General features: G+C 38.0%; 6 protein-coding genes, 2 long non-coding RNA genes and 1 other non-coding gene across 79 annotated transcripts; 5 read left to right on the plus strand and 4 right to left on the minus strand.

Annotated features, from left to right (window-relative positions):
* Positions 1-6,777: 6,777 nt before the first annotated feature.
* LOC146760695 (uncharacterized) lies at positions 6,778-19,455 on the minus strand. The gene is made up of 3 exons (XR_014946452.1): positions 19,209-19,455; positions 15,298-15,376; positions 6,778-6,904 (listed from the first exon to the last, which is right to left on the minus strand). It is a non-coding gene; the product is annotated as an uncharacterized LOC146760695 (long non-coding RNA).
* Positions 19,456-19,590: 135 nt separating this feature from the next.
* EIF4G2 (eukaryotic translation initiation factor 4 gamma 2) lies at positions 19,591-32,170 on the plus strand. 10 transcript variants are annotated; one of them, XM_085548471.1, is made up of 22 exons: positions 19,591-19,815; positions 20,829-20,939; positions 21,105-21,170; positions 21,576-21,701; positions 22,065-22,167; positions 22,788-22,919; positions 23,013-23,079; positions 23,163-23,314; positions 23,720-23,830; positions 24,150-24,233; positions 24,320-24,418; positions 24,645-24,786; positions 24,882-25,042; positions 25,478-25,591; positions 26,375-26,500; positions 26,767-26,871; positions 26,950-27,165; positions 27,461-27,719; positions 27,906-28,110; positions 28,514-28,725; positions 28,854-28,975; positions 29,195-30,431. In XM_085548471.1, the coding sequence occupies exons 8-22, from the start codon at positions 23,231-23,233 to the stop codon at positions 29,258-29,260; spliced, it is 2,106 nt and encodes a 701-aa protein (XP_085404597.1). In that variant the 5' UTR covers positions 19,591-19,815; positions 20,829-20,939; positions 21,105-21,170; positions 21,576-21,701; positions 22,065-22,167; positions 22,788-22,919; positions 23,013-23,079; positions 23,163-23,230; the 3' UTR covers positions 29,261-30,431. The 10 variants fall into 10 exon arrangements, with proteins under 10 accessions (XP_085404597.1, XP_085404599.1, XP_085404600.1 ...); XM_085548473.1 differs by having other exon boundaries at positions 20,875-20,939; XM_015863980.3 differs by lacking the exon at positions 19,591-19,815 and adding an exon at positions 20,488-20,646 and having other exon boundaries at positions 20,875-20,939.
* LOC116653567 (small nucleolar RNA SNORD97) lies at positions 25,633-25,793 on the plus strand. Its single transcript, XR_004307666.1, has one exon. It is a non-coding gene; the product is annotated as a small nucleolar RNA SNORD97 (small nucleolar RNA).
* A 2,046-nt stretch (positions 32,171-34,216) lies between the features above and the next one.
* On the minus strand, positions 34,217-36,133 carry LOC116653494 (uncharacterized). Its single transcript, XR_014946451.1, has 3 exons — positions 35,983-36,133; positions 35,163-35,338; positions 34,217-34,691 (listed from the first exon to the last, which is right to left on the minus strand). It is a non-coding gene; the product is annotated as an uncharacterized LOC116653494 (long non-coding RNA).
* A 4,343-nt stretch (positions 36,134-40,476) lies between these two features.
* On the minus strand, positions 40,477-59,101 carry CTR9 (CTR9 component of Paf1/RNA polymerase II complex). 2 transcript variants are annotated; one of them, XM_015863978.3, is made up of 25 exons: positions 58,954-59,101; positions 57,387-57,485; positions 56,658-56,897; positions 56,057-56,174; positions 55,458-55,547; positions 54,047-54,195; positions 51,536-51,643; positions 50,974-51,081; positions 50,619-50,855; positions 49,748-49,837; positions 49,519-49,647; positions 49,231-49,414; positions 48,876-48,964; positions 48,424-48,609; positions 48,160-48,247; positions 47,760-47,908; positions 45,481-45,597; positions 45,148-45,293; positions 44,414-44,485; positions 43,558-43,693; positions 42,950-43,096; positions 42,356-42,513; positions 41,945-42,041; positions 41,492-41,604; positions 40,477-41,266 (listed from the first exon to the last, which is right to left on the minus strand). In XM_015863978.3, the coding sequence occupies exons 1-25, from the start codon at positions 58,996-58,998 to the stop codon at positions 40,858-40,860; spliced, it is 3,504 nt and encodes a 1,167-aa protein (XP_015719464.1). In that variant the 5' UTR covers positions 58,999-59,101; the 3' UTR covers positions 40,477-40,857. The 2 variants fall into 2 exon arrangements, 1 of the variants encoding a protein (XP_015719464.1); XR_014946439.1 differs by lacking the exons at positions 40,477-41,266; positions 41,492-41,604; positions 41,945-42,041; ... (1 more) ...; positions 42,950-43,096; positions 47,760-47,908 and having other exon boundaries at positions 43,597-43,693.
* A 45-nt stretch (positions 59,102-59,146) lies between these two features.
* On the plus strand, positions 59,147-135,405 carry IRAG1 (inositol 1,4,5-triphosphate receptor associated 1). Of its 35 annotated transcripts, none has more exons than XM_085548482.1 (26): positions 81,232-81,326; positions 84,531-84,656; positions 102,390-102,483; positions 102,592-102,647; positions 102,866-102,929; positions 104,906-104,959; positions 105,646-105,832; positions 109,732-109,832; positions 112,071-112,141; positions 113,167-113,340; positions 114,334-114,411; positions 114,810-114,859; positions 115,291-115,332; positions 115,877-116,470; positions 118,443-118,521; positions 120,503-120,623; positions 122,357-122,387; positions 123,104-123,244; positions 125,074-125,205; positions 126,089-126,230; positions 126,913-126,965; positions 128,452-128,559; positions 128,990-129,057; positions 131,036-131,158; positions 131,875-132,006; positions 132,892-135,405. In XM_085548482.1, the coding sequence occupies exons 7-26, from the start codon at positions 105,764-105,766 to the stop codon at positions 133,130-133,132; spliced, it is 2,550 nt and encodes an 849-aa protein (XP_085404608.1). In that variant the 5' UTR covers positions 81,232-81,326; positions 84,531-84,656; positions 102,390-102,483; positions 102,592-102,647; positions 102,866-102,929; positions 104,906-104,959; positions 105,646-105,763; the 3' UTR covers positions 133,133-135,405. The 35 variants fall into 35 exon arrangements, 34 of the variants coding, with proteins under 34 accessions (XP_015719500.2, XP_085404618.1, XP_085404606.1 ...); XM_085548495.1 differs by having other exon boundaries at positions 126,916-126,965; positions 131,039-131,158; XM_015864014.3 differs by lacking the exons at positions 81,232-81,326; positions 84,531-84,656; positions 102,866-102,929 and adding exons at positions 59,147-59,832; positions 62,672-62,789.
* A 214-nt stretch (positions 135,406-135,619) lies between these two features.
* On the plus strand, positions 135,620-146,065 carry LYVE1 (lymphatic vessel endothelial hyaluronan receptor 1). Of its 2 annotated transcripts, none has more exons than XM_085548512.1 (7): positions 135,620-135,756; positions 136,511-136,709; positions 141,345-141,504; positions 141,609-141,748; positions 144,014-144,292; positions 144,696-144,774; positions 145,508-146,065. In XM_085548512.1, the coding sequence occupies exons 3-7, from the start codon at positions 141,371-141,373 to the stop codon at positions 145,692-145,694; spliced, it is 819 nt and encodes a 272-aa protein (XP_085404638.1). In that variant the 5' UTR covers positions 135,620-135,756; positions 136,511-136,709; positions 141,345-141,370; the 3' UTR covers positions 145,695-146,065. The 2 variants fall into 2 exon arrangements, with proteins under 2 accessions (XP_085404638.1, XP_085404637.1); XM_085548511.1 differs by lacking the exon at positions 135,620-135,756 and adding an exon at positions 137,626-137,988 and having other exon boundaries at positions 136,542-136,709.
* A 1,950-nt stretch (positions 146,066-148,015) lies between these two features.
* On the plus strand, positions 148,016-186,412 carry RNF141 (ring finger protein 141). 22 transcript variants are annotated; one of them, XM_085548507.1, is made up of 8 exons: positions 148,016-148,158; positions 148,975-149,171; positions 150,324-150,432; positions 151,488-151,669; positions 154,532-154,639; positions 156,125-156,177; positions 159,335-159,433; positions 185,856-186,412. In XM_085548507.1, exons 2-8 carry the CDS (start codon positions 148,990-148,992, stop codon positions 185,861-185,863), a joined length of 741 nt encoding a protein of 246 aa, XP_085404633.1. In that variant the 5' UTR covers positions 148,016-148,158; positions 148,975-148,989; the 3' UTR covers positions 185,864-186,412. The 22 variants fall into 22 exon arrangements, 12 of the variants coding, with proteins under 12 accessions (XP_085404633.1, XP_015719481.2, XP_085404636.1 ...); XM_015863995.3 differs by lacking the exon at positions 185,856-186,412 and adding an exon at positions 159,548-159,781 and having other exon boundaries at positions 148,036-148,158; XR_014946444.1 differs by having other exon boundaries at positions 148,042-148,158; positions 156,125-156,421.
* On the minus strand, positions 161,280-189,976 carry AMPD3 (adenosine monophosphate deaminase 3). 5 transcript variants are annotated; one of them, XM_085548501.1, is made up of 15 exons: positions 189,541-189,976; positions 186,713-186,938; positions 184,306-184,501; positions 183,652-183,817; positions 181,430-181,649; positions 178,858-178,987; positions 173,119-173,313; positions 172,771-172,902; positions 171,776-171,939; positions 170,500-170,626; positions 169,409-169,572; positions 168,196-168,316; positions 167,171-167,344; positions 165,970-166,080; positions 161,280-165,150 (listed from the first exon to the last, which is right to left on the minus strand). In XM_085548501.1, exons 2-15 carry the CDS (start codon positions 186,931-186,933, stop codon positions 164,974-164,976), a joined length of 2,298 nt encoding a protein of 765 aa, XP_085404627.1. In that variant the 5' UTR covers positions 186,934-186,938; positions 189,541-189,976; the 3' UTR covers positions 161,280-164,973. The 5 variants fall into 5 exon arrangements, with proteins under 5 accessions (XP_085404627.1, XP_085404628.1, XP_085404626.1 ...); XM_085548502.1 differs by having other exon boundaries at positions 186,713-186,935; positions 189,541-189,850; XM_085548500.1 differs by lacking the exon at positions 189,541-189,976 and adding an exon at positions 189,087-189,475 and having other exon boundaries at positions 186,713-186,935.
* Between the last annotated feature and the right edge of the window lie 18,184 nt (positions 189,977-208,160).

The raw sequence follows: 208,160 nt of genomic DNA on the forward strand, positions 1-208,160 counted from the left end.
TACTACTGTCCTCTGCTTGACAAATGCTTTGAAAGGATTCTTTATCTCACCTTGTTGCCTTTCAGTAGTTAGACGAGAAATTTCTTGAGTATCTGGGCTGACTTGCATTTGAGATTTTACACTCAGTCAAAAAAATATTTAACCAACAGATGGAAACATGATACACTAGTCTCTAAATAAGCATGCTTTTGGAAAATCTTATGCCTGAGTCAACACCAGTAGTTAGCAATTGGTTGCAATGATTTCAAAAGTGTCATCACACATGACTGAGAAAATATCACAATCAGTCTTGCTGTCTTCATAGAAAAAAATCTTATATCTGTAACCTAAAAAAACATACGATCATCTGAGTAACTGAGAAAAATCAAGTATCTTAGTGGAGTTATTGATACAAGGGATGAGTCAAAATTTGCTTTACATAGAGAAATAATTGAATCCATTTTGTTCAAAAGTTCTCAGGAATACCTGTCAGAGATTTAAAAGTTATTGCCATCCTAACCCAGCTGGATAGAAGAATTACCAAGTTTAAATATGACACAGCAATTTACACTTCATAATGACATAACCATATTTGACAGAAAAGAATGGCTTTTGACTTTAAGCTGTAAAAGCAAAAGAAGTTTAAGCCATTTCTGTGCAAGAGGTAATTGCCAGAAAAAAATGCAGAACAGCTATAAATTATCAGAAAAAACAAACAAGCCAAGCTGTTTAACATTGGTAACCATTGATAATCTGTTCCAGATCTGGACTTTACAGACAATTTTTATATAAGTAAGAGGTGGTACAGCTCGATTTATACTAACAGACACAATTATTACCTCAATTTCCTTTATTTCAATCACATACCGGAGCCTCAGATTTACTTATGAGAACTGGAAAGTATTCTGGTCATGTAGATTCAATGTACTATTTCCTAAGGGAAAAAATAGGTCAGCCTAACATTTTGCTTGCACAATTTACCACAAGCCACTGGAAAACAAAGATGTGATATTTTATTCTGAAGAACCCATTGTCAATATTGTTCATAAAGATCTCAGTAATAAGATGTATTAATATCATAAATTAGATTGTAAAGGGTATATTTAAAGTTATAGTTCAAGACAGTTTCACAGAATTGCAAGGGTTGGAAGGGACCTCTGGAGATCAAGACCACTCCCCTGCTAACGTAGGTCCCCTACAGCAGATAACGCACATAGGCATCCAGGCCCCAGAAGAATCCACAACCTTTCTGGGCAGCCTGTCCCAACTCACAATAAAGAATTTATCTTCCTGATGTTCAGATAGAACTTCCCATGTTCCATATTGTGCCCATTGTCCCTTGTTCTGCCACTATGCACTGCTGAAAAGAGACTGGCTCCATCACTTGACCCCTACCCTTTAAATATTTATAAATATAATAAGTCCAGTCTCCTCTAGGCTGAATGGCACCAGGTCTCTCAGCTTTTTCTCTTCAGGGAGATGTTCCAGGCCTCTAATTATCTTCACTGTTTGCAGATTATCTGCGCATTATGCATTAACACCATCAGTAAGTAGTTCATACGTGTTACCAGAACATTTTGGCTTTCATTATTCAGACTATGTTTCCACAAAGCCAGAGGACCACAGAATGTTTCGGGTTGGAAGGGACCTTTAAGGTCATCTAGTTCTAACTCCCTGCTACAGGCAGGGACACCTCCCACTAGACCAGGTTGCTCACAGCCCCATCCAGCCTGACACTAAATGCCTCCAGGGAAACCCTCTCTATCTACAGCCTCTCTGGGAAACCTGTTCCAGTGCCTCACCACCCCCACAGTAAAGATTTTCTATTGTTTAATTTAAATCTACCCTCTACCAGTTTAAAACTATTTTCCCTTGTCCTGTTGCTACATGCATTTATAAAAAGTACAACCCCAGCTTTCCTGTAGGCCCCCTTCAGGTGCTAGAAAAACCTATAAGGTCCCCCCAGAGCCCTCTCTTCTCCAAGCTGAAAATCCCCAGCTCTCTCAGTCTGTTGGCATAGAAGAAATACTCCAGCCCTCTTATCACCTTTGCTTTTATATTGTAAAGCTACATACATAGAAAATAAGTTTCTGCCTACGTACCCTCTGCTTTGATTTTGAAACAGTGCTATCACTCATTAGGTTAGTCCTTCATTTTAAACCCAAATGCAAGTGGTTTCCATTATAAATATCATGTAAGGTTAAATGATATGAAAATGGCAACAAAGATAATAGCAAATATTCAAAAGGTTATTCATAAAGAAAAACTCACCAAAATGGATGCCTTTGCTAGGAAAAGTCAAGGAAATCTCCACCAGAGAGCAAACTCCAAGAGATGCTGCCTTAGTGGTGGTCTGCCCTTAAATGAGGTCTTGGAGGTGGAGTCAAGCTCCACACCTTCCGGGAGCCCAGCTAAATTACTCTCACCTGTGCTCCCACAGCTGACCCAACAATTGGAAACAATTTTACATAATAGCATGCTATTTCCTTTATCAGATGCAACCTTCCTTTTAATAAAAAACCTTTGATTACTTTATTCAAAAAATAAATATTTTGGCTTGTACTGGAGGAATGCATGCAAATCAGTTCTACTGATGTCAGCAAGTTCAAGATGGAAACTCCAAGTTCCAATGATCCAAATATGACATGCTATGTGTAGCAAAAATGCTGGGTCATGACCAGACCAAATGATTGAGCACCTGCTTAAAAGGAAGGGCTAACCTGGGGTACCTCAGGTGCATGCAATGCCCTTGAGGGATAGTAAGGGGTGAAGCCAGAATCTACTCCTTCCCAGATCTCCTTTAGAGGTTGGTACTGGAGGTGAGAGTATCTTTCTGGAAATTCCTGTGTATCTGAGGCCTTTTGAAAGTAAGCAGTTTCTTTTCTTTATTTCTGTGTCTGGGATTGTTGCATTTGAGCAAATTCTCATTTGCTGTAGCCTGGTATCTTGCTGCTTTGCCATTGTTATGTTTTCTGCTGTGTTATAGTGTGCGTGCACGAGTGTTGGTTGTTTGCATGTGTGAAGAGGTACATGCTAAATATGTGGCTTACTCTGTTTTTTCTGTTATGTTTAGAATCTGCTTATGTATTTATCCTGAAATTCCAACATATTTTACCAGAAGTTTTGTAATTTATGTACTTTTTTCAGAATGTTTTTCTGGCAAGCAGCATCGTAACTTAATAGAAATATTGTATCAAAAATGCAAGTTTTGTAGTTAATCACAAATAAATTATTGAGAGAACTAAGAAATCTAACGATTCAGTAAAATATCCTTCTTTAGTCTGAATATGGATTCATGATTTAAATTACTTTTGCTATTTTTTTGATGTATTGTTAAGGAAAGGAAGGTGGATGAATTACCTCCACTAGAAGGCTTTACTTTCTTTTCTAACGAACCTTAGCTTTTTGTCAAAGTGAAAAATCCATGTTCTTATCCTTTAGTCCTTTATAGGATCTCAGTCCATGCAAAAAGTAGGCAGAAGTGTAGGAATATAATAACGTAAATGAATTAAAATCTGTTTTATATGACATCAAAACTAACAGGTTTTTTTAGTTAAGCTAAGTTAAAGGACTTTGTATGGCATAAAATTAAATCAAAACAAAAAAACCAACACAATTAATATGGAAGATTTTATTTTTCATTATTTGGTAACTTATGTATTTTCATCTATATCCTCTCAGAAATAGTTACTCTGCAGCAGCTGTCTCATGTATTAAGAAAAAAAAGCCTGGCTAAATAATTTTTTTAAAAGTAATACAATAATAGAATATAATACGACGAATTTTATTTACAGTAGATATAGTTTATTAACATGCAGCTCCATGGGATTTAAACTGAACTGTTTTTTAAGGAGTATGAGATGTAATAACCTCATTTTGTAGTTACTGAACATCCTAGTGGATTCCTAATGAAAGGACACAAGCCTCTCTTTAAACTGAGAGCTAATAACTGCCTTATGTGTAATATACCTGTGCTATTAGTTTTTTTTACATGTCTAAAACAATCCATCACCATAGCTGGTGTTATCTGTCACCTACTTCTGCAGCTCAAGGAGAGGCTAATTGCCTGCCTCTATAAAAGTGGTACACTTGATAGCGCCATTAAAACGCCTGCTAGAGTGCAGTCCTGTAGCCTTACTCTATTTCCTTGACTTTACTTGCTAGATTGCCTCAGTTACTAAATATGGCAAGTGACAGTGAGAGCTGAGAAAAGTAGTAGTTCTGTGTGGGAAACACAAATAATATCAGTGCTGTGACAAGAAAGTGAGAAAAGCGTCTAAAGCCTACCTCCACCTGAAGTACCCTTCCATGGGATCACCCTACACATGTGATCATTTCTATTTTTAAACGTTATATTTTCTAACATGAGTCAGTTACCAATCTATTTCTGATCTGAACAGGAAGGACAGCAGAACAACTTTAATCACAGCTGAACCAAAATTAGAACTGCAAATGGATCAGATCAGTTCCTCTATTTATACTAACCACCTTTAGATGTACCTGTATGAGCCCATCAGAATAAAAAAAAGGTATCCATTAAGCTCCCTGTGAAGCTACTGAGGATCAGAATTAAGTCAAAAGTGTCATTCAGAACACAGCTTAAAGTGAGTATTGGAAGGTGCTTGTGCTGTCCAAAGCATGTATTTAAAAAATTAGCTACATAAGTCAGTCAGTTAACTTAGGTGATTGTGTAATGGGTGATTATAGTAACATGCCTAGTTAAAGTAGGTAAGATTCAGCCTTCTGTTAAGGTTGAACAGGACTATGGGCAGGAGGGCTGAGTATGAGTCAGCAGCGAACTCTTGGAAGGACTGAAGGCCAACCACATGCCAGACTGCATCAGCATGAGCAAAGCCAGCATGCTAGAGAAAGCTGCAGTTCCCCTCTGCTCAGCACTTGTGAGGCCACTACAGCCAGTGTTGGTGCTCAGCAGGAGAGAGATGCAGACAAATTGGAAGGAGTCCAGAGGCAGGCCATTAGGATGGCGAGGGGACTGGAGTACATTACATGACCTGAAGCTGAGAGAACTGAGGCTTGTTTTAGTTATGAGGAACCCAAACACATCTTTTTTCTTTTTTTTTTTTTTTTTTCTTTTACCACCTACAGAGTAGTTATAGATAACACAAAAATAGCCACTTTCCAAAGGTGCACAGTGAAAGAGTGAAAGACAACTCTCACTGTGCACAGGGACAAACGTTCTTCACCATGGAGGTGGTTAAGCACTGCAGTAAGGCCTTTGAGAGGCTGTGGGAACTCAGTTCATGGAGATTTTTGAGAATTAAACAGTACAAGGTTCTGAATGTCTGAGATTAGCCAAGCCTTTATCGGGGCTATGAAAGAGGTGACCTTCAAACAACCCCTCCAACCTAAATTCTTCTATGATTCTAAGACAGATTCATACATCATGCATACAAAAATATAATAAACTGCTTAACATGAGATGATTACAAACCAATATAAGCTTTTTTTTAATGGTCATGACAATGAGTGATATCAGAAGCCCTTCTTCAATTTCAGAAGAGATATTTAGCTGCAGAGATGAAATAGATAGAAAAAAAGAATAAATGCTTAGTAATAACAGTCTGATGTTATTGAGGATGTCTCATTATTAGAAGATTGCCAAAAGACTTTGGAAATGCAGCCAAGCACTAAGAAGGCAGATGTGAATTTATAGAAATGTTTGAGCTGCGCTGAAACCATGGAATGAGTGTTTTCTTTACTGTCTGGTAAAGCCCTGCTGCTGCTTTTTCAAATAACTGATCTGCCTTGTGATTCCTTTGGAAAACTTGCATATAGATGACTACAGTAATCAATATCTTAATTAAAGTACTGAAAGATCCTGATGTAAAAATATATGGGTTGAGGTAGATAATATACAAATTTGTATATAATTATATTTATACACATTTGAAGAGCTCAAAATACTGATGTAATTTTAAGCATCAAAGTTGTCCTTAAAGCTAGTTTCATGTAAGGAAAATACGTCTACAAAGTAGAAGTATTGGGGAGGGAACAGTGTCTTTTTCCCAAGCTCCTGTGACTACTAATGACCCAGTTTCCATATCAGTCCAGTACCTATAACATAGGCAGGAGGTCTACCTGTGAAGCTTTTACTTGCACTTAGATAAATTTATAGATATACATGTAAATATGTAATGGAGACAGCCAGAGATACAGCAAAATGCTTAATGTGATGTCTTGTTTAGTTGCCTAGCAATAAAATCTGACTCTAGGAAGCTAACAAATACTGATTAGGGAATAGAACTATTTAAGGTATCTAATCTATCATGCAAAAAGAAATACAAGGTTATTTAAGAAAGGAGAGTGGTAGGTGAGGGGGGGAGAAAATCAGTTCTATCCAGTGAAATCTATTTAGAAAATGTGTGATGCCAAGAAGCTACAATATCTAAATTATGAAGAAAGCATCAGTCTGTTCACTCCATCGATATTTTTCATTGTCCTCCTTCTTTTAGCACAGTCTATTTTTATCTTGTCTAAAGGATTTGGCTTTTGAATTGCTTTTTAACTTTGTCAAACCCTTCAACAGTAATTAGAAACCAATGGGAGAATTAGATTTATTTTTTTTTTTAAATGTAGCTGGAGGAACATTATAGCATTTCTCTTCCTGGAAAACACAATATGATAGCACCAGAAAGTCTGATGGCATATGCTGGTGAAGAGGCAGAAGTCCATGCTTGTACTTTATTTGGTGTGAAGGGCTTTAATATTGCACTGATGCCTTTTAATATGAAGAAGTAGATCAGGAACATCACAAGCCAAAGACAGGAAGCTTACTTTAAATCCAGCACAGACTGGAAGTACTTCCTTCCAGAGTAGTACTTACACTGATCTTTTGCCCCAGATCCTTGTCCTGTTAAACACACAGATCTCCAGAGACTTCCTGTGTGACATACTTGGGGTTTATCTACACAAGGAAGTAAAAATAAAGGAAAAAAAAAGTAGTCTCAAATCAGAGCAGAGTACCAACTCTGATGTAACTCCTGGTATAAACATTCTTACCATCAAGAAATCAAAAGCAGCTTTTCCCTCTCAAAATAGGGGTTAAGCTGAACAAAACATTCCTAGTAAAATCTGGAGGTTTATTTATGCTCCATAATCCAGTTCTATGCAAGGGAAAAAAACAAAGCAAACTTCAGTATCATAAGTTGCACGACTTCCACCTAGTCACGTATTTCCTGGTTAAACATTCCCACATTCCCAAGTTTCATGTAGGAGTAATTTTAGATACTATACACAGATGCTTTTCATTTTGGCTTGAAAATATCCTCAGTGTCAACAACGTTTGTACTGAATAGGTCATTACCTCACAATTAACACTATTTTTTCTATAATAAATTCCTTAATTTCTTAGTCTTCCTTTGTTATACAGAATGCTACGTAGACTGACTACATACTGATTTGGTTTTGTACTCAGTTCCCTTAAGTGTGAAATACCCTTAAACAAGATGTGAGTTGTTCTGCTATATGAAAGGTCTCAAAGCAACAGGAATTTACGTGACTGGCTTTTGTGTGGTCAGTTTTATCACTGCAGTGATAAAAGCTACACAGTTACCTAGAAAGCAAGAGCAGATCAAAATGAAGGGTGAGCAAGTGAGGATCCAGACATGGGAACTGTGTTAAGTAGTGCAGTCAGTATTAATTTACTGAGATACAAACTGGTTGTTTCAAAACAATACTGTCTAGTCAGTAGAAATTGAAGTACTTATACACCTACCTAAATACCTTTCTCCTTCATGCTAAAAAAGAATTAAAAGAACATACTTGTTCACTTACATCCCTTAGAAAATAATAGTTTTTTGTAGGGATCTGTCAGCAAAGAATAGAAGGACTGGGATGGAAGGCATTGTTCCTGCAAACATGTGCAGTGTTGAGACTGTACTAAAAAAAGGTAGTCTCAGCTCAGCTCTCACAAATCCTCAGAACAGTTTGTTAAAGAAATTCATCAAAATTAACAAAGCTTTGTCTCATTAGCAAAAAAAAAATGTTAAGGCACTAGGGACATGGAGTTGACTGTGTTCTTTTGATTCTTAGAGTATTACATATATACATATTCTAGGATATATATATATACATGTATGTATACATATCCTAGGATATCAGCAGTTATCCTGAAGATTTTCCAAGAAGGGAAAGATTGAATAAAAACCTCAAAGGTGGAAGCAATATCCTTCCCCCAGCTTCTTTGTTTGGGTCAGCATGGTCATCTTTGCATCTATTCTTACATTGTAAATACAAAATCCAACTTTTATTTTTTCTCATCTGCCATAAGAAATAACAGCTCAAGCTATCAATTTCACTGATGCATTTGAGCTGTAATTTGAGCTCTGCTCTTCACTCCATTTTTTTTTCATTTTAATTTTGTCTGAGAAGTCCCAGGAAATGTAAGGCATTTGTTTTGATCTCTTAATTTATTGTGAAAGTAATACTGTATAAAACAACTTCCATGATTCCTTGTCCTTGTTGGCTGAAACTGTGTTAAAAGTTCTGCTGCCAACTGTCTAACTTGTAAGATGTATAGACAGGAACAATTATTTATGAATTTGGTACTTACAATAATCATTGCTTGCAAACCTATCCATGTTGTCAATGCATGAGACAACGTGTCTTACTTGCTGTATTCTAACAATAAAACATTATCCTGTATTTGATATTTTTTAATGTTTCACACTGAACAGGAAAATAATGTACTTCATATTCGTAACCAAGAATGAATGATCCTTTTAACTTAGTTACTGCACTGTGAAGAATATGGAAGGTGAATGTTTTGGACAGTACAAAAATGCCAACAGTGCAAGCATGACAATTCCTTGTATCTTCTTATTTAAATTATGCACCTGCAAACACCAAATAAATTGTCTTCATAATTTAATTTGATAGGGGAAAAAAAGTTATACATCATATACGTAACCTAAGCCATATATGTAACCTAAACCATCATTTAGTCTGCCTAGTATCAAAGGTTATCAAAGTGAATGCACCATAAATGTGAATTATGGTGTCATAAGCAATTGTTACCACTTCTAATGATGAGGTCTGTGTAGCTCCTCCAAGTGAGTAAGAAAAAAAGGCATCTTGCCACAGGCACATTTTGTGTGCTTATAGGCACTGCTTTGGAGATCTCTGTTTAGTGTCTGTGTAATCATGCTTAAACCTGAGGCCAGGTGTTGTATTCTCTCACTGAAAGTAGAACATATCCATCCTACTTCCTGTGTTTGCTCTCCTATTAGTCAGGAAAGCCTTAGGATTATCCTGCCTATGGGGCATGGAGCTGCTCTGGCAAGTTGAGCCGTTAGGACTCTCCTTTTTAAAAAATAATCATTTTTTAATGGCTGTTTTTTATTAATATTGTAGCAATCTGCCTACAAGTTTTTAGAAACAGTTAAGTACTGTTGTTACCTATTTCAGTGATGCATGCTTGTTAACAAATAGCCACAATGCTATACAGTGGGAATAGCACCATAGGAAGCCAGATCATCAATGGACATCAAAAGGAAACCAGCCATGTTTTCAGGACTTTTTTTGCGTGACAGCTTCAGTTGCATTAGTAGTGATTTCCCTTCAAGAGCTGAATGACAGCAATTCTGAGAGGTGACAGCAGAAATGACTTTTTTTTCCCCTCATAAAAGAAAGAACAGCTTGAAACATCAGCACCAAACCTTTAAAGCCACCTCTAGTGAGAGCTAGGAGTGAGATTTTTGACATTAGTTCTATTGCTTTACTCCCCAGTAAAATTTTTAGCTGCAAATGTTTCATTTGAACCCTGATTCTGAGGCCTTACTGAGTGGGTTGTTGTTTTTTTTTCTCGTTAGCAGACTAAACCCTAAGGAAAGCAATAAATGCTTCTTAGCAATGTTTACAGGAGTTAATACACACACACACACACACACACACACACATATATATATTACATTAAGTATAATAAATAGATAATATTCTCAATGTAACTTCACATCTGGGAAACACTAATACCACAGTTATACTCTGTATTTTTAAAGAAGCCAGAAAATGTTTTTTAGATTCTTTCTGCCTAAAATCAATTTCTATTCAATTCAACAGTTTGAATACAGCTAATAGTTTGATAACTGGCTGATCAACCTTTACTGTACTAACCAGGATGCTTCTTCTGTTGAGGTATCCTTGGTCTTGATAAAGGCTTGTAGCTCACAAAGCCCACCTGTACTGCAAAGATTCCTAGAAAGAGCTCCACCATCACAACAGGGGAAGTCACCGGTAAGTTTAATATTTCAATAGTACAAATACCAGCCCTTCAAGCACAGCATCTCCCTCAGAATTTCTGCACATGTAGGTGTTCCTGTCAGCAGGCCTGAATATGGATAACAATTTCTTGTAGAAGATGTTTGCTTTTATTTCCATTGAGAAGAGAACACAACCTTCAGCAAGTAGAGAGTAAAATTTCCTGTCTGACTTCCACATGGGTGCTCAAAATGAGGCTAGATTTGAGATAAGATACAAAGGTGTGGGAGATCTATGCAACTTTGATGAAAGAGGGAAAGGCCTTTGGAAGGAATGTTCATTTCATAGTAGAGCGTGAGTACAAGTAGGTTTTGGTTTTGTTAGATTTGGTTTCAGTTTTTTTTACTGATTTACTACTTTCTCGTTTACCTGTCTTCTGTAGCAGTTTTGCTGTGGTTTAGGCGGGATGAGATTTGTTACTGATAAAATCTGTTTTCTGTTACTTAGCTTTCATCGTCTGTGAGTTAAGACGGTAAAAAGGCAGAGAGGGGAGCATGCACCCCAGATTTGCTTCCAATCAATTCAAATAGTGTATAACAGCTCAGGCTATCTTTCTTTGCCCTGTGCTGTATGGCCGCTAATAATTCTACCATGGAGTGCAAAGTGGGTATTGGTCCCTTTAACTGTAATGTTGCTGAAGAAAATAGCACTTCTGCAAGTAACACTTTCTCTTATATTTATGGGGGGGGGGGGGGAAATGCTAGCCAGGAAAAGGTGAAAAAAAGAAAAACTTAACTCTCCTGCCACATTTGAACACTGTACGTAGGCTAAGATTACTATTTCTGCGGAGCAATGCATCATTTGTTCTCCCTTTTGCAAATGTTGGTAGACAGTGTTATCAAAACAAGTTGGGTTTGTTATTTGTTTGTACATATTTCAATAAAATTGTGAGCTTTGATTGCTGTGAAGTGTAACTTAAGAGTACTGAAAAAGGGAAAGATTCATAAGGTCGCAAGGAATGTAGCCATTATTCATCCTAAAAGTAGACAGCTGTACCCATTTGTGTCTGAGAGGAAAAACATCTTGCTGCTGTTCTTGGCTTTCTATGTTGGTATACATAGGAAAAATACTCTGAGTTATCTTTTAAATTTATTTATTATATTGTACTATGTGTCTAATCAGATATTACTGATCAAAAAAGAATTTTGTTTTTAATTTTCTTTAATTATTATAAAGCATTTTCTAAGTAAATGGATTTGGGACACATGGCTGAAAGTAGCCCTGGTCTAATTTTAATTAATCTATAAATGCATGGTATTTGGACTCAGCTTTCACAGTGCTTTCTTGCTGACTCATCCTCAATCCAGTACTTTTTCTATGTGTCATAGTGCTATCACGATTCTCTGCCTGTTTGGCTAAAATACATGGTGTATTTACAGTGGAGTTGCTGTGAGTGAGATGACAGGCAAACTGGCTGAGAATGTATTAATTACCTGAGAAAATCAGGACAGTGGCAGAGGAAAACTGTGAGGAAATCTAGAAAGGCTTTACTAGGCTAACTGAGGGTGGAAATCCCCACAGGCAGAAAGAATTTTGACATCACTTGTATGTGTTTTGGGTTCTCTTCATGCTTTAGCCCCTTCAAAGAGTAAGAAGCTGAGCTTTTACCAGAGTTTTCCACTGTTACTTCTGATTTGCAAAGGTGTTCGGGTATTAAACTTCAACCACTGACTCCTATCGTTCTTAAGCTTCCTGCCAATGCATTTATGCAACAACAGTATTAAAGCTGACATTTTTTTAAAGCAGATGAAAATCGGGGTTAGGATGTTTGAAATGGCTTTGTTTTTAAGCAAGCACACAATCACTCTGCTCTCAGCTAATTCTCTGGAAGCTACTTCATTTAACAAATAAATGATACAATAATGTATACAGTATGGATAAAAATGCTGAATCTAATTCATCCCATCAACTAACACTTTGTCCTTTTGTGCTTGTTCAGGGCTTAAGAAGAGTTGCATTTGCTAAAAATACAGTACTAAGAGCCAGAAGAAAGAATAAAAGCTTTGGATTAGCTCAAGAGTGGTGTTTTTTGGGGGGGGGGTATTGATTGATGCTGGGCTGTAGAAGAGCCAGCAGAGTTCCCAAGTGGCCATTCTCTGCCAGTGGAATTCTGGCCTGTATCAGAAATAACGTTGTCAGTAGGAGCAGGGAAGTGATAATTCCTCTGAAATCAGCCCTGGTGAAGTTGCATCTTGAATACTGTGATCAGTTTTGGGCCATTCACTACAAGAAAGATATTGAGAGCCTGGAGTGTGTCTAGAGAAGGGCAGTGAAGCTGTGGGGGTCTGGAGCACAAACCTTATGAGAAGCAGCTGACAGAGCTTCTCCAGATGGTCTGGAGAGGAGGCTCGGGGCTGACCTTATCATTCTCTATAGCTGCTTGAAGGGAGGCTGTGGTAAGTGGGAGTTTGCCTCTTTTCCCATGTAACTAGCAATAGGACAAGAGGGAATGGCCTCAAGTTACATTGGGGTGATTCAGGTTGGATGTTAGGAAATACTTCTCAGAGAGAGTGGTCAGGCGCTGGAATGGGCTGCCCAGGAAGGTGGTGGAGTCACTGACCCTGGAGGTGTTCAAGAAACGTTTAGATGTTGTACTGAAAGACGTGGTTTAGTGGGAAATATTGGTGATAGGAGGATGGTTGTACTGGATGGTCTTGGAGGTCTTTCCCATCATTGGTGATTCTGTGGTTCTCTTTATGACCTTCTCCGAGATATTTCAGTCCTAGTTAGGCTCAACTCTCACAATTTCTGAACAGTATTGAAACTAGAAATTACCTAGAAACTTAATATCCAGAAAATGGTGTAATACAACCCATCATCTTAGTTCATTGGTCCAGTTATGTGCATTTGAAAGGAGAGGGGATCTGTGGGCATATATGTTGGATTCATTGTTGATGTGACTTCTGTTCTGGATGCACATCATGTAAATCACAAGCCCAGAAAACTTGCAGGACTTAAATTATTGCACTAAGCCTTTTTTGTTGTTGTTGTTAACCAGAATAACTACCTAGCAAGAAATTATGATTATTTCTATTTTCTTGCTCTTAATTTGAAGGAAACAAACAACAACAACAACAAAATATAACTTATTTTGTATGAAGGAAGTCCAGAAACAATCTCCCAGTTGGAGATTATTGTGAGTGTAAGTGTTACAGTACGTACACATGCAGATCACCTTTCCTTTCTCTTCAGCTTGCAACCCCTTTTGAGATCGCTCCCCAACCATAGTAAGAAAGCAATTCCTGCTGTTCCCACAGCTGCATGTGAGACTGTTGCCAGGTGGCAAGGCCATGTTGGCTCAGAACCAAGTTTTCATAATCATCTTTTTTCAGACCTACCAATTTGACTCATAATTGCACAAGAGAGTCTGAACAAATAGGATCATGTTATTTATATACATTTCTGAGGTCTTTATATCTTTTGCTCATTATCATTCATTTCCTAGATTCGTTATAATTATAAAGCTTGCTAATCTAAAATTATCCTATGGTGTTGAAATGACTTGGATTGCCGCAGGAAAGTATTTTCAGTCCACAGAATGAACTGAACATTTTCTTTCTTAATTACTGTTGTATGACATAAAATTGTGTCACATGGGGACGGAAAAGCCTACTGGCTAATAAAAGCTATCTTCAGAGCCAGTTCTGTCTCCTAGTATCTGAGGGTCTTCATGTTTTTGGCCTGATACAAGCCCTGTTCTGATCATGCATGCTTTGGACTCTTTTCTGCCCTCTCATATTCCAATCTAGGTATAAGCAGCAATTTGAATACAAAGGAGGAAAAGCCTCTTTTATGCAGTTCACCAAAATAGGGCAAAATTATATCATTTCAATGAGTATTTGCTTTAAGTGGGCTAAAGAATGAAGAATACCAGTATAAAAGTATTCCATAGGAATACAAAACAACATACTGTAAGTAGATTGGATATAACAAAAAGAAACATGCCAAACAGTGAAAATGCTATTACAATCAAAGGGTTAAATTTTCTTGCACCTATTTAAAGATACAATTCTGTAATTAGATGCTCATAAAGGTATTGAAACTTTTGAACAAGTAGAGAGAGAAAATAAGATTTTGTTGAATTCCAAACGGTTAAACTGGATTTGCAAACGTTTGTGAATGATTTCAATGTACTATTTTTCTTCCTCTGGATGACAAAAAATGTATAGTTGCTTTTCATTTTCTACTTAGGTGGATTTTGAGCCCCAAATAAAAGAATATCTGTCCTTTTAGAAAGCCTACCAGGTTATTAATGCTATCATTTGTCATTAATATACATTATACTAACAGCAATCATTTAACAATTGCCCTTATATGTGAATAGTACCTTAATCTGCAGCAAGATTGCCGTGTTTCTGCCATTGAAACAGTAAGGTAAACAGCAAGGATTAGCTAACTGTAACCAAAAAAGCCCTACTCTACAAGCAACTAAAAATATATACATGTCCTATGGGATTTCCACCCACACACCCCCACACAAAACATGGCACGGCATTTTCTGCAACGAGAAAGGAAATAGAAAATAATTTTGAATAATACCAAATGCTTCATTTTAAAAATAATCCTGTCCATGCTACTGTCTTCATCAGCAGGATGCTTCTATAAATAAGAATAATGCAATGCAGTGGGACACTCTGATGCTCTTCCAACTCTGTCAGTTGAAAGAGTAATTAGTATTCAGCTCCATTAGGCATTTATGATTATGGTGAGTGTTTCATGTAGAAGACTGCCACAAAACCACTTAAGCAGGCGTACTAGAAAGTGATCAAGCAAATACATTTTAAAATCGATACAAGAATTATTACTTCTTAAATCCTGCACAGTTAAACCACAGAATTCACTGAAATATCACATTAGAGGTCTCTAAAAGGTGTCAAAGTTAGAAATTAACATTAACTAGACATAAAAATACTAATAACTATAAAATGTACAACAGTTAAACAAGCTTCTAGATAATTTAAACATTAATTGGCAGGGCTAGGAGAAAGATACTTTTTTTTTCCTTGCCAATAATGAAAACAGTACATTTTAAAGCTGTCTTACCTTACTATAAATGTGGTGCTAGCTGATATCAGAAGCCGAACGTTGCACGATGCTGTTTAGCACACTTAGTCAGATGATCCTAAAGAATATGAACAAATCTGTCATTTAAAAAGGCTGGAGAATGTAAAACATCTGCAGTTTACATGAGTCATTGAACTAGACCCACTGAGATGGTCGTTTGTGGGATGTTTCCCAAACCATTCTGGAAGTATGTATGCAAATTACGATGTCTGCACATTAACACAGTTACACTGGCTGAGAATACTCACCCTTCTAAATAGAACTGTGAATGCAAAGCAAGCTGGACTGTTAGGGGCATTGCCTCCCTTTCCTTAGTTGCCTGTATCAATGTTTGCTGATGAAATATTACTGTCTCAGATACCTGAGCATTCTAGGCAGTTTCACTGGCTAACTATAGAAGTGACACCTTGAATATCTTCACAAGTTTCTGATAAATAACCATCATAAGAATCTTGTCAAACTGTAACTATCGGTAGAATTGTTATAAATGTGAATCTTCAGGGCCTAAAGAAGAGAAAGTGTAGAAATGTTGAAAATCTATCTGATTAAAATCCAAAGGACTGGTTCTGAGAAGCAGGAAATCTGGGTGCTGAATTGAGGAATAGGGAGCCAGCATTTCTGAAAGGAAGTACAAAGGATTTTTCAAAGGGAAAACAGAGAAGTATTTCAGATAGTCAGTCCTCCACTGTTTAAAGGGGTTAGAAAGCTCTTGCCTCAGTCAGCATTAGCCTCTCTAAAGGTCACCTCTGCAGATGATAAGTTTGATACCAATAAACGCTCTTTAAATAAAAGAGAACAACCGCGAAGCTTTCTGAAGCACTTTCATACTATCTGCTATCTGTGCTGTATGAAGTATGCTCATAATCAATGTATTTATGCATTTCTCCAAAACACGAGGCAAGCATTTCTTGTAATACTGCTTCTATGCAATATAAAACTGTTTGCTACTGAGAGCATTTGTCTTCAGCAGAAATAGAAAAACAAAGTTGTTTAAAAGAAAAATACATGTATGTTTTCTAGATGTTTTCCCAGCTCTACGGTTCCCCAGTTTTCTACAGTTCAGCCATGCTTGAGGGAAACTTCAATCAGTGGAAAACTGATTTAAATGTTGGTGCCAGCTGCTTCAGTTCTGGGTCAGGAGCTATACCTGGCTTTAGAAACAGTGGGAGCCACAGACAGAAAAGCTGTTTAGAAACTAAGAAGACAGGAGGTGATTATGTTGCTGACATTAGCATAGAGTAAACTAGTATGTTGTTTTGGTGAATTATTCTGAAGTAATTCTCTATTTGGTTTATATTATGTACATGTCTGCACTACTTAATGGGGCACTCTGCATAAAACCCAACCTAGCCAGATCCACAACCAGTACAGCAGCATTAATATAGCGATGAGGTGCGCCCTGTCATCAGGGCCCTGTCTGGAATCTCCACCCAGCAGTGCTGAGCTCTGTAATCTTTGCAGTGCAACTTACTGCACAGGGTAAGTCACGGCAATTCCAGCTTTGCAGTAGGAAGGACAAACTCCCAGAACTGCCATGCTCCTTTCCCACATCATGTGGGTCATTGTGGTAGACAAACAGGCATTCCCTATTCTGAGCTATGTCATATACACAGCAAGGGACATTCCTCTTCCTCTCAGGCAGATGCTGTATCTGTGGCAGCAGATTGTTTCTGCAGCATAGAAGGTTCCTCATAGTGCTTCTCTAAACATCAGCCCTCTCTCCCATAAAACTAGTGGCAGTGATTCTGCAAGTTCAGACTGGCAGGGACCAACCCAGAAACATCATTGTACCCACTGTAAAACAGTTTCTTTGAATTAAAGCAGTGCTGATGTTCAGGATAAGGGCTGGAGAAAAACAGTAGCAAGGGGAAAAAAGACAATGTGCAAAAGTGACTGGTGGGTGAAAGGTGATACCTGACAACTTTAGAATTCCATTTGCTGATGATTTATTTGTTTATTTTAGAGTCAAGGTGATAAATTGAAGGGGAAAAAAAAAAGTTACATTTCTTACTGAGTTCCCATATGAGCAATTAGGCTGTTACATTCTCAGACAAGGATAATGATGGGCACATCGGTTTATGGAATGTAAGAAGCAGGATAGGTGGATGAAATAGAAAGGATTTCCTAAGCGCTTTTTGTCCTCTGTACCACAGTTGATTGCTCTCATCAGTTGTGCTAGTGCAGCTGGTCAATGAGGCTGGCACACAGGTGTGAGGGAAAACTGTGATCAGCCAAGCACAGAAACCAGCACAACCTATGGGATAGCATATATCCTAATGATTTAAATAATATACAGCAATAAGGCCATATACATGTGTGTATATGTATATAAAATGTGTATATATATAGGTATATAATATATATATATATCAGTTTTATGAATGCAATGATTATTTGCTGCTATCCTTACCGAGCTTTGTTCAGCTATTATACTAATAATGATTTTATAGTATGCTTTGAAATAAACAAAAAGGTAGTGCTTTAGAATGGGGATGTTTTAATCTGTCAATATATATGTGTGACAAACTTAGTTTTGTTGCTTTGCTGGTTTTCTTTTCCTTTTTTTTTTTTTTTTTTTTTGTTATTATTATTATTATCATAAGAAAGAAATTCTGTGAGTTTTAGTTGTGGGGTTCTTCCCTAATATAGCATTGGGATACATAAGCCACAAACACTGCATAAGAACATTCTGCCAGCCAGCATAGAACTTTGTCTTTTCACTTCAGTCTTTAAGATTTACAATAATTTCTATTATACTATTTATTTTGAGAAGTATTTATTTGAATAACATCAGGCCTTGCTGTGTATATAGAATTCAAACAGAATTCTATTTACTTCAGTTGGATTTTGTGCAGTTTTTGCAGTCATCTGACTACTGTTAAATGTAGAAAAGTGTAATCACATAAAAGTTCTAGCATGGAAAGTACCACTCGCCGTTATGTTCAACCTCACACAACTTCTATGCACAGTAAACTTAGTTTCAGATAGCTTAGTCAAGATTCTGCTTAAGATAATCTGGTAAATAAACTGTGAATGAGATAGAAAACCTATCTTGAACAAATGTTGTCCTAGATAAGATGAGAAGTCCTGCATGACAGCACCCTTTGGGCCTTGTCTAAGTCTTGGGACATAGTGACACTTGGTGTTGAAAGCAGCAGAAACGAGGCTGTGTCTGGGAAACTGGAAGTTCTGAAATACCATTTGTTTGGACATGCTGTCTGTGTGGTTCACGTGTTATTATACGTATCCCTTTCACTCAGTCATCTAAATCATGAGTCACAGCAACTGAAAGCGGGAGGTGTATGCGTGGATGTTTGCAGAGATTTGTTGTGGGGCTCGTGCAGCCCTTCCTTTCTGCCCTTTCCCACTTAAGATCCTCTAATCGTGGCTGGCAGGCAGCTATTACCTCAGTAACAATGTAGCTGTGATGGTTACAGACTAACCTCTTTCTGGTAAGCTTTTGCAAGTCTCCCCTGAGTCCAGCTTCCACCTACAGCTGAAAGCTGAGCCATCTTTGTTTTGTTTAACCGGGAAGGAGCACGAAAGCCCCACCAACTACGTGCTTAGTACAGTAACTATGTAAAAATGGCTCTTACGTGTGAGACTGCTGGTTGTTCAGAGGCAGGATGCCTTGCTGTGTGTAGGTCAGTGAAAAGCTGGAAGCACACAGAGACATGCAGATAGCTTTTAAACTCAGAAAGCTCCGTTTGATGTGCACAATCGGGCTTTAGGAGCTCCAACAGCAGCTCTGCCCCTTGGATCTGACCGCAGGCCACAGCTGTCTGCTGATGTTTTACCACAGCCTCACACCAATCTGAAATGTGGTTTGTGCGAAGGGAAACGGGCGCTTATAAAAAGCAAAAAGCTCACGTAGACGTGTATAAAACTACCTTTTCGTGACAGAACTCACGCTCTAGCACTGGGATTTCAGTGATGGGTGCAGCACGGGCACAAACAGCGCAGCAGACAGGCAGCCAAGCTGTCGCCATTAAGCCGGTACGCCACTTGCGTATATTCTCCTTCTCTCTGAGGCGCTACCGCCACTCCCGCTGCGTAACTGCTTTGGCGAATACGGGTGCTGCACTGCGGCGGTGGCACAGCTCAACCAAACTTCCTCCTTCCTCCTCCCACTTGGACGTTAAGCCCTCCCCCTTCCTGCGTCGCGATTGGCCGGGCGGGCGGAGAGCTTCGCCACGATTGGCTGCGGCTGGCGAGAGGTGGGGTAGGTTGCGTGAAGGTAATAAAGTTAGTGGGGCTGGCTCGGTGCGCGCTAGACGCGGCGGCGAGTCGGCTCTCTATGGAGGTGGCTGCGGGCCGTGCCGGGCGGTTGCTGCTTCTGCTGTGGTGACTCGGAGACTCGCCCTGCCCCGCGCGCTCCCCCCTTCCCCTCCCCAGCCCCGGTCCCCGGCTCCCTTCCCCTCCCTCCCCTTCTCTTGCCTCTTCCCCTGCCCTTGGTAGCCGCCGGGACCCGGGGAAGCGGACAAGGCCTTAGGGAAGGTGAGCGATTCGGGTGTGGCGGCGGAGCGGTTGGGGCCCGGAACGGAGCGGGGACCGCTGCGGCCGCCGCTTAAAATGGCGGCTGGCCGAGTGGCCGCCATTTTCTCGTCGGCTTCTTGTCGCTTTCTTAAGCACAAAATGGCGGACGGAGCCGGTGGCGGCTCTCGCTGCCCGCAGCTCGGGCGCTGAGCGGGGAGGCGCTCGGCAGACGGGTCCGGGCGGGGCAGAAAAGCCGAGCGGAACCGTTTTGAGATCGGAACCGTTTTGAGATCCGCAGTGCTGGAGGCCGGGGCGGGCGCTACGTGTTGGTAGCTCGGTGCGGCCGTTGCCGTTGTTCCGGCTGTGCTCCGGTTGCTTTGCGGCGGAGCGGTGCCGGGTGGGGCGGGGGCCGTCGGTCCTCATGGGGCTGGAGGACGGAGCGCGGAGGCAGACGCGTGGCTCGTGCATTTCTTTGCTGTTAATACTTTTTTCCGTTTAATTTTTTTTTTTCTCCGCTTCTCGTGGGGTTGTGATCGGGCTACGAGGCGTTGTTGCCGGGGGCAGCCGTGCGGGAGGAGCCGGCTGCCGTCCGTTTTGCCGTGTCTGCCGTAGAACAAAGAGCCGGCCGGGCCCCGGCGGCGCCTCAGCCTGGAAGCGGGCGGCGCCCGTTGCGGTGGGGGAAGGGCGGCGTGTCCGGCGCTGGGCTCCATGCGGCACGGCACGGCAGCGCTCAGTGCCGCCGGGGGGCGCCCTCGCACCGCGCCGCCTCCGCAGCCCTTTTGTTCGCCGGCGGCCATGTTGGCGGCCCGCTCCGCCCGCTGTGCTGTGCGGGCCGTGTGGATTTTGACGCAGGTTACAGCATTTTTGCTACACTGGGTGGTTTCGGAGCCCTTACTGCCGCACTCTGCGATTCCTGGCATTGTTTGCATTGGCTGCGGTGGTGGGACTGGGCTTCCTGAGGTGGGAGGTGTAGTGAGATACAGCAGTTGCTCATAAAAGCACCTATAATATAAACACTCGATTTGTCTTTCTAGGTTTTGTTTTTCCCCACCCCGTCAATTTAATTTTATTCTTTTGAAGATTCTTCGTTGTCAAGCCGCCAAAGTGGAGAGTGCGATTGCAGAAGGGGGTGCTTCTCGTTTCAGGTACTGGTGCTGGGTTGGTTGGCTGAACATTTGGCAGCATAACGGGCCTTTGAGAGGGAATTAAATATGTTTTCCCAAGTTAGCAGTAATTACAGTAGTATTGACGTGTCATTGAAAATGATGGTGTTTTGAATTTAGGCAAACTCCATGATTGTGTTTTAACAGTGCTTCTTCAGGCGGAGGAGGTGGTAGGGGTGCACCTCAGCACTATCCCAAGACTGCCAGCAACAGGTACGTCATCCTATTCTTTGGATTAGCATCTTAGTTGAAGGGTACGGGATATGTGATGGTGAATAGAGCTGGAAATAGTCTACCTTCAGATTTGTACAAGGAGCATTATGGAGTTTGTGCAATGTTAGTGTCCTCCATCTGTGGCAGGGTAGTATAGAATATGTTAGAATTGTGCCTTGAGTCATGCAAAGAGGACAAAGCACTTCATGTGTTTTGCGTTAAAGGTATAGAGGAAGGGTTTTAGTGTTGGGAGTGGTCTTGTTAAGTGAGCATTTTGCTGTGCAGCAGGTACTGTCATGCTGGCAGGATGAGCAATATGCTTCAGGCAAAACTCAACGTGGTAATAGTTTGTGTAAAATAATGCTGGAAAGATGGTTCTTGAAATTGTTTTTCAAAATCCTCCAGCGAGTTCCTGGGGAAAACCCCAGGGCAAAACGCTCAGAAATGGATTCCTTCACGAAGCACTAGACGAGATGACGACTCCGCAAACGACAAAGAACGACATGATGCAATCTTCAGGAAAGTAAGAGGGTAAGTTTGCCAAAAGGTGTTTTGCTGTGTTACATAGCAATATCTTCATTAAATGAGTCTGGAGAAGAGGAAGACGTGCACATTTCTTGCGTTGCTTAGGGGGGTGAGGAGGTTTCTCTTAAGGAATGAGGCATACAGTGAGTGTTTGCTGCTGCAAGCCTAAGAAGCAAGTTTTCTGACCGTTAATGCTGATAATTACTTTCCATTCTAAAAGTTACAAAATAAATAAAAACTGGATTTGACTTGAAAACTGTATTTCCACTTTTCTGCTCCAAAGGCTTAACTAGTAATGGTAAACTTAAATCTAAAATTACTCATAGCAAGCTTACAAGTAATCTGATTTTTTTGTTTGTTCCTCTTTAGCATACTAAATAAGCTTACTCCTGAAAAGTTTGACAAGCTATGCCTTGAGCTCCTCAATGTGGGTGTAGAGTCTAAGCTCATCCTTAAAGGGGTCATACTGCTGGTAAGCTGCTGGTTTCTTTCTGTGGGGTGTGGGGGAGGGAGGTTTTTTGTTTGTTTTTAAGCTCCTGCTTCCTTGCAACATAAGAATAAAGAGGTTGGCTGTTACAACAACATGGTTTATCTAGTGTTAAGTAATGCAGTCATAAAGGAATGCTTCTGGATGGAAGGGATATGCTGGAGAGGGAATAGATTTAATACTCTAACATTAATCTTGAAATGCTAGTTACCAGTGTTCATTTCTGTCCTCCACCTCCCTACAACTACTTCTTCACATACCACTGCTCAACAAGCCTTACTGTCTGGGAAGAACTGTCACAAGTAGCATTTGGTATGCTAGATGCAATCGTTGAATGCTGCTTAAATCTGAAGTGGGCATTAGTGATGAGGAAATTCGCATTCATTACCTTGGGATAATGGGAGCTTTTTCCAGTAGCCTATCTCAGTTTTGTATCAGTATTAAGTATCATATGTTAAACAGTAATAATGGGTTTTATTAAATACAGTGGCAGGGAATAGGTGTTCTAGATCATGTATAATGGTAGTATTGTATAGAAGGTCTTTCATTTCTTAACACATTTGTATTCTACCACGAGCTCTCTTACTGAAAATAACTTTATTTAGATCGTAGACAAAGCCCTTGAAGAGCCCAAGTATAGCTCACTGTATGCTCAACTATGTCTGCGACTGGCAGAAGATGCACCCAACTTTGATGGCCCATCTGCAGAGAGTCATCCAGGACAGAAGCAAAGCACAGTGAGTATTTCTGTCACTGTGGAATGGTCAATTTTGGTAAGACATACAGTTGTGTGTTGGAAGTTTTTAACAGCTTTGTTTTTTTCATTGTAGACATTCAGACGCCTCCTAATATCTAAACTTCAAGATGAATTTGAAAACAGAACCAGAAATGTTGATAGTAAGTTTTGAAACCAATTTAATACGGATTTCGCTTATTTTCTATTCCAACAGCCATGTTTAACTGGACTTTTTTTTTTCCAGTCTATGATAAGCATGATGGTCCCCTCCTCCCTGAGGAGGAGGAACAGAGAGCCATTGCCAAGATCAAGATGCTGGGGAACATCAAATTCATTGGAGAACTTGGCAAGCTTGACCTTATTCATGAATCTATCCTTCATAAGTGCATCAAAACAGTGAGTATATAGATTAGGCATGGGCTAAGAACAAATGTGTTTAGTCTAAGCAAAAAAAATTCAGTAGTCATCTTGTTTTAGGAATCTTTGACTGTAAAAATCAGTGTTTTCTGTTAAGTAGAAACACCATTATTTGAAATAAATACTTGTGTGTCTGGTTAAAAGGGAAAAGAGTTTTGGTTAAAGCTGTGGGAACTGTCTCAAGCTAAAGATGTAGTCTGGCCTGGACAAAAATAGCATAGATAGTTCGGAGTATGTAGCAAGAGCTTAAACGAGTGATCACTGCTTCAATTAGTAGTTCTTAAGATGAATAATGTGATACATCTGCGTGTCCTGCTGCACACTGTTGTTAGAAACTCTTATCTGTGTTACACTGAAGTAACTGTTTTGCTTCTAATACTTCAGCTTTTGGAAAAGAAGAAGAGAGTCCAACTCAAAGATATGGGGGAGGATTTGGAGTGCCTCTGTCAGATAATGAGGACAGTGGGACCTAGATTAGACCATGCGAAAGCCAAGGTAGGTGTGTGTTACTGCTGCAATCTTTAAAAATAGCATAAAACCCATGGCTAAAACTCTCAACCTTCAGCATTCTGTGCCTCTACTCAAAAGAACAAAAGGGAAAATCTGATGTTGCCTGGAGCAAGAGTGCCAAGTATTGCTCATACATAAAAGCTTTTTGATAACGGGAAGGAGGCAATTTTTCGGATGGCTTTAAAGGTCTTCCTAGAAAATGCAATTATTACTGACTAAGTAGTCATATAAGTGCGAATGTTATTTTTCTAAATACTTCAAAATGTATTTGTACTGATTTGTAACATGACTTTTGTTCTCTCAGTCCTTAATGGATCAGTACTTTGCCCGAATGCGCTCCTTGATGTCAAGTAAGGAATTGCCAGCAAGGATTCGTTTCCTGCTGCAGGTACGGTATTAAAATGGCCTACTGCTGTTTTCCCTCCCTCCCCGTAAAGTTGACTTTGCTTATGCCTTAATTATTTATGTTTCAAGGATACTGTGGAGTTGAGAGAACACAACTGGGTTCCTCGCAAAGCTTTTCTTGACAATGGACCAAAGACTATCAATCAAATCCGTCAAGATGCGGTAAAAGTAAGTATTTGATGTTGTCTTGTACCTCTGCTTCTGATTAAATGCTTAAGGGAATACTTACACTATTTTATGTCACAAAACTCATCCTCTGTATGTAGAAATTTATTTGGTATTGTGACAGTACGGTGTTGCTGAGGGTTGAAAGCATGTAAACTTGGCCTAAAAACTTGATTATCTCAAGGAGTGTTATTATTTAATAACCAGATTATTAATTGCTCTTTTGAAGGATCTGGGAGTTTTTATTCCTGCTCCTATGTCTCAAGTGATGAGAAGCGACTTCTTTCTGGAGGGACCCTTTATGCCACCCAGGATGAAACTTGACAGGGACCCACTCGGAGGGCTTGCTGATATGTTTGGACAAATGCCAGGTATGCTGAAACTTTGAGGCTGATGTGGTAATTGCAGCTGTATTGTGTTGAATACAACAAGATACCAAACTGTCTTCTGTCTTCTAACAATACAGGTAGTGGAATTGGTACTGGTCCAGGAGTTATTCAGGATAGATTTTCACCCACTATGGGACGCCATCGTTCAAACCAACTTTTCAATGGCCATGGGGGTCACCTCATGCCTTCTGCTCAACCCCAGTTTGGAGAACTAGGCAAATCTTTTCTGAAAAATCAGGTAAGGAAAAAATGGCTTGAGCATGTGAAGCAGCTCTCCTACAGATGCATATGTTACGCAGTATAGTATGTTTGTGTTGGAAGGCTTTCTCAGGTTTGATTCTAATCAGAGCTGATTCTCAGTTGTTACAAAAAGCTTTCTAAATAGTTTCTTAAAATGATGGAAAAGATAAGGAATACACTCGTTTTTGTTTTTGATTTTTAACTGCAAGGAAAGGTGCATGTGGCTTTGGTGGGTCAGAATGGTGCGTTTTTATTGGAAAGATAGCCCTATTTTTTAGGGATAGGTGCTGCTCTCCCACCACCCCTGCTCCTCCTTTTTCCCTTCCTGACAAATAGAATCTTTGTTCCTTTGGTCCCTCTGGTACTATTACCATATGATGTACGCCACTCCATCATCTGCACTTCTTTCTCTATATCTCCCTTTCTGAAATAGGGGCAAAGCCAGCTCTACCATAACCAGAATCAGGGACTCTTATCCCAGCAACAAGGACAGTCGAAGGATATGCCACCTCGGTTTTCTAAGAAAGGACAGCTTAATGCAGATGAGGTATATTACATGCCTACATTACTTAAAGCCTATACTCAATATTGCCCAGTGATTATAGCAAGACGCGTTATTATGAGGACTTATGCTGGAACTCTTCCTCCTTCTCTTCCTCCTCCTACTTTGCCCCTTCCTCTTTCACCTTCTTCCTCACTTTCCCTAGGGTATCCAGCGTCCTGTGAGCAAGACTGAGATATGAGGGCAATTTCTTGTAATGTTCCTTCCTTCCCTTCCCACACCTCCCCAAGAGCACTACTCTGACATCAGTTCCCATGCATCATATTGATAACAGCACATTTTAATGGAAAGTTTAGAAGATTCTAACACTGAAAAAGATGTAGAAGCCCTGAAGTGCTGGACCAGGCAGTTAATTCTTTTTTTTTCCTGACCTAGACCGTAGGCAAAATGTTGAGCACAAAGTAAACTGCATTGTTATTTAGAGTAAAAGACTCATATCCTTATTTCTGAGCAATTGGTGAAGTTTCATCATAGCTGTAAAACCTGTCTGCAAACATGCTAGGTATCTTCTTAGATCTCTTAACATACTGCATCTGAAAGGAGCAATTCCAGATCTTGGTATAGGTGTTAATAAAAAACAGTAACTTGCAGCAAGCTGTGATTTACTGAGTCATGCTTTTGGGGGTTGCAAAACCAGTGTGGCTTAATCTGACTGATTACACTGTAGAAACTGAAAGCTTACATGGGATGGGTTGATGCAAGTCCATTTCTGTGTAATTCTTGGTCCAAGTACTTGAAATAGTTTGAGGTTTTTCTGATTATTTACAGATAAGCCTGAGACCTGCTCAGGCTTTTCTAATGAATAAAAACCAAGTGCCAAAGCTTCAGCCCCAGATAACTATGATTCCTCCCAGTGCTCAACCACCACGCACTCAGACGCCACCTTTGGGACAGGTAAATATCAAAGTTACTGTGCGCTGTTGACCAAGTTTTCTTTGAGTTTACTGAATTCTTGCATGCATGTAAAACTTGAGCCCATGTCTAATAAGGGAGGGAAAGTTTTTTTTGTAGCACGTGAAGAAGATGAGAAAGCATGTCTGAGGATATAATTTTAACTTGAACCTGCTTTAGCAAATGCTGGAAGTTGTTAAGTTTCTTTGAAACAACAACGTTGTAGGTAGATGGACTTCAAAGAATTAACTTTTGGTACTGTCTTTCAGCCTCCTCAACTTGGTCTTAAAACAAATCCACCACTTATACAAGAAAAGCCTGCGAAGACCACCAAGAAGCCACCTCCTTCTAAAGAAGAGCTACTTAAACAAACTGTACGTAAATTATATTGTGACGCTTCTTTAAAAATACTTATAAAAACATATGTTTAACCATCTGGTCTCTTTCTCTAGGAAGCTGTTGTGACTGAGTATCTGAATAATGGCAATGCTAATGATGCTGTCAATGCTGTGAGAGAAATGAGAGCTCCAAAACACTTCATTCCTGAGATGTTGAGCAAAGTAATCAGTCAGTCCCTCGATCGATCAGATGAAGACAAGGAGAAAGCAAGTACTTTGATCAGCTTACTCAAACAGGAGGGAATAGCCACGAGTGACAACTTCATGCAGGTACTGCAGTCTGATAGTCCTTGTGCTTGGCTGTTTGTGATGTCTAGCTTGGATACAGATAGTTAGCAAATTTTGTTTTGTCTTGTTGATGTAAGGAGATAGAAGTAATGTAAAGATTTGCAAGAGTATGTAGTAGGTAATGAGGGAAGAAATGTAGGTTTGGGATTTTTTGGAAGCAGGAAACCTCTAGGCAAATGATTCAGTGGGGGAGGGGAAAAAAAGGCTTTTATTTACCGACAGTATTACTGTATGCAAGAACAAAATCTCAGTGTCTCATCTTGTTACTGCATTGTAGGCATTCCTGAATGTATTGGACCAGTGCCCCAAACTGGAGGTGGACATCCCATTGGTGAAATCCTACTTAGCACAGTTTGCAGCCCGTGCCATTATTTCAGAACTGGTGAGCATTTCCGAACTGGCTCAACCACTGGAAAGTGGCACCCATTTCCCTCTCTTCCTGCTTTGCCTTCAGCAGTTAGCTAAGTTGCAAGATCGTGAATGGCTAACAGAATTGTTCCAACAAAGCAAAGTGAATATGCAGAAAATGTTACCAGGTAAGAGTCATTGCTTTACTGTTGAGATATTTCTTAGTAGTACATGAGATGATTTTTGTGTGGTTTGAATGTAGTTATTTCAGTGCAGTCAATTGTCAAGATCCTTAGTGAGATCCTTAGTGAGGATGTTGTTTCTAATAGGTATCAATGATCACCATCTCTTAAGGTGTCTTCCTTACTTTTCAGAAATTGACCAGAACAAGGACCGCATGCTGGAGATCTTAGAAGGGAAAGGGCTTAGCTTCTTATTCCCACTTCTGAAACTGGAGAAGGAACTGCTAAAGCAAATAAAATCGGATCCATCCCCACAAGCCATCTATAAGTGGATTAAAGATAACATTTCACCCAAGCTTCATGTAGATAAAGGATTTGTGAATATATTGATGACCAGGTGAGGAGATGGTTTCTTGATGTGATTCAGGCACATGCCTTGTCAAGCCACCCATAAATAATTGACTACAAGGCGACTGGCATGTACCTTTGCATAAGGTGGTATATGCTGAGATAGGGATGAAAGTTGTTTTAGCTGGACTTGCTCTCTTCCAGTGCCCAGTATCTGTTTACATCAGTTGGAAGTGTTTTACTTGGGGATTAGGAATGTAGAACTGATCACTCTGTTAAATGTTTCAGAACCATAACTTGGCATAAGTAGGATTTTGTAGCAGACAGTGTAACACATGCACCTTAACGTGTGCTTAAGTTAGTGAGCAGACTGAACTTAGTAGTTGCAGAGCATAAAATCGTGCTGTTGTGTCCTGGAGTTCACAGAACTAATCTTTCTGTCTTTGGTCCAGTTTCTTGCAGTATATTTCAAGTGAAGTTAACCCACCTAGTGACGAATCAGATTCTTCATCTGCTCCATCGAAAGAGCAACTAGAGCAGGAGAAACAACTGCTTCTTTCCTTCAAGCCAGTAATGCAGAAGTTCCTCCATGACCATGTTGATCTGCAAGTGAGTGCTTTATATGCACTCCAGGTGCACTGCTACAACAGTAACTTTCCAAAAGGTATGTGTGTAATCTTACCTAAACCACAGCTTGTGTATAAATTACAGGTTCGCTGTATCTGTTTAGACAGGTACACTTGTTGGGAATTTATAAAGTTAACACTTTGATCTGTGTGCTTCCTTCCATAGGCATGTTACTGCGCTTCTTTGTTCATTTCTATGATATGGAGATCATTGAAGAAGAAGCCTTTTTGGCATGGAAAGAAGATATTACTCAAGAGTTTCCAGGAAAAGGCAAAGCTTTATTCCAGGTAACCTTGATAACAGCTCTGTCTTGTAATCCCTGCTCTGCTGGGGCATAACTTGGAGAAACATGGGGAGTTATTCACTAGGAAGGACTGAGGGGAAATGAAATGAGTGTAGAGTATAGTGGAAACACGTAAAATGAGTTTGGGGAAAGCAGTGTTTTGCAGATGTGTGTATTGGGTAACTTATTCCTGTTGCCTTAAACTGGTTTTATGTAACTGCAGGTAAACCAGTGGCTAACCTGGCTGGAAACTGCTGAAGAAGAAGAATCTGAAGAAGAAGCTGACTAAAGAACCAGCCAAAGCCTTAAATTGTGCAAACATACTGTTGCTATGATGTAACTGCATTTGACCTAACCACTGCGAAAATTCATTCCGCTGTAATGTTTCACAATATTTAAAGCAGATGTATGTCAGTAGGATATCTTCTGCAAAAGGTTTTTGTAGTATGTCTTAATAGTCTACAATAAAAATATTTTAGAGTATCTTTAATGTTTAGGTAACAGTGTATTAGCAGCATGCAATAATTACATCATAAGTTCTCGAGCAGAAGCAGTCTGTTGCAAGGGTCTTCTTTGCTGCCAGTTATCATAGGCTGTTTTTAAGTTAGAAAACTGAATAGCAACACTGAATACTGTAGAAACGCACTTTGCTCAGTGTAATACTTGAGTTGTTGCAATATTTGATTATCCATTTGGTTGTTACGGAGAATCCTTAACTGTAATTGATGGTTGTTGCCGTAATAGTATATTGCCTGTATTTCTACCTCTAGTAATGGGCTTTATGTGCTAGGTTTTAATATCCTTGAGCCTGGGCAAGTGCACAAGTCTTTTTTTTTTTTTTAAAAGAAACAGTTTACTTGCACAAAAACTGATCAGCTGGACAGATGATTTAATGCCCTTTGGAGGAGGTTTTTGTGGGTGTGAAACATGATGGTGAGAAATTTGAATTGGTCCCTCTATTATAATATTGAAATTAAGTCTACTTAACTTATCAAGACATGTTCATGCCCTGATTTTTATATACTTGTATCTATCAATAAACATTGTGATACTTGACTTGTTTCTGAACGTGTCCCAGCAGAAGGGCTTTGACTGAGAACTAGTTAACTTGCTGAATAGAACATCAGTAGGAGTTTACTTAGACTGGGAACATCTTGGGATTCTTTTTATAAAAGGTCTGTCTCAATTTGTTCATGAATTCTTAGTAAGATCAGAGAGCAGAGCAGACACTGATTTGCCATGTTAGGAGGATAACTGACATACCTGTTGAAGGAGTAAGTGTGACCTTGCCTTGTGATTCAGTGAGTAATTTGCCTTTTTCTTCTTAATGCTTGAAACTGACTCTTTAAAGTGGCACTGACTAATTCGCCGTTTCTCCAATAATGAAATTAGAAACAACAACAGAGTGTCAGCTTAAAATGTCATCTATTAAATGCTCAAAGTACTTTTACTTCCTAAAACTTTGTTCGTAGTGAAATTTTTTCATCAGTGGTTTTGCTGACTGTCAAAGGTGGTATGTTTGTAGGAGCAGAAGTTTTATTCTGGTTGGAGGCTTGTTCTTGCCAGTGCTGGAAGTGCTTTAGGCTGAGTGTCTTTCACATGGTAGAAGATGAAGATGTTGCAGAAGAAAAAGATTTGGGATCTTGATGAAGTTTACTTTGAGGGAAGAGTAGTCTGCATTTAAATATGTTAATGGACTGTGACTAGTCAGATGGGTGTGGTTCTTGCATTGCTGGCCCTTCATTATTCAGGACTGGCTTCCTGACCTGCAGTTGGAAGCAGCACGCTTGGGACTTTTTTGAGGGTTTTTTTTCTCATTGGATTTCTAAAGTTGGGTCAGTAACTTGCTTGAGGACAGGGTAAAACACAACACGTAGCCCAGTGTTTCACTGCAATGTATTCTGGTAATCCAGATCACATCAGTAAGGAAGGAGTGTTTAAATTGAATTGCTAGCAAGTAATTTGACTACCCTTACCACTTCACCACTTGCTGTCAGTATCTCAGTACGGTGGCACAGCCAGCAGTAACTTAACATTCCCAGCCCAAGTAAGAGAAAGTGAAGGATGACAGCAGCTTGAGGAGGGAGAAGTTGTTGCCTCTGCTGATGTAGCTGCAACTTGTGAGAGTAGTGGTAGATCCATCATAGGGCCTCCAAATGCGTTCCTCCAGTTATATCAATTTTCATAACTTAAAGGCTGTTCTGCAATTCATTGTAGAGGAAACTGCAGTATTCAGCTTCGTTTCTTATCATCAGATAAGCATTCCCAAATGTTCACATCCTACGTAGTGAGGTTCAGCAGTCAAACAGGTAGAACACTGTAAAATCAAGATATTTTATTATTTCACATTTAACAGTCACTTCAGCTGATCAGTTTGGTGATGTGTTCCCTACCGTGCTGTTTCTTAGTTCAGATGTAGTTCGCTTGAATACCCAGTGCAATTCATTCAGGTGCTGCACAGCTGAACACGAGCTGCCAGTCACAAAAGCACAGCTCTAACTGGTAGTTTTCAACTAAGTGCCGTAGAGGTGAGGCAAAAAAATATAAGAAGAGGTGCAAGTAAAAGAATTGTTAATTAAAAAACAACCAGACTGCCAACCGTCCTAGCAGTTTTCTGGAGGAGCTTAAACTGGCAGCTGTAGGTTGAGTAGCATGAATAAGCCTTGTATTCTTGCCCAGTCTTCAATCTAATCACTATGGTCATATGTACTTGTGCATGAAGGCTTTGCTGCTTGGCTTTTTTTTTGTTTCTGTAACAAGTTAGATCAGGTAAAATCACTTCTGATACCCTAAATTCTGTTAGCACAGAGTAAGCTGTTAACCCAACTATAAGCATTTGAAAATGTGGAATACACGCATCAGAAAATGCTATTAAATTCTGAAATGATTCCCATCGTAAGACTTGCGCATGCAGTTCGTATGTGCGTATCTGGCCTCTTGAAACTGGTATAAAAAAGGCTCTTGACATTGCAGTGGCTCATTTAATCTTTCTACAAAATGGGAAAAGGAGCATCTTGTTCTTAGTCTGCTTACTTCTATAACATGACTGCGCTGTGCAGTCTAGTAAAAGGGATGGGTGTTGAGTTGGTGTGATGTTTGAGTGACATAAGTAGAGCCGTGTTTTAAATGTAAATAGAGCGTACTCCATTTTAAACTAGTAAAGTCACAGTCCAGATTAAACCTATAACTGACTGATGAATGATGGTGTTTGTTTAGTATCGATTTTTGATCACTTAACATAACACATGCAGAAAGATTGGAAAAAGTGCACGTTTGTTTGTTTTGTTTGCACTGTGAAATGGTGAATGAGGTTGCTGTGGTGGCTCAGGAACCTTCTGTGCCATTTGTCAGTTGCACGGCTCACTTTGTAGCTAAGTCATGAGAAGTGTGGCCATCTAAATGAGTCAGTCTCGTATTAAAGAGCAGAAAGTTTCATCAAGTTGCAGTCTGCCCGGGCAGTCATTTGTATTGGAGTTGGATATTCAAGGAGAGTGTTTAATAGAAGCTTCCAATAGAGAAAACATGACTGAACAGGCATTGCTGGTTGTTTTCCTGCTTTTTTCCTTTTTTAAGAGGAAAATGGCAAGCTGAAGCCTGGGGCTGGCAGGGGTGAGGTTGGGCACAGAGCATAATGGTGGCACGTGTTTGCAGGTTCCTGCAGAGCACTGAGTAAATCCAAACAGTGATCAGGTAATTTCAGCACAGTTAAACAGTTTCTTTAAATTCCGAGGCAGCATCCAGAACATGAGTTTTTGCTCACATTATAATCTAGGCTGGCAGCTGCAGTGACAAAAGCGAAGTTTATGGCTGGTTCAGATTAGTTCATAGCTCCTCTAGACTTGCACAGTCAAAAGTCATCTTCCACACACAGATGTGGTTTCAGTTCAGTGGAGCAAAATCTGCTTGTAGGCAGATCTTAAAAGCTATTTGCTGTATCCTCAAAAGCAAAACAGGACTGCCTGTGTGCAGCTGAGACTTCAGAGCTGCACAGCAGGTAGTTGCAGATATTAAGGTTTAATAGAACCAGCAGTAGTATTTCAATGAGAACAAATCAGAACAGCTTTGAGATGTCAACAGCTTGGCAAGCACTTCCAGAGCTATCAGGAAAGGACATCCAAAAACAAGTTTGTTACTGGATGAAGAAGAGATGCATTGAAAATGTTTCCTGTGTAGTAAGAAAGATGCAAACATGTTGCAGTGTATTCCTCAATCTGTGCATTGCACAGTAAGATTCACTTCTCAGTGAGCACATCAGGCCTTTACCTCTGAAGAACATCAAGTTGGATCGTCCCATTTGTAAGGAAATTCTGTCCTGATGAAGGATTGATTATAGAGATAGATGGTGTGGCTTTTAATGTGGAGTTGTTAGAGTGATACGGACTCATCTGGATTCATTTTATAAAGCCTGTGTCCATGATGGGCTTTAACAGAGTCCATACATCTGGTAGCTGGCGAAATGTTATTTGTAATAGGTTGATTAAGTAGCCATGACAACAGAATTTTATTTGGCATAAATAAATGGTTGGAGTGAGGAAAGAAACTATCTGACAGTGGTTTTTATCTTTAAATACTTCAGACATGAATCTGTTGAGCTTTTGTTTAGGTTAGCAGTGAGAAGCTTAAAATAACTGATGTGTGAAGTATTCTCAGAACTGTTACTATCTAAGAAGCCATGCAAAGTGAGATTGTGGAGGGAGAAGTGATCTTTAATAGAGTGTATAAAGTACATGGAGGATAAGGAGTTCATGGACTCTTCCTTTCAGTTAAGACAATGTGAAATTTAGGAAATGAAGGTCAATTTACCAAAAGCATTAGAATTAAAAACAAGGAATGAAAATGCTCACTTCAGCATAGTGGGCTACCAGCCGTTCTTGAGGCATAACTGCAATTGTGCCAGTTGTAATGACCAGAATAGAAGTAAATTACACGGCAGGTAGAGCTGACTGCATTAGAGGCTCTGTTACCCAGGCCAGCACTGCCCTCTGCCTCCATCAGCTTATGAACTGGTGGTCTATTCAGATACTTGAAAATAACTTTAATTGGCGTAGATCTCTTAACATCTTTTCCACAAATGCTTCTGGAAAGCATTTAACATAATAAGAAGCACCAGCATTAAGGGGGGCCTCTCAGCTCCTTGAGGCTAAGTTGATAAATGCCTGCCTGCTGCTTTCTGATAGGGTGAACTCAGTATGGAAGAATATACACCTAAACACAGTTCAAAATAGGATGGTGAAACCAGCTCCTGTTTGATGGAGTTCTAGAAATAGACACTTGTGGGTTTATTAAATATTATAGATAGGAAATAAACTTGGTGATTTTCTCTGCACAAATTAGTACAGGAACTCATTCATCAGCTTTTAAAATTTAGATAGGTGATTTGTGAGAAAAGGATACAGTGCAGAAAGTACAAGAAAAACAAAATTAGCAATAAACATAGAGAAAATCTTGGCCATACTGTCTTCCAAGGCCTCTAAAATTAGCGCTTTAAAGTATCTGAAAAGCAAGTTTTAGCTAACTAGTGATCATTACAGACACATTGATTTTTACCTGATTTTTTTCTTCTAAGTCTTGAAGAATTTCTCCCAAACGCTGCATTTGTGTGTCTGTAACTCACATTCTTTCCTCTTTTCCACGTTCACTGAAGTGTTTCTGCCTTTCCAGCCTGGGAGCTCCAGTTGCTCAGCCCCTTGAGCTGCTGCAGTGCTGTGTCTGTGACAGTTCTGTTAAATCCAAAGGATAAATAATTTAAAATTCAGAATAAATAAATAATAACTGCTTCCCCATAAACCATCCTATACGTGTGTTCATCAAGAACATTACATCCATCCATAAAGCTATATACCACGAATGTTTGGACTAGAAATCTTGAGCTACAGTAGAAACCGGTCAGTTTTTAGTTGTTTTTCCAGTTTTAAATAGGTGGGGAACTATGCTTCAGCATTTCCCTGCAGCCACGAGGGCTGTAAACTTAAGAGTATCCAAGGTTTGTTTTTATGATTCTTGCAGGTGGGGTTTAGAGGAAGTGCCAGGTACAACAAGAATGAAGATGAAACGGGCTGAATACAGACAGAAGCTTGGTACGCCAATAAATCCTCAGGGACAACTGTTAATGAAAAGCAATTTATTTGAGTTAGACAGTTGAGACAAGAACCAGTAGATATATACCAGTAGTTGTTAACTAAGAGACTTACTTTATATTTAGAATTTTCCTCCCATGATTTTCTCAGCTGGAATTACAGCTCATGCTTTTCAGGCTCTACACGTCTGGTCTCCTCGTGGTTGACTTTGTCACAGTTATTCTGTGCAACTTTAACTCACTTTGAAAATAATTCTTTTCCACTTGATATCATGGCTGCGATCCCTTAAACTAAAACGACAACAATATTCTTTCTGGAATTAGAACAGGCACATAAACCTATGGTTCTACATGCACTAGGTTGCACCTACTGTAGTTCTTATTCACTTATTATGATATCAGCATAATAGAGGTTATGTTGGGATCTGGTAATTGAAAGCATTTATGACATAAAGTCCCCATCTTCCTGCTTAATTTTTTCTTCCTTTAAATTTAATTTCTCTAACAGAGCTGCCACCTTTTTCATTTGCTGTTGCTGCTCCTGGACACAAAGTTCTGCCCATAATTTCCCTGCCTAAGCAACAGATGATTCCAGGAAGTGCAAAGTAGAGTAGATCTACTTTCTGCTGGGAAGTGTGCAGCTTTGGCCTGAGCTGCAAGGGATCCCAAAGATGCGATGAATGTTTATGTTCACAGCAGGGGATCGGGACTAGGTGGCCATTAAGGGTCCCTTTCACCTCAAACAATTCTACGATTCTATGACCCAACCCCAAACAACTCCAATAGCAAAGGAAATTTCTCCTGACAGCTGTCCTAGCTGGTTACCTTCATCAACAGATTCTCAAAGGAACATCTAAACTGAAACATGCCTGCCATGGTTCCAGCAGCTGGGGAAGGAGGTTTACTGAGGTATGACAGGAACTGTCTGTACTCACCCCATCTTAAGTGATTCAGAGCGCTCCAGATGCCACTACCCAAGGGACTGCAGCCTTAGAAGCTTCAGTTACCTACTAGGCAACAGGACAGTGTATCTTCCCTTTTCCTTACCCACCAGAGCTAAATGCAGCACAATAGACCTCCCAAAGCAAGTAAATTTTCTGCCATCCAGTTATTTAAAGCTGTTACTTACAATCTGGATATTGAAGCACTTTCAGGGGCTGCTTTCTTGTTTATTTATTCCTTCCTTTTGAACAAATCATCATGGTCTGTTTCCACAAATGAAAGCGTGTGATTATTTGGCAGCCCCAGTGACTGTGCAAATTTAACCACATGCTCTGCTGAAGCTGTCCAGAAGATATTAATTAATGGACTCCATAAAGTATTTGGCAAGAGCAAAACAGCTTCACACCAGTTTACTTCAAAGTGGAATTGAATAGAGGAATGACTGGCTCCAAATCTCTCTTAAATATCAATTAAGATTCAGTCTTAACCATCAAGGTTTAATTTGGTAATAAACTGACAACTTGGACATTCATTTGTTTCCAAGTCATATTCCTGGCCCAGATTTCAACCTCTTTCTAATAGTGAAATTATGTGTTTATATTCTCTTCTAAAATTAAACCATTTAAAAACAGAAGTAGATCATTTGCTGGCCTAATATGAAGGGGGACAAAGAGGCTATTACTAATCCAACAACAATGCCTGCTATTTCGTAATCATATAAAATACTCCATGCTCCAAGGACTACACAGATCAGACAAAAAGTATCTGATACGAATTACAGGAGGCTGTAATTACCAATAGTGAGATAACAACTAAAAAGTGGTTTAGAACTTGAATTAATAATAACTTTGACCCAATCTGTATTCTATTTTTTAACATCAGGAGAATTTCTTTGCCACAGCAGCAATTCGATATGCTTTCACTCATCCAATTAAATATAAGATGGTGGTTACAAACATGAATCTGGCAAAATATTTTACTGCATCCTGTTAGAAATGACAACCACAATAATGGAAGTAACATTTTAAAACAGCTGGAGATCCAAACAAGTCTGGGTTCCAGTTTTTCAGGTAATGTACAACCTAAGTAAGAAGTAAGTCATTCTGACCCAAAGCAGCTCAAGTTCCATTAATGGCACACAAACCAAAAGGGGTGAAAAAAACCCCAAAAACAGAGTGATTATCGTATGTAGCAGTGAGAGAACACACTACACCAAATCCAGCTCCTGGAGCACACCTCTTTGCCCATTACGCTCTTACACTTCTCTTAAGAGTAGCAGCAAAGATGTATGAAAACGTTAAGACTACATGACCACTGGTGGAAGAAAGAAGTAGGATGTTCTGCAAAACCAGAACTGAAAGTATCTACTAGGATTTGTAGGTAACATAGACCAGGATACAGTAACTGAGCAACTCCAAATTGGCTTTTTTTTTTCCCCACAGAAAATTATCTTTATATATATATTTGTGTATATATATATTTATTTATTTATTTATTTTTTCCCACAGAGAATTATCTTTATATATATAAACTCTGGAGATGTTAGCAACATTTCTCTTATGTATAAGCATACATTACAGGCAGCTGAAGTGAAGCCTAGCAGATCAGCTTAAATCCATCCTTTAGACTGCATGGCACTTGAGAGAAGTGGTCAGGATATTTTTATTTCATGTGGCCAATTAAGGCTTAGCTTTCCATTAAGCTCACAGGAATAATGCTGCTGCTTATGCAAGAAATAGCTCTGCGCAACTGCAGCCATTATTCAGGAGTGATGTTCGCATCTGCAAACTGATTTTATGTCTCCAGCTGATATCTTTTGTAACGTATGTTTAAAATGTATGTCTTGCTTGATCTTACTATTACAGCTTTCACTCTCTAGTCTTAAAACAGCTCCTGCTGTACTGAAAAACTAAGCTTTCCCCTCTAGTGTGCACAGACAACAGAAACTGAAACACAGGCAAAGTGAGCATCTCTTCGGGCATTAATTCTGAGAAACTGAGCATAGAGCAGAAGCCAAAGTAAGAGATTCAGGTAAGAAATATAAATAAAAGGGCATTTCCATTAAAGGAAGTAATTAATCTTTCAGAAAGAACCAGTGTAACCTTAGCTGTAGTGCTCCTACCATAAGTCCTGCCTTCCCCAATGCACTCCTTAGCAGCTTGTTTCCAAATATATACCTGCACCTTGCTTCTATGTTGACAGACCGCTCTTGTTTTCAGAGTTAAATTTAGAAGAGAATCTATTAATTTACACAAAGATGCTTTGTTATGGCAGGGGCAGCTACTCCCTTCCACCAAGCACTGAGCCAGAAAGGTTTCTGAAAGACAAAACTTGAGTAGGTGGATTAAAAGAAAACAAACAAAAAACACAAAAATCCAAACTATCAAATTAAAAATAAAATAAAACAAAGCAAACAAAAAAAGAAAAAGAAAAAACAAAAACAAAGAGAACCACCCAACAAGTTGGCCAATTAAATTTTAAGTTACTTCTCAATGTTTTCTTTTGCTCTTTTGAAGGGCCTAGTCTATAATCTACAGAATCAATATAAAATTGGGGGAAAAAATGGTAAATATCAAACCATGCACTGACCTCCTCTACAATAATCCAAGACAGACTGGGCTCACATTTGATGAGGGCAAAATCCTAAACTGCAGCAGAACTCAAACGACAGCTTATCGTGTAGTCATGTGCTTTGTTAGTGGAAACACAACTGAAACTAAGAGTTAAAGTTACTTCTACAGTAATGCAGTATTACACTTGTAATTCCATGCATTTTGTTCTGGAATAAATTGTCACTACAAGAAATTTAATAGCTGCAAGCCTCCCACCTTCTCCAGAAGTCAAGGAATGTTGTCAAGAGAGAATAACAGAGATTTTTCCAATTTCAAAAAAGAGGAAAAGAAAGTATGAATTAAACTAAAATACAGTTTCCTTTAATCCTCACATAAACTCTCTTAATCAAGGGGAATAAAATTAGTTCCATTCCACCTTTTTTTTTTCCTGTTAAATAGTAAGTGAAGAGCAAAATGCTCCCCCATTCTTTTGTCACTCACACAGCGGCCACTTGCTTATCATCTACCGTAAACTTTTTCAAGACATGACTTCTCCTTATAAGACCGACTGTGCAAAAAATGCTTTTCCTCCTCATATACTGTATGTATGGAAACATCTTTTAATGTACGCTTAGTGAACATATTTCTCTCCAAATGGCTGTGAGATCTGAAGACCTTCTTAGCATGTGTGCGCGCACACACACACAGAGAATAAGTTTGCAACATTCACCACCAAATCAAGACCATCAGATCTGTCAAATGGAAGACAATTAATAGCACAGTAGTGCAGGCTATAACAGTGGAGATGTATCTGAATCAGCAGTAACCATGTGCTCTTAGAAACTTAAGTTCTGTATGTTTTTTTCCTTCCTATTGCTAAAAGCTGGTATATCTCAGATGCTTGCCATTGCTGCCAGTGCTCCTTTTGTTACTAATTTTCTTTAGTTAACTCTAATTTCTCACACTTTTAGTTTCATTAAGTGAAGCACTGGTTTGGCATTATAGGTATGTACCTCATCTGTCCTCTGCTTCCTTCTGAATCTGAAAGAGGTAAAGACCTGTGCTGTGATCCTCTTGATAGGAGAACACTTCCTCTAAGGGCACCAAGTTTTCCTCAAGCTCATGCTTTCAAAGCTATCTGGCTGCCAGTCTTGTGAGCTCAGCATATCTTCTACCTAAGTGATTCAGCAATAAGACTGAGTTAAGATTCAGCTTTGCTTCTAAACCAACAAACATGGTAGCTACTCTTTAATTCTGCATTATTACCACTCATTTTAATTTTAATTAAGATCACTTCTAGAAATTTGATTATCAAATTGAGCCAGTAAAAGAAATATCTCAACTGTTTTACGTTCTACTTTATCTGCTATGGTTACCAACAGCCCATAAACACATGGCAAAACATACACAATGAGAACAGTTACTGCTCACAACAGACCAGAAATAGCAGCATGGGAAACTTAACTTTCAGTTAGTGCTTAATGTTAACTATCAGTAGTGACAATCTGGTCTTTCCAAAAGAAAAATAAATAGTAAAAATAAAATGGGATACAGTTTATGCTATGCCACCCATTAAAATCAATGGTAATATACTATCGAGATCCACATGCTCTTCTCTTAGTGAAGATCTAACATCTGACTTTGACAACGATCAAAGGCAGAAAGAATTTTTTTCCCCCAGAGTGGTGCAAAAGAATGATCTTTCAAAAATGTTAGGCAAAGACAATTGTAAAGAGAAATTTTGCTCACTGCAGTTTACAACACACGCTGTTGTTGTCATGCATGAATGCAGGATACAAAAGAGCTCAACTCCAACAGCTACGTATTTAAGCTGAAACGAACTTGGAGACTACTTCCTCAAAACACATTCCTTTGTCAAACAAAACATTTTCTGCTTATACCTTTTAAGGCTTAAAATAAATCAGTCCAAGCAAATTAGCAGGAACAGTTTATTGCAACACTGTCTCAAGAAATCTATGCATGTATAAATAGAGAAAACAAAACTTTAGCCACACTAGAACCACCTAAACTGAGATTTAACGTTCCACAGTTTTAACATGCATTCCATCCCGGGTATGCTGCCTATAATACAGGGTTTCTGTTCTTCATCTACAGCAGTTCCGATTTAAGAGTACACCGTAAGCCAACTTAGAGAAACATCCATTAGTTGCTAATAGAAAGAATCACAGGAAGGTCTCACGAGAGTTTACTAAAACATTGGATGCTTTTCCCTGGAAGTTTTCAAATACAAAAATTGGATTTTCTCTACAACTGAAATATATTTACATGAACATTTAAAAAGATGTAACTTAAGATCTAATCACTGTCATCCGAACCCCCTTCGGACCCCTCATTATTGGATCCTTCTGGTTCAGATTCATTACCAGATCCTCTGCCAGAACCCTCGTTATCAGATCCTCTCTCAGAATCTCTGTCTGAGTCAGCACTGCGAGAAGCCGGGCGAGATTCATTATCTGAACCACCCGAACGACTTCTTCCTGACTGCACAGACTCATTGTCAGACTGCTCCGAATCTGACCGTCTCCTTTTCCTGGCTGACCTGTCACTGTCAGAATCTTCTTCGGATGGGTGGACACTGGACCTCCTCGGACTGCCTGCCTCACTACCAGATTTGTTTCTGTTATCAGAATCACTATCAGAAACAATGCGTTTGCTGTGCTGCTGTTCCCCATCATCCGAATCGCTGTTGCTATTCCTGGCATGTCTGTACAAGAGAAAAAAAAAAAAAAAAAGACAACAATCCAATTAGGATACTAGGATCTCAGGAACATGATCTGACTGAAAAAGGCAGTGGAATAATTAGTAATGGAAGGTAATGTTTAGAGTACAACAAAACACTTCTCTTTATCTCACTATTATGAACAATGTCATTTCTCTCAAAAGCATGCATTGAAACTTTAGTGTTTCAGTAGTGAGCAACAATTCTTACCCATCATCAGCAATCTTCAGTTTATCCTCATCAGATGAATCATCACTAGATGAAATTATGGCTTTTGATTTGATCTTCCCTTTCATTGAAGGAGGCAGACGTTCTGGTTTGGGCTGAGGGGCAGGAAAAAAAAATAGAGCTGCTCACTCACACGGCTGGTTAGAGCATTTAAAACAAATCTAAAAAGCACAACAGGCGTGCTTCTTTCTAAGAGATACTCTAAAGTAATTCCATCCAAATTTTCCATTTTCTATCAACTGTTGTACATTGCTTCAGAAATATCCTGTTCAACACTGAAGCAGCTACAGCAACAGGGAGGAAGGACAAAAGGCAGTTTGGTACAATTACTTTTGTTATAATTTTCAGCATTTACAACTCTGTAGAATGCAGTGGTGCTTAAGACTAAATGCGTGTTTAGAGGAAAAAAAAGAAAATACTCAGCAGTTAACTTACAGCCTTCTTTTTCTCTGCTTTGGGTGGGCGTCGTTTTTTAGGTCTTGGACCATTTTCGTTTTCTTCATCATCACTACCCTCATCAGCTTTCTGGGGTCTTAAACAGAATAATATTTTATATTATGCCAAGTATATAACTGAAAAAAAGACTTAAAAAGTGCAAAAAAAATACCAGTCAAAAATACAGCTGAGAAATATTATTCATACTTCTTCATAGAAGTTCTGTAATTTAAATTTATTTATTATAATTTAATTTATTTAAAAATACCCATTACAACACTTCCTAACACACACACTAACCTCTTAACAACTGTTCATTTTTTAAGCTTTTTTATGTGAATAACTGCAAGAGAATATAATTAACAACCATATCATTTCCTCAAGAAAGTCTGACATTAAAATACCAGTTACCTCCTCCTCTTCTTCTTCTTTCTCTCCCCTTCTTCTTCTTCCCCATCTTGTTCACTACCACTGCCCTTTCTCTTCTTTTTCTTTCTAGACATGGGCAAATCTTCATCGCTGTCATCATTGACAAACTCATCAAATTCCCCTGCTCCTTTTTTGGAACGCTGTAACAGATAATATAAAAACCCCACAATATAGCCTACTATTTATCTTCAAGTTAAAATCAACAAATCAATAGTAAGTAGCAAGTCAAAAGTGAAGCTCTGCATGAAAATATTTTTCACGACATGAAAACGCAGCCCGTCTTGTGACAACTTTCTCTTAATGATATCAGGTAAGAGTGCATGAAGCTAGTTCAAAATTTACACTTAGTAAACTCTGGTTATTTTAAACATCAAGAAGAACAGATTTTAGTAATGCCACCTTGGTCAGAACTTAAGCATTAGCTTTCAGTTTCTACACTGGAGTATTAAATCTGCACCACTTCATGCAAAAGTGGTTAAGTGGCTTGAAATTAAAACTCTACATGCTTGATGTTATCCTGAGATAACATTTATTAAAGGGAAAGAGAAAGAGGAAGTTAAAGAAATTCTGTTCTACCCTGCCTCCTCCACCACCACGTTTTTTCTCCTTTGATCCTTCTACTTCACCAGTGAACATCAAAATATTCTTTGTCTTCTCCACATATTGAGCTCTTTGTTCCAAAAGTTTCTTCTGTTCTTCTTTTTCTCTTAGGCGCTTCTCTTCCTGAAGCAGAGAGAAAAATTACCATTACTGTTGTATTTGTACTATTACATTAACAGGTGTTCAAGGTATCTGTTGACAAGAAACTACAGCACTGATTTTTACAAATCTGTTACAGCACGAGGTCCATGTGTCACAAAAAGGTCTTGTACAACATCTATACTAGAGCAGGCAAAAGACCTTTTTCATTTTAGTTTTCTCAAGGGCTCCCTCATCCAGCCCATCAGTGCAGAATTTTGATGGGAAAGCTTTTAAAAGGCAATACCTGGATTACACTATAAAACTGTATTTGTAAGGCTATGGGGAAGAATATCACCTGGTAATTAATTTTTATTTTTTTTTTTGCTAGCACTTACTATGACTAAGAAGTCTCTGCTTGTTACTTTACTCAGTAATACCCAGTAACTTCACAGAGCAACAGAAACATTTATCCTTAAATTTAACAGAACATAACAGATCAAGACCTGTTCTTTAAGTAGTTTTTGACGAAGCAGCTCCTTCTCTTGTTCTTGCTTTGCACGCAGCTCCCTCTCTTCTTCATCCTGTTTACGTGCCCGAGCCACGTGATACTGGGCTTGACTCAGTAAGTCAGAGCATTGCCTAGAACATGCAATGGTTTCAAGTAAAGGAAGGTGGCAGACATACCACAAGGAGAAACAGTTTTATAAAGGGTATGCATCAGAATGCTGTATTTGTGACAAAAGTAAGATATCTGAACTAGTACAACAGAAGACCAGGAGAGATTACAGAGTTAACAAAGGCACCTACTAGTAAGCAAATATACCTGTAAATTGCAATATGTTATATGCAACTTCAGAACTTACTGCTTCTCATTTTAACAGACTTAAGTACAAACATTTCCCTGAACAAAATTCAAAGCAGATTAGACATGCACAGCGTAAGTATTTCATGTCTCAGTAGCTGACCCGCTATACTCACCACAAGCTATCCTAAATCTCCACAAAGGCAAGTTTGTTGAGATAATCTTTAAAGTCAAAATAGGCAGAACTAGAGATCTTTAAATAAACTATCACATTCCCCTTGATGGAAAACCTGCCATTAATACAGCAGAAATTTTACAGGTTTTAGCTGATGGCAGAAGACATATTTAGAGTTGTGGATTGCACGGAAATATTAGAAAATTAAGAAAGGAAAACAACCAACACAGTAACAGGGAGCTACCCTGTATTTGGATTTCTGCTGTTGTATAAAATAAGACAGCTGAAATCCAATTGAAAACCAGTTTTACTCTGGAAAACAAACATATAAAAACCAAGACAAAAGCATTCCCCTTAGTTCCTGAAAGCATTCGTTCCTTACCTGGCTTCTGTTGCAGCAAGTGCCAGATCAAATCTCATCTTATCACCCACTTTACTCAAGTAACTGAAGTACCTAGAGGAAAAAAACAACAAAGAGCAAAAGTGGTATTGGTTACACACTTACTGCAATCCTGTCTTAAAAGTAAACATTAGCTCCCAAGCTGAAATCCTATGAAACTCAACAGAAGAGGACATTCACCAATTTTTTGCCTTTTTGTATGCATCCACTTTTAATACAGCAGTATGCAAGTACATTCAGAGTTCCCAAATGTAAGACACTCTAGAAGTACTCCAAAGGTGAACAATAATCCAGAAAGAACTAGTAGTCATTAGACTTGATTTTGAGATCTACATCCAAAGATTTACAAGATGCTTTGAAAGAAGTCCTCAAAAAAGCATTAAATTCGTAGAATAATTCACAATGCTTTTTCAACTATGTTCTTCCACGAACAAGTCCCTCCTAATCATATTAGAAAACTCACTAAAAATACATATTTGCCACCTGGTCAATTAAAACTAGTTCTGGAGCAAAGCCTGAACACCTACTATTTTCTGGCCCAATAGTTAGTTTCTACCTAGTTCCTCCCTAGCTAGTTTCTGCTAGGAACTCTAGAATGCAATACAAAGTTTTGTTGGATATGACTGCTCATCTAATCAGAATTTGTGATCTACACTGCACATTTACTGCAAGGGAACTGAAATATAGTACAAAGATGAGAAATAAATCATCTTTACCTGTGGGCTAGCTCCAGCTCTTTCACAGCATTAAGTACCTCCTTCAGATTGCTTTTCTCATCTTTCAGGACAGAGGTAGCTAGTCTTTGTAGCACTAAAGCCACATTAAACATGAGGACTGTATCACTTGGTGCAACATGCCTGGCCTGTAAATAAAAAGCCTGTTTTTATGACATGCTACAGTGTGATACAGAAGTATACAAATAAGGTAAACAGAGGTATAAAGAGAATAAACATCAGTGTTTCAACTCATGAGTACTGAATTTAAACAGACCTAAACATGTACCTGTTCACACTCATTTTGTTCTGGGACCTATGATATTTTCTGCATACCTTTAACAAAGTCTGCTTACATTCCTGTAATTTCCCACATTTGAAGAGTGCTCGGGCCAGATATAACAATACTTCAGTGTTCTGATGCTTATAGAACTTTCTGAGGCAGTTTTCATACTGAAATAGAAAAGAGGTGTCAATGGTTAACTCTTTTGTTGGTTAATGGTTAAGTTTTTTGTTAGTTAACTCCAGCAGGTTTGTATTCCTAGGAGGTATTACTGTTAATGTGCCTTTTGTTGTGCAGATTTTCTTTTTAAATCAGCATATTCTGCTACATGAAGAGATGCTCTGTTCACTAATTAGAGAATCCTTCCTGCTATTCCATAGCAACAACTCGATTTTTCTGAAAACCAGAGCAGTCTGGGAGACTCTATAGATGTTTAAATATAGAATACTTTGCAAGTACCATCTACAAAGGCCAATAAACGAATTTTAAGAGCACTCTCAGTTATTGCCTCTTATTTATACTAAAAAATTGAAAATGTAATTAATTGAAATGTAGCAATTTCATACAAATGATGCAATTAGTTACAAAATAAAACCACACCTTTAAGATTTTCTGCCCACCTAGCTGATTATTTCTGGTTACATTATATCTTCTTTCAAACAAAAAAAGCACTCCTGTTAATTTACACTTTACAGCCTCAGAGTAAAGCTTCAAGCAATCATGAATCTCATGCTTTTCATTAAGAAGTAACTTTTGTTTGCCATGTTACTAAGAAATCTTTCATAATTTCTAAACCACCAAAATAACAAGAAATACAAAGCAACCTTTACTTCCAGCTCAGCTACAGATAATACCTTGTACCGTAATGCAGAACTCATGGGTTGCGTGGTGCTGAGTGTCCAATTTCACTCACTTTAATAGTCAAAGATTTTGTGTTTGGCATAAGTCTGCCTTAGATTTAAATGCTTTACAGTAGAGAACTCACTACAACATCTGATGTTGCACCAAGCTGTGCTGCTGTATTAAACTCATCTCCCTTTGAGTCCAGTATTATCTACTGCAGACTACAGCTTGCACCAACTGTATAGCAGAATCCAGAGAATAATAAAACATCACAGTGAATATACACATCTCTACTAAGCAGCTTCACCTAAATGTATCAGCAAATAAGTACAATATTTTCTGACAAATCAAAAGGTAAGTTTCCCCACTGCACTGCTAAAATTCAGTGTTTCATTAAGCTTTTGGCATGTAAGAGCAGAGATGGTCCTGAAGGCAGACTCCACTCTAACACAACAGACCCCAACAGACCATGTAACTAAATCCTTCTAACAGTAGTTTACTGGAGAAGAGAAATTACTGAGAGATGAAAGGCCCAATATCTCCTCCTTGTAACTATCATAGAATCCTTAGAGTAGGAAGGGACCTCTGAAGGCCATCCAGTCCAACCCCTCTGTAATGAAGAGAGACACCACAGCCACACCTGGCTGCCCAGGGCCTTATCCAGCCTGGCACTGAAAGTCTCTGCGAATGGAGCGTCAACCACATCCATCTGCAACCCGCTCCAGGGCCTCACTGTAAAAGATTTCTTCAAGCTCAAAAATTTAGGTTAGATATGATGAAACCATTTCCCTTTGTTCTATCAACACAGACTCTGCTAAAGAGGTCCATCACAAAAAAGCTTTAGGATAGCTCTGAATTAAGTATTTTTGAGACTCAGTGTTGAATAAAACTTAATGGAAAAAGTTTTTCTGAGCTTCTATCTTGACCAATATATTTTTTAAGCTTGTTTGTACACTTTCTGATTAACTTAAGTTGTGTGGGTTGATACTTGGAAGGTAGTTTGCTTGAGTGGGTTGAACTAGGTGACCTCAAGAGAGCTCTCAACATAAATTACCCAGTGGTTGCAAGTGCAGCAAGAGTAAACATGGCAGTTAGTTTTCCAAACATCTCCAACTGTACTTGCAAACAACTGCGTAAATAAGACTAGGAAGCGTTGGTATTAAAACAATCCCAGCAGCAAACTGCATTTACCTATTTCAGTAACATCTGAAAGTAAATCACATACACTAACTACACCAACTGAAACCTCTGTGACAAAAAAAAGTTCCCAGACTAAAACTCAAACCCAACTGTATTTTAACTCCACTACCTTAAAAAAAAAAGTATTTAGCAGTTTAAATTTATACTTGACAGCAAACAGTATTGCAAGAAATAAACTTATGAATTGTTAAAATATTATTCATAAACTTAGCAGCTGTCAATGACAGCTAAGAACCATCCAGAAGTCATCTAACCCAACACATTATGTAGTTCAATTTAGAGATGTTACCATCTGCACAGCACTGATGTACTGTTTCTGTTCTACATAGATATGTGCCAAATTCAGCCACACATCACTGATATCTGCTGTTGCCTCTCTCACTTGGGCAAAAACATCACGAGCTTCACGGAAATATCCTTTATGCGCCAAGACAGCTCCTAAGGGGAAAGTAATATGTACAGTGTAAGCTTCCAAGTTCATGTACTATGTTCTCCTGCCAAAGAAAATAAAATATTGCCTGAATCAAGTTTCCCAATAAAAACTGACATAGCTGTCATATGAAAGCTATTCTTTCACGTGCTCCACTAAATAATGTGCAGTCTCTGCAAAAACAATTCTACATGTATTAAAGTATAAAACATAAAAATGCTATAAACCACATTTTAAGAAAAACTAGTCTAGCATTCACCTATGCCATTAGCAGCATACAAGTTCTTTGGATCATTTCTGAGTACTTGCTTGTAGATTGCTAACGCACGGTCCTGATGACGTTTTTCCTGTGGAGAGAAGTATCAAAGTTGTTCACTCATTGGTATAATCAAGTATTAAAAAACCTACCTAGTATTTTTATGGACTGTAATATGCCCAAGAGGCAAAAACAAAAGCACACTGAGTAGCTAACAAAAATTAAATAAGTAAAATCACACACACGGAACAGATGGATGCCCGTTACCTTTTCTCTGTCCCTCGTGGGCTGATGTAGTGTCTGCAACCAGACATTGCCAAGAGCCAGCATGGAGTAAGTATCATTCTGTGTGGAAGGCTGCTTCAATATTCTTTCAAATTTTTTCTGTCCTGGACCCCACTCTTGTTTAGCCAAATGAAGGTTACCAATCAGAGACCAAGCATCCGGATGGTCCTGAGAAAAAGTTTACTGTCAATTGCAAAGGCACTATCTTCCCATACAGGGTTACTTCACCAGGTATTAAATGCTACTCTTGTTAAATAAAATACCATATTAAAAATAAAAAAATAAATAGTTTGAAGAGCAGGTTATAGCAGTTCTCACTCTTTTCCTTAGTTCATGTCAACAAACAATATAGAACCACAACAGAAAGAAAACAAAATTGAAAGAATAAGCTAGAGTTAAGTGTTTTCAATTAGAGCAGTTCAAGGGTTACAAACCTGATTTATCTGAAGTGCTTCCTTAAACCAATCAGAAGCCTCATAAAAGTTCCCTTTATCCCTAGCCATAGCACCCAAGCGCAAGTAGCCTAAAAATAAAGAAAACAGCAACAAGCAATCAATCAACAAACAGGTTCAAGTGGCCTCAAATATGAAGAACACTAGTCACACATACGCTTCAAAAGCAATCTTTAAGACACTTCTCATGTTCTATTCAAGACGAGATGCACAATGTAAAGATGGACTTCCACACACAAGGATGATGCAGAAACTGCAAATTTCTAACAGTGAAATTTAACTTACTTTATGTGTTTTCACATAAGACTGTGGAATTAAAATATCAAATGTTTCTTACAATCAACATAATTAGGATGCTCTCTTAAAATGTTTTTATACAGCTTTTCCGCTTCGTGGAATTCACACATCGCCTCATACAGTCTGGCAAGGTTATAGGATGTTGTCACAGAGATAGCATTGTAATAATGCTCATCATGTTCAGCTTCTGCTTTTGCACGATCCAGTGATGCCAAAAAATATTTCTAAAGTATAAAAAGAGAAAAAGAACAAAACAGTCCAGAACGTTCTTAGAGGAAAACTTCTGGTTGATCATAAAATTCAATTCAAACTTTCAATAATTACATACCTTTGCTTCCCCTAAGTTTCCCAGCCTGAAGTGCAGAGCACCCACATTATTCAAAATCTCTGGTGGGACATCAGCCTGTACTTTCTCTTGCAGAATGCGTGTGGCTGTACCGTAAGCTGACAGCGCACCCTGTGCAAATAAAAAGCAGATGCAAGGAAGAGAAGAATGAGCTTTGCATGCTCTTATAAAAAGCATGTATGTCATTCAATCAGTGTTTATCATCAATTACCTGTATGTCAGTCTGTTCTAGGATCTGGGCTAGCTCAATCCATGCCTCTACATCATCAGGATATTGTTCTGTGACCTTCTTTAGATGTCCCTGAGAAAAAGCAGAAAATAATCACACTTTTTTGTGGACACAGAAAATGTTCGAACTCAACTAAACAGCAAAGTTATTTGCTAGTTTTCTTCTTTACTACTTTCTTCTTCTTTGCAGAATTACAGAATCAGGGGTTGGAAGGGACCTCCAGAGATCATCAAGTCCAAACCCCCTGCCAAAGCAGGTTCCCTACACCAGCTCACAGAATTAGGCATCCAGGCAGGTCTTGAATATCTCCAGAGAAGGAGACTCCACAACCCCCCTGGGCAAATGCAATGTAATACAGGTTTAAAAGTTTTAGAGATGTGGAAAATACTAAGTGTCACACCAATATAAGAAGCTAGAAAGTGACTGCTAATAGTACGTGCACACCCTTAACCAAAACTACATGAATAAAAATTTTTATCAAAGAAAACAGCAAAACCACATTAACACTGTTTTTTCATAATGAGTGTTTTCTGGAAATCCCAGCTAACTTTACATCTTCAGGAAATCACTACTAAACTTGAGAAGCATTCTGCCTTTTAATAGTAAGCAGGTAAATGTGAAGCTAGGGCTCCTCCGAATTTCTCATGCTGTTTTATCCAGAGACTAGCCCCAGTTCTGTTCAGAAGTTGTAGCTCTCCACAGGTAAGATGATCTCACATGACAGCAAATATTGTATATTCAGAGTCAATTAACTGATTTTCAAGTCTTGAAAATCAGACTTGAAAAAAAAGAGTCTGTACCCTAAGTTACACTCTTGTATTAAAAGCACAATGCTGGCAGGAGCACAACTCACCTTTGCAATATCCCGTTTCTCCTGGTCTTCTGAAGCTGCATAAAGAGATCCAAGGATTTTCATGGTCTCATAATTGTTAGGATAGGCTTTCAAAACTTTTTCGAAGCATTGCGATGCATTCTCCTTGTCCCCTCTATAAATGTACATTTGACCCAATCCAAAAAAGGGAAGTACAAAAGAAGATGAGGCGAACTGAGTGGCTTGGTAGTAGTATTGGAAAGCTTGATCATAATCTTCCTAAACAAAAATTAAAGAAAGAGCAGGTAGTGCTTTCACATGTAAGCTTTTCCTGAACATTTTAAAGAAGAATTTTAGGTGTAAAACTTAAAGAGAGGCTTTTAAAAAGTTGTCCTACCTGTACATGAAAAGACCTAGCCAGCTGGTAACAACTCTCTGCCTGCATTGCTTCAACTTCGGTATTATGAAAAGCATGAAGAGCCAAGTGTTGTACTTTCCCGTAATCCTAAATAAATGAATTTGAAAGACTTCATTTTATTTAGTCAAGTCATTTATTGTTTACACAAGAATACACAGCAAATAAAGGAAAGCTTTAGCCATACCATTTACTAAATAACAACAAATTCAGTTTTAGAGGTTCCTGTTCTCTCTTTAATACTTATCTTTTGCATGTTTCAAAACCCAGAAGGGAGAAGGAAAAACAAACAACAAAAAAATGGAAATCCCTTCAGGAGATATAAGTGAGCTTGATTTAAGAAATGAATATACTATTTTTGACCTCCCTAAGAAAAGCTGATCAAAAATTAAGTTAAAAACTTAATGCATATTCATCTATATACTATCATCTATATTCTGTACCACCTAGTCTGATGAAATGAGATCAAATCCAACACCGGAATCCCTTCTGCTCAGAGGTTATTAAGTATTTGACTGTAATATTCCACAGACCACTAACTTACCTTCTTGAAGAAGAAGTGATTAGCCAAGTGATTCAGCACCATTGGATTACTGGGATCAATTGTATAAGCCCTAGAGAGGAGCTGGACACCATTCTTGATGGAATCAGCCTAAATGAAACATTCAGAGGTATCAGCAGCATCTCAATAGCTTTATCTTATAAAGATTCTAAAAACTACTCGTTGGTTCACACTGCCACAGGACCTCTAACACAGTTGTGTGATAGGCTATCAGAAAAAATAGAAATTAAGTTGCCAGCAGCATAAAGATCAGAAACAAAAAATGAAACCACCAGATGTGGCGTGGAAGAGGAAAAAAAGAAACAAGCAAACAACAACAATAAAGAAAAACAAAGTGTTACTTTCTAGGGAATAACAAAAAAAAATTCATGTAGCCTTAGTGTCCTTTGGCATTTCAGTTGCACATCTCTGATAGCCTTCCTTCTACTCTTCAATATCTCTAGATCTTGCTTGGTTTCAGTCTCAACCCTTTGAATGATTCATTAAGCAAAGAAGTGAAAATATTGTCATGTTCAAATTCTGAAGAAGAACTTCCAATACTGAAATAAGAACTACTGAAATAAGATCTAATTTAAAAAATGGCAGAAGTTTGACTTAGTGATATTACTCTAAAAACATACTTTTTTATACAGAGACCTAACTGTTTAAATAAAGCTTTCCATGAGTGCACGTTTGACTTGATGACAAGTTCAAAACTGATACAGTAAATGCCATTTTTTGGGGGATGTTGCTGAGATACATATCACAAGCATAAGATCTTAAATTTGTAGGTATTTAAGAATAAAATAAAATTTATCTAGTAATAATAATCTAGTAATAAACTTATGTCTCAATCTCATAAAAATTGAAGTCCAACAGGCAGATAAACAAATTTCATGGCAGTATCTGCCCAGTATTATCACAAAAATATAGACTGGCTATGGAGATATGGAATCATTCTTGCTTAACTTTCAAAGGCCAAAAAGGCTTTATAATCATATTAAGCCTGATTTTTCCAGTAATTTGGATCTCATGTTGTTTCAAATAAACTCAGCAGATGGGCAGAGGTCTCAAAGCTCCTAGGCACTGCCATGAAATAAAACCAGAGAGACGACAAACTCCAGTGTGAACACAGTGCCATCTCAACCCTCATTTGACCTCATAACATCTGCAAGGATGGAGAAACATTGCCAATACCTAAACATGGGAGAAATCAATTAGAAGTTTGTACCTTGAAATCACTGTCAACTCTAACGTTACGCTAACATTGCAGTGCAAGTTGTGGAAACAGAGGTAAAGAACATATGATACATTCCTTAGAAAAAAAATAATGTATTTGAGTGGGTCAGTTTCTAATCACAGCTTTGCAAAGTTTAAGGGAACTTAAGTCAAAAGATTTAATAAATTTCCAGGGAATAAAGCATTTAAAATAGCAGATTTCATCAGTGTCTTGCCCACAGAATTATTTGTTATGATCTGATCTTAGAATGTTTTTTGGTCGTCCCTGGAGCTTCATGGGGAAAAAAAAAAAAAGCTCTCAGAGTCACATTTACTCAAATTATTCATGGAAGTCTACAATAATTTTTTCCCATGACTTTGTAAACTAAGTCATTTTCAGATATTCTGTACTAAAAAAAGTTCTTTCCTAGACAGCTGTGTGCTCTCCAGAAAGCAATACTGGAACAGTATTAAATTTTAGCAACAAAAAATTAGGCAAGAGAGGCTGGTAATTTATTTGCTTATTTATTTATTTCAAGCCTTAAAGGTCCCATCTTCCACTGATAACTTTCTTAGCATAGATTGGCCATCTCAGATCTTACAATCTCAAGTTTTATGACAGTATGGTTTTCTACTGATACAACATCTAGAGAGGTATGGCTGCTACTTCGATTTCACCAGCCTAGTTAAGATTTGTTCTTGTTGATTCCTTGGTACATTACGCAGTGTATGTTCCAAGTTAACTTGAGCACAACTTGCACAGTTGTATGAAAGGTTATTTTCCATAAAGCCTTGGAAGCCTGGGACAAATCTCCTAGGACCATGATTTTCCTGCTAGCAGATGCTCTTTCAGAAAAAAAAATCCTGATGCTCTGGATATGTCATCTCAAACGAGGTCTCCAAGTATTTGGGAACTTTCAGATCATCTTGAGAACAAACTCACGTTCTCGTACATTTGAAACTTCATTAAGTAAGGCTGGCTATCAGATATGTAACTATTGCTCATTAAAGATCTTTAAAAGCATCACTTCCTTACTAGATGCGTGTTCAAACATCTCATCTGGGACTTTCTGTGCTTTGAGAAGCACCTCTATAAGCAACACAATTGACTTTTTAACTAAAAGAAACTTATTAGTGCGTACTACAAGTACAAACCTGTAATATCATTCAACATAACACAGGCTGAAATTATTTAATCACACGTTTTAGTACCTCACTGAAAACCTGGAGTGCCCCTCAAATGATAAAAACTTTCCCATTTCAAGTGAGTAGGGCTTATAGTTAAGTCAGACCCACCTCTTTATTATTGAGTTCCAGGACAGCCAGTCCAACCAAAGCTCCCACGCATTTTGAATTTAGCTCCAGAGCTCTGCTGAATGCCAAGCGAGCTTTTTCCAACTTGTTCAGTTTCACAAAGCAATGACCCATACCTAACCGAACCTCAGCTGCAGAACAAGGTGACACCATTCAGAATCCCAAAATTGCAACAACTTTTTTATTTTTTTAAAACATACTGAGCAGAAATACTTTTTTAAAACCTGAAAAGCCTTCTAATGATCTGTTGTTTTAAAGGACAGCCTCCCTCAGCAGGTAGCAAAGTTAACTTTTCTAGGTTTCTTCGTAAGATTTCTCCAGATTGGCATACATCTCCAAAATACTCAAAAAATAATCAAATATAATATTACTTCTATGGAAATGTAACAAAAAATAAGAAAGACGTGAAAAAATTGTCAGATGAAAAGGCTGCAAGTGTTTTGGGCAAGTTAAAGTTCACCTGAGACTAGAAGGCCTTCACAAAACAATTTAATTAATGAGCGTGCTAGGCATTACACTTCAAACAACTGGTTCACTGCTAGCAAGATGCTGTTTTATCATCCTCTAATGATCTGTACAGACAAGCTAACACAGAGCATTTACATTGTCCTGCTCTTTCAGGACTACAAATACAGAGACATTTACATACAGTGAGAATAAAATATATTAGTTTCAAAGCATGGCTTACATTTCTAGACTTATTCAGCAGCAGTGATTCTTATACTAAGCCAGACTGCATAACGTACATCAGCTTTCCAGAAACCTTCTTCAGATATATTTTCAAAAAGCACATCAGAACCCTCAGAAGATTTCAGATCATATATGATCCTAATGTAAATATTTTTTACTACCATTTCTAAGGCACATGCATCGCTTTTACAGCTTTTCCAGATTTCTGCATTAAGAAAACTATACAACACAATAAAAACTCTTATCATAGAGTAGGAGTAGAATTCTACATTTCATGTTGCTTCATTATTAATGTTAATGCACTGACATAATTCCCTTAATCCTTATTTAGGAGCTTGTAGTCTTGAACAGTACTTTCTTCCCTGTTCCACACAATTTTAATACACAACTTCTCATTCTCTAACAGCTGCAGAAGGTAATAAGTGGGGAAAAATAATATAAGCATCTTCCTCAACAAGATTTCTTTTTCTAACAATTAAGTTGCACACAGGTCAACAAATATCTCAACTCTGCAAAGAGGATGAAGGTTTTTTTTGGTGCTAGCTCTGGGATGGATCTTTTGGACCGCTATAGAACACAAATAATGTTTAATGTATATATATATATATATAATGTATTGTATATATATAATTCAAGTATAATGATACTTGAATTAGGAAGATCTGAGTCAGATGCTTCCACTACCAAATGGTTTCTGTCTTACCTGGACAGCCTGGATTGGTACGCAGTGCTTTCTTGTAGTATGCAAGGGCTCCTCTATAATCTTTCTTGTTGAAAGAAATGCATGCTTTACCTGTTAAAACATATCTATCAGTTACAAAGAAATGAGAAACAAAACCAAAGCTGTTGTAAATCACCAAACAAGTATCATTTACTGAACTTATGTTGTACCAGTGTTCAAAAGCCACCAATAAAAAACTAACAGAAAATTCAGACAGCCGCAGCTGTTTTGGTATCTTTGATGATGTCAAATATAAAATGACAATGGAATACATTCAGTTTACACTTTCCTGGCTTCCCGCTTAAACTTAATTCTTTCCTAGTGCAGAATAAAGACATTTACTAAGAATAAATTAATTAGAGAATAAAGAAAAATAAATATCTATAACGTACTTCTGGTCAAAAGCTCCTACTTCTTCATTCCCTTCTTTCTCTCTCTGCTTACATACATATCACTTTCCTAAGCACATAACTCAATCCAAAACTCAAGTAGAGAAATCAGGGTGGGTTTTTTTTGTTGGCTTTTTTTTTTTTGTGTGTGTGTGTGTGTGTGTTTTAACACAAACATCCATAAACTCATACCAAGAAGGGCTGGAATATTATTTGGAGACTGGTTAAGCACAAAATGGAACTGAGCATCAGCCTGGTCCATCTTATCACCTTCGAGCAGACAAAAACAAGCTCTTCCCAGCAAGTGATTCTAGATAAAGAAGACAAAATATTTGCAACATTTATCTTCATAAAGTACGAAGATAAGACTATGGGAGAGATTATCTGGCTGTGCAATAGCACTTTTTCAATGATTAATTTATTTCTCTTGCATCAGGATAAGCAAAATCAAAAAGTGTGTTTAAACAGATGATAAACGTCTCAAAGTTCACATAATCAAGCAAAAGAATAACAACCAACCTTGCCTTCCCAAACCCACAGAAGTTGGCGTATATAGTTCTATTAGGTGTCCCCAGCTAGAGGTAACTAATTATTCCTGGCAGCACCACACACTCATTTCAGATATTTTCAAGTTTTATGCCAGAGTTAAAAGCATTTTTTACTTTCCCTTTAGTGAATCAATATTTGCTTTCTTTAGAAGATCTTTTCGAATTCACGCAGAAAATATGCTGAAATTCAACTAAAAAGAATCATTAACAATTTTACAAACATGGTTTTTACAGATTCTTTTTACCTGATCATACATGATGATTTTGTCAGCCATAGTATATAATAAGGTAGCTTGTGTAATGAGCTCCTTCTTGTTATCCTTGTTCTTCTCCTTTCGAGCCTGCTGTACATAATATGCTGCCAGAGTATCCAGACATGTCATTTGATCTTTTTCATGATCTCTATAGTCCAAGTTCCCATCTATGCGTGCAGCTTCCAACAGCTTTACAAAGTCTTCTGTTTTTCCTTGTTTGTAATATTCCAGCTGTAAAACATACATGATTTTAATGGACAGTTCCATAAGCCACATAAATAAATCAATAAATCAAAGACATTCTGATGTTAGCAATATTTTTTCTATCATCATCTCAAGTTTTTCAGAAGTCTTATAACTATTTATAATAAATGAGCAGCTCTGAACTTTTGTACTTTCGCATACTTCCTTGTGCTTTCATCAGCATAAATAACACGCTCCATTTTTTTTTAACGAAGTACATAATCAAAGACGCAAAATGGTAAAACTATGGAAAAAACAACAACAACAAAAAAAGCAACTCAGGAGAGTGGGGATCAAGCAGCTTTGTTCCATAAGAAAAGACAAAGTTAAAAATGTTAACACATCAGTTCAGAAGTACCTGCTTTGAACCTGCTACCAAACAGTCAAATTAAGTTCCAGTTTAATTCAGTTATCCCCAGTCAGAAAAGTAAGTGGAATTCTTTGATTATTTGAATACACCGTTGAGCATATACTCACCGCCAAGGCAATCCATATGTGCAGTTGTGTGTGCTCCTGTTTCAGTATACTTATAACTTCATCACCCTCAGGTAATTGATCGAAGTCAAGCTCAATAACCTACAACCAAACAGCGCAGATCTTTTACTCATAAAGTTTTAACAGTGTTATTTATCATTGAGCTCAAAGCAAGCTGGACGTTTCAGCACACAAAACAAACAATTCTATTTAAACAAAGTAGTGGAGAAAGAAGTAATGATGTTTTTTATTCTGAAAAGTACTAAATCGCTGGCCTCTCACAAGCATCTGAGCCTCGTGTTCGGGATAGTGGTCAGAGAGAAGTTACTAATTTAACTTTTTTCCACCATTCATGTCAGGCTCTGGAAGTTCACACTTCAGCTAACAATCAACTAACCAACTTGCCTCCATGTACACCCCTGCAAGAGTTGCTCTGCTCTTAAACCACATCCTACAGGTAAAAGAAAGATCTATGACACAGTTAAAATGATCCAAGGAATGGGCTATTACAGAATCCATTTCTAAGACACATCTAAGAATGCTACAGTTTTCCTCTATGCCCAAATTAATGAGGAAGTTATTGAAGTGGCAAACATGACAGAGAATATATTTCTGATCACTAATAACTACAGTCATAATGAGCAAAAGACAGAATCATAGAATCATCTGAGTTAGCAAGAACCATTAAGGTCATCAAGTCCAGTTCCCCTGCAATGAACACAGACACCTGCAACTAGAGGAGGTTGATGTCAAGAACTTCTCACCATGAGATCATTATTTAATAAGCACAACTTCACCAAGTGGGTCTAACACTTCTGATATGAAAAAATGAAGAAAAAGGAACAAATGGTCTCACAGTGGAATGTCCATTTAAGGCCTAACACCATTTAAGAGCCTGACCTCTCAGCTATTATCTTGCACTGTGTGATACTAACCATCCACATCACTACTCAGCTTCACAGTGTGAAAGCCGTGCAGCTGTTATAACCAGCTCTGTCCTATTATCTACACAGGGACTCCCATCCCCAAGACTGAGTTAGAGCCACTCAGTTTATAAGGCCTTCAACTGTAATAGGATTTGATTACAAAATGGTATATTACAGAAGTCCTTAGTGATTAACCCAGAACTTCAGGACTCAAGTCATTCTTAATCACAGCTTGAAAAGCACTGAGCTGGCACACACAGCTGAAGTTGCTATCAGCGAACAACAACTCCTCTCACGTGTAACGCACAGAGAACACAGCAGTATATATGTCTGTTTGCCCCAGAACTCATCTCTGCCTTATCCTAGGGCCTACAAACAGGCTATGACATACATAAACACTACAGCAGTTGCAGTGAAACTTGTTGAAGTAGGTCCAAGCAGCTTGTGCATAATAAACGAACACTGTGGGAGAGCAAACGGCTCGTCCTGCCTCCTCACCGCCACACGAAGGACACCGGACAGAGACACCGGGCAAAGCACCCGGACGCTCCCAGCGGCTGCACCCTCTGAGGGCCACAGCGAGCCGCACCGAGCCCTCCCGCCCCAGGAGCAGGCCGCGCCTCCGCCTCCCGGCCCCGACTCACTTCATCAGTGTCCCGCAGCGGGATCTCAATGGAGCCCCGCGACATGATGGCGATGGCAACGCCGCCAACCGCCGAGTTCCACCGAACCGCCGACCTCCACCGCGCTACGGCAGCGACACGCGCACTTCCCCTACACAAGGGATGACCCGGACGTGCTCGTGTAGCCTCGCCCTCGAGGAGCGAGAAGCCAATCGCAGCCAAGCGCCAGCATCGAGGGGAGGCGGGAAGGCGCGGAGCTCTGTGGCGCTGTTGCTGAGGCAACTACGGCCACGCCGGAGCCCCTCAGAGAGCGGCGGCTCCAGAGCTGAGTGACCGCTCCATGGCTGGGTCCATTGCTCTTAATGAACGCTCTGAATCAGAATTTATTTATGCACGAGTTATTCTGAACTAAATTGCCCGCTCCGATGAAGTTTAATGATCTTTTCTCCCACTTACGCCAGCACTTGGTTCTTTTATCTGTACATAAGCTTTCACATCCGGTGGCAGATTGGAAGTAAGCAGAAATTAATAGAAACGGTGAAAGTGTGTGCTTAAAAATAAGTGATTTTTCCCATTAAAAATATGTCTGTGATACGTTCAGTAGACAGCAGACAGAATTTAAGAACTTTGTTACCACATGCAACTTTAGACATTCTTCAGGAACAGAAAAGGGATTTAACTAAGCTTAAGGGATGCAGAAATGCTGAGCCGCAGCTTGAAGCAGTGATGGAGCACCTGGTGGGAAGGCAGGGCCAACCTGGGAGCTCAGCTGAATGCAATGCACCTGAGTGAACAGAAAGGATGGAGCAGGATCCACCCCTTCCAGGCTTCATTTAAGGGTTGGCAGTGCAGGCAAGGAGACATTGCTGGAGATCCCTGCATACCTCAGGTGTTCTGCAGGTAAGTGGCTTTTTTTCGTTTCTGAGCTCACAGCTGTTGTATTTCAGCAAGTTCTCTATTGCTGCAGCCTGGGGTTTTGCTACTCTTTTACTGCTACATTCTGTTGTGTTACAGAGTTGCACTAAGATTTTGCTACTCTATTACTGCTACATTCTGTTGTATTGCAGTGTTGCACTAAGCTATTTTAATAATAAAATAAAAAAGCCTTTGCCTTGCTGCGCAAATTACCATTTGTGTTTGAGATGCGCAAGCCAATGAGTGAATTCCTATTTAAAACAGTTGGGTGGCCAGGGCAAGTTTCTTTTATTTGTGAAGCCTCTTTACTTTTGGTTGTAAGATTAATTCTACTGTTGTTTGTGTGTGTGTGTCTTTGGTGTTTTTACTAAAGATGGGAATGGTTTTCAAAGACTTCAGAGTGTAAATTAATTGTAGTAATGTGAACAGTTGTTTCAATAGTCACTTAGTGACCTTTCTATTCTAAGCTATGGAAAAAAAAGTAAGAAATGATAGTACATTGTGTTTTTGTAAAGCCTAGTGCTGTGTTAGGGAGCACTGAAGGCCAGTTTCTCCTGGAGTGAAGCCAGGAGTGGAGCATAGTGTTGGCTAGGGCTTTGTTAGCTGCTGTGACCCCCAAAGTAACTGGTGTTAGCTAAGGCTCCTGGTGAGTCAGGTCTGAGATGAAGACCATTAGTAGGGCAGTCATAAACAGTAACGGATGTGTATCACAGCCTGTTAGTAGGCCCTAGGCTAAGGCAAACATCAGTTCTTGGGCAAAGATCCAGATCAACTGTGTCTATAGGAACATAGCTCTGATGGACTAAGGGTCAGCATTGCAGTAGAATAAATCAGGAAAGGAGTGTGTGGTCTGGACTGAGCTTAAATAGAGCTCCTGCACCTATAGGCAAGGAGTGTGGTGGGGTATAAACTTTAATGGACCTGATAAGCCTCATTAATGCATTTTAGGTGCCACTGTTGTACATCTATGTTGAAGAAATGGTTAATGGATTTAGTGAAATGTTGTTCTATGTCTTGCTGAATGTAATATCTCTTACAACCTCTACAAAGGTGGCTATAGTTTGCAAGAGATTACATTTCCCATAAAGAAAATGTCCAGTGTCTTGAAAAAAGAATAGTAAAAGTGCAATTCTACAATGTTATTTTTCTTATGATTAGAGACCTAAAATCTTCTATATGTAAAACTGCTACTGATTAATTCGTGTAGGGATGGTATCATCACTGCCACCTTCTGGCAAGATAAATTATTGTTTTCAGTCACCCCTCAACAGGGACCTCAGCTTCTTTCGGGAAGCTGTGATTGATAAATGCCCAGTTGTTTAATGACAAATTTAAGTTGAGTTATAAACACCTCATTAACAAAGAGGGATCTACCTAAGACTCTACTCTTTGAGGGCGACATTCAGGAATGATTGAGTAGCATTACACTACAGATTTTAAACATATGTTATCAATTAATTGGATGCTTGTGGATTATTTGAAAGACTGTAGAGCTATTAGTTGAAATTGCAGAGCTGAAATCTAAATTAAGTACTGCCTTTTTCTACTACAGTTTGCCTCCTAGAAAGAGTTTTAATATCTTTTTAAGATCTTCAGTAGATTTATAGTTAGAGGTGGGTTTTTTCTACCTGACTTAATCACTTATGATAAACTTCAGGAGCTTTGGAGCTGTGGATGTTGTATCTCTTTTAGACTAGTCAGTTTTACACAAAATTCCACACGAGCCAGCAGGAGCTGAGCTTTCAGATTGCTTTTTTTCTTAAAGAAATGAAGACAGACTTTATAATTTGCCATAGTTTCTCCTAGAAGGATTCCAGGGCTCTCATATGATGTTGTAATGTTCTTTGAATTGAAGTTACTAACACAAAATAACCTAACGTTTTAACAGAGCAATTAGTTGCTTGCCCAGTATGAGGCATCAAGATCCAGTGACTCTGTCAACTTCTACTTTTTTTAACATGTGTACTTTTTATAAAATACTTCTTGAATGAGGGAGGAAAATGTACTTAGTAATTTTGAAACTTTTTTTCCTGTAATTAAACCTCTTCTAATTCAAGGAAATTCAGTTTTTGTACTGAAAGCCAAAGGTTAAAAAATGTAGATACAGGAATGTACTCTACCACTCTCAATGCACTTAATGTTATGATAGCAGTGTGGATACTACTTATTATTTAAAGTATTATTTTCTCCTTGCTTTCTGTCACAATTTTCATTCTGAAATCTGTGCGTGCACTCTAAAAACAACTTTCGGGTTTTTTTTTAAACAGTAAGTTTAAGGAAAGGAAAACACATTACACAAGCAAGTATCTGAGTGTAGAAGTCAGTTCCAAAAATAACAATGAACACTTGTGCTGAAATGCTCAGGAAGGACGAAGCCTGAGAATCAGCCTGAAGATGAAGAAAACTTCTGGGAATATGTCAACAAATCGTACTCTGTTTCCTGGAGCTGCCTGGTTGTTTTTAATGTACTTTTCATTGACCAGTTCTATCACATAAATTACATAGACTTCTATACACAGAGATTAATTAAGAAAAATAGCTTATTTGTCATCTCCAACACCCATCGTTTCTTCTCTGTTGCTGTACTTCTGTCTCCTTTCTTTCTTTTCTAGGGAATCTTTTTCAGCTTTCATTTTCAAACACTTAGTGATGATCTTTAAACTGATTGCTACCCTTACTTTTTGTAGACAGATCTTTACCCTGACAAGTGAGATCTGAAAATCTGTTCAGTGTCCTGTAAATACATATACACCCCATCTAGTTAATTTTTTTATATTTTTTTAATTTTTCTTTTGTTTTTCAGTCTAATATCAATCTCTTGCAGCACACAGAACTCCTTTGGCATCTGAAAGCCTGTTTCTAATGATACTGAAAACATCAAGAGCGAAATCCCAGTTCTGCAGGGGAGGAGAGCTGTCTGTCATGGATGTTGTAGAATCTTGGTATGATTTGTACTTTTAACTCACTTCCTTACAAGATACAAGTTGTGACAATTGTCAGACTGTCCCTTATTTTAAAGGTGCTGAGTTCAAGGTACTGTGAGCAGTGACAAGCCTTTACTATTTCAAAACCCTTTGAAGTTCCTGCTTGTACATATGTTCAGAATATCTAAATTATTAGATGTAAATAGGAGAGCCGATGTTGGTAGTTTTAGTCCTGTACTGATTTTTGAAACCTGTATTTTTAGTTTAATTGAATAAATATTTCAAGTCCTTAAAGTTTATTCTATAACCTTTTAAGGTTACTTTAATAATGAAGAATGCTAGAATAGAAATATTTGGATTTTGAAGTAAAGTATATATACATACAATTATAGGTTCTTTCCTTGGCATATGTTGTGTATTTAGTTTTTTTTTTTAACATAGAAAATATTAAGTATGTTTTTAAATATTAGACTCCTAATTTTATGGACTTCCTTCTGCCAGTGACAGAAACACTCCTAAGAGACATATCTACTACCTACAGGCTAAGCAATAAGTATTTCTAATTACAATGTATTTGTCAAAACGTTGGCACCTCACTGAGGTTTTTTTTTACCTTCTGTTCATACTGATGTATTTTCATATAGATACACTTGCCTGACCCACACATTTCTGTACTATTTCATTAATGTTTCTTTCTCACCTCTTAAGTAAGAGCTGACAGTTTCTGCTGGACACAGTAAGAACTTCAGGACATGGGCAAAAACAGCAACAACAAAAAAAAGAAATATTAAAAGCAAAAGATACATTTTTATTCCTCTCTCCTTACCTCAAAAATTCAAACTATTCCCTAGCTATGAAGTAGGTCTATTTCTATATTTTGTCCATCCCAAGATGGGAAGAATTACTTTTAAGAACTTGGCCTTTATACCAATAACTATATAATGACTTAATGCTCATTTCTGTATTAGTAATGAGAGGGGAAGAAATCCTTATGTTTAAATCATTTTGTGTTGTGGATGAGAAAAGCAGAAATCAGATTACTTTAAAATTCCATTATAATGCACTATGTGCGGCAAGCTGTTAATTTACTTATGAAATGTCTGTTTTGTGTTTCTGTCTTGCACTGATTGTGTTTATTTTCACGTTTTTCTTGGAAGGCTGGGGACATTTTGTTCAGTTATTTGAGAAGTAACATGGATGGTTGCCACCCTTGTAGAAGATTGTTTTCATACCTCACATCAACATGTAATTCAAGATTACAATTAACATGGTGTGTGCATGTGGAGCCATAGATTTGTAACTTGGCATGTGCTTAACTACATTCTTGCTTGGAGGGAACCAGTAACTCTTACCTACCAGAGGCAAGTTTTGCATTGAGATGCAGCCTGTCATCTTTGTGCATTGCTATGTGTATTTGTTTGCACAAATCTTAAAGAGTAAGTGGGTAATGATGCATAGGCAGCAATTAACATCCATGTAAAAAGTAATTTAATTGAACAAATACCTTTGAAATGTAACTTCATAGAAGCAGGTCACAGCATCTAGAGCAAAATCCAGTGCGCAGTTGTTTGTTTTCCAGGCATTCATTTCCCCTTTTTTCAAGGTGCCTTTTCAAGCTGGCACTTACTGATATGTCAGGGAAATATTGGACTTAATATTCTCAATTTGTGCTAATGGAGTCTAGGATAGAGTTCACAGTAGTAGCAAGCTACCAGGCTAGAAGTACCTTATTGCAACCTGCCTAGAAACTGTTTTTGCATGTTAATGGAATGGTATCTATCATCCTGAAAGTGAGTAAGGCTGACTAGTGTGAGGCACGAAGATGGCCTCTCAGAAAGCTGTGTATGGATGTCTGCCTAGAGTTGACAGCTGATTTCACTTGCCAAAGGGCAGTAGTGGTGACTTCTAATGTATCTTAGCCCTCTGCTGAAATTGCTCTCTGTGATGCAGCATGTTTATAAATAACTGTTTCCATCTGCAAGCTCAGCCTGGGATGCAAAGTTGTGTTCTTTCCAGTGTGTGCATCATTGCTACTAATAAAGCTGCTGGTGGAACCTAGTCAAGAATTCTGTTGATTCAGGAGCCTGTAATGAAACTCCCAGAACCATGTTGCCTCTGCAAGGATGAGTAAAAGTTTATTTATATAGTTCAAGTGACTGTGTATGTATACAGATCAGGTATTTAAATGAAGATGCCACTTTGACAAGTTACTCCTTTTCATCATTATTTTCATGGTAAAGGGTTTATCTCATTAGTATTTCAGCTTATAGATGGTGGCTCATGAAGTGCTGGAAATGCACAGCTTGTAATGAAAACAATTTTGACTAATTACTAATTAAATATTATTCTAGTGCAAATCCTTCATAGTAATCAAGTGTAACACTGTACTCAATTAGCTAGGTGACTGCTGTAGGTGCAATTGGTAGATGTAGTGTGAATGAAGTCTGAAAGATCAGGTATGTGTATCACCTTGGTTCTGACTTCCAGACTTTGATATCTCTATTAAAAAAGAAACAAAACGAACAAATCCCCTTTCTTGATCAATGGCAAGGCTTGCTATTTACTAATATATATATATATTTAATATAAGCTATTAATTTAGTTGTGACATTTAGTGCAGAGGCTGTATATGGGGACTAACATTCTGATATTAATATGGTTTAAATTTAAACTTCCTTCTTAAGAAGGTCAACCTAGCTTTGCTGCTGAAACTTTCCTGGAATTTTAACCTGAATTTCACTTCTTAGCATTTAATGCCCTTACATCCTGTTCAGAAGTACTTAGTAAAAAAAATAAATAAATAAATAATCTTTTTACATTCCTTTAAAGTAATATATATTTTTTCATGTGCAAATAGATGGAGTTGTCAACCTGGCTCTTTATAAAGCTGCTACTTCTCACAAGACTTTTATGCACCATCATAGGGAACCTGGATTATTTGAATTCACATACAAGTAAATGTCTCCTCTGCACAGATACTAGATTTTTAACCCTAATTTAGAAATACTGATATTGCTTTTTCTCAGAATAGGTCAATCATAGCTATTATTTCTTGTTGAACTAACTGTTCTCCCTAGTTAATGTGATCTCTTTTTGGCCATTGAGAGAGAGTAGGAATGCAAGGGAAAAACAATCGAACTTGAGCACAAATTTAGCAGTGGTGTATCTAAAGTAAAACAGAACATTCCTGCAGTGTGCTGCAAAGTTAGGGCACCAGTGTGATCTGTTTAGGAACTTTTTATGTAGACCAGGAAAAAAAAAAAGTGAAGGAAAAGCCTTGGGTTCTTCATAGCTTTCTATCAAATGTAGAAATTCAACTCTCATACAACTAAAACTTTAAAAACAGCTAGCAAAGATGCAGTCAAGGGTTTGGCTAAAATCTCCTTGCAGTTGTTTTTAGTGTTGTTGTGATTTTCTTTGAATCTATCTTTCCAATGATAGTAATTGCAAAACAAACAAAAAACTTATAGGATTTTTAGTTTTCAAAGTTCTCTTCCCTATCCCTTGTACCACTTTGTTCACATGAATCATAGCTGCCAATTCTTATGATCACTCTGACCTTCTAGGTTTGGGAGATTTCTCCATTTTTATTTATTTTTTTTTTAATCTTTCATATGATCTGTATGGACTATTGATGAAATTCTTTATATGCTTTGAATGGGATTGTTCCAGAGCACTGAAGATTGCTCTAAATAAAGCACCTCGATAATCTTAGCTCTCTTCACCCTTATCTCCTTCTTTGCCCTTACATATGTTATATGCCTGTGTATACAAATACGTCCCATGCTAACCTGTTAAGGGCCCTTATCCCTTTTTGTCCTTTACTGTAAGTCTGGAGATTCAGCCTGTCATGATGACTGGAATATTAGAGAATGTGAGCATTCTTCAACTAAATTTCCTTCCTTCACATGCAGGAGACATACTAGAACTCACATTACAGCCTCACATTTTTTTTGTGTGCAAATCAGGCAGGATGGATATCAGCAGAGGGCGGTATTGAGTTATAAATGGAAGTACTCTATATTTAAAAAAAAAAAAAAAAAAGTGCTCCCCTACCTTTTCTTTTCCTCCACAGAATCTCAGAATAATTTACGATGGAAGGTACCTTTGGAGATTGTTTGGTTCATCCTTACCTTGGGGAGCCGTACTCAAATCTAGATACCACTTAAGGGGTTGTGGTGACATCTCTACAGATTTATAGAATAATTAACTGCATGCATTGAGATAAGTTTCCCCTCGAAACTACCATTACAACCAGTTGTTAGACTGGATGCAAAACTTGCCTAGTGCTGAAGTGTACTTACTTTGTCTGAAGAAAACCACAAGTGTGGAGGAACCTGTTTGGTTTAGAACTAGTGATAAGCATTCTTCTGGGAATGCGAGATCTTGGGGTGAATGGAGGAATTACAGGCAAATAACATTCAATTGTTTTTGTTAATTGTAAGTATTGTGTTACAGATGCTTAAGAAAATCTGGAGTTAAGACTGATTATGTTAAGAGACAGTTGCCCTGTTTATGACTTTCCAACTGCAGCAGAAGCCATTCATAAATTAGCCAAAAAACAGGTTTTGTTTTGCTTCTGCAATATCTTTGAGATGTTTCATTTAATTACATAAGATCTTCTGTTCTTGTGGCTTTGGATTTTCTCCACTATTAAGTGATCTTCTGTGCTCCTGTTTTTCTTGGTTGTGGTGATAGTTACTTTAAGAGTATTAGAGGCCCAGCTTCAACTCTGTAATGCTGTTTGCAGCATTACAGTTTTCTGTGTGTTTCAGAAGATTAAAATTTGGATTACTTTTCATTAAGAAGGAACTGTCTGATTGTTCATATGTAAGTACTGAAAGGCTACTGATCTGTAATTGTGATTTCAGTTTAGGTGGAATCAAACTTTCCAAACTCTATGAATTAATAATCTCTTTATTACAAGGAAGTGACTTAGGCTACCGTCAGTATCTCATAAGGTAGCTGTTGAACTAGTGTCCTTCTTGTTTCTGATATTCTTTGTAAAATTAAGAAACCAGCAATATATAATCACACTTAGCTTTGTTACTTTGTGCTAAATTCCATCTAGCTGCTTTCATTTTGCTTTATACTTTTGGTAAAGTAACACAGCACTCATTTATGGGGTGCTGAGAAATAAATGTGGTTCATGTTAGTTATGACTTCTATTTCTGTGATGGAACTTTAGGGGGAAAAAACAGCTGTTCTAAGATAGTTAACTACCCCTTTAACATAAGCAGCAGGGTTCAGCTAAATCTACAGTTTATATTCCTGGCAACTATTCCAATAAATGAGTTTAAACTAGCTCAAGCAAATGCAACCCGTTAGCTGCAAGCATTTTGACTGTTGCTGTGTGTTTATCCTTGCAAGAGAAAATACCTGACCATGTGGGATTTGATACAGGCTGAAGTGCTGCTGGGCACCTTAAGTGAATGCAGGCTAGGCCAGGATTGCTCCATTATCACTACTCTGCAAGGCCTGGGTATGGTATGTATTTCAGTTGTGATCAGAACATTGGCAGGGATTCCATGTTGGTTTAGATGTACAGGCCTGACAGCTGTGTAACGACACAGCTTGGGTGGGCCCAGTTAAAATATCAGAGCTGTTTTCCCATATCTATGGTTCTTGAAGCAGCATGAGACTGCTCCTTGTGCCGTTGTTAAACTGAACTAATTACTGAAAAAGCTTTTGATGGATCCAAACAGTCATTATATCTGTTGCTAACTAAGGAGTATTTGTTTGGATGTTCAAGCTCAATGCATAAGTATAACTTAAAATGAAGAAAGGTACTCAAATTAGTTTATTAAAAATAACATTGATTTTAAGAGAAAAACAAACTGGAATTATCTTTGATTTTTAAATGTTGAAAGTCTGGACAATGGTTTAAGTTGTTTTTTTTTTTCCCAATTTCAATAATTAAGGTTTTATCTTAAACATGCGGGTAGAGAATATGGCTGTAAAACACAGGTAGTCACAAACATCTGTGATGGTAGAATGACAGTTGAGTTTGATTGGAAGATGATGGTGTGGAGGTAAGAAATAAAGTAATTATGTAGTGAATTTTTATGGTGTATGATGAGAAAGATGTGGGTCTGTGCAAAGCAGAGAAGGAAAAATTAATTTAGAAAAACTGTTGGTTATGAAAGCTGTCTATTTCAAGTAACAACTGAGTCTATAATACCTGAGCTTTAAGCAACACAGAATTAACAGCTTCGTTATCTCATCATTGTTAATGTGGAAAAGTTTTCTCTCTCTTGCAGTAAACGTAGTTCCAAAGGGAGAACAGACAGTGATGAAGGATTGAATTAAACAACATGGAAATTAGGAATGGCCAGTTCTTAAATTGTTGCCCTTAAACTCCCTAGTGCAGTGGTGAACACCACGGTGAGCAATAGCACCGTAAGCACTCCTGCTGACGGTAGTGAGTATTTTTGGTAGAAAAGAATACAAGGTCATTTGTTGCACCACCTGGTAACAGAAAAAGGCTTGAGATACATGAAATTATGTGGGAAAACAGGCAAATCTTAGACTGCAATAGAAGCATACCTCTAGTGCTTTTAGAGTGGGTGTTAAATCTACAAGAAAAATAAATCATGATTGTAGTTATGACTTTCTGAGATAGCTATTCTAGTCGACTATACTCCAACACATAATACCACAGATTCTTTCCATAACATCTTGTATTTTGATATACCCCTTCTTCTATCCAGGCCCTATCATGGCTACAAAGAAGTTTTGTCTGTGTATTAAGAATCTATTGTATGCACTCTTCCAAAAAAGAACTGAATGTTAATTTTAAGCCACAAGATTTACTTCAACTTAGTAACAAATCATACAGACTGCTTTGTGCTCTATTCTGCATCTTGCTATAAAGCTCAGTTGTGACTCTTTTGGTGTACCTATCATTCTTGAGGATTGCACTGTTGCTCTGTTCCTATTCTTATGGGATGAGTGAAGAGAAAAGGTTATTGCTATTTTTTTTCTTTGTGCTGTTGGTCTCCAGCTTGTGACACTTCTCTGTGAAGTTACCCACGTGTTTCTTGAGCAGTTTTCAAGGAAGACTTAAGCTCTTTATTACACAGAGAAAGCTGACTTCCAAGGTGCTGGTCTTACACTGGCAACTTAAATTTTGTTCCAAAACCTTAAAAGTACGATCAATGGAATTTACTGACAAGGATGTTCAAACACTTTTTTTACTGTGTAACAAGGTGTAGTGAATTTATAATCCTTACTTGCCCTGGATTTATTATGAGTCTTAAAAATAAAAGAATAAATGTGGGGAGGTTTCTTTTAAATGCCTAGACAAGCATTTATAAACATGTTTCTTGCATTTCTGGAATTGGGTGCAAATGTATTTAGTATGTCTTCCCAAATTTCTATATCTAATTATCTACTATTAAAAAGAGTGTGGGCCAGCAGGTTGAGGGAGATGGTTCTTCCCTTCTACTCTGCCCTGGTAAGGTGAAATTTAGAATTAGAATAAAATACCATATAGAGTAGTATATGGTTCTTGGCTCCCCAGCCCAAAAAAGATGGGAATCTCCTAGAAGTCCAGTGGAGGGCAACAAAGATGATTAAGGGCCTGGAGTATCTCATGTATGAGAAAGGGCTGGGAAACATGGGGCTATTCAGCCTGGGGAAAAGAAATCTGGGAGGGGATCTGATAAATGTTTATAAATACATAAAGGGAAGTGGGAGGCAGATGGATGAGTCCAGGTTCTTCACAGTGGTGTATAGCAATAGGTCAAGGAGTAATGGCCTGAGACTTAATCATAGGAAGTTCTGCACTACCATTAAAAAGAACTTCTTTTTTAACTGTTAGCTTATCTGTGGGTGCTTGCTTCTGAGTTCTGCAGGTAAAAAGGGCTCACTAGAAGCATAAAATTATTAAGCTTATAACTGGCCAGATACTTGCTTATCATTCAGTCACTGTGAATGTGTTGTTCTTAATCCAGAAAGTTTAATATAACTCCTATAGTTTTATTTAACTCCTATTTAGGACGGGAATGTTGCAGCTGACTTTGGGTATTATTCTCTGTTCCTCCCGCAGCACTTTTGAACATCTTTTCCTTATGTCATCCTGAAGGAATAGATGGACCTGGTATGTTAGATAGGTCTTAGCTGTTATCCTCCAGAGAATTATCAGTTGTTGCACATGTTGCTATGCTGGATGAGTAGAAAGGTGAAGCAGGTATGAATTACATTCTAGTAGAGAGGCTTCTATTGCTCTAGAACTGTTTATTTGCATTTGTTGAAGGTCTCATTGAAGGCAAATCAGAAAAAACTGTGAATGCTAGTTGAAAAATGGTATCTTAGGGACTGCAGGCCCATTCTTCCTATTATAGCTTCCCTCTGAAGGAACTGTTTCAGGTTGCTATTGTCTCATCCTATGCCTGTGGAAACTTACATAACTTTTTTTTTAACTAATCTGTGAGTTTCCTTCTCATTGTCTGTGTTTATTCATTTCATTCCCTTTTTGTCATTTGCAGCCACATCCCTGAACTCCTGTTCTGAAAGATGAGTGCTGGTCTTTCAAGCTTCTCAAATGCCTGTAAAGAAAGTGAAATGAGTTAGTTTAAAAAAGAAAAATATTCCAAATAATGTTCTTTTCATGTATATCCTATAAGAAAGCAGTAACTGAAGCACATATAAATCCAAAATACTATAAGGATTTAACTAGACACTTTATAGACACTATAAGGCACTGTTTAACTAGATATACCTTTTTGGGGGGGGGGGGGGAGAGGAACATGTCATCATAACTAAGGCAGGGTAAGAACACAATAATCAAAAGCTGCCCTCAATAGCTAATAATAATTACAAAAAGTACAGTGCTGGTCTTGCCTGTTAAGGGTAATAGATATAATACCGATGTTCCTTAGTAAATTTGTGAAAATTAGGATCAAAATACTTGAAGAGGAGTGCAGGCGTTCTTTCTGATAGTAAGCTTTATTTTTATTTTTTTTCCAAGCCCTCTTGTTTCAATGATCTGTGACTATAACTGTGAGTAGGACAGAAATTTTGACGTGCTGGGAGCTGAATAAAGCTGCATGTGACTAAAATCAGTAGCAAATTCCTGCTGACATGGATGGGTTGGATGTGACTGTGGAAGTGTGCATGTTGTCACAACAGTAAAGCTTCCTTTCCTTTCCCCTGCCAAGTCTCAGTGGCTTTATTTCTATAGCAAAGCAAAGCCTTCACTTACTTCTGAACACTTGTGGGTTTTTTATTTTGTATTTTAGCTGCAGTAGGCCTGCATTTGGTATGTTTATATGTAAGCTTTTATATATTCCTGGCATGAATGTGTGTTCATTTTATTCAAAATATTCATACTAAGTATGTGAGTGCAGTGAGTAATTTTAACTTCCCTTGCTCCCTGTTGTTCATTCTTTTTATTCTCTTAATTTTGTAGGATGCGTCAAACGGTGTTTAATTAGTGAGAGCTGATTATTTTTAAGTCAGTGTCAAAAGTGAAATTTTATTTCACTTTATTAAGGTGTAGTTGTCCTTTTCTGCGTTTACTATCTTAGCATATAAAATAGTTAAAAAGATGCTTTTGATTAGAGTCATTTCTTAGGACAACTGTATAGTGTCTGAATTTCAACAGAAATAGCTTTCCATTCTTATCTGTTTTGCTGCTATTTAAGTTAAAGGAAAACTATGCAAGCTTATCCTTCATTCACTCTCAGGAGGAAAATACATTTTTAGACCTTTATTTTTATTTTTTTTTTAAATAACATCAGTAAATGATGGAAGGAGAGAAAGTGAGAGGCAGCAAGCAACTTCAAGAATAAATATAGGAGTTACCGAAATGTTACTTATCAAAAGTAATTTCAAATCTGTAAGAAGACTTTTTTTTTTTTTTTTTGTAATGTTGTATATACAGGAATGTCTCAGTGGTAATATTTTTTCTCTTAGCATAAATAGAGTCTTGGTTCTTCTGAAATATATAATGTAAGGACATGCAAAGTTTAAGTTACTCTGAATCTTGTTCTTTTCCCAGGTGGTAAATGCTATGACAATTCCCCCTTGGGAATGATTTCTTCAAATATAATCATGTGAAATGGTTGTCATAGATTTTTGCATGTTACTTGTAGCAGTTGTTTGTCCCAAAAACCTTAATTAATAAGAAAAACAAAAAACTACTTTAAGGTAATTCATAGCTTGTAAAGTTTTCTCTCAGGAAGGAAGGAGGTTTTTTTCTATTTAAATTTTGTAAGCAGAAGTTAACTGGTACCCTTCTAAACTAGTTTTGTTTGTTGTATAGTTTACATTGCTGTCATGACTTTAATAAACAACTGCTTTTAAGGGACATCCTTCCAGGGTCATGCTATCACCCAGACTCAGGCATATATTTATTCTCAGTGTTTTGGATGAGTTACTATTATGCCTATTAAAAAATTAAAAAAAAAAAATAAAATTAAACATCTGAGTCCTCAAAAAGCTGCTATTGTCTCTTATGCCAGTTGCTGGGCCTGTACCCATGTTGCTATCAATCTTTCACAGCTCTATCTGAACCTTGTGAGCCTTCTGAAGTAAGGGCATATTTAAGGTTTTTAAGAATTAAATGGAATCATTGTATGTGAGTTGATAGTCTGGTTTAGTTCTTGCATTATGCCTGAAGAGAAGGCCCAGTAATCATGTCTTTAGTCTTTCAAAATATCCAAGCCTGTTTGTAAATCCCTAAGCTTTCAGGGACCTGGACAGGCTGGAGAAGTGGGCCCATGAAAACCTAATGAGGTTAGATAAGCCCAAGTGCAGGGTGCTGCACTTGGGTCTGGGCAATCCCAGCTATTTATACAAACTGGGGGAAGATCTCCTTGAGAGCTGCCCTGTGGAGGAGGACTTTGGGTGTCCTGGTAGACGAGAAGCTGAACGTGAGCTGGCAGTGTGTGCTTGGCTTGGAAGGCCAACTCTGTTGTTGGCTGCACTAAAAAAGGGGTGGCCTTTCCTATAATTAAATTTTTGCAACCTGATAACAAAATGCAGGAATCATTTTTTACTTTGTGCATTAATGTTACTTTGAGGTCTGTAAAGACTTCAAGAGTCTTTAAGAGTGCTGTAAACTGTGACCACAATCATTAGTTTCTTGTTGCAGAGTCACTTCTCATTTCTGTTTCAGAGGAACTGACTGCTGAAGTCTCCAAATGTCAACAAAAGGCCTTAACTGTTCCTTTTATGCCATCTAAATGTAGTGAACTGAGAAGTTCTGTGCTATTGAATTCACATTTCACAGTTTGATTTAGTAGTGATTTGGCTTCCAAAATGGTATTAGATGTGCAGTTGCAGAGTTGTGGAAGCCAAGGCTTTTATTAATAGTAGGATGTTAATGCTTCAAGTAGTTTTACTGTCACAGTGAACTTAAGCCATTTTTACACATCAAAATACTAAACTTATTAATAAGTGAAGTGAAACCCACCAAACTCTGCATGTGTTTAACATGTATGACTTATACCAAACAGTAATTTTTTATTTTTTTTTTTTAATCTCAGAAACATAGTACTGTGAAAGAGACAGTTAAAAGGACAACTGAAATTAAAGACCCTGTTATAGCTCAGAGACATAACAACTTACTTAGCTGGGTGGAGCAGATTTTGGAACATCACTTCCCAAATGAGTAAGTCTGGCCTATCAAGTGGGATGGTAAAGAGGTGGATGCTAGATGTAGACATTTTAATTACCTGGATTTGTTCCATTGAAATGTGGTTGCCAGGATATTGTTGCCTGAGTTATATAGAAGGCAAATGCAGATGCTATGTTCTCGCTGGTACGGAGAATAAGGATGACAACATTTTTGGAAAGTTTTGCTGTTTGAGCTCTTCTCATGTTGTTCTGGATAGGAAAAAATATTTTTTTGATGGTTGTATCTTCTGTATTTGATTTGTTGCATTATCTCTATGCGTGAGGAATCCATCTTAGATGGAAGAAAGAAACTCTGACAAGGTAAGAGATAAGAACTTGGGATGGATATTTTCTTTTAGGCTCAATGCTGATTTTATACTTACATTAATCAGTTTATTTAGATTATTAATTGAACATACTGCTCCATCAAATGTGACACTTCATATAAAGACTAATGCAGGATTGCACAGGGGTTGAATGAAAGTAGGATAATTCCTTCTGTTTCAGACTACTTGTCTTGCAAGAATTTATAAAAGATGTAGCCCCTGTGCACGTCACACTAACACAAATCATGGGTACCTAGGTAGCAGAAATAAGCTACCCCACATACTAGCTGAGCAATGGTAGCACAAATATAATTGTTACTGTAATCCACAGGCTGTGCTCATTATCCTTCTCAAAGCTGACTTAACTATATTTGTCTTAGGACACTTAGAATTGTACAGAACAGTTGTTTCAAGTCAATAATATTGAATTCAGTGAGGGCTGGTAGAAGTGGAATAAAATTATTCCCACAGGACAAACACCAGCATCCTGCTGTTGATAAGAAGTCTACTAGCTATAAAGATCTCTAGTTAGCTTCTTCCCTTTCTTAATTTTACATATATAATTTATTTAAATGTAGAGTTTAACGATCCTGTTTTTATTAAGTATGTAACTTGTTGTCTGTCTTTAGAACTATGTTTGTTTACCTTCATTCTCCTGTGCATACGTGAACACCCTTTGGTCTCCAAACCTTGTTCTTGTTCTTTGCAAGAGCTGAAGTCTTTTAATAGTAAAAAGCATTGCCATAAAGTTCCTACGACTGGCCTGAGAGATTACATATTAGTGTGAGGCTTTTATGATTGTCAAGTTAAAGCTGAAGAAAATTTTATGCAATGCTTTCCTCTTCAGCTACACCATTTCTTTGTTTAAAGTTAATTTTTTACTTCCATAGATATTTTTACATAAATGCCTTTGGTCTTGGATATTTTATTCCTGTAATGGTTTACAAAGTCCTTTACTTACTTTTCTTTTTAAGCATGTCTGTCTGTATAATATAATCATGCAAATTGATGTCTATAGCTACTTAAAGATTTTAATGACAAGTATTTAAAGAAAAACAAAACAAACAAACAGCCAAGCAGATAAATCAAGAAAGTAACATTGTATTGGTAAAGGAATTTTAAAATTACTGCAATGCAAAAGCTTTCAGTTTGCAGCAGACCAACAATCTGGCATAGCTGGTTCTGGAATGAAAGGGCATCACGCGCGTTCTGAGGATGCAGGCAGGAATTAGGCTTATTTTGGGTATTTATATTAACAAATTAATGAAGACAAAATATTTTTCTTGGACAGTTTGGGCAAATTCCCTTACATCACACAGTTGAAAGCTGCTTCGTGCAAGTAAAACAAGTAAAACTGTTTAAAAGTAGTGCATGCTTTAGTGGAGGAACAGGGATGAAAGCTGGCAAGTACGTTATTTTCCTTGAGGAAATAACTTCTGTTGGTTTTTGTTTTCTTAAAATTGCTATTGCTTCAGTAGACAAATATAATCTCATGGTTCTTTCCCCCTCAATTGTTAAGTCAAGTGAAATAACTTCTAACATTTGCAATAGCTTGAAGCAACAGCTTGGAGACGGGTTTATTATATTCAAATCTCAGGCTGCCTGGAGTGCTGTAAATCTATGGTTACATAATTTGGCTTTCTCAGTGACATACAACTCAGCACTTGTGCTGTGGATTTGGACACTTCACTGCTGATACCTATCCCTGTTTTATTTCTCTGCCTGCAGCTGCCTTTTATTCTCCAGCTCTTCCCACAAAGAACATCTAATTGGATTACCTTGTACGGTAGCCAGACTTCAGAGGGAAGAGAAGCCAGAACTGCTTAGCAGCTCCCAGTCAGGGATAGGGGGAGAAGTCATAAACTTAGATCAACAAGCTGCTTTTGAGAATGATGCAGGCACCTAAGGAAAGTGTATCTCTTTTCACAAGGCAGACAGCACCTCAAACACTTTGCAAAGCCATGTGATTAACAAACACAAGTGAAACAGCAGGTTTCTGGGAAAGAGAAATACTGATAATAAGTTTTTCTAACTGAAGCAATCTGCTGCAAGCACAATTAAGCTGTCAGTACAGAGAGAATAATGATGATGCAATGCTGAACAGATTTCTTCTGCCCCCTGGTAAAAGCTGTGCAGTTTTTGTCCTTGGAAAGATATTCATCTGTTGAAGCCAGTGCTATCCTCATCACTGTGGGATGGATTGGAGAATGCTTTTATTTTTGCTGCTTTTGCCTTCCCTTGAATATAGTGCTTTGTTAAGGGGACTTGAGCTCATGTTTGAGTTAGAATACCCTTCAGAGTGGAATAAAGGGGGCTTCATCTGCCAAGTTGCTGTCAGTTATCATCTTTCTGGCAAAAGCCCACATCTTCTTCAGAACATCTGTGGGGTATCTGGTAGAAAGTAGAATGGTTTTCAACATGTCCTGTTTCACTGCTTCTGTATCATAAAAACAGGGAGTCTGTGTCTGATCTGTTTCAGCACCACTGGAGGAATAAGATAGGAAGAGATCAAAAAGTCATGTTCTTGAAAGAGTTCTGTTTCACCCCTTATTGTTAATACCTTCTACTTTGAAATGAATTATTGTAGCATAGTACCAACACTATCCCAGATATAGTACCCATCTTTAACTCATTTACATAAGTACACTCATCAACGCAGTTAAAATATTTATTTCATTGTAAATGTCATGTTTTTGAGTCAGATGTAATTGTGATTATTTTCTTACTAAAGTGACAACATCAGAATGTAAGACAGGAGCATAGTTTTACAGTCAAACTCTCAATTCCAGTGCTATCATTGCTTGTCAAAGTTACTTTGTTCCTAAGTATCCACTATTATTTGCATGTCTTCTTTCTACAGATGGGTAGCTCTAAGTTAAGTTGTTGTTTTGGTTTTGGGTGTTTTGGTTTGGTTGTTTTGGTTACATATTAGTAGTTGGAAGGAAGATCTAAGACAGCTGTGGGTAGAGATTGTAAGTTATTAAAAAAGTACTATCAAACAAAATGCCAAAAATCATTTTATTAGTTCTTCAAATACAACACTGAAAGTTTTTTTTAACTTACTGAAGCATAGCATGATGTAACTCAGCTTATACATTTATTAATGAAAGTATGTCAGTGCTTGAAAGTCCAGCATACTGTGACAGTTTTAATTAAAGCTTATGAAATTTTTGTGTTGATTTCTTTTACACAAGACTCCTGCTAAAGGCTTAGAATTTACTGTGAATTAACAAAAATGTGGAGGTTTTAGGTGATATGAGGAGATAAAGGTCCCCTCTAGATCAGAGGGTGGAAGGGGCTAGTAAGAAGCAGACAAAAGAAATATTAGTCTCATGTTGGTATGTCTTTGCAGCAAATATTTTAATTTCCTTTTCCTTGGATTAAATTATCATATCAAGTCCAAGCTTCTTCCTTAATTCAGTATTTATCCTGTAGTGTGACTTTAATATTTTTGATCTAGATTAGAATCCAGTATATTAGTTATTTTCATGTGTATCTTGGAGTATAATAGTATATTCTTATGTGCACGTTTATGTGGAAAGAGAAGCCTGTCATCCTGTGCAATCTTTTCTTCTCCCTCATAATACTTTGTTTCTTCTGAACTTTTCACAAACAAAGTGAGATGGATCTTACAGTGAATATTAACCTCTTCAGGTTTTCTCTAATTACTTCCAGGCCTTTTCTTGATTGATAATTATTCAATGGCTGTGATTGTGTCAGTATTCTAGAATGTCTCCTGTGACTGGAAAAGCTCACTGTTTGAAATATATACATATCAAATATATGAGAGGAACTGTTTTCTTCGTTTGGATCATCTTTCAAAAACTTTTTCCATAGGATGTAAGATGGTTGCTTAAGAATGTAGGAAATACAACATATGTGCACATGCTAAGGTTTCAGTTATTTTAAGTGGGAAAAGAAGTTGAACCTCAGAGAACAATCCACGTTAAGGCTAGGGAACAATAACTAACTTGACTGCAAAGACAAAATTCTGGTACTCCTTTGTCTTTTATTTTTCCTGCAAACTATTAAAACATTGTAATATGGGACTTACTAGGAACCTCATTTCTAAAACAGGTGCCTTTAAAAGGAGGAGGGGGAGGGGGAAGGAAGACTAAACTGTGTGAAATGAAAATATAGAGGCTTCTATGATTGCTCTGTTTTCGTCCAGGAAGACTTGGCCAATTGTTTGATGCTTTGGATCATTTTTTATTATCTGGCAATAAATGGTAGCAACCAAATAGACATGTTGTTTTCTGGACTCTGTTTCTCATATATAGATAATTAGTTGACTATTTGAAGGCTGAGAAAAATGTTAGCTTTTTATTTTAAAAAGACTCTATGGTTTAATTGGTAGGATTTTTGCAAGCTCTTGAGTATTTCTCCCCATTTCAAATATCTTCCCACATATCTGAGACTAGTTTATGTGATTATCTGTATGACCTCAAAGAAAACTTTACTCACTTTCCTGTCAGTATAAAAGTTTCCTGCGAAATGACTGGGATATAAGTCTTCTCCTTATTGTGTTCTGAAGGCTCTTTCACCCACAGATTTGTGGGTGAAAAATCTGCAAAAGCAGATGTTAGATAAAAGAATAAACAAAGTGTTTCAGGAACTGAATATTGATGGAAGCTGCATTTTCCTCATCAGTACCTCCAAGACCTTCTGTGTGTCTCTTCTGCACATACACAATAGTCTGAGCAGCAGGAGTCATGTTTGTGTGGTGCAAATAGATGGGCAAAAAAAAATGAGAGCTGTGACTCAGTTGCTCAAGGTTTATCCCCTAGTAAGTTGCTGGCTTCAGGAGGTTTCTGGGAGTTTGAATATATTTTGAGATTTGTTACTAAACAGATTTTGGCTAAATTTGATCAGTGGTAGTATAGAATGCCAGACAAATGATCAATTACAGTAATTAGTTTCCTTTCCAAGCAATAAGTAACTTGTTCTTGCTACTGCGTATGCTGAATTAAATATGCAACTTTTGTTGCAGCCAAATGAAGCATTTTACATGCGCAGCTTAGAAACTCTGAAAAAATTAAGCTGAAAAATGATAAATTACAGATCATAGCAAGAGACTGCTGGATTTTCAAAGAAGTAAGTGAGAGACTATGAGCATGCTGGGCAAGAGCTTACATTTGTGAGTATTAAAATAGTAATCCAAGAATATGAGAGATGAGTTAAAATGTGTGCGGAGGGGGCAGTGAGTAATGCAAATGTCATCAAAACCTGAAATATTGTTTTTGAAATGCCTATTTGCTCTCACCATCTTGGAAGTGTTTGAAACTGTTGAAATGAATGAAACTGTTAAAAGTTTCTCAGAACATGTTTTCCTATGTTGTTTTTTAGGAGCAAAGAATGACTTGAGTGTAGAATACTGTACTTCCTGATACAAGTTCAAGACTCATATGGCATAAAATTGATTGCTTAGTCTTTTTATTTCCCTTTATTTCCCAGTTAGAATGGTAGTGATATGTTGGAATCAGCTCATTTTTGAACATTTGTACTACAAGGCTCCTCACATTTCCATCCATCACTCCTATATGGAACATGTTTTCCAGGACAACTGAATCTTTTTTTTCTGATCTGTTTTCTACCTTGATGCTTTTATTCATTTCTATTTAATAATGGCTAATAACTTAGTATCATAATGTACTCTATTGTCCTAGAGCAGCCAAGTGTGTTCCTTCTGAAACCCACTATATAGTCACTTCATACGTGTTCTGTTTTGTGACATTTCCCCTTCACAGCTCTTATGTCCCCAGTTGAACTGTGTAAGTTTTTTCGGAGAGGATTTGGTTTGCTTATAATTAATGACTTAAAACTCAGTAACTTGGAGAGGAAAAAAAAAAAAAGAAAAAAAGAAAAAAAATCTTAATTAACTAAAGGACTGGAATAAGATCTGTATCTCTTTCTGAGCTGGGAGCTGTCAACATTCATGTCATTTTCCTGCAGATATCCAGATGTATTTTAGTAAATGCTTTGCCTTCTTGTCCTTGTCTTCCTGCCCCATTTGTAGCTAGAATCTCTCATGGGATGTAGGCAACTTCAGTGAATTTCAATAGGAATTGTACTTTGCAACTGGAGAGCAGAGCCCATGCTTGGACTGAAGCCAGCGTTCTTTAAAGTTCACATGCCTTGTACTGACTCGCTAATTCAGGCTCCTTCTGAACAAGGAGAAAACGGGAAAGAAAAAAAAAGCACCTAAATAGTAGTAGTGGTTTCATTTAAAGATGGGGGGAAAAAGAAATTGCTGCCAAGAACATCAAAAAAGAACTCATCAGAAATGAGTAAGTAGAGCCATATATGCTGCAAGTCTTAAGAATGTTAATGGGATGCTTGCACTGCATTGTATTTAAGAGTACTTAGACCAGGATAGGAAAGCCTTTTATTCTGTAATTCCTTGAGGAAAGAAAAAGGTTTTCTGAAGAGTTACTTTAATTTTAAACTCTCATTCTAATGTTAGACAGCCTGTTGGATCTCTGAGTTAAAAATTGCTTCAGCTTTACTTACTAGAGCCAGATGTAACATTGACCTTAAATGGTAAAAGCTCCCGAGACTGAAAGAGAGGCTGGCCTGAGGGGAAAAAGGGGAATAACTGAAGTTTTAGGTAAGTAATCTCTGTAACCAAGAATAAGCTCTTTTTCAGCTGTGGAATAGAAAAGAACTGTATTTTCTCCTTAAAGGTACAGTACCTTGCTGTTATGATACCGAGTGGCTTGTTTGTTCTATCTTTCTGCTTCTTCCCCTCCCAAGTTTCCTCCCCACCCCCTCCCGTCAAATTCTGTACCTTTTATAGATCTTAATTGCTTAAAAAGTGAATGATAATCATCCAGTTCTTCTTGCGTACTTTTCGGGAATATAAAAGAATGAAAAAGAAAAAGCCGTGTTAATTATACTGAGGTTTGATTAACAAAGGTATGTGATCAGTAAGTAATTCAAGGCAACTTGTTTACAGATAATGTTATCTGTATAGCACTAATCGTTAGAGTGTATAAGCAGTAGTACGTGTTACAAGGAAACAGATATTTAACAGTTGTTTTTTTTTTTTATTTTCTTAGTTTATTATATGATTTTTCTTCTCACGTGCTTATTTTAAACAGTGCCAAAGTTGTTCTTTTTGATGGATTACCTACGGGTGTCTGGAACCTGTCTTTTAAAAGGACATTTCCGGAGCCATTCCTTTATACTTGGTGTTTGGTTTTAATCCCATTAGAGGTAAATTAACACTATAGAGTTGTCTAATTGCTGCGCTGCACGGGGATGACAGGGGATTCAAACAAGAACATGCTTACTTTAATATGAGAAGTACCAGTATTTATTAGTTCTGGTGTTTTAGTCTTCAGCTTTATCTGTGCTGTTTAGTAGCCGCTCTGCAGTGTAGTGTTATTTTTCTCAGTTAATTAAAATATATGGTTTTTTTGTGGGTTTTTTTTTTTTGTCTCACTGATATGTTTGTAAGGCTTCTTTTCAATAGATAAACACCATGTAAGAATTATCTTGGTACATGGAAGTGCTTGTTGAACCTCCAGACAGGTTTCTGTAATTAACATACTAGCAACAACTCATGTTAGTGTGTAGATTTTCAAATCACATGTAGCGTGGTTCCATCTGGTAAAAGATCCTCTGCAATCATCAAAATTGCCTTTTGTGGAGTGATTATGCTATGAAATTGGTTCATGTAATGCAGAAACTGGGAGTTTTTAAGTTTTGAAAATAGCGTTTCCTCTGCAAGTAGTAACAGTTACTGCACTTAAACTCAGTATGACAGTTGGTTAGAACTAGCAGTGGAAATTTAGAAAGTCTGGTATGTTAAATGCTTAATAACTAGGAAGTCTTCATTCTTTACATATTCCTGTGTTTTCAAGGCTCCAAAAATCCCTGTTCTGTTTTGTTAGTCTCACATGAGTTTAACTGGTGATGATTTAGGCACTTCTCAAAACTCAATTTAAATAGAATAAGGAAGGTGCATAAATTTTTAATAAATTGTTTTTTTAAACTCTGTATACAGACTAGAATAACTAATGTGTCTAAGCCCTAAGTATGAACTAAGTGTATATTTCTTATACAATACTTTGTAGCATTTCAGCAACTTATGTTTATGTGTAATTTGATACAAATAGCATGGTTTCTTTATTTGTGCATAGCAAAAACTGTGTTTACATAAGCACTGTGCTAGAGGTCCTAGGATTATCCTTGTATTTAACTTTCATAAAGCCATGTGCTTTGTGTCCATCTGGATTACGCTACAAGTTGGCTGTAGACATAAAACCTGCATGTCTACTTTCCTTCCATCTTTTTATACATCTGAATCATTTTTAATAGTGGTATCATCCTCAACTATGTTTCTAGCCTTGACAAAAGCAGCCAAAATTAAGAATTCATCAACTGAAAGATGAAGAACTTCTTTACTCTGAGAGCACTTTAAGAAGGTGTCCAGTGGGAGTCTCCTTCTCCAGGGATATTCAAAACATGCCTGGACACATTTCTATGTAACATACTGTAGGGAACCTGCTTTAGCAGGGCACTGATCTGGATATTCTCCAGAATTCCTTTCCAAGCCCTACACTTCTGTGATTCTGTGAGAGGAGGATGGGAAAACTGATGGTAAAGATTGGAACTATTTGCTCTCTCTGTCAGCTTTTAATTCTAGTTTGGTAACAAATCACGTTTTGAAAAGTTAGGTGAGAGCGATTGTGGCAACTGAGATTTAAGGAGTTGGTACTGCGAAGGGACAACTGTAAGCTTCTTACTTTGAGAATCATGCATGTATGTTTGTCATACATTATGGAGTTATCTTGCCTTATCTAGTTGATCTCAGTGAATTGTAGAATTCTTGCTTGTGGACACAAGTAGTGGTAGGTTAAGGAGAATGAGATCTGTGACTGTTGTGAAGAAAAAAAACTTGAATTAATCACCGAGTTTCTCTCCCTGGAAGGTGAGTCCTTAAAGCTCTAAAAAACAGATGATTTGATATTTAGAGCAAATGGCCTATAGTATAGTCCGGTTTTGTTGGTGTTTTTGAGCTGTGTCAGCATCCTCTGTAATTTATCTTTTTCAGTATGTGGATAACAGGCTTTTTCTTTGTTTTTCTTTATTTCAGTGGGTTTATTCTTTAACTTCACAAACTGGAAAATCATTTGAGATATTTAATTTCAAATAAAAAATAACTAAATATGTGAAGCATCTGAAAGATTTGATAACAAACTGAAAAAACACCCATAACTAATAGCTGAAATAAAAACTACCCTGCTAGAAGTGTTGCCTACCTTTAAATATGAAACACCTCAAGTCTTTAGAGTAAGTCAACAGGGGCATCCAATCATTTAAGGGTTTGGATGGGTAAGGCTTGTAGAAAATGTTTTTTTTTATGGTTATGCAGGCTGCTTGGAGAAAGGGTGGAAAAGCAGAGGGGGAGAAAAATACAGACATGACAGGCAATATCTGTCAAGTATGTATGTAACCCTGAAAGTTTCTTTCCCTGACTACTTGTAAAGCATCTTCTGTTGTGTCCTGTCACTACACAAAACAACGTTTTAGAAAGATGTCCTTTCCCCTGATATGTATGCAAATATATTTGTTATGGTAACTGTCCAAACAGAGACACTAATAGAGTGGAGACTGTTGTGCTTGTTCCTGCAATTTCTGAAAAGAACAGAGCTGTTGAAAAGTTAGACTTTATTAATATAAATCAATTTAAGTAAGAATTGTACTGTGTCCCTATCTTCTGTGCTGCTGGGTCAAGGACAGCAATTAATCTGGGCCAGGGGCTTCATTTCAGAGTAAAAATATTAGTGTTTATTTAATTCTGCAGAACGTTTTATTATGCTGAAGCTGTATGTGGGAAATTTGGATCTGAGCCACTGCTTTTGGAATCTTCAGCAAAGTTTCCCGTGACTTCAGTGGTGTAGAGATCATGTTCCTAATGAAGACCACAAAGGTAAACCATATAGTAGTAGGAAGTGAGAGTCTGGAATCTAGAGGAATTTGAATAGGTGCAGTGAGTCTGTTTTCACCTGTCTTGCTTTGAACTCGGAGAGATGCACCTGCAAATGGTAGGATCTGTGGAACGGCATATAGTTCTGAAATTTTGGGGAAAAAAAAATAATTCAGGATCTGATTTTTGTTTGTTTTTCTGAATCAGGATCTGATTTTTGTTTCTGGTTCCTCTGAAACATCTCTGAAGTGACCTTTTTTTAGAAAGGTCTGTGCACGCATGCATGTAGTAAAACATACTTAAGCAAATATATAGATTAAAATTTGCTGTTTAATCTTGCTTTGTTCTGCTGAACTGTGCCCTAGCTGCTGAACAGTGAAATTAGAAATGAAGTGTCTCTCCATATGTCAAAGGAGAACTTGTGGAGAGGAAAGGAAATCAACCCCCCTGCTATGAAACTAGATGGTCATTATGATCTTTTTCAACCCAGGCCATTATATGGTTCTACGATTTAACAATGTATAAAAATATACATGCTTTATTATTTCAATACCTGAATTTCCTGTGTTTTTCTTTTACATAGTGAATGAATGTGGCTGGCCTCTCCAGGGCTTTGAAAATAGCTCAGTGTTATTAATGGCTTAGTTGCAGTGGAGAACGGTGTTTGCCTTAGGAGGAAGTGCTGATGTTCTGTATATATGACATCTCAGGCTGGAAAATTTTGAGAGCAGATCTAAATATTTCTAGTTCTCAATGCAAGTGTAGTTGTGCCTATCATCTTAACATCCCCAAGGTTTGCAGCAGTTAAACTTATCATTCTTCTTTGATATATAATCATTAGGATTGCTCTAAAAGCTGGTTTTGTTAAGTGCAATAGTCATTGGAGCAAGCTGTAGAAAAACAAGGGTATGTGTCAAAATTCCCATGTATTTTAGTTATTTTAAAGCAAGGATGGGAGTCTTTAAAACTGCTGTGTTTACTGAGACAAGTGAAATTATCTGAAGCTGGGAGAAGTTTATGGGTATATTCTAAAGTCTCTGTACGCAAGACTGAGTTTTCTGTACTTGCTGCCCTTTTGGGGCTTGCTACAAGTTTCTCCTGCATAAAACACAGGATGCAAATATCCTTTCCAAAATACATATACTGCATGCTAAAGGAGGAGCCTCCCTGGACTGTTAACAACTTTGTACCCTTATAAGAAACTTCAGCTCTTCACATTTCCTGCTGGATTTTATTTAATTATTTATTGTCCTTTTTTTGTTCTACATTTCCTGTTTAACAGATGTCAGATGTTTCTGTTGGTGAGATAGCAAATATCAACCATACCACTCTATACAAAGCTGACCTATAACCATAACAGAAAGGTGAATAATAATACCTAAAAGTTCCTTAGGAGATGTGTACTGTTGCTGCCTGGTATTGCTGTCTAGGAAAGTGTTAAGAAATGGGAGTAAATTAAAGCAAGCAGCCTTTCTCACTGATCACTTGTAAAAATGATACAGAAATGAACTACCACCCCACAAACACTATACCAGAGAAAAGTAGCTGTTTTTCTTTTTTTTTTAAGAAACTATGAAAATTGTAAATTGTACTTAAATTGCATGGCAAGTCACACTTGGTTCTCATAAATCGCTATTTCTGCATTTGGAATGTGAAGAGCCTTGTCTGTGTACACATCGTGTGCTAGTGGTATGTCTCAGCAGATTTCAATACCTCCCAAGAAGATTCTTCCACTTTTAATATTAAGAGAGTTTTGCTTTTTCTGTTGCTTAAAAGGTGAAGAACAGATTTTATGTAACATTATTCCCACCAGAGTAGGGCCCTATGAATTTCTTGCATGTCTTTTTATTAAAAAGGCACAAATAAACATAAAGTTTTTAATCTAACCTTATTTTCAAATGATACAGTGACATGACTTTTTGGAACACTACTACATTCACAACGTGCTTTAAGCTAATCTGTCAAATTCAATGGTTAATACAATACTTGATGTTGGAAGGTTTTTTCCTCCTCTTGATGGTAGATACTGTATAATCATCTTGTGTACTTATCTTGTGAGAATCTGCTTAGAAAATATAACAACATGCCACTTTGACATCCTAGAAAGCGCTATAAAAAGTCTGTTGCTATGTTTAAAAGTCTGCGTTCAGTTGCTATAGCAATAAAATTCTCAAAAATGATGTACAAATTGCCACAGTTCATCACCTGCCCTTTCTGGGACAGGGAGATTATTGGACTGAGAATATGACAAAGCTCTCCAGTGTGTAAGAGGAGAGAGTTTTCATAAAGTCCCGGGTGGGATGTGCTGCCACCTGTAAGCAAAATGTGGCCTAAATATAAAAAGCAAATATCTGTGCCGAAACAGATAACTCAGTTCCTACTTGATTCAGCTTCCTCTTTGTGACTTCTGTGATGGAGCTCAGTATTTTGAGCGACTTCACAATTCTCTGCAAGACAAGTTGCTGAAAGTGTTTTTTTCTCTCTAAATTCTTCCAGTCTCTTTATCTATGAGTGTGAAAACCAACATACACAGTGCAGCGGACTGTATAGGCTTTGTCTTTGTAACATTAAAGCTGTCTATCTGAAATGCCCTTGATCCTGAAGCTGCTCTGGCAACTCTGTTATCAAAAAGAAAATAGATGAAATAATAGCTGATGGAATTCTTAGCATCTTGCAGGAGCTTGAAGCCTTGAACATCCAGTTGCTCTTTGAAGAGATCAGGAAATTCTGTTTCCTATAGTAACATAGACACTGGCATCTCTAAGCTCAGAGTGGAATTGCATTCTTACTTCAGATACTTCCTACCTGTTGTTCTCTTCTGTGAGCAGTGTGCTGTATGGGAGGAGGGGGAAGAATCTGGGAGGAAAAAATGGGGCTATGTTAGAAAGCAATGCAACAGTTCTGTTCTCTTTATTTCTAGTTGTTTAAAGAATCTTCAAGGTTCACTTGAGGTTAACTCAAACTATGCAGCATTTTTTTCCTGCACTTTAGTTTGTGTGTTGCCAGTAATGCACAACAGTCACATTCATTTCAAGAGTTTTCCTTAGCACATGCTTTGAATTTGAGAGCTCTAATTTTGAGCATGTATGAGTCGTAGAAATGTCTATTTCTGTGCTTCATTTACAGTAATGTAAATTTTACAGTTTTTATATTATTATATGGAGAACCTATTTTAGTAGGGTCTGTGCAGGAGGAGAAGAGGAGGAAATGTGTGAAACTTTAGCTTTTATATTTTTCAAAACTGGTAAATACTTGACATGCAGAAAACTGATTTTCAACAGAGCTGCAACCAATGCCTATACTATCATCACTCCAGTTGGGATAGCAGGTTCCTAGGCAACCTGTTCTAGCTGTGGATGTCTCTGTTCATTGCAGGGAAGTTGGACTAAATGGCCATCAGAGGGCCCTTCTGACTCTAAGGATTCTGTGATCCTAAGAACATCAGTTTGTTGTATACTTCAAAGCCATTCTGTATATACAGAGCATTTAAGGTGATCTACCTCTAATTTGCATCTGCTCTGAAAACACAAACTTCGCCATGCCTTCCATGCCAGGTTCAGCAGTTCAACTGCTCACCAGCTTTAGAAATTACTGCAGGAAGAGGCAGAGTACAACGGACAATATGGCTATATAAGCTTCTTTCTAAGAAAAAAAGAATTGAAGTGAAAAGCCTGATGGCTATGTGCTAGAGACATACTTCTCTTTACGTATTGGCCACTAGCCTTTGTAAGTGTTAGCTATGCATTTATTCTTTCCATAATCTATTTTAGGTTTTGTTTTCCTTGGAATAAAGATTGTGCTTGCTGTTATTCTGGTTTTCAGCCAGTTATTCTTCCCCCTTCTTCCCTGCCCTTTCTTCATTCTCTCCCAGTAGCCTTTGAACTCATCTAAATTGTTGAGTTTGGCCAGAGAGGATCTTGAAAGTATTAAGTTCCTACAGATTTAGTGCAAATAACTATTGTGGTAAGAGGAGAGGCCTGGAGTATTGCTGTTGAAGGGGAAGGGCTCTGCTGTGAAATTGTCGCTGATTCCATTTGATTTGCTAGCTGGTGTTGTGGCATATATGAAGCTCAAAAGTAGGCACAGCAAGTACAGTCTCTCATTCTCCCAGACTGGCAGGAGGACAGACAAACGAGGGGGATTATTTTTGGTGAGTGAGAGAAGATACAAAATCACTGAAATAACAAAACCTGTTTTTTGACTGTTTGAGTTCAGCTATTTGAAAAACTTGTTTCCACATTTGGAGAGGTGTAAGTTACTGTCCACTTGTGCACTGATATCTAAACTATTTTGGAAAACTGTTACAAATAAAAATGAAGTACAGGTCATGGAAGCCTGTGCTGTTGACTCTCCTATGATTTTCACACCCACTTCTAATAGTTGGTGGCAGTTTGTATTTCAGTCTTCTTCCTAAAGCAGTTGCAGAGCACTCTTAGGTTGTAGAATAGACACCTGTTTTGCATATTATTCCATAAAGGTTGCAGGGCCCAAAGGGGAAAGTGCTTAGGTTTCTGCAGTCATTGGGAACAGCCCATAGGTTACTTGTTCTGTTCTTCAGTCAGGCTCATGGGAATGTTATTGGTGGAAAGGATCTTCCCATGGCAAATAAATGTCAGTTTTCTGGGTAGATGCAGTCGTTTTAATTAGACTTTCCTTATGTAACAGATGTTTTGAAGCACAGCCAAGAAGAAAGTATTATCCAGAGAGAGCAGCCCTCATCTGCTTTCTGGCCATTTGGAAAAGGCATTTGGGTAAAAATCAGATGCATGGAAACTTTCAGGGAACAGAAGCACTTTCTCTGCTGATGATGACCTTTTACTTTGTTTATATTTAAGGTCAGCATGCAAGCTCTGAGACTGAAGAAACTCATGGAGTTCTACACCATTGGCACTGCTCCTTTGTACCTGCTCCCTTATGTGCCCTTCTAAACACCCTGTCATAGGTTTAGCATTTCCTTTATAACACACTCAAAGTACTAGTCTCTTTCCCTGAAGACTACCCAGTGTGTAAATATTGTTTCTGTTGGTTAGATAATGTGCATGTCATTCTCTTCTTTCCTTCTCCTTTCATGGGTTAAGTAGCATCAGGTAAACCAGCAGCAGTAAACAGATGCTCAAAAAATAAAGGGGAGATAGAGATCCTGTTTAAAAAACAAAAACAAACCACCAACATAAAACCACACAACAACAAAACCCCAAAAAGGAAAAAACAGCAACAAACCCTTCCATTCTGGCTTTATTCAGCTTACTGTAGAAATGCTGTGGCCCATTATGTTGAAGTAAACTTAAGTAAAAAATGACCAAGATCTTATTCCTTCTTCAGTGAAGAGTTTACATACTTTATTCTTGTTAGTGACTGATAAATTGTTCTGTGATTAATTGAAAGAAATTAACCTGTGGTAACATCCTGTTTTCTTTCTTTGCTTTATCATCTGTTTGGGCATAGTTTATTTTGCTTAAAAATAAGCAAACAAAGCCTTTAGTCTAGATAATACTAAATTTGTTTCTGTTTCAAACAGGAAGCTTTGTGTTACAACTTTCTAACCACCATCTTGTTGAGTTTTTGGTATCCTTCTCCAGCTATGCTACTGGGCGCTATTTTGATCATGACAATTCCTGAACTTAAAATCAACTTAAGTAATATCTACTTTTCCTGTTGCATTATTTATTTGAAACTTTTTTTTTATTTGAAATTTGCTGTAATTTCTCATATGTGGTTGCTTTCAGAGAACTCAATAGGAGTCTTGTGTAATAAGAGATGCATGACAGCTCCTTGATATTCTGATACTTTTAAAAAGTATTCCACAGCAATTTTTTTTAGCAATTTTTTTTTTTTTGTTAAATAGTATGTTGTGCATTCAGAAGTTCTTGGAGTTGAGTGCTGCTCCATAAAGCAATTTTAAATAAGTTGATAATTAAAAAAAAAGGTATCAGTTACAGATTGCCGTACATGGAACACAAAGAAAACATGTAACACCAGGTTCCTGTCTTTGTTCACTCTTTTAAGGAGGCAGATGTTAGCTTAGTGTCTGTGAAAAATGTTCGTAATTTTCTGATCTGAAACTTGATAAACTGGAAAACAAAAACCATTGCTGGATTTGCCTAATGAGCAATAGAAACTATATTTTAGTTTATAACCATGAAACATAATTCCCCTTGAGTTCAGTGTTCCTTGCAGATGAATGTTCAGGGATGAAAGTTACTTTATTAAATTCAACATGGGACTATGCACTCAGGACAACTAAAAAGTATGCTAACTTTGGAGTATCTTAAAACAGATTTACTTCAGAAGTGCAGAAGACTGAATGTTAGATAACAAAATGAATTTAACATCTTAATGATTAGAACCTGTACCGAAGCTGCATTATGGGTTACCCATGTTTGATAAACTGTATTGGTGAATTTTACTTCACTGCTTTGTGGAGTCATCATTTCTCCTTTGCAGTCATGAATCAATTCTTAACCTTCTTCAAATAAAATTTTACTAACATAGATATGTTGCTAGTATTTTGAATGCTTTAAGATTGCCAAAACATTTGCAAAATGTAATGAAGGATATACATGAACATATACAGTGAATAATTGGATCTTTCAAATGATTTAGAGTTGAACTACTGCATCCCAAGCCTTCTTAAACTAACAGTTCTAATATTCTGTTACATTTCTGTTATGAAATAATTATTTAAATTGGCGAACTTTCTAATATTAAGATTGATAATATACCACACCCATTTAAAGCACCCTTAGTGTGTCTTCAATATATAAACCTCCTTAAGGATTATTACCATATCAGCTGTGCAGCTTCATGGGAGACAATGCAACAAATCAATTCTGCATGCCTTTATTTAACTAGATAAGTTATGTAGCTTACTTATGCTTGATTTTGGCTTGGTGTTGTTACAATTGAAGACCAAGTATGAACATGGTGAACGAGATAACTGAAATGCCATTGCTGTACCTTGCTGCAAAAGTGAAGAAAATGTAACTTGATTCTAAGAGCACATTTTTGTGGCTGTGCAGTATATTGTTTGATTAAGGTACTAGTTGCAACTAAAAGTGTGTTTTTACATAAAAATTTCTTTTTCCTTCAACTTAGTTCAAAAGCGTGCTTACATGCATTTAGAATTTAAGTGGCTTTTTTGTTTGTTTCACGTGTCAGAAAAATAAAACATGGTACCATTCCCTAAGGGTGGCAAAGGAATTGTTTTAGGAAGTACTGTAGTTCTCCTGTTTGTTTTCTCTAGATCCTGCTGTTGTTTCCTGAGTTAACTGACTAATGAGTAGTTTGGAGGGGGAGGAAAAAAAAAAAAAGATAGAATTTCCTTTAAGTGAAACACAAAAATGGCATGCTTAGTTTTCAAGTTTATCCTCTTCTTAATAAAATGAGAAATAAAAATTTTATCTGCAAGAGGGTTAAAAACAGAAAACACTTGGAGCAAATGCTTAGAGAATGAATTTAGTGGTTTGCCATTAAGCACCATGGAAATTAAAATAAACGTTCTAACTAAGAAACATTAACAACAAAAAAGTTTGTGTTGGAGAAAAGATTTTTACATGGCTTAGAAACATATTCAGCACAATTTAACACAATCTTAATTTTAAAGATCTAAGTGTAATTATTATTAATTTTATTTTAGATTTAAAAAAAACCATAGATGAAAGTGTTATATCTTGTTTGATCTAGCTTGTCAAGCATTCCTTGAATCATAGTCAATTGCATATTATGTAGAGAAAATAAAGCAAAGATTTGAAAATGTTTAGTGAAGCCTATTACCCTGAATTGCTTTTTTCAAAGCTAGTCATTTTAGTTCCATCTTTCTCATTTCTTACAATACATGAGCCAAAACTGTTGGGAAGATGGTTTCCTAATGATCTTAGCCTGGGATGTAGATAGTAGAGAAGGCTAGTAAAGAGAACTAAGATTTTAGAAGTTGATCATCTCTTCTTTCCTTGAAGAAATTGCCGTCATAATGATAGAATGAACAGGTTATGTTTTCTTCCTAATTTGTGGTGGATAGTTGTGGATATCATTTAAATAAGGTTACTGGACCCAGTAATTTGAAACCAAAGAAAATACGTAAAATATGATGTTTGAATCACTGAAACATTGAAATTAAAATAGCTATGTGATAAAGATGATGAAAAGCATTTCATAACCATTGATTCCTGTGCCAAAGACAAGAATTGGAATTAAATACTTCAAATAAGGAAAGGCATGCCTGTATATGTGACCATGGAAACAATTGCGCGTGGCAGATTAGATTTACTTATATTTTACTTATACTAGATCTATTATTTTATTTATTACAAAATTAGAACATTGTGCTTTAATTAAAGAGAAAAAAAGAAAGAGGAATTCCTCTAGATAGTAAAAAAAAAAAAAAAAAAGAAAAAAAAAAAGAAAAAGAAATGGCAAAATTTTATAATAGATGCAAATTAGTTTTGTGGCCATCTTCTTTCTTTAGACATTCCCTTGCAGTTTCCATTTTGAGAGTTCATGTGCAAAAGAGGTCAACAAGCCTGATCCTAGATCACTTATTTCTATTGTGTTAGGTTTTCTGTTCCTCTGTGGGACAGATTCTCACTACCTAGAAATTCAAAGTTTGTCTGCCATAGAGGTAAATTAGGCTAAAGAAGTGACAGGATTGCAGCTCCTTAGTGGTTTGTAATCAATAGATTTAATTTTTAATATTTTTTACAAATTTTTCATATTGTCTAAATCCTGAGTAGCTCGTGTGATGTCAGTGTGTAAGGATTCTGCCTTTTTTTTTTGTTTTAGCATTGAATTACTCTAAGCCCCATAATGTATGAATAATCTTGCTAATGTTAAGAGACAATTCACAAAGAATGATGCTTGCTGTAACTATCTTTTGGGTGAAGGTGATAGGTATTCAGAGACTGTGAATTGAGTGTTGCAGGCATTTAAAAAAGAGAACAGTTCCCTTCTTATATTCATGTTTCTTTGACTGCACTCCCAAGATTTGATGTTACTGATCGCTGATTACTTAGTGTGTCTTGCAGGCTTTGCAATAGGAGGACAAGGTGTGAGCCCTTTTCATTGGTAGAAAACAAAGTAGGCTGCTTACCAAGTTTGACAGTCAAAAACTAAATACAGTTTGGCTGCTCTGACCTTGGGTGTAGATTCTTATTTGTCTGTGTACAGTTAGCCTATGATGTGTAGCACAGAAATAGTGCATGAAAAGCTTTAACGTGTACTATCTATTTGTAATTAAAGCAGTCACATTGTTGAATTTCTCTTATAGATCTGGCTTACTAAGAATGCCAGGAAAATGCTACTTACTATAAAGTAACTTTTGGAGCTGTAAAATCATGTGACTGTTTCTCTTTTTTTCCAAAGTCTGAATATCCTAGGGAAAACCCGCCATTATACGTCAGACCAACCATATATTTAAGTTTATTTTACATTTCTGTTCCTACTGAAACCTAATTCATACTGGCAAGCAAATAATAATTAAAGAAACTGTGTTGTGTTGGACTGGTCCATACATTCTTCAGGAGAAAAACACTGGGAGCTGTAAGCACAACTTTAAAATATTGCCCCAACTTGTACAGATGATCTGAGATTATTTTCATGTTTTTTTCTGACTCAGCCAGATGTGAGACATTGGGAGCAGAAGTGTAAGCAGCACTGTGCAAGTGACTATATCTGATAGGTAAGGTAGTGTCAATGTGAAAAATAGACATATTCTGGCAGATAATAATGAGGAGGAAAGACAACTGTAAAAATACCTTATGTAAAGGCTGTGAGGGGTGTGTAAACTTTCTTACCAGTCTGTTTCTTGATCCCCTGGGAAGAGAAGGATGAGAAGAGTCTACTGATTCTCCCCTGTATTTTCTATTAAATAGTATTGCAGTCAAATGGATTTTTTTTTTTTTTTTTAATGAGTGTAAAAATAAGAACATAGTTTACTGTGTGAGTACATGTGTATGTATCCATGCTTAATTTGAAAAGTGCTGGAATTGTCTTTTCTCCTTGACAGTTCAATATTTCTGATATGGTTAACCTTACTATTTTTCTAATAAAACTGAAAACACATTCAGTGACTTACCATCCAATAGCTTCCTCAAAACATTTGAATTTTTTTTCGTATTTAAGAACATAAAATACGACAAAGCAGGGAGACGCCTGGCATTCTTCTGACTGAGGTGTGTTTATTTCTTCGAGAAGGTTACTTTGGAATCTAGCAAAATACTATCCTACGGCAACAGGATTTTAGTCTTGGCAGTACTTTTAGCATGTACATGTAATGGAAGAAAGTCTTTTCTTCCTTCTTTCTGCTTTAATATCTATCCATTCCTTCCGTAATGCTAATTACTCATAATTGGTATAAAGATAGTTATCCTCTGTTGTTCTCTTTGTTCACATTGCTTTCATTTAAGAACTAAATCCACTTCACTGGCAATCATTAGAACTGGATGTCAAGGTCACAGAAATTATTTGCCTAGTTCAAGACAGGAACTAATCATCTATGTGTTAGAGCTTCCTTGGCCAGAGACTTTATAACTAACACTTATAATTTCTTTTAAATTTCATTTCTGTTTCTACCCAGAAATGTCTCTTTTTCAAATTAGAGAGGTCCCTCCTTTTTCAGATTGAAGTGCTGCTTTTTTTTTTTTTTGCTTTTTTCTTTTTTTTTTTATTTTTGTAGAAATTTGCGATTTCTGACCATTCTTGAATCTGTGTACCCTTTGTATTCTTTTTCATTATTTTTGAGATGTGACTAGAACTGCTGAAGAGCTGGGCATGGAATGCTTATACTCTATCTTGTTCTCAATTCTTTCCTACTAATTCTTAGCATTTTTTGCATTTTTGGCTTCTGCTGAATGCTATTCTCAGCGAAGTATCCAAAATGACTCAGAGCTTTTTCCTGATGGGTAAAACATAATGATGAGTTCTGGTTTAGCTAAGTATATTTAAGGTTATTTTTCCAATATGTGTTAATTTACACTTTTCAGCAGTGTTTTATCTGCCACTTTATCGTTTAGTTCCTCATATCTTGTAGCTCACCTTGGCTGGCTGTAGGTCTGATTTCATTTTGCCTTCCATCAACTGTTTTTATATACATGCCCTCTTTTCCAGATCCTTCATGTTAAAAATCCTTTGTGTAAAGTGTGAGGGGGTGCGTAAACTTATCATTCTGCTTCTTAATCCTCTGGGAAGAGAAGGATGAGAAGATCCTACAGGTCCTCACCTGTATTTTCTATTAAATAATACTGTGGTCAAGTAGAATTTCCTTTGTATGACAGTAAAAGTCATGATAGTACTGAACATGGCAGCCCCCATGGAAGTGTAATCTCTGCAGCAGAAACACAGACCCATAACTTCTACCCTTATAGTCTTCCTTAATCTGTAGGACAACTTTCCCTCTTGTTCTGGTATTGAATTTTAGCATAGCTAATAAAGCACTAAGAAAGACAGTCTCTTTTAGATTTAGCTCAATGTCAAAATGTGAACATTTCTTATCCCCCACATTATCACCTTGAGACTCTGCCAGAAGTTACTAAACTTCTAAAAGCTACAATAGAATGGGAGATGTTGTACAACCCCAGTTGTTAAGAGTTTGAACAAAACTGTTGTTTGAAAACTGGGATGGCTGAGTGGCAAGCATATGCCCTATCCACTTATTGTTTCTGTGGAGAGCACATCCATGTTTCTGGATGAGACACACAGAACAACTGGAGTGAGATGTTATATTTCAGTGGCAAATCTTGGCACAGGATATGCTCTGCTCTCTTTTAAAGTCTCTTCCATAAATAACTCTGCTCCTTTTATCAATTCCTCGCCTCCCCCACTTTTAATTTTATGTAATGAAGCCAAAGTCTTAAAAATGTAAGCCCAAAGTTCTGTAACTCTTCCTACAGAAGTAATTCTCTGGTTTAAGTGCACCTTTTCAGTAGAGACTTCTTGTGCCCAACACTGATAAAAATGTAATAAACATGTGAGGTTTATTTAGATGTTGATGAGATTATGTGTAAAGCTGTTTTTGGATCAGCTCCTGGATGTAATCAGTGAAGGAATGGTGTTGACTGAACAATTTTAGCACGGAAATGTTTTGACAAATCAGACATTAATAATTTGCTGCATTTGGTTTATGCTATTCCAGAAAAGCAGAGCTGTTATTTGTCTCAAAACTTTGTTCTAAACTGTCTAACTACCCATAAAATACATCTTTTTGGTACGGTGCATGCCAGTCAATCCATAAAAATTCCTTTCTAATTCTGATAGCTTTGATGTTTATTATTAGCTTTCTTGCATTTATTTTTGGAGAGCAATCTTAGGAAACCTCAAGAATAAGGTTAGGTTAGCAAACCATCTGTTATTAAAGACTAAATACTTTTATTTTCAGTAACTTTCAAAGGAAAACATAGTTGTATTTTTCTTACCATACTTTCTAGTATAAACAAGCCAATCAAGATATTTTCCAAATTAGTGCAAATTATAAAGCTCCTGACTCTAGAACTTAAGTCAATAACCAAGATGAACCTCATTTCTTTCGTATGAATGACTTGCAAGATCTGCAGAGATGGATTTAAATGTAAGAGGAATTATATAATCCATTCATTTATATCTGGTTTTGGAGTGTGACTTTGTGGTTTAACATTTGAAACATTCACTTCTCTGTAGTCCGTATTTAATGCACTTTGGTTTCCTCAAAATGAGTAAAGTGGGATGTTACATTCTTCTTTGCATCCTTAGGGTTAATATCCTGAAAGTTAAGCAGAATAGAAAGTTTGAGATGCTATTGGAGTGGACTGCCTCTGCAAGCTCTTTCTTCCTGAGGACACCTGCAAAATAAAGCCTTTAATATGTTGGGGTTTTTTTTACATTAAAGTGTTAAACTGATCCTGGGGTTCTATAGATAAGGACTAGGTATGATAACTAAGAGGAAAGTCAGGTTTGGAATCTACTGTTTGTGTGTTAGCAGCAATCTTCACTCATGTTGGATTCTGATGAAAACTTAGAGAAGGGCTTTGAAAACACAGGAAATGAGGGCTTGCTTTCCTTTCTCATAAACAACTGTTTGCACTTATTTTTCTCACTATCCTTACAGCAAGTCAGGAAATCCATGTTCTTTCTGAACTGATAACCAGCATGCTTGTTCTTTTTTTTCCCTGTACTAAAATAGTGTTTAGGTGATGAAGGGTTTTTTCTTTCTTTTTTTCTCTGCAGCTATCTCATTTGCATGTCAAATAATGATGAAACAAGTGTAATGATTTTTTCTGTAATTTTGGCTATGGCTGATAATCTGTACCAACTGAGAAGTGCACTTTGACTAGACCAGAGAGATTAATGTGGTGTTTAAGAGCAGGAGAGAATTAGAACAATTTGCTTCTCAAGCCAAAAATAAGACCAGAATTGAGCTGAGAAAGCCTTGCAAGTACTACCTGAGATGAGGCCTCCCTCCAGGATATTTTCAAAGTGGAGACAGTAGACAGAAGCTTTCTTCTTTAAGTAGTCAGTTGAAGTACCTGTGTAGATAGTTGTCATAATACCAGCATGATGCATCTCTCTGTTTAAAGCTGGTATTCAACAGGCTTCCATCTTCTTACTTAAAAGACATTTCTGCACTGGGAGTTTGTTCAGATTCCTGATCTGAATCAGAGCATGTTCTAAAGAACAGAAAGTCATAATGTGAGTTGCTTGAAGATGCATTTCACAAAGCTTACCAAATTTTATTTATAGGTGAGGTTTATATTGGTGCTGTGGCTGCAGCATGAAATGTTATCATAAAGAATGCAGTTTAATATTTTAGCTTATAAGACATAAGAACAGGTTTACCGTGAGCATCTCTAATGGAATGGTTTCTGTGTTAACACAGCATCTCTGAATATGAAAAGTGCACATAATTTGTTTTAACTCAGTCTCAATGACCACATCATCATGTTTGAAGGAGTACATACACAGCACTGAAGTTAATTAATTCTGACTTCATGTAGTAAGTAGAATAGTCCTCTCCACAGTACACATCGTGAAAATCAAAGCCAAAATAAATGATTAATTTTTTAAAAAATTAAGAACTTCATAGAGTGAAAATGTTGCTATATAACTATATCTGGAAGGTACTTTTCAGTTTGTTTTTAGTATGTTCCCAGAATCATGCTTTCAGTAGCAATAACACAAGCCACAGAAAACTGTAGCCGATTGAGAACTATAGACAGAAGGCTTTCTACAAAGAATGTTTGCAAAACCTTGTATTGTGAGTGTATACATCCTTTGAATAAGGACAGGTCTTTTGGCTGCAGTTTTGCATTGATTTGGATAACATTAAAATTTGGATAACTCTTTGGATAACATTAAAATCAACAATCATCCATTGTCTAACTAATGGTGATAATTTTATTTATTTGCTTTTTGTGTGGTTGTTTTTTTGTTCACTATGGTTTGTTTCTGAACCTAAGTACTGATACAGAAAATTAGTATAGCTGCTAGCTTTCAAACTGTTGCTATTCCTTACAAGTGCACCTAAAAGTTTGCATTAGAAAATTTCAATGTTATTGTTTATTCAGATTTCCAGATCATTTGTTAGCAGGACGGAAAGGGTATATTTATTGATTACTGTGTTTCTTCACAGACAGCTAAGCTCACAGAGTTAGTGTATAATCTATGGATAAGACTGCTCTATACATATCAAAGTTGTCAGTATTTGATGATCTATAGCATTTCTGTCTCCAATTTGAAACACTCAAATATGAGAATACTGCTGGATGACTGGAGAAGGTGACTGAAACATGGGATTCAAATTATGTTGTTAGTAGTTAATATTCTACCTGGTGCTAAAAGTGAAGCTACTTGAGACTCTGTCCTGACTGTTAGATGTGGAAGAAGTGTGGGAATACATTCTCACCCAATTTGATTTTCCTCATCTGGCTTTGAGCCCCCAGAATACTGATAAACTTGAATAAATCAAGGAAGGGACAGTGAAGTAGAAAGTACGCATTCTGTGAGGGGTGTCTTCAGGAACCACCTGTTACTGCTCAGCCTGAAGATGAGGCTACTCAGGGGGATCTAGTAGCAGTCTTGCAATATGAAAGATGTTACTGAGAAGGACTCAGAAATTTTACAGAGTACCTAGTAAGATGATGAGAAACAATGGTAATGAAGTACAAATGAAATTCTGACTGTATATATAAGGAGAGAGAGGTACTGTGGAGGTAAGTGAACACTGGATCAAATCTGAGAAATTCTGCAGTTTGTCCTTAGAAAACGTACACATCCAGCTGGGCAAAATGCAAAGCAACTTAGTCCAGTTGCTTCAGTGTCTATGCTGCTTTGAGAAGAATGTTTGTCCAGGTGAACTTCCAATTTGAATTCATTGATTCTGGGAATTATTCATCCAGTATGACAATCATTCAGTAACATATAGGAGTGATCAAGTAACAGTCAACACTCAAATATCTGTGCATATCACTGAAGTCACTGTGTTTTTTTATTATGATTTATTATTTTTAGAATTAAAAACTTCTTATGCTGCTTTATCATTTATCTATGCAAGATGAAGAGCTTAGTGTATTCATCTTGCTCAAAAACAGAAGACTGCAATTGCACTTTAGGATACCAGATAAATCTATTGCTGCTTTGTTCAAAGTATACTGTCCAGGGTTATACTTTTTAATTATGGAAGGAAGAGTTCTCAGTTTCTTCATTTGGAAAATGTTTTGCTTGCTAGCAATAAGAATCCTGAGTCACTAGGCAATGGTGTTCTGCCCTAATTGCCTTCAGCTTTCTTTTTTTTTTTTTTTCTGAGTTAGGCCTTTGGTAGTAACTTTTTCCAAATTATATCAAGTAGATATCCAGCTGCCCTGGAATAGTTTGTAAAATGGTTATATGTAAAAATTGAATTTGAAAATACTACTTCACATAATTTTTAAAGGGTGAAGGGGAGGGGGAGGGTGGAGGAAGAAAGGAAGAAAGGCAGCAAAGAACATGAAGTTCATTCTTTCCTGAACTTGCCTTCCCTTCCCCAAAAAAATTTGTTCTCTTTTTACATTAACTAAGGATGTTGTCAAATGCCAGTTAAAGAGAATCTTGGCTAAAGTTCCCAACTCAGCCTACATAACTTATGAAAATAAATATGTAACTAGGATGTGATGTATAATACATGTGGTCCAGACACTGGAGGTGTTTCTAGGTTTCTCCAAATATATGAGAAGGAACAGGAAAAAAAAACAAAAACAAATGACTGTTACTGACTACATGATGCTCATTTAGGTCAAAGTATGTTTGTCTGTGTTATTATCTATGGATATTATTGAAATTGTCATGAGCAATTTCTGTTGGGCACTTAATCAGTGTGCGGTTCTTGCATCAGAGAGCTTTTTTCAGGACCATAAGACAAAGGCCGATGCTTCTTCCTAAACTATTATGTTTTTGCAGATAGAAAGTTATCTGGGAGGAAAAGAGTAACACCTTTTTACTCACATTTAGCTTTCAGCTCTCTTGAATTTTCTTTTTCTTTTCTTTTTTTTTTTTTTCTTTATGGTTGCTGTCTTGGTCATAAGATCAGCGGTTGTTTTTCCTCCAGATATTTCCTAGCTCTACACTCTTTGTGAAATCATGCTAACTGATATTTCTTTTAATGTATAAGAGAAAAGCCTAAAGCTGATACCAAAATGGAGCTTCAGTATAGAATTCCCAGAAAACACTGTATGTTACTCTTTTGGAGTTGCCAAGTTTCTTGATACTCTTTATTAAAACTTTTAGGTACATGATGAAACCAAATGAATTGTTATAGAAGTCAGTTTTATTTATAGTGTACCAGAATCACCTCTCATCACCTATTTATTTATTTATTATTTTTATTCTTAGCAGAGATTTGAATCATAACCAGACATACACAGGGATATGCCTCTGGATGCTCTCAATCAGATTTGTAGGAACATGCATCAAAAGAACATTTTATTCTCCTCTGATGTAGATTTTCACTTATCCTTTTACTCTTAGTTTGCAACCTGAAATTGTTTTAATTGCCTACTCATATTAAGTTATTTGGGATTTAATCTACATATTTCTTAAAATGAAAATAGAAGCTTTCATGTAGCAGTTGCATACCCTTTGCATGCCCCAGAGGTAGTGTTCTGTGTCTTTAAATAGAAACATTTTCTCTGTCTTCCAGGTTTTACCCCACATAATTTTATGGGCAGTAATGTGAACAGAACTTAAGAATGTAAACAGGTCAACTTCAGTTGTGGTTAAAGTTATACAGAAATTCTGAAGCACCAATGCAAAATACTGAAGAAATTAAGACATCCTGAATGTGTTTTTATATTGTTCTTGTTCTTCAAATGCTGGCACTGCTTATTTGTATCAGTGAACTGTTTGTGTATGTTAAATGCTTTGTTCTTGTGAAGGTTATGGCACAAACACATGAAAAATACACTAGTTTGCTCACATTTGGTTTGAATATTAAAATTTTAGGATTTCTTAGGTAATTCAAAATTGCAAAACATAATTCAAAGTACTCTTCAAATTTCATATATTTTTACAGCTGTATAAAAGGAATGCAGAAAGGTACCTTTCTAATATTGTACTGTTTTGCAACTACTGTAAAGGCCAACAAAGAAAAACATTGCAAAAAGCACTGCATAGTTGTGCAGCTCAGCTGCATTCATGAGTATGTAACTTCCATTGTTGACAAATGAGAGTTCCTTGACTTGAACAGAGGCAGTATGAGGTCAAAAAATATTAATATAGTGCTTTCTTAATTGTTTATTTCAGAGAATTTGAGGTCAGTTGCTATGCTGTCAGTGGAGATGGAGTAAAGCACCTTTAAGCTTTAGCTAACACTGTACTCAGCTGTGACTCAGAGAGGGTAAGTTAACTGATTGTACTTAGTTTTATCTGCTATGGTAAAATGAGTTACAGAGGGAACACACTGAAAGCCAAGGGCCTCTAAATACTTTTCCCTTTTATGGAATAGAGCTCCCGGATCACCATTTCCTGGAGATTGTACTCCAAGCCTACACAGTGGTAAAAGTAAGTTCTCTGCATTCACTGATCTATATCTGACAACAGATTTGAGCTTGGGATCATTTTTTTCCCTGACTATTTTAAGCAGGAAGTTTACAGTAACAGACAAACGTTAAGAAGCACTCCATCCTCCGTGGCTTTTTTTCCTTTTGTTTCATTCTCTACACTGTCTGATGAAAAGCATAAGTGCTTGGTTTGTTTGTTTGTTTTAATTCATTTTATAGGTGCAAAAGGCTCATGCAGGTTAACATTCTAGAGGTTCACACACATCTGTTCTTCTTGTGATATGTGAGTGAAGAATGTCTACAAGTTTCTAATTTTGAATTTTTAAAGATTGTTTTTAAGCTTTTGCAATTTCTAGAGTTGTTTGGGGAATGGTTCTGGTATAAAATAATACATTAATCTCTTGACAGACTTTGAGAAGACAGATCTAGGCCAGACAAAGCTTATTCAATACTTAATTGCAAGACTATCATTTCTTTTATTGTCTTAGAGACTAGGATGTTAACATGTTCACTTGGAACATTTCTAAGATGTGGATGTATTTTGTTACCTATTCTTTAAATATCTTAAGGGGGAATAATTCTGTGTGGTTTTTACTGCAGAGATTAATGCATGATTTTCTTTTTGAGTGACGTATATTTATGCTTGAGGAAAGGATATGAATTTTGCAAAGTTAATGGTAGTATGATTCCAAAGACTGGCACAGAACCATGCTTAGTATCAGGGTATTTACACTCTTTCTACTACTCAGAACTGAGTAAGTTTTTAAGCTGTTTTTTAGGTGGATATACTGATGATATACTGCTGCAGATTCTAAGGCTATATTCCTTTCTAATACTCTAATGAAAAGGAAAATGTATCTTTCTGATAAATAAATTTTACAAGGACATTTCTTTCTTTCCTAACTATATCTCTGAGGTACAGATAAGCTCCTCAAGTTCTTGTTCAGGTGTTCTGATGAACTGCTTTTCTGTGTTTTGACTCTCACTGGCATTTACTAATTTTCACTGCCTGACAAAATAGGCATGTCTATCAGCAGTGATGGAAGAGCACTGCTTCAGTACTATCTTATTTCCAGCATTTCTAAACCTTTTCCCACTACTGTCAGAAGACAGCTGTTGATGCAGAAAATGACAAAACTCTTGGCATGAAGACTGCTTTATTTCTTATACCCAGTTGCAATGTTTCGTGCTGTTTAAGAGTAACAGCATTTACAAAGGATTTGGCCTACTGTTTTTATGAACACTGCAGAAGTTAATAAGCTTTTGGACTGAAAAATAATTGGTTAGGGATTAGAATTCAGATAGTTTATAAATTAAACTATATGTTTGTATATGTTACTGAAATAGCAAATGTAGTAGCTCTTGCTTTGGCTCACCAGTGGTCTGCAGCAGTAACATCAAGGAATGCAGATATGCTTATTTCAAGAAACCTCAGACTATGAATAAACGGATGTACTCTTCTGCTTATACACATCTCAGAACTGTTGTGTTCGTCGTTGTTGTTTGTTTTCTGGAGAGGTATTAGGAAAAACAAAGAAGGTCAGAAGAAGATATATTCCTACTAATCAACACTACTTAGAGACTTGGAGATTTTTCCTGTGTTTAAATAGCTTTGTAAAGAAGTCTGGTTCTTCTTCAAATAATAGAACAATAGAGAAGTAAGTAGTGTAGTAAAAGTGTAGTAGCTGCTTCTGTAGGCTAACGTTTTCACACACTTTGTAGGTTTTCCTAGTTCTGTGAAAGGTGAGGTGAGGAATTAGTAAGTACTGAGGCTGCTTTGGTATTTCTTATGACTGTTTTTCTCTCTTGTTGATGTTTTTGCATTTTGGACAATTTTAATTGCCAGCCTCAATAAACCAGCATGTTCTTTAGTAATCTTCCCTTCCCCGAGATGGATGAGAAAAATTGATCATAGATTGTCAAATTGCTTGAACTTATATGAGATTATCTCACCATTATGATTTTATTTTTTTTTACTCTATCCTAATCTCCAGAGCAGTAAAAGAATAATGATGAATTTAGTTACTCAGGTTTGGGAGAAGATAATTATTTTTGGTCACAGAATCTCTACTTGATGTGTGTACTCAACTTGGCCCACTCTTTAAGTTGTTGCTACATTAGAGTACAATAGAGTACATTAGAGAGCATAACACAGTACTATATACAGCTGCAAATTAACTGTTAAGGGAATATGGTTTACTTGTCTAGTCAGTCACTGTGTACATTGTCTTTGTTAACCACCTAATCTGTTGTCTGTAGGCGCCATCAAGGAGTCAAATGATTTATTTGTGAGAGCTGTTCCTTAATTGTCCGGTAGGTGTCAGAGTAAGTCTTGTAATACTTCTACTGTAGCTGTAACGATTAGTACCTATCATTTCCCTGCTTACAATGTGAAGGCAGCAGCTCAAGTTGATACTAGCAACAATAATTTTCTCAGCTAGTAGGCATTCCCCATTCAAGCATTACTACTATTTTGCTTTGAAAGTGTCTTGCACATTGTTGTTGTCTATACAGCACGTGTTTATAGTGTTTGCCCAGCTCACCTAGGCCTTTGAAGTGCCTCAGCATGTGCCCAAAGAAAGAGGGTTGTGGTTTGACTCACCAATTTTCCTCCTAAAGGTTTTCCTTTCTTTGCAATCTAAGATCATATTCTGTAGTATTAGGACTTTCTTGGTTACTAAAAGGAATGTTAGTTATCCAGGTTCCTGTTTTCTTCTTGGAAACTATAGAGAGGGTAGTTTAATTACAGCCAACACAATTACAGGAGGCAAAAATAAAAAAGAAAATCTGTGACATGAAGGGGAGTGGGAATAGCAACAAGAAAGGGAGCGTTTACACAATTATACTTGACCTTGAAACTTTAATAAAGCACAAGTTTATATTTTTATGTTTTTAATTTTAAACTTTAATAGTGTTTGTTATTGTAAAGTGATCTCTATGTTAGAGCATAGTTTTTTAAAATGAATTTGATATGTATTTTTGGCATCTAACACATCTAGTGGATCACAAGGCCTTGCAGCAGTTATACCTTCAAGCTAACTTGGAACAGTCTCATTCTCAGCAGTGTATGGTTGTGCTAGTCCACATTGCAGATCAACGTGCTCCATTCTGCCCACCATGCCAACCCTACCTGAAGAAAGTGAACAGTCAAAAGAGGCACAACACAACAGTTCTTCTCCAGCCAAAGTAAGCACTCTTAGAATTTTTTTTCCTGATACTTATTTTGGGCTTGAAACTGTTTTTGTAAATTCAGGAGTCTGCAAAATAACATATTGTCCTTAGCTATACATTGGTGTACTCTGATAAACTGACAAGGCTATGAATGATCTTTCAGCTGACTTTCTTAAAGTTTTTCAAGTGTTTTTTAGATTAAGGAATGAAAACTTATGTTTTTCCATAAAAAAAATTAACTTCTGAGAAAACAACTTAGATTTATGCCTCACAGTAGTCTGGAAATACCTGGTGTCACTCTTACAGATTTATAGAAGGTGCTTTCCAATTAGTATGTGTGCAAAAGATGGAAACCTGCTTTTTGGTTTGTACTCTTTTGCTTTATTTGCGATAGTAATAGCTGTCTATGTTCAGAAACTATACTGATAAAATGAAGATAAAATGAAAAAAATCATTAAGTAATGACAGTTTTTGCTTTTTGAATAATTTATACTATCAATAAAAAGTAGTTTTATGTTCCAACAATTTGGTTTTGTTATTGGTTTTTTAATAAATTATTAGCATAGCTGAATTAAAGGATTACAAAATAATAGGTTATTTTTTTTTCATGCAAACTGGTGTACAGAAGGACAGAATTTATAATTTGGCATATTTTCAGTTAGAGTATATCATTGTCCTTGGAGCTGAGGACATTGTATTCTATATTTTGGGTGAAAACATCCGCTACTTCAGCATCATTGGAAAATATTGTCAGCAGCAAGCCCTACATTGATTTGTCATACATTCCATTTAAATAGCACACTGTGCTGAGTGTTAGCTTCCTGGCTTAAGATAAACAGCCTAAATGGATGCAAGTTTATCAGACTGTTAGCTGAGATCATATATTAGATAAAGAAGATAGTTTGTGAGTTTGTTCTGCTGTGGGTTTTTTTCCCCTTTGTTTTTAATGCCCTCACACCCCCTGTGAAAAGTTTTGAAAGCCACCCTCAAAGAGTAAAAAAAGAAAAGTAGCTAGCAGACATCAATTACTATTCTAGGGCTGGCTTGTGAAATGTCAGAAATGAAGCACTCCAACCAACTATTCTTCCGAAACAATATACTGGTGTTTTAAAAGTAGGTCCGAAATGAACTGAAGCAATGAAATAGCTCATGAGTCAGATAATTGAAAGAAACATTTTGTTTCAGATCCTTTATGCCTAAAAATTACAATTTAACAGGTGAAGGACTAATGCATTGCTTATTAGCCTACTAGAATTATTAAGCATTGGATCTAGCCAGTGTTCTTACAGTTTGATCTTGCTCATACCTATTATCACTCTTAGGTCTTCCTGCAGAGTGGGTTCTACAGCATAACTGTGTAATTGGTGAGATACCTCAATGTTGCATAATAGAACTTGCAAACAAGGAGAGGGTATCAGAAAGAAATATCAGCTGGGAGACTGGTTTCCAGGGTACGCCCTTCACTGCCATTGAACAAAACTTTCCAAGACTGAAATCTCCTCTTATTTTAATTGCTGTCTAGTGTCTAACAATGTCCTTATTCTTTACCAGGAGATGTTCTTCTACCTTTTCCTTATGTACAAATTCATATCTATTAACAAAACAGTTTGGAGAAAAAGAAAATGAACTTTATATTACATGTAGCTTATTGTGTACTTCAGGTACCTTTTACATGATGGAAATGTAGGGTTGTATATTCAAATTCATTTTGAAAAACCTAGCCTGGTTTTCCATTTCAGTTTTTCTTACATAAGCTGCCAATTCTAAACAACATTTCTCAGAATATTCATTAGCTCTGGGTTTTCTGCTGGGAAGCTCCCATTAATGCCATTTTGAGAACAGTTAGCTCTATTCAAAGCACTTAAACCCTTTGTTTGGAACGTGTCTGAATTATGAGTGTGCAGTTGAACTCTTTGTTTTGTGTTAATCTGGAAGTACTGGATATTTAGATGTGTTTGATACAGAATAAGTTCTTCCAGTGAAGTTCATAAGACATTTAAAACATAATGTTTAGTCACTTCTGTATTTGTATTTAATTTGTAATTTCACATAAGATTAGTATGTTTTTGTTGATATCCCTAATATCTGATGTAGTGTTAGAAAATATAAGTAAAATAAATCCTTACCAATTAGGTTAAAGATTTATGATGTCTCATTTTCTACACTACTCTTCTAGGGTTGGCTGTGAGCTATTATCTTCACTTCTCCCTAAATAAAGAATAATTTTGTCTTTTTCCAGCTCTCTGTATTCTGAACACTCTGTATTTGTCTACTCAGGTTGCTGAGAAAAAAGACACTGCACATGTTCATAACGTCTTTGTTACAATGTAAACATTCTGTCATTCAAGTTTCTGCATTCGATACTTTTTCTTCCTGTTCAAATTTGCGCTCCTCTTTTATCAAATCACTGTGTACTGCTTGTTTTACTTTGTTCTGAAGATGTCCTGTACCTGTTTTGCCTTTTCTCCTGTTGTCTTTTTCAACTGAATGTTGTTACAACTTGAGATGTATTGCCTTACTTGCAAAATTTTCACCTCAGTGTTTCACTTAAATATTTAAAATTAAGTTGGTTTAGAACTCCATCTCTCTCAAAAGACCACTTAGAGATGCATTATTCTTCGAAGGAGTTTCACGTGGTTGTCTGTTGCAGGCCAAATAAATTCTGAAATTCAGCCAAGGTCTTTCATTGTTTTACAAGGATGAGACAATGTGGTAGAGGACTTTTTTTCTGATATTTTAAAAAATTTAGGTGGTATCCAGGAAAGCTTTGTCATCTGACTTCTCTGGCACAGCAGCCCTTTGAGCAGAGATGCATTTTTTCCATTACTGTTCAAATCCATCCAAATTTGGCTGGATTTTAAAACTTTTAAAAACATGTTCTGTTAGGGAGGTTTTGGTAGGGCTTAACACCATTATTTCTACAGAAACTGTCTACCCTGAGCATCTTTGAGCCTCTTGGGTCTTCTGTTATGGCCAAAATTGCACTTATCATGGATTTGAAACTAGATGATGATTATGGTCCTTTTCAACCCAGGCCATTCTATGATTCTATGATAATGTCTTTCTCTATGCGCAGAATTTTATTTCAGTTTATACTATTGCCATTTGCTTGGTGTAACAAACCTTAGGAGTAACGTAACTTCTCCATAAAACTTTAGATGACTGAAACAAAATTATAACTTGATGACCTTGGAATCAAATAATCAAAATGATTGAAATCTCTATGCTCTAAAACATTGATGTCTTAAGCTAAATTATCATCAGTAATTATTCAAATGCACAAATTATTTTTTACAACAGCTCTTTATTTTCTGTATTCACAAGTGTTACTAAAATAATTATTTTTTATTCAGAATTAATCATGCTTTTGTCAGCCTATAATAGTTAAATATTCTTAAAGAAGTAAGCACCATTGAGAGCAAATGGTGTTGTTTGTAGCAGTTGAACATAAGTGGCTTCGTGCCAGGGTTAGTAAACATGCTCTTCTTCGAGATTCATAAATGTCACACAATCATGGAATGTTGGATTGAAAGTGATCTTTAAAAAGTCCTATAGTTCTGACTTCCCAGAAGTGAGCAGGAACATAAATGCCAACTGCCGATCTAAGTCAAAATTTCTTATGGAACTTTGGGATGTTGTTTCAAGGAAAATTTCGAATAAAAGTGACAAAATAAAATTGCATTTTTGTTTTACATATTACTGCCTGGCAGAAGCAATTAGAACTATTAGAACTGTTTTTAGCAGTGTAGATAAAGTTTTGTAGCTCAAATATGTCTTACCAAATAAAAGCTAATTCTCAGTTTGGTCATTTGTAAGTAAAATAGAGAAATCCACATTATTTTCCCCACAGAGTGATATTCAGTATTTTGAATTTCTGCTTAACTTTATTTTTATCTTTCTTATAAATCATCCAGGACACTGGTGCTGAAGGAACTACAAGCAGTACACCTTCTATTGTTCTTCCAGAGAATGCTGGTATGCCTGATGTAGAAATTGATAAAAATCTGGTTAACAGGTACTGCATAATGTGTTACCAATCTATGCATAATTTGTACAGTAATTCCGAGAGTGGCTTCTAAGAATTTGCTTTGAATTGTGTGTTATATTAAAATATTATGGGCATGTCCTTGTACATAGGTTGTTCCAATAGTAATGCCTCCTATTTCTTCCCATGGAAAATCCAACAGATACAGAGAACAGAATAACACTATTTGTTAAAGCAAATTCTCAGCTACAAAATACTGATTTTCAGCATAGGCACCACCATAAGCTGTGCATTTTTACCACCAATTCTCTGCTCATGAAAATCTGAACCACAGGGGTGACTTGCTGTCACCACTGTTGAAATGCATCACCCACCACCACACTATGCTCATATCCACAGTTTGGTTGTCACAAGCATTCAGCAAACATTGATGACTGTCAATGAGTGCCACTTTTTCCATGTGGGCAAATTCAGTGACACACTTTTGCTTCATCCACGCTTCCATGACAGATGCCTTTTTGTCAGACTGCCCCCTCTGCTGCCATCTGTTACATGGAAACAAAATGTAATAGAATATATTGGTGTGCAGGTTCAAGTCCTAATGCCTTACCACCGATATCCACCTGACCTTGTGAGCCAATGCAGTAAATTAGGAGACATTATTTTAGGAGCAGCCCTTGTTGTAAATAAATTATATTGTCTTTCCTTTTGGATGCAGGGAATTCTGGTGCTGGAAATACAGTTGTTATAAAAGAACAGTTTTTTATGTCACTAATTCTGCAAACCTAAATTGGTGTCCATTAAAATTAGTGATTATTTTCTAATCTTTCTGAATAATTAAAACAAAAATCTAAATTGAAGTTATGCATGCTTGAACTGACTGCTACAGCTTTGGAAATCTATCCTTCTGACAGAAAGTAGAGTATGGCCTAGTGAAGAAAAAATTGCTTAGTCCTTCTGTAGACATAAAATAGTGTGTGTGTGTGTGTGTGCTACAGTTGTATATCTACTACTAGGATGGCTGACAGTTTAATTCCTCATATTCAATTCATGGCAAAAGTACACATATTGTTCTTATGTCTAAGTTTTACATGTTCACCTGGACACAGTCTATCAGTAATTGATGTAATGAAGTTGGACTGGGTGATCTCGAGGGTCTTTTCCAACCTTGGTGATTCTATGACTTTAAGTTCCTCACCTTCCCTACATGGGAAAGTTTTATTAAATTGAAAGACTTTCCTTTAATAGCTAAATCCCTAATTCCAGATTACTGCTTATATATATACATATATATAAGTAGTGCTGTCCTTATTCATGTAAATATTTTCATTGAAGCAGTAAGAGCTTTGGAAATAGATAGGACTACGCTCCTGAGCTATTGCAATAAAATGGTATCCAAGAAAATTCAAGCGGATAACATTTCTAAGATAGTTGAAAGAATAGTGTAACAATTAAATACAGTGAGTTCTGAAGCAGATGTTTGGGCCTATTCAGGTAGACAGCAAAAATAGCACCTTGAATTAAAGCATACATGAAAGTAAGTTGCTGAATGGAATCATGTTATTTTCACTCTACTAATAAAGCATACTTAGTGTCTTGGAAATTTATTAACCTGGTCTTAAATTAAATGAAGAACTAATCAGAAAGTATTGATCAATATATGTGCTATAATTTGCTTCTATCTTTAAAATATGCTTCCCTGAACTTGAAGATGGTTTAAAAGTTAGAACTGCAATGCAACTATTTTTTTTTTTTAAAAAGCTTTATCTGCTCAATCATCACTTAATTTTATGAGATGTTCCCCTGGTTCTGTGTAACTGCGGTAGCCTAGGAAATAATTTTAAAGCATAAAACTTATTTTAGGAAACTAACAACTCATGAAGACTAAAAATAACTTTCTGCAACATACTGTATTTAGATGAGTTTTATGCCATAATAGAAAAACTGCATTTTTTAAAATGTGAAAGGCAGTAAAAACTTTCATGTGTCACCTTCGAATTCCATAAGACTTTTACCTCCCTTTTAATATGGAACAGAACTCAATCATTAAACTCAAGATTTTTTTGGGAAGAGTTAAAGCAAAATGGAAACACTTTTAGCTTATATTTCATGCTATCTTAATGCCATTCCAATATATTTTTTTAAATGTATTACTTAATTAATGTTTTCTCTTTCAATGTTAATTTTTAGAGGTAGTAGGAAAAAAAAGTAGAGCTTTTTTTTTTTTGTGACACATTCCCATATTTTTTCATTCATTTTTCTCTGTAGACCTCGTAGTCCTCATAGAAGACATTCTAACCGTGCCACTAGGAATTCAACAAGTTCATTGACTTCTATTGGTAAGAAATGATTATTCATTTGAGCTAGGATGTTTCTCTGAAAATGTGACATGCAGTAAAAACATAGGTAATAGAGTCTGACTCTTCTGACATCTTTTTTTCTTCCTGTGCATGCTTATTTGTAATGCATAGTAATCAAGAGTTTATGGTCATAAGTGACTTGCATGTGAACAGAGAAATATGTCTATGGTTAGTTATACAAAATTGTTTGATTAGTATTTCTAGAAGGCCAGAGATGCACAAGCTTAAAATCCCTATGTTCAAAATACTGTTCAGTAATATTGATTTTGGTTACTTTTAAAACTCTGGAAGTTTTGCTTTCAAGGGGGCACTTAAGTCTCACGTTGTCCAGTTGGGCTATCATATCACAACAAACTTTAAATGAAAACAAGCAGGCTGTCCTAAAGAAGATATTCTTCTTTCCCAAGAAGAGTTCATGCAAGCATTTTTTCCACTGTTTTACTAGCATTAACTCCTCAGAGAAGCAGTGAGAAGGTGTGCACTGTTCATAACATCATATGCGAAATTCTAAGATCTAAGAATGTGTTTTTGCTAGTTGTAGCTTTATTGTTGCTTCTGCATTTGTGGAAATACCTTATCTATATGAAATACAATCATTTTAATTCTGAACTCTGTACTTTTTTCTATAGAAAAAAATAATGGAATCACCTATGTGATAAAACTAGTGCTAGCGTACATAAATCTATGCCAGATTCATGGGACCTTAGCCTTTAAAAACTGGAAACTCAAAACTCATGGAGAAAATGAGTCTACAGCAGAAATGCTGTGACTACTAGTTAAGATGGATCTAAAGCCAGTTCTGCTGGGACAGACTAGAATCAGAACGTTATCAGTGCTTTTGATGACTTGACTTAAAATTGAGAATATAAAAGAATTTGAAGATGAGTGGGCATGAACTTTCATTTAACAGAAATCAAAGCTTAAAGATATTTTTCATACTGGCTACTCCAAAGTGCAGCTTGGATACATGAGGTACTGTTCTAATTCTGCAATTTTCAACCCAGACAACAATGGACATGTGATTGATCTGGTAAATGATCAGCTACCAGATGTCAACATATCGGAAGAAGACAAAAAGAAGAACCTTGAATTACTAGAAGAAGCAAAGAAAGTGAGTGAAAGATTTCTAATGCGCAGAGGCAGAAAGTCAAGAAGCAGCCTCCCTGAGTCACCCACAGGTAGGTATAGATTTTGAGGATACAGTTTTAGATTGTACCTTGGAAATCTGCAAAAGCACAAATAAACATCTACTGTAATGCATACGCGGCTACTGTATGTATACGTTTTGTTAATTTGTAGGCCAGAATCCCTCAGCTTCTCTTCATTTTTCAGTGCAAAATAGAAAAGATCAATCTCAATATTTAGATTTAACAGTGGAAGACAGTGTTTCTAGGTGACTGAACTGTACACTGCAGTGTAAAAAAGGAGGAATGAATGGAGGAAGAGTTTCAGTCAGAATCTTAAACAAACATACAAACAGAAAATCAGAAATTTGTCAAGATTTTCTGCCTGAAGTTCCTACTGTAGATAAAATCAAACTTTGACAAAATGTTCATACTGCGGAAAACCATACCACCCAGATATAACCACACTTTTATTCTGGATATAGTCATTAACTAAGCTAAGTGAATCAGATCTTCGTTAAAAAAGAAATTGAATAAATTATTCTGTTCTGGAGTGTCATTAGAAATAGTTTGTCTTGTATGAAGTGTTTGAGGGCTAGGACAAAATGTCATTTTGTCAATAAACAGGATTATAAATTACCTCTGAAATACCAATATCAAAACAAATCAGGTTGGCACTTTCTGTAAGGAGATAAAATTTATACATTTTTAAATTAAAATTTCCTTTCCTTTTTTTTTCTAAATTCCTTATGAGTCTTTCTTTTGTGTGCACTTCTCTGCCAGACTCTAATGAAACCGAGGGAAATGAAACTTCAGTATATAAAAAAACTTATTAGTTTGTGCTGAGCACATGAGATAAAGTCCACTCTAAGATCCTAATAGTCAAGTATAACTTCGAATTTAAAGTGGCTGGACAGGCTTTGGAGAAATGTGGCTATTTGATAAATGCAGGACTAATGTTTTAATCTTTCCTGAATTTTGAAACTTCAGAAACCATAGGCTTAGAGAGTAAAATTACTTTTTATTTTTTTCTTTGTTTTACTGAAGCGGTTTCGCCTACCCTTAGCCCAAAAGTTTCACCAGTAACATCTCGGAGCAATTCTCTCACTCTTCCTGTTCCATCAGGTAAAAAAGAAAATGTTTATAATTTCCTCTGGAGAATAAATTAATCTATAGATTAAAGCATCTACTTGTGAGCATCTATTTGTGAATATGACAAGGCTCATTAAGGCTTATATATTTACTTATATATCTTTTGCTATTATACTTTACTCCTGTAGTGATGCTTCCAGGCTACAGATTATTTTTACACTTTTTAATAATAGAATTTTGTTATGTCTTGAAGATCTTTCACTTCTTATACTTCAGTGTTTATTTTTCTTTTTAAATAGTACTTTATTATATTTTGTTCTTAGCATGCTAAATGTAAGTTTGTGTGTATGGATTTGCTAATGTGTGGTATTCCAATTTTTGAGCAAAACCATCAGGATTTAATCATACTTTAATTATGTGTGTCTTCCTAGCATCCGATGTATGTACAGCCACTAGTGTTGAGTCAGTATCTTCAGTTCAGGTAAGAAAGAACGGAGTATTCTGCACGGTAACCAGATTATTAAAGTACCGCATCTGTCCTATTTATCCCTGAGGAGAGTGAGTGTTTTCAATACGTTCTTCTATGCTAACATGAGATTACTTGTATGTTTTTCAACCAATTCAGGAATTAATAAATGTTAATTCTGAAGTCTTAAATCCAAGATATAATAAGCACTGAAGGATCATACAGAATTGTTAAGTATATTATATGGACAAAATGTAATATAATCCTAATCTATGGAAAAAACTAATTCCTAAAATTACTTCATAAATTAATGGGACTATGTAAAATATAAACATATTAAAATTATATAGTAAAGGTAATCCCTTAATATCTGTAGCCAACATTTGCAGCACAGATGTGAAAGCGAATCTTGTAAGGCAGTTTTTTTCTTTACCTTTTTTTGCTAGAATAACAGAACTTTTAAAGAGGATGACAGGCAAACTGCAGAGGTAAGTGTTTCATATGGTGTTCCACTAAATCTGTTTTTTTCCAAGCACGTATACAAGTTATTTTTATGACTAAATAAACTAAGAACTGTTTGCTAAATGAACAGAAAACCAATACTCAACTAAGGAAAAAAAGTGTACTTAACTAAGTAACTGCAAAGCACCAGCAAGTGTACTGGAGGGAAACAGGCTACAGCTGTGCTCTGCATCCTACCATTCACACACTTTTATTCTTGCTATATCTTAATTCAAATCAATAGAACATATTCTATATGTGCTATTCTATAGCACATATTCTATACATCTGCCTTAGTTGTCTCTGCATCTTACTGTATTACGGTGAGAGTAGGATGACTAACACACCTTAACCATATTTCCATAGTCCTTAAACCTCTAATAGCCTTATATTTGGCTGGTAGGACTTTTGCTGTTAATGCTGCGTGATAATGAAGTTCTGTGCACAAAGTAAAATGGTGCAAACTATTTAACATTTTTAAAAGAAAAACAGATTTGTTTCTCTGTTTTATTTGTGTCCCTCTACTTTCAGAATGTTTCCAAAGGATTAATGGATCGGAGGCTGAATGATCAAAGAAAGATTTCTCAAGGAAGGTTGGTTCCTCGTTCTGCTGGTTTTGAAAACCCCAAAGAAAAACTCTCTGAACAAAAAGAAAACTTTGATCCACGTAAGCATGTAGATACTTTACCTAAGTGCTCCTCTTCAGGTAGTGATGGTGGCAGAATGTCTCTTAATACTTGCTTGAATGTCTGTGAAAATGAACTCGGAAAATCCTTCCTCAAGAAAGCAAAAGAAAATGATGTTCCTTTAAGAACCTATCTATCAGGACCAGGAATAGGAAATATAGACTCAAAGCTAAAAAGTCCTGTTCCAGAAATGAGGGATCAAAAAGTTTCTTTTAAACCAGAATTTAAACTGTGTGGGCTGCGTCCTCCTCTACTAAGAGCTGTATCATGGGATAGTTTAGAGCCTGGACAGAAAGATAAAACACCTGTAAAGATACCATCTGAGGAAGATAAAGGCTTTGTTGTTGGTAATAAATCCAGTAATCAAATGAAAGCATTCAAAGACCTCCAAATCCAAGTTCAACCTGTTCGGATGCAGAAATTGACAAAACTCAGAGAGGTGAGTCCTGATTGTATCCTGCTTTAAACTTATTTTTGTATCTTACTGAACTTTCAACTCACTTAGCCTTATTTTTATCATTTCAAGAAATGTACGCTAATATAACGGATAACAGTTTTAGCATCAACATAATATTGTATTATTTGTCTTTTGTAACTTCAGTAAAATGTAATCTATAGCTAAATGCCATGGAATTACTTTGTTTCCTAGTTCACTTGCAATATGCATCTGCTGTGCAATTGTCTCTTCAATATGCATTTGTGTTCTTGCACATGCATGTTTTTACCCTCAGAAATAATTACAATACTAGTGTCAAGCAAACTAATTGCTTTCATTATGACAAAAAGGTGAGTATAAATCACAGTTCCTCTATTTTGCGCAGTTTACATGAACTATAAACAGGAAGCAGTTGATTAACAATCATGTCATTTGTAAAACATACTTACAAGTAAAATGATCTCTTCTGGAGAAGAAGAATTTTAGTTCTGAAAAATGTTTCCTTCCTGAGGATATAATAACATGCTTTTTAAAAGAGTCACTCAGGCTGTTTCACTTCCTTTCTTTCACTGCACTGTGCTTTTTCTGCTTCTTCAGAATTTTCCTCAGGACCAGACTCTAACAAAATACTAACAGGCTGATTTCTGTGAAAGGAGTGAGACCTGTGTATAAGCTGAATGTTTAACTTAAGTTTAGAAATGGATACTATAATTTTCTTTATGGGTTTAAAACCTCTTGCAACTTAAACTATTTGTAAGTGATTTTTGTTTTAAAAATTGCTTCTACTTCATTCAGTTGGGTGTTTTTTGAATTCAGTTTACCTGTTGGCAGTCTCCCTTTTAAGGGCAGTAGTCATATCATTCAGGAATACTGAACTTTGCAATAATATTATATTAAAAATACCTCATGCGACAGGAAGTTGGTTTGGTATGATTTTTGCTACTTGAATACCCTTAGAGCAAGTCCTATAGTATCCAGAGCTTTAGACCTGAACCTTAAGAATTAGCCATTACATTGGAGGGGAAAAAAAAAAAAGTGACATGGAAAAAATAAACCACCAACGTAAAGTGACCAACTTGTATGCACATGCTGTAAACAAAACAGGACATTTCCCTTCCTCCCCTTTAAAAGTTGTAGTTCCTTTCCTTAAGACCATCATAATAATGGTAAGGAAGGCCTCAAATTGTGCACTTTGGTCATTGTATTGCTTGGGAATGTCTGCTTGGTTATTCATCTCTTCCTGTTTATGTAACACATATGTACTTACTACATACGTACTAGAAACATTTGTTATAAAGTCATTTGAGCCAGATAGTTTTGAGTATCTTACTGGCTGTTAAACACAATTAGTAGTTATAACAAAAAAATTAACACAACATGAAATGTAATTCCAGTTATGAAAGATTTGAGCTCTGACTCTAATGAGAATTATCTTATAAATGAAAGAAGACATTTATGAATTTTAGATAAGTTTGAGAATATGAAAGTAGAAAATTAGGTAATAATAGAAAGAATATTGATGAAGTTTAATCCTTTAGTGTACATTCTTTTTACCTGCAGGGAATAGAGACAGAGTACAGTAGCAACAAAGCTCTGATGTAAGCAAATCCTACTGAATAAAGTGTCAATTTAATGTATCTTATATTCTGATTTTCTCATTTTTTTTATGGATACTTGCTTAGTACTATGGCTATATCCAACAGTGCTTTTTACATGCTCATTGATTAAAACTCCATTCTTCAACTAGAGCAGGGGGAAACGTTGCAAATTTTTATTCACGTGACCAGGAATTTTGTAAAATAATGCATGCATGAAACTTGAAGTATGCAATATCAGTATTGTAATAACTGTAACTTTATATAAATATTTGTTTATTTAATAAAGTGAACGTTATATTTAGCATTTACATGTCAGAGCTTTTTACATTGAGATTTTTAATTAAGTTACTTGGAGATGTTATTGTTTTTCTTGACAGGAGCATATTTTGATGAGGAACCAAAATTTAGTTGGACTTAAACTTCCTGAACTTAGTGAAGCAGCTGAACAGGAAAAAGGTGCTGTATCATAAAAGTTCAAAGGGATGTGTATTTGTCATACACTGATTTTTATAATTAATCAGTACAGAAAATTATGTTTCTTATTCTTCAATTACAAAAGTAATTTCAATGGAGCAGTAATGGTGGAGGATAGTAAGTGAAGATTGAGTACTATACCCTTAGCCCTGTATAGTACATTTCTGGGAAGCAGGAATAGATGGATGCAGTGTGAAAGGTGCTATTCTTTGTACACTCTGAGACTGTTTCATAAGACCTTAAAGGTTCTGCTGAATTGGCTGAGATATTACATTTCGTGTTACCTCTGGAAACAGTCTTATCTTCATTCTGAATGAAGCAAAATGAAAAGACGCTTAGTTGGTAGCATTATTCCTATCACTCTGTTAGTATATTTCCCAGAAATTGTTTTGTGCACTTTGTCTGAAAGTGTGAAATAGGTGATGTTTTACCAGTCTTTTAAACACTTAGATCTGAAACTTCTGGGGAAAACATTATGAAAATCTACCCATTATTTGATCCAGCTTGCCAACAAAAATCTCAACCAAGTATCACTAATATTTTTAAGTCTAGTACATATCTAAGTGATAGCTAGCACATTAAGGGTCAAACTTTTCTCCTGGCTATTGAGAAGGCAAATCCTTAGCTCATTTGTTAGATAGACTTTTACTTTCTTACACTGTCATAAAAGCCACTTTGTTCTTCTTAACTAGAGTTGTAATTTTGCATCAATAATAGGAACTAGCCAGCTACTTCAGTATTACTGTTGTGAATTGAATATATTGGCTCCAAGAAATTTTGTAGTTGATGCCAAGTTATTGTGATTGTCTTAGAAATGATGTTGCCTCGATAGATGTTTGGAAAACTGGACTATATTAGTTTGGAGACAATTTGTTGTTGGGCCATGTTTTTTTGAGGTCATACACAATGGTTCTTAAATAATGAGATTTTTAAATATAAAAAGAGCACAGAACTAAAATGCAGCTAAAAACAATCCAGATTTCACAACTGTGTTTTCCACAATTAAAAAAATCTGAACTATTCATCATTGTTTTGAAAGTCTAAGAATCTGTTATGCTAAACGAACAGGAAGGCTAAGGTATCTTCCTAGTTCTTGGATTAAAACTGGGGAACCTGACTTTCCTACAGGAGAGTCCTCCTTTAAACTTTGTCAAGGTAAGAGGGGAACGATAAAGCAGTTATTATAAACAAAATTAAATAAAATTAAAATTAAGTGATATAACTTTTAAAAAATAGTATTTGAACCATATCTTAGTCCTTATTATAGTGAAAATTTGCTTCTTTCATGATCTGTTTCAATGCAAATGCAGTGTGAACAATGTGTTAACGATACTACATGCTGTAGTGACTATCCGCCATAAAAGTGAACAAAATCTGTAGTAGTATAGTAGTATCTGTTGTATAGTATAGTAGTTAAGTATAGGAGTAATCATTTTGTGAGGTGGCATTTAAAGCCTAGGAAATGACAGTACTATATTATGAAATATAAGCTAAACTACTCAAGACATGAGGGAGCTATCCTGGTAAGGCCCACATGCAAAATGTCAGATATTCTGGTAATGAATTTGGATTCTATTTCAATTTTAGAGAAAAATACAAGAAGAATTTTTCAGTGCATTGGAGACTGTCAGAGGACCAATTACTTCAATTTTTCTGTTAAGAATGACATTTGCAGTGGTTACCCTCATTGCACCTGCTCAGAAAGAAGACAGAAGAAATGAGTAATGCATCACTGTATGTAATCAAAGAAGGAATGTACTGTGTTAATAGATGGACAACCTTCTCTTATCGCCCTGCTTTTTTAATGAGTAGAGATAGAGAAGAATCTTCACTAACTTTAAAAAGAAAAAAAGGGAAAAAAAAGTCATGGTTAGGTTTAAAAAGTTCTATTTGACTGTGAGATGCAGACTTAATAACTTCTCAAATAACATCTAAACAGTTTTTTATCTGAAAATGTCTTTAGGTCCTTCACCTCTCCCCTCCCCCACTGAAGAGGAAGAGACAAAGAATAGCTCTGATGTTATGCCTGGCATTCCTGACATATTGCTGCGAAAGCTGCGTGTGCACAAGTCTCTTCCAGGAAGGTAAAAGCTCTTTGAAAGTAGCAATAAATCATTTAAGGCAAGGCATACTAACAGTTCTCAGTGAACTCCCTTTCTGGGGTTCCGTTTATTGGGGATTCATGTATGTAGAGAATCTGCTGCAACTTACAATGTGCAACACAGATTTTCTGAATAGTTTGGGGAGCACACCAACTTTCAATGATTGACTAATTCTCAAATTAGTTTTTAAGTTCTACGTAAAAAGTAGAAAACTTAACTTACATACTACAAGCATGCAAAATACAAGCATACAAAATTTCTACTGATCTGCCCACTCCTGTTTTTTGGAATTGCTGCTGTAGATATTAAATCATGTTGGAAGTGTTAGTATCTCTTCATGCTGGAAGTTTTTCAGCGGAAAAATTTGGACGTGGTAAAATTTGTAGTTTTTCTGCAAGTGATCATTTTTCTGTGAAAAGAATATTGTTATTCTGCAAACTTAGTAACTTAGTTGAACTTGCAAGTTCCATTTCCTTGTGTACAGGTAGGCAGTTATCAGCCGATTGCTTAACATCAGCTATGGCTCAAGGGTTTCCTTCCTTATTTATATTAGAAGCAAGAAGTCTGCTGGAGCATGACAGGACCCACTTGTTCCAACGATGAAAACATTTCTTGGCAAAACTGTTTGAAAGGACTTTAAAGTAGGATCAGTATGGGAGTGGAATGCCACTAGGAACATGGATGTTAAACCAAGGGATGGTACAGTGCTGTGCGAGAGTGGCAAGGCTAATAGGAGCATCAGTGCTAATGGGAGCTTTGGTCCTTTCTCATAGCTATGATATCATTGGTACTATTGAGACTTGGTGGAACGAGTCCTATAGTTGAAGTGTTGGGATGGGCTATTAGTTGTTCAGAAGGGACTGGCAGGGCAGTCAGGGTGGGCGTGCTGTGCATAAGGGAGACATTAGCCTGTACAGCCTTTGTCACTGGGGCAGAGAGACAGGCTGAGGATTAAAGGGACAGATAGCAGTGCAGATGTTGTGGGTGTCTACTACACACTGCACACCCAGGACACTGGCATGAGCTATTCTATAGGTAATTAGGGAAAACCTCAGGATTAGTTACCTTTGTCCTTATGGGAAATTTTGAATTCTGAGACATAATCTGGAGTATCGTCCTGCCACAATAAGTCTGGGAAATTGCAAAACCATGTTGAAAATAACTTACTGAGTGAGCCATCTAGGAAAGGTGCTGTCCTTGATCTGTTTGAGAGTAGGGAAGGCCTTGTGGGTGGCTGTCTTGATTGTGGTGATCATGAATTAGTTGAGCTCAAAGCTTTTAGTGTAAAGAAAAAAAATGGATGGTTGTTGCCTCAAGCCCTGAATGCCATCCGTGATTATTATAATCACAAGATTTCAGCTGTTAACACAAATAAAATATGTAAAGATAATTATTACAAGTGTAGTCTATTTGTTGACCTGCAACTCTAAAAGGATATTTTCTGGCTCGCTCTTCTATTTGAAATTTATAACAACATAGTACAGATATTCATAACAGTATTTGTAAACTGCTAGAAACTTTGGTTTATTTCTGCTAATACTCATGTGATACTTAAAAGGAGCAAACCAACAAATATATAATACTGGTTTGAAAAAAAAGGAATGGTACGATATTTAAGGGAAAGACATTCATTGTTATTTCCAATTAAATATTTCAGTTTCTTTGTTTATAAGAGACAAAACTAAAAAACTGAGTTGTTTTGCTTTTATTTCTAGCTCCCCTCCACTTACTGAAAAAGAAGTTGAGGTAAGCCTGTTACTGATAAATATAGACGGCAAAGTGAGCATTGCTATATGTTCATATAAGCTTCTGAATATCACAAGCTCTAATTAAAGAAAAATATTCTGAATTTACTTAACATTTTTCAGTTATGCAAATTGCATTTTGCCTTAATAAATCTTTTCTGTATTTAAATTATTTATAATCTTGGATATGCTTCTGAATTATTTGCACCTTTTACTTCATGTTCCTCAGTTTCAAGCAACAACCTTTGTAAGCAGGGTTTGAGAGAATGTTAAACACTAGATCTTTTGCTTTTGGTGGTAGATGTTTATCCCTTAGGTAAAACAATGCTAATGGTGAGCTCATCCCTGGACTTCCTCTGCACAGACTGTCTGTTTAAAAACCTTGGGGACCCTTGGAGGAAGTCCAGTTAGAAAACAGATTCATTGTGATTCTAATGCTTCTGGTAGGCTACTTCCGTCATTGTGTCTCTGCACTACTGATCTCCCAGAGAAACATTCATGAAAACATTCACATTATTAGAGGAAGTAATGCAAACGGATATTTGAAACAATTTTTAAATGATACTTTCAATTTTCATTTTCAGTCTTTAATATCTTAATATATTTAATATTCTAAGCATGGAAGCTTGTTAAATATATACTGTATTCATAACTTGTTACTGCAGACTACATTACAGTGGCACTGATTTTAAAATGTCTTCTTTTAAATCCAAACAGAATGTATTTGTACAACTTTCCTTGGCCTTTAGAAATGATAGTTATACCTTGGAATCAAGAATTCACCAAGCAGAGAGAGAGAGAAATCTTACTGAAGAGAATGCTGAGAAGGAACTGGAAAACTTTAAAACAGCCATTACGGTAAGAAAACAGCAATTTCCTGAACTACACTTGTACAGATGCAAGTGCACACATCTTTGGAATGTATATCTGTGCTTGCTTACACTTATCCTAAATTCTACCCCAAAACTTCATTTTCTACTGCTTGAGCTCATTATGTAACTCCCTACAGAGGAGAGAGCGTTTCCTGCCAGAGTGGGCCACTGTTGCTGAAAACGTGTAGAGGATGTTGCTCTACGTCTAACAGTTTTCAGTTATAAATCCTATGAATCTGAGGTTCAGTTCTTAGAATAAGCCTCTGACAGAGTTGAGAGTATATAGAACTGCATTTTGAGCACTGATCCATACTCTCATGGACGAGACCTTTTCTATCAGTGAATTTGCAGTATCTAGTTAGGTGAGATACTGAAATGATTTTAATCCTGAATTTAGAAGTTAGTAGCCTAAGGTCAGTGAACTGCAGATAGTAGAACACTGCACAGGTCAGGGAACAGTGAGGGTTATGTAAGGAATACATGTGGTCTTAGGAAAAGGTTATAGACCTGAATACTTTCCCATTCTATCTGCCTTTCACATTCCTTTGTCAGCAGTAATTTTCAGTTCTTCTCACCAGCTTTCTTTGGATTTTCTAACTGAAATGACAAATATATCTCTGAGCTGTGTCAACTTACGTGCTGCACACAGTTCTGTGCCAAACAAAACCAAAATAAAATTAAAAAAAAAATAACAGGTGCATAGATACCATGCTGCTAACTGAAATAGCACCTTCCAAGAAGGTGCTGCTATAGATCTGAGAAACTGCTAATAAAATATAAAATTATCTTTTTTATCTAATTATTTATGAAGAACATTATGTGAGAAAGGGTGCAATTAACAAAAACTATGATATTTTCGTCTTTTTATGTGGTATTTCAAATCTGCACATACAGATTGCTACTGGGGAAAAAGTGTGGAAAATGTTTTGCAGATCTTGTCTCTGTTTAAAGAGCAAGCAGAAACAGCCTGTAAAATCTCAGGTTTTTAATAATTATAATATTTTACATACCTACTGTTTCTTTCCGACTAGTGTAAAAGGGCTTTTTCAGCTGCAAACATCTACTTTATTACATTTGACGTGCCAAATTATCCCTAATTAGACACCAGCAACCATGTTGCCAGTATTGAACAGCTGCAATCAGCTTTCACAGAGTCAGATTGGTTAAGGTCAGCAAAGACCTCTGGTCCAACCACCTGCTTCAGTATGGACATGCAGAGCGAGTTGCTCAGTGTCCAAGTGGTTTTTAATAATCTCCAAGCAGGCAAACGATGTCTCTGGGAAACCTAGGCCAGTGCAACATTTAAATTGCATGCAATATTCATCTCTATTATTGTCTTACTTTTGGAATTCTTGAGACCTTAACATCAGATTAATTTTCTGATTTAATTTGACTGAAATATCTTGGAACTGGTGGAACATAAAATGCCTTCTTAACACCTTGAGCTAAGCAAATAAACATGTTATGTGTTTCAGGAGTCATTTGTTTGCTACATGTGAAATAAGCTCGGTATTTGTAAGTAAGTTTGTTGGTAGAAAGTCTTGATTCATAACTGATTTCAAACGAAAAAGAATTGCAAGTGTGCTCAGCCCTTCTTAATATCTTGAAAAGCATGCCTACAATATGCAGTAATGTACCATTCCGTGTCACGGTTTCAGCATTTACTTGGTAGTTGAGTGCTGTTCCTCTAAGGGTGAATTCATCAATACACTGTTCTGCCTGGGTGCGTCTTATACTTGTTCTATTACTCAGGCTAACTGATCTGAACTAAGTGTTGGAAGACGTAATAGTAAGGCTTATATATTTTCTCTTCAGTCTTCAGCTCACTTATGGCATCACTATGAACACAGAGAAGCTTACCAGAAACTGCTGGAGGATATTGCTGTTCTGCGGCGTTTAGCTGCTAGACTATCTAGTCGTGCTGAAATGGTTGGAGCCGTTCGCCAGGTAAGAACATCACAATCACAGAATGGCCCAGGTTGGAAGGGACCTCAAGGATCATGAAGCTCCAACCTCATTCCCCCCCCCCTCTCCCCACTACTGGCATCCTGGTGTCTAGCAAATATATCCTGGCTGCACATTATTATTTCTTGGTTGCTGTTTTGATTTTTAGTTGTTAGGGTTTGTTTTGTTTTGTTTTTACCAGCCATAGCTGTAGATTATCTCTTTGAATTTTGTCATTTTGAGAGATTAAAGACATTTATTAGAATGTCAAAGATGACGTTCCTTTTAGTCTGAAACAAAATTCAAACAGAATTGCATATGAAGTTTTGTAACATCTATATAATGGGCATATATATTATTCAGAACTATAGCTGCATCACAAGAAACATTTAAAATTAGGGCAGTATTTTTGAGTCAAAAAAGCTCATCTAGATTGTCAACCTGCCCTTGCAATAGGTGAAGATAGACAACTCAGAACAGCAAGTATAAATGAGAATACTGCAACATATTCTCAGGCTCAAGACTGTTACCTTTGCCAAATGAAGTAACTAGGCTGAGGCCAGCAACCAAGAGCTTGGAGAATAATTGCACATATACCACATAACCAATAATGTTAACAATTATATAAAATTATTGATTATATTTATTTATATATTGTAGATGCAAAGACAGTGTATAAATTGGCATAATATGACAAAATAATGATAATTTTCTTTGGGCGTATATGAATGCATTCATGTTTGTGTTCTAATTGATTTAAGAATTCTTAATCTTCAAGATATCAATATTTTTAATGAACAACTATTCCCTGACAGGGAGCACACACACTGAAGCAATATGTTTGAGAAATGTAGATGTAACTCAGTAATCCTCCTTTCTTCCTCAGGAGAAGCGTATGTCAAAGGCAACGGAAGTAATGATGCAGTATGTGGAAAATCTGAAAAGAACTTATGAAAAAGATCATGCTGAACTAATGGAGTTTAAGAAACTTGCTAATCAGAATTCTAGCAGAAACTATGGTGCATCTGGTAAAAACTAACAAAAAAATCCTCTAGTGCTTGTCTTTCCTGTGTACAGAGAGGTATCTAGTGCTATTAATGATAAGAGGTGAAACATGAAATGTGTTCTACAGAAATAGACATTAAATATATATACTTATAACACCTAAATTATTATACCACGTTTAATGTTATAGCACAGTAATTTAAAATCACTGTCCCTTACTGTATTCTGATTAGACCTGATGAAATCTGTAGTGAACTCTTACATGCATTGCTTGCACAGTATTAATGCAACTGCTTTTGAAATGACAGTTGGTAACAAAGCCTAATTACTTAAAAATACATCTCCTTTGCCACCTTTTCTTTCTTAGCTTTCTGGGCAGAAATTCAAATATGAGTATTTTCTTTAAAAAAAAAAAAAAAAGCAAAACAAAAAAAAAACTTATATAAAGAGGTAATTATTGGGCTTTTTTTATGATGTCAGTATGGATAGTAATGGGATTTTTTGTGTGTATGTTGTTTTTTGTTACTTCATATTTCTGCTATAGATGTAAATGAGGCCAGAACTGTATGACAGATAAATAGGCAGTCATAATAGATATTGTGCAAATATAGTATGTCTGAGTTTAAAATGCTGACAAGAGCTATATTAGTATTATTTATAGATACTTCTGTATTCTAAGACTGTTCCTTATGTACTGTTTTTAAGCAGAAGATGGAGTACCTCGTTCATCTAGATCCATGTCTCTTACTGTTGGAAAGGTATTTTTGCAATATCTATGTACATTCAAATTTAATAGTCTGTGTTCAAATATTACCATAGTACCACAGAGTTTACCACAGTAAATTCTCAATATTGTTCATCTAATCTAGTGCAAATGTATCCATGCTTTTTAATTTTAGATGCCTGATTAGGAATGACTTTATGCTTCTATGTGATAACAGTAATGTTTGCTGTGAATCATAAAGAGATGTATTTATTTATGAGTAGTAATATTTCAGGCCAGCTACCTGTGCTGTAGGTAAAGACATAGGTCCAATAGGTAGTTCAGTGAGAATTCTGAACTTTGGAACAAAGCTTTCTATTTAATGAGGGAGTCCAGGAATAAACCATTTTCACTGTCTTAAGAATTACAATTGTGTTTAGAAGACAGATGTAAATAGCAATTTGAAGTAGTTTCCAGTTACAATCAAAATATCTCATTTGGCTTGAATAAGTACTGAAATAGGGAGATTGCCTCAGATTGTTATGTACCTTAACATTGTTTTACACACACATATATATTTTTAATTGTTTAGTACTTCCAAGAGTTCTGGAGTCCAAGTTTACTTAAAATATCCTAAATTAACCAGTAATTTGGGGGACCTGAGTCCCAGTTTGACTGCTCTGAAATCTGGTGATGAGAGGCATTATTGAGTCTAGTTATTCCATTCATATTTTTACTCTTCTCTTGGCTGTAGTCCTTTAGGTTTTGTTTATTCCTATCACTTCTAAGTGCTGAGTAAGAAGAATTCACTCTCCTGTGAAGTTTTTCAGGAACACATTATGTGGACTTCTGTCATTAATTAATAGGTTTAGTTGGTTTTGTCTAGGACCAGGATCGTGGAGCAGTTGATCCCAAGTGTATATTCAGTAAACCTGTATTTAACTCCTTTTCTGTAAAGTTGTATAGAGCAGAATCTTAGAACAGTATGTATATACACTAAGATGAAGCACGTAGATGCTATAGGTACTTGGTTGAGTTTTTTACTGCTTGGGATGCATAGATTTCACCAATTGTCTATCATACAGTAAGGTATTTGGCTTCTTAACTAATGACAGCAAAAGCTTAAATTATCTTAAATGTATTTGAGTTATGAGTTGTATAGTGCTAGCATATGTATATTGATTTCATAGGCTTTTGGAAATGTAAGCAAAGCCTCATAGCCTCTAATGAGAATTGAAGACACCAGTTCAGAACATCCCTCTTATGTCACTTCACCTATTGAACTTTCAGAGTGGAGGGGAAAGTGAGCAGCATCCTTGTGCAAAGCCTCATTCTTCTCCAAGCAGTTGCCATACCACAGTACTATATGAAGTTCTGGGGAAGACCACAGCCCTAGCAGTAGCATAATTTTGCTGTCAACTTTTTCTTCCCCCCAGGGTTTGGTGCGGGCATTAAGTTACATTTTTGCCGCACATATTAACTTGCAGAACTTTTCTTCAGCCTATTTTATTGTATGATAGATAAAATGTTCTTTACTACAGAATATGCCTCGGAGGCGAGTCAGCGTTGCTGTTGTTCCTAAATTTAACTCCTTAAACATTCCTGGTCAGTCACCAGCAGCTTCACCTATCCCTTCAATGCCATCCCTGGTAAGTAAAACTCATAATTTAAAGACAGAATTTTTTGTTTAAAATACTTTTGCATAGACCAAGCCATGGTTATTAAAAATGTAAGCTTTTTCATTGGTTAAATTTGACTCCCTCCTAATGAGAGGATGGAGAAAAGCAATCCTCCTGTGGTAAGGGACTATTTTATTGTTTAGTGATCAATTGATGAAGAATTAGACAGGATACTGTCTGGAGGTGGGGGGGAAGCACTGTCGAGGTTCAATATCATTAGTTTCTAAGTCCATTGTTTATTGTGGTTAAAAGGAGTAATTTGTGGGCTCTTTGATAAACATACTCTGCTAGTGGATGAGGGAAGGAAACCTAAGTAGCATACTGATTTTGTTGGTTTACTGAAGATCTGTTTTAAGTTTATTCATGGATGTAGCATTTATTGTTGTTTTTCAACTTACAGTCTGAATCACCTAGCAATGGAAAAAGCAATCTAACATCTAATCCTGTTCTGCCTGCTGTTTTAGAGAAGTGAGTTTTCACTACCTATTGAATGCTAGTATGAAATGAAAATGTTGCTGGTATACAACGTCAGTGTTTCGTGACAGAAAATATACCAATGCATAAGGTATTGGAATAGTATCACAATATTGACCCAAACTGATTCAAGACCTGTTAACTGTATTTTAGTCTATCACCATTATACTGGTTTGGTTTTTTTTTGTGAGCGTGTCCAAAGAATATACAAGCAGGACCTGAGAACTAAGTTTTGCTTGCTACAATCCATCAGCCACTGCAATTCAATAAATATAAAATGCAGCAGAAGATTGTACAATTGAGTATGCCTACCTTTGGAACTCAGCAAAACTAAGTATCACATGTAATGCAAGTGGATTTTTTTATATATATATATATTTATTACAAAGCATTCCTGCTGTACTTTGGATTGGCCATGAGCAACTTTTGGTATGTATATTCTTAAGCTTAACTATTCTAGTAATCGAAGCTTGTGCCTTGTCTGTGTTGCAAGCTGATAAGAATCACACACTGAAATGTCATGATATTTAGGATCATGTAGGTTACAAAATTTGTGTTTAAAATATATGAAATTAAAAAGTATAATTTATCCTAATACTAGATAATTAGAATTCTGTATATGTCAAAACAATAGCTGAGTGTTTTTTTCTTTCTTTTTTTTCTTTCTATTTTTTAGTGCAAAGTGAATTGAACACTTAGATAAAGTAAAGCATTCGGTTTGAGATTTTATTTTTAACAACTGTATGGCCTGAGAAGAAGTTTGTATTTTAAAACAGAACTTGAATAGAGATATGAAAGAGGGGATTGTTTTTTCAGGCCAGTACCTCAACATCTACATTTTTCTAAAACTTATAAATTGCAAGATTTTTTAAATTGAAATATGTGCCCTTTTGACAGCTGTGTTACTACCATTAGTGCAGATGCACTGTCATCATGTAGTTATATGGGTTGTTCCGTGGGTTTAATTAGTTCCAGTTTGGCATCAAAATAGTAGTTACGCGAACAAGGAAGGCAGAGAATTTCAGTGCTAGAAAGCCACTGGTTGTCACAATTCATCAGAATTCTGCAAGATTTGGACCATCTTTTGGAACTGCACAGAAATTCTTAAATTAAAAAATCTCTAAGCCCAAATGAAAATAAGGATCTGTGTCAATATGAAAAATTAAAAATAATTATATTAAAATCCATTGCTCTCAGATGCCATCAATCAACATTAATGTATCTGTCAAATAGCCAGATTCCAGAAACTGGAATGAGATCTGCTGCTGAGCTTATTAAACCTCATCTTTGCTAAATTTGCTCAGTCCTATCTGAATCACATAAACTTTCTGACCCAGACAAAAGAAATGAGGGCAGATGAGCATAAAGAGAGCAATATTCAATAGTTTATCTTTAGGCTAAACACAGTTTTTACTTAGGAAAAATGTTATTGATAGAAGGTGTGTGTACATTTATATTTTTTTTTACTTGTGTGTGAGGTGAGTATAAATTTCAGTTTACTATAAAGTCAGTAAAGTACTTAAGAGTCATATAAGAAAAATGCTTTATTAAAATAATATTTGCAATTATTTCTACTCTTTTTTTCCTCTGCTGCAGCGGAGACAATTTTTAGAAAGTCAAAAGAGGAAATATATATTTGATTTTTAAAATTTTTTTAAAGGAAAAATAAATGCCATAGACACACCATGAAACAAATATGATTTTTTTTAAAGGAAATAAACATAATAATTACTAGCTTTAAGTTATTTTTGAAACTAAAATTTTGCCAAATATTTACTACATCTTTTGCAAAACATTTCTTCAACATACATTAAAGTGGAAAATCACAGATTTCCCTTCAAAGATAGGTTTGGGATAATTGTTAGTGGATCAGGAATCATACAAACTGATCTTTTTCTTACTTGGTGGTAGACTCCAAAAACAAAGATTTCAGCAGCTTTGGTTTTTACTTTCATTTTCTCTTTTGTCTTAGCAGTGGAAAGACAAATGGAGAGCCTGACTGTGAAACCTCTACTTCTGCACTGACACAGAGCGGGCTGGAAGAGATCAGTCCTGAAACTAAAGCCAAGATAGAAGAGGAAGCATATAACAAAGGGTGGGAATACTTTATGAGAATTAAATTTTAAATATGTGCCACTGGACGTATTTTTGTAGTGTAATTCTAAATGAAAAATGAGCGATGTTATTGATATGACTGTCCCAACTGAAGCAATATGGGAAACAAAGTGAGTTAACATAACTTTTGACTTCATCATGGTTTTTCACTTTCATATTTTATTTATATTAGCCTGTCTGGGAGAGAGCCAATTATAATCAGAGATTCTGACTTGGATTGATGTTCATATGTTGATAGCATTCACCTTCATGATGGGACATCCCAAAACAATTTTCTAAAATTCATATTCTGAAAGGTGTTCATGGAAGCGATTAACATGATGTCAAATTTTCCATGGAAGTCATATTTGTGTGGCAGAATAGAATATCTAGTAGGTGTTTAAAACAAGTAAGAAGAACAGTTAACAAAAAATACAAAGCAACGTCTTTACAGTAGACAGGCATTCTACTCTGCAGTGGATTATAATAATTTTTTCCTTTTCTGTGATAAATTTACTAATAAAGCTAGTGTAATCATCTATTAAGTGAGGATGGCTATGTGGTATAGTCATAGCTCATCTTTTGTCCTGTTCCAGTTCTGCAAAAACAAAGTTATTTGTGTTTTATCATATGTAGCAAAATATAAAGCCAGTTTATCATCACATAGGAATGTGCTTATACAGTATACTAGATTAAGAAAAATCATTTTTTTTAAAGCTATCAGGAAGGCTTGAAAAAAAACAAGGAACTTCAGGACCTGAAGGAAGAAGATGAGGAGACGCCAAAAGAAAATCATGATGAACATGAAGAAAGTGAAAATGACAGTGAGATAAAAAACCTGAAAAGCAGGTGAGGCACTGGTATTAATATGACCATATGGCAGGAGATGCTCTGTATTTGTGGTACCAATCAAGTGTGCTTTATGATATTATTTTAGCATGTTTTCTTCCAGTCTAGGGAAGGATATTTGCACTAACTAGTTTCACAGAATTATTTATTCCACATAAGTGCAATTGCAAAATTCAAAATTTTTATTTTTAATATTTTGGTTAAACTTTTTTGTTCATGTTTGCATGTCAAAATGCTTCATCTTGATGGGGACATGTTTTGAGGTAAAAAATATTCCTCAGATGTTTTTTAGGTGATAAATGAATCACTCTGTAGCACACTATCTCAAGAAACTTGTATTTCATGAATCTGATGCCTTTCTTTGTGCATGTGTCATTTCCAAAATGTCTTATCGGTCTATCTACACCAGAGTGCATTCAGTAGGTGTGTTCACAAGGGGAATGTAGGTTAACACGAACTCTTCAGCTATGCTGGACTCCCTCTGACTTGGACAGGCTGATGCTCACTCCCTCTAGAACCTCTATAAACACTGCAGAACAGCACTATGATGGAAAGCCTTCAGCAGAGGGAGGGACACACTTACTACATTCATACTCGGCTTTATGATACCTGAAGTATGCTTTACATACTCTGCTTTATGATACCTGAAGCATTTGTGCTTAACTGAAAATCTTTTCTACATTCTCAGCTTTTATTATTTTTTTTCTTCCTTTTTACTTTGGAGTTGATTGAGTTTTCTGTATGGTTCTATCAACCTTTTTTAATATGTTTTTCTTTGGAAGAAAAGTAACACACAATAGATCTATGAAACTCCTCACATTTACAAGCTTAATGTAAATGATTTGCATATTATTAACATATAATGGTGTCCTTTTCATTTTACAGCAGACTTGAAGTCATCGTTAATTATTTATATATACTGTACCCCAAACTCTGTAAACACTGGAATGTGGTATGGCTTGTAGTGGCTGCGATAATCATTTTTGCTGTGGTGTTGGGAGTCTACCATTCATACAGCTCCTGTGATGAAGTATCAGAGAAACCTGAAGGGAAAGCCAGCTGTTCTGCTGCCCATCAATATTCCTGGTGGAACTCAGGACTTCAACATGAACAACGCACTGAATAACAAAGCAGCACCATGTACTTATGGTACCTGAGAGAGCACAGTATTAGAACACTGTTGTTAAAGGTAGTGTTTAGTCATTTTTACAGTTGTCACCTGTGACATCTGTTACACAAGTGAGTTACTCCACCCCATCAATCTTGGGGATACATTGTGAACATAGCTTGCCAAAATAATAATCGGATAAATAATTTTTTATCCTCTTAATGTAAATGACTGATTCAAATAATACTGAATCATGATAGGGTTTTGGCAGTAAGCAGCAACCAGCAGGCAATTAAGAGAAAGATTTGCACAAGATGCTAACATTTCTCCTATGATTTCAAAGGCTATGACTAAAACTATATTTGCAGCTAGTGTTTCACTTTGCGTTTCCCGAATTCATTGTGTTGTTGTTGTTGATGTACTAATGACATTTGTGTCCTTGAATTTTAAAAGAGTAATTATTATTTCTTTGTTGTTCATGAGTTTTGTGTAGAAATATAAGGCCAATGGAAGGTTAAAATTATTTTGTCAGACAAAATGTCTTGTGGATTCCTTAGTTTCATGAAGGGAATTATCTGTATGCAAGTACCGTCATATGCGTCTTTTATGATGTACTTTAAAAATAGGACCATCTCTATTTTTTGAATGGGATACACAACTAAACCTAAAATGAGGTCTAGGTGGCACTGTTGCTATCATCCAATAGATTCAGGATCTTCTGATGTTAGTGGGAGCTTGTCTTCTTCTGGTGTAAAGTCTGAAGCTCAAGCTAACTATCAAAGAAAAAGGATTTCTAACAGTCAGAAATTTAGTTTGCATATCTATTGCTAATTACAAATGTCCTGCTGGTGAATTTTGTTGGTTGCATCTCTAGCTAAATCTTTCTTACATGAAAATTACATGGAGGAGTGAGGAGGAAAAAAAAAAAAAGTTAGATCACTGCTAGCTTTGGGGGAAATCCATCTATATGCAGTTGGGAGGTTTTTATTGCATATATGCTACTTGTTTTTTGGACAAATATGGAGTGTTTAAGGAAGTTCTAAAAGGATAATGGGGAAGTGTCATTTGGTCTAAAATTGTAATTGCTAAATAAGACAGAAGAGAGTTTCTTGCTAATTACTTGCTGTATAGTTGATTCAGTTAAAATACCTGACAATGAAGAATCACTGTGACATTTCCCATACTTCTACTATTTAAAGAAACTTACAGGTGGCTCTTTCAATATTCATTTATTAGAACCAGCTTCTTCAACTTAAAAGTATTTAGAAGTAACGTTGATAACATCATAATGCAATAAAAGGCAAATAGTCCTGAAGGTTCAGAATCCACTATGCCAAAAATTGTGATACATACTTTGTTATGTGAATACAGACATTTTGGAGCATACTGAGGGAAAATAGATGTCTGTAATTGAATTAATTTGTTCTTATTCACCTTTGCACTGATGTTGATCCAATACCTTATTTTAGTACTTGTAGAAAGTTACTGATCTCAGTAAGACTCTTCAGCTGCTTAATGTTGAGCATGTGCTAAGGTTTTGTTGGCCAGAGTGTGGACAGCGTCTTCATCCTCTTTTGGAACTCAGCACAATGAATTTTCATGGACTTGGTCCACAAGGCAAAGTAGTTGTATTAATTAGAGCTGAGCTACTTGCAATGTTTGAGGCGAATATAATTTAACCAAAAAGGTGTTATGGGGAGTGGATTGAGAGAAGCAAGGGATTTCTGTAAGGATTAAATGACAAGGATGAAGTTGATGAAAATGTGTATAGTCTTAATTAATACACCTACTGTGAGAAAACTGCCCACTAAAAATAATGAAGCACAGTGACTAACAGCACATTAAATACTTTTGCTTATGTTTTTCAGTTAATTAGTGAAGACACATGTTTGGATAGAAAACTAGGTTGTGGACAAAACCTATTCTAAATATAACTGCTTTCCATTGAATATTAGTTTTCTTTATCTGTTTAAAAAAAGAAAAAGAAAACACAGACACACACACAATCTCTTCTGAGTTCAGAGATCACAAGAAATAGATCTACTATTTATGCCTTTAACACTGAAATAGATTTCTTGAGGTGCAATATTTATTTTTTGCTTAAACAAGACACGTTTATTGTTTCTCCTGCACAGCACAAATGTTTCTAGTCAAAGGAATTTTAAAAGGGCACTATTTTTGTGTATCATATTTAAATCTGTAACGTTGTAAGATTTTGCACCAGTGTGCTGGTATTGTACTGTATAGTATCACATACTTGAGTTTTGAAATAAAAGTACAGTTTCGAAGTCCTCACTGTTGCTACCTTAAAGATTTATCTTTCACATGCACTCTGTCTGCATATTAATGAAAATGTTCTGAAATGCCATTGCCTTTTCTATGCTGCATAGTGTAGTGTCACATTATACATACCAAAGATCTTGTTCTTAGTCTTTCAGTTATTCAGAAAAATGATGTAGAAGAGCAAGCAACTCCCTTTTCTATAGAGATGTTTGTTTGTAAGCAGGGTCAACCTCATCATATCCTAAAAATAACAGAGAGGATGCTGAAATATCCTGGAGAGAGTTTAACTCCTGCTTCAGAGAGTGGCTGTTTGTCTTTGAGGAGATAGAGGACTGCAACCAAAGGAGACTAAGTGAAAGGTTAGGATTCTTTATTGGAGTTGTGTTCTTGTTGTCTTGGAAAGTCTGGGAAGCAAGGGCTGTGTGGATAGATGAACTGCCAGATCAGTGGGAAGGTCTCAAGAGCACAAATTTCACTGCTGAATTTCTAGTGGTCTGCTTCAGGGAGATAAAAATTGGAACAAAGATAATCATGAAAGAAATTGTTGCTACCAAGTAAAGAGACCCTGATTGTATTTGCCACATATACATCTTTTTCCACTTAATTTGTTTCTGTTCCTATTTTTCAGGCCTCAGGTATCCTTTAGAAATGATTGCGGAGAATAGCTAAGACTGTTCTCCACAGACCACAAGTTTTCTGTATAACAGTCTTCATCATCTTTTGAAACATTTCTAAACATGTTGGCATGAGATGATGGGGTGTTCCTTAGAGCTTACTGTATTTTTTTCAAATGCTTATTTAAAATATTCAGCAAGAAACTGTTTTGGTGTTTTGTTTTGCACATGAGTTAAGATAAAGACACATAAACAATTTACAAAACTTTCCTAATGTTACAGTCCAGATAACTGATCTTCCTCATAATTTTGGAACAACTAAGATGTTAAAAGAAAGAAACTGATTAAAAAAAATTATTCAGTCTCATTTTATCATTCTATTTTTTTTATTTTTTTTCTTCATTTCATAATTTGTATATTGCTCTTAAAAATCATGTTGAAGGAGCTTATATTTTTGTTTAGTTTAACCAAGTTGTTTATGTCTTTTTTTTTTTTCCAGCTAAAAATCCAATTAAACATCAATAACATGGACAGAGTTTGACAAAGGAACTTTGCCACAGTGAGAACAATAGGCACAAGGCAGTAAACTTTGAAAAGACAATTAGCATGCAGTTTTAAAATACCTCTCTTCAGAAATCCAACTTTTGAAGTCAGTTTTCATAGCAGGAAATATTTAGCAGTTCAAGGCTATGGAGATGGTAAGGTTGTGTTTAATATTATTTTACGGTCACATACTACTAATCCATGAGAGCAGCAGAATAACTGGTAGTTTCTCCCTCATCATGAATGCAAGTGAATCCACTTAGAGCTTTGTTGAAAGCCTGATTGCAGTACTGCAGATTGCCATTATTACGTGTAGATGCATGTAAATATTGTAAAGCAGTGATATAAATAGAAATTAATTGGTCTTAAGATCTCAGAGATTTACCCACATTCAGTTCTAAATCACTGCTGAAACACAACTAGATTTTCATTTGTTAGTATGGAGACATAATTTCATTAGCCACTGCAGCCATCTGCCACTTTACCCTATAGATTCTATGTTGTAATCTACATAACCATGGTATGTGCTGCTGTAAGAGGTGGGACCAATGCCATCTGCTAAGGCTTCTTGAAAGTTTTCAAAGTTACTGCTGGTAGGATTATGTGTGGTTTGAATCAGAATGTTTATATTTGTTTATTCAAAGCTTACAAAAAACAGCAGTGAAGGGATCAGCTCCCATCACTGTCAGTGTGCAATCTAAATAGAAATCCCGTTTATGGTAGCATATCTCCAAATCTGTTCAAAAGCAAGTATCAAATTACATATTGTGGTACCTATTTTTGCACTGGAACTGGAAGGCAAAGGATGAAGGTAAAAGCACTACATCAAGGCAAATAGAACAGTGAAGAATGGATGCCCTTCTAAATCAAAATAAAAACACCAATTTTGTTCTTCTGCATGACTGCCTGCCTTGCTGTGATTTAATGGACTGTTATTTTTATTTACCAGATGAACAGACAATACGAGTATTGTGTTGTCAATCAGTAAAACAGGAGAAAACAGCAAAAGAAAAAAAAAATTCAGAGTGTTTACTGACTTAGCAGTTTAACAGTCTTATCTCCCTTCCTCAGCTGTGTTTTCTGAGTCAGCAGTAGTTAAATTTTCCAGCAAGCCCTACATGAAAGAAAGTGTAAAGGGTGATTGCAGATTTCCAGTCAGTGACCTCGCCTTTGAGTGAGACAGTCAACACGTTTGTGCTTTCTACGAAGCAGTGCAGTGACAGCTGAAGCTGCTTTCCAAAAGTCATCTGAAAGGCAATCTCAGACGTGGTCTGACATTATCCAGTACCTTAATTCTTCTCAGTACAGAAGACAAACCACCTCAAATTTCTCAATTTTCTGAGTTCGTGACAATGACAACTTATTTTGGAGTTACCTCAGCAGTGTTATCAGTCTGGGTTATGACATTCATGGCTCAAACTTACTTTATAACAGGTATGTAAAGTTTCACTTTTTAAAGCATCGTAGTTGAATGGAAAAGTAGTTGGGAAAAAAAAAAAAGATTTGCAAGCAAAATGTGGGGAAAGAGGGTATGTGTAAATAGGTTTGCTAGCATAGGAAACAACAAGCTTTTTTATAGAACAGTGCAATGAAAAATAGCATAGGGAAAGTCTTTCATTGTTAGTCTAATTTTTTGATAAGCCTGGGTGATGTGTGAATGCTACAGAATTGCTTGCTCCAAAATTATGATAATCCTTTGATAATTAAGTTTAGAGCTATTGAAATGCGACTGTTATTTATAATAGACCGTTTAATATACCATAGCAAATAGTTTTGTGCAATCCTCAGAGAGCAAAATCTGTATGAATTCAGTTCTTAGTTTCTGTGATAAAATGCTATCGTTAACACAGTTGTTCGCTCTGATTTGGCAATACTTTGAAAATCTCTTTGTTTGCAAAACTGAAGGAAACTTGCACAAGGATCTTGTGGCTGATCTCCAGGACGGGAACATCTGTCTCTGGTTAATATAATGCAAATTTCCTATTCTATATGAATTATCTTTTTGAAAAATTAGTGTAGGAAATTGCCAAATTCAACTGTATCCTACAGTTCTTAGATAACCCACTTCCCTCAAAAGTTATTATATGTCCCTGCTTGTAGAATCTGTCATACAATACCCCTTTCTTCTGTATTTCTTCTGTAAGTTGGTGAAACTTGGAGGCAACTTTAGACAACTTTCTAAGGGAAATAGTTGACTGTGCTAGCAGTGACATCTGAGCATAAAAGATAGTAAGGGAAGACTGGGAATAAATCGTAGAGAAGGAACGGGAGCTTGAAAATGGGATGTGCATCCAGCAGCTGAGAAAGAGGGGAAATGTAAAAGTTCTCAAGAAGATGGAGAGCTCCTTGCTAGTAAAAGGAAATCAAGGAAAATTAATGCTGGAGCACCTGTCTGTTACCAAGAATGACCAAGATGAAGACATACTAGAGGACATTCATGAACACACACTGACTGGACAGGAAGATATTTGACACCATGAATCATCATCTTGCTGGGATTCCTTGAACAGAATTGAGGTCCTTGGTACCTAACACACACCTCTTCACTGAGCAACAGTGAATCTCTGGGTCTTAGAGCTCTGAATTCTCATGAATTTGGCCAGAATTGGATGATGGCCTTTGATTTGGCTACAGGGACTGCTCAAATGTTCACTGATTCGTCAGCTGTCTGACTGGGTCTGTGCTATACCAAGAAGTGCTTGTGGGAGACCACAACTCTGCATATGCTGAGAGAAAGCCATCAAGTTCAGTGATTGCTCTGTGCAATTTTTAAATCTCATTAAACTAAACAAAGACAGCAGAGATGCATCTTTTACCAGAACACATTTCCAGAATGCAGAACTCAGTGGAAGCAAGAGTGGAAAGCCTGCCTTTGTTTTTGCCTGCCACACAAGTCTAGATATTTTCTTAACCCCTTCTCATAGTGCTAGTTCTGTCATTCCGTTCAAAAAGTTCAATTGAACCTCAGTTGCTAAGAAATAGTAATGATGGATAAGCTGCTGTTATTTCATTTTTTCCTTGCCTGTAGACTGGCTATTGACTAATGCACTGATTTTTATGAAGTTTTCACTTCAGTATATGTACCTGGTGGACATACAGAGCCTGTAAGGAATGTCCAGCAAGGAAGTAAAACCTGTGGGAGCTGGTTATCTGGAGTGTTTGCAATGAAATCTTGAAATTGTTGCAAGCTTAAATGAATACCAAGGAGAAAAAAAAAAAAAAAAGAAAAAAAAAAAAAAAAGCGTATCCAGAGTACCCAGTCAATCTAGTTGCATTTTATTGTTTTTTTCTGTTGATTTTATTTTGATAAGGTATGGAAATTTTCTTCCTTAGAGATGTGTAGCTATTTTGAAATTACTATTCACAGGGTATTCCTTTTCATTTAATATGGCAATTACTTTATGCAACTCAAGAAAAAATTTATATAGTTTATATATATATAAAATATATTTTATTTATTTATTTATTTATTCTGGCATATGCTTTTGGGAAATATCTGGGCAGAGCACATATTTCCCTATTAACTGTGTAGAATCCTGAGGTCAGTCCTACATCCTTAACTCAGGCTAAAAAAGTAGGGCGGGTGTAATCAGACCTAAACAGTGTCTTCCCTGAGGTAGTTTCCATGGATAACATGCCAGATGTAGCTTTCTAAAAACGCTGGATAAACTGCCTGTTGTTTGTGAATTTGAGAAAAGTGTCATAAATCCACCTATCTTCTCTCTTCCTACCACCTGCTTCCTGCCTCGTACTCAGCAAATTCAATAGTTGACAGTACCTGGAAGAAAATAAAAAAAGTAATCATGCCAAACAACATAAAAAGTAATGCCTACCATTTATTTCCACTGAAACTACAACACATACAAATAGTACAGTAACACTATTTGATAGAGAAAATTCTCAGGTACTTTTTCAATGTAGTTGCCAACATCAGTTGTGTATTTTTACCACTGATGAACAAGAGCATGCATGTTGTGCTCATGAAAATCTGCACCAGCAGATGTGACTTGCTGTTGCCACTGCTGAAATGCAACGCCTATCACATCACTGTGCTTACATGCACTGTTTGTCCCCCATTAACGTTCAGCAAGCACTGATGAATGTCAGTGGGTGCATCTTTTTTCTCATGGCAGAATTTGGTGACACACCCATTGCTTCATCCACACTTCCATGTCAAACACCATTTTGTCAGACTGCCCCTCTGCTGCCATCTGTCACGTGGCAACACCATGTAACAGAATACTAGTGCAAAGGTTCAGCTTCTACTTCTGTACAACCAACATCTGTCTCTGATGTTGTGGGCAACATGGTAAAATGAGGCATTTCTTTCAGAGCAGTCCTCATAGGAAAGATAAGTTTAAGAGAACTGAGAAACTATTATAAAATTTTTCTATTAAGAAGAGTGCTCTGACAGAATCCAGTCCAGTGCTTTAGTGCAAGTGTGTTACTTTTATCTTTTTCATTTTTTTTAAAAAAAAAAGGGAAAAAAAAAAAAAAAAAAAACCACCCTGAAACTGATCAGGTAACAACTGAAATGCCAACTGTACTTACATGTAATTTAATGACTGTCAAAACTTATGAAATTCTAGACTACTATGCTGAGGCAGTGTTTTATTGTAAAGTAGTTATTTTTAAAGGAATCAGTTTTTTGCCATCCTCAAGTCAGAAATTTTGAAGAAAAGGCAATTTGATTGAACGTGATCTTCAACATGATCTTAAATTTTACATGAAGGTTAATTGTTAGTATTAATGTATAATATTAACTTTGAATATCTATGTCTAAACTACAGGTTCCACGCTTTCACCTTGCAGGATCATGGGTGTAGGACTTTATCTTGATGAAAAAGTAAATTTTTCAGAAGCAAGTAATGTGTGCAATCGACTGAACCTACAACTGGCAACTAAAGAACAGGTTGAGAAGGCTTTGAAACATGACTTTGAAACATGCAGGTATACAATTGCCATTAGTTTCTCTTTACTTTCAATAAACCCTTTTACCTAATAGGAAGCTGGGGACAAATCTACTATTAATAAGACTTATGCTTTTATTGTAGTTTTGGATGGATAAAAGATGGATTGGTTGTCATTCCTCGTATAACATCCAACCAGAAATGCGGTCAGGGCAAAGTTGGACTAGTGAAATGGAATGCTAATCGAGCTTCTAAATTTACAGTTTACTGCTTCAATTCTTCAGGTATGTAAGTATGACAACTACATTTCTTGTGTTTGGGTTTGATTTCTCTTTTGCATTAAAAATATCATAACAAGTAAGTAAGTTCTAATCATTTGATGACTCTTTCACCCAATCTTAAATGTTGTCAAGCTTTATTTAGTTCTGCAAGGTTAAAGGAAAAAAACAAAAAACACACTTCCATGCAACACAGAAATTCCATTCCATTAATGCAAAATAGTAAGTTGGTGTTGCTATGGAAGATCTTAGTAGAAAAGTTGCTTTTGCCATGTCAACACAACATATTTGGTGGGTTTTGACTATTTAGGCATGGTGATTTGAAAGATGGTAAACTGAACCTGCAACCAGGGTGCCTGTGTGCTATTTCCAATCTATGATGTGTAAAACAAAAATGCTTCTTTTGTAGGACGTAATTTGAATTGTCCTGTTTGAGAAAAGATCTGTGCTTCCTCTCCTGCTTCACTTTCTGCTCCTAGATCAAATATACAGAAGTAGAACTTGGTTCTTGGTGTAAATTAGATCTTCGCTGCAGAACAGACCAGTATTCTTCTTAATTACTTCTACCTTGTCTACTGAAAATAATTATTTAACTGGAGGTATTTTGTTCTTGCCAGTGTTCCATATTCATTATTATTATGTAACTATCCCAGTAAATCACTGACTGTGTATATGGTCAAATTATTTCTAATTGGTGCCTTAAACTTCCCAGTGAGTTTTAAGTAAAACTCTGCTCTACCCTCATGGAGTATGGCGTCTGGCCTGGGGCCCTCAGTACAAGAAATACATGGAGCTGTTGGAGTGAGTACAGGGACAACCATGAAGATTATCAGAGCGCTGGAGCAGCTCTCCTATGAAGAAAGGTTGGGGGTCTTTCCCTGGAGAGACCTCATTGCAGCTTTTCAGTTTTTAAAGGGGGCTTGCAAACAAGATGGAGCAATAGAAAAAGGAGGAACAGTTTTAAACAAAGAATCTGTCTGCTGATAAGAAAGCAATGTAGAGAGAAAGCGTAATCAAAAATAGTCTTATCATCTGAACTGCCAATTTAAAAATAATTCAATTGGGCTAACACAGTTGTTCTCTGCAGTTCACAGTGATTATTGATGAGTGTGTAGGTGATTTAGTACTCTGGCAACATGCTTTAAAAAAAGCTGATCCTACTGATACTATCACTTCTGATCCTATGCAATATGGTACTTCACTGAATGGAATACATGTCATTTCACACCAGAAATCTTGGGTAGGCAAGTAATATGAAGGAGGTAACAAGTAATTCCAAAAAGAAAGTTGACTTAGTAGTTAGAAAATATATATATACATATTTTAAATTTACATTGTGATGATTCTGCATTTCTCCATCTTAATAGCCAAAATGCCACCTGTTCTTAGCTAAAACATTTGCAGCGTTAACACCAAAAATCATTTGAAAACAGTAGTGGAGAAAGAGTAAAAAGCCTCTGTTATTTAGCTTTTTATTCTGCGAATGTAACTGCGTCATCAGACTTCTCATGGGGATTCATTTGGAGAACAGTACATACGCCATTTCCTCTGTTATTTATGTTGTAATCTGCTTGTTTGGCGAAATCTTTATAGCTTTTCAGAATATGGACCATCTATTTCACCTAGAAAAGGTGAATTTTCACAAGAGCCCGTTCAGTTGTCAGATTTTGCATCTGTGGAAGTCCACCTGCACCCACATTTTTATATAGACAACATTTGTGTCATTTAAATGACTTAATCTCAGAATGGCAGGTGTTTATTTTCTGTGGACACCAGTAAAATTGACTCATTTTTCATCTTGCTCTGTTGCCTGATTTACCTGAAAGTTTCATGGGCTACTTTTCTCCTAGAAAATCAAATTACTGTCAGAAGTGTCAACAGTGTATGTGTATGTTTTAAACACATAAATAATAGCATTTATTTTGCAGCATGTTATATAATGGGAGTACTTTGAAGCTTGGATCTGTAGTTAAGCTTTCTGCTCTGCAGGAGGCCAGGTTATTTTTAATATGGATTATTACTGTAAATACTCTTCAGAAGGAATCATCAGTGGTACGCAGTTATAAAATGAGCATCACACTGAAAGTGTGTGACTATATCAGTATTGGTTAAAAGTGCACAATAATGGTTTTAGTTACCTGTTTGAAATAAAAGCTTGCCTGATTGGAATAATGCTTTTCTGAATAAGCAAATTATCTCCAGCAGAGAATAACTGGACAACAATTTCTATAAATGCGTATGACTCTTACGTATTTCCTTTCCCTACTATAGATGTTCAAATTAATTCATGTAAACCAGATCCAACTACAACCATAATACCATCATCAAGTGTACCATCAGACTTAACTGCATATTCAAGTTCAGATGTGACTGGGAACACCACAGCAGTGCCCACTGCAACTGAACCAGAACAAACCCAGAAGAACGTGAAATTTCGGATAATATGTATAACTGAAACCATATTACCAACAGAGGGGACTACTACAACAGTGCCAGAGGAATACCACACTTACCGTCCTGCATTTAGGAATGATGGTGTTGTCTTTGGAGGTAAGGGCAGTATTCCTTAGCCAGAACAGCTCGTTAGTTTGATAGCTGTTAGTAGTAAAACTGCTTACCGCTGGTTTTGTTTGCTGCTCCAGCATTCCTTTTTATATAGCTGAATCTTGAAGTAGAATAAAATGTGGCAAAGGTAAAGCTTATAAAAAAGAGATTTTTTAAATGTAATTCTTAAGATCTTAAGATTTTATTCTCTTTAATAATGCTTATGGGTGAAATTGTGGAAATTCATATTGTTTAATGCGAGTTGTATTCTTCTGTGAGTCTATGTGTACATACATACCTCTTACACTAGGCTGGTTTTAGAAGAATCTAGATTAACATTCATAAAACTTCAGGAAGTCCTAATTAAAGATATATAAAAATTTTATGCTTACCTCCCTTTTATTTCAAGGTATCCCCACTGCACTCCTTGTACTGGCAGTCATCTTCTTCATAATTTCAGTTCTTCTAGCAGTCTGCTACATCAAAAAGTAAGGTTTTTCTATCTTTTCTCTTAGAGTGAGTTAACTCCTAACGTACAGGCAGTGAGGATTTCATACATATAGCTAAAGAGCAGAGCTGTAATGATAATGACATAACTGTAACACAAAGAATTGAATCTTCAGATCCGTTGTTCTGCGGATAATTTTTATTGTGGTCACTATTCCACTTTTTTAGAAAAAAAATCAGACCAATATTACCTTTTTTTGATTAATCAGTCCGGCCTAGCTTGGAGCTTTGCTGTCTACCAAAACAGCAATATGTTTATTGCTGTGTAATTGTTTACATGAAGGCCTATTTATGCAGCCTTCTTTTGTTTATTTCAATGTCAGACTCGAGGGAATAGCATTTATCCTTCATAAAAATATACCCATTTACCTCCTTTGAGCCATTTACAGAGATCTTCAACACAAAGGATCATTAGAGATAAAAAAAAGCTGTGCACATTTCTAACATTCTTGCCCAGCTTGCATTATCATTGTGTGCCACAAAGCCTGAACATACAGAGTCTGTATGAAGCAAAAACAGCAGAAAAAAACTTCTTTAAAAGGCACATTGCTTTTAAAAGTACAGTGACCCCACTTGCTGCTATTCTCTGTGGGACTTTCGCCTTGAATATAGTAGAGAAAGCAAATGCTAGATATTTGGTAGTACCACTCAACAAATAGAATACTAAACTTATGCCAGTGTTTCTGCTTTAATATCCTTTCTTTTTATTTAAAGGTACAAGAAATCCTTCCCATTTTCAAACAAGAATCAGAAAAAAGAAGTGATTGAAACTATGCCTCTCAAAGATTCTGCATCAAATGACAAAGCACTTGAAAAGGAAACAAAGAATAATGGAAAAAAGGTAGAAGAGGCCAAAGCCAAGCCTGAAACCACAGTAAAATGTCTAGAAGCAGAAGTTTAAGGTCAGCAGAAGTTTAAGAGGACAAACGTACAGTTTTTAGAAATATACAAAGCAAAGCACATAACTTAGCAATGCTTTTAAATGCAGGTGACTGTAAATACTCATGAGTTTTTTTCTCATCTGAACATATGAAAACTTTTTAATAATTACATCTTCAGCTATAAATGCCCTTGCAAAATAATATATCTTACTTGCTTGAAATAAATGAAACATCCATATTACAGTTCACTTCTTAATAGAGAAGTTGCTGTTAATGACATGAAGCGTGTGACTATTCGCATGAAATTCAGATCGATATGTAATGAAAAATTCCTTTCTATCTGTATGATCTCTGCTAACTTAATGTCCAAAATAAAACAATACAATCTTCATCATGTAGGTTAATTTATTTCCATTAAGTAGTTACACAGTTTGTAAAAAGTCTTTTTACAAACATAATAAGTCTGTTTACAAGTAAAAAATCAAGATTGGCTCACTGTCATTCCAATACCAAAAGAAGGGTACAAAGATGCTGATCTTCATCAGCATTTTTGAACAACTTTCTTAGGTATCTTCATCATATAATTTACTGATTTATTAAAACCCGTGTCATTCTTTTGCATCAGATATTTGACAGGGGGAAAGAACCTTGAACTGTATCACAACAGTTATATTTAAGGTCTTTATGTGTATTTAAGCGCAGGCTTCTAAACAAAGGCCTCAAGTGGTGTAAGGCATTTAGAGTACTTCATAAAACAAGAGAGTTGGTAGAAATGTTTGTCTAGACCATTTATTCTCATGAAAACTGTCTTATAGGAGAAAAATTTTGTATAACCTTAACATTACAGCAGTAATTAGTTGATATGAATGGAATAAATAAAAAAACAACACCAGCAACTTATCAAATATTTTACTGAATATCTATATGAATATAGATAACTTACTTTTATATTTGAAATAATCATAGCAAAAAAAAAAGGTGTTTTTTCTTTTGTTTTTGTTTTTTTTTTTTAATCAAGTAGCTTGAAAAAGTCTTAAATAGAATAGCTATAGAACTGCTCATATACACATACATGCTGTTTTCTACAGCGTAGCATGTCCGGCTATGACCTTTCATGTTTGTGATTCACAGAAATCTAACATTTGCCCAGTTCTTCTATATTCCACTAGACAAAGTGTTGTAGGGTATTGATAACAGCCTACTTAGAGGATCTGCCACCTGTTGTCTGTGTTTTGTTTTCAATAGCATAGAGATGTTTTATGGCTCCAGGAGTCTGGAGAAGTCCATCTGCAGAAGGACTGTGATAACACATAGCTGCACAAACTGCTCATTTAAAATACTCATGCACAGAAATTCAGCAGAGAAAATCTGCAACGGAGAACAGAGGAAGCACTGGATACAGCCCCCTTGTTCAGTTAAGTAGTTCTCCTTGCCCAGTGCTGCAGGAATGCAATGTATCTGCCTGCACACATAATGAAAGCACGCTATGCCATGTAAGCAGTGAACAGCGAGCAGGAATAATGCCATAAGGAAAAACCACAGCCATCACTTGTCAGGAGGATGTCACAGGAGTATATGGGCTCAAGCACACAGGCAATGCTAGTGTGTAAAAGACAGTTCTGGACGTTTCTGTGACATATTACAGTTCTCCTTTAAAAACTGGAAAAGACAGCTGCTAGAGATTACAAATTACCTGCCTCTTTTCCTCATCAGCAAGTGGTTATTGATTTTTGCTGTTATCGCTTTTATTTTAAGTCTACTTTGGCAGTAGAATAAGACATTGTGATACTATGTAAGCATCTCTTTAACCTTCAAAACTCGGACAGCGCTCGTCCTACCCACACAGTGATGCCTGGCCATGTGCAAAAAGGGCTGGTTCATCACCCAGACACTGGTTTACAGCCCCCTGGAGCACTCACTCACAGAAAGCCTTTACTCAACTCCCAGACCACAGAATCACACAATGACCCGGGTTGGAAGGGACCTCAAGGATCATGTAGTTCCAACCCCCCTGCCTGGCAGGGCCACCAAACATACACCTTTACTAGATCAGGTTGCCCAGGGCCCCGTCCAACCTGGTCTTGAACACCTCCAAGGACGGGGCATCCACAACCTCCCTGGGCAGCCTGTTCCAGGGCCTAACCACTCTCCTAGTGAAGAACTTCCAGCTGTCAGGCAGCCCGAACCCTCAGCGGGTACTACCAGAAACCGAGCACAAGTTCTTCCCGATTGTCTATGTCTTGCTTTATAACTGCTGTCAGCTCGCAGAGCCGCGCTGTGTTCCCATACAGGTGACTCCTGGCGCTCCATCCGCTGGCCCGTCCCTCTTCCCGCACACAGCACAGCTGCTCGCTGACCTCCACCCGCAGGAAGCACGAGCTGCCGCGGCGTGGGAAGTGCCGAACTCAAGTGGGCAGGAAGGGGAAACACCGCTCCTCTTTGAATTACAGACAGAACGGCACTTCTGGAATCACCGGGATGCAGGTGACCTCTAGGGGCTGTTCCACCACTTCTGTCCTTAAGTGCCTTATTACGGCGCCCGGCCTCGCGCCCCCTTCCGCCCACCGGCGTCACGGCGGAGCGCCGGGAGCCGCTGCGCCTGCGCTGAGTGCCTGTCCGCGGGGTGCGGCCCCGCCGGGTGCCGTGGGAGGCAGCGACAGGATGCGGGGCTGCTGCGGTGAGAACAGCGGCCGCGTCCCGAGGAACGGGGGAAAGGGCGGGACCGGGAACCGGCGGGGTGGGCGCCGAGAGCGGCCGGGCCCTGCCGCCTTTGGAGAGAGCGGATGGAGGCGGCCCCGCCTCCTGGCCTGGCCCGAGCGCGGCCGTTTCCCTGAGGGGCGCCTTGTGAGGCGGTGGGCTCAGGGTGCTGGTCTGTCCCCTTGTAATGCTGCTCCTGTGGGCTCTGCAGCGCGGCCCTCACCGCGTTACTGGGTTCGTGAGGTTGGTGTTACTGTGCAGGCAGTTGGCACTGTAGGCCTCTGTCCGTAGCAGTTCTCTGAGGACGTGAAAGTAGAGCACCAAACCCCGCAAACTGAATGAAGTGGTTGCGTTCCCCCCTTCAGAGACGATAAACAAAGAGAAATCGTAATGTTAGCCCCACTTAACGCTAACGAGCAGCAGGAACAGATGAAGTCTTACAGAACCAAAAGGTGTAGGGAACCTTGTGAAAAATGCTGGCTCTGTTTCTGATTTGGTTGTGTTAGCCTGGAATAGTCTAGTTAGCTGGTGGTTAAACTCCTACACAAAAAGGTGAGCAGCCATAGAGCACTCAGATGTCACCCTCTGCAATCTTTTTAGCAGATATTCTGCAAGTGAATGAGAACTTTCCATGGAACTGAGCTGAAGAACTTCACTATGGGTCAACAGATTTCAAGCCAGACACAAACTGTAATGAACAAGTTGCCAGAAAAAGTAGCAAAGCACGCTGCTTTGGTTCAAGAAAGTGGTTTTCTAACCTATGAAGAGTTTCTAGGAAGAGTAGCTGAACTTAATGACGTGTAAGTGTTAATTTGTTTTCTTTTTTCCATGTTTTACAAAACACTTCCATACATTGCATTCCTCTAAGCCAGAACTAGCCAGATGGTTTTCAGGTATTTATTTTGGATCTTAATGTTTTTATAAAGGTTATAGTTGCATTTAGACCAAGTCATTTCTCCTCCTTAAAGTCACTTTTCTTCCAGCTGGCGTTGCTCTGCTCTTAGAAGGTCCCAAGAGGTAAACATGTAACATATCCTTTAGCTCAAGTCACCTATCGCCCTTGTGCCCCTGTTCTCCATCAACTAAAGATGCCATACTGCTTCCTTTCTTCCTATCATTTGTAGTAGAAAGCAGCATTATGAGCCCTGTAAATGAGCTGAGCTGAAGAAATATGTACTGAAAGAGGTTTTGTAGCTTGTGGGTGTTTTGTAGAATTTACTGTTCAGTGTAATGTGAGTTTGTATTCAGTTTAGAAATTGTTTTATACAGTGTCGTGCTTGTTCAAATGACTTTTGCACCTTGAAGAACAGATAGCTGTTTTCTAGGTAGATCAATCTGGAGGAATGTTTCCTTATGTTTCATAAGAAAATTTAAGTATATTTCAGTGTAATTAACTCCAAAATACTGTTCTTATTTGAGATTTTATTTCTTGGCAGTGTTTACTTCAGCCTGAAAGTACCATAAAGTGCTGCAGTTTGTTCTGATTCTTGTGGGATAGACCACTGTGACTCTGTTCCTTAAAAAATAAGACAGGGGCACCTGAATTTCACTACTTCCTTATTAATATATGATAGCAAAGTCTGCCTTGTCTGCATGTGATGGTAATTGCATACTTGTTTTACGTAAATGATAAGGAAGTAGGGTTTTTTTTTAGATTGGAAAAGACTGTGATTGCTATAATAAACTTTCAAAGTATATTTGAATTACAAGGATGCTTGTGTTTTGTGAGATTTACTGTACAGTTTAAAGCAAGATGAATGATGTGCTTCATGTTGAATGACATGTTAAAGTGGTTACTACTCTTAAATTTCACATCTCTGGGCATTAATAATAAAATGACTTCAGTGACAGAAAAAGCAGGTAGGTAAGGAGTAGATGATACTATAGTAACTGAGTTTGCTGATCTTTGCAGATAGAGCACATGACATTAGACCGATGTTTCTTTATTTCAGTACCGCAAAATTAGCTTCTGGACAAGAGAAACATCTGTTATTTGAAGTGCAGCCTGGTTCTGATTCTTCTGCTTTCTGGAAGGTGATCGTTCGGATCATCTGTACTAAAGTAAGATTACTGACAGTTTTATTTTGGTTGTAGGGGTTGTATGAAGGTGTTTGAGGACTGGTAAAATCCAATACCTGTTATATTTCTTTTGATATACTTGAGACAGGCAATGTATTCAAGGATATTACTTGTGACAGATAAAGTCTAAAATCTACATTTCCATGAAAATCAGGTTAACAAAAACATTTTCATGACTAAGTTTAAAGGAGTGTTATCTTTCTATGGTGCACTTACAGCCTGATAATTACAAATCTAATGAGTTGTGAAATGAGTCCAGTGGTGATGGATTAGGTGATCTTTAAGGATTATCTTCTAACTCAAACCAGTCCATGTCCAGTACTATTTGATACATGGAAATCAAATAGTACAACAGACTACAAATTTGGGTCCATAATGGGTGAAGTTAGCCAGCAACTTCAAACAATATTGGTTTAGTTAGCATAACTGTATATATCTCCACTCCTTACAAAACTGAATTATAGTTTATAGTATTTATATATATTTATATATCTAACTATTAGTTTGAAGACTGTGACAAAACTTTGCTCTTTCTAATAAGGAGATTTTTCCCCTCTGTATCCTATCAGGTAACATCCATAGACAATCCAGAAGCCACTGAGCGCTGTTAACATGCAGTTAGAGCCAAGCCAACTCTCAAACTTTGTTTGAAACTTAGAGTTTGCAAGTTTGTTTGCTTTTAATTTTCATTAAGGCGGCCACCATTGCAGGCTGTTTTAAGCTGAAATGTGAAATGGCTGATAATTCTGTTCATGCTTTAAGGTTAACATGTTTTTTAGGCATTAGGTCACTTCTTGCTTACACCTTAATCCATTTGAGCAGTGAACATAAGTGTCTTCTCCTAGACATGTAGTCCTAAGTGTGATGGCTTTTATGAGAATAAAACAGAGAAGAGCTGTGTTTACAGATGTTAATTCTTATCAAAGTAGACTGCAGTTTAGGTGGCTACTGTCCTTAGAACTGCAATGCATAAAAAATTTTGAGCAGTTTCCATTTAAAGTCTGATATATAACTGTGAGCGATTCTTGTTTCTTAAGATAAATAAAACAAGCGGCATTGTGGAAGCTTCGAGAATCTTGAACTTGTATCAGTTTGTTCAGCTTTATAAAGACATCACCAGTCAAGCAGCAGGGGTTCTTGCGCAAAGTGGTACTTCTGGAGAAGCTGCTGAGAGTTTGACGTCTGTGTCATCATCCCAGGCCAGCTTATGGATGGGAAGGTACGTTGATATATTTCTGACCACAGTTGCAGCATAAATATCATGAAAGTTGTGTGTAAAATCTGATGTAGAAACCTCAGTGATCAAGACAGAGTGTTTTGCAGGTGCAGGCTGTCTCACCAACATTAGTAGCACATCTACCAAGAGAACTGCAGTGTACTCTGTTGAAATTCTTCTGGTGCTGCTGTACCTCAGCTTTCAGAATAATCATTTTAGTGGTCAGTTTTAATAATAAGTAATGGTATACGTTGAACCTCCTGAATAAGGAAACAGAAGGAAATGGAATCAGCTGTGGCTACAAATCTAAAGGTTTTGACAGTGTTTGTTTAAACAGATTTTGTTATTGTTCCACTTAAACTTTCTCTTCCTCTTCTACATTTTGGCATGTGAAAGTTCCCATCTGTTGCCACTAGAAACTCATCAATTGTAGTAATAATTTAACTTGCAAGACTGGAAAAATGTGAACTGTCTCACACATGTTGACATCCTGCTTTGTTAGCTAGAGGAAGAGTAAAAGACTGGGGTCAACACCTGCAATAAGTTCAACTCAAACTGAATTGAACAGCAAGAAGCTTCTCACCCTTTCCCTACGTGGAACTGTAGCAACTGCAGTGCCTTACTTTTAACTTTCTGAGTTGGTTCAGCGTTCTAACTCATTCCTAAGGAAGGTGGAGTTGCTGACACTCCTTAGAGTGTTACGTGCCAGCTGTTAGATTGAGAAGAGAGTCAGCGTTGTTCTTATTAAATACGTAGAGCCCACTGTTGTTTTTTTTCAGTCAGGGGACTGCAGAATGTGCTCTTTTTGTTTGATTTCCTGTTTCTCTTGTTTGGGAACATGTAATCTTTAATTATTAGCTATTCTGAGGTAATAAAATGCTAAAATAAGGTAGGAAATTTTGGGCATGTTGAGGAAAGTGTATTTTTTGCTCTTTCTCAAATATGAATGGTTTTGGTTTATGTGTATATCTAGAAATAGCTTTTCACTTAAAGCAAACCATAACAACAACCCAGACGGTTATATAAAACAAATTCTGTTTTAATTAAGTCATTGAATAGATAGGAGGTTTCCTGGGTTAGTTTCATTTTCAGACTTTAAGATGGAGATGTTTGTAACCTTCATTTTTTTTGAGGTAGTAATACTGAAAAATTGAACATGCTTTTCTAATACGATAACAGCATGCTGTAATTTAGTGAGCTGGTGTTTTCCAATTGTATTTTATCCAAGCTTTTCAAGTCTTTCAGAAAAATACAGGCTATAACACCAAGTATGTTACACCTAGGATGTCTGTTTGTCTGTGATATCCTCCAGTTTGCCTAAACTCTGCTAATCCTCAGGCGATCTTCAGCACTACGAGAACTGGCTGTCAAAAATATAGCAATTATTATCTGTTTCATTCTTCTTCTTATCTGAACTTCTTCCCCTGGAATAATACCTCATTTCTGCGGAACATCTACTTCCTATTCCAAAATATCCTTAACTGCTTTTTTCTGCCTTCTGATAATGGGGAGACAAGCATTTCCTTACTTTGTCACTCTTACATGTTTCGCCCGGAAACTAACGCCTCATATTTATTTCCTTAGAAACTACAAAGACCACAATAACTTTTTGACAGAGCAAATTCTCAGCTACAAAACAGTTTTCTACACTGCCACCAGCATTAGCAGATTTGCACTGAAAAGCAGATTGAGATTCTTTTACTATTGTGGCTTGACAGCTGTGCATGGCCATCTGGGACTTGGCTTGTCTTTTACGTCACTGTCACCACTCCTGAAACACACTACCCACCACATCGCTGTGCTCACATCCACTGTTTGGTCCCCATAAATGTTTAGCAGCGTTGATGAATGTCAGTGGGTGTCATTTTTTCCATCTGGAGGAATTCAGTGGCACACCTTTGCTTCATCTTCACTTCCGTGTCAGACACCATTTTGTCTGAGTGCCCCTTTGCTGCCATCTGTCAAACATGATTGTAAATGCATTAATATTTACGTGTCCAGGTCAGTGGAAGCTGAGGATCTGGTGTACCTTCTCACACTTGAGAAGTCTTGTTGGTGCAAATGTTTAAGGTACTAGTGTTATGAACTTGAGATACAGGTATCTGTTACTTGAAGAAGTTGCAGATGGATAAAATGTAAATGTCCATCCCAGTGAGGGATTTAAGTTTTGAACTCCCCTCTGTCCCAAGAACACCTGGAAGCTTAACTGGAAAACCAGCTTGGGTGAGAATCTTAATCTGTAGGAACAATCGTGGGGAGTGTATTGCAAGCTAAAACTAACCTTTTCTATCCAATGAATAGTTTTCTCTTGGCATTTTGATGGCATGTGAAATTAGCAAGCATGCATTATAGTGATGAGTTCTGTTAAGATTCATACTTTTGTCGTGTTTTCTAGGATATAAGCCAGTCAGATAAAGCTGGTTCTGAAATACTTCAGCTTCACAGTCTGTGAAAGGAAGGCAGATTCGTGTCCTGTCCTGCCTTTAGTGTAAACAGTGTTTCTGTTCTTTGGCTCAGTCCTGTGCTTTGTCATAGCTACAACTTACAGTTCCTTTGTTGGAATGGAAAGTAATTTGCGTAACCCTTTGTAACACCAAAAGATGACCAAAAAAATAAATGGCATATTCTAACTTAGTCTAGTTCAGTTGCTGCTGTTTACTAGTAGCTCAAGGCTACGTCTGCTGACGTGGGCTGGGATGACATAACTGCTCCATCCAAAGAATTACATCATCATTGAGGATAAGTACAGGCATTTCAGCCTGTCCGTCAGTAATTTTGATGCGAAATGTAGTGACTAGTATTGTTACTGGGGCACAAACACAAAACTTACCTGTCTGATAGAAAACACTGCCTTCTCTTCTGCAGGATTAAGCAGCCAACAGATGAAGATGAATGTTGCATTTGCATGGATGGACGTGTTGATTTGATCTTGCCGTGCGCTCACAGTTTCTGCCAGAAGTGCATTGATAAATGGTAATAAATATTAAAGGTTACTTTTATCATTTAATAGTGTGCATTGTCTATCAGACTTGTTTCATTCTGGTCTGATAGATTCCTTAGTTGGTGAACAATTTAAAAATTAATTACAGATCATTGTAATTTTGCTTGGAAAGCAAAGGAAACGTGCCGATACTGGCCTGTTCTGCTTCACAACGTCTCAAAAAGCTGCTTTTTGGAGAAAAAAAATCAGTAGTTAGCATGCAAATGTGAAGGCAGGTTGGGCTGTCTTGTTAATGGGGAAGAATTCCTATCAAAGGGATGTTGTCCCATATGTTCTGCTTTTATTTGAAGCAGCTGCACAATTTGCTGACTTAAATGTATCAGAGATTCTCTAGGAAAATGTTTCTTCTTAATAGCAACACCTTGAAATTTATGTGTAACATCTTTTACAACACATGCTGAGCTTCATTCTTCAACCAAACAGCTTTTCAGCTTCTACATATGTCTGACACATCAGTCGGGAAACAGAATATGCTTTCTGTAGGAGAGCAGCTCTCTCCACTGGCCACACAGAAGACCTACAGGGGTTTTGTAGTGTTCTGGGAGTTTAGCATTAAATATGGGTTTTTTTTGTTAGGCATTTTTGATTAGTTAGCGCAAATGATATTACATTTAATTCATATAACACGCAAGAGTTTTGTTTAGTGGCTTTCTAAGAGGCTTATCAAGTAAGTTACTTTTGTAATACCATGCTTGCATAAGGAAAAACAGCAAAAATGAGTAGATCTGTGAGTAGTCACTCATCTGTCTTTTCTAGGAAAATGCTTTAATATCTATCAGCATTGCAAAGCTTAGCTTAACTATCTTGATTAAGAGTAGTTTATATTCTACTGTGGCTGATGCATCAGCTGAACTAAGTTCCAGTTATACCATTTCTTTCTAGTGTGCAGTCTCTTAAGTTTGTCTCTTTTTAACTTGGACGTGTAACAGAGTCCACCGGCTTAGAGGCATAATTGCTTTGGACACCTGAGTTAGTGGGGGGAGGTGATGGGTCTCTGAACTTCAGTGGGCTGACTACCCAGGAAAAGGGTTCTTCTTTCTATCTGTAGAGAAAACTTATGGGGACTGGTTTCTGAAGCACCTCAGCTGAATATGTAAAGATAGGAAGAGTCTGGAATTTAGTCCATAGTTTTCAATTTAAACCTTCTGGCAGGTGACTAGATATATGCTGTTTAATCTGAGCACACTTGTTCCTGAGTAACTGAAGAACAAACAAATTTATTACTCAAAAACTAGAGCTGCATTTAGATTTGTTGGCCAGTCTCCCTCATAAGAAAGATTTGAAACAAAAAAAGGATTCCAGAGGTCTCATCCAATCAACGTGATGGTTGAAGTTCTCACTGGGTTGTTGGTTCTGTATGAGATTTGTTGGTGGTGTTCATTTAAGTGGGGGCTTTTTTTTTTTGGCCAGAAAGAGATCACAAATGAAAAATGCTTATTTCTCTGGCTTTCTGACAGGAGTGATCGTCACAGGAGCTGTCCTGTCTGCCGTCGCCAAGTAACTGGGGCAGGTGATTCTTGGGTGGTTTCAGATGCGCCTACAGAGGATGATATCGCAACTTACATCCTTAACATGGTAGATGAGGTGGGCCAGCCTCTGAGGCCCTGACACTGACCAACAAGCTGACAAGAGTAGAAGCACTTGAAGCTTTTGTTGTCACCAACGCCTGGTTTTACCTCTTGTCATTCATCCATAGTCTCTCTCTTAAGTCTTCTTGGCTGCTGTGAATCTGTGTTACACTTGTAAGACACATGGTATGTGAGCCAGTATATGTGTGTGCAGTCTTAACGTGTACTTTCAGTGAAACCTTTAAACATTTACAGAGGTTATTTTAACAATAACTTTGGATCTTAACATTCTGACTACTAGATGAAGCTATTTTACAATAGTGCAGCTCCAGCTGCTAACTGCTGTTTGAACATCACAGTGTACTGCTGCAAGAGGTGTGCACCATCCAGATGGATTGACCTCAGCAGACTTATCCTTAACAGCGGTCCGTTTTAGATTCATGACAAGCATGAATGAAGATGAGTTAGGCTAGTTATTACTTGTTTGAAATTTTACTGCTGAAACTTGAAAGGACTACCTATTCTTCAGTTTGCCAATTACTGCATCGTTTAGTGTTTACAGATAATGATTTCATTTCAATCTGCTACAAGTTTTAGTATTAATAATTTAAATCTGTTTGGGAGGCCGTAGACATCTTTGTAAATGTACTTGTGCATTTTCCTCTATTCTAACTAGGTAATCTCTGTTTCAATTTGATGTTTAGCATGGTCTCATTAGCTTGAAACCATTAAACAGTTTCACAGACAATCCTAAAAAAGTAAATCTCTTCCTATAGTTTTTGATCAGGAACAGCCGGAATTATTGTTAAGCATCCGGCGTATCTGAAGGAGTGTCTTTATTCACATTAGCAGTTCAGTTGTAGTTTAGCCTGGTGTTGTGGTTTTATTTGCTTCCTGGGTGGTTTCAAAGCAGTGAAGTGAGAAATACTAAGGAAGGCAAGGTGATAATCTAACGTGCTGTGCTGTATCTCTACAAGTGCAACATGCTGTTATATAGCAGAGAGAAACTTCTGCTTGGATAACAGTTGTTACATTACTTGACTTCATCGAGTTAGACACGTGAAAAGGGACATCGAAGCAGAGCACAGCAGTGTATTTGTCTAGCAGAGGTGAGTCTTGGAAGAGCTGAGTTGAGGTAGTCTAAAACAAGTAGTCTAGTTATTATTATTATTATTCAGAAGCCTTTTGGCTTCCTTAACATTGTGGAAACCGACTGCTATTGTAGAGAATGAATATATATATTTTTGATATTAACAGAGACTACTCTTTTTATCTTGAGGCTGTTGAGTGAGAAATATTCCAGTGTATCATTTTAGGGCATATCGGCATCAATGTTGCTTACTTTAAGACTGGATCTTTAATTGCAATACTTGTTTAAATTTGATGATGCTATAAGACTTAGGCCTTTTGTCAGGGAATTATTCTCACCTAAAAGGCTCGTGCACACATGGATATGCATGTTTAGGTTATTTGTTTTAATTGGCTGCTACAGAATGACTTAATCACATCAGTGACCAAATCTTAGGAATTTCTCTATTTTATTTCTTGCTAACAGCAGATGGCACTCATTTGAGCTTGCCTTGTGACACAGTTGTCAAATTTATGACATTAAGACAGATAAGCAAAGTACTCTTATTGTATCATCTAAAAGCCAAGATAGCAAAATGTGTAAATCTCTGTTTAATGGTTTGAAAATTAATTTATGAATGTATATAGTTGAGAGCTATTTTTTTTTCCCTTTGTTAATCTTTTGATGTCAGTGAGATATTCAGATGTACAGACTGCTTGGTTGGGCTGGAAACCAGTAATGGTCAGGGATTTTCCACTCAAATACTTGCAAATATTCTTCATCACACACCGGTTTGGTTCCACTTTGCTTTCTGAGCTTGTATTAATCCGTATTCAGAACACTGGAGTTTCTAAGGTGTTTTTTATATTTCTGGAACAGAAAAAGCATCTAAATATGCTTCAAGCTAACTTTATTTTTCAAGTCTTTTGAAAATTGTACTTCTGAGCTTTTATAAGTTGACTTTCTGCTGAGAATTTACATGAACTTACTAGTAAAATGTAATTTTGTAATTAACGCAAACAAATTGTAGCACAATGACACTTGCAAATACGATATAAAGCAATGCAAAAATTAATTAAATAGTGAAAAGTAAACTTTGTATTCTGTACAGCTTTTTTAATTAAGTTGCGTATGAGTCACGTGGTTGTGATGTAGGTAATGTGTGCCTTGTAAAATGTACTGTATGTTATATGGGACAGTAGATACCGTAACACTGAAAACCCAGTAATTTGGTCCAGGCGGTGTTTCCTAGTCTGAACTATTACGTTTGGCAAACAGTTTCAGGAAGGGAATCCCAGCAGAGGGGGCATGGCAGTGGGTTCCAGGAGCTAGACCTTCACATGGGGATCACTGTGAATAACTTTTGGTGGGGGGCATTAAAACTGATCTCTTGTACTAAAGTGGAGATTTCTTACAGACTTAAAGTGAAATTGTAATTTAAGCATTGCAGATTGTATTAATAGCTAAGGACATTTTGGTATACTAAAATTAATGTGTGAATTGTGCAATAAAGTTACTTTGAAAGAAATACGGTAGTCTTTCAAGCTTGAGGAGCCTCACAGCCTTAATGCCACAGTTGTCTGTATAAGGATAATCTCAATGCAGTTCCATTGTGCAGATGGTATGGTTAAATGTCTCTGTGAGTCTGAAGCTCTTGAACTTAGAAGTGTGGTATCAGGAAGGCAGCTTAAATGTATCTCAGCATAAAGACACGCTCTGATTTTTCTTTTTCTCAATACAGTTTTTTTTTTCTCTAAATAAATAAACTGGAGCATTCTGCAGTGATGGACACAAGGAACTCTGTGTCTCAAAAGGACAACACTGTGCACTATTGGGGGGAGAGGATTTTTTGTTATTTTTTTAGGGCAGGTCATTTCCTTTTTATACAAGTTATTCCATTGTGTTTCTGATATTTTAAAACTTAAAAATGCCATTGATGGAAAATTGTGCTGTATTTTCCCTGCTTGTTGTTTGTTTTGTTTTTCTGCAAGAGTTGAAGTGTCATTAATGGAATTGTCTCCTCTGCCTAGTTACTAGGTTTGTCATCCTTGGAAGGCAGATGAGAAATCCACTAACAGATGAGGAAATTGAAAGTGTCAGAACTTACCACGTGACAGAGGCACCAAGAGGTAGGTGTGCTTGAGGAATTAACAAGCATTTCTGTTTACTGTGCTTTAAGATGAGACACCAAATCAGTATAATATCCAGTGGCATATTTAATTTGTATATCTTTCTTTCTGAAGATCATTCTGTACAGGATTTTATACTCATCATCATTTTGGAAACAGCAGGCAGGCTCTGCGATGTCTGTGCTGTAGGTATGAAACTCTTTGTGTCCCACCGAATCCTGGCACAGAAACCTCCACAGTGTGTCTTAGAAATGTTAGATGTACTTGGGAACTGTCTGGCCTCAACTCTTGATACTGCACATACGTTCAATTCTATGTCCTCTAAATACACATCTCTTTTTTAAATCATCATCTCTTCAAATGTTTGGTTTCTTAAGCCTCCAGTTTATCATACAGCAACTTACTTTCAAGACTGATTTATTTCCTGTTCCTCTGAAACTAACCTGGATGGTACAGCGTTCTTTTCCAGCAACACCAGTCTACCATCACCACGTACACATTTTGCATATACATTTTGCTCTAAACTGCCCTTATTCCTATGAAGGTTACATCTGTAACTGATGAAGCAAGTTCTTTATTTCTGCCTTATCTGACATGCCCGTACAGCCATTAATTAATAGGTGAATGCTTACTTTTACTCACCATGGTGACCTAGCTGTTGGGGTTAAAATATTGAACTCTGAGCACAAGCTTCACAGGCCCAAAGGCCTTTTTTATATCTATAGGTGTCTGGTTGAGAATGTCAATAAAAACTTGGCCCATTGTGAGTCTGGTGAAGAATACTATTCAACAGATAATTAAATGAGCACTGTCCTTTGGTTCAAAGCATTAATCATTATATTTAGACATTCAGAGTACTTCGGGGAATGAGGCTCAGGTTAGCTGGGAACTTCCCCTTCTGGAATTGGGCTGTATGTGGAACAAGGTGCTTCCATAGTAACGTGGTTCCAACATGACTTACTAGACCTTAAAAAAAAAGATTTTTCCTGTGGGAGGTAGTTCTTAGCCGTGATTAACGCAGCAGTAATGTTCTTTGCTTGCTATTACGTAGATTGCTGTCAAAGATGCCTAAGATTGGTATTTAGTGCTTTGAGTCATATGAGGGACAAACACACCTTCTTTAGTTACACATCTTCCTAAATAGCTGCTCTTGTGCTTCATGCATGCCAGCCTGTGTGAAATTAAGGGTCTGTACAGAGAGAAACATTATATCTTTATTTTCTACTAAAGAAAGTAGTCCATGTTAAACTCTTCTCCTCAAAAGTCATCTTTGCTGCAGCAAAATGTTTATGTTAATATCAACTGTTTCAATTTGTCACTGATTATAGGCTTCTTAGGTTAGTGCTACATTTCTTTAGATAAAGCTGTTCTGTGTACTGCTTGAGTTGTTTCAACTGTGGTGTCAGAAGTGCTTTCCTGTTCCCAAATTCAAGTGTTTTGTCTACAAGTACAACATCAAGAGGAGGCTCCAATATCAGCAAGAGTTGCAGCAGGCCCTGCTCAAGTTTCTGCTTGGGATGAGTTGTTAATGAAGGTACAGGGTGGGCAGTCCTACACTACAGTTTCACTGCAGGACTTAGTGTCAGGTATTCACATGGTGCGAAGCAGCACAGTTGGGTTTCATTAACACCAAGTCACTTGAAGTTTGTTAAACTTTTTCCTCGCATTATTTAATAATGCTTATTTTGTCTATCTCCAGTGTTTCTTCAGTTCTTATGCTATATTAATCCCTAATTTTAGTTTAATCTTCTGTAATGCTAACAGTTATTGCAGTTTTTTAGCTTTCTTTAAACACAGAGACTTGAGAGCAGCTACAGTTTTATTGAGAGGCATCCACACACAAAAATCGTATTACATTCTTTATAATTTATTTGTGTAATATTTTATGCTTCTACAAGAGCCAAAGATAAACATTATTTAACCCAGGCACAGAAGGAAAAAGCATCTTTTTACAGACACCCCTCTCCACCTTTTTTCAGGCTGATGTGTTAACTAGGCAACTAGAATAGAAAGATTTAGCCACAAGTGAAGAACAGTGCCATACATGAGAAGGTAAGACAGGTCTGGTGTGAGGAACAATCTGTGTTACCCAGTAGCAGAGTAAGCGCCTTAAGTTTGCTACAGTACTGTAGGAGAATGGAAGAGCATCACTAGAAATGGCTCAAATTGATATGTTTGAAACATCTAGAAGCATAATTAACCATTTCAGGTGAATGAGTAAAACGCTCTGAACTACTCAGGTTTAAGGAAGTCTTGAATAACATTTGAATATTGACACTGGTGCAGTGATGAGGAAATACAATACTCTGCCATTCTGAAGCATTCCTCCCAGCCACCACTGAATCACCACCTTCAGTGATGCTCTTCTAGTCCCCTTCTTTTTCTGTGTAAGCAAAACAAACTGTATAGCCCAGTCAGATCTTAACATGGTCTGGGAATATAAGAACAGCGATTTGCCCAATCTTGCACTTGAGTAAACATGCACAATGTTTAATTCAGATGACAGTAACAATTCCAACACTGGATGTGTCCTTACGTGCATATTTTAAGACTGCAAGGTTGTTTGAAACAGCCATTAAAACAAAATTGCAACTTAAAAAAGCTCAGTTCTGGGACTGACCCTGAGAATCAGTAACATTTGCATAATTAAAAGACGAGCAAAAAAGAGATGCAGCAATGGAACCTTGGAAGGATATGGCTCTGTTTCCCTAAATATAACGCTTAGCTCAATGTGTTGTTAAAAGCAGCAACAAGGGATGCACTGCAAAGAGAATTTGTGCTAATGGTCACTTGTCTGGTAGTGTTGTTAAAACCCAGATTACTCTCTTCTAATAACAAAGATTTAAATTGTTCCATTTTGCTAATTTTGGTTTTGCTTTATTGTTTGTTTTTGGGGTGTTGGGTGGTGATTTTTTTCAATTTTGTTTTTTGAGAGAGCTACCAACATGTTAGAACTTGATGTTCTTAAGGTAAAGGAAGGTGAAAAGGTATTAAACATACCAAAGTTTGTTATACTGTCAATAAAAACTAGGAAATATAAATGACAAACAAGAGACGCGCTAATGGCAATCCACAGGTGAAACAGCCCAAGTAAAGCAATGGTTATGAGATCAAAAATACTTAAAAGTAAAATTCTCAAAAGAACGTTACTTACTCAGACTGGATAGAGATGCTGAGGTAAATTACACTGTTTGTAGAAACTTATTAGGAAGCTGCACTAATGAAGAGAACACTTCTCCATTTTATGTAGTCAAAAGGTTGGAACCACTCTTTCCAAGCCATTGGAAGAAAATTACTCTCCTGATAATGCATCATATGAACTTCTCTAACAGTGAGGCTAATAGGTGTTGTTGCCTATGACCCTAGAACAACTTTATGTTACAGCTGAGCAGTATAGCACTGGTTCACAGGATTTCTAGCTGCACTAGGAATGTCAAAAATGGCACTAGTTGAACACTGCGGACATAAAGCTAGATGGCTGAAGAGCTGACAGCAGGTCTCCCACCATATCTCTGCAACCTTGATCAGAATTCCTCCCCTAGCCTTGTGAGCACTGCAGTTTCCTGGATGGCCAGCAGTCTGTTCCTGTGCTCCAGGGCTCCCTATAGAAGCTGTACTTCCAGGCTATTTCCTAAGGTCTTTTTTCAGGTTAATTTCTTATGGGGCTCTTTCATGGCTGCACAGCTGTAGGTGATAATAGGGAATTCGTCCTTCATGCAGCCACCATTCAGGACAGCAGGTATGTTAGAAATAATTGTCCCTGCAGGTACTGCTTTCTGCTCCTACCTGATCTAGTAAATGTGGAAGTTTGGTGGCCCTGCCAGGCAGGGGGGTTGGAACTTCATGATCCTTGAGGTCCCTTCCAACCTGGGTCATTCTGTGTGATTCTGTGATCCTACACCCTAAAGAGTGTTTGTCTTCAGTTAATACATACGTTTATGCCATTACTGGGGTGTCTAGTACTGGTGATATCATCAGTGCTCCTTTCTTCTGCATTTACAAGGGGAAGTGAGACCTGGTCAACTTCTGAAAAGATGGATGTAGGTATCCAGGACAGGAGCCTGACCTAAGAAACCTAAGTGGCATGAAATTTAATTGGCTAGCATTTGTTATTTGTTTTTTTATACTTTAATTCTGCATTTATTCTGTTCTGAGACTCGTAACCTCTCTGCAGGTGGCTCACCATCCTCTCTTAGGCCTTCATGTAGTCCTTCAGGTTAATGCCTTCCATTTTGGACTTAGAAGCATTGGTACTCTCTGCTTGTCTATAAGCTTTCAAGTTGTCTTTTTTTTTTTTTTTTTTGCATGAAGCTACCTACAGGTTCTACAATATGAAGATACACTCATATGATTTTTATTACTTTTACTCCTTTCTGAGTGAAGTAATAGTTTGTCTTAAGAAGGGTATTCAGATTTGGGGAAAAAAAAAAAGTACAGTGAAAAATACTACAGTAGCTCTATTTTACTATGTGCTCCATCATAAATAAAAAGCTTTAACATAAAATGAGTAAAAATTACCTATTTCAAGTGGGCTAGCTTCTGTATAAATAGACAGTTTGTGACTTCTCACTCATCTCTGTCATTGACTAAAATACAAAGTAACGCAAATTTGTAAAAAGCCATCAGAAGTAGGACCAGATCCCAGGTCTGCAGTTCCTACCGCTGATTCATAAGAACACTTCCTTTGTTCAAGTACAAAATTTCTCTTTACATGCAACCAGAATTACCTGCGTAAGTTTCCAAATAATTATGAATTAAATATGCGTACCAACATACTCTGATTCAAAAGCAATAAAAAACATGTTCTTCACCAACAGTGCAGAGCTTTCATAATGTAATTACACTTGTTATTACAGTGTACAATAGCGATGATTTTGACACTGTGTTTTCTACATATTAAAATTAAAAACCTTTAGTCTGCTGTTATTTGCAGCCATCCTACAACAGGAAGTAAATAAACAGTCATTAAATGTGACTACTATATTTTGAGTTTTCTTGTTTTCCAGTTTAACTGCTGAAATGTTAAGGTAAAAATCAGGTCAGGACACCTTTCAGAATGTGAGGGCAGCCTCAAAATTACACACCCTGTACCAGCTGCTAGTGAATAAAGGGTTAAACATCCAAGTGGTAAATGTCAAGATTGCTGTGAGACTGGCAGGACAAATACAGGTGTGTATTCTTTCAGTTTCTGCAGTATCCTAAAATGCATCTTACAGATGCATTATGAATAATCTCTATATAGTTTTGCAAGCTACAGTGTAGGGCACATTAAAGACAATATGAAACAAATAACACATGATTCTGAGTTTCGCATATAATATTTACAGCGGTCTTACAAAGCCTACTGTTTGTAGAAACTGGCATTTTTGCAATGAGAATAATGCAGCAAAGATAACAGCAAATGCTGTTTACCTCTCATAGATACTCTATTTTTCTCCATAATGTTCAGTTATTTCTTTGTAGCATCAGCAACAGATGATGTGATGCTAATTAGCATCTCATTCTGCTTGGGAGTGAAACGCTGTGGTTTGAGTTTGTAACTACTTGGACAGTGTAGAAATCTCATCTGTTCTCATAGCATCAAACAGGAAACTCAGTTCATTGCACAGTGTCTCGTACCTGAAGGCCATCCGGATCTGTGCAACATTTGTCTTACGAATGTCATTTCCCTCTGGCCCTTCTTTACAGTAGTTAACCCCTAAGAATTTCTGTTTTTCCTGTGAACAGGATTAAACATAAAGGAAGAATTCAGTTCAGATGCTTTTCATTTATTATATAACTGAATATACAGTTGAATTAGTCTATTGCAAATGAACAGAGCAACTTTAGCCAGCTGGCCATTGACCTTTACATCAGGGTCTTAATTGCCTCTCTGGAGATTGTAAGGTCAATATAAATCCTTGTGCTATCATTCCCTCTTCACTACTACATCTTTCAAAGGAGAGGTCAAAAAAGAGACTTAGGTTTCTTTTGTTAGTTAGAAGTTTGCTTGAGGAAAGTTGTCTCTAGAGAATAGTGCAAGAAACAAAACAATGTACATGAAAAGCCCCTTTGTGTTTCTTGAATGTTTGAAAGGGAGTCAGAAGAGAGGGTGCTCTACAACAGATCTTAGCATGCTGTGCAAGTGTAGGAAAAGAAATCATGAATTCTGACTACATATCTAAATGTAACACTTTTTGTAGTAATTAGTTCTTGCTGATTAAAAGCATGTCTTGCTTAATGACAGGCAGATTGTTTTACTTATTGCAAGACATAAAATTACTGGCAGAGGGAAACCTTCCAGAGGATTAAAGATTTGGTAGTGGAGGGATAAATGAGTATAAAAAGGTACCTGGTCTCTGCACAAGTGGGGAATTCCAAATTAAAACTAACAAGGAAAATGTAACTACTACTTTTCTAATGTGAGGCATAGCAGGTCTTTTGCAAGTGTTCAGGGAACAGAGACAGACCTCCTTTCCAATATCCAGACTGCTGGCTTCTCTCTTTCTACTCGCCCTAACATTCACCACAAAGGAAAGCTTTTCAGCCCCACTTACCTTATCAGACAAACCACTCTGTAACACACTGTTTCTTGCTATTTCACATAAGTCACAGGTACTTAGTTTCCACACCTGGGCTGCAATAGCATATTCCTCCATGAGTGCTTCCTGTATCACCAAAATATGTTTAGTGTCAAGCTATATATAAGTAAGGTGTAAATGTGGACATGTACTCGTTACTAATTAAGGAATTTATACATGCTGTTTAGATAGCTGTGAAAACTTAGAGGCTTCAGAGTTAACATTGCTGTTACTAATGAAAAGGACTGTTTGCTTCTAGTTTCTGAAGGGTGCCATAAATAATTGATAGATACAGGGTATCCAGTTATCTCAGCCTAGGAGATTGCCGCCTGCATTCTGTATCTTCAGAGGCATTTATTACACAGTTACAAATGAGATCTCAGGGTTTTAGACACCTTGGAAAACCCTGTCTTATATCTTAAATGGACACGTTACGTAGACAGACAGCAGGGCAATTTCTCACTTCTGACCTCCCCTACAAGAAGGCTGTTGGGTCTGACTCTAGAGGGCTGTCACAGCTGAGGATGTCCATGCTACGTGTAATTCAGGTGCCATTCCATGGAGAAAGCCCCCACCAGAGCTCTCTTTTCTAGCTAAGGCACATCACGGACAAGCCTGGGCAAAGCACAGCAGAACTTGGCTCATCCTCAGAACTCAGGCATCTGAGCAAGGGATGGGCTGCTGTGCATGTCTAATGTCAGTGCTGATCACAAAATCAAGGCGCTGTTGCAAGCAGTGGTCAGGTATTTCTGTCCTGCCAGGCTACACCAAGGCAGGAGTCAATTTCAGTTCACTGAGCAAACAGCTCAGTGGTATTTTTGTAATGTGATTCCCCACATTTATTAGTAAGGAAATGAGTTTCCTGGAGGAAGACCTGGAGGACTGTTTGTTTATGAAGACTGAAACCTCCCTCCAGCCTCATCCTTTGCTCTATACTACAACAGCCAACACTGGAGAGGCAGGAGTACAAAAGAAACATGATTAGGAAGTCCGACATTTCCCAATGAAACTTCATAGTGAGTCGCAGACTGAGAATGAGGAAGAATAATGAATGCAGTGACTAAAGGACACAAAACTTTACATCCTAAGCAACTGTATAAAACAGATTTCAGGTCATCCTGGGCCTACGCAGTCCTGTTGCCAATTTCAAAAGACAAGTGAGTTTTGTAATTCTTACCTTTGTGTAATGAAATTGCATAGGATCATCTGTAGAGAGAGAGACGTGAAGTCCCTTGTGTAGAAATTCCCGTAGTGGATTTTTTGAGTACTCCAGGAATAGGCTGTTATTACTAAGCGGAGACATGGCAATGGGTATTTGTGCAAGATAATAAAGATACTGCAGGACAGGACTCTGCAAAATAAAACACGATCAGCAGTCCATGTTACCATGGGATAGTGGGAAGAAGAAAAAAGATTTCCCTTGGAGAGAGGGGAATAACATGACAGAGGGAGGATGAAGACCAAAACAAGTTACACTGATGCTGAATTTTTTCAGGTTTAAGAGTCTAAATTGTAAATTGTTAATGATCTTTGCAGAAATAATTTACATTCTTAGGAAATATCTGCAGTCTGGTCTTTAGAAATGTGCCGACTTTACTGTAGTTTCATAACTGTATATGACTAGTAAGAGTGCTGCATTTCACAGTAGCAGTGCATCTCCACCTGCCCCAAAAGCTGGAAGTCACAGATGATAACAGACATGTCAGAACAGCTAAGCAATTTCTTATTTTCAAAACTGCAGCCCAATCTGAAGAGCTTAATTTAAATTATGCATAGTCACCTCATCTTTACTCATTACTCTCTTTGGCCTAACCAACCAACTGCCCGCTATGCCATGCTATCCCACCAGGCTAAGCGAGGGTAAGACAATACTCTGGGTCAGGTACTGCCTTATTTACTTAATGTCTGTCTCATTTCGGGAATCAGTGGTTCAGAGCATGACATCACACATGACTTCAGGCAAAGCTTGGGAGAACTTTTTGGTGATCCAATTTCTCTAGATACAAACTTAAACTTCTCCGTGAACAGGGCTGCCAATTGGAAAATTTAAAGAAACAGGAAGCTCTCCCGAGCTCACTCCTCTCTAATCAAAGTGAAGAATTCTTGTGCCATGCTAAGAACTGTGAGGCTGTCTAGATAAAAGCAATTTGGTGACTGCTATAAGCAGACAGTGATCGCTTTAGATGAGCACGCAAGCAGTACCTTCTTCAAGAGCAGTCCATGAGAAATGTTGTCTGCTGTTAGAAAGGCTGACACAAGATGTGTGATAGACCCAGCTTCTCCACAGTGAGGTCGAAACAGGAAAGTACACATGCCTCTTTCCCTGGGGAAATGAAAAGCAAGTTCCACTTAAACAAAATTTATTGTACTTCACCTGATATGCAGATAATTATCATTAATATAAGAATTTAAACAAAGTAAAACTATAAACTACAGTATATCATGATATCTCATCGTGCCTAGATACCAGCCTAACAAGTCACTGTCTTATACAGCAGGTCCCTCTACCTGAACCTCTTCCATCACCTGATGTATTCATGTGTTTCTATTTTACTATCCCAGTTACATCTCTCTTAGCCACATGTTAACTATCAGGTGAACACCTATGAACTGAATGGAGTCCAGGGACTGCTGGATTATAAAGCAAATTGAGGAGGTATGCTCACTAATGTTTCACCTAAAAGGATCAGAGGGTGTAATCCATCCTTGCTGATGTTGTTCACATTAGCAAAAGTGGAAAACAGTCCTCCAGGATCAGCTGGGATAGCTCAAATACGTAGCACGTTCAACAGGGTGAACAGTTCTGCTGACATCAGTTATATAGGGTGGTTGAGGAAAAAATGCTTCAGAACTTGAATATGGCAAATTTCTGACAATTTCTGCACCTCATCTGAGGAAATGCAAAACTTGTTATAAATAAAAATGAACCAAATCCTTGCAAAGTAAGGGAAGTGTCAACTGAGTGAACATAACTTCCTGTGCCTCGATTTGAGTCAGTTCTGAGATCACTCAGCAAGTCAGCTGTAAGGTCAGGAACATGAGCTCAGGTTGAATTTCAGGCTTCACTGATCCAATGCCAAAATTTGTTTCACAGTCATGATTTCATATTCAGTATGATACACCTCCACATCACTTGCCTAGACATTGGTATCAGAAGTGGTAAAATTAAATGAGTCAGCAAGCATCTTAAAGATGATGGCTTCCTTTGTCTACCTGTGGTAACAGAAGCAGCCCTTAAACCTGCAGTCAACATTATCAGAATAAATCACATTTGGACTCTTGAACTCTTTAGAACCCCTCAAGGTAACCCTGGTTTGCAAAGGTGTACAAGCCAGTTGCAAATTTGCATCCAGACCAAGATTACTAATTGATTTTCCTTCCTGGAAATTCATAAGAAAGAAAAATGATTACTTACTTCCTAAGATTGTTGAGCAACATGATGTTGACATACATGTAATACAAATAATAGCTATATGGGGGATTCTTCTCACTGGTCCAGAGGTCAGGGTTAAGGCTTTTGTCAGAGAACATATGGCCACTATGTTTGGATTCATCATCAACGCTGTCAAAGCCAGTCACCTGGTGGGAGAAGATTCACAGGAATTGGTGTTGTCAAGAAGTCAAGTCTGATGTTTCTGCACAAAGCAGAGAGTCCTCTGTATTTCCCTCATCATCCTAGCTACAAGTCCTCCTGTTCTGCCCTCCTACCATATCATGCAGTGGGAATAGTGTTTTCTCTGTGGCATCGCCCAAAGAGCAACACTTGCATCATAAACTTGTCTTAGGATGAATCAGGGTATGCAGAAGTTCAGGCTCACAACAAGTGTGAACATGGTACGTTCCTCCTGTTCTGCAGGAAAATGAGCAAACAGCAAAAAAAAAAAAAAAACACCAAAAAAGTCCCGCCACTGAGGCTGCAGTGTTCTGAAGTGCTCCAGTGTTAACAGAAAAGAACAGTTTGGTGGAGGGAGGGAGCAGAGAGAAAGAAATTCCTAAGGAATCTTCTGAAACACAGAAGAATTTCTGAAGGGCAAAAATCCTTTAGGAAGGCCTTTCAAATTCACATAGATGCACATTATAATTCTTCATGCTCATCTGCTCTGTTATTTGAAAAGCAGCAGAAGGCCAGAAGCTCCCAAGAAATCTTAAGTTCTGGTCTGGGGTGCGTTCAGAAATGTCTCTCTTAATGAAGTCCCAGCACCTGTCTCCCCACATCTCTGCTGAACCCCATCAGGATATATGGCCATTGCCCTTCAGTTACTTCATTTGTGGAGGTCAGTCCTAAATACGAGCTGAAGGTACATACATAGGTTAGGATACATCCCAGGTTAGGATGTGCCCTGTATACAAAAGCATGCAAACGCTTTAGTCATTCTGGGAGGACAAATGTTGAGTTGTTTATAACAGCAATAGGTGTACTGTCAAGGAGAAAGGTTCTTTTCACTGTCTGGCAACAGCTGTGTTGAGTAGCACAGGACCTTAGACAGTAAATGCAAGCATACTTACATATTTGAGGAAAAGGTGTAATTCTTTGTGGTCTTTGGGATTGATTGTTGCTTCAAACAAAGGCACAAAGATGTTCTCCAACATCTTTCCAAAACTAGGCAGAATATTCTTTGACCTAAATATGTCACTGAAGGGAGAAAAATACACACAGTTGTGACTATTTTTGCATTGGCTTCTATTTTTCCTCAGGTTTCATATTTCCTTTTATTTCTGTTTACAAGCTAATGCTTCAGTTCTGCCAGGACTGAGAAATATATAGTTTATGGCAGAGCAGGAACTGTCTCTGTGCTCTGTTCCCTGCGCTGCCTTAAGCTCTGCTTTATCCAGGCTCTGCTGAAGCTCCTGAGTGCTCCAAAAATAGAGACAGTATGCAGTGGTAGGTGCCACCTCAATAAGAATGGCATCTTCTCTTACAGCAATCCAAGTACTGCAAGAGGAGACAAAGAATCACCCCTCACCAGGGTCTATTTTCCAAAGATGTAACAACTCTAAATGAAAGTAAAACATTTTGCTTTAGTGAGGCATTCACAAAAGAGAGGCAGTACTTCAGTATGTCATTAAGTGCACGACTTTATGCATAGGAAATTGCTATGAACAAAATTTTCCCACTAATGTGAAATACACTCAGAGATTTATGCAAACATGACAGCTCTTTCTCTACTCATATTCCAGCTGTGCATTTTCAAAACATAAAGTTCAGCCATTAAGCCTGGCAAAATTATCAGGGGAGACTATATTAGCTATAATATACAGTGTTGGAAACATAAGCCTTTTTATAAAGGACCTAAAGTCCCAAAGGGTGCTTAAAAACTATTAAGTACTGCTATTGGTTACAGCTTGCAAATTTTTACAGCCCAGGTTGGGTTTCTACATTCACTGTCATTTAGACACTGATCTGAAGGAAGCTGGATGATGAGGATTTTGCAGAGCATTTTCTACTTCCTTGCGGAACTCGAGACTTGAGCTGCATTTTACCTTGCCTTTGAATGCAGCTCAGTTTCATCCAGTTGTGATTTTTTGGTTTTCATATCTTCAAATTTCAAAGAACTTCACAGCTGAATAAAAAGCACATTTAAACTCCATCTCCTCCTCCACCCCCAGACTGGCAGAACTGCTGCAGTGGTCAACAATAAATTTCCCAGGCTGCTGCTTATAAATAGATTTACAGGACAGCTTATCCGAAATCAGAAATAGCTGATCTAATGTCAGAAATTAAAACCAGATAATTTGGATGATTTCAAACTCTCACACTTACTGCGAGCTTCTGATTACTTACTAGATTCTGGGAACCTGAATTATCCAGCGCATGTTAGGGGAATAGACTTTATGTTTGATGAACCATTTTGCCAAGTTCAGCCATTCATCTGGAGACCGTCCATAGATGGATAATCGGGGTTCTGTATACTGGTACTTACTTTCTTCTAGTTCACGGGCTACCTCCTATTGAACAATACATATATTTGTTTTAGCACGGATACAGAAAATTGTTATCAGCCAGTCGTATATTTACCATCATATTTTCCTCACACCAGGCAAAACTCTATGCTGTCATCCCTTAAAGACAGGGAAATAATTGCTCATCTGTGGCTTTTTTTATTATTTGGGGGGAGGGGGTAGGAGGGAATACTTAAATATTCTGCCAGAATGCTATTTAATAACTAACTGTACCACTTCCTGTTAGAGGACAATATTCTTGTGCTATTAATACTAATACCTTAAGACCTATGTTTAAAGCTGACAAATCAGAACGAAACTGCTTTATACTGTAGTAAACAACCGTATAAAATATGCAGAACAATGGAGAATGACCCAGAATACATGTCAGTAACTAATTCTAAGGCTGTTGATTCTAGACAGTCGCTTTTGTCCATCTATAAGCAGTTGATATCTGGTTCAGGAATGCTAATACAACTAACTCTTGTTAGGAATTTATGTCAAGGCACTTTCCTAGGTCCTCCTTCCCTGACAACTAACACCAGGCAACTACATCCTCACAAAACATTAAGCCAGTGATGTAAGCCTTGGCTGCTTTCCCTTAGCTTGAAAGCACACGCTCTGCTTTCAAGTTATGCACAGGTTAGAGCGCATACAGTTGCTCTGGAAGCAGCAGTGGCTGACTTGGCAGAGGGCTTTTTCTGATCCACTGCTAGAACAAATGCAATACTTGGGCATCACTTAACCACAGTTCTGACCATGGGTACAATTATAGCATCAGAAATCTTCTAGAAAACTTCATTTCTGTGCAGCTGGGAAAACCAGATAATGATTTACCTTGACCATACGAGCAAAATATTCACCACCAATGTAGTTCTCAGTTTTCAAATACAAGTCCCTCAGCTCACTGGCACCAACTGGGTTGTACTTGGAATTGAATTTGTCAAATCGATGAAATGTTTGACGACCCTACAGGAGGGAAAAAAAAAAAAACCCTGTAATAATTACAGAAATTAAATATACAGAGAGTTTATACATAAAATTGCCTCGCAGTTAAATGCACAAGAAAGCAGCAGCCTGTGCTAAGTCACTTCAAATGTGTGAAGTAATGCACAAGTTCAAATTGTGAAAAAACTGTAGAAACCAGCATTTCACATGTAGAAATCATAGATTTGTCTTACTTACTGCATGGACATCTAAAGAGTCTACAGTAAGGTCATATGGATCCATGTGAAGGCTTTCAAAGACTTGCTTTAAGGTCATCTTCTTGCCTTTTTTCTCTGCAACAATCCTGTCTGGCTCCGTTTGATACGTGTGCTTAATGAACCTCAGTAAGTGTTTCTGGTTCATGCAAGCAGCAGCATGGATATGAGTATCAACCTGAAATCAAAAGAAAATTAATTGTACTCCTTGTCCGTGCACACGAACAAACTTTGCTAATTTGTTGGTGTCAGAGGTAACGATGAGTACTCGACACTTCCTTTGGGAGCCCTGATCCTTAGGTGTCCTTCATTGCTGAATCGGTGGTGCCCATCTAGTTACAGCTGTCATTGTCAGTGTTCTCTGAGACTGAAAGCACTAGCAAGTCTCAGCCACTTCCAAAATCATAAGTCATGTTGGTATTTCATCCACATGTAACGTCTCAGAACGTAATATATATAACATATGCACAAGAGATTCAGAACTATTTTTTCCAAGTTTAACCATACTGTGGCAACTTATAATTCTGACAGATTTTTCTTTTCCTTCATATCTGTTTACACACTGAGGGTAGTGCAGGCTTCACAGAAGGGCCAAAAGCACTCTTGCAGGTCCTTTTTTTTCCCTGGAATTCTTATGTTAGAAAAATGAAATAGCTTTCACAGATGTCTGTTTCTTTTGTGTAAAAGCTTGCACTGCAGTTTTGTATTTTGTGTCTTCCTCTCGTGCCTGTTACAGACCATCAAGTAAAGAATCAAAAGCGTCACCTAAATGGTAGATAATGGTAGATCTTGCAAGCTGAACTGATGTTTCATGTTACCATCAGTGCCTGGTTTAAAAAATAAGTTTGCAAAATTCAGAGAAAATCTGCTGGCAGCCAAAATAGTGATCCAACTAAATTTAAGGGTGACAAAGTGATGATTGGAGGTTTTGGGGGACAGACCATTCCAGTCACCCAAACCTGGTTGAAACTGGGGGTTGGGCATCTCCCACCTCAGGAATATAAGGGGTCTATGGCCCCATATTTTGGGCATAGGTATCCTATGGGGTCTGGCTGTCCACATGACTGTGGGGGAGTTCAGGCTCTGACAAAGATGTATTAGTATCCAGGCGGTACAGGCAATATTGAGAGGTCACCAGCCCCTACAGTCACCAGGAAATGATGAAGCCAACACACTGGCCCGAATTCAATGGATTGAGAGTTTGCAGTCTGATAACATTGCCCGTTGGTTACACCAGAAACTACAGCATGCTGGACAAAAGATAATGTGGGCAGCTGCGAAAGCATGGGGGCTGCCTGTACAACTATCTGACATCACCCAGGCATGTTGAGATTGCGATGCTTGCTCGAAGATGAAACTGAGATCGTTGCCCGAACAACAGCCCACACTTCTAGAGGACACAGTCCTCTCCAACGATAGCAGGTTGATTACATCGGGCCCCTCCCTCAGTCTGAGGGAGCGAGATATGCCCTGACCTGTATCAACACTGTGAGTGGGCTACTGCAGGCTTATCCAGTACCAAAGGCAAATCAGGCATACACAATTAAGGCACTCACTAAATTGATGTCTGCCTATGGGACACCTCAAGTGATCAAGAGCGACCAAGGGACGCATTTCACTGGTGCAACAATACAGCGTTGGGCAGAAGAGAACAACATTGAATGGCGATTCCACCTACCATATAATCCAGCTGGGGCAGGCCTCATTGAATGTTATAATGGTATCCTCAAGGCTGCCCTGAAGACAGACTCCCAGTCCCTGCAGGGGTGGACAAAGAGACTATATGAAACCCTGCGAGACCTGAATGAAAGACCTCAAGATGGCAGACCCAGTGCCCTAAAAATGCTACAAATAATATGGGCCTCCCTGCTTAGGATCCAAGTTACAGGCTCTGATAATCAGGTAAGACCCTAGACTGGTAATGAAAATAATCTGCTCCCTGCCCCTGAGAATTTAGAACCAGGAGTCCATAAGATAAGGTGGCCCTGGAAGGTGCAGGTAGGACCCAAGTGGTGTGGCCCACTTGCACCTTGGGAGAGATTGTTGGAGGTGGGAGGTTCAGTAGTCCCCTCGGTGATAGGTACATGGCCTACTGACATTGTGGTCAATACGCCGATCTTTATTGCCAAAGGGACACCCATCATGTCCCTATGGCAAATCAAGATGCCTCCTTTGGTGCCAGATATAGTTATACAACCACAGATATCTGGCCAAAGGGTACAGTATCGGCGACCAGGGCATGATCTGGTACAAGCTGAAGTATTGACCCAAGATAAGAATACGGCCTGTATCTTGCCTTGGAAGGCAGACCTTCTCCTCCTAGTGCCTTTGAAACATCTGTATTACTCCCCCTGAGTCTTTGAGCTTGTAGGACCAACGGAAGATGATCCATATGGGACTGATGAAACACAGATAGACTCGTACCTCATGATTGCTTGTCTCCAGTAACATCAATCAAGCACTGGCCCACAGAAGATCGTGAATTTCATCAATCATTACCGAATTATGTCAACGTATATTGCGATAGGAAATTGTATAAGCATCACGTTAGATCTCTGTAATAAGGAGAAGCTCACCTAATCATTGGTTCACGCTGTGAAGGGGTGGAGTATATGGGAAACTGTTAATCACAGCCTGAATATCTGATTAAAGCATCTGAGGCAAGTATCGGGTCAGCTGTGGGAGCACAGGTGAAGGTAAAAGCTGTGCTCCTGGAAGGGGTGGAGCTTGACTCCACCTCTCCTAGATTTCATTTAAGGGCTGACCACCACCAAGGCAGCATTTCTTTCTGGAGGTCACTCTGTGGAGTTCTGCTGGCAAGACTCAACATTTTCCATCTTGACTGAAGGCCTCAGAGTTGGTGAGTTTTTCCCATAGATTACCTCTGACTATCTATTTACAACTATTATTGGATTATTCTAATTATATTATTCTTGCATTATTCCAACTGTACACCTGTTCACTATAACTTTTAGCTTATATGTTGAAATAGCCTACCATGACCAAAGTCAGAAAGTAGTTATTGAAAACAAACAAAAAAGCAATCCACAAATGAATCAATGTTCAGGCAAGTTATGATATAGATTGTCTGTTCGCTCAGCGGGCTTTTAATTGTTTGTCTAAAAGGTGGGCATCTGTTAATCATGCCATGTAGATTCATTTCATTCAGTTTGCTGGGAGATGCACCACACAAGGGCTAACACTCAGTTCTGAGTTGGTGTGCTGTGGAGCTAAACTCACTGCTTCATTTTACCCTCAGTGCAGGTGACTCAAGAGTTCTGTGGCAAGTCAGTGTGGCTGCACTTTGCTATGCATCAGCTGCACAGTGTGGGAGGGCCTTGCTAATAGCCAAATGCAGAGCTTTCTATAAAGTTAGCCTACTCCTGCACAGCCAGTTGTCTACCTCCCCTGGAGAGCCAAGTGGAGCCAGCCACTGTCCTACCAACTGTGGACTCCTGTCTGGGTACAGAAACATTTGTTTGGTTATTAAAGGGTAATTTTCCAGTTCTAGCTTGATCAGTGGAAAACATCTCTCTGGTTGCAATCTGATCAAATCCAGATGTACACATGCACTTCACTTACTTGAACTGAACTTTATCTTGGGATTTATGAACTTGATGAGCTCAATGGAAGAGAATTCTCATTAAACCAGGAGAAAAAAAAAAAAAGGGGGGTGGGATGTGGCACATTAGCAAGGGTCAAGGGAATATAACAGTGCATTCAGACTGTCAGCAAATAATGCTGCTAAGCTCCCTAAATACTGTGATATCTGTTCAGTGATTGACCTTGCCACTATATCCATGTTTTAGTTTTGGCACTTTCCATTAGATACTTTAGCTTTGTTATATATGCAAAAAGATTGCACCAGCATTTCCACATTAGTGCCTGAGGGATGTGATAGACAAGTTCAGCTTTTTTGGGAGGTGAATATTATTTCTTGCTTTCTTTATGGGTATGTGTTGTATAGGACTGACTAAAAGAGAGAGATCCTGAAAGTACTGGCCCTAGCAGTGTCTTTCACACTGTAAGATCTGTTACTTGATACTGTTGAAGAAGCACTTCCAAAGTGCTTCCAAAAAGCTACACGTCCAAAGAATCGACTCTGGTTAGCAAGACATTAGCAAACGAGTTTATTTATTGTGGAGTTTATAGAAACTCTGCCTACATTGCAGTTTACTTGCCATAGAAAGTGCTTTGTAATGGCTTAAGGGTTTAGGCAAGATTAACTCTTCAGCAAGAGTTCTATAGGCAATAATTAGCAGGACAGGTCTCTGCCACAGGAGAACAAGTCTGTTCCTCTTTTCTTGAATTAGGATATTGCCAAAGAGGAAGCGGTATACATTTCGTGCTTTTGAACAACACTAATTCGTTTGTAAACTGCCTTACTCACTAGAAGGTAATTGCAAAGCAATTATATGCCCGGAGACATTGAGCAATTTTTTTTTTTTTTAAACTGAACTGAGCAAGTGCAGTTCTGTTAAGTACAGCTTTGGTGTGACTGTCTAGGCAGTTATCTGATCATCTGATCCACACTTGTCCATCATAATCAGTCACAATTATTTTTATTATTAACACCTCAATCAGCAAGACAAGTGTGTTATCTGAGTGTGGTACAGATAGGTATCTTGGCCAGGTTATACAAGAAACCTGCTGTCAAGAATCTTGGCTTCTTGAGAACTTTTTGAACTAATTAGCTAGCTAATAAATCCTCCCATCCATATGATTAACAGGTCAAAGCGCAAAATTCCATCAAATTTATCTAACAACCCATCTGCTTTGAGCTTTGTGAGGGACAAACAGGTTTGCTTTGCTGTGTTTAATAGTTATTGTTACAACAGTAACAAACATTCAGCAGCCAGAATGCTATTGGGAAAGGCCAAGCTGACTTCTTGATGCACTAGGAAATCAAAACATAGCAAGACAGAAGTGTCATTAACCCAAACTCCACAGTTACAAACCAAGCACAACATCTTTGCACAAAGACACAATATAAAATAGACCTGTAACAATTTAAAACACCAGCAAAAATTACTGCTTTTGAAGAAATCTCAATTATGGAAATGTTTTCTCTAGTAGCTTCCTTTTGAAACAAAGAAAGGGAAGCGAACTAAGCAGCATAACAATGCTGTACTCTTGAGGGAACGAAGTTCCCTTGGTTGTGTGTCAAGAAATGAAACTATCTCCTTGATTCCCCTACCTGTCTGTTAATTACATCCCAGTGCATCTCAGGTGCAGCTCAGAAGGGAACAAAATCAGCTTTTCTTTTTTGCACTTACTGATTAAACCAGTTCAGCTTGCAAGATCTTTTTGTTGTTGAATGGGTATTTAGACACATCTGTATTTTCAATTCTAAGAGAAATTTCTATTCAAAATAGAAGCAGTTGTTCCACCTGCAGTCTATTATCTTTTCTGTGCATGAAAGCAACAAAATGCACTTGAGCCATCTGTAAGTGAATTGATCCAACTGAGTTAAGACTCCACATGGATGTTTCCATTCACACTCCACATGAGCGTAACTTGATCAATAGTTTCACTCCTAAGAATGATCTACATACAGTTAAGCCCTTGTGATTCTTAAAAATTAAACCAAAGAGTTTAGCACAACTGATTTAACCCACTTCCATTCAGGCAGTAAAAATACCATCATTCAATCCAGTGGCACACACACACACACACACACACACACAACTCTGTGCATCTCTTCTATGCCTCATGCACCTACCTTTCTCACATTATAGAAGTCTCGATGGGGATTGCTCTTCAGTTCTTTAAACTCAGACATTTCGTTTAACATCTCGTGCAAACTAAATTTAGACTCCAAAAAGTTCAGCCGACGATGGCAGTATGTCTTTCTGCAGAAGAAAACACAACAGTTACTGGGACTTGGAACTACTTTGTGTATCAAGTTCAGATGGAAGTTTTTGTGTAAAAACACATCATATTTTTCTGTGAAATCTAAGACAAATTATTGTTTCTTTTCCTAGTGGTTAAAAAATACTTCAGTTAATATCCAGTGTTGTTTCAGACCAAAGTTGTTAGGGAAGCCTCTAATGAAACAGAACCAGGCGCTGAGCACCAGAGCTGGCTGTGGACATCCCTGCTCACTGTAGGGAGTTGGACTAGATGGTCTTTAGGAGTCCCTTCCAATTCCAACAATTCTGTAACTATTTAACTGTGCTGTTATGTACTTTAAGTTGTCCAATTAGCAGGGTCTTGAAACTAGATTTTCATAAATGTCCCTTTCAACCTAAACCATTCTCTGGTTCTATGATTCTATATCCAATAGAGCAGGTCACCTTGTATATAACAGAAACACCTTGTATGCACATCACTATCGAAATTAAAGGCTTTTATTTCCAAGTTTCTTTTTGCTTTTCGGTGTGAATACAAGAAGCCAAGTAAAATCTAATATCGTTTCATTTCTGGTGCTTTAGAAACGCATCTGTTGTGTAGTTATTGCTTTTTCCTTTTTTCCCCCAAATACTTTCAAGTGCTCTTCTGAAAAAATAACTGCTTTTTTATTCCTGCTTGCCTACTCCTCCTACTCTTTCAGCTTCTCTTTCATCTCCTGTTACGTTTTTCATTCTCTAACAAACGCTGTATTTTTTTTCTCTTCACCATCTGTCAACTCTTATCAAATCTACAGCATTTTGATAGTGCTATTAATGTAATAACCTTCTTTTCTCTGCTTCATTGTTGGCAGTCACTCCCCAGCAGAATACAAATCCCATAATGAGTCTGATAGTCCAATTCATAGCATTTTTGGGTTATACTATTGTTCAAAAAACTGGAAATCTGAGGAGCAAGGGATGAGATTCACTACTTTAAGCACAGCAAAGGTTAAAGAACAATCAGTTCTTGATCTCCAAGCAGGTCCACGTTGGACAGACGAAAAGGACAACAAACAAGGAAATTATATAGACTATGAAAAGCTTATGCAACAGGATTACTGAAAAGACTTCTTCCTTTTCTTTTGTATATATTTATCTGAGAGAGTGAATCAGCCTGCAACCACTTAATTGGAAGAAGCAAAAGGAGCAAAAGATTGTTCCTGCATTCACAGTGCTGCTGACCTTTCTTACACATTCTACCAAAGTTGTCCTTTCTTTTGGCTTCCTTATAAATAGTATAAACAAATGCTGCAGAAATAAGAGTTTTCAGTAAGTCTGAGTTTTTCCTCCTTGCCCTTTAGTTTTCCTTCCCTCTTGGAATACAGTACACTGAATTTATAAATGCATTTACCTATTGCAGACTGTAAAGAATTATGCTCAAGCTAGCTTTGATCTAGAGCAGGATAATAATGGCAAGAGCACAGGCTTTTCCTCTTTACTAAGTGCCTGAGGAATGGAACAGTTCTGTTCAGATCAGCTGCTCTGCCAGCAGAAGGCAGGCAGGTTACTCTGTGTGTCAGACAAAACCTGCAATGGGGGAAAAAGTTTCAGTGTGGCCAAGTGTCGGGTCCTGCGTTTTGGTCACAACAAGCCCAGGCAACCCTGCAGGCCTGGGGAGGAGTGACTGAAAAGCTGCCTGATGGAAAGGGACCTTGGTGTACTGATGGACTGCTCAGCAGTGTGTCCAGGTGGTCACTTATTAGAAGGCCAATGGCATCCTGGCTTTTATCAGGAATGGTGTGAGCAGGACTAGGGAAGCCATCCTGCCTCTGTACTGAGCTCTGGTGAGGCCTCACTTTGGTACTGTGTTCAGTTTTGGGCACTTCAATATAGAAAGGACACTGAGGTGCTGGAGCAGGTCTAAAGAAGGGCAACAAGGCTTGTGAAGGGCTTGAAGAATAAAGCTTGTAGGGCTCCTGCCCTACAAGGAGCGACTGAAGGAAATGGGGCTGTTTAAATGGGGAAAGAGGAGTCTGAGGGGAGACATTATTGCTCTCTGCCAATATCTGAAAGGTACTCACAGCAAGAGCAGGGTTGGTCTGCTCTCACCGGTGACAGGATGGGGGAAATGGCCTCAAGTTCAGCCAGGGGAGGTTTAGGTTGGATAGCAGGAAAACCTTTACAGAAAGGGTGGTTAAGTAGTGGAATAGGATCCCCAGGAAGGTGGTTGAGTCACCATCCCTAAATGTGTTTAAAACTGTTTGGATGTGGTGCTCACAGACATGATTTAGCGGAGGGTTGTTAGAGTTAGGGTAGTATGATTAGGCTGGGTTGGACTTGATGATCATTAAGGTCTTTTCCGACCTGAGCAAATCTATGATTGTATGACAGAAATTAAAAGTATTAAACTGAAGGGAACCAGCAGCCCAAAGGGGCAGAGAAGAAAGAAAACAGAAAACGTACGTTGGACCATCTGCAATTAGAGCAAGAACGTGGCTCAAGTCAAGGGTATAGGTCTCCAGGTCAGGGTAGGGCAGGCTCCGAGGCTCATTGACTTCCATCATTTCTTTGTTATCATAAACATATGGAATGCCACCTCTTATCTTGACAACATAATTCAAGTTGTCTGGAGCATCATCAAGATTGTAAGGATCTTCATTTTCTTCTGGGGGTGAATGAAAATCTGGAAATACATTTACATGATATTTACAAGTAACTTACACAAAAGGCTGAATAGTTGGAAAAAGGACTTTCTGCTTTTATGTTCCATTTTTAGCAGATCTCAATACGTGCATTAAGATCATATTTTTGGTCAGTACAGAAGGTCTGTTGTTACAGCACAGTTCTATTCTGACTGGCTCATATTGAATTGCTGTCTCTAAGCTAGTGAAGTGATAACCTTTATTCAAATGTTTTATTTCTATTATTAGAGTTCTCTAAACCAATGCAGAAATAGATTTAATAGTATTCTTTATTAATATAGGGTGATATAAGTATCAAATTAAATTTCCAGAAGTGTTTCTGTGGGGACAGTTGAAAGTGTAGTTGAGAATTTTGACCAGTCTAACAGCTGTTGACTTCACACCCACATACACTGTTTGTTTTGTTTGTTTGTTTTTACATTCTGACTCACCATAGTAATTTTGGAAGTTTATATTTAAGCGCACAGTAATTCAGCTGTTCTCATATTGAAACGTTAGCCAGAGAAGAACAGACTGCCCTTCTCTTAACCCAGTGATATAGACTAGTGCATACACAGCTTGGTTACCTTCTCTTTCTCACAATCATTAATGAATATACTCCACTCAGTGGAAAGCCAGAAATAATTTAAGAGTGAGAGGACTTCTCACTCCGATCGTGGCTTTATTGTTATTTCAAACAGAATGCCTTACTTTTATGTACAATAGGTTTTGCACAGGACCAAAAAAAAGGAAAACAAGAGACAGTACAACACAACTGTAGTTTTCTCCTTGGCCTTCTGATTATGAAGAATCAGGAAGCAGTCAGGATTTTCTCAGTACAGTTTTGTAATCCTTTATAAGTAAAATAAATCTCAGCTATGTATTTATGTCAACTCAACCATATCCCTGGGTTCAATCCTTTTACCTGTTCAAATAAATCAAGACCAAAAAGTAATTATCCACTTTTATCCACCCAGAGCACATGAATGCCTGTTATAAACTGACACTGTACAAATATATTCCTAACTGTCCATCTCTAACTTGTGCAAATTAAGATACTGTGAGAAGGGTTTTATTAGTAATATTCTAAGTTTGAAATCATAACTGTAAAGAACTTTTTAACCTAATAATAGCTTGGAAATACTTCCCCATGGCAGCTGTTCCAGGATAGCTTTCCTGTCTTGAATATACAGTGTACTGTCCTTAACATTCTTTCTGTATGATACATGTTTGAAAGTATTTTTATTCCCTCTTCTTCCAACCACTGAATTACAGGGTAATTGATTTAAAATGATTTAAAATAGCACTTCATGGCTGAGAATACATTACAAGTAGCATGGATATGCCTACAGTGGCAAATATGTAAGGACCAAGGGTTGCTCCACACAGGCTAACCCAAAAAAGCACACTGCTTAAGTTAGTACAAGTAAAGCTTTCCTGACTCACCCCACCAAAATGACGAATATTATTTGTGACTTAAATAGCGGTGCATATGTCCAACCTAATAGGCCCTATTAAGAGATCAGAGTTCATTAACCCAGGCAGAATGCCCCATAAATGTGACGATACAGCTTCCAAACCTGACCTGGCAAGTGTGCCACATATGTGAAATTACTGACTCAGGGCTTGCTAACTGGCCTGTCTGTATCATGCTTTAATTTACAACGTGGATGAGCTCATCATCCATTTTATTTGAGTATGCCAAGATCCAAAGGAATGGCTTTTCACGTATCTTCTTTTCTGGAGGAGCACACGTGCACTACATACCATCTCCTTTACTGGAAAAAAGTCAGCGATTGTCCAGTAAGGTTTTAGCAGTTTCAAGCTTGCAGATTAAATACAGGTTTTATAACTCAAGTCCATCAGTTATTCTCCACCACTAACAGAATAAATTCCAAAGGCAAAGATATTCATTAGCGATTGTCACAAGAATGCAACTCACCTTTGATTACAGCAGTACGTGGGTTTAATTCTCTATTCTTTGAAAAGAACAAAGATACTCACGTGGACACACTTCATCTTCAACCTTCCACTTTTCCTGTTGCATGCTGCACAAATACTGGGATGTCGTTCTTGGGAAGCGATGGTAGGCAAGGCGGGAATACTTTTCTCGAATGAGAAGAGCTTTCACCAGGCTCTTGGCAGCTTGCTCATAATCATCAACTGTAACCTGGAAAAATAAATAAATTTTAAAAAATAGCTAGATAAATACTGACCAATAAAATGGTGGTTTTGGTCACAAACTAGACCCGTGCTAGTAGCAAGGAGACAGGATTTCCAGCAACACTGATGTATGTGGCCTGATCTTACCTGTTTCAGGAAGCCACTGACAGAGGCAGAATCCAAAGACAAAATGCAAAACATATGTGGTAGGAGAGAAATTCTGTGCGTGCATTGTCCACGTATTCAATGCCTGATTTTTGCTTGTATCTTTTTACCAATTCAGCTTTTACGGAAAAAAGTATAAGCAATCTGAAACAACAACGCCTTCCAGTGTTCTACAAAACAATCAGCTCACAGAGCGTTTTACAGCTTGTTCAGAGAACCTTGATGGTGCTGTCATTTTACAATGGAAATACTTTAGTCAGTTGTGGTTTGCGATTCTTTGCCTGAGTTACAGTAGAGGGGAAAAAAAAAAAACAAAAACCAGTTTCTTACCCCTGCACAGTAGTCACCACTAATTGAAACTCTCTGAAACTCCGGTACGTCGTATGGCAGCTGGACTGGCATGAAAGCACTTTGAAGAACTGGTGTTGTGGGAGACAGAGTAGGAATGGCTGATGGTGATTTCCATTCCTGAGATGGAATTTGTAATGACAAAGACTGAGATCGAATCATCTTGAAACTTTTCTTCCTAGGAATTTGTGGTATAAAGCGTTAGATGAGCCACAGTATAAAGCAGTAAATACTTTGGAGAATAGATTACAGGAGAGAAAACATCTCCTAAAAACATTTACAAGATGAAATTTCTTATACCATGAGGAAAATGTTGGTCACAAAATATTTATGCTTTTGACATTTTGAGCTATATTTGCTATGTACAGTTGTAGTACAAATACAATATGCCATAGTTAATTTACTTAGAAAATCACTGAGATTTGTTTTGTTTCACTTCTTACAAGTTCAGTATCAGCAAGTCACTGCGCAGAAAGGAAGCAAGGCTCCTTTACTTACAGTAAAAACAGAATTTGATTCATGAGAGAAAGAAACTAAGTCAGTGTGACATTGGACAATTTGTTATAAGTTATCATGCTATTACAGCAAGTTTTTATTCATCCCAAAATATTGAGGATTTAAAATCTCATCTATTTGTCCAACAACAGTATGCACCAACATTTCAGATATACAGTTAAACGTTAAAGAAAAAAAAAAGGATACAGTTATTCCATGGGCAGTGTTTGAAGACTCTCAAGCAGAAGAAGTCTAACATTGCTTACTAGTGTAATAACATAGAATGGCTTTGATATGCAAGTCCATTCCTCCTCTTGAGGCAGTAAATGCATAACCCCCACAGATTCAAAAGCTTTTGTTCTCTCTCAGCAACAGATATATACCTTAGACAACAAAGCTGAAGAAGAATGCTGCTACTTTTTTCAGTGAAGTAACTTGGTCTGTATTATTTCTGAAGATTTAATTAATTTTCCATTCCCAGTTTAAATACTCATATAACAAATAGATAAGATAAACTGTCTGTGATATCACTTTCTTTTTCTGTGTGTTAGCTCTGTGACATTCCATATACACTGGTGGTATGAACACCACCCTATGACCAAATTCCATCCTCACAAGTACTTGCAGCCATCTCTGAAATCTGTATTAAATTCTTGAAAGGTAACATTGATTCAACTGCAACTGAAAGCAACACAATCTTTCCTCACGTAACTGTCTAAGTACACTTCAGTCCAGTAGGACAGGGACAAACACTTATTCTGTTCCCACACACAAGCTACACATTTCCCACAGTTAGGTCTGTACCAAACTTTAGGCACAGAAACAGAGTTTGATGAAACCTATTTCTGTAAAGCAATTTCCGCATATTAAAAGTGAAATTTATTATTTCAGGAAGAAAAATATACCAGAGAGGTGTCTGAATAACATCTAGATTTGGGAAGCCCACTTGCACAACTCAAAACCTAGAGTCTAAGCCCACACTGTCTGTGTATCATACCTTAATTCAACTAAACTAGCTCTTCTCCCTTCTCTTCCAGAAGGATGATGCCAAGTGCTGCCCAACTGATGGTCTGGAGCTAACAGGGTACGTTTTTAGCTGTCAGTTTCAAAGCCCTCCTTGTTTGCGTGCTGTCTGATGAGCCTGTACACACCCAAGCCATTTGGTGTCAGACTGCTGCTGAGCTCATGCAACTCTTAACAAATAAGTCCAACCAGTCACTAAAGACTGAGACACGGGGACAGCCTGACGCCAGGTAAGGCTCACTCTCTCTCAGAAGAAGATCATAAACCAAATCAAGCTTGGTTTACCCATTAATCTAATCAAGCCAATGGTATGTTGAACAAGGAAAATAAAGCTAGCAAACTCGGGATAGACACATTTATGCCTGATAAGGGCTAGGTTTTATCTCTGGGAGTTAAGGACACCTACGAATAACCTCATTATGCCACTCTTGGTTTAGAGTTTCTCCCTTGATGTTTAATACTTTACTTTCATCTGTTTGTACAGAGACACAAAGAAATATCATACCACTGTCGCTGCCTGTTGGATACAGTTTTCCGTTTTTCTGAATGAAACTTTTGTGTTTGAGGAAAATGTTTTGTGGGTTGTTTTGTGTTTTTTTGTTCACTTCCACACAGCTAAGCTGTCAAGCTCTTATGAGCACCATGTACGCTGTTGCTGGAAACACAGCGGAGGAGATGACCCCACCAGTCCAAGCTCCCTGGGGCCCATCCCCACACCACTTGCATAGCACAGGATATCACACAGGTGCCCCAGTCCCTTTTCACCTTTCTCCTGAGGTAACAACAGACAGAACATTGTTTGCCAGATATTTCAAAATCAACCCCAACTCAATTAAAAGCTGTTTCCCTCTAAGAAAGCTACTGAACAAACCTTTTTGCTGTTTCCACAGACTGTTGTTCTGCCAGTTCCTTCTGAAGTTCCCTTTCCTTGGCCTCTTTCTGCCCAATAGGGCAGTCTTCAGGCACAGTGAATAGTGACAAGGCATCTTTGCTGTCTTCTTCTCGGAGGACTTTAGCAAATACCTTCTCTGCTAGAAGTCGCACTTGCTCATCAACTTCAGATATGTTCAGTTTGGGGAACTGTCTGGGCATCTCTGCTAATAAGGAAGACAAAGCGATATGTTTAAATAACTTACAAGTAGAAAGAAGTGCGAGAAACTTTTTTTTTTTTTGGTAGCATGCCAATTGAAATTAAAGGCTTGCAGCAAAAAAAAACAGTCATCAGATGGGCTGGGTTGGAAGGGACCTTACAGACCATCTAGTTGCAGCCCTCGGCTGCAAGCTGGTTGCCCCCCGTTAGACTGGGCTGACCAGGGTTTCATGCAGCCCTGCCTTGAGTAGCTCCAGGAATGGGGCACCCACAGCTTTTTTCTTAATCCCTAACCTAAACCTACTCTCTTTTAGATTAGAACTCCTACTCCTTCTCCTGTCACTTCTCTCCCTGATAAGAGTCCCTCCTTCTACCTTTGTAGAGCCACTGGAATTATTGGAAGGCCACTAACAGATCTCCTGGAAGCCTTCTCTTTGTAAGTTGGATCCAAAACTGGCACTGCAAAATCCTTTTTGGTCACAAAAACACAGACGTTTTTTATAAGGCAGCATTCATTTAACTGACAAGACACATGCTAAATACCCATAGAGGAATGACTGTCGTTAACCACTCAAGGCACAACTCAGCAGGCCCACTGCAGCATTTCCAAAGGCATGCCACGAGTTTCATCTGTTGATACATGATCCTTTTGACATGTGATCCTGTTGTTTTCAGCCTTAAAGATTCCAGTTAATGTCCACCTGTTCTGACAGTTGCCTTGAAAACACTTTCCCTTTTAATTCAAAAACAAACACGGTGTTAAGAGGTGCTGAGAGAAGCGCTGGACTGTAACTCAGCAGTTTAGTGATCACCTACATTATTTTCTACTCCAATTTTTATTTTTTTTTTAAGCAAACTTTGAGCCCAGTGGGAAAACTTCAGACCTGAAAGAACTGTGGATCTGACTCAATACATTCTTTTTTCTTGCCATGTATTTGTTTGGCAATTAGTATTGAGACTTCCTAAATTACATACTGCTATTTATATTTTATTTAGCTATATATTGCTACTGAGCAAGAATTTTTGCTCAGCTGAATAATGTGATGACAATGCACCAAAATGTCCTGAAACATCCAAACTCAAATTCAGTTTCTCAGCTTCAAACCTCAAAAAAAAAGTCATAGGAGTCTTTCCACTGGCCTCAACAAGCACAGCTGTCAGCAGCACTGACTGACATCCAGCTACCAGCAACGGAGACTTTCTGGCCCTCTTCAGCCAAAGTACAACCAATACTCATTGAGTAATTCAAGCACAGTGAGCATGCTAAGGATCTGAGTCAAGACTGGAAAGTGTCTGCTGTGAAATCAGCAATTGCTGTATTTGCAGTACTAGCTGGGACAGGAAAAATCCCATTCCTGAGGGTTTATCATTGGCTGAGCAGCTATATCCCAGCATAAATTAACTTTTTCTTGAAAAACTGTCACCAGAAACAAAAATGCAGTATGAAGTGCACTGCGAGAGGAACCCTCTCTTAGGTCACGACAGTAACATGAGCACAGTCTTCTGTGGAGGCCAGTGCTGGGTTTTGTTGGGTTTGTGTTTTCCTTTCTTACGAAAGCCAGTCTGCTGTGCTTCGTTCAAGCAAAGGAGAGTCCAAGGCAGAGAGCGCTCAGGAAGATGTCAACCACATTACTGCCGGGTCATGGCATGGTTTGGCCATAGAAGGTGTTTAACGGACCCAGAACAGTTGTGTGGCACCTCACACAAACCACACCATCCCAGATGGGAACAAATTAGGGCTCCTACATCAGCGTCCCACTGCCACAGCGCAGTTCTTTGCTCATGGTGAGCATCAGGGGGTGGCACCTTGTTGTGCCCGTGCTGTGCGATGGGTGCGGATGGCACCGAGCGGGCAGCAGCACTGTGCTGCCCTACAGTCCTCCCTCAGACAGGCAACACGGGCTGCTCCTCAGCTCACTGTCTGTAGAAGAGGAAGCTGTTTCCCCTAAAACGCGCTGCATCAAACACTATGGAATAGTTATTTAAAATGCAGTTACTGATGAGAAGCTTAATGGACAAGGATCCGTACCGAACTCACGCTATTAGCACGGCGCCGAGCCCCGGCCTCCCGCCCGGCGGAGCAGCCCCGCACCACGAGCCCCCCGCGCGGCCAAGGTCACCGGCCCGGCCCGGCGCTCCGCCCCGCAGCACTTACCCAGCTCGGCGGGGAGCTCCATGCCAGGCCCGGCTCCGGCGCCAGCCGGGGGGGCTCGCTCGGGAGCCGGCGGCGACGGGGAGTGGAGGGAGGAGCCGCTCCCGCCCGACGCTGCAGCCGCAGCCACCGCTCCCCAATGTCGCATTTGTCCGCCCGCTCCCGCAGTACCACCTGCCCGCCCCGCCCCGGCCCTATGTGACAGCCGCACCCCGGACCCCGCGGCACCCCGCCAGGCCGCCCCGCCGCCTTCTGGATGGCAGCATCGCGGGGCGGCTCCGCAGCAGGTGGGGCCGCGGGCGGAAGGAGCGCGCCCAGCAGCGCAGCGGGGGTAGAAAGGAAGGAAGGCGCCGTGCCAGGCCTCAGGAGCCGCCCTGCGCCCGGCCGGGCACCGAGGGGCGCGGGGAGCCGGTAACGGCCGCCTTCGTGGGCGGGAGGCGGCGCGACCCGACCGTACCTCAGCGAGGAGCTCGCGGCGAGCGCGGCACGGCTCCGGCAGCGGCACGAAGGTGGTCGCACCTCGGGCAGCGTCCGGCGGACCCGAGCACACGGGAGGGGCCGGGCCGATCCCTGGCCGCCGTGTCGCCACCTCGAAGAGCGGAGGAAAATTTCCGCGCCGCCGCTTCCCTCGTCTGGCTTCAAAGCAGAAGTCACGCCGTCACATGGCTCCAAAGCCGGGGGAGGGAGCTCCCGGGGCGGCCCGCCTCGGCTCACCTCACCTCAGATCTCCTCCGCCGTGCCCCGTGCCGGCCGCCTCCAAAAGCGCTTCTTTCCTGCCGCCTCCAAAAGCGCTTCCACGGGGAAAAGTTGGGGTGGAGAGAAGGCGGCCCTCCCTCCCTCCATAAGTACGTTTACAGCCCGCATACACACATCGGAAACGTTTCCACAGCGCCCGTCCTTCAGGGCACAGGCGGGGTTCAAATGCCGTGTACATTATAAGGTAATTAAAAAATAGGCTTAATGAGCCCAAGACAAATAACCGAGGGTCAGAAAAAGCACGAGTCAGTAGGAACAAGGGCTTTAATGTGTAAAATAATTTGTCCCTGTTTCGTGTGATAATAAGTCCCAGAGCTGAATGGTGCAGGGATGTTTATGATACATTTGGATACACGATGGATTACAGCGTGTGGGCATTTAAATAAAGAAGTATCTCTCCAGCGCAGGGAAGCAGTGGCAATGGAGGGACTGGGGAATGAGATTCCCAGGGTGAGGTGCCCAGTGGGGGAAGTCAGGTGCCCCAACACACCTCAGGGATCAGGCAGTTCTGTGGCTGCTCCCAGCCTGGCACACGGAAATGCCCTGTCTGTGAACCTCACCCTCCTGAGGTATTCCATCACCTCACACAGCTGGGGAAAAAAATGGAAGGGAAATGAGTGTGCAAAGCTTGAGCTGCAAACACCACGTCCTGTGAGCCTTACAGCAGCATCAGCAGCTGTCAGAAGGATTGCACCCACCTGTCAACTGGCTTGCAAAAGAAACAAACAAACAAAACAGGCTACGAGGCTACAAATAACGCCCACGTATGAAACATGGAGGTATCAGTCCTGTGCAGTTGCAAGCGAGTCGGCCACCCAAAAGGATGGGACAGATTTCAAGTTAATGATACTGGAAACTGTTGTCTCTTGAAAGAAGGCTTATGCTGCGTGTGAATGTTTTTCCAGCAATAACTGGACGTCTTCATTAGCTGCTGCCAGGCTACAGCCAGACCAGCCATCTGCCGCCCAGGAAACTACATACTGTAAGTTTCTGTGCCTCTGACTCATGGTTGTCCCGCCCATGTGATATATGAATAACAGACACCTGTTGTTGGTCATTCTGTACACCCCTTGATTGCTGGTGTGTTGGTCCTGTTCCCTTCCTCCTGTTGCCCTCCTCTCTCTCCCGGTCATTTGCCTTAATTTGCCCAGACTGAACTGCTCCCCATCTCAGGGCAGTCTGACCGTCCCTAGGGACCCTCTAATCGTAATGTTGCCCTCCCTGCCTGCTGGCCTTAGATATCTCGTGGCTTCTTGGATTCCTCTTCTCTGCTTGGCAAGTGGGTCCTGCCTGCACTCTTGATTTTGTTTCTGCTCTAAGGGATATGAGAGCTTTGATAATTCCCTCTTGTGCTATTGCTAGTTTTCTACCAACCACAATGAGAGAACAGTGCACTCAAAGATAAACAACTTTCTACAGTTGTTGGTTTTTTTGTGGTTTTTTTTTCATGGAAACTGGCAGCTCAGTGTGCCCTATGGTAAGAAAACACTGCAGTATTGGTTCATTTTATGATGACCAGAGACTTTACATTGAAGGGAGACCTTAAAAATGACTTAGCAAAGAAAACCATGTTCAGGACATATATTTGACTACCAGGTCCAGCTGCTGTCCTGTCCTATCCCTGCTCTTGTAATGGACAATTCACACTTATAATCAGAAATTGGAATTAACGCTAAGGTGACAACTGTGAAGTAGTGCATTTTCAACAGCGGGAGCTCTTGGGCACTTCCATTAGCTCCTGCAGCACATAAAGCATGAGGTTTTCCATGTAGACTCAGAACACCCAGCAGTGTCATTTAACACCTTATTAAGCACTTAGAATCTGACCCATAAAGGAGTCTGTCAGTCCAATTTGTGGGTTGTTTGTACTTCTATGCAACACATTAAAGCAGTGTAAGTCTGCGGAGTAATTTTAAGTGTTCTGATATAAAATGATATAAATGATAAGATATAAAATGATATAAAATATTAGTGCTTTTCTGGAAGCACCTGGATTTTTGGTTCACTTCTTTCAGATGCGGTTCCCTCAGGTAAGTTTTGCACTGTGTATAAATACTTAGTATTATTTTTACAGTTTAAATCTTACCACAGAGGTTACCTCCTCCAGAGGTTACAAAAACTGATTGTGCTTCTTTGTATTATTCATTACATTCTGTATTTCATTGATCTGCTTTAAGCCCTGCTTTAGGGCTAATTCTGTTAGTAGTGGAAAGTCATGGTTATTGCAATGTATGTGGTATTCAGACTGCTCCTTCACAGTCTGACACTGGAACAAAAAGACGTTCAGCAGAAATTATAAAGATCTGCTTGCATGTCAACCCGTACTGAGGAAAGGGCAGAAAGAAAGCACTAATTAGGTATTTGTAATATTAATGTTTACTTTTAGAAGCAGGCAAATGTTGTCTGGGAGATGATTGCAGTTGGGGTGTGCAGTCATTAGCAAGTGGTCTCTCATTCTCACTTGAAATTGTTTCAGTTGTAAACATGCTGCTTTCATGGCACCACTGCCTTAAAAGCAAATGGATTTGGAATCCTTTTTTGTTTTCCTAGTAGATTCGTATTATCGACTGTGGTATTCATAATAACAGAACAACCAATGCATCAAATGTTTTATTCTAAAATGGGCCCAATTAGTGGCATTTAGAGGTTGGCTTGAGAGCAGCCCTGAGGAGAAGGATTTGGGGGTGTCAGCTGATGAGAGATGTAACATGAGCTGGCAGTGTGCGCTTGCTGCCCTGAAGGCCACCTGTATCCTGGGTTGCATCAAGTGAAATGTGACCAGCAGGGAATGGAGGTGATTCTGGCCCTCCACTCTGCTCTTGTGAGACCCCCATCTGGAGGGGTCCTGGAACAGGCTGCCCAGGGAGGTTGTGGATGCCCCGTCCTTGGAGGTGTTCAAGACCAGGTTGGACGGGGCCCTGGGCAACCTGATCTAGTAAAGGTGTATGTTTGGTGGCCCTGCCAGGCAGGGGGGTTGGAACTACATGATCCTTGAGGTCCCTTCCAACCCGGGTCATTCTGTGATTCTGTGATTCTGTGTGAGTACTCTGTCCAGTTCTGGGGACCCCAACACAAGAAGGACACGGAGCTGTTGGAGCAGGTGTAGAGGAGGGCCACAAAGGTGATCAGAGGGCTGAAGCCTCCTATGGGCACAGTCTGAAAGAGCTGGGGCTTTTCAGCCTGGAGAAGAGAGGGCTCCAGGGGGACCTTACAGCTGCCTTCCAGTGCCTGAAGGGGGCCTACAGGAAAGCTGGTGAGGGTCTTTATATCATAGAATCACACAGTCATGAAATGGCCTGGGTCAAAAAGGGTCACAATGATCATCCAGTTTCAACCCCCTGCTGTGTGCAGGGTCACCAACCACCAGACCAGGCTGCCCAGAGCCACATCCAGTTCTTGTGGACAGTGATCCTAATAACTTCAGTCTGAAATAACATCACATAAGTTTTCCATAAATGGAATGTACCGTGACATTTTATTGCACAAGAGGGTTTTATGAGGAAGGTGGGGCACTTGAGTGTATTTATATTGTAAGCTGGAATCGCAAGCTACACCAGCAAATTGTTTGCTGGCATTCTGCTAACTTCCATGCTTTGTCAAAGCAGCCATGTCAAAATGCCTGCTTGGGACTTCTTACTGAGCTTGGACTTTGTGGGTACTTACCCATGGTGGAAGACCACTTTGCTTTGAGGTTATGCATAAATCGTCTGAAATGTTACATCTGTTCTAAGAAAGAGATATCACTATATTACAAGATAAACCTGTATGTGGAGCTGAAAGGTCCTTAATCTGATTTATAAAGAGGAGGATTTTCTGGAAGTTGCTTTTCACATCTGTTACATAATGTCCAAATGAAATCCTTTTTAACTACCGCTCATGTACGGAGCCATTTTACACAGCTCTGTTTCAGGAGGATTTTTATTTGCTCAGTATGCACACGAAATATTTAGCAAATAACACTCTAATAAATTAGACTCTGCTGGTGCAAGATAAATAATGAAACACTGAAATTTTGGCCCACAGATGGGACCTCTGGTGTGTTTTGGAACTCCCCTAAAATGTGGAATATTCTGTATTATTTGGTTTCCTCAAAAAATCAGTAGTGAAGCCCAGACTGTATGTTTAATATTGGTTTTCATATTATGTTTGCAGTGCAAATGCACATCGTTTCGTTAACTGACAGTAAGTTCTGTATTGGCATTGCTTTTACCTTGGGGTTTTTGTGATGATCTCTGACTAGGGCTGGCATCTGGATTATTTGGCCTTCAAGTCCAAAGCTTCTTCCCAACTGACAGGTATCTGTGTGTTGCAGATGGAGCGTGGAACTGTGCCCAAAGACTGGGAAATGGGAGATATGGTTTAGGCATAAACCTACATGGACTTCATATAACTTGATGTGTGCCTGGGGTTGCACATCAGTCTGCTGCAGTCTTCAGCATCCCCAGACCATCCTCACTCACATAGCTAGGGCTGCACCCAATCATATATGCAAAATTGCTGTGGCAAGCCCTGTGTTCTTTCCGTAAAGCTCCTCTAAAACAGTAGCTACAGGCAGCTTGTGGCATTTTCCATCCTTTTTTTTTCCTTCCTGTCCTTCTGTAAATGTGCTTAATGTGCTTTGCCAGGGGGCACTGCAAGCCTGCTGCTACCCGAGAGCAGGAGGTTCCATCCTAACTGCATCTCTCGGCCACATGTGGGTGCTGGCGCAGCGCTGACTGCTCGGACTGTGGCACCACCTGCTGCTGCCTGAGGTTGCTGCTCTCCTTGCAGCTGCTGACCTTGCTGCTGTTATGTAAACAGCAGTTATGCAAGGAATGCAGATTTCATCTTATATAACTGCTCGCTCCCATTCCGCATTATTTAGACTGTTAGTTCATAGAAAGTAGAAGAAGGGGAAGAGTGGTGTTTGTGTTATTAGAGATGTTTATCTCTGGTTCCAAAATGATGAGTTTGCCTGCTTCTTGTCGTGGTGTTTCTAACTTAATTTCACAGAACTCCAATCTGTTCCTATACCTGGAGGAAATTCCTTTATGTTTTGGTGTTCACAGTGTCCCACAGTGGTGAACTTGTTCTACACATCATTGTGCCCTGTGAGCCAGGGGAACGTGAGCCAGCTTTGATCCAAATATCATATGACCAGATATAGCTAAGCTCTTTGAACTATTAGCTCTTGCTAAGACTACAGGCCGTGTAAGCTCATGTCTGCCACTGGTACACTGCAAAGATGTCTGCTAACTGACACACAGACAGGTCAAAGCAGTGCATTATTGAGCCAAAGGAATGGGTCATAGATTGCGGCACTCAGGCATACAGTGTTACCACAGAAGGGCAAAGAGTCTCTTAGGACGGTCCCTGTACATAATAAAGCTGTTTGCTACATTATGCTGCTGAAAAGGAGTCATTTCCACAGAGAGCAGCTCAAGCATAAAGAAATCTTTCTGAGATTCATGTAGCTAATAGAGACTGGAGCAGACGAAAGAAAGTATGAAATGAAAGATGCCCTGATTGATTAGTCTAGTGTTTGAATATACAATATACAGGCTTATACCTGTCCTCTCCTGCATGATCCAGTGGGCGTAAGCAGGAGGTAAGGGATCCAGACAAAACTGGAGGAAAAAAAGAGCTCAGAAGATCAGAAGGAACTAGAACTTCATAAATACCAGAGAAAAATAGAACATCACATTAATGTTTCTTCAACATTGATAATTCAGTTAAATTCAGTCTTTCTTCAAAACTCAGATTGGAGTGTTATTTCATATAAACGAAACATAGATTTTGAACTATTAAATATATGCTACTCCAGGACCATTGGAAAACGTTAACTTCTTGCAAGCAAACGTATTTATGTAGTACTTGAGTGCTGACTTTGGGTATTTAGGAAAGCAGCAAGAGTAAACTTCATCCAGTGTATCTCTTTGCACAAATAAATGCTCTAACAGTACATGAGACACCAAACCTGGTCCTAATAGGTATATCTACTGCTAACTGTCAAAACAATATGCAAGGAGTACTCCAATGCCAATTTTAGTCATCAGTTTTCCTTCTTGATAATATGGACCCACTTTTACCCCAAACTAAAGTTGATTGGGGTCTCCTGTTCTGAAGAGATGTTATCTGCCTAGCAGTTAGCTCAGCCATCACTTGGAAAGAATGGAATCCAGAGTTAAGGCCTCAGGGCAGTTTTTCAGCATTTTTCAGCAGCGTGGCAAAGAAGGGGTTTTTTTACCTGCCTTAGGGATGTGCAGGTGCCTGAGGGATGCCTTGAGTTGCTCATAACCAGCTCAAGGTGAAAAGACACCACGCAGCCTTCCTGTAAAAGTTCTGTAAAATGCAAGAGAGAAACTGAAAATGCTCCTTGTGGTACAGTTCCAATTTGATCACAGGCAATGAAGGCAATATTCTTTATTTTTTCTTTGTTTATCTTAATAGCTTGTAGTCCATAATGGCTGTAAATGGAGCACGTCTTTATGAGTTGTATCTACTTCTCAGAATTGGTGTGAGCTGGGAAATACTGCATTAAAAAGCCAAGAGCGCCACCTCGTGTTGTAAACTATTAATGCTGTGTTGCGTGCGATTCGGACTTCTATGAGCAGAAGACCACAGTTGGCAAAGGAAAATGACTCAATATTTCACACCAATCTCTGACATTTTTTGTTTCTTACAACCTTTACAATTATTGGTACTTGAATTAACAGTGTTAAAATTGTGGAGATTTCCATTGCTTCCCTAGAGACGCTGTACAAAGACTAGGCAAAAAGCTTTCTCCGATGCTGGGCCTCATCCATTTCTATATTATTATTTTTAGTTCTACATTCTGATTTTTTTCTTGGTGTTTACAATCCTTATACACCTGTGCACCTTCATTGCCGTCTGTTTAGGGTGTGTGTGCTTAACCAGTTGTTTTCAGTAGTGTACTGCCTTCTGTGAACTCTCTTTTTGGCAGCGTGACAGACCCAAAGTCATGCAGTGCTCTCAGCTTAGTCACAAAGCTGGGAAGAATCCACATCACACATTTCTTACTTTTCTCATCAAAAGGCTGCAACAAGCTTTAAAGGCTGTTTCTTCCCTTCCCTGTATCCAGAGTGAGTATATGAGCATCCAACAGGAAAAAATACTGATTTTTCTCTTCAATTCTCAGTATTAGCTCTTATGCATTTTCTGAGCATTTGTCACCTGGAGCTGTTTTCCTTACTGTAAATTCACACTGTAATTTAATGCTTCTGTGGGTAACCTCTAGTGAAAATGAAAGAGGATTTTTATAGTTACAGGCTATGTAGCTGTAATATAACCTAAGCAGGTGATTGCACATCAGCTAATGGCTACACAGCAAACAGGCCAAACAGCATTTCACTGTCCTGGGGTCAGAGAAGAGCTGGGGCCAGGACTGAGCCAACCAAACAGCTTCTGCTGCCAGAAGTATAGGACAGAGGGCAAACGTGATCAAACTGGGAGCAGCCACTGATATTTCCAAGACCACCTCCTCCTTGATCCATGACAGAAGTCATTCTGCCACATATTCCACTGTCTCTCAGTAGAAGTTGGCAGTCTGGCTCTTTAACATATTACAAAGGCCCGAAAAGTGCTTAAGTGTTGTCTGTTGTGTTGCCCTCAGCTGTCTACCACTTGGATGGGCTTATTTTGCCTGTGCCTAGATCTAGTCCTTAGTTAACTCATTTTAACCTCAGTCAACTCAGAGAAGATGTGTTTCGCTTAAACCATGCTGCATAAATGGGAATTGTTCTCACAGTGCAAGCTCTGGAGTTTCCTTGAAATGGCTCCTGTGTCAGTCAAGCAACAATTTCCATGCAGACTGCTATTCACACTCAGTACCACACCTCATCTGCGTATAATCTTGCACCTGTCACTCATTTGCCCATAGGCCAGTTTTCTTATCAGTAAACTAAATTCATTATGTAATTATCTTTTCAGAGATAAAGAGACTAAACCACTGTTTGTAAACTACACTGACATGTCGTCTTGCAAAGTGCTGCAGAAAGGCTAAGAGCTGTTTATCATTTCACTACCCTCACACTTTTGTAATGATGCTGCTTAGTATCATTGGCAGATTCTAGTGACACATTTCTTCATCTTGTACATATTTGTTCAGGATGTTCTCTGAGAATTTGTTCCAACAAATTCAAAAGTAGTTGACTTTATGTGCCTGACGGCTCTCACAAAGTGAATGTTAAACAAAACGAAGTCAGTTGGACTAACTGAGCAGGGATTCGTAGAAGTAGAGCCTGACATCAAGAAGTAAAAGGTCTACCAGTGCTCTGAATGATACCATTCACAGTATTCCTTTTTTTTTTTTCTTTTTTTTTTTCCTTTTTGTTTCTGTCCAAGTCTGATGTATTACTACAAATTTCCAAGGCAGCATGTTGTGATTTATTTGATTTCTAATGTTCAACATTAAATCTTGCATATGTGTCATTCAAAGGTAGGACAAACCACAGGGGTTTGGGAACTTATCTAGCTGTAGCTGCTTTAAAGGTAATTCTCTAAATCTAAGCTGGTGTTCCAGCCTTCTATGTAGTCCATAAGAAGCAAACAAACACTGCCAAAATTGGTTTGGATCTCCAGACAGGTGCCCAGAAACGCTGGAGTGAGTAACGCTCAGGTCTTGAATCCCCTGTGACTGACAGTGACTATTGAAATCACTGGCTTGCCACCAATCTCAGACTCCAGCAGAGTTGAATTAGTTATTTTGGAAGGTACTTCTGGATGGCAATCTTAGACAGGAGGGGCTACGTAGTTAGAACGCCGCCCTTCAGAGGGAACCACTTAACAGCTGTGCTCCTTTTTAGTGATCACCCGCTGTGCTCCAGAAGGGAAACTGAATGAGCCTCCTGCTTGTTTAACTTTGATGTGTTTGTTACTGCTGTTCTTCTATCCGCTAGATCGTTAAAGTTTTTAAAAACATGTAGGGTTTTTCAGTGATTACATTGCCAACAGTCAAAATTAAGGTTCTGATAACATCACAGTGCATTACTGCTGTATGACCAAATCCCTTTAAAGGGACTATCATATTATCACTATGACCTCCAAAAAATGTTAGTCCTGTTTAATCATTAGAACAAAGAGCCGGAGGCCAGAAAGGTCATAATACAACAATTAAGGACAGAGAAGAGACAGTAATGTGGTTCATGGAAAACAGAGACAAGAAAAGACCTAACTAAGTCTATGGAGTCTTTTCGTTTTCCTAGCTGATATGCTGTACAAGTCCATGATACATCCAGTGTCTTCAAAATGTAAGCTTACATTAAAGTAGACCACGTGCCAGGACATCCTGTTTACAAAAGCTCTTGCCTACACAAGGAAATTGACTGATAGAACTCATGCAGCTATTTCTGTGCTATTCTAAAAGCTGCAAGGAGTTTTTTAGGAGCAACTGTTGTGGAATAGTTTATGCTACAGTGGTTACACCCATCGCATTCCCCAGAGAGAGGAAGATCCATTATAATATTCTAAACATGAACTCATTGTATGCTTCTGCAGCATTTTCTCCATGACTCTACAGACAGCTTGAAATAATATTCTCAGTCATGTTACTTTTCTGTCTTTGAACAATTAAAACCTAGTGACATGACATGGCATGACTTAGAACGCTTAGCAAACCTTTTTGACTGGAGGCAATTGGAGTTAAACATGAGAAAAAATAGAAATTATTACAGGGATAAGAACTCTGAGGAAAGGGAAGAAAAAACAGAGATGAGGGGAACAGCAGCACAAGGAAAACTGGAAGGAAGCAAATGGAAGTGCAAATAACAGGGGCATTCAAGATGGGAATTTTACCCTGTCTGAGAAACAGTCACAATAGTAAGCCTGAGACTGTTACCACAGTACAAAAGGACAGGTTATTCCCTTGATCTTAGTTCCAGTTCCCACTGATAGCACTGAGTATCTTGCTGTAGATTAAGTGTATCATATAGTCCTAAATTTAGACAAGCAGTCATTAAGTCTGGAATTTGGCCTTCCCTGCAGAACGACTTTGCACATCCCTTGTGTAGGTCTCAGTGCTAGGACAATGTTTCCTCCATTGCAAACCCAGGTCAGCCCTGCCAGGCTTTTCACTATTTTCTTTGTTCACTCACAGTATGTCATAGCTCAGGTCTGTGACATTTCAACCCGAGTATCTTTAAAAATAACTGTTTTGTTTTGGCTTGTTTTGAACAGTGCAAAGCAACTTGCTGATTGTTTCCATAACTATGGCCGATGCTTCTGTTATTCTAGAAGAAGTCAGTACTGTGGTAGCTTGAAGGAAAACTGTTGTTTGCACACTTAGAATTGTCATGAGCTGGAGAGCCAGTGAAATGACAGGGATTCATAGTGTACAAGGGTCAGTAAGGACACAACAGGGAAGCAAAGCTGCATCTATGAGATGACCCCTGAGAGAGTGTCTGGGATGGCAGGCCTCTGCTCTGTCAGCTTCCCACGTAGCTCATAGATGGGTTTTGCATATACTAGCAGGATCAGGAGCTAAGTGATTTCACAGAAGCATTGCTTGTTTTATTTTCATAATTTGGAAGCTGATAAAAGATTACGTCAAGCAAAAATATAATTCATTGTAGTGATGGTAATCAACGAGATGTTGTCTATGTGATGAAAACTTTTAATCTTTGGTGCATTTTTAATGCTGGCATATGAATATGTATACATTTTCTCTACCAAAGCCTATGTATCTGACCTCAGAAATAAAGGGGAATCCTTTGTTTTATATCTTATAGTTTGACTAAGCAATCAATTTTAAGGAAGTTAGATGAACCTTTTATTCCAAATGTTTCAGCAGGGGAACAAGACTCATTATGTAAATGAGTAGATGAAATGGAAAAGGCTCAAGGAAGTTAAGGTACTTGGGAAAGAAATGGAAGGATTTTATAGAGAATGAGACTGAAATCATAGGACGAGATCTGAGTTAGCTGCAGAGTCAGCAGGGATGTGACAAAGTGAGCTGGACAGGAGACACTCCATGGCTACAGGTGTAAGAGAAGTGTTTTAGATAACTCCAGATGATATAACAGCTGCTTGTAAAAGTGATTTAAGGTAGTGAAGAAGCTCTTTATAGTAAATGTACATTGTAATTCTCAGGTTATCCAAATTAAGAGCAGTCATGTTTTTAAAATGCATGCGATGTGTGCTATAGTGAGTAAGCTTCTCAGGCACTTCAGAAGCTGGAAAATGTAATAACAACTACAGTTCCGCAGAAAGTGCCTCAGGGTTGTGAAAAGCAGAAGCAGATCAGCTGTATCTGGAAAAGGGGAGCGGAGAACACCTGTGTCCAGGAAGTGTGTGTACCAGGGTGTAAGAGGCCATGCTTTTTACATTACTGTCTCAAAGTTTGCTGAAATGGACGATGGCCGAGACGCGTGCTTTTCAAGGATATCAAACAACATATTTTAACCTTCCATATCAGATGTAATTTTACTCACAACCAAAAATCTACAGGCAACGAAATCTACACTGAGGGAGGAGGAGGCGATTCCTTATCTCCTCAGAGAGGCAAACACTTAACAAAACCAACAACTGCTCAAAACACTCCTTTACACAAAAGACCAAACGACTCAATCAACACTTCCAAAGAAAGTGTAAACACCTCAATCGGTCCTGGCTATCCTGTCAAGCCACAATGAAAAACTTCAACCCTCAAGCAACAATAGTTAGAAATAACTTCTAAGTTTCTCAAAAGTAATAAACTTCTTGGAGAAGCACACACCACTTCCACAAGAGGCGCACACACAAAACTTTAAAACCAAAGGTACGTCACAAGATACTTAAAATCACCACAATGCAAAATAGTCTTCCCGGGGAGGCACACACGTATGAAACAAAAGCAAACAGTCAAAATTAATTCATTCGTCCCCGAGAGGTATACACGTAAGAGAGAAAGTCTCAGAATGTGGAGCGGTCTTCCTGGAGAGGTGCTCACGTCAAATGAAGTTATCAAAACAATCGCTCCTTGCAACTCCAGGAGAAACAGACAGAAAAGTTTTAGAGAAACTGGAAGGATAACACTCTCACGACGGGTATCCTGCCGACTACGCCAATAAAAATGTCTCGCTCCAATTTAGGAGTGAGGCAAAGGTTCTTTTAATAATGTTATGCCCGGCGTGAGATTAAGAAGAAGAGCGTTCAAATGTTGATCCGACCAGTTTATTGGAAATAATAGACAATTGAGGGGATGGGGAAGGGAGAGTGACGAATGCCAAAATTAGGGTGATGGGGAAGGGAAAGTAGGCGATAGAAAAAGGTAGAAAAGAGCAAGAATTACGTTAAAGCGGGGAATAGTCACCTCCTGGATGCAGCAGCGTCCCGTAGCACGTTGTTAACGTTGGTCCGGGGCAAAATAAGCGTAGGGGAGAGCAGCAACGGAGTAGCAGGCTGCAAACAGCAGATCGGTGAATCGCAGAAAAGATGGTCAGAGTACCGTGGTCTCTAGAAGCAGAGTCTCGGGCAGCGAGGTCCCTCGGAGCAGAGTCTCGAGCAGCAATCCCAGAAGAGAGAATAGGCAGCAGTAGGACAACGGTGGAGGGATCTGAGGTCAGATACCTAGATGCCCACACAACCGTGGTTTGTCCGTGCCCTTTTTATCCTTCTTTCCAGTCTTCCAGAGATTTAGGGACAGCTCGGGTCAGAGTCTTGTGATTTCCACAGAGATGTCAATCTTCCTTGAGATGAGCCAACACGAGAGAAAGACCACTTAAGGGCCATCAGTCCTCAGAGATGGCCATCTTCCTTGAGATAGGCCAACACAAAAAGACCACTTAAAGGCCATTGATCAGTATCTTATCTCCCTTTCGTAGCTCCCGGACTTGTCCATCTCCTAAACAAAGGGATTTCTCGAACCTTGGTTCCTGTGTGTCTCAGTCCTGGAACCTTGGCCAGGACTTGCCTGAATTTGTCCATTTCAGCAAACTTTGAGACAGTAATGTAAAAAGCATGGCCTCTTACACAGGGGAAGTGATAGAAGAGGTAGTGCTGCAGCTTACTGAGTAAACCTCAGTGCTAGTGACACACTGGAATGAAACACAACATCTATTGGCACAGTTTGGACAAATCTACCATGAAGTCAGTATAGTTAATGTAAAACTGGATGTTTCAGGTAGGTCCAATTTCAAATTTGATCAAATATACATAACTGTTGAGATGTGGTAGAATAAAATCATTTTGGTATCTTTGAAGTTTAAGAAAAACGACATTATTTGAAATTAATGGAGTTTGTGTAAGTTATCTGAAGAACGATCAAGACTGTAGGTCCCAGGAAACAGGACTATCATTAGCAAAGAGAATATGTTGGGCAGCACTCCAGAGCAACCAATGAGAGACCTGGTGTTACTGGTAGCTTTCATCAGTGACCTGAAAGAAGAAACATTGGGTCAGATTTCATGTGGTTTGGCAGTAATGTGTTAAAGTCATTGCTGAAAATGTGAAAAAGATGCTGTTTGAAGTCTAGAGGAAACAGGCTTGCGGTTGGGTTCTTATGGCACAGCTAGACAATACGGGTGAGTTCTTCTGTCTCCTTGTCTCTGCCCTTGGGCTAATCCTGCTCATGGCCTTGTCCTTTTCACCTGCCTTGCTGTATAATAAGCTTATTCATATCAATAAACCTAGGGAAGGATATTCCCTTTTCCGGAGGAGGTACATTAACTGTTTTTCCTCTAGAAGGGAGGGTTCACTTATCTCTTTGCAGAGTGAGACAAGCAACAAACGTGGTCCAAGGGAAGCAGTAAGAATGTGTGGACAGGCATAAGAGGAGGGGAAGGAGACACAGCCAACTGCTTTGGGGCGTTCAGTGGGGTATCACAGCACAGGTATCTCATGTAACTGCAAATGCTAACCACACAGTGTGTTCACTTTGTACAAAGATAGACTAGGTGAGCTCATAAAAAACTTCTCTGTGTTATCTGGGACATAAAAGCTTTTTAATATCATAGAAAGAGTGGAAAATAAGAAGCAGGTGCTATAAGCCAGCAAATTCAAATGAGAAGTTACACGTGCTTATCAGTGCATATCAGTGCCCAGGGAAGTGGTTGATTTTCTACCTCATGACTTTGAAACAGTGTGCTTTTCTGGAAGACAAAAATAGTTGCAGTTCTAAATATGGTAATAAAAGGATAAAACTTAGTAGCCGTGACGAACAATAAATAGATCAGGTCCAACCAATAGATCTGTTGGGTCATTCTGGTCTTAAAGTCTCCAAAGCTACGAAATTTTGTAGACAGCTTTGTCTTCCTCATCTTAAGTTTGTGCTGCTGCTGTCGGCATATGTTTTAAATGCATGTCTGAAAGCCAGAGGCTTTTTTCTTTTTCTTTCTTTTTTTTTTTTTTCTCTCTTGGTTTAAACACTAACTGGAGACTGAAAACATCTCTGTTTGTCCAAGCCTGGAAAAATGCGGAAAGATTATATTACCAAAGGGAGAGAGAGGGGAAAAAAAAGAGAGAAGGAATACTGTGTACCCAACAAAACAGGGGCAAGAATGCAGGAATGTAAATGTGTTACAGGCTGTTATTAGGATTTTGGACAGAAAAATAAGAATGAAAAGACTGAAAAGTTGGAAAGGCATAATAAGATACAGTCTGTTTAAGATGGAAATTGTCTCCCCTAGATTGCTAAGGTGACAGGAAGAAATTATGAAATGTAAGTAGTCATATTTGTTCAAAATCTGGAAGTTTCCACTAAAATGCCTGTCTCTCTATCATCGTTGGTTTTTGTTGGCTGTTTTTTTGTTTGTTTGTTTGTTTGTTTCTTGTTTTTTGTTTTTGTTTTTTTTTAAGAGAGTGCTCTGGGGAATTATAGAAAAATGAGCTTTATTAAGTGTTCATGGCCATCTGAACTACCCACCCATCCAGTATAAACGTGTTCTGGCAAAACAAGTGTTTGTGTTGCCATGGCCTTTCCCGTGATGTTATTTTCTTAAGCAAAAGCATTTTTCTAGCTGAGATCTTAACAAGGACACCGGCAAAGCGCCATGATTCAGTCCTTGAAGAGAAAAATAATTATTTGGAAGGAATGGTGAAGGAAAGAGACAGTCTCAGAGGGGAAAGTGAGCAGAAGACTTACGTGTCTGGTGGTGACTCTCACCCAACAGCAGCGATGCCTTCCTCTGATCGCTCCACTTCCATGGGAGAGTCATACCGTACATACAGCCTTACAGAAACACTGATGGGCATCCTAAGCATAGGGAAAATTTGTGTTTTTTTTAATAATAATAAACCATGTGCCTTAGTCACAGCCTTACTCTGATCAAGTCAGAGGGCTCTGCCCTGTACACGGGAACAGGGAACAGGGACTACACAGAAATATTTCCCCAAGGTCTATGTGAATCCACGTGGATTGTTTTCAAGATAGGAATTGATTTATACATTGGACATGTTCCTTTGCCTCAGGGAAGATCCTGCTCAAGGATTTCATATGGTTTTCTATCCTCTGGCAAGTGAAAATGATTGTAAAGTTTACACTACCTAAGGATTTCTATTCTGGTTTTAGATGAGCAACAAAGTGTTTTATCCTAAGAACGAGCGAGCTGGTTACATGAACATTGAACATTATTACATACTCAGTTTAAGTCACAGCAGCTAAAGCAAAACTCAACAGGTGATTACACAGAAATCATAAGAACAAGTCAGGTATTGAGGGACCCTTTTGCTACATTTCTTCCCAAATTTCAGTAATCATCAGTTTGTGAGCTAGAAGCCATATCTGCATCCTTTTGTATTGATCAAAGAGCTATTAATTCCACTCTGAAGGAATAAAAGACAAAACAGAACAGCAGGACCAAAGGCTGGGGCTTTGCTCTCATAGGATTTCAGTGGGACTCAAGACATTTTCCCTCCCTCTCAAACTGCCTTCAAACCCAGGTTATCTCCAGGATGGACAGGAGAACAGTGATGTCACCAGAGGGAGTAAAAGGAGTAAGATCCATGTAGGAGAGAACCCATGACCAAAAAAATGAAAACAGAATAGTGCTCTTGGGCCATCTTATCCCAAAAGACCTTAATTTTCCTCCTAATACAAGTCACATTGTGAGCTGGTGACCAGTACTACTTCTGTTCAAAGCAACTCAGTCCATATCTTGCTGATACCTGAACGTAACACCATTTTGGTGCAGAGCAAGTAGAGAACTATGGCAAAACAAACCAATCAATGTGGAAAACTTTTTTTTTTATGTTTAACTAAAATTTGTTGCCTGGAGTATGGGAACTGCTGAGTCACAGCTTGAACCACTGATTGATCACTCGAGGCAAGGACTGAGTCAGCCCTGGGAGCACAGGTGAGGACAATTCCTAGACCCCATTTAAGGGCTGACTGCTACTAGGGAAGGTTCTCTTTCTGGAGGTCTCTCCTTTGTGGTGTCTTTCTTGTGAACCCAGATCTTTGGATATAGGTGAGCATTCCTTCCCTGTTTGCTTCTTTTCCCATTATCATCATGATAATCTTTCCAGCTGTAACCCCAACTGTATCTCCTGGAAAGTGAGAAGCAAACAGCACTTGATAAGTAACAGAATGTACTGTTATCTTTACCCCAAAGATGTGTGATGAATTCCTTTAATGTCTGGGATTCATTCACTCTTAAGCTCCAGCACTGAGGTTGGTTTTAGAGATCCCAGGAGCAGACCTCTTCTCAGTCCTCTGGGAACCAATTCCTCAGCCTTCCACTGCACAGGAAGAAGTTCTTTCTGTTCAGTCTAAAATTTACTTTATATCTCACTGTTCTTGTTATTTTCAATGACTCATGTTTTTCATATTTGCACACGTGAGTAAAATAAGTATGTAAGTCAAAGCTGAAGATCTGCAGAAAGTAGAATTTGAGCTTTTATAGCAGACTTGAATCAAGCTTTTTTAATGCAATCAATTCCAATGGAATTAAGACTACTTAGTGGAAAAAATAAACACAATAACACTAGTTATATATATATATATATATATATATATCCTTTTGAAAGTTAGGTTAGAAAGGGAATTCAAAATTCAGAGTGAATCAATGAAGTGTCTTTCTCTTAATTCAGGAGAAATTTGTCTGATGCTTGGAGCAATATTGGAACTGCGTGTTGTGGGATGCAGGGTTTGTGGTCCTTAGTGGAGTTAGTTGTCCCTATGATGGAAGCTTGCAATCTACACACAGTGAGAAATTGGTTAACATGGGGAAAAAGATTGCAGGACAGTCTGTTCCCTCTACCTCTACAGGGAATTATAAGTTTTGCAGGGGAACGGCAAGAATAATTCCGAGCATAATCTTCCCTCCCTCCTGCATTTGTAAATTGTGTAGTTCTGGTGACAGGGCTATAATTTGAGTAACAGTAGTTCCTCAGGTTGCCTGTAAAAGCTCTTGAGCAAGACTGCTCATTCTCATGCATTTGCTTCCTCGGAGTTTAAAGAACTTAGAGCAAAAAGGTCTCAATGAACTACCCTGCTCTACAGATGGCTGTATTAGCGGAAGCTTCTATTAATTTTATCCTTTAAAGGATTAGTCTTCAATCTGATGCTGCTGAAGTGGGAATGTGTTTGATTCAGCCATTGCTACTGCTGAAGCTGTAAGTCTTATTGCTGGGCTGGGCCAGATGATCTCCTGCAAACGTGAGTAAAGCCTCCTTAGAATCTGACTGTGTAAGACTAATTCTAATGACTTAAACATCTGAATGGATAAAAATAGAGGTACAATTTTGTGTGATGGCAGAGTTGAGCTAAATTAACCTCATGAAAAATGAATGTTTATAAAATAGTCCACCTTTAAGAAAGTGCTTACCAACATAATGCGGTTACAAATTAAATTGCAAATAGATACTTTTTTTTTCTTTTTTTACTAGGAAAATTAATAGCATATTTAGGTAATATGGAATTACTGGCAATTACATACTCTACTGAGTTTCTGAACATCAGAGATAAGTTTAGTGCTTCCTACGGTAAAAATTTAAAGCTGGCTAACATATGAAGTATTTAGGATTGGCCCAGTTTCTTTAGTAGAAGATCTTTTCTTTTGTTAGATACTTTTAAAGTGTTCCTGTAGGGAACTTGTGGGGAGCCTTTTCTAATTTGGGGTACTAATCAATCAGACCGGTTGCTTTGTCTTAAAACCAAAGAAAATGAGCAAGTATTTTACAGTATATTATGTACTGCAGTCATTTTAAAGTGTGTTGTGTACTTCTCCATATGTACATAGGATCAATCAGTCTTCCGGTTCTCTTCAGCATTTCAGATAATATTTAAATGAGCAGTAAGATAATTCTTGTTCAGGTCTTGAAAATAGCATTGGAAGATCATGGAATCATAGAGTATCCTGACTAGGACGGGGCCTAAAAGGATCTTCATGTCCAGCTCTTGGCTCAACA

Source organism: Coturnix japonica, chromosome 5 (genome assembly GCF_054131305.1).
Source record: "Coturnix japonica strain WE chromosome 5, WE-NBRP24, whole genome shotgun sequence".
Classification (NCBI taxonomy): Eukaryota; Metazoa; Chordata; class Aves; order Galliformes; family Phasianidae; genus Coturnix; species Coturnix japonica.

What these genes read in the sequence shown, in the direction of transcription:
- EIF4G2 (XM_085548470.1), top strand. Translation starts at nt 20,590, where the DNA reads ATGTTGGCGGCCCGCTCCGCCCGCTGTGCTGTGCGGGCCGTGTGGATT. An exon ending in CAGGACAGAAGCAAAGCACA is followed by an intron (nt 22,920 to 23,012) that starts GTGAGTATTTCT and finishes TTTTCATTGTAG; the next exon opens with ACATTCAGACGCCTCCTAAT. An exon ending in CAACAGTAACTTTCCAAAAG is followed by an intron (nt 28,726 to 28,853) that starts GTATGTGTGTAA and finishes TTCCTTCCATAG; the next exon opens with GCATGTTACTGCGCTTCTTT.
- CTR9 (XM_015863978.3), bottom strand. Translation starts at nt 58,998, where the DNA reads ATGTCGCGGGGCTCCATTGAGATCCCGCTGCGGGACACTGATGAA. An exon ending in GAAACTTAGGGGAAGCAAAG is followed by an intron (nt 49,415 to 49,518) that starts GTATGTAATTAT and finishes TTTATACTTTAG; the next exon opens with AAATATTTTTTGGCATCACT. An exon ending in GTGGTGGTGGAGGAGGCAGG is followed by an intron (nt 42,514 to 42,949) that starts GTAGAACAGAAT and finishes TATCTGTTACAG; the next exon opens with CGTTCCAAAAAAGGAGCAGG.
- IRAG1 (XM_015864014.3), top strand. Translation starts at nt 105,764, where the DNA reads ATGCCAACCCTACCTGAAGAAAGTGAACAGTCAAAAGAGGCACAACAC. An exon ending in CCTCCCTGAGTCACCCACAG is followed by an intron (nt 113,341 to 114,333) that starts GTAGGTATAGAT and finishes GTTTTACTGAAG; the next exon opens with CGGTTTCGCCTACCCTTAGC. An exon ending in CTGCCTGCTGTTTTAGAGAA is followed by an intron (nt 129,058 to 131,035) that starts GTGAGTTTTCAC and finishes CTTTTGTCTTAG; the next exon opens with CAGTGGAAAGACAAATGGAG.
- LYVE1 (XM_085548511.1), top strand. Translation starts at nt 137,907, where the DNA reads ATGACAACTTATTTTGGAGTTACCTCAGCAGTGTTATCAGTCTGGGTT. An exon ending in CATGACTTTGAAACATGCAG is followed by an intron (nt 141,505 to 141,608) that starts GTATACAATTGC and finishes CTTTTATTGTAG; the next exon opens with TTTTGGATGGATAAAAGATG. An exon ending in GCAGTCTGCTACATCAAAAA is followed by an intron (nt 144,775 to 145,507) that starts GTAAGGTTTTTC and finishes TTTTATTTAAAG; the next exon opens with GTACAAGAAATCCTTCCCAT.
- RNF141 (XM_015863995.3), top strand. Translation starts at nt 148,990, where the DNA reads ATGAGAACTTTCCATGGAACTGAGCTGAAGAACTTCACTATGGGTCAA. An exon ending in GCCAGCTTATGGATGGGAAG is followed by an intron (nt 151,670 to 154,531) that starts GTACGTTGATAT and finishes TCTCTTCTGCAG; the next exon opens with GATTAAGCAGCCAACAGATG. An exon ending in CGTGACAGAGGCACCAAGAG is followed by an intron (nt 159,434 to 159,547) that starts GTAGGTGTGCTT and finishes TTCTTTCTGAAG; the next exon opens with ATCATTCTGTACAGGATTTT.
- AMPD3 (XM_015864001.3), bottom strand. Translation starts at nt 189,231, where the DNA reads ATGCGACATTGGGGAGCGGTGGCTGCGGCTGCAGCGTCGGGCGGGAGC. An exon ending in GTGGTGACTACTGTGCAGGG is followed by an intron (nt 183,818 to 184,305) that starts GTAAGAAACTGG and finishes TTATTTTTCCAG; the next exon opens with GTTACAGTTGATGATTATGA. An exon ending in AGAGTGGTTTGTCTGATAAG is followed by an intron (nt 165,151 to 165,969) that starts GTAAGTGGGGCT and finishes TCCTGTTCACAG; the next exon opens with GAAAAACAGAAATTCTTAGG.